Consider the following 250,852-nt stretch of genomic DNA (forward strand, 5'->3'; position numbering starts at 1 on the left):
GCAATAATGTTCTTCAGCGTGTGCCGGCTAAGGCCCACAGGCCTTGAATTTGACATGTCTGCTTTAAAGGATCAGGTGTCTGCTTACATGCTTCTCACACACATTAACAATACACAATAGCAAGAGTTTGTCCTAAATGTAGGAGCCCTCTTCCATGGGGAAGTTTTCAGAAGCGCTGCCAATTTCCTGTGACACTTTGTCACTGAGAGAATGTGATGGAATGTGGAATGTGTCACATTCAATTTAATTTTTCCTGAGTCCAAGAAATGAAAATGGTGTTTGGCCACAAAGTGCGAACCAACTCGAGAATGTTTTTTTAGTGCCTGTCATTCCAACAATGAAAAAACAGGTGTTTGAGTTTGATTATTTAAAAAGTGATAGCAACTGTGATTCCATTGTAATGACGACGGTAGCTCATGTGTTGGACCAGCCGCGGACATCGAGTCAACAGCTCAGTTATGCTTCATACAAAGCAGTCCATTTTTTGTATTCATGAACTCATCACAAATGCTTCCACATGAGAATGAAGGCGGATGTTAGAAGAGGTCCCTAAAAGCTGAAAAGTCAATTTCTCCGGTCAAATAAGTGAAGAGACAGACAGTACTTTAAGCACTCCAGCTGCTGTGCTCGCTTTTCCAAGGTTCTTATCTGAAGGCTGTTAAAAGTGAATTTTTGAAGGGTCGCGCCGTCTCACCAATCACATTCCTTTCAACGTGGATGGCATAGTTGTGAAGGCAAAGACGCCAGCAGTTAAATCCCCCAAGAATTCATTCCCTCCTTCAAGAGTTGTTATGGCATGTTTGTTTCATTTAATATAATCTGCCTTTGTAGTTTTCAGTGCCTTTAATCATGATAAGGTGAAAAAAACCCAATAAAAAAACGTACATTTTCAGGAAAAACTAGATTCAAAAACAAGCTCAAACCAAAAGTCGCTTCAAAAATGTAAACAAACAAGTACGCTACAGCCTCATAGTAAAGTGGTCTACAATCAAATCCAGTTTAGTGAACTTGCGGAGAGTCTATTGACCCCGTGCATGTCTGTGGGTACCAGGTATGTATCCCCTGGAGGTTTTGTATTGTTTTGTATGTGTGTTTGTATGTGAACAGATTATCTCTTGAATGGACAAAGATACTTTGGTAAAACTTTGGCGGTTGGTTGGAAATGGAGTAACTTGGACGCGATTTGTATTTGGTGGTATATTTTTTTCCCCTTTGACTGTCATTGTGTCACGTTTCTGATCCCTGCATGTTTTATTTTGTTTGTTTTTTGACGGTTTCTCCTGTCACTTCCTGTCCCCAGTCACGGTGCCCATCTGGAAGCTCTTCTGCTGTCAGTAATCAGCTGAAGTATCAGCCAGTTCCAGATTGTTTGTTGGTAAGTTGCTCTCCCTTGTTTGCTAGTGGTTCTCTTATTGCCCTGTAAGTTGTTTAGCTTGTGTGTGTTTCCAAACCACTGTGATACTGTGTTGATACTGTGTCACTGCATACTGACACCTGTTGGACATGAAATGCAGGCAACCGACTTCACCGACTGAATTGACAGCGATTTGTTGACCTATTGGAAATAATAATATAATGAATGCAAGTCTTTGCGTTGTGTCTTTGAGTGTGTGTGCTTGTTTATCCTACTTTGCGAGGACTATTTCTTGACAAAACACTATGCTTGTGAGGATAGTGTAGGACATTGTGGGTACATATGGCTGGGCCCACGCCAGGTCAAACCGCAATTTGAGGATGCAGATTTCAAAATAACTGGGTCATTATAATTGGGTTTAATTTTGGGAGTCCTGGTTAAGGTGAGCCATGTGTTTTGGATGGTTAGGTTTAGGGTGAGAGGCTGGGAGACACTTTCGGTTCCAGTTCCTGTCCGTCTTATTTTGTGTGTAATTGTAATGAAACATATTTTAAGTAACCTTACTTGGTCCACACTTGGGTCCAGCTCCATCGATCATGACACATTGGGCTGACCAGGACATCTGGTAACAGTATCAGTTCCAGTTAAGACGGCCACAAACAGACATCTTCACTTTATAAAACGTGATAATCACGTGACTCAGGTGACAAGTGTGGATTTATCTTATATTTCTCAAGTGTCAAGACGAAATGTGTGTATTTTATAGGAGCTCAGTAACACGACCGTTACCTACAGTTCACTTCAGCTCATTGTCCTAATACAGTGGTTCTTAACCTGGGTTCGATCGAACCCTAGGGGTTCGGTGAGTCGGTCTCAGGGGTTCGGTGGAGCCTCCGCCGCAGAGGTCCACCCCTCAGTAAAAGTATCCAGTTATTGCTAAGAAAGCCCTGGATTTTTTTGTACCATTTGTTACAACATATCTTTGTGAGCAATCGTTTTCGAGGATGCTGGACATAAAAACTAAGAAAAGGAACAGACTTTGCTGTGAAAATGACATGAGACTGGCACTTTCCAAGGTGAAGCCACGCATATCTGAACTGGTCTCTCAAAGGCAACAGCAGGAGTCACACTGAGGTAAGTTGTTTTGAGTTCATGCACTGTGTTGGTTTTGTTATTTGAACAAGGTGATATTAGTGCACAATTCATTTCGTGCACCAGTAAAAAAAATCATATTTTATTTTTTACTAAAGAAGGGTTTGGTGAATGAGCATATGAAACTGGTGGGGTTCGGTGCCTCCAACAAGGTTAAGAACCACTGTCCTAATATGACTGAAATCCATGTGGTACAATAATATTAGGGGGTCTGCAGTGTAGATAGAACTGAGAGGCTTAGTGGAGGTATGCGCTGTCTCAGTGCCTTCCTAGTTCTGTCCCTTTTTTTTTTTTTTGCTGACGTTCATTTGTGAGCAGAATCACTAATCACTAATCAATAAGGACATCTGATAAGCACCATAAAAGAATGGATCTTAAATTGTTCTGCCAAGAATACAATGGCAAATTATGTACTGTACTTGCTTCAGTTCCAGAATCTGTTTTATGTGATTTAGCTGTACTAGTAGTCAAAGCAATCTTTCTTTCCTCCATGTCACATATAGCAAAACAAAGACACACTCCAGGGAACCAAGTGAATACTAGCTCTTGTTTTTGTCCCTTTTTGCAGTATTGTTTTTCCTCAAACAGACGTGTAACATTTTTATTTTTTACATCTATTGTTCAAAGTTCCCATGGTAGTAGGAGTGGGTGTGTGAGTGACTGCCAGCGCTCACTGAGAATGCAAGACGGGGTTAATGTGAATGTGATTCATGTTGTGCCTCAGGCTGTTTGTAGTTACAAGATGGCTTGGTTTTGGCTTTGCTCATTCTGTGTGTATATAGTGCCATCTTGAAACTGAACTCAGCGTGTATCTGCCTTAAGTTCCAGAAACGTCTCTCTATTGCCACATGTTTCTATCTTTACAGACTTTTATTGAATAGTCCTAATCAAATGTCGGCCTGAGCACCATGTATTTCATTACCTTATCTTGGATAGTGACCAGAATCGGTTGTGGTGTCTGACCTGGAGCAGGCAGTTTGCCAAGTGCAAAACTCTTATTGTGTCTGTCTTTATCTTTGATTACGGTTTCAATAAAGAGACAAAAATTTATATTTTGCATTTCATCTGGCACTGAATATATAGGCAGATATAAGTGGAGCTATTTGTTTTGAATATATACTATCCTGCCAAGAGAGCACCAGAGAACTTGATGATAGAGCTGCAAAAGATACAGGTAATTTTACTTGAAAACTGCACTTTTGATTTGAAACAGATGTTTGTAATTTCAATGAATTTTGTGTATTGTTTTTATAGGAAATACTCAATGAACAATGACCTCATATAAAGATTGTTTCTCAAAAGCTTATTTTATAATTTATATAAATATTTTATAAGGTAAACATCTTTCAAATACTGAAAATTGGCTGGAACCACTGACAGTGAGACACAAGAATTGGAAAAAAAAATGTGTGTATATATATATATATACATATACACATAGCTCCAAACACACACAGCTCCAAATGGACCAGTACACTGGGATGAAATAAAAGCACAATCTAATCTGGATAGTGCTGCAACTGTAGCTTTAGGAGAGGAACCTGTTATTATCCAAAATCACACCATTTCAAGGAGCGATGTTGATGTCTGAGAGACCAGGAAGAGTTGTTTGCTCTGTAGGTACAAAGAGACCAATTTTCCTTGAACCTTCGTGGTCCTCCACTAGATCCACTGGTCAAAAGATGCATTATTTTCAGCTTCTCTAACCTCTCTGGTCTGTTTCCTTTGCCCAAGTTAAGAAAGAATTGATCTCAGTCTGCATTCATTGACAATGCAGTCAGTTCAATAAAGGATCAATAAGTGCGAGTCATTTGAAAAGACACTGCTGGGATGTTCTCGGCTCTGGTCTCTGCACGTGCAGGAGATTTCAGAGTTCGAGCCTCAATAAAAAAAAAAAGTTTCATTCATTGTCAGGCCATTATGGACCTCAAGGTTCGGTCAAGGTTTGTTTGTGTAAGTGAAGTCTTACTTATGGTTTCTCTTCCATTTCCACACACATTACACAACAAGCAACACACTGTCCGGCGAAATGTTTTCCACCAGAGAAGGAGGCATTCTAGCAGGTACCTGGCAGGCACCCATGTGGCTATCCAGACGTGCCATATTGAACCAATGTGCTTGAATCAGTAACCTCTTGATACCACATGGTGATGAGCATTTAGAGGCGTAATATGTTGTTAGTCAAAGGTTTCTCACTAGAAATGCATTCCTGTTTGTACACGTAGAGCCCTGTCATAATTTGATACGAGTTATTCACTTAGCCCTCAAGAGGTTAGGTTTTTTAATAATTTAGGGAGACTGTGAGATTGTTAGATTTATTTTCCAGCAATCTCTCTCTAAAATGTGCTATATGTCATTTTATTCTGTGCTTCCTGAATTTTCCTTTCAATTTTTACATCATGTGATTCATATTTAATTATTCAAATTCAAAATATTATTTTATCGGCTTGGTCAGCTTTTGGAAAAATGTATTACTACATAAATTCTTAGTTTTTTTTTTTCTTTGTGATTCATTTTGGCATTAATGTCCCTCATACAGTATGTAATGACAAATATTGACAATCTTTACGATAAAATATTACAGGATGATTTTAATTTCCTATATTTCTTTTTTTTTTAATCCTATTACGTCCCCATGTTTTATTATTTTAATTATAATAAAGCTTGGATTGAGTTAGGGAAAATGCTTTTCTCTTCTTCTTTTACCAAATGTATCTAATAATTTGTATGCCCTTCACTACAGTGCCACCATATGTGGCCCAACTTAAATTGAAATGTCCACCATTGTGTTGTCCAAACATGCGCCTCTCTTTCATAAAACCGTAGTATTCACAGTGCTGCCCAGTAGCATGCAGTTGTTTCCCAGATGTGCCTCGATAGCGGGTGCAAATGGCATGTTTCTCAGCATGCTAGTTGCTGTAAACAAAGGCAGCTCTATAATACAGTAGAGGAGTTTGACTTTTTCCCTCTTTTTTCATCTGACAGATTTCGATTATTTTGCACAAAGCAAACGCGTTTGTCCTCTGATCTATACGAGTGTTATGCAACATGCAAATAACTCCTAATAACTTCCCATTACCTCTGGTCGTCGCCACAGCTCAACAACATATTATGCAACCGTGCGCATCAACAGTTGCCTCAGTATCCACCAGACAAACACACCGTGGGATGCATGACCTTTCAATCCTTGCTCTAGAGTCTAGACCATGCATATAGATGGCACATTAGGATATCAGTCTGACATGTCTGCAGAAGCAGTAAGATGTAAAAGGAAGCTTGGAGGTGGGTCCAGGTCTGAAGTACCTTGGTCCCAGTTTGTATGTTTTCATTTGCTCTAGCGGTCTGTTCTGCTGCCTCACCAGTCTGAACTTTAAATGGCCTGAAAGTGTCCCTCATGCGCTGTGTTGGTAAATAAGGACGCTAGCCGTGGAGCATATCTGGCGATGTTAAAGTTGCAACCTGATAAAAATATATATACATCCATATATGAAAGAGACCTGGGTCAGATTTGAAAAAAAAAAAAAAGAACGAAAAGAAAACAGAATTGTGCTGTTGACAGCCACATGAAAAAAATGAGATGTCACATATCTGAAAATAAAATCTAAATCGACCTTCAGTATTAACAAAGCCTAAGTACCCGTATCAATCTTGTTCAATCTTCAACATTGTTTGCTGATTGAAAATTTCCTGCTCAGATTACTGTCAACTTTTGTGGTTTAAATAACTATATAAATCTGTTTGAAACCTTCAGAGTTGGAAATCTGTTTCCAGGATAGGACTTTTCCTGTTGATTTCTTGTTTTTCTACTTGCCTCAAGTTGCCTTTCCTAATAGTCAGTTAAGCACCTATAGAAAACTGAATGTATTAATTCTCTTCAAATGAACAGTTAAAAGTTAAAGAGAATTAGTGCTGACAGATGATTAAAACATTGAGAAATTAATTATGTTCTGGAATTAATTAATCAAATTATTTGTTTTATTATTTAACCTTGCCTAGAAATTGCTGAGAAAACCCTTTAAGTTGAGGCATATTCAGTTAAATTATATTATTGAGGCGGCTAAAAAGACTCCACCTACACGTGACAAAGTTTATTATTATTTTACAAACTTGGACAGTTGCAGTTCCAAACGCTAACATGTACCTCTTGTTTTGCTTTATTCTTTGATAATCAACAAATCACATATCAGTTCTGTCTGCAGTTAAGTTCACACATAATAAACCACTTATAACAATAATTTTTGAGCAACAACAATACTGAACAGTGAACAGAACCTGTTGCTTGTTGTTTCAGATATTCAAATAAATGAAATGGATGGAAGCATGGTGTCGCGTCTGCGGCACTAAACACGCAGCTACCGACGCAAGCAAACATGCTTGTAAAAGTAGTGGTTGTGAAAGTTTTCATCAGTTCTGCCGCAGCACTGACCTCTGAGCCGCATTGCTAAATTTATCTATGAGAAGAGAGAGAAGCTTTTTTAGAGAAGCTTTGAAGCTGTGTGAGTTTCCAGCCCTACACTCCAGTAGCTTTAGCCCGGTCCTACTCTGCTTCACAGGGCTGCTTCAATGCCGCTGTGATGACAGTCGCCTTCTCGCCGCCTCGGCTTCAGACACATCACGGTCATGTCCCTTCAAACGGGTGGCTACCAATGTATTTCCACTGTCTTTCAGCCTCAACGTGAACACACACACACACAAGTGTGTCTGTTCTTAATTCATCGCCATTTACGTGATGGTTTGACAGCCCTAATTCCTGCTCAATGCTAAGAAAATAGCCTCCAACTCGGGGGTCATCAAGGTTATCCTCCTGAAAACAGAGCGCGTGTCGCACGCGGTCACACACAAGCTAACAAGCTGACGCAGGACTGACTGTTGACGCACTCGCCGTTTCTCATGTGCAGAATAGGAACAGGACCTCTGTCCCTGGTGTGCTGTAACAGTTAACCAGCTCTCGCATTCAGCGTGCAAGGTAACACACACACACACCAACCATGTGATCATTGGCGTTGCCATCAATATTCATCCAACAATAATGACCTCATAATGAGACAAGTTCCTGGACTGACTGATTGGATTGACGATTTACATTTGTGTCTCCTTTTTCAAAATCAAACCTGCGTCCAACTTTGTGATTAAGAAAAGCTGTGGAGCTGGCAGGTTTGTGATACATGACTGACTACCATACTTATGAGGACTGCAAGCATTTAGTTACATAACCTTCAACTCTCTCTAGCCCGAACGTTTGACCACTCAAACTGAGTCATGTGACCTAACAACACTACAGCTGCTGCCCAAAGTCACTCTGGCCTTCATCTATTCAAGTCAAATGTATTGTAAGTTTGTGAATATTTCAAACATTAGTGATATGTACGTACACCTTGAAAACACAGTAATTCAATTGTTCAGGAATGTATGAAGTGTCTTGCGCTGATTTTGAGCAAGTCAAAATAGGAACACTATTTAACATGATAGTTTACTCTTTTATAATTACAGCTGCAATTTTCATGCCATGGCTCACTTTTATTTTGCGCATGCTTTTCCTGGCTCCCACCCCTTCCTGATGGATCACCATGAGCTTGACTATTAAGCACCCAGCGATTAATGATCCACCTGCTGCATAAAAGCTTCCTGTTTCCAGTGATGTGCCTTGGCTTCATCCTTGTTTCTTGGTTTGTCTGTATTTTGTCGGTGTTTGAGCTTGATGTAATGTTCCCCATGCGCCCGTTTCTCCATTGTTCAGTGTGTTGAGTTGTGTGTGAGTTGGACCACCTTGTTTTGTTTGCACCGGATCATATTGGTGTCCGGACCTCCTAGTTACCTTAAGTTTCATGCTATTGCTCTGTGTGTTTGACTACTTATGTACTTATGTGCAAGTGGTTCCTCAGACATGACTTTTGACATGAGTGGGGAGGAAATGGTGCTGCTATTAGTGGATTTTTGTTACCTTAAATTTATTGTTTTATATGTTTGACTCACTTCTTTTCCTGCTGGTGAAGTCTGAATTATGAGTAAACTCAACACTCTCTTCCAGTCACGATGCATCACTAGTTTATCCAACACACTTTTTTCTCCTTCAAAGTGTCAAAACTCTGTGAGTCAACTGACACTTTCAGTAGACTGGTGTCTTTGTTCCAGAGTGGACTGGAGACCACAAGCATATCAAACCCTAATTTCTGAGCCCTTGAGCAGTACAGTCAAATTCCTCAGCCTGTCAAGAGGCCTGTGTGGACCCGGATGCCTTGGACGTCATTAAACCACGGAAATCCTCAGTTCCTGAGGAAGGATGAGTTGAAACACGCAAATGAACTGTGTGTTTAGTATTTACATTCGTGACCTTTGTGTTGTTGTAACCCGACCACCTCACACTGACCCACCGACCTAAATGCTTTCCAGACTCTGTTTTCTCTCTGTCTGGATTTAAACCAACTTTAGAGTGTCTCTTTCATTCATTCTCTTAGGCGACATCCACATGGAGCTGGAGGTTTTCTCATCTGAAAACTTTCTGCTCCGTTAAAAACATTGTTTCTGCTTTCAAAACGAATGTACTGAATATGATTGAAAACAACGTAGTACCTACGCCAGTACTGGTGCTCCACTAGCAGCAAATAGGACGGCAGGGTAAAAAAAAACACTGCATGGCACGTGCTTGCATTAAGCTTCTGTGCTAACATTAGCACACGAGCATAAGGAATTGATGGAACTAAGCAACACGGTTCGGCGGGTGTTTAGCAGATCTGCATTCAGCCGCTTGTGCTCCATCAACATCAGAGGCAGCAATCACCTTCAATGGCAATTCAACGTCTTGTTTGATTATGGTTTTGTTCACCTGTGCTTGTGCCTGGCCTCTCTGTTGAATGTGTGCTTTGCCTGTACACTACGATTATGTCTATTCATTATATTGAAATAGAGGCTGAACACTTAGTCAGACGGGGAGCTGACATCATTTTCAAAATTATACCGATCAGACGTACAGTACACACAAAGACACAGAACTGGCGTGTTCTGACTCCATCTCTGTGTGGACGGCATCTTCTTTGCCACTGTGGTTTGTGTCTTCCCCTAATAGTCTTGAATTGTCTCGAGAGTCTGGGCTTGGGTTTAAGACAGCCGCCCCCCTCACCTGACCTTAGATGGGGGACGCTTGTTTGTGATGGACATGTCACACTGATATGTGTATAAAGCTGTCACATTTTGTTTCACTGAAATTCTAGAGATATTTACTTAAAAGCTATAAGAGTCAGAAAGCTTGACTTCGATGAGCATTTCCGAACATGTCTGATCAGTTTTCCTGGGAGCCAGACAGAGTGTGTGCAGTGAGGGAGAGGGTTGGGGCCACGCAAGGGGGTGGTCTCTCCTCTAATGGGACGAGCTGGATGGATCTGTAGCGGTCGCCGTGATGATTCACAGCAGACCCGTGGAGCGCAGCAGATGGAGCCCGTGTTATCTGTTTGTTGAGCGACTCCTCATAGCTTCTCTCCCTCAGTGAACCTTCCTCGAGCTTCCTTCGCTTCGCATGACAAGTTGATCCACAGGTGTTTGGAAGTCTCACAGTCGGCTGCGGACCGTTACGCGCAGCCTCGTTACGCAGCATGCTCCGCGCCACGGTGATGCCCTGCAACAACACGGACGTCGTCTGCTCGGAAGGCTTCAACCTCACGCAGAAGCTGGACGGCGCCGGAAATGCCAGCAGTAATGACAGTGACCCGTTCGGGCGCAATGAGGAGGTGGCCAAACTGGAGATCACCGTCCTGAGTTTGGCCTTCGTGGCCGCCGTGGTCGGGAACGTGAGCGTCCTGCTGGCCGTGTACCGGACCCGGAGGAAGCTGTCCCGAATGCACCTGTTCATGAAGCACCTGAGTCTTGCCGACCTCGTGGTCGCCGTCTTCCAGGTGCTCCCTCAGCTCTGTTGGAAAGTCACCTTCCGCTTCTACGGACCGGACTTTCTGTGCAGGATCGTCAAGCACCTTCAGGTTCTGGGAATGTTTGCCTCCGCCTATATGATGGTGATGATGACCGTGGACCGGTACATCGCCATCTGCCACCCGCTGCAGACCCTCCAGCAGCCGACGCAGCGCGCGTACTTGATGATCGGCTCGACGTGGGCGTGCAGTCTGGTCCTGAGCCTCCCGCAGTACTTCATCTTCTCCCTCAGCGAGGTTCGACCCGGTTCGGCGGTCTACGACTGCTGGGGCCACTTCGTGGAGCCGTGGGGCGTGCGCGCCTACATCACCTGGATCACCACCGGGATCTTCCTCATCCCAGTCGCCATTCTGGTCTTCTGCTACGGGTTCATCTGCTGGACCATCTGGAGGAACCTCAAGTTCAAGACCAGGAAAAAAAGCTCGAATCCCTCCGCGGTGGAGACCGGCAGTCACGGCATGCTGGCCCGGAGTTCAGTCAGCAGCATCAGCACCATCTCCCGGGCCAAATTACGCACAGTCAAGATGACCTTCGTGATCGTTCTGGCTTATGTGGTCTGCTGGACTCCTTTCTTCACTGTTCAGATGTGGTCGGTGTGGGACCGAACCTTCTCCTGGCACGGTGAGTAACGGTGCAGCTGTTAAAAGCATTAACTTGTTCGTTTTATCCTTCAAAAGAAGTTGTCACTGCATGTGCTTGTGTCTAATATGATTCTTTGCATCATTAATTACGCAAATTAAGTTTTGATTGTTCAAAAAAAAAAATCTATATAAATCCAATATTTTAAAGGTAGACATTTGAGCAAAGATGTTATTAGACAAAATATATGAGGCAAGGTTATAAAGTGCAACTTATTATTCCCCACAAACAACTGGGATGCAACTGACTATTTTGTTGGTGGAGTGGTCACTGACTTCCTTGTTCCGTCATGTGGTGAGTGCAGGTTGGCAAACACTATTTTGATTTTAGTGGCTCAAAATGTGCGTAAGGTGTGTTTTTCAAATGACCCTTTAGTCTTTGATGTGTCATTTGTGTGATGTTCTTTTGACAATGTGGCTCGTGGTGGTCCAGGAGCCTCAGCCAGTTCTTCTGGCATGACTCAAGTCAGAAGAACTGACTCATAACTTATTTTACTGTCAATTCTAGTCGACTGTATCAGCACCATTGCAGTCCCAGTGTGTGTTCTGAAAAGTGACTAGGAGCCTGGACAACATCTATCAAAGCCCCCAAGTCACTTATGGGAGGAGAGCGCCGCCTTCACTGAGAGTTTTACATACTCGACTAAATTCCAGACACATTATTGCCATGGAAATCAACATGTCTCACCCCCTATGGTTGTCTGACGTTGAGCGTTAAAATTGTGAATTGCACACTATACTGTTATACTCTCAACTGTTGACATTTTAATTGATTTTGAGAACAGGGTGAGGACGTAAGAGACGGTTTATTGACTGAAAATATAGGGTCAGTCTGATTTTTAGAAGTTTGATGTTTTGGATCTCAGCAAGTGCTCTATGTGCTGATGGCGTGGAATATAGTTCCTGCCTCAGTGTTCTCAGTGGTCATGTGGGTGTTGTGGGAGCTGTCTGCCTTCCTGCATCTCGCTGCTCCAGCGTCTCAGAAACATGAGGTGAAACCTATTTAGACCTCTGTGGTTTTAAGAACTGATTCTCTGGCCTGAGACGATGTTTGCTTCTTCAATTGGAAGCTGGTGATGATGATGATGATGTGCCACATGTCACTGCTTCAAATGCAACACTATTGTTAGGAACTACCCACCACATGCCAAAGAAACAGAAAAGTAAAGGCTTGTGAGGAGCTGTTGACCCTGTTTTAGATTTGTAGCAGCGTTAAGCCTGTGATTTACTCCTGAGCAGCAGCCTTGTTCCTGTAGGTCCACCAGAAAGGGAGCATTCTGACACGGTGTTGAGTGAACCTGTCAGATGTTTGGCGCCCGCTCATGATGATTTCTCCAGGAATTTTATTTGAGGTTTTAAATAAGATCAACGGAAGCCTGTTCAATCAGTCCCAGACTGATTTAAGGAGAACACTGTGTTCTAGTTCTAGTCTAAGAAAACACAGCCATATTGTGAGGCAGCAGCTTCACCCCAGAATTTATTGACTGCTTTCGAACATCTATGGACAATGCCTCGAGGATTAATGAGAAAAGCTTCAGCCAGAAGTGAATTTGACAGATATTGATGGGGCTTTTACCTCAACTGGAGCGGTGGTGAGAATACCATGTAGACTTGGAGTCATTCATCACTACTTTTTAAGGTCTTTTTTTTTTTAAGCCCAAGTCCATCAGCAGGAATCCCAACACCCGTGAATAGCACCACGTCTAAGTGCTGGAAAAGATCCTGGAGGCTACTGTGCCTCTAATGCAGATATTTTAGGCACGAGCCGCAGAGTTGTCACCGGGAGTCTCCTTGGGGGGATCATGTAGTCCACGAGTCAAGTCACTTAATAACTTATTTACCATGAGAAAACGCATGATGTTTTATTATTGCACTCTATCCATGTGAAATTGTTTCAGGATCATCGCTATTAACCACGCCAGCCTTTTTATTATGAGGTTAGGCACAAAATATCAACAAGCTTTCCTAGTCTAACAAGAGTCAAACTCATGGCTGCAACTTTTTTTTTTTTTTTTTCCATTTTGGCCTTGACCCCCATTTCTTCCAGTCTTCTGCAATTCCGATTTCCCACAAAACATGAACCAATGACACTAATTTCAACTCCAAATTGTCAGTGGATGTTGGATTCAACTTGTCCTAGAGATGAATGAGCTGTGGTGTGATATGAAACAAACCATCCTGACCTTATTATTCAAGTATAATATCCCAGTAGGATAATTTCAGGTTTCTTCACTTTCCATCTACATTGTGAAGAAGTACAAATACAAGACAGACTGAACGTTTGAGGGTTTGTCAGCACCTGTTGGAGCCTTAGGTTGGATTCGAGACGTACTCGTGGAAACCAGAGAGACACACTAGACAGTTCCTTGCCACATCTAATAGTTATCGAAATGTAATTTTGTTTATGTAATTCAATACATTTTTGAAATAATATTGAAAACTATGAGCTCATTGGGTCAACAGGTGGCAATAGCATCATCAAGGTCCTACAACACACACTACAGAAGCTTTACAAGTCACTGACGAAACCTTCAAAACATTCACAAAAAATCTTGTCACTTCTAATATTGCTCAATTCCTACTAATCCTGAACGATTTAGTGAAATACGTTTGTCCAACATAAACTATTACATAACCGCCTCCACAGTGTGACTGTCTGTGTGACCACAATCTTTGCAGTCAAGGGTTGAGGCATTTGATTTCGTGAATCCTGAGAGTTACATCCTGTGGGAATATAAACATGATCACCAAATTTTCAAAACACGTCCTATCTTGTTGAATTCTCTCAGAATAGGTCGCCCTGTGGTGCTGGCTCCAGAAATCGCACCCTTTGCTGCTGTCATTCAAACCTCAGCCCTGATGAAAACCTATTGCAAACCTTTGAAATGGTTTTGATCTCAACTACGAAAAATTGAGACTCATTCAAGCCAGATGTGAACCAGAAGTCGAGGTGCACATGTTTTGGATTTACCTGCCCCATCATTCTTGCTGATGTATTAGCTGCTTGAATTTTTATGAAATTGTTGATGACTCAGAGCGTCCAGCTGCGGAGTGAATGGACTCAGTTTTTGTATTCACTTTCACCATTTGAAGTTTGATTAAAATACTGACATTTAAAAAAAAATAAAATTAAGCAAATCCGTATGCGTGTTCGGCTTTTCAAAGAAGACGAAGAAAGCTGGCTGACTTGACAAACTGCACCCAAACATCAAGCTAATCTGGCTACATGATAGCAGCCACTGTGACCCTTGACCTGTCAAGCATGAGGTATACACTGCAACTTTCTACAAAAAATGGGACTGAGCGCTTGACTTTATGAAGAGAAACCTATGCGGATGAAACTCGAGATGTTATCATTCAACCGAATTTTAAATCTCGCAGTTGGAAACTCCTTAACTTTTGGGAGTCAGTGTGTGTGTGTGTGTGTGTGTGTGTGGTAAGGGGTCGTGAAGTAGTGTTCAGCAACTTGGCAAGAAAGGCATCCACATATGACTTTGCTTTGTTCTGCTGTTTGGCACGAACCCTTGGATGCACAGATCTAGATGCTAAGATTACATAAGCAGCAGGAACAAACATTCATCAGTCAGCCTGATGACTCGCAGACGTCTCCTCGGAGAGAGAAACACCTCACACTCATGTTTCTAATTCCTCCTGCAGACTCTGAGAACGCCGCCGTGACTCTCTCCGCTCTGCTGGCGAGCCTCAACAGCTGCTGCAACCCCTGGATCTACATGATCTTCAGCGGCCACCTCCTCTCTGACTTCGCCAGCAGTCTACCGTGCTGCCACCGGCTCGGGAGCAAGTTCAGCCACCAGGATTCGGACAGCAGCATCCGCCGGACGACGCTGCTATCTCGCCTGCAGGGTCCTCGACTGTCAGAGCCGTTCACCCCCAAAAACAATCAGGGGATTCCTTCGTGAGTCTCCCAGCTATGTGGAAGCTGATGGAGAAAAACCATCATGTTGTGAAGTCAGCCCTGCTTGTTTTCAGAAAGCGCAAGCGCGAGCACTGCAGAGTGCTGATGAATGCTTCTATTCAGTCATTCAGTGCCAAAACCCCCTCAAGCACTTCACTCACTGTAACTGTGATTCATCAAAGTGGCACGGCATTGCAAAATCTTACACGCCAGTTTTGTCGTGACGTATTAGGTACATTTGGGAAACACTGAAACTTTCTGGTCCAACTTGGCAAGATGGAATCTTAAAATTGCTGCTCGAGTTGAGTCTAGATTTGGACAACCACGAAGGAACTGGGGATTTAAATGCAATTACATCATTTAACAGGTCGGTCTGAAGCACGAGACTTGAACCTGGAACAGGTATCAGACGATATTGAGCTCACTGGTTAGAAGCAAGCATTTGGTGAAAAAAAAACTCCATTTTAAAAGACACAGGATGAACAATGTATGTAGTAATCGAAGATCCTTTAAACAGAACCTGCCGTTCAACCCTAGTTTAATTGCTAGACGCTCATTTTGGCTTTGACTCCACCCTCTCTCTTCTTTCTCCCTGAACCCAAGCCACCCAGTATTCCTCCCCATCTGCACTTAACTATGTTTATAAAGCTCTAGTGGCCCACATAACAAGACTTGGAGGTCTGCCTGTAAAAAGCCCTTCCACCAGTCACATGGCGAGCCCCATAATGCACTGCAACAGCTCTGAATGAAGTCAAAGCTATTAGAGCCAGTGTAGGATTCCTGACTAAAAACAGTTAATTGAGAAACAGGATACTTTGTTTTTTGTTGAGCATGATCTGCAACTGATCTGCAGTAACAATTTACCACACTGTTTTCCCCACCATAATTCAATGGCTTGTGAAAAAAAATGGCTTATTTTTCTATCACAATCTGTATTTAAAGACAGTGGTATTCGTATTTTGTGTGCTAAATGCTCTTTTTTTCAGGTCAATGCTTTTGGGAGCTTAAGGGATGTATTTTCATCAGATATTTTTGAGTAGAAGGGCATTCATTTCAATCTGCCACACATCTTGTGCTGACAAAAATTCTAATTTTCTATGGTACTACTTGGTGACATCATGCACTTCCTTGAAGATCTAACTTTTTTGTGAGGTATTTTTCTGATCCAACCCATTGTGGAAGTTTCACCAGAAATGAAAAGCTGCAGAAAAGGTTTGATTTACGCATCAGCAGATGAGGCAGTTCCTTTCTTTAATGTCATTGTACATTAAAACAGGAATCGAAGAAGTCAACCAATATTAATCCAAAAAGTATCCTAATGTGTTGAACATGTGTTGAATTAACCTGTTCACCTGTACTGTCTTCACATTCATTAATATGCTATATACTACTTTATATAATTATCACTTCATTTACTGTGACTTGTACATATAAATATCATAGATATAATATACAACAAACACTTCAAATATTTCATCAAGATATTTATGACACCATCTGGCTCACCGTCACATAAAGCTATTTTGAAGAGCTTGCTTTATTTTTGATGATATTATGGTGAACACTTTAGCATGTTGTAATCTGCAGTGCACTTGTCTGTAATTGTTTTTACTGAGTGATAAAACTGTACTATAGTGTAAGAAAGTACATGGCGTTTATATATTGGCACCTTAAATGATCTGTTGTTGCATGTAAATATGTATGTTCTCTTGCTGTTACCATCATGTGTCTGTTATGACACACAACTGTCGTCGTCCTTGTGTCACAAATTAAATTTGATCTCTCATGAAGCTGATGCCTTTCTCTTTCTAGACAACTGCAGCACATCTTTATAGAAAATAAAGGCTGAGGATAAAGGAAACGCTTAGCTTTCACTTTCACCTTACAGCGAGTAACAAAGTTATAATAAATAAATAATAAAATAAATACTTTCCTCCCTGCATGCTTTTTGGTTCTGATCCAACACCTTATTACAAAAAAATCTGCAAGAAATTCAAGATTCAGTCTTTTCAATACACTAATGTTTTGCTGTAAATACATCAAAAATAAATCAGCAAGTGACAAGTACATCAAGAATATTCTTATAGATGTTCGGCTGACATCTATTATTTGAAGGATCCATCACAAAGAAATGCCAGTCACTATCACTGATGAGCAACAAAATCTATGGCTGCATACATTTGCAATGATCTTCAATAGTTCACATGTGATGCCGTGAGACAGTTCTGCAGCGAAGAACAGACATCAGAGGTAGATAGGTGGGTACCACGCCGGGGAGGTGGTAATGGCGACGTCTGCTCAACCTAACTTGATTTGTTTCAAATTACGTCCGAGCCACAAACTTCCAGGTTCAACAAGTTCCCCTATCCTTTTTTGACCTCATCCCACCAAGGCCATGAGCCCCCACAGAGACAGCCTTTGAGTGATGTCTGCCTGAATGTGAAAAATAGGACTCACAATGACAGAGAGTGAATGACTTGGATGGGGGAAGGGACTCAGCTGACTAGAACCAGGTGAAGACCAAGCTCAGAAACATGATATAAGCCTCCTGAACCTGAGGTGACCCTCCATCGGTGGAGGTGCTACAAAGTCTCTCTACACCACTGGGTTCAAAGTGAAAGTAATGTGAGGTGGTGAAAGTGCAGAATGACTCACTGGTAATGTGGACCGTGGAGACACATTTCTGCATTCTTTCCTTCCAGCATGGCATGATACGGTTGAAGGATGTAGGAAGGAGAATTATCATTCATTTACACACACAGTCAACAGCTTAATGACATATACAATTTCTTTTAGTAGTCAAGTTGCATTTGGCAGGCGACTACAGCTCTCATTGCCTAAACAATATCTTTTATGTCAATTTTGAGGTGGGAGTTCTTCGGGGTCCAGTGTTTTTCCATGTTTGGGGCCATTTTTTTCAGCACAATCTCAGTTATATGAATGTTCAGTTAATGTTTTACTTTGACACATTCTGACCCACTGGAGCGAAAGTCACACACAAAAAGCAACAAGTATGAAAACAAAACAAAGAGATATATTGTCATTTATATCATAAAATGTATTATTATTTTTACTTTTTTGATTGTTTTTAACTACAAGTCAAAAGTTTAGTAAGTCTCAGTGTATCGTGTCTGCTGTGGCTGCTGTTACTCACCTCTAAACTCTGTCATGCCGGAGGATTATTTTATTTTATTAATAACTTTTGACAGAAAATGCAACATCAGTACATCATATCAGTCCCATTTCTCCCTGCACCCAAAAAAAAAAATCTATGAAAGTCTAAAAATCTATCATAAGTGTCCTTTAACTTGACCTATTAAGAGGATAAAAAAAAATAAAAAAAACTGGTACATAGTTTTTTGTTGCTTGTTACTTTATTTCGCTCTCTTTCACTGGTAATTTCTGCGCGTTGATGGATCCTGCAGGGTTAATACCGTCATCTGTAGCGGACACTAATTCAAAGTAGTGGCTGTATTTTCAGCTAGAAACGTGCAGCTCTCTCTTCACGCCTGTTATTTACTGCCGTGAAGCTGGCGGCTTGACACGTGAGCTGCCCGCATGTTGAAAACGTGACTGGCGTGTCCTGCACATGACGTCATGCCAGACGCAGCTGTGATATAAGAGTAACGCGTAACGTGTTACTCTTATATCACAGCTGCGTCTTTTTCAGTAACAAGTAATCTAACACGTTTATTGTAAGTTGAGATTACGTTACTTTTTGAGGGAGTAATCAGTAGTCAGATTACTTTTCCAAAGTAACTGTGGCAACACTGCTCATTGCTGAAAAAGGTTGTGATGTAAGAGTCACGCGAGTTACTAAGCATCACTAGTCATCAGCACAACACTGGATGCATATGAAAAATGACTGCCTGAAATGCATCCTTTGTCAGCAGACACTCTCCTGCATAATGAGTGTTTAAAAACCTTTTCAACCAATGCAACAATTATTGATCAGTGACTTAGACAGTCTGAGAAACCTTAAAAAGATGAAGCTGCAAACTCACAACAAAGAGATAAAGAAAACCAAGGCAACACCTCCTGAATGGAAGCAAAGGAACAATAGTAAAACTCTCAAACTGAATTTGATACATCGATCAAGCCTGTGTAGTATTAATCCTCAGAAGAGCAAATATTTCACCAATTCCTGTTTCTCATCTCATCACATCAAATTCCAGAAAGTCGTGCCAACCACTTAACCCATTTAGCCAGTTTTGTTGCTGTGAGCTCCGGAAAATGAAGGGCATTGTTTTGGACGAGAAGTAGGCGAACGTGAAGAATTTCTACAGGAACAAGCTGCTTTCATCACTAATGGTGGCAGGCGGGTCCCATCCTGTGCTGAATCTAAGTGGCTGTTATCGTCCCATAAATCCCTCACATATTTACCTCTGTCTGTTTCCCTCAGTCCTTAATGACCTTTTAAAGACTGAACGTATACGCACCACTCGCCTCAGTCCTACATGTGACTTGAGAAAATCACCTGTTTAAACTCACTAGAATTTGAGAAAACAAAATCATCTTGTGCGAGTTGTAGATGAAGGTCAGGTCGAGATAGCACTACATCAGCAGAGGAATACCTTCCTGGGTCACGTACTCTGGATGTTTACGTGTCGCTCATGTGCATTCAGGAAGTGGCTTCCTAATCTCTGCCCGTCGGCCCTGGAGACAAACAAGCACCGGAGGTAGTTTATCTTTAATTGAATGTCAAACTGCCACTGAGGAACTTCTGAGAAATGGTCTATATTAAAATCATGACGGGGAACAAAAAAAAAGATCTTACTAAAAACAAAACATCTGAGGTATGACAACCATTGTTGTGTGTATACTGTTTCTGCAAAAACTTGGAGCACAACAATTTGTTATTTTACTTACCAATATAAATGTTATCCTTTTTAATGTATGGATTTAGTATGTGTGATTAGATTTGTCCCACAGTATGTTTGTGTGTGTATGTGAAATAAACCAGGGGTTCTTAACCTTTTTGGCCCGTCTTATCCAGATGGTTCGGGGGCGCATACAAGAAATAGAACTGATTCATTACTGTGAGTACTGATTTCTGATTTCAGAATTACTGGTTTTATTTGTGTTCAACAACCAGGTATGGAAACAAACCAAAACCTTGTGTCAAATGACATGAAACCATGTAATCAGATGAGATCAAAAATTCCAACCAGCAGCAGAACCAGGTCATGTTCACAAATTTAGTAAAGGAAAAAAGAAGTTGTTGAGAAAATTGGAAAAACTGTACGTCTTGAATAAAATAAATATAATAAAGCAACGTCCAAATACTGTATCCAAAAATATTTTATTTTTCATATATAAACGCTGAAGAAGGTAAGTGAAGTGGAAATGAAAGTATCAACATAAAATGTTCAAATTAATTTGAAAAAAAAAATTATATATATATATATATATATAGCTAGATAGATAGATAGATAGATAGATAGATAGATAGATAGATAGATAGATAGATAGATAGATAGATAGATAGATAGATAGATAGGTACTGCCAAGTTTGAGGGCAGGTGCTCAAGCTAGGAAAAAAGTTCGCTCCTCATGAAAATTATTAATAAAATTCTTATTTTATTGTTGTTGGATTTGTTCATATGGATTTACCAAAGATCTCAAAATAATAGCAGGTCACGCCGTCTTCTTTTTAATAGCAAAAAGTATGTAATGAACAATTGAAAAAGAAACGGTCAAATCTCTGACTGGAGAAGAGTGCACAGGTTTGAGAAGTGCCTCTCACAATCCTCCCACAGTGCAGATCGGGGAACAATTTTCATGAGAAGTCGAATAACTGCCCCATCAAATGCCATAACACGATAGGGTGGAACTGAAGAAACTAATGTTTTTTTTCCTGAAGAATGAAACCGGTTTAAAAGGGCACATTTCTCATGCAGGAACAAGCCGTGGCTTTCAAATCTTTGATGGCCGAAAACTGAGAGGCCTCACATTTCCTCCACCCAGAATCCCACTTTAACTCTCACTGAAGTTTTCCAAATAGCACCAGGCCTTCTCCAAGTAGGACATTCTTGACACACGTCACAAAGAAGACATCATGGTGGAATCGGGACAAGAGGCCAAAGTCGCCTCAAACAGAGACATTGTACTCATCGGTCTTTCGCTCCCGCACAACATCCTTGGATGAGATAGAGTCAACAGGTCATCTGCAGATGCAAAGATGGGAAGTAAAACCCCTTCTCTCTCTGCTCAATAAAAAACTTTGTCCAGGTGTTTCATGTCAGATATGTGTCGCTTTATGCCTAATATTATGTTTACGGGCAAATGTGGCCTCGTATGCGTGTGACATCATTCTGAAAAGATTCACTCATGAAATCATTCCTGTCCTCCATAGTTAATGTTAAAACAGGACTGTGCTCACTGTGATTTGACATATGTTGCTGATGTATATCCAAGCTACACAATCATTGTATATGTCTTATATCCCACATTAAAAGGCATTACCTTAAATAGCTATTTGTGCCTGTCTGTCAACATCTACAGCGGCTTCAGGATGTATATCTTAGTCTTAACAACAGACGCAGCTGCCTACACGCTCACGCAAAGCAAGCATCGCCTTTAAAGGTATGTGCTAAACATGGGGTGCAAATTCAAATGCATCAAAGAAGCGCAGATAACACAGTGAGGGTTGTCTGTTTTACGAGTGAGGTAGCTCACATCTGGGAGGCATTGAGATGATGAAATTCTGTACGGAAATGGAGATGTCTCGCCCAGTTTACTTGATGAGTTTGTTTGAAATATATTAAATCTGAAGCACGCTTTCCCGTAAGGGTTATACTTTGAGTAAAAAGGCAGCCTCGTGAGGAAATGCTACGCTGTAATGTGTGAATACCCATTGATGCAGTTGAGCGCTCTTCACGTGCCAGCCCTGAGTAATTGTGTGAATACCATCTTAAAAGCATTCCTGGATATTAAAAGTGTTCCTGTTAAAATGTTTGGGTTATGAGGATGGAGGCACTCCGAAATAGCTTGCAGCTCAACAGGGCAGCGCAGGATACTGAAATAGTAAGAACAATAGCCGGAACGGCAGACTGCCCGATGAGTATGGATCTTTGGAAAACACTTTGGTGAGCTCAAGTGTTTATCTATTATTAAAAGAAGATGAGATGCAGCTGAGGACAAATACATTGTATCTGTATTGGCCAGTTACAAAGGCTGTTCTATCCACTGACTGATTAATTTCAGTTACAGATGAACAAGACAAACATTTGTGATGTGATAGAGATAAATATAGATGTGACGCAGATGAATACAGAAAGAGCACAAATCTTGTTTGGTTTCAGAAAGATAAAAAAACACCCTGATTGCAAGGTTTTGTTTAAAAAATGGTTTAAAAATGATGAAAACTAAAAACATGGATCTCCACGCATAACACGCACATAAGCACAGGTTTATATCCTTATTAAGGTTTCTCATTGACATAATGCTTTCACTGATTCATGAGCTCAGACAGAACTGAAGGACGAGTCGATTTAATGTTGATAAATAAGTAACAACAAGACAACATGTATCTCTCTAACCTGAGCCTGGTGTTCAGGAACATCTCATCTTTCATTTGCCGTTGCAACACATATGAACAGTGCATCAAGAAATGGTATTGAAAAATACCATGAAAATAATGCTTATGTAACTATTAGAACACAATTTAGTGAAACATTTCTCCATGATCTGTTTCATAGCTTCAGGATGAGTTGAACAAAGCTGTAAGTGCAACCATGGTTACGCCACAGCCACGGCCAGTCACGAATTTGATCGATTTAAATAATACGGTATGAGTTCAGCACAACACTTTCCCTCAGACCCAGTTGTCCTCCTACGTGTTCCGCACATCTCTGAAGGCAATTGTCCCAACGCTGAGACCATCTCCACTTTCCCTCACCTGCCACTTACACACCACGCTTAGTTGATTTTGCTTAACTTCACACACAGACTTTAGCTATATCCACTCCGTTCCTTCCGAATGTGCCTGCGACTGCAGAAGTGTCCTTGCGCAGTGGAGTTGTTTGTATGGGAGCGCCATCCGTTTAGACCTCCAGCACCATATTGATTTTCTGCCAATTACCTCATTCAATTACTTTGTTTTCAAATGTTGTTAAGCTGATGACTGCGTGGAGCAGATGAAAGATGATCGCATAAAAATGACTAGCTATCTGTACAAAACAATGGATTCCAGATTACACAGGAAGGGCAAAAAAAGTATTCATGTTATCAGTTTCTACTGGTCCTTTCAGTTACGAGTGTCGAGTCTGGGAAGCTTCCACAAAGGTTCCCCATGGTCACATGACCTGTTCAGAAGGAGTGTCCTCTGCGATGAGCACAATATACCCTCCTGTTGAGGTGATGGAAGAGCTGAGCCAAAAGGCAAAACATGGAGTTGCTAGCCGACCCTCACCAATGCTTACAAGTTAGAGACTGAATAACCAGATCACTGATTCAAGTCACCAAATGGAATCTCACCATATGCTCAAGAGAACTTTCCAGAGAAAGAGGAGTCTGTTGCCCAGATTACGAAAACAAGCAATGAAATCATCAAAGGTTTGATTGTTAACAAACCAGTTAACCAAGCTGTTTTCCTCAAACAGACCAACACAGCTTTGTAAAAAAGTTAACACAGCTCAAGTTGTTCTGGTTAATCAATCTTTGTAAACAGCTGATCATTAAGTTGTGCACTTCAGTAAAGTTCCCACCAGCTGCTCATAAATGTTCTCCATTGCTGCAAAAAGACTTGTCTCAACCCATCTTCATTTTTCATTTTGCCGACAGTGACATGTTATTATAAGCTACACCTGGCTTTGACAATAGTAAATGTCAGCCAAGCAAAGAAACTACAAACAAGACTAGAGAGGTTCTGTGTCCTTTTAATAGGAGAATACATGTTGGCTTCATTTGTAAGACCAGCTACAACAGGAGAGTCCAGGCTGCTCCAGCTCATAAACATCAAGTGGGAGCTCATTTAAAACAACCAGTAGCTGATCTGACAGTAATGACAAACGGTCGGTGGAAAGATGCCCGCGTAATCCCCTATAATGAATGTGTTTCGTGCTCAGAGGTCCGCTCTCTGCTTACATCAAGTGATTTCTACGGTCAGAAGTTGAAGCTTGGTGAGTTACATGATCCCTTTGTTACAGAGGCACTCTTAAAGTCTGAGTGTGTATCACAGATGTTGCACTTAGAGCACCGCCTTAACAATAGTGTAGAAGGAAAGAAGATAGAAGCAGATGTGAGATGCATCTTTAATACCTGTACTATTTAATGTAACAAGATTAGGTCGAATAAAGACAGTGAAAAATGACACTAAATGAGATGAGGAAATTCACTTGTCAATCTTAATTAATTAATCATAATTAATGCGTTAAAATATTTAAATCTCATTTAATCGTTTTTATTTAATTTCATTTAATGTAACAGTTTGCTCTCCAGACAACAGGGAACCTCTGTAAGTGCAGTTGGTTCCTGGTCCACTGATCACACTGATGCACAAGACACGTGGCAGCTAGGATGATAACAACAACAACAAACATGGAGGAATCCCTGAACAAAAGCAAACAAAAGCATCTTTGCTTTTGTTCATCTTTGTCGCGACACAATTGCCACGGTTTCCACTACTCTGAATGTACTTGAAATTCTTATAAAATTGAAATTCTTATACAAATATTTTCAAAACATTTAAAGAGCTTTAATTTAAATAAGGTCATATAAAAACTTGTAGCCACCATCGTGGTTTATTGTGCTATTGTCAAACTAATAAAATATAAACAATATTTTGTGGTTTAAATGTATGTATGGGGTCCATCATTTGATTCTGTAATATACCAAAGTCTTTCAAATTGAAAAATGTTGCTTCTTGTGGCAAATATTGTCATAACATTAATCTGAGATTAATTCATACTAATTAATCACAAATTCTCTAATAAATTAGATTTTTTTTTAATGGAATACCACCCCCAGTTGTAGTATTATTTGTGGTAGAGATGCATATGAATCAGTTTGATCGATTGAAAAGTTTCCTCAAAAAAAAAAAAAAAGAAAAAAAAAAGGGAAGGGGAAACCTCAGAAATAATGAACCAAAATGTGTGTGCTTTTGACACGCAGAACACTGTCTTAGATATGAAGTTGGCCAGCTCCCCCGTGTGACCAACATTTATAACTGCAATCCATAAAAAAAAAAAAAAAAAAAAAAAAAAAAAAAGCATCAATAACGTTTGGGAGTTGAGATGCCAAGTGTTTTCTCCCCAACAGGCCTGGACATCCTGGACCACTCAGCATTTTCTATTCCTGTATGATGTGCTCGAAGTATGATGACAACGAACTCCCAATTTTGGCATTTTCACATTCCAACACATTGACAAGGTGTTGCAACTGTTACCTACAAAATGTAATGTTATGTTGACTGTTTTAATTCCAAATGTATCTTTATTGCTTTCGAGCGGTCCTTGACCTCTGACCCCACTTATCTGGTAGGACCTTTCTGAGAAATGAACAGAATGAGAGGGTATATAGCCATTATTTCAAAATGATTTCTCTCAATTGACAAATACATTTACAGGAGGGAGGTGGAGCGGCTGGTGTCCTGGTGCAACCTGGAGCTCAACGCCCAGAAGACAGTGGAGATGGTCATAGACTTCAGGAGAGTCACAGTTTCTCTGTCCCCTCTCATGTTGGCTGGTTTACCACCATTACTGAGGACCTCAAATGGGAGCCAACCATCAGGTCCCTCATCAGGAAGGCCCAGCAGAGAATGTTCTTCCTGAGGCAGCTACGAAAACTACCACTGCCGACGAAGTTGCTGGTGGAGTTCTACACGGCCATCATCCAGTCCATCCTCACCTCCTCTATCACTGTCTGGTACAACAGCGCCACCTCCAGGGACAAGAGCAGACTGCAGCGCATCGTACGTTCTGCTGAGAAGGTGATCGGTTGCAGCCTGCCACCTCTTCAGGACCTGTATGCCTCTAGGACCCAGAGACGTGCAGGTCGGATCAGAGCCGACCTTTCTCACCCTGGACATGGACTGTTTGTTCCTCTTCCCTCTGGCAGGAGGCTACGGTCCATCCAGACCAAAACCTCCCGTCACAGGAACAGCTTCTTCCCCTCGGCCGTCAGACTGTTGAATTTGTGAACAGCCTTGTTGTTTCTATTTATTTATTTTATTTTATTTTATTTTATTTATTTATTTATTTATTTTGTCTGCACTTTATTCCAAAACACTTTCCTAATTGGTGGGCTCCTCACTGACCATGGCAATAAATTTGATTCTGATTCTGATTTTTTTTTTTTTTTTTTTTTTTTTAAGAAAATGGCACTTCAATTTGCATTTACATATGGTAATGAAAACTCGTTTTAAATGACCACATAAAAATAAGAATCCATATTACACCATATTAGTAAGGAAGAGGGTTTGTTATTACAGCACTTTCATTTAGTATTATGTGTTGCTGAACGTTTCATCTGGCTGCTGTTGCTTTTTATTTATTTATTCTCAGTTTAATTTTGTTTAATTTATTTTCTTTGTTGTTGTTTTGGTTTTGGCCTGGTTCTCTTCGTATGTTTGTTGAATATAAAAATGCATATAATAATAACTTTAAAACGTATTTCAGATTATATACATGTATATGAGTAAGATTTTATCTTTTTTGTTTTGTTTTCACGTTTTATGTTTCAGTTTCAAAGTAGTAGAAAAAAACCTAAAGGTATTAATGTTTAGTCACGTGATCGTGCACGGTAGGCTCATGCGCATGCGCCTGGTTGCTGTCTTGAATCGCCTCACCAGAGTTGTGGAGAGACACTGGTTGAGTCCCTCGGCGTTTAATTGATTTTAGGAACGTACTATTGCAGAAAGGATAAACATTTGGGAGCAAATACTCTTCCTTCCTCCGGCGTTGGTGACGCAAGAACGGTGAGACTTCATAGTAGTGGGGCTGCGTTCAGTGACATGAAGCAGCTAGCAAAAGACAACTTCATTGAAGTGTCGACTCTGGTGCGGCATTTACAAGTGTGTGTTGTTGACGCGTTACATACATGTTTCTTGGTTCTGTCCCACCTGGTGTTGTCGTGTTGCTGCAAGGGTGCATTACCTGAGGCAGGTGGGACTTCGATCATGCTGGACTCACTACTGGCTCTCCAGATATGAGCCAAGGTTACTGACGGTTGTAAAAGATAAATGACAAAGGAACGTGCGGTTGAAGCCTCGAAATCTGGCCAGCTTTCTCTCAGGTGCAAATATTTACACAAGTCACAAGTGGTGTTAACTTCAGAAGGAAATTTAAAAATCTGCCTTCAAGTAAAAATCAATGTTTGTGGTGTGCTTAATCTCTAATAAAGTCACATAGTGTCATGGCTCAACGGTAGTAGGGCTCAATCAGAATCATTATTTTCATGGTCGTCCAGTTCGACGTGTACCTGTTGACCAAAAAAATAAACATGAATCATTAATGTATGTAGATTGTTGAAAACACTTGTGTAGTGTAAAATGTTTTGAATTTAAATTGCTGAAAATATGTGTGAAGGTTATATGTCCTTTAATGTGTCCACTGTGAAATGGTCCCATACTGGGTGTTTGGTGTCATGATAGTCTCAGTCATCGCCTCAGTCATTCAGGATTGTGCAATGATGTCACAACTTGTTGACTCATACACCCGGCTAATTTAATAGCTGACTATTATTATAATAGTATTATTGTCACCCAAAATGTTGCTGACAAATGAACCAGGGATCCCACATGGAAGTAAGATCCAAAAACTGTAAGTGAGGTCCAAAAATAAATTGAAATAAAAACTGAAGGGGAGAGGTTAGATTTTGACAATGGAGATCAGTAATGCGAGAAATCAAATTTGCTTTTGTGACAGAACATTTGGAATTAAGTCTTAATGTTGATAAATGAGGTTTGTTATTGCATAAAATATTTCCCCTTGTGGGAGCTAGACCATGAAACATCCCAATTTCACCCCAGAGCCTCTCAAAGATTCTTCTTCCTTCCTCTCCACAGCCCAGTTTCCATCATGCACAACAATCCCCTTCCCATCCTCTCTGTCAGACCCATTCGGGCTCTGGTGGACGAACCCTTTAAAGTATTTGTTGAGAATCTACGACCGGGATCTCCAGTGACGCTACACTCGCTCCATCTTTCAGAAGATGGAGACCACTGGGAGGCTTTTGGACACTATGTCAGCAGCCAGCGGGGAACAGTGTCTGGTATGGAATGTTTTTCAGGGTTATTCATTTGTTAGTTATACCATTATGTTAAATGAACAAATGAGGATGTTGGTGACAAACTCCAGTAATTTTTTTTTATCAAAATGTTTTTATTGGTTTTCTAATACAAGAGGTCACAAAAAGCAATATTGTATGCACATTACAAGTTGAGGTAATTTGAAGAAAAAAAAACTCACAAAACCAAAAGTAATAATAATAATAATAACAACAACCAACCCATTACCCATTACGTATGTTTGGACAAAAGTATTTTTAAAAAAGCACTATTTGGCACTAAAATAAACGATTCCCACAAATCAAAATGGGGAAAAAATGGAAATTGGGGAAAAATGAAACACTTTTTTAGGGCCCTATCACAGACAGAATGAGTAGGAGACATAACTGATGGAGTATAACTTTTGGTTAAACTCGATCATATTGTATTATTTGACGTTTGAGACAGATTCCAGAAAACCAGAGGACAATCTATTTGAATTGCCAGTTTGTGTGATACTCTACGAACATACACAGACATCATGCACTTAATGTCCCGTGTTTTCAGCTCTTTCTGCCAAACCCTTTGAAACTGACGCTAAACTGCAGAGGTGAAATGGAGGAATCCTACATTTGAACATTTCGTTGCTATTTTGCATTCGCTAGTTTGACATATTTCCGATGTGTTATTTACAATTACCTTGCAGTATTGTGATAATATCTGTATTGTGGACCGTTTATTGCATATTTTATCATATGCTTCCCTGTGATTCCCACTGCTACCACTGTGGGGCGTTCATTTTTGTTTCCAACATGCTCTCTTGGTCCACCTGGAATATTTTAACCATGGAAGTGTGACATCATTTGGAGATTGTGACAGTCATTTAAAATGAACAAATTAGTCGATAGCCACACAAAAAAATCTCTAGTTTCTTTAAATTGTAAATGTGTTACTTTACAGGTTAAACTGGGTGAAACTTCCTTTCTTTTTTAGGTAAAATTTACTTTGTGTGTTTTTCTGATACAATGCTTACATTGCCTGCCGATATCCTTGTTTTTCTGGCTGAGTGAGATTGCTCTTATTAGCACAAAATGCATAGTGCAAACAATTGTAGCTCTCAAATAAACAATAAAGAATAACTCCCCAGTTTTGCGTGAGACCAGTTAGTATTATTCCAGGACTTTCCAGTCACACTAATCACATCAAACCTAAATATTGCTCGACAAATTGACGACTTGTATCACTTCTGTAGTTGCGGATGATTTGAGCTTCGGCGGAACTTACAGTGGAAAAGAGCCCATGGGTTTGTTGTGGAGTCAGCGGCCCGTTCCTGGAAGTCGCAGAGACCTCAGGTGAATGATCATCTTCAACCTGAGAAACAGTTTTTGGGAGAGCATTTACAATCACTACAGATTTTATTTTCTACTTCCAGGTTAAGGAAGATGAATGTCACCACCCCCATGCTGGTCCACATCTCTGTCTACAGTGGACACCTGACTGGAGGCTTTCAGGACCATGTTCCTCTGGCTTCAGTGCTGACAGAGAGATGGTACATGGCTCCTGGAGTCAAGAGGGTCAGCGTGAAAGAGGGAAATATTTTGGGGACCCTGTTTATACCTCCAGGTAGTCGTCTGGTCACATGGTGCCCAAACTGTTCATCGTATGTTACTCTGAACGCTGTGTTTGCCCTTCAGGTCCAGGACCCTTCCCTGGGCTGCTGGACATGTGGGGTGGAGGAGGAGGTCTGGTTGAGTATCGGGCTGCGTTACTGGCTTCACATGGCTACGTCTCTTTCGCTCTGTCTTACTTGTCTGCTGAGCAGGGTCTGTTAAGTGAAAAAGATTTTGAGGTTTGTGTTATTTAAGTGCATTTTACTTCATTGTTCTGTTACTCACAGCCACACTTTGTCGACCCCTTGCTTCTCCTCAGTCAGTGTTTAACATGATCAAAAACCATCCTCAAGTCATCCCAGACAAAGTTGGACTATTTGGCCTTTCCCTCGGAACATTTATAACCCTTTACCTTGCAGTGGAGAGCAAAGTCGTCAAGGTAAGAAATTATTTGCTTCATTTATGCTGTCACTGTGTTCTCCACCGAAAGCATCGGCTTGGGCTGAGCTTTAGCTAGGATTTTGAAACAGAGCATCCAAAGCCCCGCCCTCCCGACACACCAGGTCATCGACTAACAAGTTGCTTTGTAAAAAAAAACAAGCTGTGAACATCTGTTTTTGACAAACAATAACTTTTTTATAAAAACAAACATCTGAGTCAGATGATCATAAGTTGTTGTTGCTACAATAACACTTTCACATGCATGGGGTCTCCTGGACAGTTGTTTTACTTGACGGATCCTGATGCAGTAAAAGAAAATACATATAGGACTATACATACATATAGGACTTTTCCTAGGGTTGGGCCATTTTTTTTTTTTTTGGGGGGGGGGGGGGGGGGACGACGACAGACTAACTCCACTAAGCAAGATGAGCCCAAGTCTTCATATAATTTTGGCAGCTCTGTGTTTACTGCTGCAGACACGGCAGCATGCTCTGTCGTGCTTAACAAGATGCTCAAACAGATGCTTATTCTGTGCTTCAATCAGAGGTGCCCTGTGCTGCAGGACACGAGCACAAATCTGACATGTTTAAAGAACCTCACCCAAAGAACCAAAACTTTCTGTTTTCAGCCCAGTTGTTGTGTTTGCGTCAACGGCACACATGCGGTCTCCTATGGAAACGGCTCAACTGTGACCCCTTCTCATGCTCTGTTGGGGTCAGTATTTAATGCTTCCATGTCATTTATGGCAGTGAAAGTTTGACTGAGGCAAGATGCTTCTTTGTGATGACAGGGACCACAGCAAGGGCCGTATGGATGAGAACGGCCATGTTATATTGCGGGATTTCACGCTGCCGATTTCCGCCGACCTCTCAAGAAAACTAAATGTAAGTTGACAACTGGTTGTCAAAATTTTTGTGCAGGCATCACCTCGTTGTCATGTGCATTGAATAAAATGTGCTTTCTTTGCTCTTAGCTGAGCAAAATCAACTCTCCCTTGTTGCTGATCACCGGCAGTGACGATCAAAATGTTGCTACTGTGGAAGCTGCTGAGGACGTGAGGACACACACACACACTTCGGAACAGAGAAAAGATTATGACGCATGATGAGCGATCGAAGGATACATTATTCATGACAGGACAAAAGCACTTGCACTAAATGTATTTCACCTCTGACCTCCAGATGGCCCAGGCGATACACGCCGCTGGAAAAGATCACCTGCTGACCAAGCTGGTCTATCCTGGTGCCGGACACCTGATCGAGCCACCCTTCACGCCACATTGTAGATTCTCAAGGTTCATAAATAGAAGCCAAGGACATGACTGTGAGTATAGAGGACAAGGCATTACATAGGGGCTGAAGGATTAGTTTGCAGTTTCCCCAAACAACAATATTAAAAAGTCGTTTGTCAAAGCAAATAAATAAATGTTATATAGAAATTCTGTTAAGTAAATAAAAATGTCCCCTCAGTCACTGACTCTTGCCTACATGAGTCATCCCTCTGACAGACTGGTTTCTAATATGTCCTTTCTAGTCACTTCCCATGAAATTCCGAGCTCCTTCATCTCTGCTTCATGTCAGAGCGAATGTTTCTAAACCATATGTCATGGCAGATCTCACTACTGTCACTTTCCTCACTCTTATAGCCACTCTTCGAGCCACTCTTTTCTTTTTTTGGAAGGATTAGTTGGCTCAGAAGGATTTGATTTTGGTAGTGTTGTGTAGCTTTGTTTGTATTTACAATGGTAAATAGACAAAGTGTTACTAATTGGTTTCCTGAGCTAAAAATCTGGCAGAAGTGTAAGGTGTTTCCTTTTAGAGGATAAATTTAAAAAAAGTTTGTGAGAGGAGTTTATGTTATAAACTGTCTAAAAGGAATCGTTGGCTTAAATGATCTGGTGTATGTTGTGTTTTAGGATTATAATTTGGAGATGGTTCGGTTGCGCTGTTCAGAAGCCTGAGGAACTACAGTTGTAACTGGAGTCAGCTACCTTGCCGATCTTACCAGATTGTTTGTTCAAACCAGTTCTGAAGGGCAGCAGTGGGTGCAGGCTTTTGGTCCAACCCACCCAGCAGACACAGCCTCACCAATCAGGTGTCTCGAGATTGTAACTGTTGGTTGTCAGCCTGGTGCAGCTTCATTCATCTGACACCTGAGTGGTTAAACTGCTTGTGCTTGATGGTTTGGGCCCTTTCTGGTACGGTTTGGACACCCTTGGCCTATACAATGTAACTTTGACGTCTTTTGGATCAGGATTTTGTTGCTGAGGTGACAGTGACGTTGTCTGTGTATGTTGCAGTGACAATGCTGTGGGGTGGACACACCAAACCTCATTCTGACGCTCAGGAAGACTCCTGGAAGAAGATCCTAGCCTTCCTGCAAATGCACCTCTACAGCAGCTCCTGTCCAAGAGCCAGGATGTGAGACTGGACCAGCAGGAGGTCAATCAGAGCATAGCAGAGGTGGAACCACAGAACTGTTGTCATCTCTCTTACAATGAGAGCTTCTTGTTGCTGCTGCTAAAAATCAATATATATTTATCAATGACTTTATTCAATCTTTTACTGGTGAATGTCACCTTTATAAATGTGTAATACATGTACATTAATAACAGTTCATGTTGTAATGTTTGCCTTGATTCATTGATAACTTATTAATGTTAAGTTAAAGCGATAATTATTCATCTGCAGACCAAAAATAATCATAATGATGAACAGAATGTTTTTATTAATCAAAAGACTGGTTTATTTTCTATGTAATTTTTTTAAAATAAATGATGATGATGAGGATGTTTTACATTAAATGCTTGAAAGCACATTGGAATAATGGTCTGCGTTAGTGTGTGACCTCACCTGTCTTGAAATGAAAATAATTTTAAATAATTTTCTTTCAATCAATGAAAACACTGCTCTGTCCATTACACAACACAGATTCATTGTGTTCCAGAGTACCAGATGAGCACTGAACTCTGAGGATCCAACACAGACTGAAAGTTCTCTTGCAGCGTGAGACACCCTCTGGCCCGGCGCGATGGTCCGTGCTTGGGTGCCTGTAGCAATGTCAAGGACTTCTGGTGTTGTCTTCACCGTACTTACCAGTAGTGGTGTCCGGTCAGAAGATGTCGCACTCTATATAGCAAGCCCCCCCACCTCCAAATAATAAAAAAAAAAAAAACACAGAATGGATTGCTGCAATCTAGAAGCGATAGAGAAACAAGGAAGCTGGAAGTTCTGCAATCTGCAGCCGTCCTGACGCGGTCTGTGTCTTCAAATTTTCGGCCGGAATACTCGACTTGTGCGCTGCGGGCGAGCGACGGACTTCAGTTGACTACTTTATGATGTTTCTTTTGGGATTTTTCCCGTGAAAACACGCCCAAAACAATAATGTTCATGTCCCCTTCCATGTGTCATTATGTATTATCCGTTTGTTTCGATGTTCCCCTGTGTTTAAATAAGTTTGATCATGTGAGATTTCATCTTTAAAAAGAGATCAATTTTCTGAAGGGGTTGCGGCTCTCATTTAAGGCTTGGCAGTGTGGAACCCCCGTTTACATTCCTCTCAGCACTGGGTAAGGAAGTTCGCATTGGTGAGGCCCATTCAGAGGCGTTGTATGCTCAATAGAACCAGGGTTACAATAGATGACCAAAGGTTTTTCCACTGAGGAACACTTGCTGGTCTGCAATACAACGTGGGTGTCAAACACAAACCTTCACTCCTGGACATAAAAACATGCTGTTAACTCACTTCACTTGAGTTTTTTTAGAGCTGTAAGAGAATCCCTCTCCATCAATTACATGAGTCTCATGCCATGGTTTCATCTGGGAGCTGAGTTGATTCAATCCTGCCTATCATGCGAGTGCTCACCTCCATGTAAACAAAATATTCCCTGATGTTTTCAGAAAATCGATTGGAATATGTTTCCCACATGGTCTAGAGTTGAAGTCAGTTAACTAGACTGAAGGTCGACCTTCCCTTAAACCTGTGCAGGACGTTTAGTGAGTTTCTATCTTGTTCTTTCAAAATTAAGGTCCTTTGAACTTTCTGATATCAGTGTGATATATATCATTTTATTGTGCTTTCTTTTTTTTTTTTGAGTGAAACTCGAGGTTCATCGCTCGTTCATTCTCAAAATTCATCGCAATGTTGAGTCCTTCATTCTTCATATTGTTCAAGTGAAATTGCTGTCAAAGTCACATTTTAAATGGAACATGTGCTCACCTGTCTACATATGGAAGGTTAAGTTCCAGCGGCTCAGACTGCTGTCATCTAGTAGACGGCCACCGTGCAGACTTCTCAGTCAGATGATGGCATAGCTGCAAACATTTTGTGTTTGTTATTTACGAAGTTCCATAACTGGAACATAACAGTCTGTCCCTGCTTTGTTTTCCATTGTCAATAATGATAGTAAACAGAGAGACGACAGTGCAGAGAATCCTCCAGACAAAGAACCAGGAGCACACACCTCAGTGGCAGTTGGTCTATTCATCCTCTGTCATACAGTTATTTTGCCTTCTATTTTAATACATATTGATGTCAAATTATCCCAAAAACGGGGCCCATCACCTTAATATATACTGAAGTGTGAAAGACCAGTGTTCATCCGTTGAGCAGTGAATTATTCTTAAAAACTGGTCGACCTAATACACTTCATTTTACTACAGGTTTCCTGTGTAATGTGGGAATCATGATATTTTACTTATGATCATATTCATCAAGTATCTGCTTTTGAATAAATGCTTTGTCTAATGAAAGATTGAATTGAACAGACGCAGTGATAATGGGTAAGGTAACCTCAGTTTGATCCAGTATGAGAGGTGTGTATGATAAGGATAGTGTGGGAAAGATGTGTGGATGGAAGAGTGAGTTATGAAAGGCAGGAACCACCAGGTACCAGGACCACTGAGGAACCCAGGAGACATCTAACCCAGAACCGGTCCAAACAGCATTAGTTGAGCCTGAGTTTGTGGGGACAAACATCCACCTTCCCCCAAGTGAAGGAATGTGGAAGATAAGGAACCTCTGGCACAGCGATGGGTCAATCAGAGGAGAGGACCGGATCATCTGTTTACAGCTTTCCACCCAAAAAAGGCCAGGAAATGGGCAACAACAAGAGGATTCATCAACGTCGCTCCAAACCAAGGGGTGTCGAAACCAGATCAGGAATGTGGCGCCATGGCAACCGGGACCCCAAGAGCCAAGGACCAATCAGTGGAGACTGCACCCCAAGATGAACTGAAATGTGTCATAAAAGGGTCAGGGCCAGAGATAGTCTTTGTCACTCTACACCACTGGAGCTAAGGCTAAGTCAGGCGTAGTTGTGGACCCAGAGCTCTGTTAGGGTAATTAGACTCCTCTGTCAGGGAATAAATTCTTTTGGATTTTAAGTTGCGGGTTTTTGGTAGTCATTCTCACGAGTAAACGAACATGCGGAAGATACATTAAAGGTGTATATTCCTACAGTAACCCATTCAAAAGACCATGGGATCGATCTCTCTCTCCACCCAGAATGGACAGACTTTTCCATTGTTATTTATATTTTTTCAGTCAGATGAGGCCGAATGTGTCAATGAGTGTCTGCAGTTAGTCATCATTCAGTATGCAGTGCTTTATCTTACACAACAACTACAGTCCGTTTTGCTGACCCCTGAATCATCATTGGTCCAGCCAACGTGTCAAACACAGGCCTGCGGGCCCGGTCTGGCCAGCCATGTTATTTTACGTGGCCCGCCAAAGCTGAAAATACATGAGATTCTAAATGACTGGTGCACTATAAACTACTGTGTCTCACCCACAAAGCATGCTGACTTTCCTCTCTCATATTTTGTTGCACCTACAGGATTGATCATCTCAGCTCCGTCGCATCTTCAAACACAGTCGTCGAAAGCCAGGGAACGCCTTCTTTGCACCTTTTGGCATGAAAAAGGTGAAGAACTGTGCAAAGATAATTATCACATCATCATGCACATACTGTAATACACATGCGCAGACTCATCCCTGCTGCCTATATTTGAGTCGCCTCTGTTTGGAACGCACAACTTTAAGCGCTTCTATAAAAGGCTTTTCACTGATTTATTTTACATTTTTGGATCGCATAGGATTCTCATCCTCCAGCTATTGACGCAAAAACGGTGAGACTTGAGTGTGGTTGAGCGACCTCTGCTGTGTTAGTTGACATTTAGCAGCAAGTGAAGGACAGCTGAATGGTCTCTGCTCTGATTAAGTGTGACTCTGACTCTGACTGTGTGTACTGTCATGGAAACATTTTATGTGTTGTTGTTTCACCTTCAGTCATCGATAGCTGGCGTTGTCTAACTAGTGGGCTGCTTAACTTTAGACAGGTGGACGTCTGTCATGTTGCACCTCTGGTGTTTCCGATACAGATAAGAATTGTGAATTATCACAAATCAGGAAGGGGAACACAGTTGTACGTCATTGTATGAGATGTGATTGCCAGCGATAACAAACAAAAAATGATGGAACAATGTGTTGCTGAATCCAACTGATCAGGTTGTCACAGTGGTTCAAATATTTACAAAAGTCAACATTGGTATTTACTTCAGACGGAAATGGTGCATTTGTGGATTGTAAATAACACTTAGAAGAACAAGAGAACAAACAAAAATGTGCAGTTTAAACAGTTAACTGTAATACCACACACACACACACACACACACTCTCTCTCTGCTTGTATTTCTACTCTCGTGGGGACATGGTGAGATCTCACTCTAAACTTAACCCTCCAAAACAAATGGCTAACCTTAACCAGGACTCTGAACCAAACTTAAACCCAATTATAATGAGCCAGTTATTTTGAAGTCTTCATCCTCAACTTGAAGCTTAAACTTGTGGGGTCCAGCCAAATATCCCCACAAAGTCAAACGGTCCTCACAAGGCTAGTGTTTTGTTATGAATTGGTCTTTCCTTTTTTCTCTCCACAGCCCAGTTCCCATCATGCACAACAATCTCCGTCCGATCCTCTCTGTCAGACCCATTCGGGCTCTGGTGGACGAACCATTTAAGGTGTTGGTTGAGAATCTTCGTCCAGGATCTCCAGTGACGCTACACTCGCTCCATCTTTCAGAAGATGGAGACCACTGGGAGGCTTTTGGACACTACGTCAGCAGCCAGTGGGGAACAGTGTCTGGTATGGAATGTTCCTTATTTGCTGCTGTGTTGGATTTTACATAAAGTCTGTCTCACTGTCTTAAAGTTTTTAGATTTTACATTAGATTTTCCTTGTTTCCGACTTGCTCACGACCGCCAGCTTCTCCAAGGGCACTGTGTGACCCGAAGGGCTTCAGTACTCACCTCTGAAATTACGAAAAACAAAGGAAGATAAATTCTATTCCTCTCAAATACTTGTTTTCAGAATAATTACCAATGGTGTAACAAAAAAGTAATCACAAAATCAAACGCAATAAGATGGTTATTACATGAAAATTGAAATTATTATGTCATACAGTAACGCACTGGAAATGAAAAAATTAAAATGAAGTGACTGACTCATTTTTTGCTCATGACATCACATCTCACTGCAACTACAAACAATCAAATAAACTATCGAAGGCAAAGATCATTTTGGAAACTCATTGTCTTTAAACCACACTCCTAACAAAAAGCCTTGAAAGACTGACAAGTTGTATCACTTCTGCAGTTGCGGATGATTTCAGCTTTGGAGGAACTTGCAGTGGAAAAGAGCCCATGGGTTTGTTGTGGAGTCAGCGGCCCGTTCCTGGAGGTCGCAGAGACCTCAGGTGAACAATCATCTTCAACCTGAGAGGAGAGTTTTTGGTAGATTATTTACGATCACTCTAACAGCAGATTTGATCTTCTACTTCCAGGTTAAGGAAGATGAATGTCACCACCCCCATGCTGGTCCACATCTCCGTCTACAGTGGACACCTGACTGGAGGCTTTCAGGACCAGGTTCCTCTGGCTTCAGAGCTGACAGAGAGATGGTACATGGCTCCTGGAGTCAAGAGGGTCAGCGTGAAAGAGGGAAATATTTTGGGGACCCTGTTTATACCTCCAGGTAGTTGTCTGGTCACATGGTGCCCAAACTGTTCATTGTATGTTACTATGAATGTGCTGTTTGCCCTTCAGGTCCAGGACCCTTCCCTGGGCTGCTGGACATGTGGGGTGGAGGAGGAGGTCTGGTTGAGTATCGGGCTGCGTTACTGGCTTCACATGGCTACGTCACTTTCGCTCTGTCTTACTTGTCTGCTGAGCAGGGTCTGTTAAGTGAAAAAGATTTTGAGGTTTGTGTTATTTAAGTGCATTTTACTTCATTGTTCTGCTACTCACAGCCCCATTTTGTCGACCCTCTGCTTCTCCTCAGTCAGCGTTTAACATGATCAAAAACCATCCTCAAGTCATCCCAGACAAAGTTGGAATATTTGGTATCTGCGTTGGTGCTATCATAACGCTTTACCTCGCAGTGGAGAGCAAAGTTGCCAAGGTACAGGGTATCCTTTCACAGCTCTTCCAACAAGTGCTTCTTCATATGTCACTCCGATATTTCCTCCACTGTAATTCTCAAGCTCTGTGTGGTGCATTTCAGCGTGTGTCAGAAGTGTTACACAATTTAACACAGGTTCTCCTTGATGAGGTTTTTCTATGTTTCCAGCCCGCTTGTTGTGTTTGCGTCAGCGGTACACACTCCTTCATACGTGACAAAGACTCAACTCTGACCCTCTCTCTGGATATGTCGTGGTAGGTATTCAGCTCATCATTGACAATGGTAGGCAGGCGGGTCTCTGGACCCTGCTTCCTCTTGGCCCTGCAGTCCTTCCGCACCAAGGCCAGTTTTCACTGCACCAACCTCCACTCAACACCACGTTTTCATTGGCTCATGGACACGGCACCAGCAACACAGCCGACTGAAACTTGCAACACAGCCGACTGTGCATGTGGAAGTCTGACGCAGGGCCTTTTATTAGAGCGTGAGAGCCCTAAGAGCTGGTGTTGGACGACCCATTTGAGCGAGGACTCCCTGAAGCTTGTTACCAATGACATGGTTGAAGACACAAGGGTGCAATACAGAAACGATTGATTTACAAAATAGGTTGAACCTGAGTGTCTTTTCTGGGCTCAATAGTGCAGAGAACTGAAAACTGTCACAGCCTAGGGAGCTCCAAGCTATTTCTATCCCCAGCAAACAAAGTTTAACTGGGAGGAGTTCAACTGAGCATGTTTCCTTGTGATGACAGGGACTACAGCAAGGTCCGTGTGGATGAGAACAACCATACTATATGGCATGATATTACTCTTCCCATTTCTACAGATTTCTCGCGAAAACTTGACGTAAGTTGATTTCTACTGCTCCATTGAGTATTTTGGAATTCAACATGACAGTCTGCTATTTTCTTTGTTTTTTAGATGAGCAAAATCAACTGTCCGTTGATGTTGGTCAGCGGCACTGATGATCAGAGTGTTGCTTCCGTGGAAGCTACGGAGGACGTGAGGACACACACACATGCACACAGACATGTTTTTATGTTTTGTGAGGACCTCACTGTTGTGTTGGTGGTAGCAGACACAGGAGACGTGGAGTCCAGATTCTCTTCTTTATTTTCTTAACTTTCCATATCTCTTATTTTTCCCATTCACTCTCCGGAATCTTCTCTTCTTCTCTCCTCCTCTGTAACCAGCTCACTTGAGACATCCACCGGCCACACGCGATCTTCATACCAGAACACAACACTCACCTCTCACCCTTAACCTAACAAATGGCTAACCTTTACCAGGACTCTGAACCGAACTTAAACCTAATTATAATGACCCAGTTATTTTTAAGCTCTTAAACATCGTGGGGTCTGGCCACACAAACGCCTAAGGAACCCACAAGGGAGTGTTTTCCCCAAAATTGAACCTCACTAGGATCAATATTTTTAAACGCACTCACGCACTTAATATTTCAACACTCATACTATCATATAATATATAATGCAGCCGTGACCAAAGGGTGTCGGCAAGGATGAAAGGGAAAGTGTACAAAATGGTGGTCAGGCCAGCAATGTTGTATGGTTTGGAAACAGTGGCACTGAGGAAAAGACAGGAGGCAGAGCTGGAGGTGGGAGAGATGAAGATGCTGAGGTTCTCTCTGGGAGTGAACAGGATGGCTAGGATCAGGAAGCAGTAGATCAGAGGGACAGCACATGTGCTCAGGTGTTTAGGAGACAAAGTCAGAGAGGCTAGATGGAGATGGTTTGGACATGTACAGAGCAGAGAGAGAGACAGTACATTGGTAGGAGGATGTTGAGGTTGGAACTGCCAGGCAGAAGGTGGAGAGGAAGGCCAAAGAGGAGGTTTATGGAGGTGGTGAAGGAGGACATGAGGTTTGTAGGTTTGAGAGAAGAGGAAGCAGAGGATAGGGTGAGATGCAGGAGGATGATCCGCTGTGGCCACCCCTGAAGGGAGAAGCCGAAAGAGAAAGAAGAAGTTACTATCATTGATGAAAGTAATGAAGATCTGACTTTCAAAAAGATTGCTGACCATTGTCACAATGCATTGTGTCTACTTGATGCAGACGAGACTTGTGATCGTACTCTGACTTAACCCTAAATCCCACATTCAGTTTTCAGAAGGAAACTGAATATTCGATCTGTATTTCACCTCTGACCTCCAGATGGCCCAGATGATACATGCCGCTGGAAAAGATCACCTGCTGACCAAGCTGGTCTATCCTGGTGCCGGACACCTGATCGAGCCACCCTTCGCACCACATTGTAGATTCTCAAGGTTCATAAACAAGGGAGAGAAATGTGAGTGCAGGGTTGTTTCATCTACAGGGGTTGGACAAAATTATGGGAACACCTGAAGCTAAAAAGCATGAAGGTGTTTCCATTATTTTGTCCAACCCCTGTACATTCACTACTACAATCTTTGACTGAACGTGTCAAAAGTGACTAAAAACAAGTCGTCTTGTAGTTTGTAGTGTAGTGTTTGCTTATACGAAGTGACTTTACTACCATCATGCAGGTTGAGGCTTCGTTGCTATAACAATGTCTCTGTGTGCTGCAGTGACATTGCTGTGGGGAGGACACACCAAACCTCATTCTGACGCTCAGGAAGACTCCTGGAAGAAGATCCTAGCCTTCCTGCAGATGCACCTCTACAGCAGCTCCTGTCCAAGAGCCAGGATGTGACTCTGGAGCAGCTGGAGATCAATCAGAGCGGAGCAGAGGTGGAACCACAGAACAGTTTTCATCACTGTCTTGAGTCGGTCGAGCTTCTTGTTGCTGCCGCTGTTTGTTCTCAAAATCAATTCATATTTATCAATGACTTAATTCAACACATTACTTGTGAATGTTGTCTTTATTACTATGTTGAAACACAATAGCAGTAAGAACGGTTTATGTTTCAATGTTTGCGTCCCGCGTTCGTGGGTTGCGGATATATCACATCACAGAACATAGTTCATTATGTTTGTTCTGTACTTACAAATTTCATTTGATTCAATTGGAATTTTTAAAAATTGAGAGACCATTCAGTTCAAAATGTGGCAAACTGAATGAATGATCTGCCTGGTTTCTAAATGATTGATTGAAATAAAAAGTACTTCTCACAAAGTGACTTTGGACTTTCTTCTGGCATAGGTTAGTCTACTTGAAGCATTATTGTTGTTATTGTATAACTACCCAACAAACATTTCTATGTCACACACAGGTCTGGCTCTATGGGCTCCACCCCCAGTGTTTACATTTCTTGCTCCGCCACACCTTAACATACAGTAGATGAAATCTAGGGGACATCGTCATATTGCCTTTTGGATGGAAAGGGTGAAGGATTGTTCACTACATCATCAATGTACTGCACATCCTGCTGCCTGCATCTCAGTCACCTCACAGAGTTGTGAAGAAACTCTGTTTCAGTCGCTGTGAACTCGACAGCTTTTTATTGACGGAAACGTTTATTTGTAACATTTTTTTTTGTTTGTTTCTCGTCCTTCAGCTATTGTGACGGCGGAACGGTGAGACTTGAGTGTGGTTGAGTTAACATTTAGCATTCAGCAAAGGTCAACTTAGATGTTTGAGCCATGTTAATCATTCACAGCCTGAGAATCGCAACCAAGTACTGACATGTTAACATTTTGTGTGTTGTAGTTTAATCATCCGACATTGATAGTTGGTGTTGTCTAACTGATAGCAACCAGAATTTTTTTACACCACTGTATGAGCGAAAATTAACAGAAATTTAACAGAAATAACAGAACATTAACAAAAATAAATGCATGTGCTGCTGATTCCTACTTATCAGGTTTTGAGAAATGCACAAATATTTGCAAAAGTCAACATTGGTGTTTACTTCAGAGGGAGATGTAACGTATGTACAACGGCTGTGAATCATGTCAATAACACTGAAGAGAACAACAAGGGAACACGCAAAACAAAGCCGTAACCTGCAACCTCCCACAAAAAATCTCTTATGAGTGAGAGGTCAGAGACAATGGAAGATGTACCTCTTGTTGCATCTGACTTTTTTTCTCTCCACAGCCCAGTTCCCATCATGCACAACAATCTCCTTCCCATCCTCTCTGTCAGACCCATTCGGGCTCTGGTGGACGAACCATTTAAGGTGTTGGTTGAGAATCTTCGTCCAGGATCTCCAGTGACGCTACACTCGCTCCATCTTTCAGAAGATGGAGACTACACGGAGGCTTTTGGACACTACGTCAGCAGCGAGTGGGGAACAGTTTCTGGTATGGAATGTTTTTCAAGTATTCGCTGATGGGTTTATTTTTTGCATAAAGTGTGTCTCACTGTGTTACACCATTGCTTGTCTCACATTTTCGTTTTGTAGTGGAGGCATTCATCCTAGTTTCTGACTTGTTTTCTCTGTGTCCCCCTTGAATATGCTAGCTGGTTTATAATGAGCAAAATCACCAATGTGATGCAAGAGAGAAAAGGTAGACCGGGGCGATAAACCAAAAATTTACCGTCACTGAATGTAAGTTACTGCAATAACTGATGCCATTTTGCCCACGTCTGTTAAATATTTTAATAAAAAAGAAAAAAAAATGTTCTGTTCTGAACGTGTGTCCTGGTAGGCAACGTGTATTTCCCTTTTAAGACGGGGCAAAGCGTGACGCCATGTGACCCCATCCAGTCAGAATAAGAGAGGAACATTCAAGCTACTAACTTCATACCAGAAGCCCTCAAGCTCCAGGATCTCTCCTCCGGACTGTAGCCCTCCCAGTCCACTAAAAACAGGAAACCTGTACTTCCAGGACCTTCTTGACTTGGTTAGCAGTTAAATTGTCAGTCATCGAGGGAGGTGGTGGTTGTTCAACCGGAGGACGAAGGCTGGTGGCGACTGGCTTCAAGAGAGAGACGTGGAATGGAGGATGGACCTTGAGGGAAGCTGTCAGTCTTCGGCGAACAGCAACCGCGTTAATTCCTCTCTCAATCTCAAATGGTCCAATATATGTGGGTGCCAACTAACTGGAATCTGCATGAATTGTGTTTTTACTGGACAGTAGGAAAGTGAAAAGTTAAAACAGTCAAGGAACAACGCCTCGAGGGCTTGGCGAGAATTCAAATGTTAAGCCTCCTTAAGATACGCCAGGTGGTCGTGGTTGGTTAAAACTTGGAACGATACCTCAGATTCTTCCTGCTAGTGCATCCACTCTTGAAGCGACACCACCACTGCTAGAATATACGAGAATATAGAGGAATGTCATCCCAACAGACGTACACAAACACCCGACGGAAAGGACCTGGCATCACCAAATACTCAAAATGACTTTTTGTTGGGTCTTAGACACGCAGTCATACACAGGTCTAACTTCGTGAGCACTGTGGCCTGACTGAGAGGCTCGAAAGATGGGTCAGTGAGGGGGAGCTGACACAGTTTTCAACAGTATTGCTTTTAAGCCTCTGTACTGTAAAGGCATGCCCTAAGGAACCATGTGGCAATGATAAAGCGTGTACTCTGAAAGGATGCTCATATTTGGATTGGCAAGCAAGTGAAGCCAGAAGTGATAATACCTTGCAATTGACTAGTTACTTATCTCAACTCAAGTGTTCATACAGGCTTGCTGTGTCGTTTTACATGTGAACAGGTAGTTGAATACTATCCACTGCCAAGTATACAAAATATCAATTCAAATAAACACTTGTAATCATAGTCTGTAACTCAAGGGTGCCCATCTTTTTTAACAAGACTGCCTTGTCTTCTCCACACCTTTGCTTGATGCAATGCAAACTCAGTCACAGTCAGAATTTTCTTTATCAATGTGAAGATTCTGTGCCTTACTACCAAGTGATTTGTTTTTCTTTCTAAAACTTCTTTCTAAAACTTCACAACATAATTTTATTTTTGCGTTCTGGAGCTTCCAGACAAAACCCTAACATTCATTATTAGCTCACTCCATAACAATTTGGCTCCCTATTTAGTATCAATCCAGCTATTAAATGATGAGGTAAATCTTGATGCCCTCTAATGCATTGAAACATCTTTAGCTCTGTTAGCTCGCGATTCAAAGGACACTCCTTTCTGCTGTGCTAGTTTTGGTTGAGACCAGGTTTTGAACCTATTTTCATTAGTTCCATGAGTGTCCACTCTCACAAATGACAGCAAATTAAAAAAAAATCTTCAAGAGTCTGACTACTTACTATAGTCATATCTCTTATCTAGTTGCGGATGATTTCAGCTTTGGAGGAACTTACAGTGGAAAAGAGCCCATGGGTTTGTTGTGGAGTCAGCGGCCCGTTCCTGGAGGTCGCAGAGACCTCAGGTGAACGATCATCTTTAACTCAAAAAGACGGTTTTGGGGGAATATTTTCCATGACAGATTTTATTTTCTCCTGTCAGGTTAATGAAGACAGTTGCCACCACCCCCATGCTGGTCCACATCTCTGTCTACAGTGGACACCTGACTGGAGGCTTTCAGGACCAGGTTCCTCTGGCTTCAGTGCTGACAGAGAGATGGTACATGGCTCCTGGAGTCAAGAGGGTCAGCGTGAAAGAGGGAAATATTTTGGGGACCCTGTTTATACCTCCAGGTAGTCGTCTGGTCACATGGTGCCCAAACTGTTCATTGTATGTTACTCTGAACGCTGTGTTTGCCCTTCAGGTCCAGGACCCTTCCCTGGGCTGCTGGACATGTGGGGTGGAGGAGGAGGTCTGATTGAGTATCGGGCTGCGTTACTGGCTTCACATGGCTACGTCTCCTTCGCTCTGCCTTATGTGTCTCCTGACCAGGGTCCAGTAGATGAACGTCTGTTTGAGGTCCATGTTATTTAAAGTTGTTTCAATTCTGCAATCTTTTTTAGTTATTTTCACTCTCATTTACTCAGCCCTCTGCTTCTCCTCAGTCAGTGTTTAACATGATCAAAACCCATCCTCAAGTCATCCCAGACAAAGTTGGACTATTTGGTCTTTCCCTTGGTGCAATCATAACGCTCTACCTTGCAATGGAGAGCAAAGTTGTCAGGGTAAGAAATGAATTGCTTCATGAATGGCGTCACTGTACTTGTTTTCCTTTCACAGCTGTTTCAAAGGTGATGGTTCGTCTTCTGTAATTCACAAGCTCTTTTGTTGCATTTTAGCGTGTATCAGAAATGTGACCCAGATGAAAACCTAAAAAAGATTTTTCTGTGTATCCAGCCCGCGTGTTGTGTCTGCATCAGCGGTACACACTCCTTCATACGTGACAAAGACTCAGCCCAGTCTATTTCTCTGGATACGCTGGGGTAGGTATTCAGCTAACCTATGTCAACATGGCAGGCAACATGGCATCACTGTGCATATGAGTCAAATGTCGATGAAGAGTGACTGTTTTGAATGAATGTAGAATGTATATTATTATATTCCAATAATCCTGGACTCAAAAGACACACTTGCTGTAAAAGTAACTTCACCATGCAGTTCCACATTTTATGTCTTGCTAGGTCTTGTCAAATGGTTCTTTAAAAACGAAAACGAAAGGAGGTAATTCATGTTTTCATGACTTTTCAATCAGAATGGATATATAGTTTCATCCAGAGGAGACACATAAGTCAACATTTAATATTATCGTATTCTTCAGTTGTAGTCAAAATAGAGTCCTGTAGCATGTAGAAGTCTGACGCAGGGTGTAGTTAGTTTGTTAAATGTGCATTGTTATCCCAATATTATTTTGTTGCCAGGATTGACGGGGTGTGGGTATTTTGAGGAGCCACTAGAGGGCGATATGGTATAGTGGAGTGCTGGAAGAGACACGCTTGGGTGAACAGTCTTTTGTCTTTTTCTCTGCCTGAATTTGGAACTCTTTTATCCAAGGGTTACAGTCATTTGTTGACTTCAGTCACAACAGGACTCCAAGAACCTTTCCCCAGGCCTGTTTCTGAGTACATGGTTGGACACGCGAGGTGGCAGCACTGCAACTGTAGAGTCTGTGGGTTGCAACTGAGCGTGGTCTGGCAGGTCAGGGTGAGGGACTGACCAGAGTTTTTCTGGCCTCAATAATGCACAGAACTGAAAACTGAAACAGCCTCCTTTTCCATTTCCTCACACGTTTGCAATGGCATTAAAAACATGGACAGTTAAACTCCGCTCAGTTGAACTGTCCATGTTTTCTTGTGTTTTGACAGGGACTACAGCAAGGTCCGTGTGGATGAGAACAACCATTCTATATGGCATGATATTACTCTTCCCATTTCTACAGATTTCTCGCGAAAACTAGACGTAAGTTGACTTCTGCCACTCCATTGAGTATTTTGGAATTCAACATGACAGTCTGCTATTTTCTTTGTTTTTTAGATGAGCAAAATCAACTGTCCATTGATGTTGGTCAGCGGCACTGATGATCAGAATGTTGCTTCCGTGGAAGCTGCCGAGGACGTGAGGACACACACACATGCACGCTCACACAGACTATGGACTTCTATTTTTGTGGGGTCCGGTAATTGCGATTACTCTTTCCCCAACCTCACATCCTTAACTACTCAAAACAAATGGCTAGCCTTTGAACCAAGCGTAAAGCGAATAATAACATTAATGACCCGGTTATTTTGATGTATTCATTCTCAAATTGAGGCTTGGATTTGTGGGGTCCAGCCAAATGGCCCCCACAAGGGCATGGGGTCCTCACAAGGATAGTGTTTTGTCAACAGTTGGCCCCCACAAGTAAAGCTAAACCTGGTGCACACACACACACTTAATATTTTAACGTCATTCACAATAGTAATGGAGATCTGATCTGAGAAGGGATTGATGACAATTTTCATGACACATTGTTTCAATTTGTTGCTGGTAAGACTTGTGATTGAGGAAACTGAATGTCTGTATTTCACCTCTGACCTCCAGATGGCCCAGATGATACACGCCGCTGGAAAAGATCACCTGCTGACCAAGCTGGTCTATCCTGGTGCCGGACACGTGATCCAGCCACCCTTCGCACCACATTGTAGATTCTCATGGATCATGGATGTAAAGAAAGGGCAGAAATGTGGGTGCAGGGTTGTTTACACACCAATATTCACAATTAACGACAGCATTAATCTTTGACGAAACATGTCAAACCCGATCACACTCGGGTCGTCTTGCTGTCATGCCATATTGTTTGCCTATGCAAAGTTACTTTGACATGCGGGTTGAGGCTTCATTGCTGAGGCAACAGTAACAATGTCACTGTGGGTTGCAGATACGCTGTTGTGGGGAGGACAGACCAAACCTCATTCTGACGCTCAGGAAGACTCCTGGAAGAAGATCCTAGCCTTCCTGCAGATGCACCTCTACAGCAGCTCCAGTCCAAGAGCCAGGATGTGACTCTGGAGCAGCTGGAGATCAATCACAACATATGGTTACAGGGTTAGTAGCAGAGGTGGAACCACAGAACAGTTTTCATCTCTGTCTTGAGTCGGTCGAGCTTCTTGTTGCTGCCGCTGTTTCCCTTAAAAATCTATTTATGACTTCATTCAATGTTTGTATTCCAGAGCTCAAAATATGACGTGAGTCGGTTATCTTTTCATTGACAAACAGATTTGTTTTTGTTTCTATAAAGTCACTGTCTCTTCTTTTTTTTTTTTTTCAATTCAAACACGTGTATAGAAAGAATTGTTGGGACAGAGCAGCAGCCATTTTTTCAGCAAGGCAGCCACTTTGTTAACTCAGACTAAATATCACTTTATAATAACTAACAGTAAAAATCTTAAAATTTCACTTAGCTTCACAAGTGTTGACAAATATATCTCACTCCAAAAGAATCATCTCAGCACGAGTCTGAAAAAGAAGGAGACAACAGCTTGTCTCCTTCTCAGTTTCACGTGGAAGAGACATTCTGTACATCACCAACAGTGGAAGATGGTACAATATTAAATACTGACCGGTATTGGAGGTTATGTGATCATGTGAGCAAATTTGTCTGTTGTCAAAAAAAAAATCAGGAAATGCTGAAAATGGGGCAAAGATCAGATGGCTTAAACATGGTGGTGCTGTGGAGATCAAGCTGGATTTGTAATGATTTGAAGATTTCTCTGCTTTTCACCCTATGTTGCACAACCAGATTCCACCTGCTGTCCCATTGAGCTCATTGCTATCAATGATTTTCCAAATGAAAAGAGGAAAAAAAGACAATGTATACAGATACAATAAATGTCTCAAGAATGCTTTTCAAGTTGTACATATGTGCAGTAATTTGTTGTTATGTTATGTATGAATGTGTCATATCTCAGAACATAGTCCACTGTGTTTGTGACGTTTCAGTTCAGCGGAGGACCCAGAGGCGGTCAAGGAGCGCTCAAAGTTCACGGTTTCTTATAATGAACAATAATCCACAGGGAAGAGTGAATCCAAAATGAAGTCAATGGGCTGTAAAATTTCCCAAGGGTGTGAAGGGCCGTGGAGTCTGAAGGCCAGAAAAAAAAAAATGAAAAAAACGCAAACAAAAATGTTGTCACTACATCATTATAAAATAAATGATATTTGATATATATGAGTTATTAATTAAATATTAACATATATTATATATATCAATATACATTATTATACTTCATAAAAGCAGTTTTCCAAGTTTGTATTTTTAGCATCAATTTCTTTATTTGTGGTACAAGACATATTGCTCATTTCGATTATTTTAGAAATAATATTTAATATTTAAGACTTCAATAAAATTATTACCAGTTATGAGGAAGGAAAACATGGGAACCTGAAAAATGCCTAATGACTTATTTTTTTGGGATTCAAACCCTGGTATGAATGTTTTATGCAATTTCTTCAGAAGTCAAAAGCCGGCCAAATTTTGCCCATGCTGAACCTATAGAGTCCCATACATTCAACTTTTGGCAATCCAGAATAGTCTGATCCAATCGGTTTTAAATTATTGCTTGAAATAAAAATGTATTTCCAATAAAAGTGCTTTACACTTTCTTCTTACACAAAACAAATAAGAGGTCATTTTTCACACAGTAGACACCACGAAACAGAATGACAAAAATGATCAAACTCATAAGAAACTAAAATAAAGCATTTTGATAACAGACTGAAGCGAACCAGAAGTGAACGGCACAGTCAACAGAAACAAGCGAGGAGAGGAGAAACATGGAAAGCAACGTGTTGTTCAAGGCAGCACACGCATTGCCTGATTGTTTTTTTTTTTTTTTTAATTCTGTTTTTACTGTATGAAATATGACTCATTTGTGAAAACTAATCATGAAAAAACTATCCCCCCAATTTTTTAAATTTGTGTTTCAAAACGAAAATGTAATACACGGAGCACCGTCTGCCATGACAAAGGTGAAGATTTGTAGTAAGTTCACACGATTATCACGTCATCGTACACGTACCGCACATGCGCAGACTCATTCTTGCCGCCTACACTTCAGTCGCCTCAGCTCTCACAGTTGAGTGTCGAGAAGTCGTCACTTCAGTTGTGCAACTTTAAACTCTTCTTGAAACGCCTTTTTATTGACGGATACGTATTTTGGAACACGTTTCTCAGCCTCCGGCTACAGTTCTGACGCCAGAACGGTGAGACTCGAGTATGGTTGAGCTAACCCAGTGAAGGTCGGGGGGGACTTTTACCGTGCTGCGCTGGTTCTTAAGATACGGGTCTGTAAACGTAAATAATGAGAAACAAGGAAAGGGCAAGTGAGTGTGAACCAAGATTACCTGCCATAAAAATAAAAGCCGGAAGACAGTGCTGTTGAATCCTACAAATCTGACAGGTTTTCACACTGATACAAACATTTACAGAAGTAAAGTAGTGTTTACTTTAGAGGGAGATGGAGAACTCTACCCTTAGGTTAGATCCGGTGTTTAGGCATCGACTGAATACTGAACCGAAGAACAACGGAGCACGCTATAAGGTGTAGTTCGAACTTCCAGGTATGTTCAAGTCATACGTCACACACAAATCTCTTTAGAGTGATGTGTCAAAGAAGATGGAAAGTGTACTGTACCATGGAAAGACAATTTAGACATTTGCATCTGTTTGATCAAGTTCATGAGGTGCTTCATTTGACAATTTAAAGCGCTCCAAGCTGTCATTTGGCTGAACAAAAACAGAGAAGTTGGATATAAAAAAATGTATATATGTCACGATTCAGAAATGCAGAAGAAAGTGTAGGTAGATCTGTAATACATACAAACTTATGTCCTTGAGGAAAAAAAATTAAGGATAGGCCTTCATGAATAAGTGTTGAGCTATTCTGTGTTGTCATATGAAAATATTTTCTCAAATGAAAAACAGGTTATACAAATGATTTCACTGGAAAAGCCCTGTTGCATCTGACTTTTTTTCTCTCCATCTCCCAGTTCCCATCATGCACAACAATCCCCTTCCCATCCTCTCTGTCAGACCCATTCGGGCTCTGGTGGACGAACCATTTAAGGTGTTGGTTGAGAATCTTGGTCCGGGATCTCCAGTGACGCTACACTCGCTCCATCTTTCAGAAGATGGAGACCACTGGGAGGCTTTTGGACACTACGTCAGCAGCCAGTGGGGAACAGTGTCTGGTATGGAATGGTTTTCAAGTTCCTTATTAGCTGCTATATTTTTTTCATAAAATATTTCTCTTTGTAGTGATCATGGTTTCTGACTTTTATAATGTGGCATAATGCTAGTTTTTGCATGTCTTTTGTTTTTTTGTATGCTGCTAACATTCAATGCACCAAGATAAGGGGTTCTTTGAAAATAATGTCATCAGAATATATCTGAAATAAAAAAAATCATCTTTTTGAAGGATTTGCTAGTTTCATGCAGCATATTTTTCCATGAAAATATTCAAACCTGCCATCTCCTGAGATTTACTCTCAATATAATAAAATCCTGACTACAAGCAACCGTGACTCTGAAAGTGTCAAAGATAACTCCTCGCTTTTGACAGCGACTTGTTTTGAAACTCATTTTCTTTCCAGAAATTTCTGCTCACACGAACCTCACCAAAAACTCCTTGTCATATCTCTTATCTAGTTGTGGATGATTTCAGCTTTGGAGGAACTTACAGTGGAAAAGAGCCCATGGGTTTGTTGTGGAGTCAGCGGCCCGTTCCTGGAGGTCGCAGAGACCTCAGGTGAACAATCATCTTCAATTCAAGAAGAACATTTTGGGGATTTTTTTTTACATGACCATCAAAATACCTCCTACCTCCAGGTTAAGGAAGATGAATGTCACCACCCCCATGCCAGTCCACATCTCTGTCTACAGTGGACACCTGACTGGAGGCTTTCAGGACCGGGTTCCTCTGGCTTCAGTGCTGACAGAGAGATGGTACATGGCTCCTGGAGTCAAGAGGGTCAGCGTGAAAGAGGGAAATATTTTGGGGACCCTGTTTATACCTCCAGGTAGTTGTCTGGTCACATGGTGCCCAAACTGTTCATTGTATGTTACTCTGAACGCTGTGTTTGCCCTTCAGGTCCAGGACCCTTCCCTGGGCTGCTGGACATGTGGGGTGGAGGAGGAGGTCTGGTTGAGTATCGGGCTGCGTTACTGGCATCACATGGCTACGTCACTTTCGCTCTGTCTTACTTGTCTGCTACTCAGGCTCCAGTTGATAAAACCTTGTTTGAGGTTTGTGTTATTTAAGATAGTTTTCAATTCTGTGACCTTTTTTTTTAAATCATTTTCATTCTTATTTACTTATTTTACTTCATTGTTCTGATACTGCTACTCACAGCCCCACTTTGTCGACCCTCTGCTTCTCCTCAGTCAGTGTTTAACATGATCAAAACCCATCCTCAAGTCATCCCAGACAAAGTTGGAATATTTGGTCTTTCCCTCGGAACATTAATAACACTTTTCCTCGCAGTGGAGAGCAAAGTCGTCAGGGTGAGAAATGAATTGCTTCATGAATGCTGTCGTCCTTTCACAGCTGCTTAAAAAATGTTTCATACGTCACTGTGATTTTTCCTCCTCTGCAATTCTTGAGCTCTTAGTGTTGCATTTGTGGATTATAACCTGATTAAGTGACCCACAGGTTCTCCTTGATGAGGTTTTTCTATGTTTCCAGCCCGCTTGTTGTGTTTGCGTCAGCGGTACACACTCCTTCATACGTGACAAAGGCTCAACTCTGACCCTCTCTCATGATATGCTGGGGTAGGTATTCAGTTCATCAGTAATGTCAACATGGTAGGCAGGCGGGTCTCTGCTCACTGCTCCTTCTCGCAATAGTGCAGACTCACTGTGCATGAAGGTCAAATGTCTTCTCGATGATGTTCTGCCTCAGATATTGTCATCGGGGGGAGGCGTGTTCCCATTGAGCATCGTCCCCTCCCTCTTGAGTGTGTTGGTCAGTGAATGATGAGTGTTGTTGTGTGGGGAGACCATGTAGTTATTGTAAATTAGATTTAGATAAAGTGCTGCAGCCTGTTTTGCCAACCCATTTGTTGACTTTGGTAGGTGAAGAGGATTCCCAGAAGCTTTCCCGAGTATTTTTCAGATTATGCGATTCAACACAAGAGGGCGAAACACTGCACTGCATTGAGTCTCCAAAATGGCTTGTGCCTGACTGAGTTGTGGCAGGCTTATTAATCCACCAAATTAAAAACTATCTGCCTGCTTTTCCGTTCTCCCCGCCTTTGTTCGAGCATTAGATATTTGGGACATGAAGAGGCATGTGCACTTGCTGTTTCAACACCTGGCAACATGTTTCCTTGTGATGACAGGGACTACAGCAAGGTCCGTGTGGATGAGAACAACCATGTTATATGGCATGATATTACTCTTCCCATTTCTACAGATTTCTCACGAAAACTAGATGTAAGTTGATTTCTGCTGCTCCATTGAGTAATATGGTATTATACATTACATTAAGTATTATATCATTATCGTTTGTATTAGTATATAGTATATTATTATATTATTATATTAGTATTATACATGACAGTCTGCTATTTTCTTTCTTCTTCAGCTGAGCAAACTCAACTGTCCATTGATGTTGGTCAGCGGCACTGATGATCAGAATGTTGCTGCTGTGGAAGCTGCCGAGGACGTGAGGACACACACACACATAAATACTCACACAGTTATGTTTTTATGTTTTGTGGGGAACTGTCATTGCCATAATGCTTTCAAGCTCAACCAAAACCAAACTTAAATTCAGTTATAATGGCCTGGTTATTTTGAATTTTTAATCCGTCAACTTCCCCACAAATGCATACGGTCCCCACAAGTTGGTGTGTTTCCAAGAATTGGTCCCACAAGTATAGCTATGAAGCTAAGAAATGTTTCAGAGTACAACGTCTGACATCTCACCTGGATATTTGTTCTAGGAATATAATCACTTAGCATTTTAAACATCATTTGTGGCAGCAAGCAAAAGATCTCATTTCTGAAAGGATCAATATTATTCTAAAGAATGTTCTTGATAGTATCTGTTGTATGAATATTCGATTCGGTAAGACTTGTGATTGAGGAAACTGAATGTCTGTATTTCACCTCTGACCTCCAGATGGCCCAGATGATACACGCCGCTGGAAAAGATCACCTGCTGACCAAGCTGGTCTATCCTGGTGCCGGACACCTGATCGAGCCACCCTTCGCACCACATTGTAGATTCTCAAGGTTCATAAACAAGGGAGAGAAATGTGAGTGCAGGGTTGTTTACACTTTGCCTACATTCACGCTATACGACAACATAAGTCTTTGAATGAACATGTCAAAAGTGAGTGACATCAAGTTGTTTTTTGTTTTGACCATACCACAGTGTTTGTCTGTGCAAAGTAAATTTGACATCATGCTGGTTGGTGGATAGCTGAAGCGACGGCAACAATGTCTCTGTGTGCTGCAGTGACATTGCTGTGGGGAGGACACACCAAACCTCATTCTGACGCTCAGGAAGACTCCTGGAAGAAGATCCTAGCCTTCCTGCAGATGCACCTCTACAGCAGCTCCTGTCCAAGAGCCAGGATGTGACTCTGGAGCAGCTGGAGATCAATCAGAACATATGGTTACAGGGTTAGTAGCAGAGGTGGAACCACAGAACAGTTTTCATCACTGTCTTGAGTCGGTCGAGCTTCTTGTTGCTGCCGCTGTTTCCCTTAAAAATCTATTTATAGCTATTTATGACTTCGTTCAATGTTTGTATTCCAGATCTCAAAATATGACGTGAGTCGGTTATCTTTTCATTGACAAACAGATTTGTTTTTGTTTCTATAAAGTCATTGTTTATTCTTTTGTTGGGACAGGCCAATGTAGGCATGGTGTTAACTCAGACTAAATGTCACTTACTATAACAAACAGTTAAAATTACGGTCACACTGAGCTTCTTGTCTCCTTCTCAGTTTCACATGGAAGAGAAATACAGTACATCACCAACAGTGGAAGATGATACGATATTTAATACTGATAGGTATTGGAGGTTATGTGATCATGTGAGCAAATTTGTCTGTCAAAAAAAAATCAGGAAATGCTGAAAATGGGGTCAAGATCAGATGGTTAAAATACGGTGGTGTTCTGGAGATCAAGCTGGATTTGTAATCATTTGAAGATTTCTCAATCTCTGCTTTTCACCCTATGTTGCACAACCAGGTTTCACCTGCTGTCCCATTGAGCTCATTGCTATCAGTGATTTTTCAAATGAAAAGAGGAAAACAAGACAGGCAACAATGTATACAGATAAAATAAATGGATCATGAATGCTTTTCAAGTTGTACATATGTGCAGTAATTTGTGTTATGTATGGATGTGTCATAGCTCAGAACATAGTCCACTGTGTTTGTGACGTTTCAGTTCATTGGAGGACCCAGTGACAGTTTCTTATAATAAACAACAATCCACAGGGAAGAGTAAATCCAAAATGAAGTCAATGGGCTGTAGAATTTGTCTGGAGGCCGTAAAAAAAATTAAAAACTTAAACGTAGTTTGTGACGGCAAAATTATAAAACAAATGATATTCATGATATATTAATTATTAGTTAAATATTCATGATATGTTGTTCCATTTTATGTAAAGATTCACAATATACTTCATAAAAGCAGTTTTACAAGCCTTTTTTATCCATCAACTTGTTTATTTGTGGTACAAGACATATTGTTCATTGAGATTATTTTAGTAATAATATTGAATATTTAATACTTATTACAATTATTACCAGTTATGAGGAAGGAAAACGGATAACATGGGAACCTGAAAAATAGCTAATGACGTATTTTTGGAACTAGAGACAGTTAGTCTGATCCAATCGGTTTTAAATTATTGATTGAAATAAAAATGTATTTCTAATAAAAGTGCTTACAACAAATAAGAGGTCATTTTTCACACAGTCGACACCACGAAACAGAATAACAAAATTTATCAAACTAATGAGATGAAAAATTGAAATAAAGCATTTTAATAACAGACTGAAGCGAACCGGAAATGAACGGCACAGGAAACAGAAATAAGCGAGGAGAGGAGAAACATGGAAAGCAACGTGTTGTTCAAGGCAGCACACGCATTGCAGTGCATCTGTCCTCAATGAAACTACCGCAGTCTTGCAGGTCAGACATTCTTGCACTGCATTCGCAGTTTTGATGGAAGCAAGTTCTTCAATTGGAATCAGACAATGGAAAGTAAAATATTCCATTTAAATCTGCTGCCTGATTGTGTTTATCATTTTTGTTGTTCTGTTTTTATTGTATGCAATATGACTCCTTTGTGAAAACTAATAATGAGATTGTTTTACATTTATGTTTCAAAATGAAAATGTAATACACGGAGCACCGTCTGCCATGACAAAGGTGAAGATTTGTAGTAAGTTCACACGATTATCACGTCATCGTACACGTACCGCACATGCGCAGACTCATTCTTGCCGCCTACACTTGAGTCGCCTCAGCTCTCACAGTTGAGTGGCGAGAAGTTGTCACTTCAGTTGAGCAACTTTAAACTCTTCTTGAAAACCCTTTTTATTGACGGATACGTATTTTGCAACTTGTTTCTCAGCTTCCGGCTATAGTTCTGACGCCAGAACGGTGAGACTCTAGTATGGTTGAGCTAAGCCAGTGAAGGTCGCGGGGGGACTTTTACCGTGCTGCAGTGGTTCTTAAGATCTTCTTCTTCTTTTCCCTTCGCCTTCTCCCTTCAGGAGTCGCCACAGCGGATCATCCTCCTGCATCTCACCCTGTCCTCTGCTTCCTCTTCTCTCAAACCTACAAACCTCATGTCCTCCTTCACCACCTCCATAAATCTCCTCTTTGGCCTTCCTCTCCACCTTCTGCCTGGCAGTTCCAACCTCAACATCTTCCTACCAATGTACTGGCTCTCTCTCCTCTGTACATGTCCAAACCATCTCCATCTAGCCTCTCTGACTTTGTCTCCTCAACACCTGAGCACATCTGCTGCCCCTCTGATCTACTGCTTCCTGATCCTATCCATCCAAGTCACTTCTAGAGAGACCCTCAACATCTTCATGCTACCTCCAGCTCTGCCTCCTGTCTTTTCCTCAGTGCCACTGTTTCTAAACCATAAAACATTGCTGGCCTCACCACAGTTTTGTGCACCTTCCCTTTCATCCTTGCCGACACCCTTTTGTCACACCTGACACTTTTCTCCACTTATTCCATCCCGCCTGCACCCGCTTCTTCACCTCTTTGTCACACTCTCCATCGCCCTGGACAGTTGAGCCTAAGTACTTAAAATCCTCTGCTTTTTTATCTCTCCATCCTGTAACTTCACCTGTCCACTTGGGTCCCTCTCATTCACACACATGTATTCCGTCTTACTGCGGCTAACCTTCATTCCTCTCCTTTCTAAGGCAAACCTCCACCTCTCTAGCTCTCACCACAGATCATAATGTCATCTGCAAACATAGTCTAACCCCATCTGTCAACCTGTCCATCACCATGGCAAAGAGGAAGGGGCTCAGAGTTGAGCCTTGGTGCAGTCCCACCTCCACCTTGAACTCATGTGCAGCTCACCTCACCACTGTCTTACACCTGGCATACATGTCCTGCACCACTCCAACATACTTCTCTGCCACTCGACTTCCTCACACAATACCACAACTCTTCTCTTGGCACTCTGTCGTACGGATCCGGATCCACAAAGACACAATGGAGCTCCTCCTGACCTTCTCTGTACTTCTCCATGAACATCATCAAAGCAAACATTGCAACTGTGGTGCTCTTTTTTGGCATGAAGCCAAACTGTTGCTCACATTTGCTCACTTCTGCCCTTAGTCTACTTTCCACTACTCTTTCCCACAACTTCATCGTATGGCTCATCAACTTTATCCCTCAATAGTTGCCACAACACTAGACACCTCCCTTGTTCTTGAAGATGAGCAGAAGCACACTTCTCCTCCATTCCTCAGGGATCTTCTCACTCTCAAAGACCTTTTTAAATGTTCTGGTCAAAAAGTCTACTGCCACCTCTCCTAAACACTTCCAGACCTCCACAGGTACATCATCAGGACCCACTGCCTTTCCACTCCTCATCCTCTTCAATGACCTTCTCACTTCAGCCTTACTAATCTTTGCCACGTCCTGAAATATGATGGTCACTCCTTCTACTCTTTGTTCTCTCTCATTTTCCTCATTCATCAGCTCTTCAAAGTACTCTTTCCATCTCACGCAACACACTTCTGTTATCAGTCAAAACACTTCCGCCTCTATAACCCTAACCTGCTGCACGTCCTTCCCATCTCTATCTCACTGCCATACAATCCTGTACAAATCCCTCTCACCCTCCTTACTGTCCAACCTCACATACAAAAACAGCTGCTTTAAGATACAGGTCTGAAAACGTAAATAATGAGAAACAAGGAAAGGGCAAGTGAGTTTGAACCAAGATTACCTGCCATAAAAAAGCCGGAAGACAGTGCTGTTGAATCCTACAAATCTAACAGGTTTTCACACTGATACAAACATTTACAGAAGTAAAGTAGTATTTACTTTAGAGGGAGATGGAGAACTCTACCCTTAGGTTAGATCCGGTGTTTAGGCATCGACTGGTAACAACGGAACACGCGATAATAATTGAATAGGTGTTGATCCATTCTGTATTGTCATATGAAAATATTTTGTCAAATGAAAATAGAGGTTATACAAATATTTCACTAGAAAAGCCCTGTTGCATCTGACTTTTTTTTCTCTCCACAGCCCAGTTTCCATCATGCACAACAATCTCCGTCCGATCCTCTTTGTCAGACCCATTCGGGCTCTGGTGGACGAACTGTTTAAGGTGTTGGTTGACAATCTTCGTCCGGGATCTCCAGTGACGCTACACTCGCTCCATCTTTCAGAAGATGGAGACCACTGGGAGGCTTTTGGACACTACGTCAGCAGCCAGCGGGGAACAGTGTCTGGTATGGAATGTTTTTCAAGTTCCTTATTTGCTGTTCCATTTGATTTTCTCATAAAATATGTCTCTATATTCATCCTGGTTTCTAACTATCTCTCTGGGTCCACATGACGTATTAGGACTTTTGCAGTGTCGCATAATGCTAGTTTTTGAGTGAATTTTGCTCTCAATATCATAAAATCCTGACTACAAACAACCGTGACTCTGAAAATGTCAAAGATAACTCCCCGTTTTTGACAGCGACTGGTTTTGAAACTCATTTTCTTTAGTTCCAGAAGTTTCTGCTCACACGAACCTCACCAAAAAACTCCTTGTCATATCTCTTATCTAGTTGCGGATGATTTGAGCTTCGGAGGAACTTACAGTGGAAAAGAGCCCATGGGTTTGTTGTGGAGTCAGCGGCCCGTTCCTGGAGGTCGCAGAGACCTCAGGTGAACAATCATCTTCAATTCAAGAAGAACATTTTGGGGTTATTTTTTTACATCTTATCTTCTACTTCCAGGTTAAGGAAGATGAACGTCACCACCCCCATGCCAGTCCACATCTCTGTCTACAGTGGACACCTGACTGGAGGCTTTCAGGACCAGTTTCCTCTGGCTTCAGTGCTGACAGAGAGATGGTACATGGCTCCTGGAGTCAAGAGGGTCAGCGTGAAAGAGGGAAATATTTTGGGGACCCTGTTTATACCTCCAGGTAGTTGTCTGGTCACATGGTGCCCAAACTGTTCATCGTATGTTACTCTGAACGCTGTGTTTGCCCTTCAGGTCCAGGACCCTTCCCTGGGCTGCTGGACATGTGGGGTGGAGGAGGAGGTCTGGTTGAGTATCGGGCTGCATTACTGGCTTCACATGGCTACGTCACTTTCGCTCTGTCTTACTTGTCTGCTACTCAGGCTCCAGCTGATAAAACCTTGTTTGAGGTTTGTGCTATTTAAGATAGTTTTCAATTCTGTGACCTTTTTTTTTTTAATCATTTTCGTTCTCATTTACTCGACCCTCTGCTTCTCCTCAGTCAGTGTTTAGCATGTTCAAAACCCATCCTCAAGTCATCCCAGACAAAGTTGGAATATTTGGTCTTTCCCTCGGAACATTAATAACGCTTTTCCTCGCAGTGGAGAGCAAAGTCGTCAGGGTGAGAAATGAATTGCTTCATGAATGCTGTCGTCCTTTCACAGCTGCTTAAAAAATGTTTCATACGTCACTGTGATGTTTCCTCCTCTGCAATTCTTGAGCTCTTAGTGTTGCATTTGTGGATTATAACCTGATTAAGTGACCCACAGGTTCTCCTTGATGAGGTTTTTCTATGTTTCCAGCCCGCTTGTTGTGTTTGCGTCAGCGGTACACACTCCTTCATACGTGACAAAGGCTCAACTCTGACCCTCTCTCATGATATGCTGGGGTAGGTATTCAGTTCATCAGTAATGTCAACATGGTAGGCAGGCGGGTCTCTGCTCACTGCTCCTTCTCGCAATAGTGCAGACTCACTGTGCATGAAGGTCAAATGTCTTCTCGATGATGTTCTGCCTCAGATATTGTCATCGAGGGGAGGCGTGTTCCCATTGAGCATCGTCCCCTCCCTCTTGAGTGTGTTGGTCAGTGAATGATGGGTGTTGTTGTGTGGGGAGACCATGTAGTTATTGTAAATTAGATTTAGATAAAGTGCTGCAGCCTGTTTTGCCAACCCATTTGTTGACTTTGGTAGGTGAAGAGGATTCCCAGAAGCTTTCCCGAGTATTTTTCAGATTATGCGATTCAACACAAGAGGGCGAAACACTGCACTGCATTGAGTCTCCAAAATGGCTTGTGCCTGACTGAGTTGTGGCAGGCTTATTAATCCACCAAATTAAAAACTATCTGCCTGCTTTTCCGTTCTCCCCGCCTTTGTTCGAGCATTAGATATTTGGGACATGAAGAGGCATGTGCACTTGCTGTTTCAACACCTGGCAACATGTTTCCTTGTGATGACAGGGACTACAGCAAGGTCCGTGTGGATGAGAACAACCATGTTATATGGCATGATATTACTCTTCCCATTTCTACAGATTTCTCACGAAAACTAGACGTAAGTTGATTTCTGCTGCTCCATTGAGTAATATGGTATTATACATTAAGTATTATATCATTATCGTTTGTATTAGTATATAGTATATTATTATATTATTATATTAGTATTATACATGACAGTCTGCTATTTTCTTTCTTCTTCAGCTGAGCAAACTCAACTGTCCATTGATGTTGGTCAGCGGCACTGATGATCAGAGTGTTGCTGCTGTGGAAGCTGCCGAGGACGTGAGGACACACACACACATAAATACTCACACAGTTATGTTTTTATGTTTTGTGGGGAACTGTCATTGCCATAATGCTTTCAAGCTCAACCAAAACCAAACTTAAATTCAGTTATAATGGCCTGGTTATTTTGAATTTTTAATCCATCAACTTCCCCACAAATGCATTCGGTCCCCACAAGTTTCCAAGAATTCGTTCCACAAGTATAGCTATGAAGCTAAGAAATGTTTCAGATTACAATGTCTGACATCTCACCTGGATATTTGCTCTAGGAATATAATCACTTAGCATTTTAAACATCATTTATGGCAGCAATGAAGATCTGATCTCTGAAAGGATCAATGACAATTGTCATATGTTTTGGGCTCTCAATAGACTGGTTTTAATCTCAATTAATCGCACATTTTGTGTCTGTTCTAAATGTCACTTACAGGAAGAATGTTATCAACACAATAGTGACCAGTAATGCTTACAATGTTGGGCCTTTATCATGTTTTTGAACCCTTCCAGTGCCTCTGGGTTATTCTAAAGAATGTTCTTGATACTATCTGTTGTATGAATATTCGATTCGGTAAGACTTGTGATTGAGGAAACTGAATGTCTGTATTTCACCTCTGACCTCCAGATGGCCCAGATGATACACGCCGCTGGAAAAGATCACCTGCTGACCAAGCTGGTCTATCCTGGTGCCGGACACCTGATCGAGCCACCCTTCGCACCACATTGTAGATTCTCAAGGTTCATAAACAAGGGAGAGAAATGTGAGTGCAGGGTTGTTTACACTTTGCCTACATTCACGCTATACGACAACATAAGTCTTTGAATGAACATGTCAAAAGTGAGTGACATCAAGTTGTTTTGTTGACCATACCACAGTGTTTGTCTATGCGAAGTAAATTTGACTTCATGCAGGTTGGTCGATAGCTGAACGGCAACATTGTCTGTATGTGTTGCAGTGACGTTCTTGTGGGGAGGACACACCAAACCTCATTCTGACGCTCAGGAAGACTCCTGGAAGAAGATCCTAGCCTTCCTGCAGATGCACCTCTACAGCAGCTCCAGTCCAAGAGCCAGTATGTGACTCTGGAGCAGCTGGAGATCAATCAGAGCGGAGCAGAGGTGGAACCACAGAACAGTTTTCATCTCTGTCTTGACACATTTGAGCTTCTTCTTGCTCCTGCTGTTTGTCCTAAAAATTCCTTTATATCATTCAATGACTTGATTCAACGCTTCACTCATGAGTGTCACTTGTAAGTGTGCTAAAATAAATTCGATTTGTTTTACTGTATCTGAGTGTATTCACAACATGATCCTCTTCATGCAGGAAATTACCAAGCATAAGTGAAGGAACCGTGGGGGATGATTAGGAAGACCCCCCCCCAATATAGGAGATGGGCGCAATTGTCCCACCTGAACATTGTATTGCAGAGGTTTTCAACTCATGCTTTTGTTTTGAAAGCCCAACACAGTGTCCTATCACTGGCCTGCCCCCTTCCATCCCCCTCTGAGTGTGTTTGGGAGAGGAGAGATAGTGGGACACAGCAGACTGTCTACTGACAGATAGTCAAGCAATTGAGGCCAAAAGTTCTGTCAGCAACATTGCTGTAAATATGGCTTGTTTACGTCGGTTTATTAAAGGCACGGTGATGCACGACTCTTAGATGTGAGAGTATCACTTTTATTCAGTTTTGTTGACCAAAGTTGCAGTGGTTAGTAGACCTTGATTTGTTGGCCAAAGCGCTGGATTCAGATTTAAACTGACTCGGCCTGTTTGAGCAACTGTCTTTTACTGAAGGGGTTTGTAAGCAGCTTCACATTAATAAGTGGTAGAATCCTATAATAATACAACATTACATCTTTGTGCTTTAAAATGTTATTAAGAAGTTCATCATTTGTTTTTGACATTACTTGTGTTGTTTTTGTCAGAAAGTTGTTACTTAAAGAACCAGTTCAATTGCCAGTCAACCTAAGTCACTCAGGTCAAATTGTTTTTGACTAGTAAGCCTGTTAAGCCATGCACCTGTGTGTGCTACTAACTTTGTCTTTATGCTCCGGAAATATTTGGCTTGCTCGTACAAGTGTTGCCACCTGATAAAGTAAGGATACAGCCATGGAATAACGTAATCATTATGTTTTGATTGAAGACTCAAGAGAGAAATAGGTTTTCTTAGTTGTTTGCCGAAATTGTGGGGTTATAGAACACACACAGGTTATACATGTGATTATACAGGTGTGCAGTGCACACGTATTAAGAATAAGTAAAAGATTCCGTAGCATTTTGTTAATGTTTTGTAGTGCTGTGAACTTCACAATTTACAATCTCATTTCCAATTTGTGCCCCCCGTGTTAAACTTGTTACTACGCCCATGTTAACACAAAAGAAAGAAACCATGCACTCTGCATAGACATCTTCACTGTGTTCAAAATGTATTTATTTTCCATGGTTTGTGTTTGCTCCTGTAAATGTATTGAGTTGTTGATGGAGAAATATGTGTAATAAATCAACAAAATGATTTTGGCAATTGAAATGCTGTTTTGTTTTATCATATTGAGGTAATGGTCAGTGTTTGTTGTTATATAAATATGAAACACATTGTTTTAAATCACCAATAGAAGTCCTTGCTCCCTCAGTATTACACATGGGTTTAGCTCACCTATAGACAGTGAAACAAAGCTCTGCTTCTGTTTGCGTGTCACTAGTGGACAATGTTTGTTCACGTGACCGTCCACAGAACGCTCATGCGCATGCTCGCTACAGCTGAGTTGAGTTGCCGACCCGAAGACTTGAGGGCACTGGACGTGGTACCCAGTCGCTCAGCGTAAAAACTCTGTGATTGTTGTTGAAGTGTCAACATTCTGAAACGGCTGCTCGTCTTTCCTCCTGCGACTGCGACGAAAGAGCGGTGAGACTTCAGTATGGATGAGCCACTTGTGCTTGTCGTTGACATTTAGCAGCTAGCGAAGAACAAGTTCAGCTTCAGGTTTGGGCTCTGTGAGGCATGAGAAGCGGTGCGCTGTCATGTCAGGAACATGTCTGCGTGTTATTGTTAAACCTTCAGTCATACTGAGCTGGTGTTGTCCGACTACAAGGGCGCCCTTCCGGGACAGGTGGGACTTCGGTCTGAGGAGGCTGACCTAAATGTTGAGCAATGAAATGTGTCCCCTTGTTGGAGCGGAGCAGTGAAAGGTCCCGATTTCTTCCAGACGTTGTATCTGCCCTTTTCTTCTCTCCACAGCCTAGTTCCCATCATGCACAACAATCCCCTTCCCATCCTCTCTGTCAGACCCATTCGGGCTCTGGTGGACGAGGTGTTTAAAGTGATAGTCACGAATCTTCGTCCGGGATCTCCAGTGACGCTACACTCGCTCCATCGTTCAGAAGATCAAGACCACTGGGAGGCTTTTGGACACTACGTCAGCAGCCAGCGGGGGACAGTGTCTGGTAAGGTTCTGGTTTCATGAAATCCCTCAGTTGTCATTTATTCTTTTTAAAACACCTAGGTTTCAGGTCAAGTAGTAGGTGACGGGTCCTTTCCTTTGTTCATTGTACAACTATCTTGTGCATGAAAAGAGCGTTGTCAGATTTGACCATCTTTTCAGAGCACGAAAACTTTTCTATTTAGGAATTTTTCCAGGAGTTTCCACTGACCACTACTCTATAAAATCCTTCCGAGCCTGACCGTTCGTCGTATCACTTCTGTAGTTGCGGATGATTTGAGCTTCGGAGGAACTTACAGTGGAAAAGAGCCCATGGGTTTGTTGTGGAGTCAGCGGCCCGTTCCTGGAGGTCGCAGAGACCTCAGGTGAATGATCATCTTCAACTTGAGAAGGAGAGTATATATGATCACTCTAACAGCAGATTTGATCTTCTCCGGCCAGGTTACGGAAGGTGAATGTCACCACCCCCATGCCGTTCCACATCTCCGTCTACAGTGGACACCTGACTGGAGGCTTTCAGGACCAGGTTCCTCTGGCTTCAGTGCTGACAGAGAGATGGTACATGGCTCCTGGAGTCAAGAGGGTCAGCGTGAAAGAGGGAAATATTTTGGGGACCCTGTTTATACCTCCAGGTAGTCGTCTGGTCACATGGTGCCCAAACTGTTCATTGTATGTTACTCTGAACGCTGTGTTTGCCCTTCAGGTCCAGGACCCTTCCCTGGGCTGCTGGACATGTGGGGTGGAGGAGGAGGTCTGGTTGAGTATCGGGCTGCGTTACTGGCTTCACATGGCTACGTCACTTTCGCTCTGTCTTACTTGTCTGCTGAGCAGGGTCTGTTAAGTGAAAAAGATTTTGAGGTTTGTGTTATTTAAGTGCATTTTACTTCATTGTTCTGATACTGCTACTCACAGCCCCACTTTGTCGACCCCCTGCTTCTCCTCAGTCAGTGTTTAACATGATCAAAAACCATCCTCAAGTCATCCCTGACAAAGTTGGAATATTTGGTCTCTGCTTTGGTGCTATCATAACGCTTTACCTCGCAGTGGAGAGTAAAGCCGTCAAGGTCAGAAATGAGTTTCTTCATTAATAGTACTCGTGATGATATAAAAAGAGCTTCATATTTCCATGACCTCCTTTGTTCTCGTCCAGCTCTTTGTGTTGCATCTATCAAAAGTGTGATTCAAATTGAGGTCGATTGGAACTTAGCAAGTCTGCCTCAGGTCCTCCTTGATGATAAATGTGCAGTATTGTTTTATGTTTCCAGCCCACTTGTTGTGTTTGTGTCAGCGCTACACACTGTAAAGACCATGAGAACGGCTCAGGTCTAAATCTCTCTCTTGCAAAGTTGGGGTAGGTAATTCACCTCGTAAATGTCAGTGACTGTGCGAGTTTTACTGAAGCAGCATGTTGTTTCTTTGTGAAGGAGCAACAGCAAGGTCCGTGTGGATGAGAACAACCATTCTATATGGCGAGATATCACTCTTCCGATTCCCTCTGACTGCTCCAGAAAACTAGACGTAAGTGTTGTTTACAACATGTATTGTTCTTGTTTCACCGGCGTCTTTCGTTGTGTGTAAATGTTTGTTTTCTTTGTTTTTAGGTGACCAAAATCAACTGTCCGTTACTGCTGGTCTGTGGCAATGATGATCAGAATGTTGCTACCATGGAAGCTGCCGAGGACGTGAGGACACACACACACATGAATACTCACACAGTTATGCTTTTATGTTTTGTGGGGAACTGTCATTGCCATAATGCTTTCAACCCTAACCAGGACCTAAACCAAACTAAAACCAAAGGACACTCTCACAAGCTCGCTCGCACACACCACTTACTGTAAAGAGCGAGAGGTCTTCAGAGAAAAGAGTGTACTTGCATATTACCTGAGATAAAACCTCATTATTACAGTAAAAAAAATTCAACATAAATTTTCATAACCATACCCTGACTTCAACGTAGATGCATCTGTGGAGGAAACTGATGGATATTCTGTATTTCACCTCTGACCTCCAGATGGCCCAGATGATACACGCCGCTGGAAAAGATCACCTGCTGACCAAGCTGGTCTATCCTGGTGCCGGACACCTGATCGAGCCACCCTTCACGCCACATTGTAGATTCTCAAGGTTCATAAACCCAGAAAATGGACACGACTGTGAGTACTTTGTGTTTTACTCTCTGCCTACTGAAGACTTTACATTTCAGAAATGATGGAACTAGTGTCATTTATTGCTGCTCGTACTGTTCTGAATCGCATGTGCAAAATAACTTTGATGTCATGTTTTATTATAGAGGCCACAATACAGTAATGTGTTTCAGTCATTCATTCTGTGTGTTTCAGCAACAATGCTGTGGGGAGGACACACCAAACCTCATTCTGACGCTCAGGAAGACTCCTGGAAGAAGATCCTAGCCTTCCTGCAGATGCACCTCTACAGCAGCTCCTGTCCAAGAGCCAGGATGTGAGTCTGGAGCAGCAGGAGGTCAATCAGAGCATAGCAGAGGTGGAATCACAGAGCAGTTTTCATCTCTGTCGGAAGTCAGTACAACTTGTTCCTGCAGCTCTTTTGTCTAATGAACAATTCATTCAGTGAGTTGATTTACTATTTCACTGTATTAAAATGCCTTGCAACAACAGTATGTTGGATCTGAATGCCACAACAGTGGCCTATTGTCTGCAATCATCATGTGGGAAATTAATACCGTAGCTGCTCTTTGCTGTTTTAATAATGTTATTATTACGAATATAAAATTAATGATTGCATTTTTTTTCTTAAATAAATGACCTGTTTAAAAGTACCTTGGAGTTATGGTCAGTCTGTGCGTTCTGTACCGCTGAATTACCTGCATATGTGACTTTTTGAAGTCAGAATTCCAAAGATGGTAATTGCGTGAAAAGGAAGTGTTACTTGATGTTTTTCTCTGTTAAAGTGGGAGCATGTTATGTTGCTCAATGTCGAATAATATTTTAATTCCCTCACTTAAGTAAAACATTTCATGTCACAGTATTTATCACGTTGTTATTGCACTGTGGTCCAAAAGTACTTAAATGCACTGAAATCATTTTACAGTGTTTTATTTAGTAAAAAGAAAAAGAAAAAAACAATACTATCCTATACTAGTGTTTGCAGCAACATTTAATTATTAATAAAAATGTCTTCTCTCCCTTCAAAATAACTAGAATTGCTGGTTTTGCTCGATTTAAGAATATTGCAATCAAATATAAACATATATGGAGTGCAGTTTGGAATAGGTTCATATAGGGATGCTCCGATCGATCTGTCACCGATCATGATCGGCAGATGATCATGATATCTGCCGATCACTACCTGACACTGCCGATCACAACAACTGATCACTTGTGACAGCCGGCGCTCTGATGAAGCCCTGCTGGTTGTGATGCGTCCGCTCCTCCCTCCCTGCTGCTCACTTGGCAGCAGCATGTCTACTGTGGAGGTCCTTTCAATCTGTCATTTAAAGTTTGCATCCTGCAGTTTCATCAGTCCGGATGAAGAAGCCACTCCAAGCATCACTGGGTCTGATGTTGCATGTCCATTCCGCTCATTTGTGGCCACTAGGGATAGGCAATATGGACAAAAAAAATGTCATGATAAATGTTGCTATTTTGGCGATAACAATAATTCTGATGATAAATACATTTTGATTCTATTCCATGAGTAGAGACACACTTTAGTCGCTCTTGAAACTGTTTTATGATTAAACTTATTAGTGGAGTTTGTCTCCAACATCATTATTTGTTTTTGTTCAAGTGTAATAGTTAACTAAGTGTAGAGATGAAAAATGGATCTCTCGTAGAACCCGCTGGTGTCTGGCAGACTGCTCTGCCACCTTTATTTAGGGGTTAAATTGAGCCGCCTGTCTGCTGTCCCCAATGGACCTCATGCAATGTTCCCTCTAATTTTTCATGTGTCTAAGCAAACCCACAAACTCTCTGAGCGGTCACCCGGACCACTGTGAGCGACCTGTCGTCGGCTGTGTCTGTAATAGTTTATAATGGCATTAAAATATTTAAAAATGTATTTACAATTTGTGTAATTCACATTGAGGAATGGAACATGTGTGAAATGTAATATGGTTTTTTTTATATCAAAAACATAAAATTTCATATATATATATACATATTAGACCATTGAGGTCGCTGGATATCAAAGAACTTCCAGCAACTTTTACAAACATTTAACCTCAAACGAATTGATAAGGCATATGTCTGTTGTGAGACTGTATTTATTCCTCTTGAGGCTACCGTAGTCTGTGACCGCTCCTCATGGAGCAGTGAGCCTGTGTAGAGCAGGCTAAATTGAAGAAAAAACAGGTGTCTTTCACTGACTACACAGTTCCTCACCTGACTAGCGTGTAGTCTGAAACCTGCGCTGCAACGATTCTCTCTCCTCTGCGTAACTCTGCCGCCCCAATTGAATCAGTGCATGTGCACATTTTGGACCAATCACGAGCGACTTTAAGAGTAGAGCAGCTCTTAAACAGCCGCCAGCTCCAATAGTTCACTTCAAATAGCAGCTCTTCTAGTTGCTGTTAGTTCTATTGTGTATGTGGTGGTGTCACTCAGCGGACGGTCTTAAGCACCACTACACCGACGGCGCAGTCAGCGCTTCATTTTGTTGATCTAATGTCGTAAGGCTTTATGTCTTGACGGCAAGAAGCCCTGTATTCCAGAAATTGCGGGAATTTATATTCAATTCAGGATTAATTTTTGTTGCGTACAGTAGATATTTTTGTGCGCTGAGATCTTATCCGCTGTGTGCAATTGCTCAGCTTTGAGGGAACATTGATCTCATGTCTCTTTACAGTTTACTTTACCTATGGGCCCATCTGGATGCATTTCTTAGATGCTGTTGAAGAAATATTAGAAATAATGTCAATACATGATCATTTTGTCATATTCTATTTTCGAAATCATTATATAAACTGCCAGTCCTTTCTTTTGTGTCATGAAAAATACTGGAGCGGAGGTTCGTATCCAACTATCCAACTATTTTCAATTCGTGTCAGTGTGTCAAACGCCACAAAGCTGGAGCGCGCAGCACACTGTCACCGTCTCATCAGGCTCACGTGTGTTCAAATGCCAATCAAAAGAGGCTACGTTTCCGTTGTGTCAACATCGTATATTTGAAAGATTTCATGTCGACCGTGCTGTGGAATCTTCGCTGCAAACTTCACTACGAGGGCTGCGTACATGAACGCTCTTATTACGTGATATTTCTGCTATATCATCAGAATATATTTGATTTAATGACACAAATGGCATGTTTGATGGACTCAACTTCAGTGGAGCACAGTGATCCAGGAAAACAATAATGTCACATGCATTTGGGATTCCAACTCAACGTTTCCACTGAAATGTTTCACTATGCAAAACAATATTGGTTCCTGATTTTTTTTTAATGAAATGGTAATACTGTTTTTACCACGGTTAACCGAGTGAAACTGGTCAGCATTGACACACACTGTGAACTCAAACTAGACAGTTACTGTCCCAGTAGTATGGTCCAGTCTAAAACCATTGGTGTGGTAATCCCTGTTGTTGTGGAGGTCCTGTTCTTACTCCTGCCTTTTACTGTTCAGTAGAATTTGGTTGAACAAAACTTCAGCACAGTATGAAAAATGACTTTATTATTTAAAGGCAAAAGGATGAAATAGGTTTTCATCAAGTGCAAAGACCAGAAAGAAACTCTTAGAAGAGGCTCTTCCAGTTGGACCTCCAGATGGTGAAGAGATCATTGGTGTAGGATATGGTTCAGGATCTGCTCCACGAGATGAACCATGGGTCGGCTGATTGGAAAGTGGGGGGGCAGCTTCTCCTCCACACACGAGGGCTTCACTGCGAACCTGTGGGAGAAGCTGTTTAACGCTCGGAGACTGAAATCTGGGCGCTGTGCTCCGTGTCATACCTGAACTCCTCTCTGAAGTGGTGGTGAAGATGCTGGGCCAGCTGGGTGTCGTGTTGCAGACAGGCCAGCAGGAGACGACAGCGCTGAAACAGCAGCACCGACTGAAGTGGAGTCAGCGGAGAGTCATGCAGTTCGGAGAGACACAGAACCACCTGCTGGGCCTGGTAGCTGATGTAGGGCAACTGTGGAGCAACAGGGCATTTTTAGAAACACAAACCTTAAATGATCCCTTGCATTTCAGGGGCCTTTATGCTGACAGAGACCATCACTGACTCTAGTGAAAACACCAAACAGTCTTTAACAAGATAGATGGTAGCTTCAGAGGCTTAAAAAGAAGGTTCACCAGATTAGGGTCCTGCTGCAGAACTCTGAGGATCCAGCCCACAGACAGGAAGTTCTCCACCGAGGAACACTTGCTGGCCTGTAGCACAAGTTGATGTCAAACAAAATGGGTAGGGTGGAATGGGTGAACGGAACCAGACAGATCAAGTATCCCAAACATAAGCACCAGCGGTGAGAAAGATGCTCATGGAAAGATGCACGTTCTTCACTCACCTCATTTCCTAACAGCAGCAGTTCAAACAGAAGTGAGCAGGAAGCATCCAGGTACTCGGCGAGTAAGTCCTGCAGCTGATGGAGCAGACAAATATGGGAGTCGATTATTGTCGCTGGTCACGAGGCAAAGCTGAGGGACTCCTCAGGAAACTCACTTGGCAGTCAGTGATGTCGGCTTGTTTCTTGATCTGCAGTTCAGGATCACAAATGAGGCTCAGCAGCATCCTGGAGGCCAGGGCTCCTCTGTCAACAGGAGAATGCACGTGCATCACTTTGCTGTTACAGACTGGTTGTCACTGCCAGTGTCTTGTAGGATGTTGCAACTGCACATTTTAAATCAGACATGCGCCCACCTGTCTGCAGATAGAAGGTTGAGTCGCGCCGGTTCAAAGTCTGTGTCTCTGAACATGACGGCGAGCGTCTGCACAATCAGAGTTCCGAGTCTGATGAAGATGTCACAGCAAACATTTAGGATACATTTCCTTTCAGGATCGAAAATAATCCATGCACAAATGTGATTCAATCACAAACAAAGCATCAGATTTAGTGGCCTCACAAACATCAGGGTGGAAGTGCTCCTGTTAGGAGCGAACAGCTGCATAATGTGATTTTTTTTTAGGCTTCTAGCCTGAAGATTTTGAATGTATTAAACTGCCATGTATTAATCGTATTAATACATGTAATACATGTATATATATATATATATATATATATATATATATATATATATATATATATATATAAAAGCAAGCAGACACTTACAAAAGTTGATCTGCTGTGTAAACACTGACACTCCGGCAACTGAGCAGAGACTCATCCAGGAATTGAACCAGGAACACACACACCTCACCGCTCTGGAACACAGTGAGAGAATTCATTCGATTGAGCTTTAACTACTTTTCAACTTTAGACGTATACATTTGTGCCACTGTGTGACCCACAGTAGACATGTAATGTGTTTTTCCATCGTCTGGACGTGAGAGGCTGTGAAGATCTCACCCTCCAGAACAGTCGTCTCAGCATGACGTCTCTGTGAGCGGCTGTCTTGAGCTCCTGCAGCAGCAGATAGAAACTCTCCACGTTGTTTCCCGCCTGCAGCAGCTCGGAGCTCAGCTGGTTGAAGAGACAGGTCGTCTTCTCCCAACTACACACACAGACAGCATCTATCACTTTCACGCTTTGTCACGAATCAAAAGTCACGTCTCATACCTGATCCCTGCAAGAGTAGAGTGAGTTAGCGGGCGGCACCTCTGTCGGTACAAAGGGTCTAAAATCAAAGTGGATCTCTGCGCACAAACAGAGAGTCAATTACAATGTTTATGTTTGATCGAACAAAGAACTCTCACAATGATGTAACTGTTCCAGGCGCTCTGCAGGTGGAGATAGAGTCTGGACCTGGGTGAGACAGTGTAAAGATGGAGCTCCGCCTCCTTCTCCTCACCGCTGCTCACTCGATCCCGTCTCAACAGGCGGGTCAGGACCGACCCGACTCTCCGCTGAAGCAAAAACATCACATTGACCTTCAGGCAGATGCTTTTCATCCGGTCAAGTGCTGACTCGGCTTATTTAGTCCATCCATGAAGAGCTAGTATGAAGAACAAATTGTATTGCTATGTGCCTAAGAAACTAAAGTTGGATGCGGCTAAATTACGGCAAAGTGGAGGTATTGTGTGCACTGCACTTTGCGACATTGCTTATGAGCTATGTTAGATAGCATGATAAACTTCATCTCACATCTTTGGTAATGTGTCAGGTGATGACGTTCTTCATAATCCTAGTGTTGAGTACCTGGTTGGGATCGGAGAAGTTCATCCTGAGGTCTGGGGGCGATGAAGGGGCACTGGAGGAGAAGACGGAGGGTGTAGCAGAGCGAGGGTAGCTTGGAGGATGAGGCACCTTGGGCAGTCCCAGGGTTTCCGGGTTTGGGCAAGAAGCTGAGCGCTTGGTCTTCAACATCTGGACCTCATCCGTGGAGCCATCGAGCAAGCTCCTGATGAAGCAGTTGGAATCATCAGCTGCTGAATAAGTATTGTCTGAATAACTTTTTTAAGGTTTCATTGTGTTGCGTAACAGAGTCAGCAGTTAGATGAAGGGCCTCTGGGGAGCCACAGATGTGACAATTCTGACAGACTTCCTGTCTCACAGCAGCTCCGTGGGAGCGTCACTGTCGTCTCCAGGCAGCAACTTTACGTCCAGACACAGACCAACTGTTTTGGTTAACACCCAGAGGAGCTAACAGACGTCATGCTTTGCATCAACAGACAAAAAATTATGAGGCTATGAAGCAGGAATTGAATCTCTCTCAATACAACAGCATCTTCATCATGTTCCTTGGTCCACACACCCTTTACATGGACACTCAGAAGTCATTCAGGCGTCAAATCTGGTGTCCTATCAATCAGGCTCCTTGGTTTAGATTTAGAAAACAAGATGCAGCAGGAGGTGAAACTTGCCTCTGTAGTAAATAAGTCATGAGACACTGGAGACAAGCAGACCAACTCTCCACTGAGCTGACTGAGATACCTTGACTGTTTTGGTGGCCGTTGCTGTAAATGCAGGTATGTACTTTGTGGGCTCCTAAAATGCGTCTTCTTTGGCAGCAGAACAAAAAACAGCTGTAAAGACTTTACAGCCCAGCAGTTTGTCTGTTTCCATGACAACCTCATGTGATGTTTGCGTCAATGCCACAACAGTGGTGAGATTCCAGAGCCAGATGAATGAATTTACAATCAAAATAAACTGTGATACGAAGAAGAAATAACCCGCATAGAGAAGAGAGAAAATTAAAAAATAAAATGAAGTGATCAAAAACATAAAATATGCACAAATGACATTTTAATTACATTAAATATCTAAATGATATAAATATATCTCTAAATAAATCTGCCAAGTTTTTATAGAAAGATAAATGATAGTAGGTTATGAAGATTTTAGATGAAATAGATGACAAAAATGTATATATATAATTTCACATATTGACATGGTAAATATATATTTAGCAGATAATAGCAGATAAATGGCAATTTGTTGACTAAATAATACATTTGGCAGCATTTTACGAGGATTCGTTCAGTTTAACACTCAAGTGCTGTGCTGTGTCTTTTGTAAAGTTGAAAGTTAAAGCAGTCAGCAAGTGTCTCTTTACATACAAGGATGTCACCTGACAAACTCCAGGTGAGTGTGTGTGCATGCATGTGTGTGTGTGTTGGTGGTGCTTAGGTCACTTACCTCGGTGCAGGATATCCTGCGGAAAAAAAGACAGAGGGGGGTTGAAGTTACAAGTAAACAAATCTGAAGAGCAGGAGCATGCTGTCTTCAGCATCTCTGTTTTAGGTGCAAAACTGTTGACATTGTTTGCATGGTAAAAATAAATACACTTATTTCATTCAATTTTTACATTTTTATTTGATTATAATGTCTTGCAACGGGTCAGTTTGTAATACTAGCACATATAGTTTATTTTTTATTAGAATGTAGAACAACACGAAAGCTCACTACATTAATTATTTATCTTCTACCAAATCAAGTCCCATCCTGTCCAACTGCTGTTGCTGTTGGTTTGATCTTGTTTTTAGTGCAAGAACTTTCTTTTTCTTCTTTCTGCAGTACCCATCAGACTCAGTCTCCTCCACCAGCCCTATTCATGAAACCATGAACCTCAATAGTTGTCTTCCTCTTCCAACCATCTTCACCGACTGTCTCTCCTCACCATGACTCCCTAATTTTGATTTACTCATTTCTGATTCAGTCGTTTTTAGTCACACAATGATCCGTCCTGAACACCTCCTGTCTGATACAGTTCTGTCTCCACTCAGCCTCTAGTCTTCAGCTCAGATAAAGGGCCATAAATCGAACATCTCTTTCCTGTCAGCCAAAACTGTGCATTTGTTGCTAGTTCGCACTACTGACAATCAAAATACATTTTCCTCTGGTCTGAGATAATTTTATTTGAGTCAGCAGGAGAAATCCCATAAATTGACCACTATTTCACTCCTCTTATTATTTAGATTATTTCTATCATTAAAAGTGATACTACTTTTGAAGCACAATTTTCAATGGTTTATTTTGAAATAACACATGGAAATGAGCTCAACCTTCCTGGCTGCCTCCTAACCTTCTTCTGTTTTAAAAGAAGAAGAAAGAACACATTTATTTATGCTGTGCTACAAAAGCGACGCTGCAGTCCACAAGCAGCACATGGATGCTGATGCGTTGCTTGACTTGGTCTGAAGATGTGTTGGACACAGTGTCAAAACAAAACACTACTTATTGGGAATGTAGGGAAAAAAGAAAAACACAGCAATGCAGATGCAGTAGACAACGCCTTTAAAAAACTCAAGTCTAGATGGGTGGAATGGCGGTCACATTCAGGGATTTCTCTAAATATCATTATGAATTCTTACAAGCGATGTAGCATTGGGGGTTAGAGTTTGGCTGCGAGCTTCACTGAGGCCAACAGTGTGACCAATGTCATGGTATTGTTACTTTAACTGTGCTGTTTCTTGACTTTACCGTTCACTCCATGTGTGGCTGTGGACCTTAAAGCTGGAAGTCCGTCTCTTCGGATGTCTCTCTGCTGCAAGCTCTTCTCCAGAGTCCTCTCCCTGATGTATGTGACGCGTATGTGCTGGCAGCGCTCCCTGTGCTTCCCGCTCAGGAATTCTGGGAAGTCGTTGATCTGTGACGGTGAGGAAGCAGAGGTACAGTCAGCTGTAGAGTGTCACCCAACACCGAGAGCACGAGTCGCTCAGAGCTGGGCCCTTCTTCCAGTGGCAGCTGGTTAAGGTGCTACAGTATGTTGGATATAAACATATATACAGATGATATTTGTTTCATGAGAAAGAGTGTCACAAGAGGAAGTTAGGTGGTTAGATGTGAAGTGAACACTGACTTGCAGTCTTAGTTACGAGACCCCAGCACCTGTTGCAACACCTCCTCCGACTCAAGGGCAGTGATTAGCGCTGGGCGAGTCAGTGCAGCCACTTAGCCCTGCTATATAAAAACCTGCCGTATCACAAACCAGGCTAACGCCATGCAGCGAAGGCTGTGATGCCGACAAGATTAACTCATTTAGACCTGCGACCTCTGACATAACCAGCTAATAGCTTAACCACCATGATTACGCTGCACTTATGCGGCACCGTGTCCATCTTAAGCCTCTGATAGTACTTACGGTGTTGTAATGTGGCGGTTTGGTGATCAAACCTTGAATGTTTGACACTCGCTCTGTCATGTTTCCAACCTCTTGTTCATGTAGCTGCTGAACGGTACCAGTATCATCAGTAAATCATGCCATAGTTTGCCCACAATAATGTGATTCAATACTGTGTTAGCAGCATGTTTGACGGATGAATGATGACTGTTTTAAGCTTCTTTATTTTATGGAGTTTCAGCCTTATTAAGTACACGACTAAGTATTTAAGAAAATAATTTGAAATAATAATTTAAAAAAAAAGAAAATAATTTTTATAGTCACCATTTCATGCTGAGGAAAATTGAATTATTAATCATTTTGAAGTAATCTGGTCGTGTTTGGCTTATTGCAGGTTTCCTGCATTGTATCATGTTTGCAGTACGTTAAGATTGACAACACTGATAACAGCGTTGTTCTTAGATGTAAAAGTTATTAATTCGAGCTTACGTGTTTATAAGTAGGACTTTAGATCGTTTTATAAAACATGTTCATACGAATTTAAACATTGACATGGCATATTACGTGAAACAACGAACGTGAGAAATCGTCAAAGTCAGTCTCTCGGATTTGAGGAATATCTTTTTTTATTGCTGTTTTTGTGAGATTTTATTAGATATCCTTTATTTGTCCCGTAAAACGAGTGCCAGACAGCTTTAATAATAACATTCTTAATAGTTAATAGTTAAATTCTTGCAGCAACGAGTAAGTGACATATCTTTCTAAACATTGGTGTCGAATCTGCCGATATCAACTGGAACTTGGACCAACTCACCAGCTGGATGTCGCGCACGCACCGGTAACTGACGGCCGGTGTGAGCGTGCGTGGCGGGAACTCCGTCAGGTACACGCGCTCGTCACTGAGCACCGCGTGCATGTAGACTCTCTTCACCGTGTCCGAAACAACAACGCACGGTTCGTAGGCTCGAATCCGCTCGTACACGGCTCGCTCCGTGTTCCGCTTCAGGAAGGACTCCAGCTTGATGTTGCAGCGGGACAGAGACGTCCCGGGCGCGCTGAGGGCCATGTCAGCGCGCGCCGCACCCCCGGTGGAGACTTCCATCAGCGGCAGGAGTTGATCTGACAGGTGAACCCCGGCGCTCTCTCGCTCCGTCGCTCTTCATGAGCTCCGATTGGTTAATGTAAGAATGGGCAGATCGCCGATTGGTCAATCTACAACGGAGCTTCTCGCTGATTGGTTGAAAACGGCGGAGGTACATTTCATAAGGTAAAAAGCGCTTTACACCAGATTACAGCGTTATGAGTTACGTCAACGATTGGCTGAGAATAACAAATACCAACGTTTATGTCACAAGGCGGAAACAAGAGGAAAATGTCCTGCTGGGTTTGTGATGAGAGTGTATTATTTAGGCATCAGCCGGCTGTAAATACTGTACGGATCATTCCTGGCGTCGTGTCTCAGAGCCATACATCAGGACAGGTCTCACTGTTGCCCTGTAACGCTTGGTCGCTTGCCACAAAGAATAGCTCAGACGTCATACTAAAACAATTATTTTTATTACGTACAATCATAAAAGTGAGCAAAAGAGACAAGTTCACAAAATCCACGTGTATTTAAAAAAAAGCCAGTTGTAGTAAAGATCGAATTAAAATAACTAAGAATGTACTCGGCTGAAGTACTTGAAATTTATATTTGTAAAAAATTGTTCTGCTGGGAAGTTTCTGCCAGACATGCTGACAGAATACCTAACAAGTTCCATAATTTCTGTACACACACCTGCTGATGTTAAAAAAAAAAACAAAACCCTTCAACAGGAAAGGTTCTTGGCCCGTTATTCGTCCCAGGTGAAGTCGTGAGGCTGGAAGTCGTCTCTCAGCTTTTGGCAGCACTCCTCTTCCTCTTCTCGGGACTGTTTACACTCCCGCCAGTCAGCCCGGGTCGGGATGTTCAGTATCGCCTCGCTGGCCAAAACCTCCCTGTAATAAAACATCAAACTGAAATAACTACAAAAGCTGTCAGAGAGCGCAGACGCAGAGATGCACATATCATCTTCAGCCATGATGAGATTTTCACTGGATAATTATGTTGTTTTTTTACCAACGTTATTATTTTTTTGAAAAATCAATTATTGTCGACAGACAGTAATTCAGAACAACATCAATGTGCAAACATATGTTCTTCATTTCAGGAAAATTCAAGAAAAATCGGTTCATTTCATTTCAGTTTGGTGTGATTTAACTAGCAGACAGACTCTGATGGTCAGACAACCTCTTTAGCTGCATCAATAACTGGGGGTTCGTGGTGTTTAACTACACACATTTGAGGTCAGGCACGACTTCTCACCGTCCAAACTGCAGTGGGAAATGCCTCTGGATCCGATAGTAGAGTTTCTCTCCAGAATCCAACTCTACATAGAAGTATGGGGTCCCAGGAGGAGCAATCTGGACACAGACAAGTCTTCAGTTCAGCGTTCAGCTGAGTGACGCATGTGGCCGCAGCTCACCTGCTTCAGGTCTGTGTGTTCAGGAATCTCCATCAGCTCCATCTGCTGCTCCTGAGCCTGGACCATAAACGCCTCCTTGATGTCTTCAGTGGTGCAGCGGTCCAGAGGAACGGGGACCACCTGAGGAGGGGAACATCCTCATTGAAACATCTACTGTATCTGGCAAACCTATTAAACCGACTAGTCATTTACATTTGTCTGTGGTCTGACAATCTAGAGTAACTACTGCCATTAGTACCTGCAGCTGCAGATGCTGACTCCTGTAGTTCCTCTCAAACATCACGCAGCGCTCCCCTCTGCTCTTGTAGAAGTTCTTCAAGGCTGCCTTATACTTCTGCATCTCTTCCACCACCTCAGAACTCAGGTCCACCACGGACTGGTAGTGGCCGATGGGGAGGACGAGAATGTGTCTGGACACCAGGCCGCCTTTGGCCATGGCCAAGTAGCACTGTGAAGACAGTTCTTCTCACATAAGCACAGTCATTGGGGGATAAATCCTGAATCGTGCTAATAATACTGCGTCATTTTGAAGTACTACGATGATCTACAATGTTGATACATCATCATGAAGCAAGTCTGGCCTCATTTCACACTGACAGGTTTGGTTTGTCCTGCAACACCATGTTCAGTATCAACATATAATGACAAAAGGAAAGCTTTAAATTGCTAATGAACCCACAATTTATGTCTGTATTTAGTAAAGGAAGAACGAATCAGAAAAATGTTGAGTCAAACGTAAATCTTAATGGTTTCAGCATGATAAAAAAATAAAGATAAAATATGATTAGAGCACTCACATGTGTCCCGATGCTAAAGACCAGATGTTTCTCCACCTGAGGACTTGCTAGACAGAACCAGCAGGGACCTGTCGGCTGAGCTGCTCACAAGACGAAACACACAAAAAAAGTATAGAAATGTGCCATGCTGTGTTCAAATTAGACAAAGGGTATTTGCTAAAGACAGCAGCGTATCTCAGACTCACGGTGGCGGCGTGGTTGTTTATGTCCATCCTGCTGTCCTCTTCTGTCTCCATCTGACGGTCTCTTCCTGCCTCGACCCCGATCACCACCTCCGCTCTTGTTCAGGTCAAAGAAGAACTGACTCGGTGCCTCCTGCGTGAACAGGACGTGTGAATTTTACAAATAAAGTGGGATTCTGGCATTGGTGGTGTGCCATCACCTACCTCTTCCTCCAAAGCCTTAAAACTGGACTTGAGTGTTTCGCTTTTGTCTTTCCCCGGACATCTATAAGGGTTCTCCGTCACATCCTGCGGCTGTTTCACCAGTTCCGAGGGATCCATTATTTTCATGGGAATTATATTGAAGGCGTACAAATACTGCGCACACATACAAAAACAAAACAATCGATTCATTTGCTCATATATTGACACAGTTCATCGTTTAATCATTAACCAATGGACAGCGAGATAATCACCTTTTTCTTTGCAGGGTTATTGACAGTTGCCAAGGCGATGAAGCGGCTGACGTGCTGAGCGTTCTCCTGCAGAACCAAATGGTTTCTGTGAAACGAAAACAGGTTTCATAACAAGGATTATTTATGAATACGCATATATGGCCTCAATATTTCAAGTTAGTTTTACTGGAGCAATTACTCAAGTATTTCATTTCAGCGTCTGAATAAATCAAAACCAAGAAGTTTAGGACAAAGTGAAATAATTTATGATCCCAGATTAGGAATATTGCTTCATTTTACTCACCTATAAGGCATTCTCTCGTAATGGACGCCCTCTAGTGCAGCAAAGTGGTATCGCGGCTTGAGTTTCTCGGCAAGGTGTGCCACTGAGGAGCTTCCGCAGGCCTTTGTGTTTACTTCCTGTAAATGACATGAGCATCACAATTACACACGATTATAACACCCAGAGGATTCCAACACCAACAACTCGATAATTCAGAGTGTGTTTCATTGGCAACGCAGTCACATGACTTATATATAAATGGTACATAGCCATGTATAACACCATGTTGACTTCACTGCCCACATTGCACAACTCTTTACTTTAAGCAGGAAAAAAATTGGAACTTTTAAATTTGATAACAGCCACTTATTTGAAGACTGGAAAAATCTGGTGTATTGAAAGTTGAGAGGAGGAACTATGAACATTCAGAGAATGAGTCAATGGGTCAATAAGTGTAAACCACATAGCTGGAAGACACGTTTCTGGTGAAAGCACCAGACTTAACACAGTATTCCTCTTTCTTACCGGTGTGTTCCCATAATTCCACACTCCCTTGGGCCACTGGGATGTCAGCAGGATGTCCACCCCACGAAACCTAGAGCTGCTGGTCAGCGGGGCCACCAGTTCGGACAGATCTTTTGGAGTGAAGCAGTGAGCCGGTGCTGGTTCCTGCTGGGCCTCCTGGCCGCTAACATAGGCAATCTGCAAGCCTGAGGCTCCGGTGAACACACCACGCCGCCCTGAGCGGCACAGTGAGAAATATTTAGCACAACCAAATAGAGTGGTACCTCGGTTTTCGAACGTCCCGGACTTCGAACAAATCGGAGTTCGAACAAAGATTTCGAGATTGTTTTGCTTCGGATTTCGAATGAAAATCCAGAACTTGAACGCCCCTGGAAAAAGCCTGAAAAAACATAACGTGCGCGGACCTATCAGCTGACCCATGACACGCTTTGTTATTGTGTATAACGCAGCCTCTGTATGCAGACGTATCCCGTAAGCTACATTTACTGACTGTGTTTTCTTCATATTGAGGTGTAAAACCTTTCCTGTCTCCGCACTGGACCGTGGTAGAGTGTCACAGGGGAGGTGCTAGCTCTCCACACCTCCGTTTGATGTCCTGTTGTGGGCTGGAGCTGGGACAGGGATGAGGCGAGTCTGGGACAGAGCGTTACTTGGTTTATGACTTTGTCACAGCCAAACTGCACAGAAGCGCACATTCAGAGCTGGACACGCACCGGGCACCTCTTCACTTCTGGAGAGACGTCACTCACTCGGCAACCCCTCCCACATGCAGCGGCCACACACATAGAGGAACAGCGCACCTGCAGCAGACACTCTACATTCACTCCTACAAAAGCCTATTTTAAGGCTTGGAACACATTATTTCTTCTTCCATTAATTGTAATGGGAAAAATCGATTCAGATTTCGAACAAATCGCTTCTGGAACGGATTGTGGTCGAGAACCGAGGTACCACTGTAATTCAATCAGAGAGAAAAAGGTTTGTCCTCTCACCCAGATAGGTGATGTTTTCACACAGCTCACAGCCATCAGAGCCTGAGAAGTTCTTCAGCGTCTCCTGATTGGCAGCTCCAAGGATGTATGTGTGGATGGGAGCTGTGGACACAGAGGAGAGATTTTGCAGGTCTTTAACACTTCAAATCACACATTTTGGTGCTCATAAAACTGTTACCTTTCTTTTCTCCACTTTTGTACAGCTGCCACTCTGCCTCGGACTCTGGCGTTGATCCGAAAAACTCTCCAACACAAAGCAGCAGCTGCAATTACATGCTGTATTATTGTTTACTGCTACAGGCTTTCTGCAGCAGTTTGGATAACACAGGTACATATTCAATACAAGCAGATTCAAGCTTACGTCAAACTGTCCGGTTTTCTTCTGGATGGTCTGTACTCTGTTAAAAACGGTATTGAATCTGCCTTCAACATCGCCACACACCAACCTGCAGCAAATAGTGAGCAGGCATAAGCACAGGTTTCTTTTTCGTTTTCCTTAACCGCACACGTGATGCCACCTCGACTAAATGGCGCGACCTTTCTTTCCTGGCTCTTAAAGACCTGGCTCTTAAAGTTTCTTTTTCGATTTCATGAGCATTGTTTAATGCGCGCAACCTACACAGATCTAACTTCATTTCGTCACTCGGTCATTTACATGACATACTACTGACATACATCTATTTAATGACACACGGACGACCGGTTGGACACATGCGGCTTTTGAACGACTTTTGACGAGTCGACTACACTGAAAGATAATGAAAAGACAATTATTAAATTGAGTCGGTTCCGACTTGGTTGGACGATGATGACGCACAACGAATCAAACGTGAATTCAGGAATTGTAAGTGAACGGTACAATATTTCATAACTCACCTGCGCAAGACGAAACAAAACTTAACACAACAGAATCTCGGTATATCTGTGTTAAACTCACACTCTTACAGGCTGTTGATCCCCCATGTTTTCACTTGATTCCAGACGACGGCGCAAAAATGTGTTTGTATTTTTGTGAGTCGGAGGCTTGGTGCGTCTGTCATTAGGGTCCGACAGAAACAACAGTGGACCTATTTCTAATTGATCTAGCCATGCTATTTCTGTACTAGTGATACGGCTATTACTAATGGAAATATTGCCATTTACCTATACCTTGATTTCTAATAGAAATTTTAATGAAATATTCGTGTAATGGTAATTTGAAGAAAACGTCAAAATTCCGGAAGACAATGTTGCCTGGACGCAGTGGTTGCCAGACCTTTCTTTTAAGAGGGTAATGTAAGATTTGATTCAGATTTGTTTTTTGTTTATTTTTCATTTTTATTTACATGAATAAATAATTGGTATTGTACTGCTGAATTATAGCGACATTAACTGGCTTGTAAAATTGTTCTTCATTATTTATGAAGTGCGCGGTTTCTGCCAGTATGGCAACCCGTCGCCCCGCAGAGGGCCAGTCCTCCATCCTGGCACTTGTCTTCATCCTGGTAACTCGCAAGTCCCCGGACCAAAAACAGGAAGTAAGTAGTCAAATCATCAGTTTATATCGCTGTCTGTTTGGCCGTGAAAGACGTGGGTGCGCACAGAAGGTCCACGGGGTAGAAAATCCAACTACAACAAAGAGATGCATGTCAGATATCCGCTCAAGCGGAGATACGCCACAAGCTTGTCTTGTGGACTAACATGGCGCCGAGATGTCTTTCATTTAAGTGGCTAGCTCGCTGAGTGCTAATGGTTAGCACTCTACGTTGACTTTGAATGAACCTGCAGTAGCTGTCACCGTGTTCGTACCTTTGAACCATGGCTCCATGGTAGTTGTTTAACCTTTATGGACCTGTAACTGCTTTGTGCCCACCTAAACCTCTTCTAGTCGTTATAACTGTTGCTACTCTTTAATCTCGAATAAAACCATCTGCCATGTGATCATTTCGTTATGAGACATTTTTTGTTTTTTTAGTGTGATTGTTGTTTACGACTGAATCACCCTAATCGACGTAGTAAAAAGAAAGAAAACTGAAGCTGAGAGTTTCCAGCAGTTCAAGCACAAAACAATGGAGGACTGCAGCACATTTTAAATGGTGCTGGCTGTATATATATATATATATATATATATATATATATATATATATATAGGGGTAGGTGTTTGATTAAAAAATATTCTACTTAATGTGATCAATTTACGTCATTCACAGTTTCATGGTATAAGAATGTTTGCCACAAGAAGCCACATTTTTCAATTTGAATGAATATGGTATATTACTGAATGAAATGATGGACCCATACATACATTTAAACACCAAAATATTGTTTATTTTGCATCAGTTATAGCACAATAAATCACAATGGTGGCTATATTCAAGTTTTTATATCACCTTATTTAAACCATATATTTGTATAAGAATTTCAATTTTATAATATTAAATATTTTTGTTCTTGTAATTGATTGTAATAATGCATATTATGTCTGTATATATGACTTTAGTTAATTACTATTAATTACAACAAAAACGCGTTAAAATATTTTAATTGCAATTAATCGTTTTAATTTAATTTCACTTAATTTAACAGTTTGCTATCCAGACAATGTACACACATGTGTGTGTATGTATTTTTTATGTGTAAATTAATGTACATCATTAAAGGTAACCACTGACATAACATGTTTACAAGCAACGTCTTGAAGTAAAGTTATTAGTGATAAACGTAAAGTTATAAAGTCATCGATGCTTCAGTTCCTCCAACAACATGCTGAACGCAAGAATCCTTGCATTCTGTCGTCCATATTTGACCCAGCTCTGTTTTATAAGGCACGTGATGAGCTCAGCTGCTGAGGATGAGGAGGCTGCGGAGCTAGAAACAGCCAACGCTGTCACTCTTAGCCAAGATGGCGATGAAAGAATCCTTCTACACTGCCCTACAACTGGTGCGTCCATGTCTGCTGTCCACATTTCTTTATGCCTCTCCACTATAAACGGCCAGTGAGTTATTTTTGTTTTACATAGACGATGACTCAGAGCCACTACAGAAGAAACTGCGACTCTCCACAGAGGAACAAGATGCCTCAGAAACACAGAGCTTCTCAGTTGTCACTTTACCAAGTAGGACATGTTTTAGATCTAAATATCGCCATTGGTTATATTTGCTCTTTTTGTGAAACAGTGTAAAGTGCGTATCACTTAATTCCGATTCTAAATATGTGATTCTCTTCAGTGGCTGACAGCAACGAAAGCTTTGAGCTGACAATGACGGCCACGGCTGATGGAGATCTCTCAGAAGAAGGTGTAGCTCAAATTCAGGTGAGTGAAGGTCCTTCTGTGTTTATCTAAGGACACGAGGCTAGTAAAAGAATGTTTGTTTGCAGATTCAATCATTTCAGGAATGCTTATTCAGCAGCGTTTTAATTATTATGTCTTCATTAGATCCTTCAGGAGGAAGGTGAGAAGTCAGAAGTGTCGCCAGTCAGCCAGGCATGGTTCACCACCAAAGAAGACAAAGACACACTGACTAACAAAGGTGCCAGGATTTCCAAGTGTGTTGTCAAATCAGTAGATTGTTGATGTCGGTGGTTATTTAAGGTATGTATTCATGTCCAGGTCACAAGTGGAAGCAAGGGATGTGGTCCAAAGAGGAGATTAACATTCTCATGAGTAACATCGACAAGTATGTAAAGGTTTGTAAAAATGTCATCACTTGCAAAATATTGCCTCCTTTGTGCCAAGGATAAAAGCTGTTCCACTGACACCAAGCATTTTAAACGTCTCTGATTTTATTATCCATTTCAAATCAATGAAGTAACTCATGATCTGTCAGGGCCGAGGCATTGATGATCCCGCTGAGATCATCTTTGAGATGTCCAAAGAGGAGAGGAAGGACTTCTATCGCTCCGTGGCCTGGGGATTGAACCGGCCCCTCTTTGCCGTGTACAGACGAGTTCTTCGTATGTACGACAACCGTAACCACGTTGGCAAGTGAGTGTGGGAGTCTTGCTCCATCAAATGATCTTGCCGTTCACTTTCAATAACGCTCTGTACTTCACACAGGTACACTCCAGATGAAGTAGACAAGTTGAAGACGTAAGTTAAGTCTTCCTAAGTCTCAGTTTTATAATAAGGTTTGCATCTTTTCATCTCTCTTGTATTGTTGTTTTAGGCTCCGAGAGATGCATGGGAATGACTGGGCGACCATCGGTGCTTCTCTCGGTCGCAGCGCTTCTTCCGTTAAAGATCGCTGTCGTCTGATGAAGGACACGTGCAACACTGGTATGTCGACGATATACTTAGTGTCTTTTTGCCGATTAACTTCAATGTGGAGGCTAGATGTGTTGCCTTGACATTACAATGTGGATTCAAAAGTATATGGAATTCTCACATCTGACTTTCGTTTATTTTCACAGGCATTTAAGGGTTTTATAGTAAACATAATTGAATTGTATCAATTTAAAAGTTTACCTTGTCAATGATAGCTTCATATTTTTCTTTGTCTATGCTTTAAAATCTAGTACCAATAATCGTTAATTGTGAAATGAAAGTGAATTTAATTTTGAATAAGAGACAACGTTCCTCTATATGTGTATGACCTGTTTCTCAGGCAAATGGAGTGAGGAGGAGGAGCGTCGCCTGGCTGAGGTGGTCTACGAGATGGCAGGCGTCTCGCCCGGGTCTGCTGTTACCGGAGGGGTCTCCTGGGCCTTGGTGGCTGAAAAAGTACGCACACGTTCTGAGAAGCAGTGTCGATCAAAGTGGTTGAACTACCTGAACTGGAAACACAGCGGAGGAACGGAGTGGACCAAGGAGGACGACCTGACTCTCATAAGCAGGTGTGTTATCGCTGACTATCACTGCCAAACACCTGCAATACTGTGTGTCATATTTGTTTGTTTCAGGATTTTGGACATGAAGGTTGAGGAGGAGAATGACATAAAATGGGAAGAACTAGCTGGCGGGTGGAGAAGCGTCCGGTCGCCTCAGTGGTTGCGATCCAAGTGGTGGAGCATCAAGAGACAAGTGCCGAACCACAAGGACATCCCCTTCAATTGTAAGGAAGCACAGAACTTGTGCTAAATGTGCTCAGACCTGACGTGTCTTCAACAAATTTTTTCTCTCTGTCCAGTTCTTCTAAACACACTTCACGAAGTCATGTCCTCTTCTCAAACGGCGAGTGGACCAGGAAGCCCTTCCACTGCTGCCACTGCACTCCAGATCAGAGTAACTCGCATAGAGGAGAGCAACAGTAGCAGCAGCCAGACCGCTAGTTCTGTCGCCGCTCTGCAGATCCCCGTCCAGATCCCCCTGCAGATCACACACCTGGGTGAGACCTCTTAACTCTGAGGTTTAGAACATGAACTCATTGGCGCATCATTTTTTTTTTGGATCAGCTTCTGATACGTCCTCAACAACCAGCGACAGTGAGACCATAACACTGAACACAGGAGCTCTGCAGACCCTGGAGATCCTGCCTGTAAGCCCTTCCTTCAACAGCAGCTTCTTCGTCGTATTGCGCTCCTTCTTATTTTGTTTTGTGTAGTCCTTCCATCTTCAGCCCACTGGCACACCTGGAACATACTACCTCCAAACAACTACAAATCCAGGGATGCCTCTCAGCCTCTCCGCCAGTCCAGGCCTTCCGCTCAGCTTATCCAACAACAGCACGGTGACCCTGACAACAGGCTCCTCCCCTGTCTCAGCAGAACAACACATCATCCTCCAAAGTTTGTCGGTCAGTGCAGAAGAAGCTCACTCAGGTGTTGAAGCTCCCTTTCTTTACTTTGACCCAGTTCCCTGATCTCATCCAGGCTGAACAGCTGTGCTCCAGCGACAGCGTCATCATCCAGACAGTCACCACGGAGCCGACGTCTTCAGACGCTCTGAAACAGTCACAGCTGATAGAAGGGACAGAAGATGACGTTATTAATGTTTCTCGGCTTCTGGAAGATACTGATAATGTTACAGAGGCACAGGAGCCAATGGCTGAAGGCCTCAGCGACAAGGTTTTTTTTAAATCAATATCCTTATTGTCATTGTTCTAATGTCATGTCTTCTCTGCTGGTTGGATTTCGTCGTCTCTGTTTTGAGCCTACTTTGTATTTCTGTCCAACAGGAGTTGAGTTCCCCTCAGGCAGGAGATCCAGTGGTACCTTCTGGCCTTACATCAGACACTGCAGTTCTAATAGTGTCGCCTCCCAACATCAGCAGCACGCTGACAGGTAAGAAGTCAGTTTTGATTTCACCTTAGGCTTTTGTAGTTGATTTGAAGTGTAGGACTTTTTGCAGTGGCACAAGGAGTGAGTCATCTATTTGTTGTTGTTTTTGGAGGAAATGTGGTTAAGACCAAGAGAGACAGCTCACATCTGGTGTTATGAAAAACAGTTAGACTTGAAATCAGATTGTAAGGACATTTGAGTTTAATACATGGCTTTGTTTGTAAAAATAATACACCATTTTTTGTTAAGTCTTGTAGGTCTAACACTGGGGCCATATCAGGTCACACAAGGAAGCTCTTACTATTTCCATTTACCTCATTGCCTTTCTCTCTTTAGATCCAATTCTAGAGAACCAAGAAATTTCCGACTGACTTTTGCTCCAGAATAATGACAGCAGGAGACATCTGCCCACACTGTGAGTTCAAGACAAAACCTGGACCTATTTTTTTTTTCAAAACAAGGCTTCGAACCGGACCCCTGGATCAAATGTGAACGGACCGTTGGCTGAGCCAAAGACACTTGATTTTTATTCAGGCAATAATGAACATTGTGAATACAAATGTACCACCAGGTAAGTTGTGATGTATAAATTTCCAATGGAAACGTGGATTTTATTTTGTTTTATTTTCGACCAGCTGACAGGTTTCTGTTGTGTATTTAAACAGCATCACGATTAAACATGTTTGCTTTTTCATCAGCTTTGGTTCTCATTCACACCTTTACCTGTCAGCAAAGATGCGGACGTGTCGCAGTTTCCTTTGAGTAGGAGTCAAGCCATCCTTGAGAGACACACGGTAGAGAGGCTGATTCTTTGCTTCTGAAGTAGCTATCAGTGAGAAAGAAGATTATCAGGTTTTGTGAATATTTTAGCCAAAAACGCTTCTTAAAAAACAAACACGCAGGACTCTGGTACAAGAATTTTCTCTCAACACCACAGAAAGTCTTAGTTTCCTACACGTCTTAAAGCACCTGAACACATCATCCAGGGCATGAGGCTCAATACGAAGAGCAAGTTTAGCTTGTGTCTGCAAATGTTGCCCATGACGTGAGCGTTCATTCACGTGGGACCAAAAATGCATCTCAAACTGACTCATGTTGATGCCATATCCAGCTCCATGCAAAATTAAAAAGCAACAAGACGCAGAGGTTACATCATTTATTTCATGAAATATTAAATAGAAAAGTATTGTGTGGTGTTGACAATCCTGAAGTCGTGGCGAGTTCTCCGGTGACGTCACTTGTAAACAAACTACAGCAGCAGACAGAGAGATCTTGAAGTCTTCAGGCAGGTTGAGATGAAAGTCTGATACTGCGGTGTCAGCAAAACCTTCACAACTTCTGTGTGACACCACAGTCTGATTGACCGCAGCTGATAACGACACTCAAGCCAGTCTGTGACACAACTTAAATCTTTGGGTTCAACAACACATTTCAAATGATAATGTGGAGCCTTGGGTTTTGGCTGTAAAAAAATGCAGCAGATATTTGTTTGGAATATTAAGTGTGTCTTTTCAAGTAGAGCACGGGGAGATGTAAAAGCAGGAGTTTGGCTTACACAGATGACAATTTGAGACAGCATTCATTTACAGTTTGAATCAGGTCGCCGACAATGCAGCTAGAAGAAAAACAAAAATAAGCAAGTAAATATCAGATTTCAATATTAGGCCGTGCGGACACAACTGACCTGTAAATATGTTTGTGTGTATAGTCATACAGTACAACAGTGTGGCATCACTTCATCTTGATGTGTGCTAGAAATATATAAACACGACACATTGGAATCTTTTAAGTGGCAGTTATAAGTGCAGTTGTACATTAAATTTCAGTTCTTCCTCTGTGGAGCTGCAGCGTAAAGAGCCTTGGAATGTTTCTGTTCATTATCAAAATGAAGCTGCTGCATTGGAAGTGGGCGTCAAAGCCTCCAGAGAAGCCTGTGACTTTAACAGTCAATATTTAAAATTTAAATATGAATTACAGTGGTCTAAAGCCAACATATGATCATGCTTTGCGAACTAGCTAACTTTAAATGGACAGCAGTAACTTGGTATTTGTCAGGATGGATATTTTCCATACTTGATTTCAAATGATACAGCAGAACCATTGTATTTCTAACAAGCAACTAGTGAGCACTTGGACTAACTTCACTGACATTAGCAGAGGATTTGTTCCAAGACAACCAACAACAATACCTACATTATGGGGCATTTTAGAAATGCATGTAAGAGTTGCATGGTGTGTCCGTTGATGAACACAGCATTTCACGATTATATTACTAATGGAATATTACTACATTCACAGAAAATAAGCTGCAAGATTATACAACATAGATGTAATGGGCTGTGTTCCTACGTGGCTGCAATTCCATAACCTGCTATACATAACGTCTTGCACATAATGTTTATATCATAACATGACACATATGGCACATTGGGTCACTATATTATGCCCATTACTATGTTATTATCTCATGCAATGTTATTACATCACGCTCTATGTTGGAGCGCCACCAACACCAGCCATTCCAAACTGATCCCTAACTTGTATTACACGATTATAAAGTCCAATATTAGAAAGGTTATGGCATAATGTGTTGCACTTTTGCATGATCTTGCTTTATTACATAAGGCCCCACTACATAGTGCCAGTAATTACAATCCTGTTACTGCTGTCCTTTTAAACGTCAGCGTTCTCGTCACCTCAGTGCAGGAGTTGGCAGCATGATAGAAAACCCACCCAAAGTTACAAAAGAAAGAAGGAAAGGTGTTGCATAAGTTGGTCACTGAACCCTGATGCTACGCTGTTATTGCTGTTTCATCTACAGTACTAATGTGCACGTCCTCCTCTTCGCAGCGACGTCTGCATTTAAGGAAAAGTCCCCCTGTTCTTCCATCTTGAAAAACCAGAAGGCAGGATCGTGACTTGTCATATGATGATCCTGTTTGCAGATGAAACACACACACACACACACGAGGGTGCTGATGGGTATTTCATAGTCATAAGTGACCTATTTTTGAGTTTTTACTGGTTCACTCATGTTGCTTTTTTCCTTTCTTACAAAGCTCCCCCCTTAATTCTCATCAGGCTTTTGAGACTATTGAAAATTCAGACTGTAAATATATTATTTTTCTCCCTCATCAAAAATATAATGACAATATTCTTTTTAATAAAAACATATTTTCGTGGATTTATCTTAAACTGTTGCCCCAGTCAAGCACAACATTGTTTTTTAACCGTTGGATTTGTTGCCATAGTAACATCTAGGCACCACAAAAGCCCATATAAATTGAACAGGAGGATCTTTCCTTTAAACTTCATTATACGACTTCACATCATCAGTTTAAGAGCATGTGAAACTGCGACGTCTTGATGCTTGTAAACGCTTCATTTTGGACCTCTAGCGGTGTGGTTCAACACCTCCGTTCCAGAGTAGAGCAACCAGAGAGCGTCACTTGTTCTGGGCTCCTTCTAGAGTTCAGTTCAGCTCCCATAGTCTCTTCCACACGCCAAGTCGGGTCTGTGTGGTTTCGCCGGCTGCTCCTCACTTGGCTTCATGGAAGTAGAGGTTGGCACATAGACACAACAGCACGATTGATGCCAGCATGTAGTAGATGAGATTCCTGAATTTGGGCTCTAGGTCGCCCTGGCGGTACCAGAATATCTGAGGGGCAAAAAGAAGTGAATATTTGAATCATCGCACAGAAGCAACATTGTCTCAGCTTGCAGGTTTCTGAAAGAACATCCCCATTTGTCCTCATGATCCGCCTGTGTCCTGTTAGATGTAGAGCAGAACTAATCTGTGTTTCCTCCAGGGGCGTCATATTCAATCACTCATGGGTCCAAATACTTAAATAGGTTCAAGTTCTTGGCCCTGAAAAAATAACTAGCAGTCAGTAACAAGCACACCTTTATTGGGAAATTGGAGAGTAAATAGAATTAGCATTAGATTCCCTTTTGAATTGGGTGCTAATTTAAATGATGTGCGGACAGGCGTTCAGCTAGGAGGGCGTCTGGGCGTCTGCAATACATGAAAAAATGGACGCCCGATTCTCGACCGTAGCTTGGCCGCCAGATGCCGCCATATGCCACCGTAATCTGGCGGCCAAGCTACGGTCGAGAATCGGGCGTCCATTTTTTCATGTATTGCAGACGCCCTCCTAGCTGAAAGCCTGTGGATCACCACTGACCCCACCTCACAACACAGGACGCCTCAGGTTTTCCTGCTCAATACAGAGTCATATCCGCTTTCCCATCCTTCATCTGCTCCCATGAAACTAGCCTGTTAAATACCAGCCAACAGATGACTGAACTAGCTCGCTTGCGTTTCTACTGTTTTGCTTGCGTGTGATTTACCAGCATTATGGTGGATCCGCAGGCGAGCAGGATGCACACCGCAAAGAAGACATTGAGTGGTCGTGGAGGCAACGAGGGAAACACAAATGAGCTGATCACCGTCACCTGTGGAACACAGCAAGGCGTCATCAGCTCCGTGAACCCTCTCAGTAGTCTCAATCGGAGGTTTGAGGACTGATCTGCTCCCCGGTTTTCTATGCTTAAAGAGGGTAGTATACTCACTAAAACAATCACCGATGTGAATCCACCCACAGCAAGGTTGATGATTCTGTCCTGGGAGGCAAACACACACACTGCGTTATCACTCTGAAGCACTTCTAAATGACATCATTGTTGCAGAACACCGGAGTGCCGTACTCGTGCCGACGTCTCCCCGAACAGAGGTCTGTTGTCCAGCCCGCTGGTGCCGTACGTCCTGCTGTTGAAGTCATCCATGGCTTCGTCGGCCGACACTCCTCAGAAGTGCCCCCTCCTGGAGACAGCTGTGCATGCTAGCCAGCTTGTAGAGTCAGGGGGGCTGTCAACAGTGTGACGGTGACATGCTAAGAGAGGCGGACGCCGCTCACTGTATCTGGAGGGTGAGCAAAAAATACATTTAGAATCATTCCCACTTCAATCCAATAGTGAAGAAATTGTGAAAATAGCTGTTTTCTATCTGCTGAAATAAGCTGCTGATCAAGAGAAAAATCTCAGCTTCACTTCCTCTATCTGAGTGATGATGACACCACAGCTGTGTAAAGGGGAAATCAAGTGCAGTGACAGTTAACAATCTGACCACATGTTTGGATTTATTCAGCGCATTTGTATCTAGTTTTGTCAACATCATTGCTGACTCTTGTGCATTTTCACGAGACCTGAACTATTTACTTTAGGTGAGGCAAAACAAAGAAACTAAATGACATATGTATTCACAGCAAAGCAGCAGAAAAAAATCCATCAAACTTGGATATTGGAAATTTTTACAGAAGTAGTTAAAAACAGCTCAAGCTGAAATCTAAACCAGCACTGTTGGCAGCAGATGTTCTCGTTCTTCTTTTTTGTTCAGATGGCAAATTGAAAGGAACTAAAACCCTCACAAGAGCTTTCTCAGCACAAAAGCAACTCAGGGGAGAAACAAACGCTTCATTATAAAATGGCACCAGTGCCTCAAAGCTACATTCCTCCACAGCCTTGTGATCCACTAGGCTCCTTAAAAAAATGACCCCGTGACCCCAAATGGTGAAAATATTCCCATTTGCGCGTCTCACAAGGGGGGCAAAACTTTAATGTATCCATAACTGGTTTGTATCATTGTATAACTAGTGGTCAAAAACCGACCCACAAAAACAACAGAGCAATAGATTACGCAATGATGGGAAAGAAGTTCATGAGCATGGAAGTGCACTTCTTGTAAAACGCGTGATACAAGCAACGTCGATGACGTGACACATCATCAGATCGATTCTTCAGGAAGAGTGGGGCTTTGACTTTAGTATGGTGTCATATTTACGGTGTAGCCCACTCAATAAACATGTCAAATGTGGCACCGAACATCCACAGAGCGGTCACTGAGTGGTGTTCTGGGCATCGTGGAGAGGACGAGCCGTGTACACCGAGAGCTAAGATCGCGACGTATTACCTTCACATCCCAGGTTGGAATGACAATGAGCTCACCTTGCGCAGGAAACTATCCCGTAGCAAAAGCCTGAGAATCACACCAGAAACAGGCAGCTAGGGAACAGCAGTGGAAGCGAACGAGGCTGGTGCAGTGTCATGAATTCTGCCTGTACTAAGCTGGGCTGGACTAGGCCACCTATGAAGCTAATCGAGCTAAGCTAACGTCCAAATACATGGCGTCTGTCAAAGAGTTTTCTTTAATGGAAACAACTATAAACCGCGGCCTCTAGGACGCGTGTTTATACCAAGCCAAGTCGCCGTTAGTCTCACGGGTCACTTGCCTTCAGAAGTGTGTGCGGACTCCTCGGGAGACATAACTTGGCCGGGACCATCAAAGGGAATAAGCCCGGTGGCTCGGGTACATGCTATTAAAGGCGAGTTCAGTGACCGTGGAACCGACTGGAAGTAAACCTGCCGAGCCGCGGTCGCACAATTATTATTCAATAACATACGCAAACGGAGCGGATGCGCAAGATTTTGGCTGAAAACGTTATCTTTAATTCCGCTTAAATTCATACTACTTTTTACCATAGCAACACCAAAAGCAAAGGTGTTAAAGTGACGCAAGAAACTCCAAAAATAAAATAAAATTCATAAAAGCTTTTTCTTAAATAAAGAGAAAACTTCCAATAGATTTAAAATAATAGAACACAGCCATGAAATTGAAAAACATTATTATTCTGATGATGATTGTTATTATTATTGATGCTCACCTACAGCGTGGCTTAATTCGGGGTGGTACCGAAGTGGTGCCGAAGAGTCAACTCCAAGTGAATTCCCGTGCCTCGCTCCTCCGGCTGCAGGAAAGAAACACGCTCAGTCCAGTAGAAGCCGCAGGCTGCGCACAGTTGACTCGTCACATGAGAGCGGTGTGACAAATGTCACCCTATAATCCAGGGTGATAAACCAAGGTTACATTGAAACAGAACAGGAAAATTACAGCAAAGAATCGTGAAATGTTTGCTCTTGAAACTTTGTTGCAGCAGTGAAATGCTGTAGAGTAACTGGGCGACTTGTTTTTCAGCTTTCATGTTGTGCATTGCAACTGCAGTAAATGTGCTTTATGATGTGGAATCCAGCCCTCCACAATATTCAACTATTTTACAGTGACAGGCTTGGACTTCTCTCTCGACAGGAAACTTCCTGAATCTATTCTGAGCTAAGATCAATCTTGAATTTACCCTCTAATGTAGATATTAAACATGAGTTACTGTCATATTCTTATACCTACAGCTACAGATTTGAAAAATAACCTGCACGTCTTATGAGAGTTGCTATTTTTCTTTTTATTTGTTGAATCCAAATAGAGTTTTATTGAAGTGGGGAAACCTGATGCCCATTTACTGTACGCTGTATGAATGTCATCTGATGATTGAGCCTTAAACATTTCACGACATTTTGTTTTGTGTCTTCAGGTCCTGAACATTAACCAAACAGTTCAGTGAGCTTTGTGTCTCGCATGATGTTTGACAGTCATCCCTGTCAAACAACATGTGGATGGATCAAATATTTTGGTGTGTTTTAACTTGTCTAACTGGACCCACACGGTGTTTGAGTTAGACTCAGGTCCTAGTAAACTGCATCCATGTGGTGTTTGAGTAAAACTTTAGTCCTGGTAAACAACCAGTAAGAAGAAAAATGACTATTATTCAGTTACTTCTGCAAATGCGCAAGCAGAACCAACACGAATGTGTTCGTGTAATTTATTGTCACATATCTGTCATCTGACACTTATTTGTAATTGCCCAGTAAAAGTAACGTACACTACAGAGAATACTACCATTGTATCAAATACAACAAGTGCATTGATTTCTGAACATTAATTTTACCCTTAATAAGTGACTTCTTTATCAAACTGCACATGACTGCGGTCAATACTAAATATATAGTGCAAAATGTTGATTTATTTTGGACATAGTTTTTGTTTTTGGAAACCGGAGGCCTCAGACCGAAATTTCGTTGCCATAATACAGTGATATGTTTGTGTGCAATGACAATAAAGAAAGTCAAAGTCTAATACTCGGAGCCCCTTGGTTGGCTGGCAACGTCAATGGCTGCAATCTACACATGTACGGTAGATGGTGCTAAAGACCAATATTTGTATACCCTATCGACACAATATAATAAATCCCCATTAGTAAAATATTTAACACTGTACTGTTCTTGCCCGTGTATGGATGTCATTTAAAAAAAAGATAAAGTTAAACACGACATCGATCCTGGCTTGGAAGCCCGTTTGCTGCCTGATGGTGGCAGTGTTTCACTGGACTCACGTCCGAGGGAATGAAGAAGAAGAAGTAGGCGGGACAAACAAACCCAGATGCGATGTGATAAACCAGTTTATCTCGCCTTTCGTTTTGTTCAACGTGTCAGTGAAGTATCGACGTAAACATGAGTTCATTCGCAGGCCGAATGAGGGAGTACCCTCATATATCTTTGGACCGGTTCGATCGTGAGAACCTACATGCCCGGGCGTATTTCCTCTCCCACTGTCACAAAGGTGAGTGAGCTTGCTGATGGAAACGGGCAACATCCAGTGACGTCTGGTTTTCAGTGACAGTTTTCGCTCAACAGATCACATGAAAGGACTCAAGGGACCGATGCTGAAGCGGAAACTACAATTCAGGTTCTGACTCGTGAGAAATCTCGGGGATTTATATGTTTATACGTCCGATAACATTTTTAAAAAAATGAATGAATGAAGATATTTATAAATTGTACGTACAAGCAAACAGGCGAATTGTCTTCATTTTGAGTTTTCTGTTGATGGTTGGCTGCGTGTGCTCAACCCGTCTTTGTTGTTGTGTTCCAGTGTAACGGTGAGGCTGTACTGCTCTTTTGTCACCAGAGAGCTGCTTCTGAGCAATCCCAAATATGCCTTCTGGAGAGCATATATAGTATGGAATTCTTGGAGGTCTCCGGTGCCACAGAGCAGCACTACATGCTATCGTTTTCATTCTGGTTTTCAGGTTGCCTTGGAGGTGGACAGCCCCACTCACATATCCCTGGTGGACGAGGCCACAGGCGAGGTAAAGGCACTGTCAAGCCAAGAGCAAGTTGGCGCCTTCCTTCTTTACCGATACTCTTTTCCTGTCCCTTGAAGAAGGAGGACGTCCTTGTCACACTGCTGCCTGCAGGGCATTGCCCTGGCTCAGTCATGTACGTTCCTCCAGAATCCTTTGCGTTGTTTATGTTTGTCCCAAGCTATAATCACGAGCCGATGTGTGTGTGTGCTCAGGTTTCTGTTGGAAGGCTCCCATGGAAATGTGTTATATACCGGGGACTTCAGGTTGGCGGTAGGAGATGCCTCCAGGATGGAACATCTACACTCAGGCAGCAGGTTTGTCATGTGATGATGATGATCCTCTTCTGAGATAAGTTCATCATTTTAGATAGACATATTTAGTTTGAAGGAAAATCAACCTGAGACTTCTAACAGTAGCAGTGTTGATCGGCGGTGATCCAAATGAAACATTGCCTCATATGTCTCATGTGTTGTCTGCAGAGTGAAGGACATTCAGAGCGTTTATGTGGATTCCACTTTCTATGACCCACGGTTCTACCAGATTCCTTCTCGAGTAAGTACTTGCTCGATTCCAGCGTTGAACCTAAAAGCCTGGAGCAGGTGTGGCGTTGCAGAGGATTGATGTCAACCCCTGCTAGACGGACTGTGATGTCAATGTTGAGCCACTTTTATCCGTGTAGAGCAGATCCGTAGAAGTTGTATGTGATGATCAGAAGCTTTTTTTTTCTCACCGTTACATGACTTGATTTATGAGGTATCCAATGTTGATTAGTTTTGCTTGTGGAAGTACATGTCCATTTTTGTCTTGCAGGAAGTCTGTCTGAGAGGAATCTCTCAGCTCATCGGTAACTGGATCAGCCAGAGCAAATATCATGTCGTGTGGCTGAACTGCAAAGCTGCATATGGATACGAGTACTTGTTTATAAACCTGGGCGAAGAGTTTAACACACAAGTAATTTGTTTTTTTTTTTTTTTTAAAACATTATGTACGACTGCCATTTTAATTCCTTTGTTTCTCAGATTCATGTCAACAACCTGACGATGTTCAAAAAAATGCCAGAGATCCTGGACTACGTGACGACAGACCGCAGGACTCAGATCCACGCCTGCAGACACCCAAAGGTTTCACTTAGAGAACCTCACTATTGCTAGCCTTATGTGCTTCCTTCCATCCATACGTCTGTCCTGTCTCTGTGCTTGTAGGATGAGGAGTTCTTTCAGAGCAGCCGGTTGCCATGTGGCTGCTCTGCTCCGGACGGGACTCCTCTCAACATCATCAGCATCAAACCGTCCACCATGTGGTTTGGTGAGCGAATGAAGAAAACCAATGTTATCATTAAGTAAGAAGGGGTCGCGTGTTCTCCAAATATCCCGTCAGCGTGTCATAGAACCTGCCTCACTCATACGTTATTCCACCTGTTTTACTTTCAGATCTGGAGCCAGCTCATACAGAGCCTGCTTCAGCTTCCATTCATCCTACTCAGAGGTAAAGCCAGTGTTTATGGTTTGTTGTGGTTGTGATTTCTATCCGTTATGCAAAAAAAAAAAAAGTTTTCAGAACACATCTCCCCCCACAGTTTCAGGGAGATTAATTGAAATGGAATGTAGTTCATAAAAAACATAATAATTCATTGTCCACTTGGAATTCAAATGAAACAGCACTTGGCTTTGGAGGTATAATTTCGCTCCACGTTCATGTCTGTATTTAATATATATATATATTTGACATGCATGTGAGTGTTATTTGACTGTATAAGATGATAGCATTTTCTGCTGATCATGTTACACTTTTCTGCTTGTACATGGATTCTATGAACATTACAGGAAATGCGTATAAATGGTCATTGTTTTTCTGATAACCTTTCCATAATAAAAAATGTGTGGATATTCATATGATAACCACTCGACTCCATCTTATTCCAGATTAAGGACTTCCTGTCGTACCTCAAACCTGTCAACATTCACCCCAGTGTTGTCCCGATAGGTCGAACCAGGAGCGAAGTCTCTCAGCTGTAAGTTCACTTTTTCAGATTGGTGTGTAAGCAAGTGTGAAGCTTATAGTTGACCTTAGGGCTGCGACTATTGATACTTTGATAGTTTACTAGTCACCAACTACCTTAACTATTAGTCGGTTTGACAGCATATGACTTGTATGGTTTGACGGTCATGTCGACATGTTTGACTGTAGTGCTGTAAATGTTATTTTTAAAGAGGTAAAAGTCCATCAGTTGTATAGTAGTTGTATTTTTTTTTTTTTTTTTTTTTTTTTTTTTTTTTTTTGGGCATCGGCTCATAATGTTCCCGGAGTCCCGACCATGTCTCCTCCATTGTGGGTTATGTTAACTTGCACCTACGCGGTGAAGAGAGCAACAGCCACTCATGAAGTAGTTATGGACTGGTCGTTGCATCCCTTGTTCACATCTGCTTGTTTACTACTTAAAAATGTTAACTTCTGGCTCTGCCTATTTAATGCAGTTCTCCGTCTCTGACACAGTTTGTCAAAAGCTATTTTACAGGTTTATAAAGCCTGTGTCCTTGGGAAACAATACGTTTTGAACATCCCGTCAGCCTTTTCTTTCCTTTTTTCAATTCATTGTTCATGGCTCCATTTGAAATGGTTTACAGAAGTCGATGCTCTAGCAGCATCTTTATTCCATGGTAGCTCTTTTTTAAAACTCTGTCCTGGTTTGTTTCCACAGTTTGAACCTGATGTGCAGGAAGCCGTCTGATCAAGCTTTTGTTTACCAACCTCTGGGAGTCCTTAAGCGCACCCAGGCGGCGCGACCCATATACGGTGAGGAAGTTGCACAGCACCTGCTGTGTACGCCGTCACCTATGGAGACGTTTGCGCTTGTGGTTTACGCGACTTAACTGTCATTTTCAGCACTTGTGATATACGTGTCAGAACCATTGATATGGTGACCTGTCTTCACGGCTGGTCATCCTCATTTTTTTCCTGATCTTTCAATTCAGAGTCCGATAGTGATGAGGAGCTGTTTGATAAAATCAACCTGGAACCAGTGAGGAAGAAAATGGCTCTTCAGGAAACAGTGAAAGGTTCAACACCTCTCCACTTTTTTTGTGTTGGTGAGACTGAAGTCATAGTTTACCACTTTTATTTTCCCCATCAGCTTCTGCTCCAACGCCCGAGAGGACGGTGAAACCTGTGGTGATAAATGAGCCATTCCTGTCGACAGCCTCAGAGAAGCAGCCTGTCTCGCATGACTATGTGGACTGTACTGAGTCGAACGATGAAGACGAGGATGAAGATGAAGAGGCGGGCACAGCAGTGCTAACGGTAGAGGTGAAGATGGAGGAGAAGGAAAACACATTTGTGGAGGAAGGCGAGTCGTTGAAAAAGGCTGACTGGAAAGATTTCTTCACCACCGAGGCACTACCTGACAGCCAGGGCAGCCGCTCGCATTCCTGCTGCTCCATGCCAAGCCCCGCCCCCTCCAGGATGACAGGTTCTCAAACCCCAGAGCTGTTCAGTGAGGAGGAAGAAATCCGGGATGAAAACTTCAGCCTGGCCCTGTCAGACTCCAGTCATTCCTCTCAGAACCTCCCGGACACTTTGATACTGCGACCGGATTCGGTCAGCATCGACGCACAATCCAGTGAGAGCCACAGCCGCCCGTCGGAACAGGAGGAGCTGCCAGCCTCTCAAGTGTCCTCAGACTTTGAGGTCCCCTGCAGCCCGGAGTCAAAGATGCCTCCGGCTGCTGAGCTCATGCTGCTGTACAGGAAGTTGGCTTCAGGAGAGGAAGTGGTCATCAGGAAGGGAAGTCAGGGCTCAGTGTGACCACTCCCACTGCATCTCTTTACCCTTGACCAAAAAAGACTTCCATTATAATGCACTTTAAATACCTTTTTAGACCAGAATACTTTCACTGAGTTTGAATAACAAATGCTTTAATCCATTCCTTCTCATTCATGTTGAATTAGAACAAACTTACTTGCTTTTTTTTCTTTTTTTAAATCAATGTTTCATTTTGTGAGTATTTCATATCACGGACCTTGTATACTACATTGCGTTGTTTTGTGAGGTGCATTACTACTTCATTCCACCCCTACTAACAAGGATGCATTCAAAGATAGTAATACTGCAAATGGTCGAGGTCTTTAACCCAAACCATGTATATTAGTGAAGAAATTACACATTATTTTAAGTTTTTTTCCTGACTTTACCTTCCTTCCTCCTCTGTCTCAACACTGGAACACATGACCCACGATGTAAACAATGTGCTGATGCTTTTATTTTGGAGGACTCAAAGTTATATCCGACCGGCAAAACATTTTCACACATTCCGAGGATAACATTCCTGTGGTTCTCACATGTAATGTGACTGTATTTACAGTAGATATGCTAATTTGCTGAGTAAAAGCAGAACCAAAACAAGGCGGCAGAATAGTCCTCCAACTGTCAAAGGCCTCATTAGAGGAGAAGCAGGAGGTGAGGCAGCAGGTTGACTCTTCATTAAGTCACAGTCCGTTCCCCCACAGCGGCTTCCTGAGGGACGAAGGGTCTTTCTCACTCTCTGTGGACCACAACAGCATTGCTTACAGGACCTGACAATCGCCTGAGAAAGCCACAGTGTGTGAGCGGTTTGTTTGTGCGCGCTGTCTCTCATGCTCTTCTGACCCTCCATTGCTTGCCAGGGAATTCTCCTCTCCACCTCTGTGCGTGTGTTCCTGCTGTTTCTCACCACATGGGGGGATTGAACGCTAGAATATTTCACCAAACACACTCAGCACTTTCTAAAGGGCTACTGCATTGGAGTATTTGTGAAATAATGTTCAGGACATCACATGATAAATATGGCATTGTTTTGATTTTATTTTTTGCTCATGATTGTGTTGACACATCATTATTTTCTGCTAAACGCTATGATCATATTTATCTTATCATGATTGAACATGGTTATGCTCAGACCCAGACGGTGATAGTGCCTCTCCTCCATCCTGGTTGTTTTTTTTTTTTTTTTTTTAAAAACAACCAGGTTCCTAACTAATTCACCCAATAGAGGGACGGCCCCTTATTTCTCTCCATGTAAGGTGGCAACCCTTGGCGACGGGTCATAACAGCTTGTAAGATGTCTGTCAACAGAGTAGGACTAAACTCTGATGAAATACATTTGTTGCAAAATTGTGTCTTGGGTGTCTTAGGTCTGTTTATTGAGAATATTGTGTTTTTAAAATGTGCATATTTTTTTAAATATTCAATGTTATTTATGGCTTTTTCCTGACCATTTGATATATTAGTACTATTTGTAGTGATGTCAGTAGTTTTATAATTTAATGTAATCAATTTGAGGTAATGCAGAAAAAGACGTTTTATCAGCAAATATAAATATGTTGTGAAATATTCATGTCAAGTTCTTTTTAATATCCACTGTTGTTTTGATATCGTGGAATTGGGAGTATAAAACAAGAGACAATGCAGCAGCTGAAGGCTGAGGATGACTGGATGCCAGCCAGTTGACCCCACTGCAGGTGAGGCTGGTGAGACGACATGTTACCTCGGAGAGAGCCGATCTTCACTTGAGGAATGCTGTTCAGGTCCGTAGGCAAACCAACGTACACGCCGCCATAGTTTCTGCACAAATGCACACGTCAAATGAAGAGTGATGGAGATGAAACGTGCCGCCATGTGACACATCTGAAAGAACATGACTTACTTTCGTTTATCATCATCTGACAGAGAATCTTCTGACCTGCCACACACACACACACACACACACACACACACACACACAGAGTGAAGTCAGCTTGGGCAAACGGCAGCATCACAGAAAGGTCACGCTGCTTTGATTTAACTTCAGAGTCTGTGTTAAATGGAGCTGATAGTAGGTGTCAGATCTATTTACCCTTTTGATGACGACTCAGCAGGACCTGGAGTCACAACAAACACAAGCAAAATATCGCTGGGTTTTGGTAAAAGGAGCAGCAAATAGTTCAGCTGCAAACCGCCACAATAAGAGACACACCACATGTTGCCAATAAGAGTCCACAAGTGTGAGCAAACACGCTTCAGATCAGAACAGGCCCAAAACATTGTTCCCATGGTTTCATCTCCTCTCCTGGTCCGATGAGCTGAGAATCCAACTACAACTACAATCATGCTTTCAACACTCCTAGCCTTTTTAATACCCAATAAACTCTGTTTAAATAAATAAAAATAAATACATACAATTTTCACTGATGTAAGCTAGTTATGTCTACAACCATATACCATAAATATTTTGGTGAAGTCACCAAACACATGAGAAACTCACCTGCGGTGTTTAAAGTGGCAGGTGCAGAATTTCCACATCCCATCTCTCATCTACAAAGACATCAGAGAAACAAGCGACCACAAACTGATGATGCTTCGCAGTGGCTCTTCTTTCCTCACGCTCCTCTCTGCATGGTGGGTGGAAGTGATGGAGAAGGAGGAGGAGGAGGAGGAAGGGTTCACCCCTGCTGCTGAGGGAGCAGTTCGTAGTCAACTGGAATCTATTTAATTGGCTCATTTATGGGGGGATACAGGGATGATGGGAAAAGAGAGGGGCAGTGAAACCCACCCGACGACACATTCGACCACCCAACAACCAGGAAGTCACATGAAACATTATCTCTGGTCTCTGTTGGAGGGAGCAGCCCAAACCCTGGTCATGTGCGAGAAGAGCTAAAACAGATGTTGTGTCCCCACAGTTTAGATATTACAACCAATATAAAAATCCTCGAGCCTGCAACCCGCAAGCGTGAGCATCGCAGCAACAGCAAAAACTTTTTAACATCCATCGTTGCCTTGTTGTTGAAGGCTTCAACTCCTCTGAGCCAGTGTTTTCCTGGAGCCTGTAGATGGGTGAGTTTGCTACTGCAATAAAGGGGTTTCAACTGACTGGGGCTTCATTTTAGGGGAACCATATATTTTTCCATCAAATAAATACAATTTGGGTTCAAGATTGATCTGCTGACCTGAACCCACGAAGCTGTCCTTGTGAGTGATATTGAACATGATGGACTGAAGGTTGTTGTCCACCCTGCGCTGCATAAGCTGCGTAAACAGCTCGATTTAGGGGCGCTGTTTGTAACATCCGGGTCACTTGGACCACCGTAAGTGTTTAACGTCACGCGAGAACGGGAGTTGTGGGATGTGATCGATGATGGAGAAATAAACAGAAAATACACAAGTCAGTGTCGTCAGTGTTTGGAGTTTCATCATATCACCAAAAGGAAAATATCACATGGTGTCAGAAGTGGGATAAAAACCCGCACGTCAGACCGAGATGGAGACGTTTGGAGTTCCAGCGCCCAGGATGGATTGGGATTCGCCGAACTTGCCGGAGGCATGGCGCCGTTTTCAACAACACGCAGAGTTGATGTTCTCAGGACCGCTACGGGAGAAAGAGGAGGCAGATAAGTGCAGCTACCTACTATTATGGGTCGGCGAGAAGGGCAGGGATGTGTTTAACACATGGACACTGTCTGCGGAGGACGCCAAGAAGTTGAAGACATACTACGACTTATACACAAAATATGTCACTCCTAAGTCCAACCCCATTTATGCCAGATATCGCTTCCATGAAAAGAAACAAGGAGATAAAGAAACGTTCGAGCACTTTATAACTGAACTAAAGCTACTCGTTAAGGACTGTGGATACCCAAATAGTGACGAAATGGTGAGAGACCGCATCGTCATAGCAACCAACTCCCCGCGTGTGCGCGAGAAGCTTCTCAGCCATGGTGCGGACCTCACACTAGAAAAAGCTATTGACATAGCAAGGTCCTATGAATTGGCACAAGCACAAATGAAGGAGATGGTTGGAAACAGGGACCACGGAAGTGAAGCCATACACGCTATCAACAAAAGACCTGACAACAAACGTCCAGCCAATAGAAGGGCACGACCCAGAGACCCTACCTCAACCAATACAGACTGTGGCAGATGTGGAGGACAACACAGTACCAAAGACACCTGCCCAGCAAAAGGGAAACAATGTTTGAACTGCAAAAAGATGAACCACTTTGCTAAAGCATGTAAATCAAGAACCACTACACAACCCCGTCACAAAGCCATGCACAGTGTGATGGAAGTGAGTGACGAGGAAGAGCTGTTCATAGATGGACTCACGACAGAGAACACTGGCAAAGACACGGAACAGGCATATGCAGAAATTGAAGTGGGCACGCAAAACATCAAATTTAAAATCGACACAGGCGCACAGACCAACGCCATCCCAAATTACATGTTTCGACGTTTATTCAAAAATATGAGACTGAAACCTGCTACACAAAGACTCACAACATATGGAGGTGAGCAGCTGAAAGTGAGGGGCACCTGCCAGCTCAAATGTAGCTACAAAGACCGGTCAAGTATGCTGGAATTCCATATCGTCGACACAGAAGCGCCACCCATACTGAGCATGAGGGCCAGTTTGGATTTGGACCTGATCAAATTAATATTTGCAGTGGAGAAAGAAGACGACGCACAGGGTCTTTTAAAAGAATATGCCGATGTGTTCCAAGGAATAGGAGAATTCCCAGGAGAATGTCGCCTCCATATTGACCCGGAAGCCACGCCTGTGGCATATCCACCACGTCGTGTCCCCATTGCACTGCGCGACAGACTGAAACAAGAGCTCGACCAGATGGAGAAGTCCAACATAATATGCAAAGTGACCGAGCCCACTGAGTGGGTGAACGCATTGGTGGTAGTAGAAAAACCACACAGTGGAAAGCTTAGAGTGTGTCTTGACCCCAGGGACCTCAACAAAGCCATCAAAAGGCCGCACTACCCACTTCCAACACTAGAGGACGTCACAACAAAACTGGCTGGAGCACAGTTTTTCAGCGTCCTGGATGCTAGATCTGGCTACTGGACCATCAAACTATGCACAGATTCATCCAAGATGACAACTTTCAACACCCCGTTTGGTCGGTATCGATTCCTAAGGCTACCATTTGGGCTCAATTCAGCCCAAGATGAGTTCCAGAGACGTGTTGATGAGACGTATGAAGGGCTCAACGGAGTTGCAGCAATAGTGGACGACATCCTGGTGTTCGGGAAGACGAAAGAAGAGCACAACGAAAATCTTCGAGCCATGTTACAGCGCACACGAGAAAGAGGAGTGCGACTGAATCCCGAGAAATGTCAGATCTGCGTTCCAGAGGTCAGTTATTTTGGACATACGCTGTCAAGTGAAGGCATCAAACCAGACCCTGCTAAGGTAAAAGCCATCACAGAGATGCCACCGCCAAAGAACAAAGCAGAGCTGGAGACCATACTGGGGATGATCAATTACCTGGCCCGATTTGCCCCAAACCTGTCCCAGATAAACTCACCCCTGCGGCAGATACTCAAACAAGAAAACGACTTTACATGGGACCCCCATCATGATGAGACATTCAAGCACATAAAAGACCTGATAACACACCACCCGGTGCTTGCGTTTTTCGACCCCCAGAAGGAGTTGAGGCTCCAGGTCGACGCTTCGAAACACGGTTTGGGAGCCGTCATGCTCCAAGAGGGAAGACCTGTGGCATATGCATCCAAATCACTAAACAGCACAGAAGAAAACTACGCTCAGATAGAAAAAGAGCTGTATGCAGTACTGTTCGGGTGCAAACGCTTCCACGAATACATGTACGGAAGAAGGGTCATTGTTGAGTCAGACCACAAACCTTTGGAAGCCATTTTACGCAAACCTTTGGCCGCAGCGCCCCCACGGCTTCAAAGGATGATACTACAGCTACAGCGATACAACATCCAGATCACACACCTCCCTGGAAAGGATATACCTGTGGCTGATACCCTGTCACGTAAGTCGATCCAACACCACGACAACCGTATAACAGAAGGATTAGAGGCACAAGTGCACACCCTCATCAGCAACGTCCCGGTGAGCAAGACCAAGCTACAGGAAATCAAAGAGGCAACGTTCAGAGACATCCAGCTCACCACACTAAAAAATACTGTGAAATCAGGGTGGCCAGACGAGAGAAGAAAGTGCCCAGCCAACATCCAGGAATATTGGAACCACAGGGATGAAATAAGTGAAGCCGACAACTTAATGTTCAAAGGTGAAAAAATCATAATCCCTCACGCACTAAGAGCTGCCATGATCGCCCGCATCCACACTGGACATATGGGTATAGAAAAGAGTAAAAGCCGTGCTCGTGACATCCTTTTCTGGCCCGGCATGTCTAAACAAATCGAGGCCTGCGTTGCAGAGTGCGACATATGTCAAGAACGACGAAGTTCCAACATCAGAGAGCCGCTCATCTCGTATCCCATACCAGAGAGACCATGGCAAGTTATTGGAACTGATCTATTTACGTGGAACTCGCAGGACTTCATCGTCATCGTGGACTACTACAGTAGATACTTCGAGATGGAGAAACTAACCAGCTGCACCTCGACTGCTGTCATAGCAAAGTGCAAAGCAGCGTTCGCACGACATGGCATCCCTGACTTGGTGATCAGTGACAATGGACCATGCTACAGCTCGACAGAGTTTCGCCTTTTCTCGGAGGAGTGGGACTTCAAGCACATCACTTCAAGCCCGCGTTACCCACAAAGTAACGGCCTTGCTGAAAAAACAGTCCAGACTGCCAAACACATTCTAGACAAGGCTAAAGCTGGAAATAAGGACCACTATATGGGCATGTTAGAGTACAGGAACACACCGGTGGACAATCTAAAATCCCCCGCCCAACTTCTGATGAGCCGTAGACTCCGCTCAGTGCTCCCAATGACTGTGAGACAGCTGAAACCACGAGTTGCACATCTGAAAGCTGTACACGAGAGGAGAGAGGTGTGTCAAAGCCGCCAGCAAAAATATTACAACAGATCAGCAAGACCACTACCCCGTCTACCTGTTGGCACACCTGTCCGTTACCAGCAAGATGACGGTTCCTGGAAGCCGGCCATAGTGACACAAGTGGCAGATACACAGAGAAGCTATCACATACAAACAAATGAAGGTCAGATGTTCCGACGCAACAGACGGCATCTCCATGCGAGACAAGAAAATCCAGACATCACGGACGCCCCACAGACGCCCACCAGAAACACTCAACATACACCGAACAGCAACGCGCAGCAATCACCCAACAGAGACGCGCAACCCCCACAGCCAGAGCCTGTGGATCAACCACCACTTGTCAGCCAGCTACCCAGCTACACCACCAGAACCGGCCGTACCATCAAGCCGAGACAAATACTAGATCTCTAAACATTTGTTAATTGTTATGCTTTTGAAATGCACTTGTATTCTCTACAGATATACGTAAAGCCTGTTTAATCTGTTATTCAGCACTTGTTAACGGTTTAAAAGTCAGTGTTTTGTTTTCAGTGCATTTGTTTCATTGTGTCTAAATAAAATAGATTTTATTTTGTTAAGAAGGGAGATGTAACATCCGGGTCACTTGGACCACCGTAAGTGTTTAACGTCACGCGAGAACGGGAGTTGTGGGATGTAATCGATGATGGAGAAATAAACAGAAAATACACAAGTCAGTGTCGTCAGTGTTTGGAGTTTCATCATATCACCAAAAGGAAAATATCACACTGTTGACCTCAACCTGTGGTGACATCAGGCGGAGAACATCAGACACTCCAGCCTCGGTGGTAAAGAAAAAAAGTGTCAAATCCCCAAAGATTCATATGGTCCAAACAAGTCCCGGTCACGAGACCACCACCATTACGGTTTCAGTTTGCAAAAGTTCTCGGACCAGGATGGCGGCTCCCCATTAAAAATCCATTTTAATCTTACTGTTGTATTTATTCCTCAATATGAGGGATGTGCACGTTCACATGAGAGATCCGAAAACAGAGCACGAGCCAGTGTAGTTTCCACTAGTGAACACAAGAGGACGATGTTGTATGTTATTTGGAGACGCGGATACAGAAAACTTTGAATGGGAATGAAATGTATTTAAAAAAAAAGATTCATGAGTTCTTATGAGTTTTGGGGAATTACTGAGGGAAAAAATAAGAATAAATCTCCAAACCATATCGTACAATAAATCAAGGGAGAAAAATTTCACAAAAGTTAATTAATTAATTAGTAATTGTTTTTTCATTTTTTAAATCTATTTATTACGCGTCTTATTGAGGGTGTATTGAACTACGCTCCCAATAAGACGTTCATTTTTCCCAACTAAATTTAGATTGATGATGATGTGGGATCTGCACTTAATATTTCAGTGACATATCATCGCATTACCCAGTGTAGCAGGAGCAACAGTGAGCGAAGAAGAAACCGCTGGTAGGAGTCATGCGCTCCAGACCACAGAGGCGTTCCGACTGATGGCTGTTCAGGGTCACATCGGTGAGTCTGACACCGCCACTGTGCTGTGGTCAAGTGCGCATACGCTCTGCCCAGAACACGGGCAGCGCTAATGTTGCCCACCCGACAGATAGATCTGATTATCCGCGAGTCTCATATGAATAATAAAGAGCCGAGGCGTGTTTCCCTGCGCCCTTGCCGCGGGCTGTTTTCCAGATTGTCAGTGATATACTCCGACTCTGCAGTCAAGCGCCCAGACAGGAGCAAAACGTGAATAATGGAGGAGCGAGGGGGAGACTGATGCTTCACAGCAGGCAACGTTAAACATCTGCACGAGTTTGCCATTTGCCTCTTCAACTTCCCCTCCAGTGCTGGGAGCAATGTGGAGCGATCACACTTGAGGGTTATGTGGCAGAACAATCCTTGGAAGTGTCCAGTGTCATGGTGTGTGATGAGCGCAGAAGCACGTCCCACTCCATCCTACTAGATTCGAAATGAACACTCTGCCATGCAGTTTGTCTGGTCAGTTGGTTTTCATTTCGTTTTGTTTCCAAACAAACTTGACCAAAATCTTGAATGTATCATTCAAGGTTTTGGTCATTAGGTCGCCAAAATGGTTCAGCAAAGTCAAGTCACCCAGAAGTCACAACAAGCTGAGGGTGTCTGACAAGTGTTCATGTCATCTTCAAGAGCATCTGTCAGCTGAAGTGAGACACGTGTCGTGGTTTCGAGATGCTGAAATCCTGCGATTTGGTTTGATAAATATGACACTATCGTGTCAGTTTGTGCTTAAGAGTATAATTGGAAGTGATACCCGAAGGTAAGAAACCTTTGTGTTAAGCTAGTGAAAAATGAGGAGGAGAAACCTGGTTGTTATTCCTGAAGAGTTTCAAACTGATCCACAAAGGCTCTGTCTTTCCACACAGTCAGATCAGTTTCCTTTTTCTGCCAAAAGAATCCAGTCATGAGGAGCAAAATGACATCGGAAGGTTAATCGCACCAAATGTAAGAGTGTAAAATAGGTGCATGTTAAGAAGCACTGAGGAAACTGATTCATCTTGATACCACAGATCATGATTTCAATACCTCAAGCACATATAGATAAACACACACAGAATCCATTTTTGAGTTAGTTATTTTGTGTTCATATAAATATCTTTTATTTGGTCCAGTTCGTCCAAAACAGTCGACTCCCACAACAATGTTACAAGAGGAAAACAAAACAGGAGAGCTGATACCACGCAGAACTGTTCTGGAGCCTCCAGAGTACCATAGAGAAGTGCCATTTATTGTTGTGTAAAGATAATAAAGCAGGGTTCCTTCACATTTGGAGCAGATGTTTGACTTTTATTATCTGGCAGAGAAAAACGTGGAGACAGGAAGGCAAACGGAAAGCACACTCACTTAATATCTCAAAAGACACCCGATAAACGGAAAGTAACTTTCAGAAAAACTATGACCCAAATAAAGCGTCAGTTACCACATAGTTTTAGGTAAAAACGCCAGACAAGGTGGAGTGGTCACAGTGACTGTATATGAAGGAATGAGGAAACAAAGGGTTCCATCACTGAGATGTTGGTGGCTTGAGCGCTGAAAAGTTGGTGAAAAGATAAAAGGGGCCCAGTAGCACTTGTCCATGAGTTAAGAGTGTCAGTGTCACTGCAACACTGAAGCGAGAAAGAATGAGAAAGTTCATCCGTGACAGATTCTAGAACGAAACTAGAACGGAATTCTGGGAAGCTTGGGTGGGATGTTTCCAGCGAGGCGACCTTAATGTTAACCTAAGCTAGAGATAACTTTGTGTACGTTCTAATTTAATTTGATCCAAAACTGCTCCACTGTATCACACACAAATGTGCACACGAGTCTTGAATGCAGTAGTAGTCTATTGAATGTGTGACGTTAAGGTGCAAATGTCACCCAGTAGTCTGTTTTTATTAAATATCAATGGAGGCTTTGTGACGTTTGTCACGTGTTATTTCATCTCAAATTATTTCAATGGCATTGACATGGGGCACTTCCCAAAAAAGCCACATTTCAAATACTTTTTTCTTTCATTCTCCCTCAGCAAGAATCATGTTGCAGTTTGCGAAGCAATATTCATTCATACATATTGCTTTGAGTCCTGTCTTGAACAAGGGTATAAGGTAAGAAATACATTTGGGTCAATGATGGGCGATTATAAACCCAGTAGTGTTTCAGATGTCACAAGCCCAATAGTGCCATGTAGCATCTGAGCTGTTTGAAGGATTTGTCCCGGTCGAAGGTCGGGCTGCTGGTGTGAGCCACACTGTTAGTCATGAACACCACCTTTCTTCTCACTGCTCGACACCACGTGCCTGATCCCAGTTGACGTCATCCACATACGGCTGCGAATAATTCTTCCGCTCTTTCCATCGACTCCCCAGAGTCATTAAAGACTTCTGTCTATTCAGTTTCGTGCTGTAAGCTTTAATTAGCGCTAGCCTTAAGCCAGAAACTGATTAATCAACTCCCAGGTGGAGGAAACACCTTTGAGACGCTGATGTTGAGGGGGGAGGCCGGAGTGGTTTCCATAGCGATGCTGCACCAGCAGACGTGTCAGTCACTGAGGAAGGGAGAAGGGTCAGAAGATGCCACCTTCACACGCGTCCGTCCCCAGGAGCCGTGCAGTTCCTCGCACAGCACCAGTTCCCCAGGGTTCAGACTCAAACTCTGAAGTCAGTTTCACTGGATTGCAGGGCAGAGGACGGAGGACCAACACATTTAGATGAGCTACCTCCCGGTTGAATTCCTTTCAGAGGTTTCCCAGCGTAGACCTGAAGAGGCTGGAGGAAGTGATGGGTGAAAAGTTGAGAAAACATGACTGAAAACAAACATTTGTTTTCTGACCAAGAAATGACAAGATGCACCATTTCTTCAGTATGACAAGGAGACACAGATGCATCACTCGGGTAATATATTGCTTGAGAGGATTTTAATCCTCACAGTCCAACAGCAAAAGATATGAGGCAACATAAAACACTCACAGTCGATGATAATAATGTACATAAATGATGAAGGCAACGATTGAAAAGCTGAATAAAAGAAGATAAATGACTTCATTGGAACTTCAGGGCTGCGATAAAAACTTCAAAAATACTGACTCAGAGCATCTTCGGAACCTTTTTTAGGTCCAAACGGTAAATCATTGCAAACTCTGAATTATGTAGTATTAAATTTGGACTAGTGCACTTCACTTTTCTTCACGTTTCTTCTGGAACAAAAACACACACCAAATCGTGTTTTCGACGAATGATGACTCCGATAAACAGAAAGTAAAATCAGGACAAAAGCCCACACAGAGCGACGTAGATAAACTTGATGTGACATTTTTAAAAAGCTATATTTCTATGATAAACTTTGACAGTTGTCTTCAGAAGACATTCAAATGATAAAACTCCATAAACTATATGAAGAGAATAATCCGCAAATATATTCTACATGAAATAATTTGAGGCTATAAAAACATTTGGTTTGTGGAAACACCATGATTCGACACCACACACACACATACATACATTTAGAGTTTGATCCCACTTTCCAAAAAAAGTGAATTAAAAAACTGTGTCGGATTGGTGGAATAAAAAGATCCAAAAAAGAACATCAGCACACAAACTAACCGCAGAATATCCGATACACAAATAAACATGATCAGGCCTGGTAGATGGGCCAGTGGGGGAGGGGCCGGACTCATCGTACCCTGGATTTACCCAGTTCAGTCCAAACAAGAGAGTCGCCTGGTCAGTGGGGCGTACCGTCTCGTGGTATTATTTTCATGTGAAGGTACTAAAACAAAGATGTGCTAAAATATCCAGGAGGCCTCACCGTTAATTCTAAAATAAAATATTTGGCATAATTCTTCAGCTGTCCCGAAATACCCTTCGGCACTTCCTTCTTCCAAAAAAAGTCGAAGGTGAAAGCAAACACACATCGTCCATTAAAAAAATAACCTTTTTGAGTCAACATCTTTTCACCCTCCCCAGTTTCCATAGTTTTTTGGAGGTGCAGTTTGGGTCCTGAAGGCCTCCAGGCTGCCACCTGCTGGTGTCCTTAATCACATCCTCGACCGCAGTCCTCACAGTCCACTTGCTCGGTTCAGTCCTTGAATACAAAACAACTTCTTGTTCTATCGCCGCTCCAGCTTCAAACACCCGCCAGACACCTGAGGTCAAAGGTCGGTGACCTTGTTCTCCAGGGCCGCGGCAATCTGTTGTAGGCGCAGGGTCAGCTGTTTACTCTGGGCGGCGGGGTCTTCTTCCAACGACTCGATAATCTGGAGCAAAACAAATCATTTAGAAATGACAAAAAGTTCTTCTGTAGTTTGGAAGACTCACCACATCGTAGTATTTGATGGCGTACTGGTAGAGCTGGTGTAAGGCCACCTGGGTGTTCAACTTGTGCGTGTGTTGCTGCAGATGATCCATGATTAAACATTGAAAACATGAAGCTTATGGACACACTCTCACTGAGTACAAGTCGCACATACTCTCTGCACACTTGTGACAGTTGAACATGAATGACACAATACGTACTCTGGACACTTCAGCGAGGTGTGTGTTCATGTCTTGGTCACTGACTGGCACCATCTGCCTGATGCCTTTGTAGTAACTGCAGATAAGGAACAGGGTTTTGGCATCTTCAAATACAGGAATCGGCCACTTTGTGGGAAACTGTCATGAAGTTATGAGCTTTCCAGCGATTTCCACTCTGCTTTACCATCACCACAGTGTGTGACAGAGGTTTCAAGATTGACTGCGAGATTTAAAAGTGCCAACTCGACCTTGTCGAATAATCTCAACCACTTTTTCCTTCAGCTTCACTGACAGAACATTGCACCTGTGTATTCAAGAGGTCGCACACTTACTCATCCACCATCTTTTTGTACGTGGAAATTTCTTTTGCATAGAGCAGCTTGTTGCTAGGAGACTCCTGTAAACACACCACAAACCATGGCACAATTTATTAACGACCCACACATCCATAAATCTTCACTTACTCCTAAATAATTTTCATGTTTTGAGGGTTTATCTGACAACATCATTGAAGGTCTTTTTCTATTCTAAACAACATGATAAAACATGGAAACTTATAATAAGTACTAGAGCAACACTTTCAAGACAGTGCTACTAGAACATTACCTCGACGACTGCTAAAAACCAACGCTTTAAACTACTAATACCATGAAAAAGTTCTACAGAGATCATGACTTCTACAACTGGTATTACAGAGTAACAATTGCTGATAATAACTAAAGCTATAACACATGACTTCACAGTTGAGATTAAGGTGTGTGTACTTGTATAGCTATCCTAGTGGGGACAACATTTTGGAAACACACCTCCTGTGGTGGGGACATTTTGCTGGACCCCACAAGTCCAAATTTCAGGATGAAAACTTAACTGAGTCATTATAATACGGTTTAGAGTTTGTGTCAGAGTCCTGGTTCAGGTGAGCCATTTGTCTCAGATGGTTAGGTTGGGGAGAGCATTATGGTAATGAGAGGTCCCCACAAAGATAGAGATACAAAGGGGTGTGTGTGTGTGTGTGTGTGTGTGTGTGTGTGTGTGTTCGTGTACTGACTCTGCTGAGCTTGTGCTCCGTCTTGGTACAGGCGTCCATGAAGGTCTGGGAGATGACGTGCAGCGACGCGTCCACCACCTCCGTCACATGCACGTCGAAGATGAAGTGCGGGTTCCTCAGGATGTTCACCCAGAACCTCAGAGGCAAACTGGAGGCACAGGAGACAATCGCAACCTTATCAAGATGCAGCTGATGAATATTTCATCCTCCTCTTATTGTTTGTGCGACTCCTCCTGAACACGTGCGTGTAAGTGTGAGTGTTTATGTGAAGCATCTCTGATACAAAAACAGTGATCCGTCTCCATTTCTGCTCGTCTTCTCCATCATCCATCCTGATAACAGCAGCCTATTAAATCAGCCTTTCATGTGGCCGACTGAGCTGTCAGGATGCAAATACACTATACTTATTTAGACACACACACACACATATAATTATTTCTCGGCGCAGGTCACATCTCCAGCAGAGATGAAGAGCTTTGAAGACAAGAGTCTGGAAACGGATGTGCCGCGGCTGCTAAAACGGATACTGATATTTAAAATTACACCAGCAGCTCAAAACTCATGACCCAAAGTCGAGTGTCACCTGTTTGTCTTCCAGATGTGTAGCGTCTCCTCGTCCACGTTGTCGTGTCGCAGCGCCTGCTCGTCCAGGAAGTCAAAGAAATACTTAACAGCTGGAGGAACGGCGGAACTTGAACACAACACACTGCGGAAGAAGTCATCCACGAACTGCTGCAGGGTCCCCTGGTACGCACAAACACACGTGCTTCAGTTTTGACTTCACGCTGCTGTGAGACACACATCACCATTCACTGTCCCCAGAGACCATTGACAGTGAATTATAATAATACTCTAATAAGTATTTTGATGATATTTGAGTCACCTTGACGGACAGCAGCCTGGTCAGATAGATCTCAGTGATGGCTTTGGTCATGGCCTTGTCCTTCATGCTGCCTCTTTTGGACTTCCCGTCATCCAGCTCATCTGCTGGCCTCACCAGGTGGAAAGTGCTGTCGTCTTCGAGCAAGGCGTTTTCTAGAACAGATACCCGTTCAACCCAGTGGTTCTCGCTAGAGCTGTTTGTGTCAACGTACTTTCTTCATAACTGTCCTGGTGCTGGTGCTGGTGGAACGACTGAGAGTGCAGAACTCTTGATAGAACCAAGGTGGCGTTATCCCGGACCTGAAAGAAAAGAAGCCACAGACCAAGTCAGAAAACACAGTGGATATTTAAGTGTTACTGTTGAAACTGTGAACTTCAGAACTTAAGACGCATTCCTCTTTAATACCAAATGTCAGCACTCACATTATAATGGGCCAAAGTGTTGAGTCTTTTCCAACGACCTTCTTTCTGGGAGGTCAAGTCGAGGTCAGACAGAATCTGACCCGTCGAACCGGGACGCCATTCTGTTGATCAGAATAGGTTTTTGTTCTGAGGGCATTTTATCACCGATAAGCACATCATAATAAAAAATCATTTAATGTTTGACCAAAGATACATGGACAAAATGAATACAAAGGGACTTTTAGCAAAGTATTGACTTAATGAAGTCCATATTTGCATCACATGAACAAGAAATAAAAAGCAGCAGGAGCCCTATATAAAATAACACAATTCTATCCTCAAATTAACCAAGTTAACAGAGCTGCGGCAGCTGTCTACTGCATTAAAATGGTTGCCATACCCAGCGCAACACTCTCCAGCTTTGGTCTCTGAGAGTATGGCAGGTTCCTGTAGACCTGGTCGATGATCTTCTCCTTGACCTGCCAGAGGAGACACATCATTAGATCAGGCTGAAAACAACAAACTGCATACGAAATTCCTCCCAGAATGATCAAAAGAAAACACAAAACACACGACTGACGCACCTGAGAAATGGTGTCACAGTTCAACACCTTCACTGGGGTCACGTCAGGACCCTCCCCGTGCACCAGCACCTGTAACGTCTGATTGGACAAACACACATGTCAATCAGGCACAGAACTACAGACGGGGGTAACTACTGTTTAAACGTACACAACTACCACAGGGCTGTGGCTGCTACGATTAACACTAGCATGCACTACTACTGATCTTACAGGCCTGTTATACTGTTGCTACAATTGCTGCTACCTCTGACATGACGGTTACTACCAACACGGCTGTCCAGTAGTACCTTTCCCACCATTGCTAACATTTCACCTGTTAACATAACAGCTATTTCTGCCAAAATGGCTATGTTATACAAGTTTTGCTGCCACAATTGACCTCAATAATACCACTCATTTTACTGCCCAAACTTTAACTAACACCTTAGCTACCAAATACAGCTGCGACTAGCTCTAGCTCTCGCCACAGCTACCTTCAATGTACCAGAAGTTCTGTATCAACATTACCAACTTATTTCAAAATACGTGACGATGCTTTCACTGACCAGTACAGAATACTCCACGTCGTCTCCCAAAAGTCCAGTGTCGTTCAGCGTGTACTTGGCTTTCTTCACCTTGGCGTCGACCGGACCTTTCTCCACCTGGTGCTTTAAGGCTTTGAACAGTTTGTAGAGCGGCTCTCCTGCCGTGTCCTGCAACAACATACCGGCAGATGCAGGAGTAAACAAGCACTGTGAGGAGAAACCCATCAGCTACTCCAATCAAAACAGACATACAACAAATCCCTCAGATCCGGATGAGGACCAGTGAGAATAGAAGGTACAGTGTTGACCATAGTTTTAATACTCTTGACCCACTTTGACCTTTTGTATTTGAGTTTGTTTTGAAAAGTTTTCAAAAATGATATCCAACAATTCCACTAAAGACACTTCAGTGTCAGCTTTACATTTGAGCACAGGAAGGCGATTACCTTGAGGAACTGATATAGACAGATGCACATCCAGTTACAGAGCATCCTCTCCACCACAGTCTCCGACCTACACAAACAAAAACACCGGTGTGTTAGAACTTTCCCAGCTGGAGGCCCAGCATGAAGCCCATTACCTTCTCAGCATGAGTTTTGGATTCTTGTTCTGCACGTGCTCATCCATCAGCTCCAGCAGCAGCGTCCGCGTGATGTCCGTATAATATTCGAGCTTGCCATGCAGCGCCACCGTCAGGAGAGACGCAAAGTAACCACGGGAGCGGGCGTTGAAGTCGGGACGGCTCTCCAGCGTGTGGATGAACTGCAAACAATCAAGGCTCATATTGAAGATGCAACAGTTACAGGTTAAATTGAGAGATTACACATCCATTTTCTACACTTTGATTGTTTGATTATTCTCTTTTGACGCTCTGATTTCATCCAAACTCACGTTGATGAGAAACGTTTTGCTGTTCAGCAGGTTGGAGAACTGGTTCAGAGCCTGGGTCACGATGGCTCTTCGGGCTTCGGGGATCTGGATCTTCCCTGTGATCATGGCGTCGTCGGTACCGTCTTTAGAGGGAAGGAAGAAGTTCTTGTCTGTGTAGGTTTTGTAATCCAGGAAAGGGATTCGGGCTTCACTGAGGTCGCTGGTATGGTCCTCCATCTCGATCATCAGGTCTGAAACACAAGCACACTTCCGTTGGTCTTTCTAAAATATATTTGCCACATTAAACAATTATTGTCTTATGGAATTAGAATAGATTCTTAAACAAAATCTTGTATTTGGGGAATGATTTTTAAGTCAGAGGCATTTATAAAAACAGGGTGGCGTCTTACCTGTGAACTCCTTCTTGCAGCGGTCTCTCACGCTCTCCTCCAGGTTTTCCAGCTGATGCTTCACCTTCTCATACTCGCGCTCCGCCTGCTGGCTCTTGCGTCTGAATTTGCGCAGTTGAATTTTAACTCGCAGAACAGACACACGGATGAGTCCAACACGACGACATCACAGACCTGTAGCAGTAGACGGACACCAGGATGAAGATGAGCATGGGCACGATGACGGCAGGGATGATGATGGCCAGAGGGATGTCGTCCTTCCTGGCGTAGTAGACTGAGCCGACCAGCCACTCACCGTAGCCAAACTTCACCTGGAAAAACACACATCAACTCGATGTACCCAACTTGTGTGAGCAAGCACTGCTTCCCGTCGGAATCGACAGTGTGTAAATGCGAAGGTGTGTGTACGCACTACGAGCTCCAGCATGTCGTTGGGGTTGTCGGTACGCAGTTTTCCTTTGGAGCTGGACTTTGGGTGGGATGTTGGAGCGTCCAGGATCAGCTTGTCATCCTGGAGAGCAAAGAAGTTAGCAGTGAAAAACAAACAAAAATCACAGTAATCAAATCACATGGTGTCATTTGCTTGGTGTGTACCTGGAGAATGTTGACCGGACACGCAGCATCTCCAACAAACGCTTGTGCCTCTTTGGCCGTCATGGCTTTAAGGAATCCTCGACCCTGAAGACGCAGCATGTTCAGACGGACCCAAAATAGGAGAATGAAAGAGTCCACAGTCTCACCGTCACGATGATGACGCTGGTCTCTGTGATCTTCTTCTTGGACACGTTGTAGAAGGAGGCGTTGGGGTGATACTCGAAGCTCCGCAGCTCCTCCAGCATGTTGTCCAGCTGGATGTAGGTCTTGAGAGGCTGACTCTCCCAGCAGCAGTTGACTTTCGGGGAGAAGAACTGGAGGACTGTGTCGTTCTTGGTCTGAGCTGGCTCCACAAACTGTGACAGAGAAGGTCAGTGAAGGTCAATTTGCATCAGTATAAAAAAGGGCTGCAGTTTCAGTGAGATAGTGATGATGACTGTGATTCGCAGATTAGACTTCAGGCTCTTATTATGTTTCATTTAACCCACTATTATAACAGAGTTCAACTTTTCATTTAAGCAAACCAGCAGCAACCATATCTACAACCGTCTGTAATAAATCATAGTGAGTCACTTCCAAAGTTCAAACAAGCCTTCCTCTTTTTTTATCTGCCTCACTTCCTCTGCTTCCCCCGCTGCATCTTCTCTTCCTTCAAACATCAGTCTTTGACAAATCCATGATAACAAACCTCCACAGCCTCCTCTCTCTCTCTCTACTCTCAAAGTACCACTGCACTTGATTTGATGCAGACATGCAGCAGGCGGTTGCACAAAACAAACCTCACCTCTTGAGGAGCGGAGGTTTGCGAGAACTCGTCCACCGAGGCCACGACTTTCATGGCTGCACTCTGGATGAGGTCAAAGCCACTACCGACCACCACGATCCTCCGCCCGCCGCTGGACATATAAACGTACAATTGCTATGTGAGATAGATGTGTCAGCACTTCAAAGATTCTGTCTGATGTCTATTCATCTGCCAAAAATTAAAAGATGCGTGAGGAGGATGAATGAAACAGAAGTAGCTCATTCTCAAAGGTTTCTCAAAGCACAAGTGGCATATGAAGGTGGGAAAAGTTCAGTGAAACAAGCCGATGTGTGTGCAACACGGCTCAAAGTCTGAAGTCATAAAGGGGAGAGAAGCTTTCTGATAATGCATATTTTGCCACTGTTCACAACAAATAAGCATCAAGCTCAAATTACAGGGATCAAAAAAGAACTGTGAAAATGCAAACGCAAAAGCACAGCATTTGTTTAATTATCTTAAATGAAAAAATGAAGATGAAATGCAAGTTATTGCATATATTCGTAATAAAATATATTGTGATGGTCTTTGGACGGGGTTGCACATTCATGTAAATTAAAACTTATTTAATAACATATAATAACATTGCATATATAATGAGGGGGAAAAAGCAATATTTTCAAATATTTTTTATTTCAAAAATAACATGAAATTGAAATTTTATTGCTGCATCAAACTTTAAACCACTCACCATACAAAACTAGCTTTTGGGTTGTATTCGATAATCTTGGGGTTTTCGGCATACTGGTACGCAGCATGCACATCTTTGGTGGTGTTCTTGCCGTATTTCACCGTCACGGTCAACAGGTCCGAGGGCGTCTTCTGACCACGATACCTGCCAGTCTTACATGTGATTTCAGGGCCGAACGACAGACTGAGGGGTGAAAGGTGTCACAGTTAAAGAGAGGAAATGGTCATAAATGCCATGGGATGGTAAAACCTCTTACACTTCACATGGAATGCCTCCCACAGTGACCGCCACGTCTTCTTTAGTTGCAGTGTCCAGGTGTTCTCCACTGATGGTGATGACCGTTCCGCCCGCAGCCGGACCTTTGACTGGGTTCACCGCCTTCGGCTTGGGGTCCTTGAATATACAGTAATTTAAAATGAAGTGAAACCCTGCACTCGTGACGACAAGAGTGTCTGAGCATCTTGTCAAAAGTGTGGTCAGTTGACGCAATGCAAGGTGCCGGGACAAAGACCAAGTCCAACAACTTAGGCAGCGATAAGTATGACATCAATGAGACCAACTCTTCGATATCCTCATCAATGAGTATAAGAAACATTTGCATTTCATCAGCAACATATCACCATGGCAAATGGACACCATGCGATGCATGCTACAAGGTAAGTCGCTGCTGAGGCACAATTCAGATGGAACATGGAGGCCTTGGCCAGCAAGTAAAGCAACTTGGTGAAAGGCCAGAAGAGAAGAGAGGAGAGGAGGACAATGGTCGTGAAGGAGGTAGGAGCAGGGACCAAAGACACAGTGGGATGGTCTGGAGAGGGCAAAGCTCAGCTGGAGGGCAATGGAAGCTTCATCATCAGATGTACTCCCATCTCAAAAAAAAAACTCCACCAGCGGTATAGAGACGACCAAACCTGGGACCTCAGCTGGCCACTGCACTGAGAAAAGACCCGGAAGAGGAAGAAAAGAAGCAGCCAGGGGATATGGATCAAGGGCAAGGCTTGCTGGCCTCAATGAACAGCAGCACAACGATACTCTCCCCGCTGCAACTCACAAGGAGGCGGTCGGACAAGGGATGCTGGGCGGTTTTAGTTTTTATTCATGACACCTTTTACTTACAATAAGCATTTATAGCTAATATTTGAATAACACTTATTTTTACACTGAAAATGACCTATATCCACCCATTTCTTAAAATATGACAGATGAGCCACCAAATGGCGACAACAATATTCCAGCTCAAACTTGAGTCAGTGGGGAAGTTAAAAGAAAATTGACGTGAGAGGCCTGTCGGCACAGAAACGCAGCAGCTGCTTTGTTTCTAGAGAGTTTGGTGGCGCTGACAGGATGACAAACACGACTGGAGCTGATATTAATCCTCAGCTTCTCGGGAGAATTGGGCAGAATCCAAATTTAGGAAGTCAATATGTCCGGCGAATGAAGATGAACGCAGCGTGTGTGGGATGTTTGCCGATGAGGACGGAGAATAGGACATCAATTTTGAATACATGGTGAAGAACAACAACGTCTGGAGGAAGATAATCTAGTCCATCAATATCCAAACCACTGGCTGAACCGTCTGCATCCAATGCTGCCTCCCGAAGACAAAAGGAGAACTACTCTGGCCTGTACGCACTTCTCTTCCCTGAACTTCAACTGAATGTTACATAAAGTGTTTTTAAGCAAATCAACTTTTGTTTCGTAACAATCAGACAACCACTGACGCAGAGTCGGGCCAAATTAGCGATTCGCAAGTCTGGCTCTCTACTCTTGGTTCGATTTGAACTCATTTTGTCGACAGATTGTGAAGCTTTCTCCCTCTGCGTGGCATAATTACGGTGAAAATATTCCCTTTTATTTGATTTCGTAATGATAAATTGAGGCTTTGTGACAGAACTATTTTTGTATCTATTGTGTATCTTTTTCTTTCTTAACCGTTACACTGCGGACCAAAAATGTCTGTCAAACATTAGCGCCGTAAAAGAGCAGCTCTGCTAATAAACATTTGTATTTCACGGCAAGGTGTTTCGCACGTTTCTCTTAAATTGCTCTTTTACCAGTCCATCCTGGTCCAACACAAATTCCCCTCAAATTATACCGAGAAAGCAAACCACGCTGCAGTGTGTCTGTGCGAGAGAGAGAGAGAGTGTGAGAGCAGCTTTGCCTCCACACTGACATTCATGTTCTTTATGAAACTAATCAACCCTGCAGCTGTAAAAACTGGGATTCTCAGATTAAACTGCAGCCGGAGAAAATGAATAGACTTGGCCCTCAACGCTTTGATGATCTCTTTGTCTGCATCGTGAACACAACCGCAGCGAGAAGCGAAACATCGGCTCATATGTGTCTTTTCATTTCACCAAGAAATGTGTCATTAGCATGTTCTGATTTGATGGCACGGTCCGTGAAGTTTGCCGTCAGTTTAGCTTCCTTTTACTTTACAGATATCATAACGCTGCCACCAGGAGAAAAATAAGTCGATTGCATTTAGTGAAAAATCATTATCAGCGAGAAAATGTGTCACAATAAACCCCTAATTGACTGTAGCACTCATTAAGCTCTGATGATGAGAAGACAATAGAGACTCTCCTTTCCGTTCCAAATATTACAGGTGCTGTTCTGGCATCAGGAGCCAGGAATCTTTTCGAAGATCTGTCAGGGATTGTGTCTACCACTTGACACAGTAGTTCGGGACCGGCCTGGTCACCATTAGTTTTGAGTGGTTGTTGTTAAAACCGCGTCTGTACATGATCCACAATATCGACACACACGTTGGTCAACAGATCTGTCCGTGTTTTGGTGGCGGCACAATCCTACATGACGGATGCAGGCTTGCCAACTCGTTCAGACGACACTTCAATTCAGAATGCTGCAACTATTGATCTGCTTGGAGTGTTTTTCTAGTTACTATGGTGAGCTAACATTAGCTCATTTTATTTTCAAATGAATTTGTGTCAACCGGTATTGACGTGTTGGGGTGCAGGTTCACACTTACCCGATAAGTGAAGAGGACTTTGGACGTTCCGTTCCGTTTGCCCTCCACCAGTATCTCCACAGGGCCACTGAAGGTCCGCTCGAACGGGATGTCAGATGGTGGCGCTGGTTTAGCAGGTCCGATCACACAAACCACACTGACAACAAGAGAGAGTAGAGGACAGAGACTTTACTACTGCCATTGACCTGACCTTTGGAGGGCATTTTGGACCAACACTGAATTAGGTGGTGATGCTCAAAGCTGATGGAGGAAGCATGCAGAATGGGGTTGATTCGGCAGGGCAGATGTACATTAGGTGGAATGATTCATGGAGACAAGTCGAGTTAGAAAAGATAAACATGGTCAGGCTGTCATTGGGAGTGACTAGGAAGGACAAGATCAGACATGAGTTTATCAGAGTGGCAGCTGAAGTTCCAGGTGCCAGATGGTCTTGAAGAAAAAGGAGGAGATGCAGAAGACAACGAATAAGGCTAATGGATGTGGAAATGAGGACTGGTGTGACTGGGGAGGAGGATCAAGATAGATTCTGGTGGGGGATGTCGAAAGAATAAAGAACTATACTGACAATAATAACGCAGCATGAAGGAAATATCGAAAAACTTCCGTCGTCCCAGGTCATTTTGCCATTTTTCACCGCATGTGTGTTAGTAAAATAACCTCTTATGTTTGGACAAAGTTACCTGGTGGAGACAGAGTATCTCTCCGCCTGGTGGACACAGTTGACTCCTGCAACTTTGATTTTATTCACGTCCTCTTTCTTTATTCCCATGTTTGAGCCTTTAATGGTCACTGAGATTTGGCCGTTCAGAGGACCGTAGCGAGGGATGATCTGTGGAGACAGTCGGGATATTTAATGATGATAAAAATAACAAAATGTGAGCAAGTTGAAACAGAGCAGCCATGGTTTGCTTGTCATTTGGAAGAGGGTAAATTGGTGACGACAGAGTTTAATAATGGACACCCTAAGAGTTCTTAGGTGGGGTTGAATAAAACACTGCAGGTTGACCAGTGGTCAGATATTTATTTGTGATCAAGTTTGGCATCCACTAAATAATTACTTCCTTCACAACATAATAAATGCACTACCCACAGGCACACACAGACACGCAGAAAAGCAGTTTCATCCTGAAATATTAATTAACCAAAACAGTGCACGATAATTTATGGTAATATACCAATGTAATTCAACAACAGTAAGTCATTTCCAAACACTAAAATGTTCAATTCGAAGCAGCAGGTTCATACATACATGGAATAGTTTTGTAGCAGGATGTGGAGACTTGTTTTCTCCATTTGGTTTAAAATATTTAAACCCTACCCTGTTTACAAAATATTGCTGTGACAATGGAGTGAGTCGTGTCATTGAATCAGATGCCCTGATGAGTTAGAATATTGAGTCCGAATATGATTAAAATTTTGTCATGTGGCATTTTGTGTGATTGGCTCAAACATTTCTCTGAAGCTGGGGAACCATCGTGGAGCTCATCAGCAGTCACCCCAAAGGAAATCAGGAAGCCGCTGCCGACAAATGCGTGATTATGTTGGAAAATAGAAAACGTTGTGGAAGATGAGATGCACAAATTGGTGCGATTGATTTAAAATTGACTGTTTTCAACAAAATGACTTTAAATCAAATGTTAAAATGTGGAGACATGTTGCATTCACTTCATTAAGACTAGCTAAAAACACACATTAGGTGGGCTGAAGGTGGGGCTGGAGCTGGGAGAGCCGTGTTGGAAGTATAGCAAAAGAACCTAAGAAAGTAAAAAAAACAAAAAAGTCCTATAATCTTTACTAAGTAGAAAGACGACACCAAACACGAAATGATATGAAATAGAATCCAATATGTGAAAAAGCGTCTGCAGTCATAAAAAATATTAAATAATTCAAGGCACATCATATGAAAAGGATCTAAAACGTCATTTAACATGTATGTTTTTTGTTTCAGCTGGGCAGCTCTGATAAAAAAAAAAAAAAAAAAAGAAACTATCACTTGCTACATTTCCTGCAAACTAATGGCAGTTTGTACTAGAAAATCCAAATCCCACAAATTCTTGGGATCAATAAACAAACAGCTGCAGGGGTGGAAGTACTCACGTCTGTGATTTCCGGATTGGGACATTGCGCTGGCAGCGGTGAGTGACAGAGTTCTCGATAAACACAGGAGCGCGTGGTGGAGCACCACACACACTGGTACTTGGCATCGGCGTGTTTACACAGACTGCAGTCTTCTTTTCCCACCGAGCAGTTGTAGAGGACGACTGTGACGACAGAACAGCAGGATGATTGCACTAACACCCTGATGACGCTTTGTACAGGATTATCTGTCTCTGAGTGTGTGTGTGTGTGTGTGTGTGTGTGTGTGTGTGTGTGTGTGTGTGTGTGTGTGTGTGTGTGTGTGTGTGTGTGTGTGAACCAACCTGTCAAGGTACTGTCAATCTTCTTCTCCGTGTCCATTTCTTTGATGTGGAAAGTGACGTTCACCTCCTGCTGATTCTCGTAGGTAAACTGTGGACAAATAGAACGTTTACATCCCAGCACAGTCGTCCCTCTGGGAATGCGTTCATATTTCCAAGGAAGCTGCTCTAGGAATTTTTGCAGGGAAACTATTTGTTTTTCCAGGACGTGAATTACTCCAACAATAAATACACAAAGGGAAAAAAGTAAACTCACAAAAAGAGGGAATGTGGAAACAAATATTTTTCTCGTGGGATATTAAAAATGAATCCAGACAGCCACACAAATGTGAAACTAACGACACAGAGGGTGGACAACTGGACAGCACTGACCTTGTAACCCCCGAATTTGAAGCTGGACTCCTGTTCCTGAATAACATCGTCCTCTGTGTTCTTCATCAGAGCCGTCCCAATGGAAAACCTTCGTCCCTGAAGACAACAAATGCGTTCAGCAGACCAGACCAAAAAAAAAAAAAAAAAAAACTCTCCTCTGACTGACCGTGTAGATGTCCAGGTTTCTGCCCTGGAAGCTGACTGGAATCTCAAAGCCCACTGGGATCAGCAGCGGCTCTGGAGACTCAAACTGAGGACAGCCATCAGGCTGTGGACAGAGGAGAGGAGAGGAGAAGGAATGTTAAAACGCAACAAGGGCGAAAACTGTCTTGAAGAATATTGTAGTTCATTGAACAGAACATAGACATAATTAACAACAATATTCAAACATCTTTAAATACACAGAGCTTATGACTAACAAAATTGTGTTTTAGAATATGTTAAAATAGAAGGGAAAAACAAGACATAAAAGAAATTCAGACAGGAAATTGAATTTAGTTATAAGACGCATATACCAAGATCCCATTAAATAAAAAAAAAAAAATCTTTCTTCTTATTTGCATATAACCGACACAGGGAAATGGGAATGACTGAACTGTAGACAGTACTCAAGCGAGACAGCCATTGTGTTTAAACTTTAACACGGAATTTGAAATAACTAATGTTTAAAATGTTATTTTGATGCAAAGCATGGGATTTGATTTCACAAGAAAAAACAAGGCCCTTGTAATGACATCATGGGGGGCTGCAGCAGTAGTAGCAACGTAGGATGAGAGGGGGGGCATTGGCACATCTGAACAACTACAATGCATCTTTGGTGGAACCAGATTGTGACCTCATGAGGGCCAGGCAGTTCCAGTCAAAGACAAGCATGTATAACTGGGTATTTTGGGATATTATAAAAGAAAACAAGTTAGTAAGTGGAACAATAGGAGTTTAAAACTTGAACATCCTCTTAAGATCTCTAACAAAGGTTAATGTTTTCACCTCAACAACTGCAAATTTAAACTCTGGTATCGAGAGAGGTTAAGTTCATAAACTTGTCAACAGTTTTACAGTAATATTGAGCTCCAACCTGTCGAGGCTTGACAATGTGATATCCGTTGACGCTGTCGTCAATGTCGCTGCAGCTGAAGTCTTGAGCGTTCCACTGGCAGCCCCACTTACTCGTCACGCACGAGATACAGCTGAACACACAAGTAGTACACGATGCAGAATTCTAGTTAAAGAAGAGTAACCTATACCGCCACTAGGCGGCGACAATAGACGACATGAGGTCTCAAAACGAACTGAAATGGCTTTTGACTGCAGCATTTAACAGACACAACAAGATTCTACAACAAGCAGTGTTCATAAGAATGTCGCACTTACGGTGTATTCTGGTTCTGCCTCACTGTGGCAGCACAGTTGTAGAAGTGATATTCGCTGGAGGTCACAGGGATCTTGTCGTTCACCTCGACGCGCACAGCAACGGACACAAAGTCTGGAAAACCAACAAACTCAAGGTCTCGAAACTTGTTTGGAGATAAACAACTTCAGACGTGAGTGTGGCCAAGAATGACTGTCTCCTTTCAGACATTGAATTAACGAAAGTTAAGTGAATAAATCAAATCAGTTGCCGATTATGGCGGTTCAAAATGTTGTTTTAAAGATGGCTGACCATGAACAAAATTACAAGACCTCTTATGTTGCATTCACTTTGGAGCAACTTCAACAGAGTCACATTTAAGACCAAAAAAACTCACCCTGATCCTCCGTAGATGGGATGTCGGAGGGGTCGGGCAGCGAACACGCAACCTCGTGTCTGTCCACGACCACAGCTGAGCTGACAACCTCACCGAAGACGCAGTGGAGACTGTCGGTGCGTCTGAGTCGGGGCAGAGCGGGGATGGTGATGTAGACCTGCAGACAAAATTCAACAGTGGGGTCATACAGTAAGCCAGCAGAGAGCAGGAATCAGTTGAAGGAGTGGAAACGTAGAGACTCATCACTTCAGAACATGACTGCAGACTTTACTGTATCAGACTCAATGCAACTGTCATGTCAATTTGATCATGGTGTCAGTAGTTGTCAAGAAAAAAACCCAACATGAACGGTGTGCATCAGGGATCTATTCCTGGACTAGAGAAGAATTCTCAGACTTCTTGTACTCGCACTACCAGGGATCGAACAAAAAAAAAACATGTCTGGATAATCTCTTATCCAGAGCTGGGCAATCAATAAATAATCCATAACAAGTTAGGACTTTTGCTTGGGGGTTGATATGCACACAGGTTGTGCCTCCGCTTCTTTCTGTTGTGATGGAGAGAGCTATAGATCTAACAAATTAATTAAAAGTGCACGTTCGTATTTTCAGAAGCCAATATTGCACTCAATAACCAGACGTCACCCCTATCGTACAATGGCCTAGTCGCATAACTGAGCCACCTGAAATAACAATAAACAATAACAATGTGGATGATTCAGTTCCTCTACTCGGCAGGAGCAGCTGCAACATAATTCCATCCAAAAGAGCAGACCAGCGTCACATTGGGGGTCAGATAGACTCATCCTCTAAGGAAGAGAGCGAGCAACAGGTCTGGGAGCAGCTGGACAGTAGGCGCTGCTACTCAGATTCTGAGTTTGATGTCCAGCTGCCTTAAGGGACCTCATTTTGACTCCATCCTTTAACATTCACCCTGAAAAGCGCAACTTGGAAGCAGCAGGTGAGCACAACCTGAGCGCAGATACACAGCCTGCAGCTATCAGACAGTTTCTCCACAGTCTGGAGGAGAACCGACTCCAGGATTCTGAAACATCGGGGCCTCTTTTTAATGGGAGGAAAACACGTTATAGTCAGCTGAAGTTGCACTACAAGTTTAGAAACAAACAAAAAGAAAAGAAAAAAACTTATTAGCTACTAGAATAAAGGATTTTTTTTCTCCAAAAACAAAATAATTCGACTGGGCTACGTAATTATTTCTTTTTTTTTTTTTTTTTTACATTGTTCTTCTTTGTATTAATCTTAAACAACACCACTGCCGAACACAGCTCAATCACCTCCCAGAAAATTATTTTACAATTAAATTGCCACTTTTAAATAACAGAAAAAAAAAATTATTTAAACAAAACCTCATGTCATGATTCCAGAAACAACTTGTCCTAATAACAATATTAGGATAACTAGACATTTTTCCACATTTAAGATAAAAAAGAAATAAAAAAAATCAATAAAAAATAGTAGATTTTATAGAACATCTAAATTTGTTTTTATGAATAATGTTTTGTTGCATTTTATATATTTTATGTTTATAATTAACCGTTTGTGGAATACTATAAAAAAAAATATATTTATTCTGTATTTATAGCGATATTTAAACAAACTATAATGAGACACATTTTCGTTAATTTCCTTAACAACAATTAGCAAATGAGATTCATATTTTCCATGGAGGAAACAAAAAAAAATTAAATTTCTTTTGTGTTTTCTTGACCATTATCCGAGCCACAGTCAGGTCATTAAACGCATTATAAACTTACCGACATGAGATGGACGAGCTGATTCAAAAACAACACAGGTCTGGCCTGCAGCACTGACCGCTTGAATTTCACCACTTGACATTTAATTAAAAACTCTCTGATCTGAGCTCCTTCTTGAACCTGAGAGATTACACCAGGCAACTTTAAAACCCGACTGTCTTAAAGGATTACATTCAGAAAGTACCCGCTGCAGAGGTGACACCGGTCCCAAACCCCCAGAAGAAGTTGCAGCACATTGATTTGACTCAAGAGAAGTTCTGCCGTTTATTCAGGTCCAAATAATCCAGAGTCCACACTCATTAACCACAACTTCAGATTTCTCAGCAGGATTGAGGTGATGTACTTCCACAGACAGCACGGGACACTTGAGTAAGTTGTGTAAGTGTAAGTCATTAAGGGTCCTCTCACACACACTGCTGCCTGTGGCCAAGATCAAACACATCACAAGGTTTCTTGTAGCATTGAATCTGTGAATCTTGCCGTTTTCACAAGTGACTGTGCTAAAATATTTCTTGTTTTCACAAAGACATTTTCAAGATCCCCTTTTGCAGTGGTGAATACCATTCCATTGGTCATTAATATGGAACATGCTTCACAAAAAAATGAAGGTGACCTTCAGCCCATCATACTTTACTTTCCAATTGACTCTATTTTACTCACTTTGTTGAACAGTTCATTCTATAATTCTGTTCTTCACTTGTATTTGACTTTTTCTCTCACATGAAACTCCATTTTCACCTAACTGAATTTCATTTTCCGATCATAGCCAGTGATGTGTATTGCTTCACCTCCATCTTCAACAGTCCCAGTCCCACATCATAGCAGACACGTATTAGTCACCCATAATTTGCTTCTCCTCTCTAGCGACTCTGGCCAGCCAGCTAAGCTAACAACTGAATAAGACCAGACAAATCAAGTGTTGAATCCATAAGCAGCAATTATCTTCACAGGGAATAAACAGTCGTCAGACTCTGCAGACCAAACAGGAATTCTTCATCTCTCTCCATCACAGCAGAACTGAAGGAGAGGAACAACTCAGTATTGGCAGAGAAGTAAAACTCAGCCCACGCCGTTCTTTGAGAACGCGCCAACAATGACAACAGGTGTTAATCACCGTCGGTGTGGTGGCTGAAGAAGGAGTGGTGCGAAGAGTGCTGAGTTAGGGAGTGAGGCCACACTTTTTATTTCACTCTCGGAGCTGAATCAGCTCTGGGAGCAAACGTCAGCACAAAGACTAATACACATCAGGCTCACATCCAAAAATTGTAAATAGTACAATTTCTTTGTGGCAATGTGGCCTCACTGCGAGGTTAAGAAGCAGCCGGGGAATACAGCTGACGGCTCGCGCAGCCGAGGAGCTTTGAGTGAAGCGGAGGAATCATCCCGGCCGACAGGATTAGGCTCCGGGGAGACGGAAATAAACCATAACTGTACCTGCTGGGTTTTCTTGCAGCTGAGGTTCGGCGGGTTGAAGTGGGTGATCTGGACACACTTCTGATTTGGAGACCACAGCCATGCGTTCTCTTCTGAGGACCTGCTGCACTCATGCTTCCTGCTGCACCTGGGAGGAGCTCAGCTTCAGTTCCTCCAGGCTCCGACAAGGTGATGCTTACAGGAACTTAAAAGTTCAAGACACTTCAGGAACAACATCGGCGTGGTGACTCACTTCCCCTCCAGGACACACCAGCCACAGTATGGATCCTTCATGGACACACAGGAGTGGCAGTCCGTTTTCGTGTGGCAGGCCTGGACCGGAACTTTGGTGATCTGAGGACAGACAGATGCTTTGACTTGGACTTCTTTAAAGAATTGTTAGCATACAGCGACAGGTGGAAACATGAACACCACTCAGATGTGTACCTTGAATTTCAGCAAAACATACAGCTTTTCTTATGATTAGTACATTAATAGTCAGCATTGCCATGGCAACAGTAACCGGTGAGAATGTTAAAAATATCTGTTGCAACAATGTTCAAGTAAATATATATCATTAAATAACACAAACAAATTACAGATTCAGATTACAATTGCTTTAAAAGGGTATAATTTCCCAAAAATGATTGTTACAATTACCCAGTTCTAATCTGCATTTGCTGTTCCTTATTACCGACAATATTATGGCATTAGAATTATGATGACCTAATATCAACATCAGTCGACAGCACCGACTGGTCTTCACATCTTCATATTTTATACACATTCTTTACACATCAAGTTACTTATCAATGCCATAAAAAAACAACCTAAATATGAAGTTAACAAAAAACATTGTACTTTTATTTAGCATTTCTTTCAGAATTATTGTCATCATTGATGTCTACTTTACCTTCATACCTTTCATACATGTGATTGATGCAATCTTTTGTTTCAGTCAAAAATAATAAATATATATATATATATATATATATATATATATATACACACACACTACACATCAACCAGATTGATACAAATATTTATTTTTGATGCTGCATTTCTTTAACTCATGTAGCCATTTTTAACTAACTGGAACAACACAGCAGAGTCATGTCATTTGCACTCGGCAGGTTTCTTAGCAGTGGTGATGCCTCGGGGCCACACAGTCAACCACACATCCCCAAACAGAAGTGAAATGGGATTTGAGAATACTTGGAAGATATTTCCCCGGCAGATCTCACACCTCTTCTGTTCATCAGACAAAAAGCAAGTTTCTCACTAAAGAGGCTGCATCAAAGGCACATACAGAGGCTAACCATGTCCACTAGTCACAAAGGCAGCCAAGGACTGTCGTATATTCTCCCCTCCACCAGTAAGTTCTGTTTGATGAGTTGGCATTAATTGCACAGTAGCTGTAAAGGCTAAATGAGTTGTGAGGATGAGTCTGTTCAACAGCCTCATTTGTCAAGTGATTCATTACAGTTGGAAGAGTTTGTCCTTTTGAATCCTCTCTTGTTTTACACATCATACCCTCGCGGCCGGGAGCCATTCTGGTTGATCCTGTTGTCGAAATAATTCTCCCTTTGACAAGAACGGCGAGGTCGCGCTAATAAATGTAAATGAGCAGATGGTCCGACTCGGGACTCGTCACTTGACTTGATCAAAGTGAACTCCGCTCTGAAGTGCATTCTAATTAATTCGTCGGTGAATCAATAACGTCGATTCCAGGCCGCCGCTGGGACGGAGAATGATGGCGACTGGAAGATGAAACGACAAGAGAGAAACGGATGGATGGGGGGATACAAAAAGAGATGCGGAGTGAGGATGAGTGATGAAATCGATGTGCGACTTCTGTGTGGTAATGTGGAGAGATGTATTGTTGTAGGTGAATGAATGAATAAATGATCAAATGAGACAGACAGAATAAATGAAGGGCTCATTAATCCAGAGTACGCGACCTTCCTTTTATACGGTCAGAGGAGAGATAGAACTGATAAAAGAGGAGATACTGACCTTCTTTTCAGTGGTGACATAGAGGTGCTGGAGCTTGGAGTCGAACAGCAGATTCTTGTTCACCTTCTCCACCAGGACGTCTCCTGACACGCGTCCGTAGACCTCCGGGTGAGCTGACAGATGGACCTTCAGCACCTGTGATGGGTCTCCAGTTAATATGGACCAAGACGCTCCAAGACAACAAGTGAAGTCCCTCACAAGCTCGAGGGACACCACATATTTTTAATGGATCATGGGAGCTTTAAACAACTACAGTTGGCTAAAAATTAATGCATTGCTCATTTAAAGGTCATGGAAAAAGCATGTTGATATCACGACCCGTTACACTTTATTGTTCAATAGACACGCTTTAGAAAACAGCAGAAAGAGGATACATGTGCCTTAAGGAGAAAAAAACAGTAATACATGTAGGTATAACTCATGTCTCTGTTGTATGTATTTATTCATTATATTTATTGATAATTTTCTTATCTTTATCTGTGTTTCCTAACACGACCACCCTATGTTGAAGAGAGGATGTGAAAAACGAATACTTAACTCAGGTTTAACCTCGGTTTAAATACTCTCAATTTCACTCTGATCATGTTTCCGCTTACCTCTCCAGTAGCAGTTCCAATGAAGGCCACGGCATGTTCCATCTCCACAGCCACGGCGACAGCAGTCATGTGACCTTTGCGAACCAACGAAGGCTTCGTCGATAAGGCAAAATCTGATTTACTTGCCAGCGGTGAAGGCAAAAACTCGGCGCCGCACTTATACATTAAGGCCATGTTGTTCTGATTTAAAAAAAAAAGGTTAGCAGGAGTGTACATATCTAAATGTGGAATCTGGAGCAACTGCCCACCTGGTTGTTGCCACTGCAGAGGTCCTCCGATTTGGAAGAGTAAGGCGAGTAGACGGCCGGCTTATTCTTGATGATCCCATTGAAGCTATAGCAGGCGCCAATGATTTCCAGAAGCTTCTGGTTTATTGTGCGGAGGGGATACATACCTGGAGTCACAAAGAAATGTCTTCAAAATTTGACAAACTAAAAATGAGAGCAGCGCTCGTGTGTACAGGAAAGTCATATGGATTATAAAGAAGGTTTCATGGATTAAAAGGAGTCGGATGACATTAAAAGGCTAAAAGTGTCAATGTGGGCATATGCAAATAAACAAAGGCTTCATATAAGCGCAGGTCTAAAGATCGCAAAACTGTCACTTCCAACCACCTTTCGGGTTATGGAGGCAGCAGCCAGAGCAAAGTCACCCAGGCTCCCACGCATCCTCCTTCAGCTCTTTTGAAGGACAGCCAAACAGCCCCTGGCCAACCAAGAGACATAGTATCTCTAAAATGGGGAGGAGGGTGGTCTGAACCAGGGCCTGATTATTATATTTACCAATAGAATGCCGACAAGCATGCCGTTCCTCAGGGAGGTGACAAGAAGGCGTCCTTAAGAGGTGCCTGCACCACCAGCTTCTCCATGAAGGTGTGGTATCAACCGGATGACTAAGCTCCTCACCTCATCTCAGCCAGTCAGGCCACTCCGTGGAGACATTTAACCCTTTTGCATCTGTTCTTTCAGTCACCAACCAAATCTCTCGGCCACAGAGGAGAGACCAAATGTAGATGACCCAAGTTCATTGAGAAGGGTGGAGTACCAAGCCCAACATGATCGATTCAGGATTTATTTTTCATTTTCTTATGATGAATTTGACAAAAACTTGTAATAATATTAACCATCCACTGTATCTTCACTCAGTCCAAACCACCTGGCCTCCCTAACTTTCTCCTCATGAGCTCTGATATACTCAGACATTTCCCTCAATAGGCACTCTCAATGCACACTTCATCATCATTTATGTGAATATTTTGGGGGGGGGGGATTGATACTCACACATTGCTGATGTAGACGGCTCCTCATCAGAAGTGAAGGTAACAAACAGAACCTTGTCTGTGGCAGAAACCGGACCATACTGATTGCTTCTGGTCATATCCTGAGCCAAAATGTGGCCAGGAGTTGATACATACGCCGCCTAAGCGATAATAAATGTTTGTAAGGTATAAAGATTTGACAAGAGCTTTCCCAGTGAATTATCTTACCTGAGCTTTATTGAACTTGTTGGACATGCTGCAGTTGAGCTGCAGCTCTGTGTAAGAGTAATAACCCTGATCGTCCTCGCACATCCTAGAGATGAAGGTGAAGTTCTTGTTGTCCTGAACACCGAGTGTCCGGGAGAACAGGAAGTAGACGAAGCCGCTGTCTTTGAAGGCGAAGCGGAAGTCGTGAAGGTATCGCAGGACGAAAGGATTGGCTTGCACCGCCGAGGCCTCGATGATGCTGTCGAAGACGATCCAGTCACCAAGGTCCTCCAGGATGCGGGTGGAGATCAGTTTGGTGCTGTCATGGCTGCCGTAACCTTTCCCCACCTGAAGGAAAGAAACATGAAAACACACTCAACAATTGGGGATATTAAGACGATAAGTAATAAGAAAACTCAGTTCTGACAAGAGGTTATTAAATTATTTGCAAGCAACAAAGCAAGCAAAAACTTCTTCAATACATCAGTGATGTACGCCTGACGGCTAACATAGCTACCACGCAACAGGTGGCTACTAGGCACTATTAGGTTCCACCATCCAAATGACACAGCATCCATCCTCACCAAGAAGGCAGTGTAGTTCACATTGTCTTTTTTGAAGTATGACATCACTCCCACAACGGACACCCCCTCCTCGGCGCTGGCCACGTAGGACTTCTCTCCTTTGGTGTCGCTGAAATAGATGAGCTGCTCCACATTGCTCAGGTTCCTCAGCGAGCAGATTCCCCTGAACACACTGCCACACACCACCAGCTGGTCTTTGGCTCCATGAACCAGCAGTAGTTTATTATGATTGTCCGTGTCCACCGCCTCCTCGCAGGCGTCCGTCACCGGCGGCGTGCACTGCCGGTTATCTCGTCTGGGACCCGTTTCGGTCCTCGATTCCTCCTGGAGATCGGGTTTGAGCTGGTAGAGTGCGTTGACGGCGCCGACGTAGAGGCGACCTGTGCGCGGATCTTGCACCACGTTGTTGATCAGAGTGTTGGAGAGGAACTCTGGATCTTTACTGTGGCAAAAGCTGAGGTACATCGTTACCAAGGCAACCAGGAGCTGACACGCCGACCACCGCACCATCATGTCTGGAGAAACAGACCAGAATTAACTTTAGATTAGGGGTGGGACTCTATTAAAAATATGTCAAATCAATATAAGGTTTTGCAGTTAATCACGATTAATCGCAATTAATCACATTTTAAAATTCAAGTTGAATCTGACAAGATGAAACCTGTGGTTGCTGTATAAAATGCTTCCATCCAGAAAGTTTAAAAATAAAAATTTCTGCCCATCAGGGCAATCGCTTTTAGGCAACGTCATCACATTTAGGTTATGACATCACATTGCATATTGCGGTCGGTGCACATAAAATGTTCCCTGGAAAGAATGTTTATACCAGATTAATGTTTTATTTTCATTGATATATTATGTTTGTCTGTAGCTAAATAATCGAAACTGCTGTCTCAAAGTCGTTGTTAGTTTTAGTGAAATATGACAAAAATGAAACACTATTCTATTTCAAATTATGCCAAACACAATGTGAATATTTTCTATGCCTTAAAAGAACAGGAGTGAAACTTTAAGTCACATTTGTTTCAAGCCAGACCAATTTAATAATAATAATACAAAAAAACATTCATAAAATCCAACTGTCCAGCTGAGGAGAACTATTTAATTGGGATGAATACATGCTTCTAAACATGAAAAGGATCCTCTGAAACAATACTGATACAAATGAAACGGATACAAATGCCATCACAGTGGAGCACGTGTCACAAATTCTTATAATCTTGTTATCAACAGAGGTTCTGCTTTTCCCACAAAGCAGCTGGATGAACTCAGCTGAACCTGGCTGGAGGTACATTCAACGCCCGTCCTTTAAACACAATGTGCCAATGGAGCCAGCGGCACAAACTCAAGGAGAAACAAGCGAACGCTCAGAGGGACGAAAACAATAATGAGGAGCTCCTCATTAAACTTGGAGCATCCTTCACTGGAGAAAACGAGGGTGACGCTGGAGGAGGTGGTGAGATCGGTTCGAACTAAAGAGAGTTGTTTGCCAGAAAAGATTAGGAACAAGAGAGAAGAAAGAGACAAGAGCAATTAGAGACTGCAGTTTAGACCTCCATTAGTGGGATGGGTGCATTTGCTTACAGCTGCAGCGTCACTATCAACGCAATTTTCCGCGCAAACATCATTGCAGGTGATGCAACCATCTGCATATGGTAAGTAAAAACACTGCAATTAGCTCATCAGCCGCCCCCCGGAACATTGCATCAGCTCATCTGGTTTCTGTCCAGTGCATTAAAGCCACTTCCTGTTCATTAGCTGGCGTTGAAAGCATTTCGTGATCGCGCATTTCACTGAACAATCACAGGTTTTATTGCCGCCGTCGGTCGGTCGATGGACCGCTGCTTCCCTTGTGTTTTTGCTCTCTGAAAATTGAATTCGCTTCAGCACACTTCATTGCAACAGGATTTATTAGTGAGAAAAGACCTATGTCGCTGCCCACCTGCTCGCCTGGATCAACCATTCACAGATATTAAGCGTCAGGTGGGCACGGACGCATTAGGCAGAGGACTGACCCGAAAAGCTCCTCAAGACAGGCAACATCATGTCTTCACCATTTGTTTAACTTAAGAGCTTACGTAAAATTCATATCTGGCCAAGCAAAACAAATTGATGGAATTTGACAGGGAGGCCATGGAGCTGAAGGAACCAAGCTTCTTTTGTCTGGGATGTGGAGCTTCCAGATCTGCTACCAGAGACTACATGGATGTGTCCATGAACCCGGGAGTCACAAATCCACAGCCAACATTTAAACGTCAATATGTTCCTGGTGGGTGTCTGACAAGATCTTGCTTGATCCTAAATTAATGTGGGATATTGTTCGTTTTTTCCCCCATGGTACGCAAAGACAAAGTAGTGAGAAGAAAGAAGATGAATATGAGACCTTGGACTTATTGAGAAGGTTGGGAAGGACATAGTTATGATAATAATATGATGAATGACTATGGTCAGGCTACCACTAGAGGGCTCTGCCATGCAGTTAATGGCAGTAGAGGTACTCCAGTGGGTGTTTTTTGAGTTATAGAGATCCATTTTGCAAGACAGGAAGTCCCTCTAACTCAAGACGCCACAGATACACCTGCAAATGAATCGCTCAAAGAGGTGACCAGGTTTAACGCCATCAACATTGCAAGCAGTAAGTACTCAAAAACTGCTTGGTGCAACAACAGTTCAATACATTTGTTTAGTTTTACTACATTACTTCAACGTCACAAAGATCTACAACATGGACAAAAGCCTCTATTGATGATGTACAGCGAAAGTGCAATAAAAAATGACAGGACAGAAAATAATTCAATCACAACTCTGAATGCTTTTTCTACAGATCAAGTCCTTGACATTGACACATTGTGAACTCCTGCTCCGCGTGAAGCTCACACGCCACTTGAGCTTATCCATTAGTTCTGAGTTATTTTTTTTCTGGCAGGTCAAACATGTGAAAGCGGCCCTTCACATCAAACTGCAGCCATGTCACAAGGCCGGCCTTCTCATTACATTTTAGATTTCTTCCTGCCCACACAACTTGATACAAAAAGCGTAAAAACGTCAGGTGAATATTCTCACACAGCCTGTTATGTGCATCTGCCACATCAAAGAAGAACCTTTTTTTGGGCTTCCACACAGCATCTATCCCGGTTTGCTGCCAGCAGTATTTCCTCTCCTGCCTCATTCCTCCCCCCCTTTCATCCTCCGGCTTTGCTTCTTTAAGCTTGAATGGTGTCAAGCAGGAATAAAGCGCGTGTCAAAGGTGTGCGCGTGTTTGTTTGTGCTCCATCCTCACCAGTTCAGGTGTTCACTTCTGCAGGGGTGAGAGAGCGGTTCGGGAGCACAGCTGTTTCAAGGCAGTTTAGGGAGGAGTTGTTTAGACAGAAGCACTTGAAAATCAAAAGTGGACGCAGCATCAAATAAAATCTATTCTGAACCCCAAAGGAGCCCTCAACATGTCGCCACAAATACAAATTCTCTATTAACGGTCCATGAATTATTTTAACTGCTCCCTCAGTCTTTTGAAGAGGAGGTGCGGTACTGTTCATGAAGTTAATAAAAGATGTGCAGTGACCGGGGCTTAAAATGAAAACGCAAGGTTAGCCACAGCCAGCAGTTAGAAAATCTACTCGTAATTAGCAGTAATGTTTTTGCGATCATGTTCGGAAGTTTAAATGTATAATCCTTGGTTCTCCAGAGAGCAGATAGGAATTAACAATACATATAGACGAGAAAGTAACTTGGTAAAAAAAATCCTGCATGCACACCGTGTCTTCAGAAAGCTGCTAAGAAGTACAAAACTGTGAAACAAAACCGAGGACTGTGAGCCGAGAAGCCAGCCAAGGGAATAAAACATGACTGATTCCCTCTTGGTTGAAGATTTTGGCTTTCTACTTCTCTTTGAAACTCACATTGTGTGTCTCCAGCAATGCCCAAAGGTCCCTCACCCACACAGTCTTTAAATCCAGTTCAAACAAGTCTCTTTTCTGGCACTCATGATCCACTTTAGAAATTCAATATATGGTTTTCTTATGAACCTGATTGTTCACATATCTGCTTGAACCCACTGGATACCTTTAAGCAATACCATGAATTAACTAAGATTCCGGTATTCCTGTTTCTAAAGCAGTTGGAATGACTTGCTAATTAGATTAAAGTGTTGCTTCAACCCCACTCTCGCTCATTCCAAGGGGGTTAAATCCCCCACCGCTTGAATCGCTCAAAAACTTCTTCAAATTTTCCTGCCAAAACCCAAACTGCACTGATGTCACACCTGCATTCATTAGTTCATTCAAATGTCTTTACGTCTTTTGAACCTTTGTGGTTTCATTACTGAAGGAAAATCACACTGAGAGTAACTGCACGGGGGAGACTAAAGCCCTGAGGTGAAATCTACAGCCCGCATTTGTAAATGTGGACTTTCAAAAGCTTTAGCTAAAATAAGTTAGTTGGTTTTGTAAAAGGTGTAACTCATTAAAAATACTCAAAGGAATTCTGCCTTTGCCCACACAAAGCAAAGCTACACAATTTATGTATTATAATAGAGGTCCGGCTGCAACGTCAACAAAGTCGTATACAACTGACTACTAAATCAGTGGCCAACTGTTTCATGAGTCAGGTAGTTGTGTTGTCATTATTCTCTAACTGTACTGGACCATCGTGACCAAAGGAAACATACCTTTCACATCACATTTAGAAATTCAAATTCAAATATAAAGTCTAAACATTTTATTGTAATAGGGTGGTAGTATTGGGGTTACATTGCTGTTCTTGAACAGTTGAGACAGCAACGCAACACAACACCTTCATGTACAACTCTATTTCAGGATGTAACCATCTGGGAGAGAACCACTTTCCATGGTCTATGGCAGTCACCACTTCACCTGGACAGTGGGAGGAAAAAATATGTACTTAAAATGTCCGTTTTGGGGAACTGAGTTGTTTTTCATTCTTTTCCACATCTGTGAGCTACAAACACATTGTTGCTGCAAAATTAGAATCAGGAAATTAACAACCTAATCGGATAAAATGTGACAATGATGGCGGGGAGTGCGTCTGTCGGAAACTTGTCGTGATTGTTACGTCACAAACAGTGTTCTTCCAGTTATATTTTGGCGTCCAAATGCGGGTGTGTGAGACGGCCAGTGAGATTAAGAGATTGAGACTCAGACGTTGCCGTAATGTTACAACTTTTTGGTAAGAACCTAGTCGAGGCAGGAAGCAGTTGCTTACAAGGCAAGTGACAATACACAGACAGCAGGAAACCTTGGAAATCTTAATCTTAAATGAATAAAGATGGTGAAGTAAAACAACAACATTTGCACACCGTTGCACAGAGAAACACCTGATTTAAAGTAATGCCCTTGTGCAACACAGCACTGAAGCTCGGAGGAAATTGGTCCAGCAACCTTCAATGTTCAATCAAATGTGGACATTATGGGGTTAAGTGCACACGAATCATTGTCAGATGTTTGTGGACTGTCAAAATAAAGAAACTGACCTGATAATAATGAATTGAAGTGAAGAGTAATTTTTAAAAGCAGGACAGAAGAAATTCAAATCTGGAGCAACATATGGAGCCGCACATGAGTGGGTGAACATTGTGCAAGAAAAAGTGCAACGCCAATGTGAGCCACATAACAATCCCTCACAGAGAAGAGTATAATCCGGGAAGCCAGTGCAACAATAAACAAATGGTACCATCCAACAACGTCGCTGCGTGAAAATGAATGAATGAACACAAGTGTCTTTCAGATAACACACTGAGAGGTCACACGGAACCCTGACACCATCACTAGTGAAGGCTCTGTGAGAAGCAGTACGAGCCTTTTTATGTGCGCACTTGTCTAGGGCAGAAATACTAAGACACATGACCCAAAAATCAAACAAGGTCAATCGGCGATGAGGCAAGTCTCGCACGACACGAATGTCAGTGAAAAGTTCCTTAGCTCTGCGGCTTTGCTCAGGAACTTGTTCAGTAATTTTCTTTTCCAAGCATTTGTGATATGTTGATGTGCTCTGCAATCCAGGGCCGACTCAGTATTGCCTCAAACGCACAATACAATGAGGAGGCAATAAAGCGCTCCGCTGATGGATTATCAAGCTAGTTTCAAGTCTTTGCTAATTAATTTTCCCTGGCCGGCCAAATGCAGCGAAATCCACGGCGGGGCGCTGGAAGTGGGAAATCAATCACCCTAAATGAATAAGATTTTACATCAAGGCAGGGAAAGTTTGGGTGGAAAACAGAGGCCGGGGAGTGAATTTGGGCAAGGAAAACATGATCCTATTTCATGGCGGTAAACTCAAGATTAATTCAGTGTTATGCAAATGTGATTCACTTCCTACGCATTGGAGAGGGCGATTAACAATCCTGCTACAACTTTCATTAACCTGACGACACGCACGCTGATGAAAGTGTGAGTCGGACCTGCATACAAACGCTGCTGTTTTAATTATCCTTCATACCTGAGCGCCATTTGTAGAACTTAGAGTGTCTTCGCTCTGATGCGCTGAAGAAACCGACGGCCGTCACTCATCTCATCACGCGTGCGACAACACTGAGTCCGACCTCTGGGGAACAACTGTCAGACTGGAACTCGCGTTTGCCGTTTAATGTTTTCAGACATCACCCTCTGACTTCTCTTTCACTGAGATCTTACTGGCCCTGATCTTGCCGATGTCTGTACATGAAAGATCAACTACAAACAAACAAATCTGGCAGGAAATGAGGCACAGGGATCTTAAGATGAATGTCAGTGTACTTCCTGGGAAAATATAAGTGCTCCCACGGGACTTGAGGAGGAGCCACACATACAAAACAAAGTGTTCTCTTTAAATTTGCAGAATAGCTCACGCCACAATCAAACCTTCAACAGTGAATAATCAGCTTGGGTTGGTGTTTCCACAGTTTTTCTTGGCTCGCCATGTTGTAAATTCTTGATTCAAAACTGAAGATACAAACATAGAGTCTTAATAAAAAGTCTGGAGTAGCGTCAGTGATCTCTGTTAAAGTCATATCAAATAACGACAAGAGCAGAGTGTGGAAGTGGAAATGGACCACGTCGCCTGTCTACGTTTTATTCTTTATTTTTTGAAATAATTCTCTCCAAATGTTTCAAACTTTCATGTCCATCATGAATTATGTTTCCGAAACACCTTTGATCTGCTGATATTCCTCGCAGAAACAGACCAACTTAGCAATGTACAGAGAGGATCTCTAAATTGGCCGTCTGCGTTTCAACAGCGAAAGATGTTTCGTTGCTGCCCGAAGAAATCGGCGAAGCCTTCGCTTCGAATCAGATTAAAGGATCGTGAGCTGGAAGCCTGATTACAGACCCAAAGACTGAGACAGACTCAGAGCCTTGCTTTCTTTTCTTTTTGTTCTTGGCATATTAAAACACAGATGTAACTCGGGCGGCCGTTGGAACCCAACACAATCATTAAAATCCAGACACTGCAATATTTCCCCCAAATCCCTGCAGAATTCGACCTGCTGGACGACTAACCTGCCTTGGCAAGAATTAGCCTGACTCAGATCAAAGGATTGTGAAATTTGCAAACGTGATGATGATCTTCGGATGTGCCCATTGAAGTCAGCATTGACATCAGGAAAAGCGACCCGTTTAGGGAGAGATGACGTGCAACAATTAAAAGTGTGAGATAATAAGTACAAAGATAATGTTGGACACTGAGGGAAGACTTTATGATGAAAGACAGGAGGATATGAGCAGCTGAAAATATGACATGCATTTTTAGACTTCTATCAAGGTGAACTCAGTTTGAACTTGGGATGTGAGATTAGAAAATCACGTTGGTACCAGTTATGAGTAAAACACATATTAGTATGTTAACAAGCTTTGCACAGCGATGAGCCCTAGCGGAAGGAAACCAGTAAGCACTTATTTTTAAACTTCATATCGTTTGGCTTTGACCGATTGTGGTTCCACTAGTAGCTCTCCTTATATTATATTCTGTCCTGAATGATTCTTCATTTTGTAAGAAGTCAGGAGGGCGACCCAAACAATACGAAAAGAGAAAAGAGGCAAAGTGTCATTACATCCCAAAATGTCCTCCGTAGCAGTGTTCCTCAAGGAGTCCTCCTCCTTGACTGACAAGAAAGTAATGCTGTCAATTGCGAGTCACACTCAGCGTAGAGTGTCAAAAGCCGAGGCTACCGGCCCCTATGGTTAAAGCGCTGGGGTGACCCTGGATTGATCAGTGGACCTTTAAAGATGTGGTATTACTGCTTTAAAAGTTAGACTTCCCACATTGAAGATTTATAATACGGTTAGTACAAATGTAATTGATTACTGCCAACTAAAAAGGACTAGTATATTTGCAGGGTTTCGGCCAGGAGACTTTGAAACAGTGGCATAAAGTTGCACAGTGACAGGAAATTCTATTCTAGAAGTGCTCTTTGATAACAACACCACACTTGTTCGGACGGAATTATACCCAACTATGATTCATCTCAAACACTCAAGATGAGACGATGGACGTCTAATGTGATGCGTGTGGCACAACTTTCCTTTTACAGAAGTTCTGGCACGGAGCCGATTGTTTCCCCTTGGGCATTAAACCACCCTGTATGCAAACGAATATAACGATGGGTCAACAAGGTCAGAAAACAACAGCACGCTTCATCTGTTTCACATTTTTCTGCACAACATGAATAATGTAAACACAAGCCATCTTCATCACAGCGCATTTCCAGTCTACGTGAGGCAGTAGTCATAATCATCCTCTCCTGACCCATTGGGAGGAGAAATGAGAGGAAGACAAGTTCAGCATGCAAATCAACTTCTTTTGGTCCAAAATACACACTAATCTTTGGGAATAAAATGCCCTCTTGGCTTTATGTGTGCGAAAGGTGCATTCATAAAAATAGCAGGTGCACTGACATGGATTATTCAAAGAAGGAGCTCAAGGAGAAAGGCATTTTCCTGGTGCAAGAGGGACTTAATCCAAGACTAAAAAACAGCTCGGTGTTTATGGCAAGAAAAGGAGTCTTTGGAATTTTCTGCGACAGGTTGGCAACTCATTTCTGATTTTCAGTAGTAATACAACAATAATACACTGCAGTAAAACACAATAGCATCTTTCTGAACACTTTTAAAGAACTGAAGAAGTTAGTAGGAAAACAGAACAATATTATGTAAACGCAAGAGTGTTTCATAGGTATCAGATGTCCTCTGGTGCACTGTTACGGAGTCTATGAAGCCTGACGGAAAAGGCAGTGTCTCGACTGAAGAACCAGAAGGGACCCACCCAAGGGCCTTGGATCAAAGCATCAAGTTATATTTCTGGTCATGAATTTTAAAAAGATCATATTGGAATTTAATGTGTTGAAACAAAATATCAGGTAAAAACATTAAATTTAAGTACGTGAATATTTGAAATTCAACCGAGTGACAAAAGGCTTCATTTAGCGCTTGAATCTATGATTTACGGTTTTGCAGGGATGGCGGAAATGGGCTACATAAGAACACCAGTAGTAGCGGTGTGAATTATGCAGCAGGAAATGAACCTCAGTGTGAAGCAGATGTTGCCGATGTTTAGTCCACTGGGTGCACAGCTGCTTGTGTCTGAGAGCAGCAGCACTTGGCAGAGGTGATGATGGAGCTTCACGGTGGCTAAAGCCCGAATCATTCAGCCATAACAGTGTCAGGCTGCTTTTATTACCGCATGCTTATCCATCCATACACCCTTCCTTATCAACACACACAACAGCCGGCCTCCTGAGATTGCAGCGGTCCTGCTGGGTGACCGTTTCACCAGACAGAACTCCGACAGGTCAACCACTGAGCCCATGTTCTCGAGCGAAAATTAATGGCTGACCACCTAAAAGAGCTGGATGTTGATTCAAGTGAGACGGAAATCAGACCTGTAGTCTCGCTCTTCTCAGGTTTGTGGTGCGTCACCTTGTCTTCCTGAGCGCTAATGAATGCATGAGCAACTGGTGCTTGATAGCAGAACATTACAAGCTTAAGATCAGTTCATAAAGGCGACCGCCACATAAAGCAGACGTGCATAAATGGAATACCATCTCTGCAGACATTCACAAAGCAACAGTATTTCCTGGATGTTGAAGGAAACATTTACAGACAAAGATCTACATGGAGCAAACTAAAATGTTAATTGGAGAAATAAAAAAATTATATATACCATGAAAGGACTATATAGTGTGGTCTGTGACAGAAGAGCAGCAGCCATAGTGAAAGGGAAGTGCTATAGGACAGTAGTGAGATCTGCAAAAAATATGGTTTAGAGAGACTAGCTCTGACGCAAAGACAAGAAGTTGTCTGAGTTGAAGATACTCAGGTTTTCATTTGAAATTATTACAGACAAGATTAGAGGATCAGGGGAGACCGAGGAAAAGGAGGCCAGACTCTCACGGTTCAGACACAAGGAGAGCGGAGACATGAGACATGCTGTAAAATGAGGTGGCAGATAAAAGAAGAGAAGAAAGACAACCAGTGAGATTGGTAGGTGTGATAAAAGAAAATGCCAGGGAGGATGGTCAAGAAAAATTCAGGTGAAGGAGGTTGACTTGCTGAGGAAAATGCCAAAAGACAGAAGAAATGAAAGGGAAAGTACTGTATTGGCGACCGACGTTTACTGTAATTGGGACCAATTTTGTGAAAAGTGCAAATTTATGTTGCGTCCAGCATTATAAATGACTGATTTTCAACAGTGTTCCATTTGTTTCATTTCCATCAGATTGTTTAATCTGTTGATTATACCAATATAAAACAGGAATTTTCATTTTATTTGATGGATTAATGTCCTTTTGTTTAGACACACCCAAAGCATCCAGTAATTACTGTCGGGAGAGCTGAAAAAACAAAACAAAAAGGTATTGTAGTGAAACATGACTGAGGCAGATTGAATGACGGCTGAGGAAAACAGCCAACTCTGTAGGAGGGATGGCCGAGAGCAAAAAAAGGAATACCTGTTCGGTGGGTTTCAGAAATCAATGCTACGTTCCAAACACAAGCCAGGAGGAATGGCTGGTGCCATTAAAGGAAGCAGTGTGGAGATGCTTCATTTGCGGCGTGAGGAAAATGCTGAAGTGATTCAACTCAAAAGCTCCACATAATAAAGTGCGGCCTGTACTGTACATCAAAGCCGCCAAACTTATTTCGTTTGTGTGCAAGCACAAAAGTGGATCAGCGGAGTCAGAAGAGACGACGCGATGGCAACAACAAAGATTCCCTGAAATATCAGCGAGCATTTATGAGCAACGGCGAGATAAAAGCAGAATAAACGATGTGTCAGAGACAGAGGGGCTTGTGCCAAGTAACTGAACAGCAGAAAGCATTCTGGGATACGCCTGCACCCAAGACCTTACAAAATAGCTTGGAAGTGAAACTCATTTCACCGCAGAAATAGTGACCCATGAGTAATGGCTTCATATGAAGTTCCTTAAAGGCAGTGCCATTAAAGCCTCCAATTATCCTTGGAGTCTTTTCCAAAGAAGCCAGAGGAGTAAACAAATCGCATGAGAAACTGTAGCGTCACACTTTGTCTCTTGCTCCACTGTCCCATCACTAAGGCAAAGTATTCCACTTGATGTAAGAATCGAGTCAAGTCCAGCTGATTAGCTTTCCAAGTTTGGTTCGGAGAGGACCGCTGGGAATGAAATCTTTTAGACTTTCAACCCCTTAACCCACCAGAACGCCCTCAGATTGTTTCCATTAATCATCAGCCAGGACAGCAAACATATTCCCTCGATGACTGATGATATTCAATAGACTCAAGGACAGTTATTTCTGAGTGTGACTTTGAAGCAGCTGATGGGGTTAAAGGACACGAATTGAGGATCTTGGCTAAAAATAAACTGCATATGTCGACCAAAAATCGGAATCGACTAGACCCACTAGGTGATAGTCTCCTACCACTAGATGGCAAGACCCAGCAGTTATAGCATCTGAGATTATGACTCCAAAAGGTTCATCCCAGATTAAGAGAAAAATTGAGTGTCGACTGACTATGTTTGTGTTTGAAGGAGGATAGAGAGGTGTGTCACTTGTGTTACAAGGAGAGACATTTTACTTTTTATTAGTCCGACATTGAAGCATTTGGATACCAAGAACATTTGGAGGACAAAGAAGGTGTTCAGGTACAAAAGAAAACCAATTGCACAAGCTTTGCGAAAACATTCACGACCATATCCAAAGCTAGCTGAATGCACAAATCCAGTTATGAAAGACTGTCTAAACTGTTTGTTCACACGAACCAACTTCATACTGAGAAAGCAATAATCCACTTAAGCGTTGTGGAAATGGTCAACACACACCTGTGAGAACTCACTGTTGAGCTGAGGAAGTGGAGAGGATTACAGGGAATTAAAATTCAAGCACCTGCAGGACCTGTCTCACATCTGTGCACGTGTTGTCACCGTGACATTCGGCTATTTATCTGGTTAATATGTCTACTTCTTATCTTGGTAAGAAAGACATGGTGCACGAAGTAGCAGAAGTTGTTATTAAATAACACAGCTCTGGGAAAAACTTGAACACAAAGCTAAGTAAATGACACTTGTTCAATGTGCAATACCCGTCTCTCGGGTGCAATAACATATTTGAATCTAGTTTAATTTAAACTTTTTATTATTTTTTTAATTTTTTAGGTTATTAGTATTATTATTATTTTTTATTCTCTGTGTGATGCTCTTCCTGACTGCATGTCCTTTCTTGCCTCTATTGCTGCTGAAAATGTAAATGTCCTGGAGGGAGTCATCCCAAAGCGATTAATAAAGTCTAGTCTAAGTCTAAGTCTAAGTCTAAGTCTAAATGCTCCATTCCTGCGATCACGTGTTGGAGAGCGGTGATGTCCCCTGTGAGAGTAGCAGTGAGTGAAGACAATGGTCCACTCAGCAGAGCATCATTATGTGGTCCTAAAGTGTCGCCCTGCAGTTATTAGACCGTCCCACTAATTAGAAAGGGCTGCTGTGAAGTCTGATAATACAGAGAAGACACCAATTATAGAGAAATTCGTCTGCGGCGCTGCAGGTAGCACTTAGCTATAATGTAGCTACGGCTCTGTATGTGAGTGTGAGTGTGCCTGTGTGTGTGTGTGTTGTCCAGACTGAGCTATCTGACTGGGCAGATTGTGATTTTTAGCTGAGCAGCGCTAATCTCCTGTTACAATATGGAGCGGTGATTAGACCCAGACACTGTGGGAACCACAGAGTGGCGCTTTGAGAATACGGAACGACGAGGTGAAAACAGTTTAGGGGGAGAGAAAGGAGAGTGTGAGGCTCAGTTTGTGCAAGTCAAAGTCGAGGGGACGTGTGACTGAATCCCACACTGCGGCTGATATTGCTTGCTCAAGTCTGAGGGGCCCCTGTGCACCCCAAAACACTCTGACATTAATAAGAAGTGGTAGATGTGAAGTGCCTCAGAAGGACGTCATGCCAACGATCCACCTCCAGGTTTGACATTCATCATGTTTGGAGACGGGAGCACAAGACATATCTGGACTTACCATAAATAAGATCACCTACAATGTATGTTGATATCACCACCCATTGTGCCATGCTGCTAGACAGGCTGCTTCCAGGAAAACATCGATTATTAATGTCAACAATTAATGAGGAAACTTGTTGCGAGCAGATGGATGGATTCCATTTTTACACAAGAGAAGGTGAATGCTAAAATTAGCCTTTAGTAATAGAAATGGAGAGGGAATACTGTGAAGAGTTTTATTCCCTGTGGAAAGGCCTTCATATCACCATATACATTGTTCTACCTGCAACTTGGACTGGAGGTAGAATTTCGGCCCCGTGCATGACTGCATTTGACACCGCAAGAGGGGAGGATTGCATCACTGCTTCTCACAGATGTTATCATACTTTTGGCTTTCTGGATCTGGCTGTGCTGGATTATGAAATAGCCAGGATGATGTCCCTCAAGGGCGCCATAAAACCATTCTATTGTTGCCTGTTTACTTCTGTGTTCATGTGTTTAACCGGTTTAAGACTTTCTACATTCAAACGGGGATCAACCAAACTTTGGTCCACATACAATAACAACAGAAGTTTAAAAAAATGCCCCCACTCATTTCCCCTCAGACCCCCATGTCTTGTAATCTCATTTGCTTCACACTGCGGGCTTGTCGCCAGTAACGCTGAGGTATTTAGCTGTGGGAGAGCAGGAAAACGCTGCTGACACACACGCACACATACACGCTGATAAGGAGGCAAACATTAGCAGCTGGAGAGTAACTTCGACACTGAAAACTTCAAGGCAGCTTCAAGTATAGAAGTACTAAAATACTAAACAGGTCATAACTAAATGCATGCTTTCAATGTAGATCTTCTTCTTTTTTCCCTGCCAAAATGCCTTCGTTATCTCACTAGCTTGTGTGTACTACAAACAAACACACAGTGGTGTATTTTTGTCAAAAGAGGGACTGCAGAGGCGAGAGCAGGTCATTACAGTCACACTGTGAACTGTGTGGGCGTGTTTGTCGACAGCACGTGTGGTAACAAGTAAGAAAAAAGAGTGATTGTTTTCATTAATAGGATAAAAACGGCAGCGAAACTGAAGAGGCATTTTTAAAATTGCATCCAAATAGTTTTGATTAAAACAAACTATTCATGTGTCCTTCAAAATACACTTTGAATTTTACTATATATACTTGATCCAAACGTGGCGGTATTTGCATGAGCTAATGCAGATCAGGTACTCGGTGTAAACATTGACCAAAATGACTACATCAAAAACGTGGGGTTTTAACACTCAGTGGTGAGGCTGAAAAGCGAGGACAGTAAGTATCTTTTTTGAAAATGAGAGGTGGATGAGAAGGAGTAGAAGAGGAGGGGGGTATTCAACAGTTGTTTTTGAACACTAGCACTTGGGGACAAAACCGACAAGGGGGTGCCGACATGAAACGCAGGAGCGACGTAAGGAAGGCGACAATTGACCGTGAGGGAAGAGGCAGTGGAGCTGTGGACACAGCAAGAGGCAGAAAAACATACTTCATCAAATATGAATTAAATATGAAGCAACATGGGATTTTGTCGAGAGTCTGCAAGGTTAGTGATAGAGCTGCAGAGAATGACAAACGCCAGATGGCAGAGCGTGGAATGCTGGCAGCCAAGTGAGGAGAAGAAGTCAGTGAACTTCTCACAACAATAGCAGACTGAGTCGCGACCAGAGGAATTCTTAGTCACTGGCAATCCCACTTTATGTGTCTGAATATTCGTCCTAACTAAATGACCACCAGATTTTTCCAAGGGTGTAAGTAGAAAATGGAAATTCCCAACCCCTTTAATGACTCAAATAAGCTAATAAATAAATATCTTCAGGTTTTTATTTTTATCTTTTGAACAGCACGTTTAAAATGCAGCCAAAAATTTCAATATCAATCACAAAAGGTTGAAGAAGTTAAATATCATCGGACAGTCACACACAGGTAAAAGCTATTGGAGGTTGCAGCTGTAAAAAAGGCTACCAAAGAATCAGACAAAATTGCAAAATGTTTATGTGTATACGGAGTTTATGCAATTGATTTCATGTCACAATGGACTGAAAAATCAATAATGGTTAGACTGATAAAAGACTATTTATCACAGTTTTGATGCAGCTGAACTCTGACGTCTCGGTTCCAAAGGAATTGGATTGTTCCCTGTGATAGGCTTTAATGAGAAAATGAGCACAGAGGATTCTGTTTAAATGGCAGGAGTTGAACTTTCACTATTAAATACATTTCAGTATGACGCCACGGGGTCTTTTAATATAACGCTTCCCCTTCATTTCTCCTGGACGACTTGGCAGATGATAACAGCTGGATATTACTTTCCTGCTGAGGATTTCATATATTATACCATTACTGTGCCATGTTATCTGCAGATTGTCTCCAATACGGAATCTCTCCTCCACTAAGCGCTCACACACTACCTTTTAAACAACTATATCAGACACCTTCAAAGGTGACATTCCACAGCTCTCAGTTAGAGAAAGCACATGGGAATTCTATAGCTCCCCATTTGATGGAATTTGGGTTAAATACCTCACTAAATACTACTTACAATATACCATTCTGATTTGCATGAATCCTCATTGGTAAGGAAAGGAAATCAGTAAAGCTGAACTACTCAATGGTGCCAACGATTTTAGACAAAATTACTGACCTACATTTATTGTATTAATATCATTTCCGATGTGCCCAATGACAGCAGGTAAATAGGTATCTACAACACAGACAGGAGGCCTGTGGAGAAGAACTCCCACCACAACAATACAAATTAATAGTAGAAATCTTCGGTAGTAGAAATCGGGTTGACTACAGTAAACACTATGGCTGTCCTTCGTAGTTTTATTAGCAAGAGTGTACACACACCCGAGCTCATTTCTGCAACAAACTTGGGACTGTCACATGCGGTTGGCTGGCATCGGTATTGAGACATCCCTAATGACGTTTTTTTGAAGCCAGAGATGGTCACCAAGAGCGCAGCAGTGCAACTTCATAGAAATCTTTTAAGACATTCATAACACCGCCAAAAATCAAATCACTTTTCAGTCACCCCGTTTCCAAACAAGCCTAGACGTTTTAATAGAAAATAGTAGTTACCTGAATGTAACTTTCTATGAATACGAGTGAAGCCCTCCAACAGGCTTTGCTATTGGCTCATCCACACCGACGCTCTGCCTCGCATCTGAGAATGAGAATGACAATATGATTGACTCTCCCCGCCCAAGTAGGCTCCACACCTCTCCCAATGAAACCCTTGTTCCAAGCTTCAGGTCCAGAAGGTGTGAACTAGGGATGGGCGATAACTTATCGTACACGATATACCAATTCGATAAACACGTGGCTCACTCAGTGCAATGGACTTACACACGTTAACACGACGAGACCGTGACGGCACGCTGCGCTCTCCAGCTCTGCACCTGCAGTCGTCTGCCTTGGTTCACATCAACACATGCAGGTCTCCTGCTGTACTGGCGCCTCTGCGAAACGGCGTGGTGAAAATATGGATATGGATATTGGACGGACCTCCACTCCAGTAATGGCGCCGGTCTCTTACGCGTCCCCAGTAGGGTGCACTGAATGCGGACACATTCTCTCAGGGAGCGCTAATGCGCCGACCCGGCATCAGTTAGGGACCATCAACAAATTCTAAAATGGTTAAAGCATTCGTGAAATCTTCAATGAGGCAATGAAAAACAACCATTTTAGGAGAGGGAATTGTGAAAGGGTTGAAGACTGTTTGTCTAATGATTTGGAGAATAGAATATGACTAAATGATCATTTATTCAAATTATTCCTAATACTTCTTCAACAGCATCGAGGAAATGTGTCCAGACTGGTCCATCATAAGTAAACTTTTAAGATACATGAGATACAGCAGACAGACGGCTCAGTTTAAATAAAGCTAGCAGAGCAGTCTGTCAGACACCAGCGGCGTCTACCAGAGACGTGAAACGTTGAATTTCTCATCTCTACACTTAAGTATTATAATTAAACATAAACAATGATGTTGGAGCGAAACGATGAGTTTCATCATAAAACACTTTCAAGAAAGACTGTGGTGTGTCCAACACATGGAATAGACTGAAAATGTATTTATCATGATAATTATCGTCATTGCCGAAATTACAACATCTATCGCTTTTTTGTCCATATCGCCCATCCCTAGGGTGAACCAATAGCAAGTAAGGATAAGTTAACTCCAAGCATGGACCTCACCCGAAGAACCAGCTGGGCCAAATAAAGTCAATTACTAGAATAACATGACCTGCTTCAATGAGGTCTCTGCACTACAGGAGCCACAGACCTTAAGATAAGCTCAGGCAAATGTAGAAGCCGTCCAGGACATGGCTTCACATACGTCCAATACATATTTACAATAAAAACATTCGTCTTTCTTTGCCCTCATACAAACATTACATTTCTGTATCTTATTTAGTGCCACACTTCTTAAGATTACAACACAACACTCTGAACATACAGTAAGCAGCATTAGCAGGTTGACTGGCAGGTGGAAGGCTCTCATGAACCAAACTGTCTCCAGGGAACAGAGACGGCGGATAAAAATTGATTCCTCTTGACAGACAGAACTGAAAGGACAGATGAAACGATGCAGTTTTTTTTAATAATAAATATGAGATGCAGCTTAACCATAATACTCAGATCAGTTTATGATGGCAGACAAAGAGCTTCTTCCTCTCAAACATTTCTAACTGCTACTTCAGCCAACCAGTCAATAACTAAATACAAAGGAGACACAGTTCAAGAAAGCTTGTATTCCAACCTCCTGGTTTGACCACTCTCTTCTCCAACCCTATCTGCTGCTTTTACTTCCATCATCCCTCCTGCCAACACTTATATTCTGTGCTTCTCTGATAACACTTCTTTTCTTTTACACCTGAGTGGTTTGAACCCACAGTCTCACTCTTCTTCTGTTCTGTCGTTTTGAAGGCTTTAATCTACAGAAGAACAGAGGAATGTTTTCGTATTGATAGACACCATGCAAGAAACATTTATGTAATGAAAAGGGACATTTGCATTTGTCCAGCTAAATCATCAGTTGCGTTGATGTGGAGCAAAACTGTCAGCCATGAATTAATACATCAAAGAATTGGAATTGCAAGTACATCATGTTACCGTAGGATACAGATATGTAGTAGAAAAATCCTTCTCACACAAGGCTATTCTATCCTCGCTAGAGCTAAACACAGTCTTTTCCTCAAGAAAATGACTATGAAACTCTTGAATTGGGCAGTGACTGTCTGTCCCAGATAATGGGACCAAGTCAAAATGATCTGATTCACACAGAATAAAACAGGTTGTTTCATCATCAGATTAGACTTCATTAAAGCACAGAAGGGTATAATTATTTTCTGAATGATCTGGATTTACAGATATGTAATGTGAGGGAGGAGAGCAACGGTCCTCCACTCCAGCCTGGCAGACATAAGAACACACAGGCCATATGGATGTATGCTAGCACACACCAAATCCCCATCAGGAGAGCAGACAGAGAAGGTAACCCCATCTTTGACTCCTTATTCTCCTATTTTCACATTTATTCTCCATCATTTCATTTCTCGCTTTTCGGCTTGACACATGTACTATGGTCTGGTTGGAACTCTGGCTTTAACAACCAGTGACCCAATAAATCACACAGAATGATTTAGAAGATGGAGCAAGAGAGAGAACGCGCTGGTGAGTGAACACACAATGATGAAAATATAGTTACGGTAATACGTTTCGGGCAATTGCAAGCCTTTCTCTAACACCATCTAAATCCAGCAGTACATATAAAAGATATAAAGATTACTATAATGGCACATATCACTTGATTTATCATCTGGCTTCAATGATCCTTTGTCCTCACAAGGAGTCAGACAACTCATGAGTCTTTTTACCGGTGACTGGCACTAGCGATTTATTGTCAGTAGGGCTGGACAAAATTTCCTGTCTCAATAGTCATGCCAGATATTTGGATATAGATACAATACAACAATATGACGAAAACGTTTTTTTCAGAAAAATAAAAAAAACTATAAAAAGGATGTACGAAGTCAGATATCTGGCGTTGGCAGATGGTTTCATGGTCGTAGCTGTACAATAAAGTGCAAGAACAAAACCTACGTCTGCTGCGACCCTAGCTTTCCCCCACTCACCAGCAGTGCTGGGGGAATTGATATGGTCGATTCAGTAATATTGAACGTCTTGATGCAGATACGATAATGACATATTAATTTTGTGGTATTCAAACCCTGAAAATAAAATAAAATGCATCACTTCAAAATCATGGAAAAAGATGTTGACGTTGTTGGAACTATGCACACTTAAATATTAAATAAATTGTTAATATTCTATTAAATATTAACAGTGTTTAATCTCTAGAGTACTGCTCAGGAACCTTTGACGCACATGTCAGCGTCAATCCAAAATAGGCATTATGGGGAGCCCAAGTCACACGCATCTACCGCTGCCTCATAGGACCTAAGTTCACATGAACTTGAAATATGAACGGGAGTCATTCTAATACTGAGAGAGCACTACTTTTCAACTGGCTACAAAAGTTACCTTAGGTTTTGTGTGATAAGTAGTAGCGAACTACGATGCTAGTCGCCTTCTCTCACAAGATAGTTGATCAAGTGAGAGCCAGCATGTGGGACATGGTAAGTGTTTAGCAATGTCAGCTAATCTTTGCTAGCTTCTACCTTTCATAGGTTAGTACATTTAGTTTTGTACCTTTTGTTTGATAATTTAGAATAGTGGGATTCTGCTGTTGTTTCAAATACACAACGTTTGATTTGAAGTCCAAATAATTACCTATTTTCACAAGCAAATAAATCAGAAATTACACGACAAGCGTCGTTGAAACTCACATCATCATTTAATAATTTAAACTGAAGTAAAGCATATGTGTGATACAGGGCATGAGGCAAAGTGCACCACACAATAACATTGATCTCCTCATAGACTTCCATTCATTTTTTTTTTCTGGATCTTAGGTTCCCACGGACCGACCGGAAGGGAAGAGACTTAGGCTCCCTACTCGTATAATTACAGTTTATATGGGAATTTAATTTTAATTTGAAGTATCACTTTTAATTTGAAGTAAGAAAAGAAAACAAATATAACTGAAGAATTTAAAGAGCCAAAAATTCACAGGAGAAATATGTTCATAAAATGTCACATGGCTTACCGCAAAAGAGACGCGCCTGCCTACTGGTTTTAAATCTACTTCCTAAACCCAGCATCAAACTACAAATACCTTCTACAATTTGCTGATGAAATACATCTTTTTTTGTTTTGAGGACCTCCAGGCATATGTGAGTGATTTCATTGAAATTGGTGAGAAGGCCTGCAGGCAGGTGTGAGAAGTCCTTCCTGACGCTCTCACAAGTCGATGCCATGCAGGAACAAATCAAAAACCTGCCGACAGCCACCGTATGGTAAAACATGATATACAATACATTTCTAATCAATCAAAGAAACAGCCTCATCCATCATATCCGATTCTTAATAAAAGTACGACATCGGCCTCATCTCATCCGCCAAAGCTGCTTTTATTTAATTAACTTTCCATCACTTCGCTCCTCTACACCCTCCACTTACCCTTTCTCCCCATGAAACCTTATCTTCCCTCCTCATGCACTCTTGTCTTTAACGCCCTTTTCACCCTGTCCAACTTTAATTCTTATTCACTCTGGGTTTTAATTTCGGCTTGTCTCCTACCTGTCGTCACCCCTTTTTTTTTTTCTCTCCTGTTATCGTTCATCTTTCTTTCGTGGATTTCTAGAATTCATTGTGCCGCCTCATCCTCGTGCTCACTGCTCTCTCACTGTGTTTTCCAAGAGAACAGAGGTTGGTGATGGGAGCGGTGGATAAGGAGGATCAGAGGGAAAGATAGCGAGTTGAAGAGGACAGTGGTGAAGATGGTGAGGTTCGTGAAGGACATTTTCTTTTCTTGCATTTGTACACAGGGAAGAAAACTGACTTCACAATGGAAACAATGTTTCGAAAAACGTTGCGACAAATGCAAAAACCGACAACATTCACGTCTATATTGCTTTGAAAAAAATGAATCACGGAACAGAATGTCATGTTTAAATTAACGAAAGACTATTGATTTCAATCCAAACCTTGTGCTGATGTATTTGAAGTTGGTTCTGTTTTTAGAGTCCTGAATGTGTCATCACCAGCTAACACGGGGAAAGGGATAACATTTAGCAATCCATCCGTCCATTATGGCACAGCAGGGCACAAATGGCGGGTCATCTAAATACAGGCACATCAGCCAGTACCAACATGAGTAGTTCTACAGTTTTGGTGGAAAGTCAATGAATCAATTGCCTGACAATATCATAAACCCAGAGACGCTAGTTGACTTTTAGGCGTTTTTTTCACCAGTTGAATCAGCAGAGGGTGTTGTCACGGGCAACAACCAAAACTTTACTAAATTGATGAAGACTTAATTTTGTATTCCCTCGTGGAGGAGTTAAAAGCTCCATCTTGTGTTCACTGGCGTGTATGAGATGTAGTTTTCATTAGCTTTGCTCCGTGGGGAGTCTGCAACTCGATTGATTTGGACTTGATGGGGGAGCGTTTCAATTAAAAGCAACGATGCAGTACACAGAGTGTCACTTCCTGAATACAATAAACATCATTGAGGCATGTTGTACATACATGAACATCATTCATCTGATGCACTTTTATTTAAAAAAAAAAGATTTCTGCAGGACTGAAATCAAAAGGCATACACATTTCTACCATGCCAGACAAATATAATAACTCATGGAATCCTTTAGTGAAAAGAGTCAAGCCCACTGTGCATCTGTGACTCCGAAGGACATGCTATACGTGTCTCGTTACAAATAAAAAATGCTCAGAAATTGCTACAGAAAACAGCTCATTTATTGGAGTTATTTGTGCAGACCATTCGTTTCCAGTTAATATTGAGTAGCGCACATTTAAAGAAATAAAATCTCACTGATTCCTGCTCAGATGCCAAGCAAGTGGATCTAGAGATCAGTGGTAGACCAAAGCAGACGTCTGGCTACCATCAATGAACTGACAGAATCGATCACAGTATTATGGAAATTTGCAGACTGGTCATTCTGCAAAACTTTTTTGTCCAGTCCTGAAAAATGTGAAAATGGTTGAGACTGTACTTAAAAAGATGAAGACTGTTGTGAACTTCTTTCACAGTATATTTAATCACTTTTTTGTCATTTTTACAAATGGGAGTTGGAACTCTCATCTTTTCATGTCCACACGGCAAGTAACTTCATGAAAGATGACCTTAAACTATCCTTCACAACAAAGAAAAAGATTTCTGACCTGCAAAGAAGTCCAACTTGTTGAAGTGCTTGAAAGACAGGAGACAATGCTGCTCGGGTCAGAGGTGGAAAGTCGTTTTAAAGAACTTGTCTGGGGCTCAGTGGGGGTCTTTTCCCACCAGAGTTCTTCCAACATTTGTTTACACGGGGAACATTCCCAGTGTTAAGGTTTTGCTTTCACTTTTTGTCCATCAGCTCACAGAGTCTGACCACACAGACATCGGTCATGTCCTTACATGGACTCTGCAGCAGCAGCAGCAGCATTATTTAACACTAGAGGCTGAGAAGTCAACCAGGGAAGAAACATAGTGATCAACCGACAAGGATGTTTTTTTTTTCCAGCATTCATGTCATCTGACAGCAAGGGGGAGGATCAGAGAGTTGGCGGGTGATAAATAGTGACGGAAAAAACGAAATGGCAGAGCGGAGATTGACGGAAAGAGGTGAAACTTGCAGTCTGAAAATCTGAAAGCTAGGAGACTCGAAAGAGCCATTGGAGGTTCTCAAGAATGAAGGAAGCCAGAGACAAACTCAGTTCAGAACAACCAGGATGTCAGAGCTGCTGTGTGATCATTGCTGGCACCATGGTGCATAAAAGTGAGACGAAGAAAACCGTGTTTTAAAGGTTGTCTCTGAATTCAAGAAAAGTTTAATAAACAGCGTACCAAACACTATTTGGAAACATCAGATTTTATTGATCAAATGTATATTTCTATCAACCAATGAACCCCTCTTATCACTCATGGTATGGGACCCTAGAATCGTAGGAAGACGTTTCTTATACGTAAACATCTCGATGCAGCCCTGTTAAGATGTGGAAACAACAGCATGTTGTTGACTTTTCAAAATCTGGCATGCTCCCGTGCTAGTTATCCATTTAAACATCAATTTCGCCCAAACTTGGGCACAAAAACAGCTACTTACTGACAGAGCTGTTAACCACTGAAGACAGCTCAGCGCTAACAGACCCAATCCACAGAACAATCAACATGTTTGTACATTTGAGACGTCACAAGCACCCGTCAAAGTGCTATTGGAAGTTCAAACAATACCCATTTAGTACAGTAACAATTATTTCTGCTTCTGACTGATGGACTTAACAGTGCAGGAAGAAACTCAACGACTGGTGACATGATTCCACTTGCATCAATGCTGTTTTTTCACTGTTGTGCTCATACAGTATCAAGTTCAATCGATGCATCTCAATCATCATTTCTCGCAGAAGACCTGCGTGTACTCATATCAGCTCTCAGCTGAAAGGTAACAGCTGTAAGAAGCTATTGAGTCAAGCATTCATCAAAGACAGGTCCATTAATCAGCATTGACTTCAGCGCCGGAATCAGCAGGCGCCTAATTACTTCCTTACACAGTGTTAAAAGAGCTAATGTGGTCAAAACAACATTAGACTGCTTTTCCTCAACTTCAGGCCTCATTGATACAAATCTAGGTGGAAGGCAATTAGGGCTTTTTGGAAAACCTGCAACCGAACGCTGACAATACCAAGTGAGCTTCTTCTCCGTCTTCTGGACGACTAAGTGCTGAAAAAGTTTTTAGATATCTATTCATCTTTTTTTTTCTACAACCTGACATGGAGTATGCAACTGGCCGTTCAAAATGTTTGAAAATGTTGGTGCTTTACTGACGTTTTTATCATTTGAGTGTGCAACAAGCAGCAACAACAACTGCATACATGGCGTTTCCATGACAGCTGAGCAAACTAATCCTGAATTATTGCCAAAAGCCGGCAAGGGTCAGATTTTGTAAATGCATGTAAGCACCATAGTCCAGGAGTGAATAATATCTATCTTCGCCCGCACTGAAATGTCAACAGCTCTGAAGGAACCAAAGACACAAACGTAAATCACCATTCAGTCTTGGTCGACATCCGCACTGAAGGACCAAATCTGTTTTCAGTGGTGTAGTCGATGGTACCGATCTGCAGACGTGCAGGTTTGGACAACCACCTTCACATAGTCCAGTTATTAGCTCATGCATTCTCATGAGCAAGTCTACACAATGTGAGTCAATGGTTCAAGGAGATTACATCGACATCACACGACTGCTGGGAGGTAATGTATGTAATGTATGATGTAATATGTTGCTAACAAGCATGAAGCGACCATTATAAACCTGATGTCTGCCATGCTATGATTGTTTGTAAAATAAAATCAGACGAAATTTAAGCAACACTTGATCATGGGGAACACATACTGGCTATGCTACCGTTAATAATAAGTAAATATGGTGTTATTTAAAAGGTACTTTCAGTGACCATTCCAGGTCAAACTACAGTCTGGCTTAACAAGATGTTAATTAGTACTTCATAATGATTAAATGAAGACTAATATATTGCTAATACACATAAGAATTGGTTTAGTTCAGCTAAATATCTCTTCTCTGATCTAAAGAGTAAGTTTTTTTGTCTCTCCGAAGCACGGTGCATCATACAATTTTCTATCAGTAACAGCGAAAACAAACAAAAAACCCTCCTTGGCAGCAGTAACTATATTGAAGTCACAGGCGACAGAAAAAATGGCTGACGACTAAGAAATGATCAGTCTTCCAGACATGAAACGAATAAAGCTAAACAGATTATCCACACATATTTAAATAACAATGTGGTCAGTAAAATTGCATTCAAACAAAAGAAACATGTGAGCTATGGGGCAGGATTGGACATGCAGTTTTGCTACTCTCTCCTACCAGCATTATTTAACAGTGTAATGTGAGTCTAAAGGCATTCCCTTAATTCATGCTCAAAGATGTGAAAGAATACAGCCCAACAAGTTTTCCAGCTAAACTGAAATCACTTCGCAACTCACTTAGTCACTCGAGAAACGAGGAGTCATGGTAATCATGTCGGTGGCAACAGGATTGTTAATGAAGGGTTACTCTAGAAGGTAATGACTCCGCTATTTTGATGGCTGAAAGGCGGTGATGCTGTTAATAAATAGCTCCGATCTCCGAGCTCTGGTCTTCAATTAAACAAGCTGTTGCTGTATATTGAACAGTTGAACCGGGAGGACTCACAGCGTCACCTCTGTCACACTTATTCTTTACTCTGTATGTACACTATATTGGAACACAGACGGAAGCTGGACTTAAGTGGCTTAACTAGGCTGCTGCACCAACTATTCTGTGCATGAAAACATCGCCGACATTGATAGAGCTGCTGCTCACCTTCTTTTCAATCCCCATCCACACACAACAGAGCATGGATGCCTCAGTTGTTGAAGATGTAAGGAAAAAAGAGGCTACTGAAGTGAAGTGTGCTCTATTGCTGGTTTGAATTTACATAGCCACCATGCATGATTCTATTATTAGTATATCACTGTATTACTCCAAAATGGACTAGAATGGCAAACCTGGCCGTGTGAGGTCATCCATCCAGACCATTTACAAGCCCAGCTGCCAAATTCTGCACCAGCTGGAGGCAAGAGATGGAGCCCTGTCATCGTGCCGGCGCCATGGTGAAGCACAGGTCTGTGCTTAACAGACAGAAAATTGAAACAGGCCAGGAAAATAAATGTAAGTTTCACTTAAAGACTTTCACACACCTTTGTGGAGATTTTAAGCTGTCACCTTAACAATGACTGAAAATAAGGGAGCAAATGACAATCTGCAATTCCAGGCCCTTTATTTAAACCGACGGACTATGCCGCATTATAGGGGTCAAATCTTTCTTGGCACTGTACACGTTGCCAAGTATTGCAATCTGTTAAGGGGTTTTGGATGGGCTACAAGTCCCAGGTGGATAAACAGATACGATGGTGCCACTAACATTTGAATCAATCGCTGCTCCTCCAGGTTTTGCTGGCAACAGCACCAAATACTTTGGCTAAAACCCCATTTCAGCTCTCACTTAAATGGCCAAACTCTTTGTCCAAAAGTCAGAAAATGAAAAGTTTTTTTTTTTCCCTCAACTGACCCAATTTTGCTCCTGGTGCCTACTTAAAATGTGCCGGCTGCAGTGTGTGTTTGTGTGTGTGTATGTGTTTCATCTTGGCCCCCATAAGGGTTCCTAATGACCAATTTACATAATTAACATGCTGAGGCATGGCAGACTGCCTCGGCCTCGGTGACAAACACACAAGCAACACAAACACACGCACAAAGGTTCAGTGGCCGTGAAGTTGACACACATCCAAATAGCCTCTCCTCTCTTTGGCTTTTTATTCTTTTAACTCGCTTCCCCCACTCGTGCGGTTCACACTCTTCTTTCGTTTTGTCGTAAGTCTGGTGATGGAGGCTCGATGATATAAAAGGTAAAGTAAAAATAATAATCAGATTCTATTTATATTGGACACCAAACTAACAACTACATCTTTGGAGAAAACTCAGAAGTGAAAATGAATCAGAACTTTGTGACCATTGCTGATCTGCCCTGAATCTAAACCTTGTGATTGTGAGGCAAAAGAATATGCAAAAAAAGCTATGTGAACGTTAATAACAGATTTTGCGAAAATGGTTTGTGGACTTACGACGAAGAAAACCAGAGTGAGGTAATGTTGCATATAATTCCTCACTTCTGCTGGGCGCTGCAGGCTTCCATTAAAAGTGCAAAATGTTGAGTTTGAAGAAAAAGCCGGAGCACATTCACTTGTCTCCTCATTAAATCTCTTTAACATCAGTCGACAGGCCACAAGAAATCTGAGCGGCTTAGACGGACAGGACGCTGTAATCCACGCCAGACAGCGAACAAGCTGAATCCATCAGATGGATTTGTTATTAAAAAAAAAACAATATTTTCCCAGCTTAATCACCCAAATCTATGGATTAACTGCAGAGGCATTTCTCATTTAAGACGGAATTAGATGCAAATCATTTCTTGACGTTGATTGGAAACCAACCCATTATAATAGATTCAGTTGCAATAAGAAATGTAGGGGTTTTCTTAATGCATTTTTAATGCATAAGTGCAGGGAGAATGAGGATTCTTGGTAATAAAACAAAGTATTTGGAGCAATAAGGGCACCATTAAAAGGTTCACTCAGACTTCCTGTAGTGCTGATTCAGTGTTTCACATCCCTATTTATCATTACAAAAAAAGGTCATTTAAATTTAGTCATTTCGCAATAATTCAGTTCTGGACAGATGTACCTATTTCATTAAGTAGATATAGTTATAAAAATGAGATCTTAGTGCTTATATGACATACAGGATCATTAAACATCTCAGAAGTATAAAATGGAAATCTATTACATCCCAATGCAGGTAATATGCTGCTTCAACTTCATTTTGATCAGGCTCCAACTGACTGACAGTCACTCCTTGGGCCAGTATGTAGATTAGCTTCCACCATCAATCCTCAGCGACAGTGCATGCTGATATGTGGTGAAAAGGCACATGCCGGTGACAATCCATCAATGCAAATACAATTGAATGTGATGAAATATGGAATGCCAAGTCGCCTGGGAGGTTTCAGACAGTGTGTGTTCTTAGTACATTTGTGTATATGTGTGTGTCTGCTCTCCCAGCGAGGGGTGTGTCTGGTGTTGTGTTTCTAATCTGTAGTCTGAATAGACAGTCCAGAAACACACTTGACTGCTGTAATAAGGAGCTCTCCGTCCTGCGGGGGAGTGTGTGTGTGTGTTTGTGTGTGTTCCTAAACAAACCAGAACCAGCTTTGTGGGCAGGGTGAAAGTGAATAAGTAAGTAAAGCATTCAGGGAAAGAACAAGATTCCCTGGAGTTCCTCCTTCTGCTTTTCTTTCCATTATACCTTCTCTCTGGCTAGTACAAGTGTGTCACCACCTCCCCCTTTTTTCATCCTGCCCCCCTTTTCAACTGCCCTCCCCAGTAGTGTATATCTCGCCTCTTCCTCCTCATCTTTCTCCCTGCTGTAACATAAAACCCTTGTAATCCTCCTGATCCCAGCCGGTCCAGGGGGAAAAGGAGCAAGAGAGAGGCCGCAGCGAGGATAGTGTTAAAAATAATAGAATTACTTCATGAAAATGATCGCTTGCCACGTTCGGAGCAGATATGATCGATACATTGATGACGCTAATCTAATGGGACCAAGTGTAACATAAGCAGCAGTGATGGTCCCAGAGGTAATTTGAAGGTGCAGATTAGGAATAGCCCTCAACCCATTTGTTGGAGGATACCAAAAAACCCTGTTAAGTTTCCTTTGAGTATCTTAATTCCGCGGAAATGTTGCTTTCAGGTCTTTTGTTTTAATTACAGAAGGGAGAGGAGCCGCTTCTTCAGCCGTTAAACAACAGCCCACCAAGATTTTACTTGTGACCCACCAGAGAAATATGTACGACTGTCTCCGAATCAAATGCAATACCAATTCCAAGCTCACAGTGGATGTCAGCTCTACCAAAACAACAGTATAGAAACCTTGCCTTTCTACAGGCAGTGGAAATTACAAACACCAAAAAGTCGAAGTCTTCTGTGGTAGGGTCTTAGTGATGACTACGCATTATGCATTTTGAAAGTAATATCACATTCTGTTTAGACTTTTCGTCTTAACAAACCTTCTTAACAAGCACTTCCTCCAATTTGACTCACAAGGAGCACACAGCACTTGAAATCTGGCCCAGCAGAAAAGAATAAACATAATGTCCAAGACAGACTTAAAAATCCATTCCCATTCGTCCAAACGATTTTAGAAAAACAAAAAGGCAATTCGTCTTATAAACAACCAATAACACTTTAAAAGGTTTAAACTCCCAAAGGACTGAATGTTTGGCAGGAATATGTTATTAAGAGATTTATGCATACACTGAAAAAACAAAAAGTTATAGCTGTTGATTGTGAGTTGGACGTTTCTGCCTTTAATGGCTAAAGAGAGGCAAATATTAAATAGGTGCCTGAGGGTTAAAATGCTTTTTGAAAGCATTGCACAACGTGCCTTGAGGCATGTGAAAGTCTCATCATTAGCAAGAGTACTGCAATCCGACTCAAGATTATTAGCCAAAATTCAACTTGGTTCTAAAATAGGCTCAGATATTTCAATAGGCATCGACACCCCTGGCAGAAATCATTTCGTGCTGCGATACGGAGATCAAACAGTTTGGGTCCATCACCATGGTAACCTACTCTGCGACATAAAAGGCCTCTTGCACTGCCAATTTGCATCACGGGGCATTTTAAGAGGGAGTCCTCGAGGTGATCAAATCTACCATTTCTTTTAGCATTTCAATTTACTTCAGAAGAAAGTAAATGGCTATTTGTTCATCCTCATCACAGCAGAGCCATCAGGTGGCCTCAGGACACACACAGAACTCACACACACGTCTCAGCGGCTGATAATAGGAGTCTGTTGGAGCTTCTTTCCTCAATCCAATCACGGCTTGATTTAAAGGCAGCAAAGGGTCTCAGGCGGCCGAAACTATTTACATCACATTTTCTCTTGATTTTGCTGCCTGCTGCGTGTGTTCAGAGTAGTGCCGACGTGTTTTGTCTACATGGGTGAGCGGCTGCCTCCAGGCGAAACAGAAGTGCTCCCTGCCAGAGAAGAAAACAATTCTCTGATTCTTAAAAGCGTGGAGCCATTTCAAAGGTTAATCATTACCAACTTCAAGAGACATTTGATTGTACCACAACTAAGATCATCAAGTGTGTGAACAGGAAAGGATCTACGGAAGCAGTTGATGCTACATGGCGCAGCAAATCTAACTCACAACTCAATGTCAGTGTTGGAGTAGAAGACACAAAATAAAACCTGTCATTTTCTGGAGCCAATATCTAGCATTTTAAGCCTTATACATCTATGATTACTAGATACGCACATTGCCTCGGTTTATTGGTTGTATGGCTGAATAATTGTTTTAAAAAATATGCTATGAGTGTCTTTCTGCGTGTTAATTTTTTTAATATTTGGTACCTACTTAGTTGTTCACATTTGACAGCACATTAAGAACAATAAAATGTCAAGAATAAGCAAAATGAGATGATGGATTTAAAGTACTTCACAATAACAAACTTTCACGAGCTTCTTATTACCCGGTTTTCTGCCACCTGACAAGTGTAATGTCTAGATGTATTTGGGTTGCTGTTGTAGGACTGAGCAGTGAGACTCTCATGAACAAATGTGAAACAACAGAGCCCAACTAGCCTTCTATTTAACCCTGTATTTCCACAGAATGCAAAAGTGGCACAGACAGGCTCGGTGCATGTAAAGAAAACATTTGCCTGCAACAGGATGATTTGTTCAGTCCAACCCATGTTTGACATGCTGGCTCTCTAGCTCGCTTTCAGCTGCTTGTTGTTGCACCAACACGGCTTTAACAAATGCTGCCACGTCTTCAGAAATTTCACATGATCGAGCACATTAAAACAAATGGGAAATATTGAAAGGACGACTAAAAACCCGAAAAATAAAAGAAAAAAACCCTGGAGACATGGAGATCAGGGTACAATAAAACACAACTCTCTCCTCGCCTCATTCAGTGAATGCCTCAGCAGCAGCGCGTTTCATTTATTAACTTCATTACAGTGACTGACAGTGATTACTCATGAACATCCCATACATCATTGGTAAATTTGAGCTTTTCTGCCCTCACTTTCAGAAACAGCTTTTGAAGTTACTTTTCTCGTTCAGGAGTTATAGTCATCGTCACTGCAAGTTATTGTTTGGAGATCCAGTTATGACAGCTATATGAGCGCTAAGTCATGATGACAGTCACGCTTGTTAATAAAGGTCGACTTACCATACATAGCTTCAATGGCTCGGAAATCTTTATTCATCTTAAAGTTATGGAGTTTTAAACAGCACTTAAATGAGCATTCATAGCTTCAATAGGTTTCTTCTACGTTCACATACATTAGTGGCTTGGCCGTTTATATCAATCTATAAAGAAACAATGTTGACTACCGAGACACCATGAGACTAATAAAAGACAATAAAATCTTGATAATAATTCAGGTGCACACATATCATTGAGCCAGAGCAGCTTCAAATACATTTCACAAGGTGATTTACAACCCTGGAATGGGCCATCAACATCTCAACGCCTGCAAATAAAACCTATACTGGGAGCAGACAAATTAAAGAGTGCAGAAATAGGAATGCAGTCACAGCAGAAGAGCAATGAAATATTCAAAATGATGACAGTGAATGACTCAAGAGATCAAAATGATCCCAGAGATTAAAAATCCAGCCTGTAGCACATGCGGGGGTTAAGGGAAGATACCAGGATGGGAAAAGTCTTTAGAAAGTAGTTTCATTATCTGAGTGAATCCTTCTGGAAGCTTTGTGGAAAAATGTTTCAATGGATGAATAGAACACACACGCACTCGTGCACGCATCCACACACACACTCGCACATAATGGAATCTGGCTCAGAGGGAAGATCATCTTGAGAGAATAATTTTATTCTTCCATTAAATCTCCCATATACCGTGGAAGAATATCTCGACAAAAGGGAAAAAAACACTCCAAACACAAGTGGTATCAGTGCTTTATGATGAAAAAACACTTTCTTATCACAAACCCCAGCAATGGTCCAGACACACACACACATATATATACACAGAATAAAACACTCATGGATGCACAGTTTTAAGAGAATATGAGTCACATCAGACAAACAAAGGGGTGAAGGTTTCTGCTTTATGCTCAGGTAAATAATATTGTTATTAAAATCATATAGATCAGCTACGGTCTTAAACATCATTGCAGGTTTTAAAACGTGCTATATAAGCCAGTCATTTTCCTTGTTGACAAATCCAACGGATGGCAACAGTTCAAGCCGTTTAATCTACTACCATATTGAAAAGCACACCTATTTATTCAGAATTAAATGAGCATCTTCATTATACAATGTAAAATGAACACATTTATGAATAATTACACCATTGCATAAGTTTGTCCTGAGGTATTAATGTTTTTCCTATCCGTAAACTGTGTGACTTGAACAACCAGTGTGACATTCACGTGTACCTAGATTCTGAAACACAAACTAAATAAATCAGAAATGTTTAACGCCTCAACAATGGAGGCCAATCTCATATGTGTAACTCCTCCCTCCGTATTTACTCAACATGGTAGTATTCAATACCATATTCAGATGCCCAAATAGCTAAATGGACTATTTAAAATAAATAAATAAAAATTGAAGGCATGTCCAAAGTTTGAGCCGGGTAGCATTTAAGGCAACCAATTGGATACTGTTACATAGAGTGGCGATTATGGTCACTACTCCAACTATGCCGCACAACACCAGGTGACTTTGTCCTGTTCAAAAGTTATTTCACGTCTAGAGTAGCACTCCCTCTTGGCTGAACCATCAGACCTTAGCCACTCATCCAGAACACTTGCCTTCCACGATGGCACAAATGGATCAGCCCAGTAAAAACCACTAAAAGCCTTTGTCCTGGCTTGCCACTTTTTTCACAAATGTTTGATGACTTAACTCCCGTTCATCATCTACACAAGTGTTGGATCAGACTAAAACAACACCTGTTTAGAACTCAATGGATATATAAAAGACACATGCAAAAAAAAAAGATATATAGACATACAACATATGCATCCAAGTTTCTCAGGGGACAAAGAGTTTGGTGGCTGTTTTGTTGCTCTTGGTTTGAATCACGGACGAATCTGACTGCTGATAGAACTTCCAAAGTTGTCCAAAGTTTTTTTTTTCACCTGAAACCTTGGACACTCTGACTTGAATGCTTGTGAAGCTAAATCAGGGACGTCAGACTCTCTTGCTGAAGGTGCAAAAAACATGGTCCAAGTCCCAGGCAAAAGAAAAATAAAGGTGGTCTACAACTGGCCCTCAATCAGTCAGCCGCCGTTTCAAACAGTGTTTAAACTCCAAATTACTAAATCCTCCTCCTAACAACACATCTTGAAGCACAGTTTCAGCATCTTTCATGAAATCCCTTCCATCGTTGTCAGTGTTTTTGTTTTCGGAAGAACATTTGAGATCTCCGCTTTCAGGAACACCCAGCTGGAGGACAGACAACTATGTTTGTAGGTCATGATAATGACATGTATTGGAGGCACTCTAATGGAGTTCGGGTGCACTCAATCATCATCTCATTCTGGGAAAACTATAAATATTAAAAGCTCTGGCGGGCTGGATTTGGCCCCTGAGCATCGGGTTTGACTCCTGCTTGTACCTGTTAACACACATAACAGGCATTAAACATGTATTCAGAATGCAACATGACGAAATAGGTGGGTCTGTGATGTTTTCAAACAGACCTGTTTTCACGCCATTATGTGACTCTGAAAAGAACACCATTCAATGGCTGGAAAAATCCCTGGCCATGTTGTGAGATTGCGGTGGAACGGAAAGGGATTTGAAACATCAAAGAAAGAAGAAAAGTGTCCTTTGTTCACACTAATCATGTTGTGGATGGGTGCACATTGAGTAGCCTGCATCAGGAGACAATCACAAAACACACGCACGCTAATGAAATGATAATTACAAGCCATCATCTTGCATCTTGTCTGGTTCAAATGCTATCAAGAAGAGTCCCTGCTTGTCCGGCATGCGCTCCAGTTAAAGAGATATTACACTGACTTTGGGTTCCAACTGACCCACAACACGAGAAACGATAGACACAGCATTCCCGAGGCAACTATTTTCCAAAATAAGTTCATGAGTCGTAGCAAAATTCACATTTCTGACTCTGAAATGGAGCTAACAGCATGAAAGTGATAAATATTCAATATCATCAAAAAAGAAAGAATAAGATCATACCTTCAATTTGGGTGTGCACTGACAAATATGCTGTTTCAGCTAACTTTGCTTGGTTGAGCAATGTTTCAAATATATCTTGTAATTTGGATTTCCAACTGCCAAACGTCCGCAGCAATTCCAATGAAGCCAAGAAAATGCTGACACAAAAATATAGACCTTCAAACGGAAAACGATATCAGGAACCAACATCGAGACACCAGTTAAAAAAAAGGGATCAAAAATATAGATCTTCATACTGAAAACGATATCAGGAACCAACATCAAGACACCAGTAGGGTGTCTTACAAAAAAGGAAGCACACAAACAGCCCATCCCTGAAAAGGACCATAACCACAAATTCAACATTTAAAAAAAAAGTTAGCCTTAATGCTTAAAACACTAGTAAAGTCTATTTTTTTAAAGACATATAAAAGCTGTTTACTAGTCCCAGAAATGTGATTCCGGTGTAACAAATGTGTTAAACACACATAAAAGTTTCTCACAAGCAGAAGGGAAATGAGACTTTTATTGCAATCCATGAGGTTGTCTGGTCTCTGTAAAATACATCAAACCTGAACCTGTTGCAGCACGCAGCCGTTTAGACCATTTCAGGGAAGAAAATGAGGAGGATAATAGTCAAAGAACGGTGAAGAAGGCAGCTAAAGCCATCGCAGACAGGGAGGGTCCCTGCTGTTGTCCATAAAAGCTTTCATGTAGCAGACAGCTTAGCAGGAGTGAACCACCATTCTCACTCGCCCTGCTTCCTCCCAGTTTGCAGCTTTACCAAAATGTATAATGGATGATACAAAGGAGCTGCAGGTACTTCTGAATCAGCGGTTTGGTGATCAAAGGGGAAGCAAAGGAATCAGACTGGCACTTCTCGCGGGGCAACAACAGCATGAACCTTTGCTTGCTGGAGTACAGTTAAATGAAATTTGACTCATGGAAGAGCAAAGGCTGAACTTGCAAAAAAAAAAAAATCTAATTTAAGGTGGTAATAAAGTATTACACCAATGCAAGTGAGAACATAATCTCAGTAACCTCCATAGTATTTAGAGCTCATCTGATAATCTCTGCGGTGTCCAGATCTGCAGTCAAAATGAACTTTATTTAAACCACAAAGGTAATCATAAAACCATATGTTAAAAGGATATGGAAAAAAACACACTTCTTCTTTTGAAATTTTAACTTTCTCTTCCACACCAGATGTGACACTCAAGGTCCTTCTTCACATACGGCCAAAGAACTGATAAGGTACATGATATTGAGGAGCTCAAGTCAAATGGTCACATCTAAGTATGGCAAAATACTCAAGGCACGTTCAACACAATATCTGTAAAATGCAACCTAAAACTACCATCAAATTCGACAAACGGATTTCTAACATGAGGAACTGCCTTCTTCACAACCTGAAGTCACATTGCGATAGACAGCTGCTAGCTTGCCCAGGGTTCAGGGTTCAGACTTACCATCTGCAATGGGTCAGGTCAGCTATGAACATATGATTTAAGTGAGTTCATTCAGATTTTGGTCACAGACGTCAGTAAGGTGGATAACATTGTGAAAATGCTGCTGCCTCCTTACAGGTATAGTACTCCTGATGAGAGTGCCATGTTTTCACTGAAAAGATTTCATGTGGGAGGCGTTGCTGACCGCAGCTCTGAGAGCTTGGTTGGGGAATATATTGGAAAAAACAAGCCTAGAAATGGGTATAATCTGCTCTGTTCAGCACCAGCGACAAAACTAAACATTTGACTGTTGTCATCTTTCTTAAAAGACGTTGTTTTGGGGCTGCATGAAGTTTGCCATAGTTGCAATACAATTCAGGAATTTGGTAAATTGGCGCAGCTATAAGAAAAGCCACAGTTTGCTGGCTCAGTCAGAAAAGAAAAGCAAGAAAACCCCACATGAGCACCCATCCGTCGACATCCAAGCACACTCTGGCAACAGTCCTGAAGCACAAACTACCAGGCCAGTTGGCGTTCGATAAAAGTCTGCCCCAAGTCATCAACTTCAAGTCTTATTCACTCTTCACTCCCTCCCTGAATCCATTCTCTTCATTCTTTCCAGCATGGACAATCCTGGCTTTCTCTGTGCGATAGGGTTTCTTGCCACCGCTTTTCTTCAGTTTCCATCCGTTTCTGTGACTAATTCCGCCATGCTTGGCGCATTCAGTCGCTAGATTCTATTTAGGACCCGGATCAAATATCTGAGGATGGAAGAAAGCTAGTTAAAACTGCAAAGGAACATTTACTATACTTTAAATTTGCTCCACTGCAGTTGACTAAAATTGGACAAGCCATTGTTCTTTCACAGAGGTCTGCTGTTTTGCAGGGCACATTAGTCTTCTCTTGTTAAAACCTGTTCATGCGTTGAGGATGAACTAAACAACATGGCCCTAAGACAGTAATCTCATTTTGCCCTGAATATATTACTTTATGTAATCAAACAATGGATAATATGTATTTCTTTTGCACTAAAAATGAAAGCGTAAACAAAGTTAAATAAAATAAAAACTCATGTCTTGAAAGTATTAATGTGGGCCTAAACCACATTACTGTTTGTTGCAAAGGACATCCATCATTGTTACTGGAAATAACTTATGGGGGAAAGAAATGTGCTGATAACAGAAAACAAGGGAATCTAATCAGTTTGGAGAAGATCGCTGAAGTCAGGGTCCATCAAATATGAACAAGGGTGATGTCACACAAGGAAATAGCTATCTCGCACTGAAGACTCACACAGTTGTTTCAATAACAGCTAAGAGTGACAAGCTACAAGCGCCATGTGATGGCAGAGAAAATGATTTCCCTTATAGGAACAAAAACTATTTAAAAAAGGACAGACTGGATCAGCCAGATTGGAAACGTGATGTAGAGAGTGAAGATGATGATGGATGAGAGACAGCACAGAAAGCATGCGCACACAGTGAAATGACACGCTTTAATGCAAGTTGGCAGACTGCGAGTGGACAGAAGTTGATCATAGAAAGCGTTTATTCAGATCAGACAAGCATTAAAATCGACCGGACACACTGTCGAGTTGAACTCCGGGTCTGGAGTAGTTGCTGGGTAGGGACTAATGTTGACTCATGGTTTGAGTCTGTTGTAATACGTTTTTCTTGCAAAATACTTCCTCAAGGGCGGATGGAGCCATTTCTGTCGCTTAAACTGGAAGTGCTGTCACAAAAACTTATTATCTCATGACTTTCATGTCTGAAAGTTTAATGGTTTGTGAGGAAAGTTTGAATCCATCTGAAGATTTCTGAATAGAACTTGTTAAAAAGAAAAGCCTTGGTCGGCGTTATTTTTGACACTCTAAAAGGCAAACTGAATTAATAACACTGTAACGTCCCCAGATGTTGGTTTTCTTTGCTGAAGTCTAAAATGAGTTTCAGACAACTTATGAAGTAAACAGCTTTTAAAAAGCACGAGTGAACGGTTTTAGGCTTCTTCATAATCATAACAAATCAACACAACAATGACAGAGCCATGACTCATGAGAAACACAATGGGCTTCACAAGAAGGCGACACAGCTTCCATTACTATTGTATTTCAGTGTACATATAGAACAGCATAACACATTTATCCGCACTTAGACCCATAATAGCACTGACCAGTACTGTACTACCTAAATGTGAGGCTATTTGAATGAATATAATGTGTTGTCAAAAGGGATGCTCTGATCGATCGGTCACCCATCATGATCGTCCAATTTCAGCGTGATCGGTTAATGCCGCTCTGCCGATCACAACAACAGATCACGTGTGACAGCCGGTGCTGTGATGAAATCCCGTCAGTTGTGATGCGTCCACTCCTCCCTACTCGCTGCTCACAAGGCAGCGGCATATGTGCTGTGGAGCTTCTTTCAATCTGTCACCTAAAGTTTGAATCCTGAAGCACATGCACGGGAAAATGGAAGCGCCTTAAAATTAAACGTGCCATTTAAAGTTTTAGAGTTTTTTGGGCTCATGAAAGTGAGACCACCGGTTCCTCAGCAGAAGGCTGTTCGCGCAGCTGATGCTTAGCAACACCCACTGGTCCAAGCGTGACATTCAGAATGATAAGAAATAATTATTAATTTCACCGAGCTAGATGACCAGCCTTTCTCAGGTGTTCAGATCCATCGCTGTTTTTTGGGGTCGGGTGCAGTGTTTGTTAGCCACCCGAATCTGAAACTTTTGAAAACATCTGGAGTGGAAACTTTCATAAATGCAGTGCTCTCTTGATCGTGCTCTTTTGCTCTCAATTGCTTATCACACAAAATCATTCAATATCTTTCAAATTATTTATTCAAATGAGCCTATGCTTTTCTAATTGAAGAACGCAATTCACTAGGGGACAAAATAGCGTCCAAAAAATAAAGGAATCAGTAGCTCTCATTAGCTGCTTTTGCAGCGTAGACACGCTAGTTTCCATTCCCTTTTTGAAACAAAGTTCATTGATACATCCCTTACTAAGAACTACAGTGTAGTATTTTTGGGGGTTCATCTTTGGTTAGCTTCAGAGCTTATTTTGGTTGATGAAGAAACAGGTCCATCAGTAAACACGAATGTTATGGTTCATTATCAAAGCAAAAGTTGAAACATTATACCCTACCAAGTCTTTAAGAATTTTTTTTCTGGCGGGAGTACTGATCAAGGAAAGCAATATAATACAAAGGGTGTGTGTTAAAGTGACAGTAATTGGCTGATATATGATAAGAGTGTTTGTTTGAGAAGCGGCTGCGTCTGAGGAAGAATTCATTTCTTTCAAATTGCCCCCAGTCTCCAATTAACCCCTACACCCCCTGCCTCGCCCACCGACGGACACAATGCCACACACAAAGACGGCAAAATAAACAGCTGAAGGCGTTTTGGAGTTTTCACACAGCTTTTAAATCAGCAGCAGCTTGAGATATTAGAATATACAGCAAAAGGTGGCAGGGAATTTCAATGACATTTTAAAAGCGTTCACATATACAGGCAATCACTTCTTACCTGTTCAGATTCCAGGCCTGTTTGTGTCGGATGACATGAACAAACTCCTGGGAGAAAGACAGAAATGGCTGTTAGCGGGGACAAATTTGGCATATTCTGTCACACGTCCATGCAATTGGGAATGTCAGTCATTTGATATCCTAAATCCAAAGCGGTGATTCCGCTCAAACTAAAATCGATGTGTGGCCCGAGGGTCAAACTCAGATTACAGGTCAGGGAAGGAAGACTATTATTACAGGCAGACACTGAATCATGTTTCACTGCAAGTTCCGGGTTTTCCCTCGAAACTCCTCATGCGGTTGACTTTTTCTTTTCTTTTTTTTTAAATATATCTGTGGAATAAAAAGAGTGAAACGGTGCAGAAGACAGTTTTATGAGGGCTAATCAGCTAAGCTCATTGTTTTTATTTGAGCAATGAATGTAGTAACTGGTACCTAATAGGGATGGGCAATAACTTATTGTATACAATATACCACCAAAAACAATCCCCACAATGAGAATTTTGCATCTCATGATAAATCTGATATACACACAGCACACTCGCTGCACTGGACATGTGAGACCATGCTCTCCAGCTCTGCGGTGGTTGACAGACGACACCGGCATGTGATAGTTGGAGTGTTTGTAAAAGTTTAAATACTGATTTCGAGAATAGAATATGACTAAATGACTAATAATTCACAATATGTCTAATATTTCTTCACTACCATCTCGGAAATGTGTCCAAATGGGTCCATAGTTAAAGTAGACATGAGACAGACATGAGAGGCATTGGGGACAGCAGACCGACAGCACAATTTAACCCCGAAATAATACTGGCAGAAGCAGTCAGGCAGGACTGGGTTCTAGGAGAGATGTGAAAAACTGCATTGCTCTACACTTAACTATTATATTTTGAAAAAATGATAATGTTGGAGACAAACTCCACTAATATGTTTCATCATAAAGCAGTTTCAAGAGAGACTGTAGTGTGCCCAACACATGGAATAGAATGAAAATGTATTTACCATGATAATTATTTTTTTAATTTCTCATGATATGTATTTTTTGTCCATATGGTCCATCCCTACTGCAGTACCTAAGGATATTGCATCTTGGCCAGGTCCACCAGAACAAGCTTACAGATTACAGACAGCACAACCGTCATCCCAAACAGAAGCTGGATGATGGACCGAGTAAGGAACACGTAAAGAAGGGCAGACAAACTGTGAGATTTAATTCTTTTGCTTACAGAAACATCTGGGTTTATTAAGATAGGAACGGCAAACCATATTATTAGGTTGAATTAATGGCATGGAAAATAACCATTCCGCTCTATTAGCTCAAATCATTGCTAAATGTCAAAGAAGCTGGTTATTTGCCCAAATGTAATGACTGAATCTAACACTTGCAGGTCGGCAGCGGTTAGTCTGGAGAAAAGCCTGTGGACGTGAATGAGTCACACTTATATTCACAGCACAGCAAATCAACTTCATTAAGGCAAATTAATTCACAGTCTGTGAAGCATACTGCCGCATGGAATAATAGCAAAAAGTTGAAATAGCGCCCTTCATCAGGGTGTGAATTAAACTTAAGACAATTTCATTTGAGATAATACGAGGGAAAGCTTTGGTTTCTTGCCAGTAATGACGCTGATGCTCGATCTCACAGCACATTTGAAAAAGAAATGATTTTCTGTTTGAGGAGATACTGAAAGAGGCTTGGTAATGAGATTCAGACAAAATGCTGGCAACACTGCGTGTGTAACAATCAGACGGCAGCCCAAATGTTGCTGAATAAGCCCCTGGTAATACAGGTATCTTCACTCACACTCTCTCAGATGACAACTGTACTCACCAGACAGTGAATCACATCTTTTATCATTCATCAAAATCAGGCAGTTAATGTGTTTTTGCACGTCTGTGCGTGCATGAGTGCGCGTGTGTGTGTCGTGGAGTTTGTTTGGCAGCACTTCTGACATTGTCGAGGTCCTCAGTGCAATCCAACAGAATGGCCCGGTCTGTCTCCACTCTATCTCAAAGAACCATATGCTTCCAGATTACACAGCTGAATAGTGTGTGATCATGTGTGTGTGCGCACGTGCGTGCACGACCATATGTGAGACACGCAACGTCAAAACATCCAGATGGCGGTAAATCGATCAACAATGTTTTCTTCCATCATCAGATAGTGCTTTGAAAACAGTAAATAAAAGACAGCAGATATTTGTCGTGTGGGAACACTTGAAAATGAACGTGCCGCAGTAAAACCGACAGAAATGAAGAATAATTCAACAGGGACTGAAAACCACCTTGCAGGAATCGACTTGATTTAGTTCTGTTTTTAATCAACAGCATTCCGAAAGAAATGCAAAGTAACAGAAGAATCCAGACAAGATCGCCAACGCGATTTAGACGTCACACTAGAGTTGGAAGAAAACAACTTAGACAGCAAATTATATCTCACCACAGTAAGAGACAAATCTGCAGTCAAATTACGGGTGACAATTTTAGATCATCTAGAATTAGAATGTGTAGACCAACTTCCAAAGTGAGGAGAACATATGGATCCTCAAGTTCATATTCTATAAATTAGAGTTCTCAGCTATGCTCGCATCGTCCTCCCACACATGCTCACAGTGGGAGCAAACAAGCCGTTCAAAAGCACAACTTCATTTTTTTTCTTTTTTTTTTTTTCATTTTCAAAGTCATTTTTAAACTTGAGCATCCACCTTCACAGCAGAATGATGGAATGTTCCTTGTCTGACCTGTGACACCAAAGACTGCATCTCTAAGGTAGGAGCTAACAGCTGAAGTGATGTTTGATTCCAAAGCTTTATTTACACACATAGGGCGTCAAGGTTTACTTCACTATTTAATAATTGGATTAAAACTAAATGCCAAAATAAATGCGCTCCAAAATGTAAACACTGAAAGAATGATTATGGCTCTGGAGCGAGGTGATAATGAATGTTAAAGATAGGTCTGGAAACTCCCAACACCAAAATAACATGGCCCAGTAGAAGGTAAATTAGGAACTGAATGCAACCTTGAGTATTTTCTGATTTATCACAAGTCATATCGCCATCTCAACTATTTAAATTATAATGTTCAGTTTTTTTTCACTGCATTTATGAAAGTTTTTTTGGCCTAAATTGTGTGACTTTTCCTTCTCTTAGGACTATTTTATAAGAGTTAAATGGTCCGTTTGCACTGACCATAAACTTGCAAATTAGTATCAATTTGTTTTATGTTAAAATCCAAATTGTGATATATTTAAAAAAATTTATTAATTTGACATTTCTTCCAAATCGCCCAGCCCTAAGTCAAACATATTCAATAGCTGTACATGTACCTGTAGAGCCAGCGTAGCCCAACAGGTCCATCGCTCACACATTCACACCTATAGATGATTTAGGGTGAGCACTGTTTTCTGGGAGGAAGCCCAAGTTCTGGAAAGACAAATCTTTACTATGTGTATAATTACCTTACACTAAAAACTGCGTACACTTCAATTCTACATGCTTCTACCTAAATGTACTCAATGAAAAGTATAAGTAGTAGTACAAGAAGTAGGTACAAGTGAAAAGAGAAATCAAACAATCAGAACACCAACACTAAAAATAATATGTGTATTTAAAATGTTCCAATTCAGTCCAAAGAAGTATCAAACAAGTATGCTTTAGAGTACACGAGCCGCAGTGTACTTGCTATAATTATTGTCAATCATACTTTTTAATTAAAGTATCATGTATAGCACTCTTAGAATATATAGCATATTTACACCCCGTGACCTTGGGGGGAAATACTCAAGCACATAGGCCAGTTGAAACATCACAAGACAAAAATTATGAGCAATCAGTAGCAATACTTTGATGAATCGCAGTAGTAGAAGTGAAAGTCTACAAGTACATACGGCCGACGCAGTGACATGACCCTTATTCAGGCATCAGGATATTAGAAGGTCAAAAACCTGAAGCCATTGAGAGCCAAATTCTGTTATGACTATTTTTTGATGCAGCACATTTTTTGTAATGATAAAAAATATATATTTTTAATCTCCATACTATTAAATTCAAATCTGTAACGACGGGACTTGCAACTCACCAAGTTCTAAAAATATTAGAAATATTTCCATGCATTAATGACATTTTCAGTGGTTTGATGGTTCTTTCTTCACTCCAGCTCACCCATTGCTGACCTCCTCCTGTATTCTCTCTTCCAGCCCTTCTCTTCACTTGAGCTGGCACGTCTCCAAACAGTGAATAAGGAAATGGGCTGATAGCCAGGCATGAGGTTGACTGTGATAGTCATTTTAAGAGGAACTCTTTCCGTCACACATTCAATATTTTACAATGTTTTAAGATTTGTTGACATTTTTCACCACCGACCTCATCTCCTTGCCAGTTGCTGATTTGACTGCTTTACTCTCTAGTTCTGTCAATCTGCCTGATCCTATGACTCTTTAATCCCACCTGCTTCAGCCGTTTCTCTTACAAATGTGTCGCCAAACCGAAGCATAGAAGCATACCCTGGCTAGAATGTGAGACAGATGTTGGACGGTAATGACAAAAAAAAAAAAAAAAATCACATGGGCACTAGCTCAGCGGGTCCAGATTGTATGCCGAGGTGCCCTCTGATCTTTTGTGACCGCAGAGCTGAATACCCAAAAAACACACACCGCTTCAAACACACTGCGAGACTTGCACAAAGACTAGCGGATGGACAATGCCTGCTCCACAAACAGAACTGTAGGTCCAGAGGTATGTTTTGGGGATTTTTAATCATTAAAAAAATATATTCATAATCACTTGGCAGCTGCGTTTTGGAAAGCACAAATCTTTCTCAGGTCTTAACAAATAAACTCCCCAGCAGGAAGAAATTCAAACCATAACTTCATCAGATTTGGCTCGAAACCAAAGGAAAATATATCAGAGACTCCAAATACACTTCATTACTATAATGGATTTTATATTCTTGATAGCACAGTTATGTAACCAAAGAGAAATATTGGGAAACAACTTAGTTTAAAACAGAAAGCAAACATTTATTCCCAGACAAATACAAGTCTAACAACCAACTGAAATAACTGAAGAACGAAGTAGGGATGGCAGTTACGCAACTTCCACACTAGTTATGGGGTCCACTGACTCAATGACAGCTTTCCTTTTATACTCAATGACCCATTTGTAACACATATGTTGGTTGATCACTCATACATGTGATGGATAAAGATGACATGTAGCAGCTGGGGTGTACAGCAAGACCTGTTTATGGCAGGAGTGTCCAAACTGGTCCTCAAGGGCAGCAGTAGGTTTTTGTTCCAACCCAACTAGCACAAACAGCTTCACCTACCAGGTGTCTAGAGACTGTTATCAGTTGACTCTCAGCCTGGTGCTGCTCATTACAGCTGACACCTGATTAGTTAAACTGTGCGTACCTGATGGGTTGGAACAAAAAAAAAACTGCACCCACTGCTGCCCCCTCTAGAACAGTTTGAACACCCTTGGTATTGGCCCTTTGTAAAGATTTGGACAAAAGCGATATACTGCAGTGAGCAATAACTGGTGGTGTGTTGACACCACTGTCAGTCTGGTGGACAAATATTTATCGATGAATAAATGCCTAATCTTTGATTAAGCTGCGGGTCAGTTGGAACCAAAAATACATAATACGTAAATCAAGTGTTTTCACAGGCCTCTCTTGTCCTCAGATGTGGGAGAGAGAGAGAGAAGTAAGCTGTGCTGTAAAAATCACTATTGAAGTTTTAGCTTCTCCATTGAATCAGTTAAATATATGTGGTTGAAAAAACAGAAATGCTGTCCCAGTAAATGAACTTTTCAACAAGCCAGCATGGTAAGTCTATCACTATAGTAATGAATGAAACATGAGTTCAGCAAGCTTAGAGGCCATCTCCAGTTGGTCACTACTTAATGTCAACATGAATAAAGTGCACAAATGAGACTCCTCTATTGTTCACGAATCATGACTTCATGTAGGTCATCATGCTAAGGAGACACTGGGGGCATTTTTTAATTGACGCCTCTGTATTTCTTTGTTTTTATCTTTTGGGTTTTGACTCACACTGCAATGGCAAGTAATTGGGTCAGTCATCCAGAATGACAGAGGTCAACAGAAGTGAAGAGGAGAGTGCAGGCAGCGGCAGCGGGTGGAGACAGTTGACAGGGGTGATGAACAATAGTAGAGTACGAGCAAGAATGAAAGGGAAGTCTTATAGGAAAGTAGAGATGATCTGTAGTTAAGTGAGTGAGGAAAGGCTGGAAGCAGCGTTAGAAGTGGCAGAGATCAAGTTCCTTAGGGTTGTCATTATGAGTGACTCCAAAACCACAACATAAGACATGAGTTCATCAGAGGGACAATTCATGTGGATAAGCTTAGAGACAAACTTAAAGAGGCTTGATAGTTTGGAGACATGGATGGGAGAGATGGGGAACAAAATGAATAAAAAATATGGGTGATGGAAGTAGGTAAAAGAGGGGGCAACCACTGAGCTACATAGATGGTAAATGAAGACATAAGGAGGATAGGTGTGGCTCAGGAGGAGGATGAAGGAAGGTTAATGTGGAGCAGGCGGACTGGTGGGGAATGAAATGTGACCAGATCTACATGAAGTACCTAGCACATTTGCAAGACTGACAAGAAGTCAGATCCCATCAAATATGGATCATACAGAAGTTTTGTGAGTGAAAAGCATTCACTCCTTATCGCTCCTAGAATCTTGTGTTTACAGTTTGGACCACCATGCCCCGCTTTGAAACCCCATGAAAGACGAATCTGATTAATCTGTGAAGGATAATCCACTTTTTCACACGACTGGAGGGATTCTTGTACTTTCTTCACCTGAACATAGAACTTTTGCACAAAACCAGGTCGCATGTGTCTGCAAGCCATCTGTGCATCTCACACACATGCTTGATTTCACTTCACCTTCCAGGGACTGGAACTGTGGGCGTCACAGGTGTAAACATAAACAACAATATTCACTGAATCATTTTTCTGAGATTAAGTTAGGTGAAAATAAAGTACTCACAGAGTAAGATAGAGTAAGTCTCATTTTCACATTTACTACATTAAGTTCAGGCAAAACTACTGTCCATAGCAACTAAAAAAACACACCTTCGGCACTCCCTGACACTAGAATTTGGTTGCCTTGAAAAGAACTAATGCCTCATTTTCACTCACCACCTCACAGGCACAATTCAACACATATGTAAAATTGACGCATTGCAGAGCACAGCTACATAACGGCTTTTAAAATGCAAAGCCTAGTCTGTCTACGGGAAAAAAATATGAATTTCTCTTAGTTGGACTGCACTACCTGGATAATGCAGTTAGTATCTAAGCTAAGCATGTATCGGTTTAGCTGGACTATGATCAGACTGGGTGGTATGCGGCTACACAAGCTTCAGCTACTCTGCGGAAATAAACAAATTGCTTCTCAGATGTGAAGAAGATCAAATAACATAAGTTGTTGTCAGACAACTTGACTGCATGGATCATCGGCTCTTGATGTTCAATGTTTGCGGTGAACACATAAACCCAATATCTGCATAACAAACCCATTGTCAACGTCATGAGCTCTTCCTCTACTGATCCTACGTCACAAACGTGAGCTACTCGCAGTTCGATTTTAACTGCACTGCATGTAAATGGTGTCACAAGCTATCCCCCTTGTGACACCATTTGTCCAAGAGAATGGAGAACATCTGTCCTGACCTGACCAACCCAGAGTATGGCAGGCATGTTGACCTCATCGATATCCTGACAATGAGACTAAAAATACTATAAGGATAGGTTATGGGCTTACATGGTAGATCTAAAATAACCACTAAATTGCATTTCAGCCCTGTGTGCTATGTATCACTGACTCACATATCCCTGCTGCTGATTATGTAAGGATATGGTTGACAAAGAGAAACAACACAAAGCGGGAGGAAGCAAAAGACGAGGAAAGAATCAGAAGAGTGTAACGAAAGATATTTAAGCGACGGAATCATCAGAGAAACACTGAACATGAGCAAGTGCTGCGAAAAGGGAATTAACTATTCTGTCAAAATATGTTAATGTTCAAAGTTGCTGCATAAGCTCTTTTTCTACACAGGATTTTCAAATGAGTGTATGTGTGCGTGTGTCAGCTTATTTGCGGAGGGCTTTAAGCAATTAGGACAGGAAACAGAGGCAATGTTGCTTCAGTTTCCCTGTGGAATTAAGTTATGCACCATCACAAACACACACACACATTAACACACAGCTAATTCCCACTCTGACTGTGAATATGGCCTCAGCTGTACTACACACAAACACACACACTTCCTCCTGACCCATTTCCCAAAAACACAAGACACCACCTCCCTCTCTCTCTCCCGGTCTTCTATCGCTGTCTCTTCATCTGCTGGGAGCAAAGCAGACCAGACCTCTTCTGCTTCGTGTCACTGGATCAGAGGCACACACACACATAATCTCATGCACACACACAGAACGAGAGACACACACACACTTAATCAGTGTGTTTATGAGGCCAAAGGCATGCAGGAAAAAAAATGCCTGCTGCACTGTGCTGAACTTTGTAACTTTGCCTTATGTATAAAAGTTTTTCTTGACTCTATTTTGAGTTTAAAATGTTTAGGGTAGCCATTGAGGAGGAGGTGTGACATTTTTATTCATGCTTTGAGTTGATCGACATCACAATGAATAGAGCAGTGAGATACCACTGCAAGAGAGTGATATCAATTGCTAAGGGGGTAGTCGTACAAAATAATAGGGAACTATTTTACATAGCACCAATTGTGCTCCATTTTACATCAATTCCAGAGTTTGTTTTAAGTCGCATTGTTGAGTTTTTACATAAGCTTTTACGATTACACACAAACAAGGAATAAATACAAAGCCTAGAAGAAACACAAACACAAAAACACAAAATTCATTTAGCTGACGGTGACTTTTTAAAAAGTTTTTCAAATGCAAAGTCAGATTATAGAGAAGCAAAGAACTCCAGTAGGGATCCTTGTAATACAAATGTGCCTTATAAAGAGACAGAAAAGTGGAGGGAATTGAGGACTGAAACTGTGGCTGTATCCTCAAGGCAATAGAAGAAATGTTATCCAGAACAGCATGTTCACCATCTTGACAGATGATGTTAAATCAAGCACCATCAAAATGATCAAGGATGTAGAGACAAACAGACTGAAATAAATATGGACCAGACTGAACTATGTTTGCCTGAATACTAGCAGTCATTAAAGAGGAAAAGACTAGAGCTAGAACCAAACTCGATGAGGTTCATGAAAGGATTTGGAAAAACTGATATGTCAGTGCATAAAAGGGAGATATTTCTATAGGGCCCCAAGTGTTTGTCTGCCCCCATGTTTCTGCTCAGTATCTCCAATTTCGTCCTGGATCTTTCTCATCCACCCACCACATCATCCCTCCACGAAAACCCATTTCCAAGGATTTAAAAGTTGCATTGCCACGCATTAGCTACAGTTATATTCCTTTATTTCCCTGGAGATGTTTTATTTAAGACCCACCTCGTTCATTACAAACATCCACAACTGGAAGATGACAAATAAACGACAGCAGTTTTGGAATAAAACGTATTCATTACAGTTTGAGCCGGGCAGCTTAGAAATGAGATTCTACAAATGGGAAAAAGAAATCATTTGCGAGGTAATAACAGATGATTCCTTTGGTGTCTGAGAGATGTATCGCAAACAAACAGACGTCAAAAAAAGGTTCCAACTTTAATTCCCATCCCAAAAGTGCAGTGAAATTGTCCTTAAAGTATGCAGGGGTCCTAGGTGACACTGGCGGAACACATAAATAAGAACCCTTGTATTAGGTTGGGTAATTACATTTCCTTCGAGGCCACGTTCTATAGTTTTTTGAGGAACAATTAAAATTATGCCTGAATAGGCTGGGAAAGGAAAAGTAATAAGGGAAAAATAGGGGGGGGGGAGGTTATTTGAATATACCTTTTTTACTTTTCTCTCCAAGTCGCCTCCTTTCACCAGAACTAGAGTGTTTTTCTAAGTGATTGCTTATGCAGACACACTCATCATCAAAATTCAAACCAACGATGAAATTCACTTTTCATTCAAATGAACATTCTCACAGAGGTAGTATACAACGAATCATATTCTCATATTATTTTCCCACATATTGTGTTTATTAATGCATTTCCTGTGTGGCAGAATACACGCTCCCACCAACTCCAAAACATCCTGAAACCCACACAAGAAGACAGAATCAGGCTACATCAGAGATGGATCGCTATGAAGGTTGGAGGGGCGCACATCTGGTTCTGCTCAACACAACTGAGGAGGAGGGAGTTGAAGAGGGCCTTGGCGGTAATGAACTGTGCTCTTAAAGAAACATCAGTCTGACGAGAACTTTTTTTTCCCCAAAGTGGGATCTGAGAAACAGCGAACTGACAGAAGACAAAACACGGCACATAATCTTCAACTCAAGGGTGTGGCACACATTTGCAAGTTACAATTCTGCTTCTTTTCCATCTTATCCAATAGAGTCAATATTCTCAACTTTCCATAGCCCAAAACGCAGTTTTGGGGTGGGGTGAATCTGCTGCATGGTGCAAGCATGTTTTGGGAAGAAAATAAATGAAGACGTCTGCATCCCAAATGACTCATGTAACCACTGGATCATCTGTTTGACTCTGTGGTCAGGGCACCATTATTAGGGTCTTCACATGGCGTGACCAATAACCATAAAAATCCAACAGACTTCATATCTTGCCATTCCTCATTGTACCATTTGAAAATGGTGATTCCTTAGAGATCTCAGCCTCAACACGACATCTCCATTTGTTGCACATGCATTAAGTGATGGATCCCTTCTTTTCATACAGAAAGTTTGAAGTTTGCAATGAGGTGATGATGCCATTTCTGCATCAGGTAGAATAAAATCAGAAAAAGAAGCTACATGGCAACACATCTTTATTATCACTCCTCGGAAACAAACTTCCTGCTGTGATGCTGGTTGTAGTCTGACACCATAAAAAGACCAAACCTAGAATCCGACAATAGCTCAAGCACCAAGGATTACCTGTTAAAGATGACTAATTAAGCATTTACCAAAAAAAAAAAAAAAAAAAAAAGACTTGGCAGTTCATGACTTGGGAGCTGTGACTTTTGACAAGTGGTCCAGCAGTGATTAGACTAGTTGGTTATGTGTGTGCACATAACCAAGCTGGTAAGCAGGCAAGACAGACTACATTTCACACTAATCATAACAGCGGAGGCAACTGAGAAAACCATCAAATAAAGAGCAGGCATATGAGACATGGACTGCCCAGACAATGTTTTACTGGAGCTAAACTTGTGAGACTGCGAATTGGTTGCATCTGTTGAAAGCGCTGTATTCATGCATGTCAGAGTGTGAAGTAAGAACGAGACTTTAGTGAGGGTTTGTTGCGTTTGGCTCATAATGTGTATCCCCGGTACCGTGTGGTCAAAGAAAACAGCCCAAGAGGCTCCAAAACACCTTGTTTGCTTCTGCTGTTGGACCTGTGAAACAATGGGAGATGAGGTCTCAAGTCCGCTTCAGCCCTGGAGGTGACATGTCTATTCACCTCTTCCCGTGTCATTCAACCGACAGGTCCTGTTCAATCACGAGACCATTATAGGAGATTGTGAGACACAGTACACTAGTGCAGTGGCAAGTGACATAACTTAAAACACAAGCGCACACATGGACAAAATACACAGAAAGATGGTTTACAGTCCCCTTCTTGCCCAACACATCCTCACTACCATGCTGATGCCAAAGGCCTTCAGCAGTACATGTTGACGCACTAGCTTTTCAATTGAAGCACCCCTCCTGCTGACAATGCTCCTTGTGAGACCCACAAACCCGCCTGGAACGATACACAAGAAAGAAGAGGTTTTTTTTCTCTATTAAAAATGCCTGTGCATCAACATGCAACGTGGATGGCAGCCTGGATGCAGAAGCCCACTTTCCCAACGTTGATATATCACACTGTGGAAGTCAGGATGGCTTGTCATGACCATTGTGCGCTGAGGATCTTGCAATGTTATAATCCTCATATGATTTGCAGGGTGGTGTGTTGTGGCGCTTCTGTGACAAAGCTGAGCTATGATTAGAGTCCTACACCAAGCGCTGTTTACAGTAATAATGTATTTCACAATATTATTTTTTACATTGAGTCAACATTGCTTTTTGGTCAGGGTTTCGCTCTCACAAGCCCTTTGTTGGTGCCTTCAGCAGCCTGTAAGCAACACACTTTTGTGCAGTCCATGTTCAAACGCCTTTCTTTCAGCCCTAACACAGACCATTTCAGAAAGCGAGGAGAACAGTGGCTGCTCTGTTAGAATCGACAGACGGCGACCATGAGTCTCCACCGCTCGTGACCCTTCCCGCTGTTTTCCCTCCATGGAACACTCGATTAGATTTTTGTTAGTAATTGGGCAAGTTTATTTTGAGAACAACACACTTCCTTGCACACCAACCGATCCTCTCTGTTTCGAAAAGCCACGTTTTACTATCATTCCAAACATACAGTAATTCTTAGACGGAAACGACAGCTAAAGGAAGAAGACCCAGATTCCTCCGGTTCGCGCTCGCTCTCGCTGAGACAGAAAATGAAATGTGGAGCTTGGCTAAAGACATAATGAAAAAGCTATTATCAGCATGAGCTTTCATCAGCACAGCATTCAAGCATGCTCAATACAGGCTGATTCTCCCATCTCATGCTGTACCCATATGAATGCTGGGTAATAATAAAGACAGCAAGAAAAGTTAGCAAGATCACATTTTCACCTATTATAGAATCGCACCAAATGAGGCAACGTTTTTGTGCGCACCAGCACACAGAGTCAACCTTTGCTGACACTATCAACACCATTGGGTGAATGTGTGCAGTAAAGGCTTGAAGAAAACTTTTGCTTCTTCGTGCATAATTTTTATTCATTTATTCTCCATCAGTCCACCACCTCTGGCGTTACCTTCCATGAATTCAAATCAAGCAACTCAGCACAACATTGAAGGGAACGGTGAACTCTAATAATATAGTATTCTAACTTCATCCCGCCAACATTAAAGTCTGATGAGGATGGTGCAAAAGTCAGGTATGTCAGGTGTCACCTCAGACTTCCACTGCAGAGACGTATCACATTGCTGCAATAAAATGGCTCTGAACACCAGAACAAATTTTCTCGGCAGGAGACGTTCTGTTTTCTCCTAGATATGTAAAAAGAACCAGGGTGATTGGCAGGAAATAATGTGACATGTCGACATTTGCCAAGAAAAGCGCAGGAATACACTCTGAGTAGTCATCTTTCCACTGTTGTTGGCAGAAAGCCACAAGTGCTTCAGATTAAAGTGCTTCTGAGTCCCACTGAAGGAATAATGTTTTAGCATTATCTTTCAATAATTATGGGAAAACGTCCTCAAACATTTGGGTTTATCAGTAACAAAACTAAGTAGTATTAAATATACTCACAGTAATACTGAAATTCACATGCTTAAATATTATCTGTCTTTTGAGGAAAATTAGTTATAGTTAGAATAAATATTTAACCATCAACGTCACATCCAGTGAGGCACAGTAAGAATTTTCACAAAATCCTTTAGAAATCGTAACTTTATAAGGAGTATAAATTCATAAGATTCCTCCACGCCTTCTTCCTCAGTCGACCTCTGTGTGATGGTGATAATAAAAGTTGTGCTTTTATAATTCAGGTCTTTGAACAGATTCAATCTAATAAAAAGTGTAGAAACATAGTTTCAGTGGCTGATACAGAAAAGTAAAAAGAGGTTTTTTTCTGGCCTTTATTTTCAAACCCTTTACAATTATGCCATGGCTGTGTAGCAAAGGTGGGCGATTAAAAATCCTTAAAAGCCACATTATATGCTGACTGCTGTGAGGGGCTGTTGGACAAAAAAAAAAAGTCAGTAAAAATGTTATTACGCTAGTAAATACAAAAAATAATGTTGGAAGTAACTGGATAGATATTTAAATATCTAATTTGATCTACAAATGGGTGACAATGTACAGTATGTGAAGATTTTCCATTCTAGTGGTGAATATCATTGTAAAGGGGAGAAAAAATGCCAATACAATAATAGTCTAATATTCAATGTCTGTCCTATAAGACAGAAACTCAGAATTAAATGGCAATGAATAATAATAATGATAACAATTTTACATAATGAGTTTTATAATTTCACTCAGGCTGCATCAATACCAACAAAGGGTCCCAGGCTGTCTTATTAAAACCATGAAATTCTTAGTGTAGTACTTCTTTATCTTGGCAGTAAGCGCTTGAAAACAAATCTCTGGTCTCACCTCCAAGTGTTTGGGTGACCTCACAAACTTGACATTTGAAATAAAGTCTAAAATCTGTAGAATTACAAGCACAATTATGTTCTTGCAGTGCATTTGTCAAATACTGCATGTCTTTTATTTATTTTCAACTTCCAGGTCTTAAACAACAATTCCACCATATTTACACATAAAATGCCTCTTGAATATTTAAAGCTCAACTATATCAGTAACAAGAACTAGCTAATCTCAAAAACAAAAAACATTTTAAGACTGAGTGGACATTGCTGACATCACACCGACAGTCTCCTGTGCTTGTGTTTGAATGAGAATGAGAATTTGGAGGGAGCCAGAGCAGCTGCCTCTTCCGCTGAGACACAAACACCCACACAGAAATGAAGACACAAACACACTGCACTTCCCTGGAGTCTGTGTTCACACAGCACCGGGTTTAACTGGCATCACAGAATCAAACTAAACATTGTACAGTTCGGGTTTCCATGATGACGATAGCCAAAGAAACATTAGAATTACAAAAAAATAAAATAAAGCAAGCTTTTCTGTATATTATCCCACAGCAGTGTCGTTTGAAGGGTTACACCTTAACAGATGATGATGCTGCAGCCGACAGCAAGCAGGACTGTGTGCTCAAAACTTTCAGTGACAGATCAGTGAGGATTATCAGGTGTGGAAATACAACCAGTTTCCATTCTATATTAAAAGTATAAACATTGACTTACTGCCTTTTGCAAGCCACAATTTTATAAATGTATGTTTACTTCTATTAAAGCTATTTGTGCAGCAGTGCTTGGTAACGAACTATCACAATAAATTATCACTGTTTGTAAAATACGGACATTTTCCCAATAATTACAAAACATTCAATATTTTAGTGTTGTTTATGAAATGCTAAATACTATTAAATACTAATAGATTGCAGCAACACTTCACATATTTTGCAGTTTTTACATCATTCGACTGTAGGATAATTCAGAGACAGAATTGTGAAGCTCAATGCAACCAAAATGTTATAAACAAAAATCACTGGGACAGGGAATTAAACCAGATGAATATACTACATATACTACAATATACAGTGTTCCTGACTCCCTGGAGCTCAGACAAGTCGTGTCACACCAGAGATTTACTGGGGCATTGGTGCAGATTTTAGGGTGAAATAATTAGCCTTTGTGCAGCTATGTGTTGACACAGCAAGTGCCGTTTAATGAACTGGCTTTACAAGGATTTTAGAAGATGTGGCCCATGGAGAGAGAAGGCTTTTGTGAGTGCTGGGATTTATCAATAAAACAACATGTGTGGTTATCTCCCCTGGGAGGCGGCTATGCTCATTACATACCAAAAAAGTTAAGGAGGAAAAACATCAAGGCACAGCCAGTGACTTTATTTTTTTAGATAAAAAAGTAAAACTGTGGGCAGGAGAAGCAGAAACTAAAAATAAGTCTATACTTGGGTAACCAAACTCTTGAGTCAACAAAGTTAAGGAGGTTTGCTTTGGTCTTGGAGTCAACATGGTGCAGAGACAGAGAGATCGAGTCATCACTAACTCATGACCTCTTTTTCTTGATCACTCACCCAGTTTGGCAAATAGGCAGACAGTTGTGACTGCAAATATCTGCCGTTCGAACAGACAGCAGAACTATCTCTGCGTTCTGTGTAAGGTGGGATCTGCACAGCTGACAGGTCTTACATGGCTTTGCACAGTCAGCAAAGTTTGAGATACACTTGTACAGTATTTGTTTCTTATTATCATGTGCCTGTGGAACTGTGTTTTAGTGGCTGCCAGGAATCCCAACTGTTGCCCGGATGATGACCGTGGATAGTGGACTTTGATCTCACAGATTTGCCCCCCTTGTCGCCTGCAGGGGCCTTGTGTTCACTGTCTACTATCAGTTTGCTGTATCATGAAAATGTCACAGTTGGTCCACATTCTGTCGGGTGTCAGCCCCAGTGAAGGTTTGGCAGTAATTGCCATTCATTGAAATACTATTCTACGGCATTATATGACCAACAAGTAAGGATGCTCCCATCAATCTGTCACCGATCGTGATCGGCTGATTTCAGTGTGATCAGTCGGAAAACGACTAGCTCCGTTTTGGAATGGTGCAGCATTCATCAGCCACCTGAATCAGAAACGCTTTGAAACGTCTGGAGTGGAAACTTCCGTAAATGCTCTCTGTTTATGAGTCGCGCTACAAGCGGCCAGTATGTAGATATTCATGGACATAGCAAAGTCTCAAGAGATTCGCCAAACTGCGACGTCTCACATCAAATTCAATGTTTTTCAATTGTCCTTTGACAGAATAGTTGCTGCATTCAGCAAGGTTTTTTTCCATTTTTGCCTCTAGAAAAGTTATATTAAAACATGTCTGAATTTCACATCATGCACACAGAAGGTCTCATCATTTTGATTACAAATTAATTGTTAATCCATGTGATCGGTATCAGTGATCGGCAGCAAAAACCCTGATAGGAGCATCCCTACCAACAAGCTTAAAAATACTGAAGCAGATTTGAATGTTTCAGTTGACACTCAAGGCAACTGCCAAAACAAATAATTCATGTTATAACACCAAATTTAACATTTTCATACAATTACTTAATTGGAAATTTCTGTTGTTCTTACCGGTTTAGTGAGCTGGCATGAAGAAAGTGAAGAAATGTGTTGACATGAATGTTTCCCTCCTGAAAAACAGGAATGATGATCAATTTAAGACTCTTGAGAAAATTCAAATAATCCAGTCAAAAGCCATAAAAAAACGAAAAAAATCAATCTCAATCAGTCACAGAAACCTGACAAACTGAAGAAAGAAACACTGCAGGCTGCGGTGACAGTTGAGCTGAACTGTGATCTGCCCACCATGAGCGTCCAACGCATACGCAATGCATTGCAGGCCAACCTCCCTTACCTGCCCCTCTTCAAACAAATGTATGTTAAATGCAAATGGACCATCTCAATTTCATGTCTTGCCTATTATTTGTAAATAAAACTAAATAAAAACCATTTTGTTTTTTAAACGTTTTCAACAGAAATGCTATGCAAAAAGTTTAAACTAACTAACTATTTGAAGTGCGCATATATATATGGTTTTTAGCAACACAATACTGGAAATACAGCTTCTTCTCAGGTGAGACAGAAAAACGCAGTATTCAGTAAGTAGAAAAAGCATTTAGCCATTGGCATCACTCTTCAGTAGCACAACTGTCATTTCATTCTGATGTCATTTATACAGTCCAATCTTGCCCAAAAGAGCTAAAATGACATCCAAACAGTTATTATTAGTTATTATTTTTGACAATATTAGGATTCAGCATGTGATTTTTTTTTTGTGGGGTGGGGTGGGGGGGGTGGGGGGGGGGTATAAATTTGTTTTCTGCAAAACACAATCAATAAGTCATACGACAAACACAAAATCTGATACAAACAACATGTAAACACTTCTTCCTTGTAAGGCAGGTCTACATACAGTATGATGATGAAAGGAGATGAATTGAATGCAGACATTGATAGGAATAATATATCCATAATTAGCATGCTGTGCCTGCAGAGCGGGTATGTTGTTTTCTTTAAATTCCAGTAGTGCATCAAGTGTTCCCATCCTCCCGTCAATTGAAGAAGTCACAGCAATGGACCGCGCGTCTTCTACCTGGCAACCCACGTGACCTCAGCACTTTGGTTCCCCAGCGTGTTGTTGGGTTTTTCAAGTCGCAGCCTTTGCGATTTGCAAATTGCATTCAATGAAATTGCAGAAAACAAAATATTCGTTTAGGCCCAACTCACAACAAAATTATCAGTCAATACAAAAACAGCATCAGCTTATTTGATGCTGTTTATGGTTGTCGAAGCATTAACCATGACAACAACAACGGACAAAAGGAAATGTAGAAGAACGCTTCATAACACTTTCATTTACGTTAGGCACAGAAATCCATGTAAAGTTTGTTGAGCCAAAGCACGAATGGTCTGTAATGTCACACACATTGCAGCTAGAACAACTTTGCTTTACTGAACTAAGCCTCATTGATAAGCTGATAATGTGACAAGCAAGCAATGCGACAGCTTTGCATGTTCAAAGTAAAGTCTCAACAGATTTATTACAACTCATAAACATACGACAAGAAAACTAGAAAATGCACGGAAAGTACTGTGGAGCAAACACAAGGTCACACTAAAAACACAACACAACAGCCACAGTTAATAGCTAATAGACATTAGATCTGATGTTTTCGCCGACTAAACAGATGCCAGTGAACTGGATCCAACTAATCAACTTCCTGAATTACCACTCAACCTTGAGTCAGAATGCTGAAATGCACCACTGGTGGTGATGACAGATCAGGGGATTTGGTTTAACCAATTTAGAAGATGACTCCGATGAAATGGAAGTGTCCACTCAGCTTTACACAAACATTTATTTCAACCCAGTCTCTTCATGTTGCTGTTGTACCACTAAAGATATCCGTGTTATTAGTGGTATTTCCATCTGTCTTTAAGTGAAGCCAGCGTTGAACGCCTGAAGGGATGGGTGAGCTGCTTTTTGGCAGGAGCGAAACTGGCAGTGCTATTTTGTGCTTCTGTATTCATAGTATACATGAAACAGATGTGGGTGAAATTGTCCGTTAAGAGGAGATAAAAATGGAATAAGATTTGGATCACGAATCACAGCGACTCTTGATGGAGGAGAGGGACGACAGGACACGACACACTAATTGGTAAAAATTAAACAACCGTGGCAATGGCAAAAAACATTGTTGAGTAACCCGCTAAATGTTTTGTACCTGGATACAGATCAATGCCATTGTGTGATATGAGGTTCCTTGCCAAACAATATTCCACCGACAAAGAGGCCTGTCAACTTGAAAACACACACAGAAAAGAATATCCATCTTCAAAAGACACAATGCAGGGGTGCTTGTGGGCATTACAGATGGGTGTAATTGTAGTAGTGATAGTGACATATTCACTGGTTATTGAAGTTCACGTTCATCATTTATACATCCATATTACACCGATTGGACATGTTAGCCCGGACGGTGGGCCGCATTAAGGTTGTTTTGTTATTGGCTAAAGTTAGTGTGCTACGGTTGTCCACGCTAGCTGCGTGTAGCTTGTTTCTCAACGAAACGTGTCTTGCTTATTAACCAAAAGCCGCTGCAAGCAGCCTTAGCTGGATAACGTGACGTAAACAATTATTCCTCCGTTAAAGATGCAGAAGCAGAGAGCTGTCGCCCTGCAGCTAGATAACAGTACAAGTGGTCATGGCTGTACTTACAGAAGTGGCATGTATGTAGAGTAACAGTAGCCACTGTGGCAGCCACTGCATTTATGCTTGTCTGTTCGCTAACAACTAGAAGTGCGATAAATCACAGCAAGAGCGAATTAAAAATGTAAGCAGTTATTTTAAACACCATGTCCTGGAATGATTCAGGATTAGTTTCATTCATAATCATGAGACATAAGCAAAACAAAAAATAGCCACCAGGGGATTATTCGTCACTGTGAATAAACATTTGCATGACAATTAAGTAAATCCATCGCGGAATTAATTCTGAAATTTATCATGTTCAAGGTTAATAATGGACCTTGGGGGAGTTAAGTTGGAAAGGCATGTTTTCTCACTCCGCTTTACAAGTACACTGCAAATGATCCATATGAATATTAGTATGCCGAGCAAGCGATTATACTCAAAGTTCTGTCAAAACAACTGCAGCGACCATTAAGTTAAATGAATACCGTATTTTGCGGAGGCCTCGCTCCTTTAATTTCGCTTCTTCCTTTGGTAATTAACTGGGTGTTAAGCATTCAATCAACCACCCACACATCGATCGCGCATCTTTGAAAACACAACCTCCATACTGCAGCACCCAACGTCCTTGAGAGTTAATAAAGTATCCAATATTCTAGACCAGCGACCGGTCACATTTCTATACCTTATTAGGGGCACGTCATCTGTCAGGACGCCGGGGTGTGTCTGTTTTAACAATGAGGTGAGAATAAAGAAATGACGGTTGGCGATTACTTGACCAGTAATTTGTTTTTCTTCAGTGAAACAATGTACAGAGTTTATTCCCCCGTTTTGCTTTGCAATTGCTGTAATATTTACTTCTCCAAGAACAGACCAAAGTCCAAATAACAGTCTGCGTTAAAAGTGACTAAGTTATTTTAATTTGCTTTCCACATTTCCCCTCAGGGGTTGCCAGTTTCCACTGTAAATTTGTTTCCTCCACCTTAGCCAATCTTCACCATCCTACCTCGTCACACCTAACTTCTTATGCTCCAGTTTATCACGTCCATGAACTTCAGTGGTAGCCTGTATGTATGTTACCTTCCATCTCTGGCACATCAAGGCAGGTTCCCCTACAAACTTGAGACGCACTTCAATCAGTACCACCCCTGACAGTCTTCCCAAACATTTCCACCCTGCCTGCACTTATCATTTCACCTTTGATTTCTGTCACCCCACCACTGAATGGAAGCATGAATTATTTTGAACTAATGAGCAAAAAAATAGTAACATACAGACACATTTCCCACCTTTCTATCAAATAATTAATGTGTATATTTTTTTATCCAATGTTATTCTAATTATAATAGACCGGTAGATGCCCAACAAAATAAATAGTGTTAAAAATAGAGCAGTACCAATGTAACAATAGTGCTGAAATAACATGAAAGTATTGCTCAAAGAGAACTTGACAAATGAAGAAAAGGCAAAAAGACCTGCCGATCGTCAGTAGGTGAAATGTTGGCACTGAAAGGTCTACGTGCATATCCAAGCCCTTCAAAAACACACATGCATTGTGTGAAGTCCAATACATTTGTGCGTCAAGTCACTTAAAGTCAAAGTCAGTCATCACTACAGAGGCTCCAGCACATCGAGTACCACGCCATCTGAGGCAAATTGCAACTGTAATTTGTAACTAAGATGAAATTACAATACATTCATTATGGCGGAAAGACGCATAAAAACATCATTATAGAAACTGAATACTAATGACACGAAAATAACAGGACAGGCTGTGACTGAACCTTCCTCTGCCATTCTGTGTGTCTTCAAAAAACCATATTGGCTCATGGCAAAAAAAATACATCGTTTTTTTTAAATTATCAAATAAAAAAATAGAAGCATTCTACCAGATCACACGACCTTGTGGCCCAAAGCACAGTGCTCTCACTGCAGCAGCATAGAGGCCATTTGTTGCAGCACTCTGAATCCTCATATCTCTCGATAAAAAGTGAAAGTTGTAATGACATGAAACACATTCTTTACAATGCTTGTAAAACCAAACAAACAAGAGACTACCAATGCAATACCTCTGTGACTCACTCAGCAGCATGGCTATACCTCTCTGAGCTTTTTTATCATTAGATTATCTGTTTCCTATTGTTTTGCTCTTTCAGAAGCATGCACACCAAATGTCAAACTCATGGAAAATTTTGGCCCCCCAAGTGCTTTTTTTCGTCAGACGACTTGGGACGGTGTTTAGCATTGCATCGACAATGAAAAGCTCTAGTCCTCATCCAATGAGGCTCAAACTAAACCCATGGTACATCTCATGAGGAGAGGAGTCACAGGCATTTCATCAGGAAGTTTTCTGGACGTCTAATTGGGAAGAGGCCTGTTGCAGGTCCAGGTCACAATGGGGAGATTTTTCCACCCATCTCATGGGGGAGATAATAAGAACCAGAAGTGCTGGAGGATGTTTCTTGGGAGAGGGAAATATTGCAACCACGTCAGACTTCGGATAAACAGTGAAAAATGGGTGGATGAAAGAATGTAAGTCATTGTGTTATTCGAATATCATGGAAAAAACACAGTTGGCTTTTGTTGGCTACAAGTACCGATTACATTTTATTTACATTAAGTTATTCAGGGAAATGACAACACACATTAACATAAAGATGCAGGTGTGTAGCAAGAATTTCCTCAGAGGAAATTTAATAAAACTGTGGTTGCATTCTTGGAATCGTTCCCTGATAATATTGATGGACATATCATGTTTCTAGCAGCCGACAGTGAAGGAATGTCATGGTAATGTATATATTTCACTCAGGAATGTGAGGGACACTCAGGGATCCATTCAAATGTGCAAAAACACAAGCTACAGTAGGTTTACCTCACTCCTAGCATGCTCATTGTACGATGGGATTTGTAGGTTGGAGCCGTTTTTGTGATGCTTCATTACACCATGAGACTTTAAAACCAAGCAAAAGAAGAAAGAAAAAAACAGTGAAACAGAAAAAGGTGAGCCCTGTAAATCAGTTTAGCTGGATGGTTCTTATCAGCAAAATTCCAGCAGTGCGAGCCAGACGCGACAGCAAGCTGGAGCTCTTTTCTCTCCTTTAATGACTCGCTGCCTCATTGAACAAGTAAGGGGGGGAGGGGGGTTCGGAGTGGAAGCCAGGTTGAAGTAAGAGTAGCAGCACAACGCGCAATTAATGATGAAACGTGATGAAAGACAAGCATGTTTCATCACTCACTCCTGTTTGAAGACAGATCTCACTCTTACGCAACCAACCATGGGACCAGTTTGGACTGGCGTGGCCCGACTCGAACCCTCAATAACACCAGTGTCCATGTGAAGGTCCGTTCATAATGACTGAAGGAGTGGATTCAAGTTTTGCCAAGTGGAACTAATCTAATTGTTATGCAACAGTTTGATCTGATTCACCCCTGGGATGGTAGAAGGAAAGCCTCTCAATGTTGAGAAGCAATCTTGTTTTTAATTTTAAGGTCTCTTCAGTGTCATTTTCTCTGGAGAGTGAGATACTGAATTGCTGGCCAATTTCCTTCCATTTACTTTTCATGTAAGAATATTTTTTTTGCTGGCTAGCGAGTCAGGCTCTGGGCCATTCACACTTATAGTAGTGCTTTGTTATTTAGCAGTTTTATCACATATAGTACTAGTAGTTCATTAAAATGGCTGTCTAAAGTACATGGTAGTACACACTAGAAGAATAATTTGGAAAAGGCTTAGTTGTGCATGTCCATGAAAATGCATGAGAAATAGCACAGGTGTGGCATCAGCATACACCAAGTGCAAAGTGCAATGATAGAGAGAAGTCAGTGAAGGGATTTTTTTCATTTAGTTGAGTGGATGCATCTTTATAATGATGAGAGAGGATGGATGCGATGAGCTTCAGGAAAAGTGCACTTGCATCAGTCCTTTATACATCAGAAGATTAAAGAGTACAGAAGACACATCCTTCAAGCCAAATGTGTAACAAGCGCTTTGAAAAAAAAAATCAGCACTTCCTCTGAGTGTCTATATGGAAGTTTTATTTTTGTTTTTTTCAAACACCTTTTCAACGTTAAGCTGACTTTCTTTCTCTCCTGCAGGAGCTGATTCATGCTCTGTGTTCTTCTATCCAAATCTCTTCTTCACAGTAACACGGTTAGTATGTGGTTAATCCACTGTGGCATGGCCAAGGCATCACACACGCGCGCACACACACACTCACACACACAGAAGCAAGTACACAGGTCTGAGCCTGCACTGGAAGCCTTGCAGACAAGGGATTTCCTTTCACATCCTATTGAGACCAAAAAAACTTGGTGAGAAGAGCAAGGAGGAGATAAGCGGCGCACACACACAAGCACATGTATACACACACGCATCTGTGTAAACATGCCAGCACCTTGCATAAACATCAGCAGTCTGTGTGTCATGTTGGCGTGATTTAACCTGCAGCTTTTGAATCCCCCACGTCAGCTGTAAACGGTAGCGACCACCCTCCGCCCACCGACAGGCACACAAGTCTTCCTCTGCTGGAGTGTGCAGACAGGAATTTGGAGGGACATAATTACAAAGTGGAGTCTGAGCGCCACCCGATTAAGATCCAGCGGTTTTATGGCTCCTCTTTGAAGAGCTGAGGGCAGTGGCATATCACACACACACACACAGTGCTGCTGCTCTCTGTGTATGTAGACGTTCAATTACATCAAGTATGTGTCAACTCAAACAAATGAACGGCCTTGTAAACGATTTTTATTCTTACACATGTAAATTGGACACATTTTGAATGACATGTAATAAATTCTCATTAATTAGCCTGCCCTCATGCATCAGCTGCAGACAGTTGCTTGACATCAATTTAATTTGGCTCGTCTGCTTTTCCAAGAACACGTTATGCACTTGTATTTCATATTGCTGAGGTCGGCATGCAAGCAGACATATGCAGCAGGACCTGAAATTTGGGATAATTTATGTATAATGGTGTTGCCGCTCATAAGAAAACACCAAGCGTTTAAAAGGAAACGATGGGCCAAACACATATTTTTGTCATGGAACATGTTTCCTTGCAGAGAATAACCCGACTCGGGCAGTAGATCACTTAAGTCGTCAAATCTGACTGCAGCAGTTTGCCCTGGTTCACATGCAGCGTGAATGGACCAACTTATTAAATAAGGTCACCGCTGTGGCAAGGGGTGAACACTGTCAGTTTACTTCATTTATGTCAAGAATATATACTGTCAATATATTCAACATGAATTATATAATTACTCAGATAAATCTGTATTTGACAATACACAATGTGTCCAGTGAACCTACTGTGCATATCTTTGGACTGTGGGAGGAAACCAGAGTACCCGGATCCTAGCTTTTTCAAAATGTTACCATCTGGGCTTAAGTAGAAAGTACCAATGCTACATGGACAGAGCACTGAGAATCGGCTGAAGTAAATGAAATCCTAACAGCCATAGCTCTGAAGCTGAAGCTGGACTGTAATGTCCAACAAGAGTCAGTTTAGAGTGGCAACAGTTGTTCCAATGAAGGTGTGAGTCAATTGACACTATGTCTGTTATACAACGAGTTTATGAGAAATATACTTCATTGGTTATCACATTCCTCCACAATGGAAAACATGACAATACAAGTCAGTGGTTTTCCTGCAGTGGACAAGCATCAAACACAGACTTTGAGAAAACATCAGGATTGAAAAAATAAGAGCCTTTTTTTCCATGACTTTGTCATAGATTGAGAAGAGATAACCTTTGATTGTGCAGGCATGTGGCCGACACGGATGATAAATATCCGGTGGTTGGTTCCACTCTTTTTCTCGATGCTTCCTAAGAGGTCTATTTCTACAAAAGCAGCTCTGCTAATGGAACAACCTGCATCCTGCTGCTTTAGAGAAATCCATGCTGAGACCAAGTGATCCAGTTTATACTGAATTCATGATGTAACATCTAAAAAAAGTCACCTGCAAAATGGCAGGACGCTGTAGGGGGGAAAATTGTCGCAAAATGTGGAACCACTGCTACGGCTTATTAGAATCCACTGGAGAAGCATTTATGAGATTATTAAAGCATTTATCCACAGAGTCAGAGCAAAAGGAGTCAATTATAACTCAGCAGAGACATGTCCTGGGCAGAAGAGGAAAACACACCGGTACACAGGCAAGCTCCATGCAGACGGGTACCTTTTAGGAAGGCACCTTGAAATGTGCTTTCCCAAGAGAGACCATGCAAGTCTAGTGTTTCACAAATCAACATTATTCATTCTTTTTTACCTCTTCCTGCCGAGACTTCCCTTTTCCTGACACCTCCTTCAGAATACGAAAGCATTCCCGGTAGGGGGTCTCCTCCCAGTTGGCCTAACAGCATACAGTATGTTCACCTCAGAAATTAGCCCTGTTATGCTTTTCCATACACAAAGTTATACAGCACAACAGCACCTAGCATATGCATTTAATTCCCATTTACACATCAACATATCCCCTCCTTTCAACTCTGTTATTCTGCTATGCTGACAGCAAATCTGTCCAGCAGACACACAATCAACTACTGCCTTATTGACGGACAATTTCATTTTATGTATCTACATTTCCCGTTAGCATGTCATTTCTCTCCAATATCAGTTTGTGCAAATGCAGTTATCCTCATCTCTGTCTGTGCCACTCTCCGCATGGTCCGGAATCAATGCGGTGACACGCATGCATTTTTCCACTCACCAAGAAAAATGCAAAAATGTAAAAACAAATATAACTATGTCCATAACAACTTTTGCCCATTAAATAATGGTCTTTGGAGAGATTTGAAGCGCAAAATAAGGCATGACACATTTTTGTTCATGTATTTTCCTTGTCCATGTATTCGTAATCTCCACAGCTTCTGTCAGCACTAGTCAAATTTGTGCATGTGTGACTCTCATGGAGGAGGCATGTCCCACAGCACCAGGCACTACATCTCCATTGTGGAGTGATTGGTCAGCGTTCCATGGCTTTCCGCAGCCTTGGTAGTCTATAGCGAGCGCTACAGGAGAATACCCAGCATAATTCATCCACAGATAAAGATCTCACTGAAGAGGGTGCGTGAATCTGGGTGTGGGACTTCATAACGTGGCACAAGCAGAATCCGTTGTTTAGTAAACACAGAGCTGCCAACTTGTACATACTGTTCAGTAGGAGGTGAGTCAACATGATACGCTGAAAGGGCTAGATGCAAACTGAAACTGGAATGACAGGGGGACTACCAAGGGCAAAGCTTTGGTGAACCTGGCCACATTGTGAGGGGTTTTTGATCGAATCTATGTGGATGAAAATCAAATTGTGTTCAATTTTCATTGTCGATTGGCACAAAAGGAACAAAAAAGTAACAGTGGAACCCTTGAGCAACCACGCTAGCTATATACTTACAACAAAAATCTAATTTTAACTGCACCCTGGATTTAAGTACAGGATTCCAAGGTATTATCTATTGGAATTAACTTATACAGTGTGTTCTACAGCTCTCTTTGGACAGATAGTGGGAGGCCTGTGAGGGCCACACCCATGGTAAAATTGGGCAACTGGGGCGAGCCGCAACACTGCATCCTAAAGGCCACAAATGGCCAGCGGGCCGCAAGTTTGAGAGCCCTAGATTAGATGAATCTACAGCTGTTGCTTAAAACGGGGGTGTTTCACAGACCGTACCATGGAGTTTTAATGAAGAAAAGCCTCATTTGCATGACTCTCATGCATCACTAATAACAGCGGTCACCACAGCCAACCAGATTTTGATCAAATGAATCATTTCAATCCCTAACACAAGGGATGCACTGACAACGATATTGGTCCGATCCCAGGCTTGAGTACTCATGCTGTCATAGAATATTCATGGAATGACCACAGATACCATGAGACCGATGTTTCGACTGGAGTGAACCTTGGAACTCTCAACCTTGTAGAAAAAACAAAATACAACCTTTGAAGTGCTTGTGCGTTTTTGCTACTGCAGACTTTTTCCCGAACAATTCAAAGTATGTGGGGGTCAAGATCCTGTATGACGCAGATTTTCAGGTTAATAAATGACGTAAAAATCCCTGCTGGTTAATGAGAGGGTTTTAATCAATGGCCCAAGAGCAAAATGGTCAACTTAGCTACTGTATGGCATCAATTACAATGAGTTAATTACATTATCATACTGAATCCCAACTCATGGCATCTTAAAATTATGATGATCAAACGGCATAATCAGCCAGTTTCACAAAATTATCTGGAAAAAAAGGCATGCTCGGCTCATAAACCATAATTACTCATGGCCACAAATAAATAAATGATTAGTAACGCATCTGTTATTTTTCACTGGAGGCACATCCACAGAGGAAGCACAAGGTTCTGGGTTGCGAGTAAATACAGTTGACACACAAAAAGAGAACGATCGAGGACAGTGAGAATCTGTGCCACAGCTGTCGTGGGTTCTTGAAAATGCTTGTCAACATCTGAGTCTCCTTGGTATTGTGTTGTAGTCACTGTGACTGTAATAACCGCAGCCTCCCAAGTAAAGGTCTGCTTTTTTTCCCTTTTTTTTATTCCCGCTTGTCCTTGAGTGACAGGACAATGCTACACAGGATTGATTTGAAAAAAAAACAAAACAGCGTGAGCTTCTTCTATCATGACTACTTTCAGCAATAAGATGACAACCCCCCCCCGAAAAAACTACATCATTGGCAAACAGCAGATGACACATCCTTTCCACGATCCCTCAGCGAGATGTCCATCACAAGCTAAAACGAAGCATTATGGTTTTGAAAAAGAAAAAAAAAAAACAGTGCTTCACCTTCAGTACCTTTGCCTCGGGCTGGGTGATTTTAACAAAGCAAATATATACCCAGAATTGTATCACAAACAATTTAATGTATATGCATTCAAAACTTTTCTTTAAAGCAAGACTGGCAGTTAGAATAAATTAAATATACGAAAGAAAAGTCGACATTTTAGCAGAACAATTAGTGAACAAAAAATATGTAAGAATGAATTTTTTATCTACACACATATATATATATATATATATATATATACATATATATATACACAAATAAATGCAATATATTGTTGCACTTTCTGCCGCATCAATACACTGACAGCAAATATCGATATTTATTACAACATGAAGTGTCACCAGGCAAAACCACTGGAAACAATGTAGCACACATGATTAGGAAAAAATGACAGAAAAGACAGAATGACACATTAAAAATCTTGAGTGCAAAGATAAACAGTGGTATAACAACCCGCACGGAAAAAAGGCGTTGGTGTGGACCACTCAGAAGGTTGGGGATTTATAATGAGTCACGCGTAACAACAAAGTGACAAACAGATTTGAACAGCTTTCTTATGTTTTTGACAGTTTTTAGAAGATCTGTCATCAGCCGCTGTGTGCGATCAACAACGTGCAGGGGAGTACTTCTTGTTTGATTGAGATTTGAGAAAATAAACATTTTTGACACACTTCTCAGTAAAGTGTGCCACAACTATTTTGTCCACTGTACTGTGCCTGGGCTCACAACAATCATTCGCTTATTATAATGAAGGACTAGCCAAAGCAATTGTGTTAATATTGACAGGCGTTACAGTTGTTGATGAATGACGCAGAGTGACAACTTACGCATGGAGAAATGATTCAGATCACTCCCCGTGGTTTGGCATACAGACGGTTAGTGGATTAAAAAAAGTGGATTTAAAAATGTAACATAGTTGTGTGCCCTGGTCACGTAAAGGCTGTACAACACTGTAAATGCATTGCCCACTAGAAGCAGCATCTCTGTGGAATGGCAGCAACAACAACCAAAGACGAGGGCTGTTCAACAACAGCCACCACAGTGGCATTTAAGCATTACCCTAGTGGAAGAGTCCAACAAGGTATTTCAAAAGCCATTGGTGAGTAATGCTGCCAACTCTCTCGCAGTCGGCAAGAGGCATTTCAAGCCATGTTTATTTAACATTGCGCGATGCTAGCCGCAAAACAACGCAGTGGCAGGTCCAACAATTTCCTTCAGACCAAGATGCTGAATCAACCCACCACCAAACTCACTGCTTACGAAAAATATTTCGCAAGACAATGAAAGTTTAAAAAAAACAAAAGTGGGTATTCACTTGCAAAACACATAACTGATAAAGCACCTCAGCTCATAAAAACATGCTAACCAACAACACCTGACAGCCTTAACCGCTGTCAAATACTCAATGTCATCGTGGAGAAAACTAGCTGCAAAATGCATTAACATTAAATGTGAGTTATAGTAGCATGCAAATAAGCCTGTCCAGAAGGATTCAACCTGCAATCTCTTTCCGCACAATAAACGGTGGCTGATGTTGTGTACTACAGAAAACACGTTGATACATTTCATCATGTTGGACATATTAAACGCAACAACCCTGACGTGCCACATTCTCAAGTCCAGCGCAAAGAAGCAAATCCCATTATCCTTGAAGAAGAAAGCAATAAATGGCATCACTGTCTATGTGCAAGCCTGAGATGAATCAGCAAAGGCCTAAAAACTTCACAACACAGACAATATATAAAAAATATGTGAACATACAGGAAATGTTTCGCCTGTAACGCTGTATTGAATCTTATGAACATCTGTGTGAATCAGCCTTGCGCGTTTTAAGTAAATAGAAAACTTGAAGGTGGACTTTGAGGTTACCGATGGACAAGTTTAGAAAGTTTCCTGCTGAATTTAGAAAGTTATAGTGCAAAGGGAGTTCACGGATTCAGGTTAGAAAATGTGAGGAACTTCACAGGCCTTTAGATTTATGGAATCGTTTTGCAACATTTCATAATCTGCCCTAAATTTTCCTCCTCTGCGACAAGCAAAATAAAATTCAGCCGAAAAATACCTTATAATTGAGTCTTTTTTTTTTACCACTTTTAAGATTGACAAAATATGCATAGAGTAAATAGGAGCGGTATATATATATATATATATATATATATATATATATATATATATATATATATATATATATATATATAGATATAGATAGATAGATAGATATATAGATATATAGATAGATATAGATAGATATAGATATATATATAAAGAAACAAACTGGTTTCACGTTAAGTGGTTGAGCCTAAATTAGAGATTAGATTAGATAGACATTTAGAAAAAACACATTTCCATATTTGTAAATTTGTATTAAAATTAAGGCAAACAACCTTCAATGCAACGTGATTTACAATAAACAGGAGAAATCAGAAAGACCAACTTCATTCACCACCATGAGGATTGTTTTGTTAATTATACTTCTTCGCATCTTCTTTTCCTTATTTATTCACATAACAGTGTTGTGTTTTAGTCTCCCTGCAGGAGCTCATGTTCATTACAGAAATGCTCATTTTTAGTAGCTTTTGATATCCATGTCACACTCGCATTTTCTCTCTCATTACTTAGTCAGTGCAAGATCCACTTATCTTTATTTATCAGACAACTCCGAAAGACCCTGCCTGCGTTTTTCAAGCGTGAGTTGAAAGCTACACTTAAGCCAAAAAAAATCTGTCTAGGGTAATAAGAGAGTGTTTTTTTAAAAAGTGGCATCACAAATACTTTGCTTCACTGCCATCAAATCTTCTTCCACCTTGCTTTGACTCCTCGTGCTGAAAGAAAGCTTGGGAAAGTTGGCAGAAAGCAAGAGAAACAATCGTAGAATAGGATCAATTGTCCTTTTGCAGTGGTACAGAGAGGAGAAATCTGGCTTTAATTAACTCAGAATGACGTCACTTCATACCAATGTCGCGCAGAATTCTTTGGAGACGAAAAGGGGCTTTCCTTGATGTCATGATTGGAGGAGGGGGACATGGAGCAAACAGAAAAAGCAGTGATGAAGGAATAAGTAAAATGACCGACGCCGACTCAGAAACTATAAAAACATAGATGTTTCTTTTCTATGATACATGGTAGTTTTTGGAAAGAGCCCCATGATGACGGTGAAAGTCCATTATTACACCATTAAATGTCTCACAGTTGGCGCTTCAGCACCCCTGCAAGGTTATTCTCTCATTGTAGTTTGTCTCTGCGTTCGCCTGAAGCCAGGTTTTACAATAGCTACAAAACTTCATAAGAAACATAGTTTTTCACTTTGGAAGTCAAGAAAATAAGGTGGACATTAGCCAATGACTCAAGTCTTTCGAAAATGTTCAACACACACGTGATGGCCCAAAGGCAGCACGAGTCCTATCAAAAAACCATCAGAGCAAGTTAAGCCTCTCATAAGCCTCACAAGTTCTGAAAACATTTTCAGATTAAGAGAGGCTGAAGGTCTTACACGTAACGACAGCATCAAGCACTTTGGATCCCTCGCTCCAAAAGGGACATCTGGGATCCTCATGAATGACATGACTGTAACTGAAACCAATGGCGAGGGCCCTGATCGACTTCCTGACTGGCTGTGGTGGTTCTGTCATACATGTCTGTCCCATGAACAGGTTCACACTTAAGCAGTAAAATCCATTGTCACTAGGAGGCGGGCAATCTTTTAAGAGATCAGCCATGAAAGTAATGTTTAAAATGTGTCTCAAACTGTCGCAACATTTTTGAGAGGGAGCACACGAAAGACAATTAAACTAATCTCTGCGTCACTTCTGCGCACTGAGTTGAACTGACAGCTAATAAATATTGTTTAGAGATGTTCAGAGGAAATCTGTAACAAGATCATAATGAAGGCATTTCCCATGTAATTTATCATATACCTATACATAAGGACACAAAGTTAGTGATTCCATGGTCAAAAGACGATTACAGCTAGTTTTTTTAGCAATGCAACAGCCAAAATAATTAATACAAAATCTCCACACACGAACTGGGTTCAGTTTCAAAGCACTAGGGGGGAAGCTACACTCACTTTCCACTTTGATGGAGAGAACTGGTGCCTTGTCAACACGTCTGACCTCTGGGTTTGCAATTGCACTGGGCCACGCTGAGACAAGAGAGCCCGTCTGCGCGTTAACTGATGGACAAACTTATCATTGTGTGTCACTAGTTCCGGGTGTCAAAAGGTCTTGACCTCGAACTCCCACAATGAACGGGTCAAATGAAACGTTTCAAGACAAAGACCAGACTTTCAAGTGATTGCATCCTATGAAGCAGGCTTTTAATGCCACAACGCCTGGTGCCTGGCACCCTGTCGCACCAAACATGGCAGCAGAGCAGCAGCTGGGGCTCTGTGGACATTTACAGGCAACAACAAACCAGCTTTGTGGGAATTGCGATAACTGTTGGATGTCGAATTGATGGGTGGGGTCCATATATGCGAGTCAATTGTGTGAAAGCAAGCCAAATGTGACAAAAAGTCTTCCACCTGTGTACTTCAGGCCTGTTCTTCATTTGCAGCAGCGCAGCACACCTGGTGAAAGCACAAAGTTTTCCCCACCAAATGACAGAAAGTGTTTCGGGGAGACAGAAGTACATCCCAAGACCCCTCGACAACACTACAATCGCACTGCATGTTAAAAAAAAAATAAAAAATGCAAAAAAAATCCTAGCAAAAGGAATGACCACGCACACTGGGTGAACGGTACTGATTATAGTAATAACCTACTGTGTATTTAATAGGTAGGACTCCAGTGTCCAGGAACCTCCAAGTGTCAGAGAATGTAATCGAAAAATACATATTACGCTTCCCGTTTTGGCTCCATGTGCTAACACTAAAGTGGTTCAGATAAATACAGGAGGATTCCAGCCTCAATTATCAGACGCTATTTCGAAAACACAAACAGGAAAGTGCAAACACATGAGCCAGCCTAGCAGTCTCAAATTTATTTACATAATGAGGTAGAAAAAGCTGCCCGTCTCCTTCGGTGGTCGTATTAAATCCCCAGTCCCACCAACTCGGTCTGCCTGCAGGCCACTCGGGCGGACAGAATATCTGAATGAGTGCAGATATTTAATCTCAGGGATGGTAATGTTTCTTTTTGGTTGCTGCAATTATCATAATGAATACCCGGTCCAGATCTCCTGATGCCAGCAGTTAGTGATTTTTGAGCCAATTTTGAGGTAATTTGGGACTGCAGAGAGCAAATGCTAATGAAAATGAATCCCTTGCCACAATTTTCACAGGAATGAAATTAATTTTCTAGATGTCAATATGAGTTATTGTGCCTTCAGTAACACCCACACATTTTATGAACCACAAAAGCGTGGACATACTAAAATATGCTTTTGTCAACAAGTGAGTTAATTTCAGTTCCATTGTGTGCTACTTTCTCAATAAATCTCTTCTAGCTTTGCACTGCTCGTGTATTTTTATATATATATATATATTTTTTTTAGACTCAAGAAAAGGCAGAGACAGACGCCTAATATTTCATTATTGCTCGCCACATTTTTTTTAAGGGGCCATAACAAAGCAGCAGCAGGACCCTAGACGGGAAATGACTACAGTATATCTAGTCATGTTGATGGGGTTATTGATCAGCAACACAGACTGGAACATAAGTCAAAGAGGTTTCCAGCTCTCTAACATCCATGTGTTGAGGTACCCTTTTTTCTCTGGAGCTAGACTTCAAAAAGTAATAAACGATTTCACTCACTGATGCAAATCCCAACCCTATATCATTAGATAAACAGTAACAGTAGAAATGAACTGAATGTGCCAATCAGAGAATGTCTGTGTTTTTTATTGGTATGAAGTTAATTCTCTTCCAGTGTACACTGTTACATATGTATTAAATTCGGAATTTAATGAAGAAATGTGAAGATGAATACTGCTGAATGCAGAAGCCTAAACAACATCAAACCTTGTTCGGAGAAGATCAGCTTGAAATCACATAAGTCTATATATATATATATATATATATATATATATATATATATATATATATATATATATATATATATATATATATGTGTGTGTGTGTGTGTGTGTGTGTGTGTGTGTGTGTGTGTGTGTGTGTAAATGAAAGAAAAAAGTTATGTTCCAATGAAATACTGTGTATTCAAGGTAAAAACAGACCCAACAAATAACTGTACGTTCTAGGACATACACACATACTGAGAGTACATAGTAAGAAGATATAGGACAGCACTATAATGGGAGTGTCTGTGTACAAAGCCACATCTTCATACACAAATAATGGTCTTGGGTGACATAAAAGTCTAGTTTGAAAAAAGCAACATAAAAAAGTGGCCAAAATAAAATAAAAAATGATAAAATATAAGGTAATAGAGACACTAAATCCACAGTCCACAGAATTCAAATGACAAATTAAAATGTTATCATACAAAAGTCACTCAGTTTTTAAGGAAATGTATTAGCATCAAGAAATGGACTGCTCACTCCTGTGGTTGGTGAATTCTGCATGTTTAATAACCTTTTCTCTGCTTTCGTCGACAGATCAATGGAGATGCTCCACATTTATATCCCAGAAGATTGTCTGTCATGTTTGATCGGTTCCAAATGTTAATTAAACTGGTGCCTCATTAGGTTTCAGTTGGAGGAGTTTACAAAAGCTCTTTGTCAACACTACTAAAAAAACTGGCATCAAAGGAAGTGGCTCAGACATCCTGCATGAGTGTTAACTACAGTCCATGTTTTTTTTTTCTTATGAATTCCACCTTCAAATCACACAGCCTCTAAAGGCCGTAGCTGTAAATAAAATACTCAATGGCAACAATTCAATACGTCCTTTCACTACTTTGGGTGCTTGTTGACAACAAGTTTGTTTGCGGCCACTTACATACTTGTGTCTGTTCGTGACAGAGGAGGAGCTGGTTTGGAAAAGGTGACAGCAGGATGATTCAAAACACACACACACACACACATGCAACCACACACCAACACATGCTTAATAAGTGTTTGTGATTCGTTGAAGAGGTTTATAAGTGATGAGTAACACAGTGATTCTTGATGACAGAAGCACTAGCAACTTTAAAATTCTGAGATTTGAGGTTAGGAACATTGGGTTGGGGTTGATCGACTAGGAATCAGACGACAACTGAACTTCATTGGCTTTCTGTTATCTATTGTTTTTGGAAAATAAATTGTAATCAATTTGGGTGCTTTTTAATGAATATGGTGCTCCCTTTCTGCATTGACGCAAACCAAAAGCAGAATAATGGAAAATGGAAAAATCTTGAAGGCCAAAGAACGACTATCTCGATCTCCTTCAATCTTTCCACATTGACTTCTCCATTTTTGGAAGTTTCAGTTTATTTGCTGAATATCAATAATGTCTATTCCAGACAGTTCTTAAACACCATCATCTTTAAAGGTCACTATATAAACATCGACTTAAATTTGGAACCAACCATCTCGTGGGACACATAAAATGACTTGACGGGCCAGACTTGGCTCCCAGGCACTGAGTTTGACCCACATGATGAATCATACATAACTGGTCACATTTTCTTTTATATTGTATGCCTCCAGGTCTGTCTAAGCCTCCAGGAGTTTACTTTTCAAAGCTTGACAGTGATTCTGAGAAGTATTCTTTGCATCCTCCCTGCCACATCTCTTTCATACCAACAGTCAGACACATCTCCTTTTCTTCCAGCGTACAGCTGACATCTTGTTTTGGAACCGGATATGTCAGTGATAAGGACCGATAGTGGCATCTATACTCAGAACTCCCCCCCTAGTATCAATCACTGTCATGACTCTTCAAACCCACTTCGGCTGGTGTTCTCATAGGCTCCAGAGATCACAAGCTGTAAGATGTCTGAGAGCAGGGTGTGCCAGATAGAGACGCCGGTGCCCGTTTTCGTTTTCCAAAACACCAATGTGACAAGCTGACAACGTTAGCCTTATTATGAGCAGGATTTTTTTTGCCCTGCTAGTCACAGATGATGAGGTTTGGACCAATTACAAGTGCTTATTATTTCCTTTGGCGAGAGATCAAACAGTCATCAGCAAGAACTAACTGAACATGATTCAACCCCTTTATTTCTGTTCTCCTGTTATTCTACAATCACAATTAACAAAGAATTTGGGAAAAATATTTGGACCATGGTGACTATAAAGCGGCAGATATTTCAAAGGGGACAGTACTGTGTTCACCACTCTCCTTTACTTAACTTTGTGTCATACAGAATGCCGGTGACAATCACTTCAGTCAGGAGAGTGGCAGTGAAGTTTCATGAAGCAGTGACGATGTTAAGTAAAAATGACATCCAAATAACTGTTAAACCGCAGCTATTTTTCACTAGGTAAAGATCAGATAGCGTGCCACTCATGTAAATTTAATTGACCAGATAGTCAATACAGGAGTAAATGTGATAAGTTCTGAACTTCTACTTCAAAAGGAAGTAGTTTTTACGAAATACAAGTTTACGAAACAGTTTACAAAAACAGTTTACGAAATACGAGTATTGGGGGAATGCCTACGCTGGGATTTTAATCCTGATAGTTTGTACGGGGTCTTTGCTGTTGTTGTTGTTGATATGTAGTCAAGTGTGAGTCGAAATAAACATCTGAACCTTGCCATTGGACCATACCAACACTGCACGATGCCATCTTCTTTGTTTGTTCCAACAACATTACAACATTCCGCCACAGGCTTGACATATGTACTGCACCACCCCCTGCAACTTCTGTGACAAGAAAAACTGTTCACGACTGAAACAAAAACTGTTCACCCTTCAGCTGAAAACTTAAACACCATAAGAGGCTTTTACGGCCATTTTGTAATCATTGTTTAGAGGTTTTTAATCTATTCTGGTCAATCAGGCTTTCAGGATTGTTTCTCCATCACTCTGACTCGAACAATCAGTGCTCGGTCGCTGAGGGATGAAAAGTGGAGACAGGCTATTTATATTAGCAGGCATGGTAATGCCTGTTTTCTTAGGAGTTGGTTGAACAAAGCACTGCTGTAGAGATGAAAAAGCCAAGTAAGAAGAGGCATCTTTTCATTCACAGGTCAAAAAGCTGAACCTGCTTTGAAGTGCAACCAGATGTTTAATCTTCAACCCACACAGCAGAGGGCGATTTCTGATCATGGAAATTAACTCAAGGTCACGTTACATAATGCGATTTTTACTTTTTTATTTTGAAGCAAAACAGAGAAACATTGTTCTGGGGAAGGTTCATCTGCACTTCTTCCAGAAACTTTAAATGGTGATCCTCTTTAACTCCTTATGCTGTTCTTGTTCACATTTATTCACTTTTGTACCAAAGGCTGAAACCTGCAACACGGCTACACTACCATTATCAAAGTTCACAGGCGTTATATTTACATTTCCTCAAATTATAATATTCTTGAACTCAGTGTTGGAAAGAGACATCCCATTCAGTTCTACAGTGTGAAATGATTTTTTTTTGTTCAGCTTCAAAACATTCAGTTATCTGTTGACTATGATATCCGAAATGTTAATATCTGATATATTGAAACTGTCAAGAATGTGGGGGATGCATGGAAAATTTGATGCCTGAATATATTTGGCCAAAAAGCAATATTTGGCTCCCACAGTCGTCGTGGCAACACTTCGCTGCTATATGTGATTCAAAGTATGCATAGTGTTGAACTTTTTTTAAGTGTTGGAGAGCGAGGATTTCAATTGTCTCGAACCTTCTGTTCACATTATTAGCTTGTACCAAAATGACTAGATGTTCATTGTAGTGGGATTTTTTTATGTGTCTTTTGCATGAAGGATGAGCTTATTTTTAATTTTTAGTTGTTTTTTTTTAGAGCAAAACTGATTTTTTTTTTTTAATGTCAAGAATATTCAATCAAAACATAAATTTTCTTTGAAAAACATAGAAATACATTCTAGACTAACCACATGTAACCACATTTGATATTCGGCCAAGCATTTTAGATTTCATTCAGCTTCAACCTAAAATTCTCATTTTCAGTGCATCCTTAAAGAAAATAGTTTTGGAGGATTTTATTGTTAACAATAAACAAAAAAAAAAAACACTTGCATTTGCGTTTGACTTTTAAGTTTGAAGAAGTTGTTCTGCCTTGAATACAAAAGGTTTCTCCTGAAACTCAATGATCAGATAAAAGAAGAAGCATCTTTATATATCATAAGTCCAGAGGGTTTAATTCAATTTTCAAACAAACGCATGAACTTTAGATTCTTCTGAAACTGATTTCATGGTAAGTTGGTTTAATCATAAGGTCAGTTGTAATTACTGTGATAATAATCACTTGATAATTATCAAGTTCAGTTTCAGTTAGGTTATTTTTCACCCCTTACTTGATAGAAATTACGATGACACCCAGGTTCAGTTGAGAGGTTAGCCGATCCCTGACTTGAGCCTCCCGGTTTTATGCGAGTGTGCTTGGTTCTGTTATCTCAAGTCCATGTGGGGACATGCCTAAATTAACAAAATGTGAATGGATGGATACACATCGCTGAGCAGCAGACAGTAGACATAAAGTACACAGTGGTGTCCGCACACTAATCTCTCTGTGAGGATTCGGGTTGATTCTGTCAGCCACGAGCTGCTGTGTGAGGGTATTGAATTCTACTGAAGCCGAGTCAGAGAAGCTCCACAAAACCAGACAGAGAAAGCAGAGAAGCTGAAATGAGAAAGGAGGCTAGAATATAGATTGGTTCTTTGTCTCCCGTTGGTTTCACGCAGCACTTTGACAAGTGAAGTACCGCAACTCCACTGAACTGACTATTTTCAACTTTGAACAAAAAACTCCAAGTGGGACGGCAAGTTGTCGAAACAGGCAGGTGATGGGACAGGAGAGAACTTTTGAACCAATCAATCTTTTCTGGGCGATTTGGAGACTTCAGGATGAATAATTTGGGATGCCAACAGTTTTTGTTGTCTTTACTCAATCTGAGCAACACTGATAGGTGAGTCAAAGTCAAACAGACATATGACCAAACACAGTCCAATAAGCGGGCAAGGCTAAATGCTTTATGTAATGATCAGTGCCTGTTAATTTATAGAGGCTACATTGAGCATAGTCAATTGCTCTCTTTCACCTGTTGTGATTCACAACATCTACATGCACTGGTCACTTCATCAGTCAACGAAATGTTGAGTTAACCATTTCAACCATTTCATATCGTGACTGACCATTAGAAATAAAACCACCCCAGGGGAGGTAACAATTAAAAAGAAGTCAAATGCATCAAATTGAAAATTTGTGTCGAAGCCGAAAACGTTTTAAATGCTTGGATGAAAACCGAGCATATTTGTCAAACAAATTCATCAATATTCCACTATATAATAGGCTGATAATGTAAACAGAAGCCTCTACATAGTTCGGTAGCAGACTCATTGCAAAATTGAAATTCTATTCTCTCTACTGTTTGGGTCAAACTTCAAACTCAGGCTGCTGATAATGTGTCCTTTCTGAATCCTTGAGGCCCCCACCTGAGTGCCACTCGGTCACTTCAGCCAACTCTATGAAACATTAATTATGCAGTCATTTTGTAGCACTTGTTTGGAGGACGAAAACAAAACGAGCAGGCAATAAGCTCAAAACGTTCCTGTAAACACTTTATTGGTGCCTGATAAATGACTAATGCTGGGGGGTAATGGGAATTCACCATGCAACTCATTTTTGAGGTTAATGGGAATTTGCCAAAATGATTCAGCCTCAAGGTTAATGGCGAACCCAGTTCAGGGCTGCCAACAGCTGAGAGGATAAATTAGGACATTTGCGACGCAGGAAATTATAGTTCTAAAGGCACTGAACCAAGCGCTTTAATACCACCTTCGAATGCGTTTTAGGATGAACCAGAGGGGCAGAATGATGAAAACAGAGAATCTGAAAAGTTCAACTGTAATAACTTCAAGGATGTGCTAAGTGGTTGATCAGAAAGGGCAAATCTGTGCTTTATTTCAAATGTGAAGAATGGAATAAATAAAGCCGTTGTTATAATTGTTCTCAGCACTCGTTTATGTACTTGCAGCTAAATACTTCCCCAAGAAGAAATAAAAAGGAATGTCAGACAGGCTGTGGATCTCTTTATGCAAGGCATAAAACACCACAGGGAGGCTGCTCATCACAGCTGACAGGTGGAGTCGCATGCTGCGTCTTTGTTATGCAGGTACATCGCAACTTGTGGGACTCGATTGAGAGAGATAAAGGAGTGACACACAAACAAACATCAGTGACAGCGTTTCAGGTGGGATTATAAAGATTACAGCACATTTCTGAACCCAGACGGTGCATAGAGGAACTTTCCATAGTTTTAAAAGCTGGTGGAATACGTTTTTGTTTTTACAACTTTGGTATTGTATATAAAACCTTCATCGGAAACGAATCATTTTTCAGTGAAACATGAACAAGATCTTCAAAGCAGCGATATTTATGATCCATGTCAAGAGACCAAAACAAGTGACATAATAGTGATTTTGTAATTAATATTTGTATGGAATTTTAATGGGATTTTCTGAAACTATGGCAGAGAATCTGGAGACCCGACTGAAAAACAAGGGCAAGAGAAGAGAAACGAGAGAAGAATCCCGAATTTTAGAATGGGAGTATTTTAATTCACACATCCAAATGGCACATGTGATGTCACATGGCAGCAGCCATAGTGTATATCAAATTGAACATAATTCAAATGTTTCACATATTAAAGTTACAGGTGTTCAGCATCTGCATGTGTAAAGTAGTAACAACAGCATACATGCCATATATCAATCAAAAGGTCTGGGCTACTCCTACTGTGGTCCAGAACCCCAACTAGACCAGGATCATACATCCAAATTTAGTCACACTAGGTTTACAGTTCCCACTCACAAGCAATGGTTCAAGGAAATATTACAGGTGTCCAGCTCCTCCGCAGAATATCAATAAGTCAAGTTTGACATTTTTAGTTGAGTTATGCAAGATCCTTCCCTGATCCCCGAAGGCGATTTTAATTACACAAACCCATTTCTAACACCGACTAAAGGTTATATTTCACCCACGTCTGCTGGCTCATTTTATGTCCTTCAATGGTTTCTGGAGGAGAATTTCATGCCGAGCTCTGCTCTAAAGAACTTCACATGAGCAGTTACTGACACAAGAAAAATGTAGAAAGTTCTCCTTTCCTCTCACTGAACCTTGCAATTAGAAGAAATGTTTTATCTGTCAATTGTGTTTGCAGGCAAGAGATGATGGTTGAGGCAGAGGGATAAAAAAAGAGAGCGAGTGAGAGGGCAGTGACTCAGCTCCACCAGCTCAATCTTTAAACTACTGATAGTGCTGCTGAAGATAAGCTTCCATAGCTTAAAACCAAAAGACCAGCCTCCAAACCTTCTGAGTTTTGTGTCGTGTGTGTGTGTATATGTGTGCGTGTGTCGTCTGGTTCTCTCAAAGGAATTTCATTTCCAATATATGGACTGTTGAGGGTCCAATTTCCTGACCAGTGTGGCGAAACGCTCCATCTGAGCTGTGTGCGGTAAGTCCAAACCTCAGCAACTGCAACCAAGCAAGAGATCGGACAAAGCGACAGAAGCATAAACATAGAAGAAGGTAGAGATTTTGAAAAAAGGTGAGAGAAGAGTGATAGTGTGGCAAATGTGTGTATGAGATGGCGAGCAGGTGGAACAGAGGGAAAGACAGAAGAAAAAAATGAGGACAGAATGTTTAATGGAAGTGACAGCGGAGAGCCCATACTCCTACAAATCACTATACACAGAGCGCGAGGCCTGTTCTAGTCCACTGAATGCAAACAAAACAACTTTTGAATTTCAGCTCTGTGCGGCAAGATAAACTCTTCTTGCTGAACCACACTGCTGTGTGTCGTTTACAATTCTCTTGCGGGTGTGGCAGTGATTTTATCACCTCTGCCTTTTCCATTCAGATTCCAGACACAGTAAGGCTGTTGCTGTATGTGTAGTTTGATAATTGAAATATTAAGTCTCCTTGATCATTTAGTTTCACCTCTGCTTACATAAATATAAAAATAGACAACACACGTTGTGTATCTTGGCTCCAAAAGTCAAACCTCTCAACAAAGATTTTTATTTTTCAAGAGTTGGATATTCTTGTCTGATTCTGCTAATGTCCAATACCGTAACAAACGGCCTCATATTACCAGACTAATTTAAAGGAGCTGTTGGGGGAACTGTCTTTAATTTAGCCCTTCATCATAGCAAGACACCTTTCAAGTCGACTTAAGCACACATCCATCGATACCAGCGAAACACAACTTGCATGGCGCACCACCATAGCTTAAATGAGAGCCACCATGCCATCAGGAAAATGACATTTCTTCTTTTTAAAGATGAAATCTCACGAGATTAAACGCATTAAAATGAAGTGGAAATATTGAAACAGATAGCACATTATGGAGGTGGACATGAACACGACAGTTTTCACAGTTATTTACAGAAAAATCCCGAAAGAAACATCATAATAACTGAAGTCCGTTGCTTGCAGAACTCAAGTCTCACATTCTGGCCAGACATAGGAAGAGACGGACAGCATCAGGACGTCTTGAATTGGAGACAGATTTATTTGTCATGACTGAAAACTAGCGATTTCACAATCATCAATTCAGTAAACGTCAAAACATTCCCCTCTGTTTCTCTATCACTTCTTTGTTGGCTGCGTACCATTCTGTTTTATTCATTTATTTATTTTGGGGGGAATTACTATTGGAGTCCATTGTGAAAATAACGCTGAAGCATGTACAGCTCCTCTGATTCACTTGTTCCCTGTGATTTCACTATAGGACAATCACAACACAAACTGCACAGGCTACACAGTCTTGTTCATCAGATCTGTGTTAGATTCAATTTGGGTGAGTCAGAAACTTCATGTAGATATAACCAGCATGTTCATTACTCTATGAGTCACCATGTGTGTCTTCAGGAGTTAGCGAGACCTCACAATCAATAACAACAGAATCACAAAAGATACAAGAATGTTGCCTGCAAGATCTGATACCTAGTGATGTGGATGAATCAATCTTTTTCTTTTTTTGCAGTGTGTGTAAAGGACAATTTAGTATTCCCTGTAGTGTTCATCTGGTTACACAAAACTATAAGCCCATAAAATTAGAGCTTCTAAAGCTGCATTCTGAGTCATAATTTGTCTCCTTGTAAATCACATAAAATCGCTTCATCAATTAAAAAAGTTTCACGAACACTCCGGGAGGCTGCTCATTTGTCAAGTGCCAAACAGGACAGAAATACTAATAAAGTTTGGCGTCGATTTAATTCCGCCAAGTTGTACGTTATCTATACATTTAATATTCACTCTATTTAAGCCATGCTCTCCGGTGTCCAATTTTCAAAACTGCTTGTTTCCTTATTCCATAATTATCTAGGCAAGCAAATGCATAAATCAATTTGGAATTGATCAACAATGATTTTAGGCATTAGGGGGGAAATGTCATCCACTCCTACTGTTCCCATGTGCCATTACACATTTACATTGCTTTTGTTTTCTATGTGCATAGGACTTCAGAAAAATGATTACAGAATGGAAATGGTTGTCTATGAGGGTTCAACGCCTGCAGTATTTAATGTGAGGGAATGAAGAAAGCCATTATACAAAGTAGCAGGGAACAAATAATAAATTCACACATTCTTTCCTTCAGTATTAGATCAGTCTGACCATAAATTTACTTTATCCTGAAGTGTAAAAATAAAGCTTTGAGTTTTCTACTCACCCAGTAGATAAACTTGTCTCCTTTACTGGTAGCAAGAATTCAGTACCAACAAGTATGTTTCATGATATACTGTTGTGAGGTGTCGTTAGGTAAAACACAGAAAGACTCTGCAGGTAGCAGTGTAAATGCAGCTCCATGTATGATGTACTATTGTGTAAAAGATTGTTCCCATATTTTCCTCTTCATTCCGTTTAACAAATATTTCAATTGAAATAGGGGCCTGACATACTAAAGGTGCATAATTTCATGAGAAATCAAATATAAAGGCTAAAATCTGCGACCTACGGGCCACCTTAAAGGAAGCATCCCTGTAAGCATCCAATAGCAATGAGGGGAAACAGAACTCAAGACATAAATGATATTCGAGGACCGCACTGAAACACTGGTATTGTAATATCTCTGGAGTGTGTTGACTTTTACAAGTCCTTGACTTCTGGCATGGGAATAAAAAGCCATACAATCCAAGTGTGCCAAATACAAATGGGACATGTAAAAACAGTTTGAGCGCGAGACATGTTATATTGGGGACAGGTCTGGAGACAGTTGGCTCAAACTACTGAACCACAGCTATCTTTCCACTAAGGCCAAAACAACACGGACTTACTCAAGCCTTAAGATCGTGCAGTCTCTCAAGTTGCTTCCATTGTATAAAACATCCTTGATACAGTCTAAAAAAACATTGATAGATCCGAGGCCAAAAACCAAAAACGTAGGAAGCAGAAACATCCACAGAGATTACATTTTTTTTTAAATGTCAGAACATAAATCTCCCAAACCTCCTATTCAACATAAATAAAAGAAAGGACAAGCAGACAACCAAGGTTTTGACACAAGATAGTGACTTTTGTTGTCAGAATAGAGCCGAAATGACTGATAAATGACTAACTGACTAACAGTCCTACGCCCAAACCCTTAATACAAACCAATACGCATTGCTTTTCTCACTCGGCAAACTCTACCTTTTTCAGCTGCCACTACCTCCCCATTATCCCCTTGAATCGCCTTTCAAACTGCCTATTTCACTTTGCTATTGCTTTGATTCCACACTGTCCACAGAAATATCTTCGCCTGCACGAATGCTTCCTTCCATGACTGATCAGATCTGTTTGCTGGAAAGATTTTCTTTAACAGCAGTTTGGCTGGAATCAAATATTTGATGGAAATTCATGACACGCTTCAAGATCTATCAGCACTGGTGTGTCTGAGAGGATAGATCTAACCAAGATTGGAAAGATATGGGTTTTTGAAGACACACCAATATTGGCTTGATAATGACGACTGCACAGTGCGATTGTCTTCCCTCGGGGGAAGTTTTTCATCAATTTTATCCCTGAAAAACTTTACGGAATTGCATTTAAATCCGCTCAGTTATCAGACATGAACAGCAACCCTGAACTTATCTGAAGCTGCAGTGAAGACAAAATTAAGTTTCAACCAACCATTTAAAGTCATTTCACCCACAAAAATACCAATGCCAGGCATTCTTTGATCTGTTCCACATAAATGTTTTCATTTATTATTAAAAAAATTAAAGTAATAGTTGCAGGCAATGTGCTTTGAGCTATAAGAGCCATTAAATATATTTCTGAATATTGTGGCTTACACAATTTTAGCTAATAGAAAATGGTGGTTGCCAGTTCAAAAACTGCTCATTGCTTCACAGCAACTACAAATATGTTGAGGTTACTGGAAATATTAACACAATATCTTCAGCACCTCGGTCAATAGCTGACACAGCATCTCAGTGTCAGTAGGTTGGTAGGTCAGATAAAATCCCTACTGTAATGAGACTACTAACTGTTCATTTTGGATCAAATTAGGAGTTCAGTGGTTTTGTCAAATAAAAAGTTGACGACAGGGTCGAAGTCGTCTTGGTTACATATTGGAAGTGTGTGACACCACATGCTGATTAGAGACTGATTCCCCCTCTAGCATATTGCAACCACGTCTGTGTCCTTGAGAAACAACCCTGAAGCGAGAGTGTGTTTGTCTGTTTTTTTTGGCACTGCTGTCCTTGTGCTTGGCAGCTTCCTCTTGTCGCACACATTAATGAGATGCAGAATCCGTTGCCATCTCGGCCTCCTGTGGAGTCGCACATGCCATATAAGTCCTTCCGGGGGAGTTCATCACACTCATATTTCCATTTCAAATACCTGCTACCATTGACAGGACCTTGACCCTGTTAGGTTTATGTGGCCCCTAATATGTAGTTGGACTGGAAAATGCTGCTACACACAACTTTCACGCCAATCATCCTTCAAAGTCTATTTTATGCTGTCGGATTTGGAAGATTCCAGCTGCTTAGCTCGCTATTTTACCAGCGTGAACAGCTGGAATATCTGCATTAGAATTATCGCTGTCAACACCAAATCATCTTTTACAGTCATTATCTCCAGTGAAGTATTCTTCAAGTTCTTGGTGTGGAGTATTATTTATATACCTAGAGGATCATCAAGTAAAAACACAGCCAGCAGTGGACGTCCTACCATTGCTTAATGGAAAACAGAATTTCAGTTTCAAAGTGTTCGAAACAATTAGCAGATGCTGCTCACGCATCAGGCACATCAGGCCTCGGGATTCTGGCCAACACCACATATTTATTAAATGATAATGGCTCACATTTATAAAAAGCGCTTTTCAAGACACCTAAAGCACTCTACAGAAACCATTATCCATTCGTGACTCAGTCACATCGGTGGTGGTAATCTGTAGCTACAGCTGCCTCAGGGGAAAATGATGGAATGGCCAGGAAGGTAACACCAACCCGCACCCTCCAACCACCATGATCATTCATACACGTTCCCATGGGTGGGTAAGGTGTCTTGCCTGGGGTCACCATGACAGTGGCTGATATGGGACAGATTTCAAACCTCCAACCTTCTGATTGTTGGACAACCCACTGAGTCACCAGTAGACCAGCAGTCACTCCATGAGTCATATTGACCATAAATTACAAGTAACGCTCTTTAATCCCAAAGTTATTAGTTGCAATGGTAAATAAATTCCTCCTTACTGACAAGCAGACATTGTGAATAATTTCACTGCAAACATTGCATTAGTAATTAATTTAAGTTTAAAATCTATAAGCAATTCTGTTTAAAAAAAGAGTTTGTCCAATAAGCCGCACCCTAATATTAACTTCTGAATGCAAAAAGAGTAACCTATTTTGGCTCGAGCAGTGGGTCTTTCTCTGGTGCCAAAAACCATTTTGGAACGGCCAAAATGGAGAGAGACATGGGTGTTTTCAAGCCATTCCACTACCGTACTGGGTCCTCTCGGAAAGTGGAGAACGATGACCCATTTCATGGCATTTGAAGAGGACTTCACTGAGGGGATCTAATTGCGTGTGTCTGGCTTCCACCAGCTCCTATCATCAATGGACACCAATTCAAGGGTGTCTTTTAGCTGTCAAGTACATTAGCTCCTCAATCTTCTCGTCAATGCGGGTTGATTCAGAGCTTAGATCTTAGTTCTCCTGCTCCCTCTGTCTGTGCCAGTGAACAAACACAGGTACTCATTTGGCTGACACACTAAACAGAACTCACCCTGACCACTGACACCCTCCACCATAACCTAAAACTGTATTAATTGTGGGTGGATAAATAGCCCATTAATTGAATTAAAAATCAATTGTTATGTGAAGTGCCTCACTTTTCTGACAGAAAACCACCCAACACATTACTATAATAATTTGCCTGAGTTAAAGTCACTTGGTATAATAATCTGCACTAAAGCACAGCTCAAAACCTGCTCACCAGTATAAAATATGCCACTATCATTTCTCCAGACTTGACCTGCGCTAAGGTCTTGTCACTACAAAGAAGGCCGTAACAAAATGAAGGTCAAAATAAGCAATGTTGAAATTGCCTACTTCAGCTCAAGTTTAATGTCCCTTTGCTTTTCTGGGCATGTTTTCCATTAGAAGGGAGGAGTTGTGCCTTTTTATCATCCTCTACAAAACGCAAGAAAGGGAATCAAATTAGGGAGGAGGAGAAATGAAGGTGGAGAAAATAGAAAATGATGATACATAGCAGAGCAGAAACAAATACAAGAATGTGTCATGCAGGGGAGAGAATGGATCGATATATAGTGGAAAAGCACACAAATGAAACGTAAAGTTGAACACTGGCACAGAAACTAGCAAAGTGAAAGTGTTGGGAACGGGAGAAGAGAGGAGGAGAAAGTTGGGAGGAACAAAAATGGAAAAGGATTTGCGGACACTGAGGAAGGGGTGTTTTTTGGCAGCGAGCAGTTTCCATTACAGGACAAAATAAACTGATACCATATGACTAATCACCTCATAACTGCACCAGGAATTTACTGCAATACTTTCACACAGGAGTGGAAAATAGTTGGGACCGATGAAATGTGTCAAACAGCAAAGAAGAGGAGGGCGCGGGGGATATTTATTCCAGACAAAAACACATCCAGGAAATACCTACTGATCCGCGGAATCAAAACGACGGAGGAAATAGCAGCCAGGCTCAGAACAGATTCCACTGATTAACAATCAAACAGGAAAAGTTGTCTGGAAAGTACATATCTGACACACACAACTTCTGTTTGGACTAATGTTGTGTGTCATGTAAATCGTGGTAATCCTAGAACGTACAAAAAAGTCCAGCGCTTTCTTATCTGCTGCTCCTGTTTTTGGTTTGGTGCCATTCTCACGATCCCTGCAGCGTCGCTAAACATCCAGATGCAGACCGGATGTTTGTCCAGCAGTTCAGATAGTATCTGCTCTGAGCTTGTGACGACACATTCGTGACCAATCACACAAAACGAAACAGCACACAGAAGTTCATTATTCAACAGCAACAACACTCTTACATAAGACAGGGAGAAACACAGCAGGACTGATGTGTGAAAGATAAGACTGAGATTAGACAATAACAGGAAGCAATAAATACCCTGAAACAGAGAGAGATCAGACGGGTTGAGATGAATGTTCTGACCTTCTCACTGCCTTTGTGTCTCTTTCAGCGTCCCTGCTGAGTAGAAGGACCACTCTTTGAACCCTGAATCTTGTCTCTCGCTTCCTCTGCCAGTTACTGAGAAAAGATGAATGTGCTCAAGTGTGCTATATTCCATAAGATTAGAAAATGGACTTCATTTGTATCACGTGCCTAAATGAAAAAAAAAAAAAACTCACACATGGATGTCAGCAGCTCGTGGTTATTTCTCAATAAAAGGCTTTTTTGGAAGAGAAAGGATGCTAAAAACCACTAGAAGGCTTTTTATGTGAAACATCTGCAAGTTAATGCTGAAATTGCATTAACTAGACAAAAAGCTGCATCAGCAAGTAAACAACAACAGATAGCAGGGCATTCACAAATCTAGGCCAGTAAATCTCAGTCTGTCTCAAAAGTCAGCGCCTAATCTGGCTTACACTCTCTATTTTACTCAGAACATTTTGAAAAACTTTCAGGCATCAGCTTTGGGAAAGTTTTCAAAAGGAGGCAGGAGGAAGAAGGGGGAACGGAAGAAAAGCAAGAGGAAGAGGCCAAGATGGAAGTTCCAATAAATAGATGGAGGCAGGAAGCCCAAACGACTGGCAAACATCCAACGTTCAGGAAACACAAACTGTACATGGACCATTCTATAACACCAAAAATTAAACTACAAATGCATAAACAATGGTCCACACACGCACGCGCATGCAAACACAGAGCTATGGTGCAACTCATATGACTGTGACCCTAGAATCTGAAGCCATTAACAGGAGAACACAAGAAACTTATATCACAAGGCTTTCAGATTACATATAATTAAGACTAGAGAAAAATATTAACTTTCATGACTTACCCAAATACACTCTTTATGACGGTTATGGGGATTGATCACCACACCTTAATTTCACGGTTCAGAGAGGAAGAAAACGCAAATGGCATCGTTAGATTTTTCATTTTTTCAAAGCATCTAGAAATAAAATAATGCAATATACACTAATTTCACCAGACTTCCGTCCACAAATATTTTTTGACAGAGAAGAGACAAACAATTTACACTGAGTCCATTGCCGTGCTGTGACCACAAGTTAAACTGCTTGAGTTAAAATAAAAAATATTAGGGCAACTTAAAGATCTATATGATAAAGGCATCTGGAAGGAATGATTTAATTGAAATAGGAAAATTTAACACTACTTTAAAATACATTTTAAATGTTAAAATAATGGACAAAAGGCAGTGTTTTCCCACACATTGACAAAACCACTGCATCCCCCGTCAAAAAAAAAATCTGTGGGAGGCTACCTGAAATGTGGCCAAGTAAGAATCTGTTAAAGTGCTCAACTTGTTTTTGTCCTCTCAATCAACTCAGTCCTTTCCACTTACGTATTTCGAGCCTAATACAAATATTATAAATCACTCTAGTTGTAGTTTGGCCGAACAGCGGAAATCAATGTACATTCGGCTTCAGTGGTGGTTGTAGTCAAAATGAAGGCTGAATAGTGGATGAAACAACATGAGACGAGCCCTAAACAACTAATCCATTTCCAATTGACAATGCAATGTAATAGAAATCGTTTTTCAAACACAAACATGCATCGTGGAGCCTAAGCAAATTCAGAGCCATAAGTAACAGATACGCACTCGGCTGGTCTGATGAGGTCACTGCACGAAATGTTTAGATACTTTACAATGAGTGAGTGATCATTAAAAGAAAATGGGAACAAAATAAAACTTAAAATCAATTCTGCACCAATATATTGGCCGGGCCAATGCCGATACGGGCATTTATGATTGGCCAATCAAATGACAAATATAAGCCATTACTTTATTTATTTACTTTAATAAGATGTTATTTATACATGATGAGAAAAGTTATTACTCTTATTAAAAGTTATTACTCTTAAAACTTTACATCATGAAAATGACAAAACAAAGCAGGCGTTTCTCTGGAAAAATCACACAACTTGTTGTGATGCTGCAACCCCGTCAGCAGGGTAGAGTATGGCAGATGATGCCGGTGTTTCACAATACTCACAAAATTGTCAACCGAGTTGCAGTTGGCAAAACGTGCACCCACGGACTCAGTACTTCACATCTCCGGGGCGAATTTGAGCAGTATCAAGAGGCTAACAAACAAATGCTAATCGGGGTTAAATGCAGGCAAAACCAATGCTAATGGAGTTTATTGTTTTGCACGAGCAGCTGAGTTCCATTGTTGAGGACCAGAGGGGCGCTATCAGCAGCTCATAGCTCACATGGACCCCAGTTATGAATTCCCTGGACATGTAGTCGATGACAAGAGGAGCGATCTGTCAGGTTATAAGGCAACATCCCAGTATTTAACAAGTAATGAGTGAAGTTAACATAGTGAGTTTGATTTCATCACTGTTATTTGCAAATGGAATAAAACACTTATTTTATTTTGAGCACTGTGCCTTTTTATTGTTTGTTATTTAAAGCATTTACTTTAAAAGTTTAACTGTTTTCTTTACAGTGGTGTCCAGTATTATTGTTATTTGTTAGGTAGACTTTTGTGTGTGATTTATTTGAGGAGGAGAAAAAAAAAACAATAGGCAAAAATCGGTTTCGGCCTATTGGGACGTAGGCGAGCATTCTTTAACCCGCAATGAGATTAATTTCTCCCTAAGTTCCAAGGTGGAGGAAATAGGACAAGGAGTTCTCTTATCTGCCCATGATATGGCTACGATTCATCTCTGGAGTAGTCAGTTCAAATTTGCACTCAAGGTTTACGGCGCCAACCGGGGGAGACTGCAGGTCAGATCAAACAGAGAGCCTGTATCATCACTCAAGTCTGGTAACACTTTGGGAATCTGCAAAATGTGGCTTGTGGATGGATCGGAAATCATCGTTCACACCATATCGCACTGTTGATAGGAGTTATCTAATCACATTTGCCGACTCGGGTTGAAACCCAGTCTCCAGCTGCATTCCAACCCACCACCAAAAACAGTTGGACCAGATTAACAACAGGGGAAAACTTTTAATGCGGTTTTGTGGGTGTTCATTTGCAGGAGGGGAGAAAATCTGGATACAATCTGGATTGAAAAGAATCTCTAGAACAAATGCTCACGCTAGGGCTTAACAATCAAAGACCACACAGGAGAGAGGAAACACGCAAATATTTTCTTGCCCACACTGTGGAAAGTACATGCAATCCTCGATTACAGTACGAGTATGAGTGAGTTTATGCTTGTATACCGTTTCCTCTTTTTGATGGCAAAAGGGAGTCACTAGACCTACATTACGAAGCATGTTAAACAGAAATACAGGTCGATTCTTCGATTGAACGTCTACGAATGCCAATCATTGTCTCCACACACAAGTGAATTAATCAGACTTCACTGACTGTGAAAGAAATCAGACCATTACACACAATATATAACCTTAATGGAACACCTTTAACTGACTCATAGCCTTTGTTCACACTGCATTTTGAAGGTTACTTTCCTCTTTTCCCTCATTGCTTCAGTCAAATACACGAAATCAAATTACATCATGGGACCAACTCAACCTCATTACAAGTCAATAAAAAGTGTACTAAAACAATGCATTTTATGATTCCTTAGACGGGATGTTCAATAAGACGATGTACGCCGATTTAAATCATCAGCAACTGTCAAATTTGAGACAACTTGTCATCTGTGGGTCCTGACTGGCTGATAAAGGTGCACGCGTGATGTATATTCTGCAGCCAGTAAGAGGCAAGTGTTAAAAGTTCTCAATGAGACAACTATTGTAATAAATGACAGAAAGCAAGTCCAGTGTTACAGCCAAGTTTTCATAGTCTAGTCTAGGGCTGCAACGATTAGTAGACCTTCATAGTCACGTTGACAACAAAAATTTGTTGATGCCAAAATCTGTGCGTCCATGTGTCATGTTGCTGTTGGTGTAAACACACATGGACCGCAGGATGGGCATCGAGAACTGGCTGTTATTCCGAAGCAGTGAGAAAATATCACATTCTCTGGAATCATTGAGATATGTTCATTTCTGTTCCTTTAATTGGTTCCTGACTGAGGTTCGACTCCAACTGGCCACTGTTGCTGCACGCCCCAGGCTCCGCGTCACCACCTCCGGCTGACCGCCTCAGTCACTATCACGGAGGAGTTCGAGCCACGACGGGTCGTAGTGTTCAAAAGTGTGGCTTTGTTTTGTTTGTGAAGATAACACGTCTTAAGGATGGAGCAAACCCCTTTGACACCTTGGTAGAACGCTGAATAAGTGTTCCGTTTCTGGTCTGTGACGCCACACACTCTTGAGCTAACAGCTAACATGTGGGTCTTGTAACTTGTAAGAGGAGATTGATTTGTTTTTAATCATGTCACACACGTCACATCTGTGCAACTAGAGTGTTTTGTAGTGAAGTGTCCTCAGTGTCTCTCCTCCTAATAATAACCAGAACTGAACTACGGAGCTACACTGAAGACATCATTTTAGATTATTATTCCAGACCTTTTGATGTGTATGTTGATCAGATATTTTATATGGGACACATATGTGTATAGTGATGATTTAAAGTTCTTCCCAAGGACCAATCAAGACCACAGATTTAAAGAACTGGAGCTCTCAGTCAATTGTTTAATGCTCTGTGCTTCTCAGGGTTAATACATGTTCCTGGATTATGTGTCATTATTTTAACATACGTGTTTAATAATGCATGATGTCTGAGTATCACAGCACACACACGAAATTCAAACAGGTTGCGATCAATCGCGATTAGTTGACTAACCCAAAAAAATAATTAATAGATTAGTCAACCAAAATAATCGTTAGTTGCAGCCCAAGTCCTGGAGCTCTAGTTTTGCTCCGTCTTTAGAAGAGAGTACTTATTGATGCCGGTGAGGAGAGATTTACAGTAATATAACAGCAGAGGTCGAGGCGTGAAAGCTGTCGACCAATGATGTGCTGACATCACTACAAAATCATTATCAATGGCATAGAAAGGATCCGATATGTGTCGTTTGCCCTCCATACCCAGAGACTCTCCAGCACATGTAAACAGATGGCAAGAGCAGCTACCCACAAAGCAGGTGCCTGGTGCCACAACCAGATTCTTGGATGTCCAACAGTAGCCATGGAGAGCAGACAGCAGTCCTTGCCACAAATGAGTGCCATATGTTCTCTTTGATCACCAATGTGTATGTGTAAAAGACACTAACTTGACCAAAAAAATAAAGACAAATCAGCCTATTCCCTCATGGCAATGAAACAAATGTATTTAACACAAAGCTCTCTCAATTACTTCTTTCAGAACCTCAAACATTTTGTCTGCCAGTCAGTCTACAAAATGGTCACAGCTACTTTGTTATTCTGGCCACACCACTGTCTCTGTCAGTGCCACAACGGAAAATGAAAAATAAATCCCAACCAGAAGGATTATAATATGCCGTTTCGCCTAATTCCTACTCCTACCCATCAGTAATTATAAATAAAACCGATCTTGACCTCAGCCACTGTACCTCCTCCGTATTGACACAGCGACTGGAAGCCGTTTCTTCCACAACTAATCCCCACAGATGCAGAGAGGAAAAACACCAACAAGGAACTTGCTGATTGCCACTTTCTAATATTCATGCTTCATTTGTAATCAGTGGTGTGTGGATGATTACCCGCCTTCTATTAATGGAGCCATGTTGATTGTGCGACAATGACAGTACAGGGAGTTTCCTGTCGATTGTGCGGAGGAGATGGGGAAGCTCTCCAGAGCAAAGTTTTCTTAAGAGGGGATTAAAAGGAGCATTGGAAGGGCAAAATCATGTGGGAGATTTGTCTCGATGCCTCTAATTGTTGACTAGGTTGAGCAGGTTGGGACATTATGAGTTTCGAACATTGTGAATTATGGCAAAAGGAGTGAGTCACCCTGCATGCGAAAATAAGACACACAAGGCGACGTCAAATTTTGGCTTGCACGCTCCTATAATACGGTATCCAGGGTCAACTGTGAGCATTAACTTTCCCCAGGTCCAATAAGCACTTGGCGTTCTAGGGCTTTCCCCCTGCATGGTATTTTTAAGGCACAGCAACAACAAAAACTCTACACTTCATGCCCTGAAATAAAATGTAGGTCTAATTCAAATTATTAACACAACATCTTTGGTACCTCTGACAAAGCATATTTGACAGCAAATATGTGATTAAGATAGCTACGTAAAATAATATAATAAAGCTAATTTGGTTTAACAACTGTGTGTCAAGCGTCTTTCTCTCCGGGGTTGTTAAAAATAAAGCCATCACACCTCGGACAGCACAGAGGTCTTAAAGGTGTGAACGTGACTGAGTGTGTATCCCGTTCTGAGTTGAGCGCAGGATTGTCACCTCAGCAAGGATTCACAAGTGTCAGTGAGATGCCAAAGAAGACGATGGCTCAGAGTGCCAACACTCTCCACACAAACATGCAGGATTATCTAAACACACAGCTCTCTCTCTCTCTCTAGTTGCTTCCTGCTGAACCATCCGACCGAAACTTGGCTTTGGAGGCAACTACTCTGAAATTGGCAGCTTTTAAAAGGAGTGATGAATGTTAAAACGGATTGAGGAAGAGGAATGTCATGCAGGGGGTGTATATTCGCCTAAAATTGTCACGTTTTAATGGCATACGGCTGCTGCCAAAGAGGTCGCATATAAGGTGTATCTCCAACTGCCATATGTGAAGAAGGCTGCATCACACAAACCTTGTTTACGTGATTTTATTGGAAATAAAATGTTGACACATTCAAGCTAAAATACTCTATAGAAGAGGAGACATCACCAAGAGTCAATTGACTGTGACAATAGTTTGCCTCAGTCAAACAGATGGAGACCCGAGTGAAAGCTTCCTTGAGGAGATGATTTTAATTGGAGCCCACACACAACCCCTAACCCACAATTAGAGGGGTGAAACACCCTAAAATCTTTTACTGGACCTGTTAAACAGCTAAGTAGCTTTTTTTTTTCTTTGGTGACTCACAGCGAAAAGTACTTGGGGCAGAGAAATCCCTGAAATGGTTCTGTGTTGTAAGGTAACAGTACGATTGCTGAAATGATGTGGGCCAGGCAAATTTAGAACTGCAGGAGGTACAAAGGCAAAACCTTGGACGAAGATGTGCAAAAAGCAGGGCTGAATTTGTAAAGAAAAAATATTTTCACTGCATTTTGCTCTGCGAAAGACACAAATCCAAAATCTTAATTTTTGAGAACATAATACAGACAGGTAGCATTGAAATAATGGGACTGAGGCAGTTTCAGTGTGAAGCTGTAAGGCTAGTTCTTTCTCCATTGACACAGTATTGATTCACTTTAACTATGTTCAATGCAAGTTCATCTCTTGTCCTAAGTCTTTTGATGTTAGTCCATTGAAGACATTTCAAAAGAGAAAATTGAGTTTTTGAAGGACGTCACTCACACCTTGAACCATTACAGGCCTCCAGAAAAGTACAAAGGGCACAAATGTGACTTCAGAGTTTAGAATGAATAGTTCCAACGCCACTGACAGGTATGGGTACGCCAGCAAATCATATACATATTACATCGATACAATATAGATTCAGTAGCAGGGGAAATAATTTAGCAGCGGGAGGATCCTCCAACAACAAATAGAACTTTTGGACACAACTGAAACATGCACTTCTTGTTCTGAACATCCAAAAAACATCCCTCTGTGTCCCAGAGTACAAACCCTTACATAATATTTCAATGTCATATATTTTCTCTTGCTGAGATATATACGCAAACTAACAAGAATTCTGACCAGATAACATGAGTAGCAATATTTGGAAAGAATGAGGTTAATTCTCACAAGTGGATCTCAAACAAAAAGAATTATTGATGTTAGTTAACACTTGAAGTACAGCAGCCGTTTTATAGTGAAAATATGGGTAATGAACCTGAAAAATAAAAACAGCTGTGTAATTCTGTAACCAGGGAGAGTGCAGATTGAGTTCCCGGTATGCAACTTCCAGCAAATGTTGTCATTGTTATTGTTATTAGTAGAAGTGGTAGTAGTAAGTGGTAGGTTTCTCAAAAGGCAAAAACGAGAATAATAATGTCTTTTGAGGTTAATCAAAAAATAAATTTTAAAAATGTCTATGGCAACAGAAAGAGGTCTTGTATTCGGTAAGTACACTGACAACTACATTATATGAATAAATGGGCTCCTCCCATCCAGGTTGTGCCCTAGTGTAGGGATATCACTCAGGCAAACTCCCAAAAACAAACTCCCAGACCATCACAACACAAAATGTGTATTTCTCATACATACTGAGGTTAAAGTGTGTTGACTTTAAAATTTTCAAAACATTGTGTTGGAACTACAAATGCAGCATAGCTTTTTTTAGAATGACCCACTTGTTAGCCCTGTCAATTGGAAAGTCTTTTTGGCAAAGCAGTGCACCTCATCTTGCCTGGCTGTGAACCAGACATCGAAAAAAAATAGCTCCCCCCCAAGTCACTGGAGGATAGTAGTCAGTCAGGATCGACACAGGTAAACACTTATGTCGCACAACAAAGACAAATATGTTTTAAGTAATACAGACAGCAACTATACCTCTGTAATTACAGATAAATTATCTGCTGCTTTGGTCATTAATTGGATCTTATAAGGAATTACTGTCATTCGCCATAATTAAACACAGAAGCCATTAGTTCACATCCTTACAACCCAGTTTCTTCTTATGTACCTTGGCATGTCACAGCCTTATAGTTTTTAAATGATTGCACCGTCTTTAGCATGCACGCCGCACTGCACTGATGACCCTGGAAGAACAGCCAGGTCCACATAAAAAAAAAAAAAGCTGCCCATCAAAGCCACGGAATCTGTGTCTCCATTTGTTGCTGTCTGAGTGAGAGAACGTGTGTGTTATCGAAAGACAAAGTGTGTGTCTGTATCAGCAGTCATCTTGATGAAGTAAAGAGCGTCCTGGGAGAAATAAATGACAGCTGATGGTTCGGCGGCCCGCGAGTCATTGTCCTCGGGAGAATTTTATGAGAATGTGGCAAAGCAGACTTGTAAATTGTTCTATCAACGGCACAATGTGATCTGATGTGACGTGATGTGCTTTTTATTTCTTCGGTCTTCCCATCTGTCTTTTGTTCCCCTTGGTGGTAAGAAAGTTGCAAGATTTCTATTGCACCTAAATCAGTCTTTATTATTTTTCTTTTTATTTATGTTGAATAAAAGGTAACATTGGTATTATTCCACTATGTATTTAATACTTAAACCCCCTACAGCACAAGACCCTTGTCTTTCAGTTTTGAAAAATGATCAGTTTTTTTTTTTAATTGCTGTAAATACAAAGGTTTGGTCTTGATCATTATTTCCAATGATTGTTGTATCAGTGTTCCACATTACGTAACTAGAGTTCAAACTGTTGGCCATCTTCAAGATTAAACCTACAGAGAACACACAAAGAACAAGGGTTTTGCAGTCATGTGCCATGTTACAGTTGATGATTTCAAGGCTGATAGGATCATTTGGAGGTTGAATAAACACTGCAATCAATTCTTATAAAAACATGGTGGTGTAGTGGTTGGTGCTGAAGCCTCAGAGCAAGAAGGTCTGAGGTTTGATTACAGCTTGAGGCTGAGTTGTGGAGTTTGCTTTCCAGCTCCCTGCAGCACATCATTATGCACTGAGCAGCAGAAAATTCATGGACAACCGTCCTAATAACTGAAGACATGTCAACACTAAAAAATAATTCCAACTATATATATAAACTGTCAAAAACAAATCCTTCTTTCACCAGTCTCTTTTCCATTAGCAAAACACTGCTAACAACAAGGAGTAGAAATCGTACCAAACTGACTTTGTGTCCTAACAAGTAAGGAGATATCTACTATTCAACATCCTGATGCGTAGACAAGCTTTAACATGCATGCATGAAATAAATCTCCTCACTAATGTACTGCATGTGAAAGGACAGATGGCCAGCTGATTAAAATTATGTCCAACTAAGTTGTAGTGGAGTCAAAAATGAGCAACTGCGTTAGTTCTGCATGAGAAAATGCATGAATGTATCAGCAGGATGGCTGTCAGAAAAGCCACAGCGGATCTGCGTTGGTGTTGACATCCATTCAAAACCAAGGAAGCTTTTCAATCAGAGACGCCGGGGGACATGGACAGAAATATCCACAGTAATTTACATTTCTGTAAATCAAAAAGTAAGCAATAAAAGTAAAGAAATATTTTAAAGACATATTTCTTATTTATCTCTTGAGGTCAAAATTGGGGACTGAAGTTGCTATGGTGATAAACACCACTGGGACGAAAAAGATAAATGTTGTTTGAACAGGAGGTCATGTGACAGAATCATTTTTTCCACTTTGGTTCTCAGGACATTGGTCAGGGTCATACGATTTAATACTCAAACCTCAATTCAAGACAGATAGAGGACAAACTATCCAGGTCTGCCAAAGTTCATGGCTATACTTCTTCAAACCCAAATTTTCTTTTAAAAGTCATAGTTTTAATTTCAAATGAATCTCATCTCATCGGTGATCAGCACATATTTTGGGAATGAAGAGGTTTATGAAACCAGTTCAATGGTTGATGCATTTGTCAAGGCTTACAAGCATAGTATGTAAATGCAATCCTTGAGTCCTAGTTTCCCAGCATGAGACTGAAAATATACACAAAGCCAAACTTGAGCATCAAGAGTTGGCCCTCCATATTTTTTTTTCACATTTAATTTTTATCATTTTATATTTTATTTTGGATTTGATGACAACAGTGTTCCAATGTCTTGGATGTGTGAAGTGACTGAATCAGAAGCATCTAAAACCTTTTGTGAGACTTTACTCAGTGAGAGAAATATGCACAGGTCAGTCACACTAAAATCAGAGCTCTTGAGGAGCCCCAACAACAGCAGGCGAATGACATCGACAAATTAACAGCTAGACAAACATCACAGCAAACACACGGCGCACACACCCAGCAACACTCCAGTCAAATGCATACACCAATGTTAAAGTAGCTCTTTAAGCTCCTCTGTGCCTCTTCTGAGGACTCAAATTAAGAAATAAGCACATCAGTTTGTGAAGTTTGACTGAGCGCAATAATTACCTTCACAGTGTTTGTGTTTTTTTCCAGAGAATTAAGCCACATTCCAGGGGACCAGGGAATCCATTATTATTGACGTGAGGAGTTTTAGAAAATCCTTTTCCACTAGCTTTTCCAATAACAATGAAAATACTTGACAGAAAAAAAACCAAAACACAACACACTCAAAAGTGTGCATACCTCAGTCAACCAGCTCATTTCCACCGACAGTGTGACCATTTTCACCCAATATTATTGCATAATGTTTGTCATGTCTAATACCACACGGATATTGCAGCCTTGAGGATTGGTCGATATCGACCGGATACGATATTAGCATGAATCATACATATGTTCATAACTTATTTTGTAACGTGGAATAAAATCTACAGTATTCTACAATTTAATTTTTTTTTTTTTTTTTTTAATGAATGGGCCCTGAAGAATAACCTAAATGAATCCAATAAAAACACTCTCGCCTCAGTGGTCTTGTCAAAATCCTCATGTTTGCGATGCTGCTTCACATGCGTGATGAGGTTGCTCATATTAAACTCTGTTCTGCTGGTTCTGTGCCGCCACAGGAAACTTGTGCATGATGAGCGTTGCACTCAGCTACAATGTCATTGTGCGAGTTTACGGTAAAATATTGTCACACGACTAAGATCACTTCTCCTACAGTAGCTTGTCACGTCACAGGTTCTGCATGATGAATCAGAGATGTTCTCCTGGTTACTCCTGAGCTACGGCCAAACGCCGAGCAGTGTGGGTTTTCAAAGCTTGTCGATAGTCTCACTAATATTTTGCAATTATAGATCAGACCAATATCAATATCGTATGAGGATACCCCAAATTATTGCCTCATGAAATTTGCCTCAAGCTCAATTACATAGCAAGTGGCTTGTGCCTCGAAGAGCCCCTAAAACACACACAGGATGCATGCAAAGAAGAGCCCATGCTACAACTGTTAGTAACGATCAGCCGAGAGGTCAATCAAAAACAGTTCAATATTTGGAGCAAGCTTGAATTTTTCAAGCCAAACTAAAAAACAAGATCAGAATTTACTTATCAGTTCACTAATGGAGCTGATGTCGGTGCAGCGAGGGTCATTCTGGAACACAGACGCGGGACACAGGGAGACATAACAGATGCATTCCTCAGGTCCGTTTGTTCTCAGGGCTGAAAACATTGGTGAAAATTCAGGCACTCGCTGCAGTTCTCACCCCCAATGTGACACCAAACTAAAACTGACAGACCACGGTTTGTGGTGTTATAAACACAAGGTTCCACTGAGCTCAAGCTTGACAATCATTGTGCCTTCTTCTTTGTGAGAATGTTATAGCGCCAAATACAGGACTGGCACCATTTGCAATTTAACTAAAATTGTGTTCCACCAGAGGTGTTCTTGCCCGTGATGTTGTCCCGCAGTTTGTAGGAAACCTGCCTACACACGTACAATGGTTCCAGAAGCACTAGCACAAACATTAAATGAGGCGACAGATGGGACAATGAAAAGCGCTTAAGGACAAGTTTGGAAGTTTCTCAGACTCCCACCACTCAGCCGAAGTGTTCTCATTAAAAAGTAAAAACCACACAAGAAGGACATGATTAAAGCACAGAAACTCTTGTTTACCTTCAACTAGCAGTCACGTTACAGAAGTGAAGTACACCATGCAGAAGCTGCGATAAAGGAATTCTTAAACGACAAGTCTCACAAAAAGTGTTTTTCACAAACTGGAAGAACAAACCTGGTGAAGAGGGCCATTGAAAGAGAAATGATTCTGGCTAGCTCATCATTTGTCAGAGAGAGGGACAGGATGAATGAATGAAACTGTTTATTCTAAAATGCACTAAATACATTATAGCAGCAAACATGATGATACTCAAGTACTAAATCTTAAACCTTTAAAATGCAACCCCTTTGTGCAATTCGAACCAAAGCCCCAAACATGAGTGGATCAAACGACAGCTTCAACTGGATAGATTGCTACCTCTCATAAATTAAACCTCCATATTTTAGCATCCCAACATTGATGCGACAATCTCTGACAGGCAGTTCTTGCTAAAGCAAGCGAATTTCAGGTCTGATAACACAAGTAGAATTTTTAGCAAAGGAAGCTAAATGCAGACCAAAAAGTATCCCAAAAGCAGTAGTCCTAATTGCCAATCAGTGTTTATGATTTTAAGCAGTAACCATAATAATTTACACGCACACATGACGTCAGTCTGAATCACGGTGAGGGATAGTAGAAAGCTCACTGTAAACTGTAATGAGAGCCTTTCCAGGTCCATCCCACTGCCACTGTCCAAGCTGACTCACTAAGCTCTTCAAAATATTATTGACAACACCTTGTTGTGGTTTCATTTGAAAAACTTCATCCCGTTCAATTTGCCACCACATATTTATTGACACCAAAGAACATCTGCACTTTTACTAGAACATAGATAAATAATCAGTCAGGGCCTGACAGGAGAGGAAAGAGAATAAATACTGTACATTTTTCCCAATTCTTCTGAGAAGTATTGTTTCAAAGGGAACCGTCACTTTTCCTAACCAATACTGTGCAGCTGCAGTAATTACAATGACCATTAAATATAGTATTTTAAACTTGTATTTAAGTGTTCCATAACAACAACAATCAACTTTAAAGGTATTATTTGGAAAAGTTGTGATTATGAACATGTTTTATAAATTTATATTCCTAATCTGGGTATCTTCACATTACTGAGTGAATCAAAAACATACTCCTGAATCCTTATGAAAAAGTAAGACGTTAAGCTTTAACTGAGAACATTCATTTGACTTGACGCTTGCTGCCTCTCTGACCTCTGACCTGTGACTACAAGCTTTTTCCGGTGTTCAATCACCGCAACATGTTGATACCAGACAACTGGGCTGAGTGTTTGCCCTCTCTCTCATGCTCTCACCAAGTCACGTCATCAGACTTTTGAGGCTTAAAATCATTCTTGGCTTGTTTTACAATTTCACACACTAGAGAGCAAGTTGGTTCTGCTTGTAAGAATTAACGGGCAAATAAACACGATCAGCAAGGCGGTTAACGTGTGAACGAGCCTGATAGATCAGTCAGTAATCACAGCGTAAACACAAAAGACGAAGGAAAACTGCATTCAATGGCCACCACAGATTGTTTGCTTATTTGACCATAAACATCGTGGTCTCCCAAGGTCTCTGTTTGCCATCGTCCTCGAGGCGAGCTCATCTGCATGAGCATGAGTGAAAGAAGACAAACAAACATGTGATTCTGACAGTAGCAGGCTTACTCAGCTGCATTCCTCTCAAACAGGTTCTTTTATAGTCGAGCTCACACGATCCATCTATGTACAGTTACTCCCCACAGTTTCTCAACCAGATTAGTGGTTTAGCAACACTAGACATTCCAAAGCGGAAAAACTCTTGAGCTGTTGTTGGTAAACCAGGTTTTGACACAAGAAAGGTTTTACTTATTCTAATAATTCACATGAACAAAAACAAAAGTAAAAACTATTAAATTGTTATTTTGTTTTATGATCTTGAAAAACCCCATTAAAACTCTAGGAAGTTCACAAAAGGTGCTCCAAGATAGTGATTTGTCAGAAGGTATTTCCAAACCAATGAGCAAAAGAAACTGACAAAAAAGTAATGTATTAAAAAAAAAATACTATACTTTTAATTAATTCTTGCACATGACCCTGCAAAACTCATCGTTTAATTCCACTTACAGCATGTTTTGTCTGTAATTTTCATATATAGCATTTGCCTAAATACATATACACATGTACATATTGTACCTAGTCATGTTCAGACTGGTCAATAACTGTTTCCCACGTCAGAAGCAAGTCTGTATTTAATTCCGGTTCATTTGTATCACCATCTCAGAACTGGACCGAAAGTGACAGAATAAAAGGCAAGCACTAGCAAAAACATAATATGACAGAGAGTGTTTGTTTAATTTCTATTTTTAAGAGTAAGGACATCAACATATCCATTTCCAAGATAGTAGCCTGTCATACTTAATTCCATTCAAGAGTCACTCAACTTTGCCGAATATCAACTCACTTTCTCTCATTTCCAATAAAATATGCTGGAAAACAACTTGGATCAACCTGCAGATTTAACACCAGCATAGCCCACATACAGCTAAAGCGCCATGTCCTCAGACATCCACAAGAGACGATAGGTGTTTATGCTAAATATAGATCTTATCAGACAGGAGAATGGAATGATGGTATTCCAAAAGAGCAACACCTTATGAATACACGCACAGAGTGAGGAGATTCTGCGGTGATTAATGCAGCAAGACTCCTTTGGGGTTGAACATTTCATTCAAATGCACTTCTGCATGGTGCATAGACACACACCGGTAATGACCAGCAGCTTTAGTCTCAGCCGCCACATGAGACTAATGAGGAGAAGGAGTTATTTTGTTGTGGGTGGAATCAGTGATCCTGAACAATTATAGGTTGACTTCAATTCCTAAAGTTTGCCACCCATGTGAGTCAGTGAACTTGCTCTGCTGGCACACTGTGCCAAATTCCTGGGCTAAGAAGGTGGCGAAGGGCATTCTGACAGCAGAGCGCTGGAGTCCATTGTAAACGCTAGCAGACAAGAGGACAAAAAGTATGTATGAACCACTTTGATCCAATTATACATAATCTGGACATTCTCCCACCGGCATGCAGCCCCATAACCATTTGATGTCTGGCCTACCCTTGCTTTTCTATTTGCCAGCGTTGGATAATGTTAGAAAAGCTTTCAGAAAAATCAGGGGGTGAAGAAGAAAATAGTGAAAAACAGCAAAGTGGCCACTTTAAGATGGCTGAAAAGCTCCAATACGGTACCTTGGATTTGCAGCCCTACTCTCCATTTTAACATTGGTACCTTCACCTTCATCTATCCAAGGTTAGTTGATCTAAAATTGAATACAACTTAAAAAATGAACACCTTGGACTACTGCTGTCAAAACACATACAGCCACCATCTGGAAGGCTGATGTGGTGCGGTTTATTTGCACTTACTCAAATAGACAAAGGTTCATGTTATAGTCAAAAGTATAGTTTAGTAACATCTGAGAAATAACCCAGTTATCCGCATTGGAAAGACAACAATACTCTTAAACAATGGCATTTGAGTGGACCATGCTTCACGGGGAGGGTTAAATTCTTATGAATAGATCATATCAAATATACTTTTTGTACAAAGTCACACGACCCAAGGGAAAGATTCCAAGGTGCAGGTCCATTTCAGAGATGTTCCCACCAAGGACTCACTTCAAGACATTAACATCATAAGCCATCAACCCCAGCAAGCAAGACCAGTGGTTCAGACTTACTTCGGCATCCATCGTTCACTCCTAAATAACAAGCACTGACCCAAACCAAGAAAAACAAAAATCCCATTAAAAGCAGCTTTGCCGCACACTTTCGGGTTCTAACCCACCAGTTAAGAACCAGTGGATCAGACAACTTGGTTGTCCCACAAACAGATACTTACAATTGTCACCAGTTGGCTAGAGTTGATGTCGGCTACTCGCAGGACTTGAGTTTCTTCCCTCACAACTCACAGCATTGTGGATGCAAAGCAACAAGGTGTTTTTATTCTGAGTACCATTAATAAATCAAGTTCCTCTCATGAACTGAAAAATTGGCAACTTATCGGCTCATTAAATCCACCGATTTATTTTATGGTGTTCCACTTGTAAACGCAGCAATCGATGGTATTAGCCATTGGGCATTTAAGGTATCAGTGATGCCATTTGTTTAATTCAAGATGGTTTTCCAAAGGTTCAACTTCGACCTCTTCTTGACATTCAAAGCTTTGGACAACTCTGACCTCTTCCTCATGTCCTCCTCGATGCCGTGTCAAAATAGCAGAAAGATGTAGCTTTAATAGTTTTACAGCTCCGGAGCTTAAAGGTGCAGCATGGAGTGATTTCTAATCCATTAACCTACACCATGGGCAATTACCTCCTCATCACGTCCAGCAGTGGGCAGAGGCAGATGGTCAGCAGAACTTCTGAGCACATCTCGCCATCTTCACCCAGTCACTTTGTTAGTATAACCTTTGGAGTGGATCATGAGACCAGGGCTGTTGAGTGTTTATATCAGTGATGTTTCACTGCCATCGATCTCCTCACTCAGGAGTTCGAATAATTATTCAACCAACAGACCAGATAGCTGCAGATAAAGCATGAAGAACGAGCCTCGGACAGCTGGTGTACATGCCAAAGTTAATGTCGGGAGAAGTAGGTTCAGTCTGGAGGACATTACTGAAGCTTTCACACATGCTCAACGGGATCAGCCCTCTCGCTGTGGCTCCAGATGTTCGTCTCACTGACTGATGCCAACACGCATGCAAGACCCCCGTGCCAGACTGGGCTGAAATATCGCAAGTAAATTAAACTATCGGGTGTAAATTCGGCTCCTTTCACGCGAGTCAACGTCAAGCTTTGCTCATTTATATGGGTAAATAAACCAGCTTACTCTCAATCCGGTCTGATGACTGAACATGACTGCTCCGTACTGGATCCTGTTTGGGAAATTGTGTATTCGTACAAAGAGAATTTATCACACACCGAATTCATAACCGCACTTTTAAGTACGACCGCGTGCACAAGTTGCGAAACAACGTGTTATCTCAAGGCGAGATTCGTTGGAGGAATTTTTATTTGGCCAGTAATTGCATGAAGTTTCGTGTGGCGTGAGAACCGCAACTCGAAACTCTGTAAATAGTGTAACGCCAAATGTTTCAACATTGATAATACAACGTCAAATGCGACTCACCTTCGATTGTGCTGCTTTCGAACAGGTTCGCCGTACTGTCTTCCAATATTCCTCAAGGGTTTGTCCGAAAAAAACTCGTCGGCTGTCGATGAAAAGTTCCCAAATTTACATCCTGGGGTGAAGAAGCTGCTGGACGGGAAGCTATTGTGCCCAAATAAAACCCAGAAACAGCCTCTGAAGTTCAGCGGAACAACATTCCCACGACAAATAAGTGCAACAATCTGCTTTCTTGCTGCTCCACACACCCAGGAAGCCGGCGACGAGGTGCGCTACCTGCTTCAAGTCCGGACTTACTTCAGGTAAAACTGGGTTTCTCTGGGCAACGACGAGCAGACGTCCAGTGGGTCCTCAGGCAGGGCTTCGCCGTCAGCGGCGTGATAAAGCTGGGGGACTCTGTGGATGAAGGTTTTCCTCCCACTCCTCCTCCTCTTTCTCCCACTTCTCAACTCCCAGTGCCTGCGACTCCACCGATAAGCTGCCCTACATATGGCAGCCACATACCGGAAGACGAAAAAATGCTTCCAAAATAAAGCATTCACGTCGTTAAATTAAGATCATAAAGTAATGATAAACCCCATATGTTGTGGAACCTAAAACAGTTTGTATTGAAACTTTTACCCAGACCACAACGCTTAAAAAAACGTATTTATTCATGAATCACCTCTTCCTATTAGGAAGCATGGAGGGGTGGATACAGTACTCAGTCTCACCTTTTGCATAATTTCGAGATATCACTTAACCTCAGCAGGTTATGTGACCTTTTTTTCAGATGGAAACCAGAGAAAAATCTGCAACACTTCAAAGATGAGGGACATTAACTGTCTTTGAATAAGGGTGATAGAATAAAAACAGAAATCATCACAGACCATGAGTTGAGCAATTCTGCCAAGTCTGTTATTGTGCTGCACTTATCTCAAGAGAGTGACCTTGCTGCTTGTAAATATTTTAAACTGTGGTGGATTCAGCCTCCAATATGCCCTTTTGTTTTTTATGTTAAACGCTATCAGTTAATGAAAGGACCACACTACTTTCTTAACTACCGAGAACAGGCAGACCAGAACAGGTAATAAAAACAAAAAGGGGTTTCTTTTATTGCCATTTAAGGTAAATAAGACTTGGGACCAGACGCACCATGACCAACATGTTCCATGATCGGAGCTGCGGTTCTTTTATTTTGAAACAGTCAACAGGAAAGGAAATGCTTCACACTCACTAATTTGACAGACAGCTTTAAATCAACTTTCTCTGATTTTTACAAGCTGCTTTTGCAGAGAAGTCGTCTTAAATTCATCATTGATTGTGTAACGGGGATAACTTGAATTTTCTATTTTAAAAAAACCAGAAAGACTGATCTTTCAACTATTTAAAAAAATAATAACATTTGAAATTGATGTTGAGAGAAAACAAATCATTTATCATAGTCATCCTCCTACAGTTTCACTTTGTTCTATTGAGTTGGGAGTCATTGAAGGAAAATCTTGAGGGTCTGGGAGAGCGGTCGTGCTGTCAAACCCAGTTAAGCGTGTAGTCGCCCCTGCTGCTAATTCGAGAGCTTGGTTTGGCACAATGGAGGCTTTGTTACTAGAGAATTTGTCTGAGGAGTAATCCTTGACACTGGGCCATTTTGAGGGCAAAGCTTTTGTTCCACAAGTCCCCTGAATGTTACAGTCCACATCACAACTTAAAGTAGTCGCCTGGTGTGAGGACTGGTGTATGATGTGAGATGTGTGTGTGTGTGTGTTTAGGAGGGTCGAAGGTCAGGAGCAGAGAAAGGAATGGCACGTACACATGTGTACAATGTGTTGCCAAAATAATCCAAACAAGCGTGCCACTTGGAAAATGTATGCAAGTGAGAAAAACAAATGAAACAAGAATCTTTGTGCTTCGTCATACCTGCAGCAGACATCTTTCAGACATAATACGCTACCTAGTAAAACAACTCAGACGGCCACGGAACGTGTTTCTTATGACTTGATGAAAACAAAGCGAAAAATATGAAATAAATGAAGCAGCTTCCATGATTCAAGAATTGTGTTGGCTCATGTTAAAAGAATGTCTGGACAGGGAAAACAAACTTGCCTTGCTGCATGAAAGAGACCTTACTGCTAGGCGAATGACAATGCTAGAATTTCCTGAAAATGCTATTTAAATACGTTCAGAACTTTTATTGTTATTTAGTTATTGTCTAACAAACAGCTATAAGCCACCAAAATATGACATCCTTAGTAGAGTACTAGTAAAAGAAACATGATTTTCATGACAACTTCCGGCAGACACCCATAAAGCTACCGTGTACTCAACGTCACATCTTGCAATACCTTAACACTGCAAGTGTATAGCACTCCACATTCAGCTCAGGGGCTTGCTGCTACTCTCCAGCAGGGTGTGGTTGCTCACCTCTTCCAAATCACCCCCCTAACACCTTGCAATTCCAGAGACTCTTAATACAATAACCATTGCCTTTGCAAGACTGCAATCCAACACCAGCAAGGGATTTAGTGTCACACAGGCTGTCCAGTTTTGTTGGATGTGAGTCTGTTTATTTAAAGGGGCCCCATTATGCTTCTCCATTCTATGAGAGTTATATACAGCCAAATTAAATGCTGACTGTAAAAAGAACAATGCTGATACAATTTGAAATATACTACTATATATTTCTTCTTTCTCCCAATTTGCTTCACCCAAGTTTTGCATCAGGAATCCATGTAAGTCACTTGAAGAACCATGGCACCGATGATGGGATCACTAGACTTGGTGGAAAATGCACTAAACAATAAAAAAAAAACACTAAGACACCAGTGACAAACCTGTGAATGAAGGAAAACAGGGGATTTCAAGTGTCCACAACTAAAATGAGGACAAATATGCTAAGTGAGGGGGTAGAGAACATCTACTGTAGATGGAAACAAAGTGCTCCTCAAATCAGTGTTTCAGTCAGAAAGGAAGGGGAAGTTACAAATTACATGTGAGTCGTGGCAACGTGGTCTTGGCAAATGCAAAAAGGCCAGTGCAGAGGCATGGATGCAGCGCATGAGACATTTTTGTTGTTCTGGCCACTCTTTCAATGAGGCCACCATTTTGTAAGCATAAACTAAATATGACTTCATAAATACAAACTTGCAAAACTGTATTTTGATGTGAAGCTACTCTACTACATGAGATTACATTCCTGCAGGAATAATGATATTGAACATGATCGTATGCTTCTTTACTAAATAGGTTTTGGGACGTGGAAGTGAGTTCTCAGTTATTCATTCCGAATATAACCTGCCAGCATGATGGATGAATGTCCACCATTATGACCAGGCAGTGCGGCACACACCACTTTCCTGTAGTTCCCTGTGGCTTTGGTTGTAATGGAACAGCTCTAATTTTGCAGACTCTATATTTGCCAGTCAGAATATTCTTCATACTCAACAACTCATTAAAAGTATAAACATCATGCAGCTCCTATTTACTCTTGAATTTCAGCTGGCCTCATACACCTGTGTTGAAAGACTGTATGTTTATAAATGTAATTTCTTTCAAGGCCTCAGCACTTGCTCTCATGCAAACGATAATCATAAACTTCAGACTTCATTCATGAGTGTTTGAACGTAAGAGACCAACTGCAGGGTAATTTATAAATAAGGGTAATTTATATATACAAAAAGTAAATATGATTTTCTTCATAATAATGGATCTCAAGCTTTTACCTGAAGTCTATAAGTGTCCTCTGTAGATAGCGGTTATGTAGCCAGGTGTGGAAGCAGGTCGATATGAGGTTCGGTGTCATCGGGTTCATCCATGTCTCTGCTGGTGACAGATGATGATAGAAACGTGGCTTGGGGACTTGAACATTTGTCAGGTTTGGTATTAAAATCACTACAAGGGCTTCTCCAACCCATCACTTTTGATGCACACGTCAAACAAACCGACACTCTCGACACTTCATGCAAATGAGCTCGGTGCATGCCACACTGGCTTCATATGTTTTGCTTTCATTGCTGCAAGGACATGTGCGACTGCCATAAGGATATTCAGCCCTGTATCCTCGATCAGCAAGTACAAATGTAACTGTGTGTCAGGAAATTTAGTTGAATTATTATAAATCCAAATTCCGTTTTTACTTTTTCTTGTTTTCTTGAGCTGCTCTTTGCTTCTCACTCTGGAAAAATATGCAGTCTGAAGCTCTTCTGACCTCAGTCAAAGCTGGGAGATGAACCCTCACCTTTCACCCCATCGTCTGGTGGCTGACTCCCCAAACCCTCATGCCTGATTAGTCATCCAGAGATAATACATTCCTGCTCACTACCTGACTACTGATCTCAGTGTCATTTAAAAGGAAAATAAATCATATGCTGGAATCCTTTATCTTGTACTATGGAAAACATTTTTATTGTTCAAGCTTTAAAAGGATGTGGGATTTAACTGAAATGTTCATGGGTTATGTTGAAACAATCTTTGTTTTTTTTCCCATCTCCAAACATCCATCCTGTTTAATATATCAGGCAGAAACACTGTTTGACAGAAAATAAGACTTTAGTTTTAGATTTTGCAACAAGGCGTTGCATAATAAATGGAGTATAATTTAATATCAACTGTTTTTCTCAACTGTTTCCACACAAATGTATTATTTGACTTGCAATGGATTATGTGCACAGGGGTGTGCTTATGTGGTTCCAGGGAACAATTAGCCGGCTCACTTCATCCACTATCGCATCAGCCCGCCCCTTTACTTTTACTGGCGTTTTAATTTCTAACTTGTTGCTAAGTTTAGGTGTAACTGGCTATTTTCATAAACTCCGTGAAATTCCGTTCACACATATCTACAAAAAATATAAGGAGCCGAGGTGTCTGACGCTTCTGGTCAGTCCATGGGAAGATCAAAGTTATTTTCTGCTCATGCGTATGCTGTACTTCAGTTTAAATTATGAATAATGATGTGAGTTTGTCGTGCAATTTAGTATTTATTTGCTTGTGGGAAATGGACTACAAATCAAACAAATGAATATACAAATACAACTCAAATCTATAGTGTCACAGCAGAATTCAACAGCTAACTAACAGCGAACTACAATGCTTGTCACAGGCTCTCAATAGTCCGCTATTACATATCATGCAAAACCTTTGGTTGCTGGTCGTAAAGCAGTGCACTGTCAGCAATAGAATGTATCTCCCAAATTCACATACATATGTGAGATCTATGGCATATTTCAAGCTAGATCAGAAAATAACTTTTATCTCTCTATTGACTCCCATGAGGGCGAAGTAGTATAGATTTGGCATGATTAGGCTCCCCATTACGTTCACACCAACCGGTGTGTCTGTTGCCAGGCCATTTCAAAACTGTCAACAAGTCAAACGACATATAATCTGCTGCTGCTCTGAAGGAATCCATGATACACACTGCGACGTCTACTGCCTGTCCTCCAGGTTGCTCAGCTTATATGCAAGCCTGCAACTGGACTTTTTTCCAAGAACTCCAGCCTGACCAGAGTTTTTCAAAAGCGATATTTGAAGTAATGTTTCATAGATAGTGAAAATAGCTGGGCCTATGTCAGCGGATACATGGGTATACAGGCCATGGGATGAGAGTGTGGGTCTTGGGCTTTTAAGCGCTTTTGTAATTGCTTGAACGTGATCTAATGATCATATAGAGCACAGTTTCATCTTTCCTTTTCCCCAAATATTTATAGATTTTGAATAAATATGTTTAGATACACTTAAAAAAAACTTAGCATGCATTGTAATAATTTATGCTTCTAATACACAACTTCTCTCACAGTACACAGAGGAACACAAGGCCTTGTGTGGGGTTTGACCAACAGGCAGACATGAGTGTTAAGTTAAACACGGTAAATACAAACTGGTAAAGACAGAACTGGGATAGAAGACCTGAACGGAGCCGAGGAGAATGTCTGAACAAGAGAATAAAAAGGGATCAGAAAACAGAAAGAATAAACAAGGGAAAGCACACAGCGGCCAGCACATGCCCAAGGAAAGCAGACTTGAAAACTATAATCAGAACAGGAAATAATGTGGACATCATAACGCTTGAATGGAAGAAGAAGGAACAGAAGAAAACACTAGCTCAAGAAAACAATTTACCAAAACTCCACCAGAAGGTACCAGACTATGAATCACAAGATGAAACGAAAGCATGACTACAGAGGGAGATGTACCAGCATGGGTGTGAATTGATCTGGCACCATGTCTGTTAGTGCAGAGCCCGAGAACAGGTGAGTAGTTTGTTTCAGGTGCCTGCAATAAGTGAGGCTCTCAGGAACAAAGAATAGAAGAGACAGGAACTGCACAATGCAGTTAAAAACAAACAAGAAAAGTAGATCAACTTATTTTTCTCCTGCCATTTCACAACATGCGTACACTTCTCATTTATCTTTCCAAAGAAGAGCAGTATATTTATGTGTCCCTTTGCAGATTGCCCACCCCTGCCCTGAATACAATATTTTCTTTTTACTGTTTACATGTCCTAAAATTGTCCAGGAATGTGGATTTGAGCCCATGACAACATACCGCAAGTCCCTGGCTTTCAAGCTATCTCTCAGACCATTTGTTATTCTGAAGGTTCACAAGGCTCTTTTTATAGATTGAGATCAAAACACATAGATCTTCCTGCTTGATTTATGTTTGCTTCTCGGAGCTCTTTGCCATCTAGATTTGACGATTGTTCTATGAGCATAGAAACTTTTTTTGCTAGTGCTATAATGCACTCGCTCACCTGCAGTTCTGCCCCATGAACTGCCAACCACTGATGTGGATTTAACCTTCAATCGCCGCAACCCATCTCAGTCCTTCTTGCATCAACAGCAACAATCTGGCCTTTATCAGCATAAATTATTCAGGTGAGGGGCGACAAAAATGTGGCATACCTGTCATCCATCTTGTTAAATATGAACAAATCGCCCTCCATTTACGAGCGGTAAAAGACCTTGGGGAAGACTTGTGGGACTGTGCTGCATCCTCCGGCGGAATACTAAATGCAGAATTTTGGTTTTGGACTCGGAGGCGGTAGATTAGCATGGAAACAATTCAGAGAAGATCTTCTGAAGCAAATCCCTGCAGAGCAATTCACAGTTTAGCTGCAGAGGCACATAAACATGCGCCGAACATAAATTCCCTAAAAGCAGATATATGCAGGGCATCGTACACACACTCATACACGCGCTCTCATCTTGCTGGCAGTAATCAGAGTTCAGTGTGTTTTTCTCGGCGGCGTAATTCATCAAAGTGACGGCTGCCAATGAGTCTCAGTCAACCAGATAGCACCGACTAATCAATCATCAGTCTACCTGCTCTCTGTTTCACAGCCTTCAGCGACTGCCTCTACCGTTTTTACAAGACGCACACTCTGTCCTTGGTTGGCTTTTGGGTCCTTACCGGGTCCGGATCAATGCTCAAAGCGAGCTGGCGACATGGGCCAGGTGGTGCGTGCAGTAACAGGATTAAGTCACGCTTCGTGACTGATTGAGGCGCATCTTGGTATTGTCACGCACAAATATTGATATCATACATCAGACTATTTTTTATTTCTTCACGTGTAACTTAGTTGATGAGTTCATCCAATGCTACTCACAAAAGTCATAATGGAGGTTCAAAGCCAGCTAACTGACCAATGATAGAGGAACAAGCAAAGCCAGGTGTGGAGTTTAAGCAGATTGTAGGTGTACGCTGGCCTTAGTTATGGGAAGTAATCTGGGAGTACCAGAGTGTAGAAACGGACACGTTTCAAAACAAAACTATCCAACCTCGGCCAGTAAATGGGGTGTGCTGGTGTACTGGATTTATTTATTGTTACAGGAACATTTTATTTTGATTCAGTCATCATTAATTATTACAATTTTGAATAAAACAGCGTACAGAGTGCACTGCATCATGCCACTTATAGAATATAAATCAATGTATTTTGGAGAAAGCAGCTTTCTGCTCAGTGCGTATGGGTTGTCGACCACCAGAAAAAGTGCCCCAGCTACACAGCAGCTCGGCCAGTCACAGGCAATGGCCACAGGAAATGGTACTAGATGTTCATCCAATCAGCACCCTGAAATCTGTTGCCTGGAGGGCGCAATTCCTTATGGAAAATGCCTGTAGTTAGAATAACAGCACGTCTTCTGCTTCCCATAATTGCTAATAACTGTCTTAAAAACTATGGTTTAAAAGAGCTGTCATTATATGTACTGACAAACTTCAATATGAAACTGGAATGTTTTTCACCAGCCGTGTTTGTTGCTACCGTCCCAACATTGGATTGACCTGGAATGTTTCAGGTAAGCACTTCATTCTGCTGTCATTTAACACAAATCCCATTCATTCCAACTACTGTTT

At 41.6% G+C, this 250,852-nt stretch overlaps 14 protein-coding genes across 28 annotated transcripts; 9 read left to right on the top strand and 5 right to left on the bottom strand.

The window, feature by feature from the left end:
• Window positions 1–9,946: 9,946 nt before the first annotated feature.
• LOC128757070 (arg8-vasotocin receptor-like) lies at window positions 9,947–16,728 on the top strand. Its single transcript, XM_053862093.1, has 2 exons — window positions 9,947–11,044; window positions 14,719–16,728. Exons 1-2 carry the CDS (start codon window positions 10,093–10,095, stop codon window positions 14,979–14,981), a joined length of 1,215 nt encoding a protein of 404 aa, XP_053718068.1. The 5' UTR covers window positions 9,947–10,092; the 3' UTR covers window positions 14,982–16,728.
• Window positions 16,729–26,750: 10,022 nt separating this feature from the next.
• LOC128757384 (bile acid-CoA:amino acid N-acyltransferase-like) lies at window positions 26,751–33,138 on the top strand. Of its 2 annotated transcripts, XM_053862619.1 has the most exons (11): window positions 26,751–26,894; window positions 27,984–28,189; window positions 29,437–29,536; window positions 29,617–29,807; window positions 29,879–30,033; window positions 30,114–30,233; window positions 30,867–30,952; window positions 31,029–31,122; window positions 31,212–31,292; window positions 31,420–31,561; window positions 32,538–33,138. In XM_053862619.1, the coding sequence occupies exons 2-11, from the start codon at window positions 27,997–27,999 to the stop codon at window positions 32,660–32,662; spliced, it is 1,287 nt and encodes a 428-aa protein (XP_053718594.1). In that variant the 5' UTR covers window positions 26,751–26,894; window positions 27,984–27,996; the 3' UTR covers window positions 32,663–33,138. The 2 variants fall into 2 exon arrangements, with proteins under 2 accessions (XP_053718594.1, XP_053718596.1); XM_053862621.1 differs by lacking the exon at window positions 27,984–28,189 and having other exon boundaries at window positions 26,759–26,894.
• A 4,051-nt stretch (window positions 33,139–37,189) lies between these two features.
• Window positions 37,190–41,435, top strand: LOC128757211 (peroxisomal succinyl-coenzyme A thioesterase-like). Its single transcript, XM_053862317.1, has 10 exons — window positions 37,190–37,382; window positions 37,893–37,992; window positions 38,080–38,270; window positions 38,342–38,496; window positions 38,577–38,696; window positions 38,865–38,950; window positions 39,448–39,541; window positions 39,617–39,697; window positions 40,866–41,001; window positions 41,261–41,435. Exons 1-10 carry the CDS (start codon window positions 37,190–37,192, stop codon window positions 41,383–41,385), a joined length of 1,281 nt encoding a protein of 426 aa, XP_053718292.1. The 3' UTR covers window positions 41,386–41,435.
• Window positions 41,436–42,664: 1,229 nt separating this feature from the next.
• On the top strand, window positions 42,665–48,081 carry LOC128757212 (peroxisomal succinyl-coenzyme A thioesterase-like). The gene is made up of 11 exons (XM_053862318.1): window positions 42,665–42,675; window positions 42,733–42,938; window positions 44,876–44,975; window positions 45,053–45,243; window positions 45,315–45,469; window positions 45,556–45,675; window positions 45,848–45,933; window positions 46,813–46,906; window positions 46,982–47,062; window positions 47,528–47,669; window positions 47,865–48,081. The coding sequence occupies exons 1-11, from the start codon at window positions 42,665–42,667 to the stop codon at window positions 47,987–47,989; spliced, it is 1,311 nt and encodes a 436-aa protein (XP_053718293.1). The 3' UTR covers window positions 47,990–48,081.
• A 1,942-nt stretch (window positions 48,082–50,023) lies between these two features.
• LOC128757248 (bile acid-CoA:amino acid N-acyltransferase-like) lies at window positions 50,024–56,190 on the top strand. Of its 2 annotated transcripts, none has more exons than XM_053862390.1 (11): window positions 50,024–50,188; window positions 50,975–51,175; window positions 51,633–51,732; window positions 51,813–52,003; window positions 52,075–52,229; window positions 52,368–52,487; window positions 52,669–52,754; window positions 53,324–53,417; window positions 53,569–53,649; window positions 54,109–54,244; window positions 54,448–56,189. In XM_053862390.1, exons 2-11 carry the CDS (start codon window positions 50,983–50,985, stop codon window positions 54,570–54,572), a joined length of 1,281 nt encoding a protein of 426 aa, XP_053718365.1. In that variant the 5' UTR covers window positions 50,024–50,188; window positions 50,975–50,982; the 3' UTR covers window positions 54,573–56,189. The 2 variants fall into 2 exon arrangements, with proteins under 2 accessions (XP_053718365.1, XP_053718366.1); XM_053862391.1 differs by lacking the exon at window positions 50,024–50,188 and adding an exon at window positions 50,215–50,545 and having other exon boundaries at window positions 54,448–56,190.
• Window positions 56,191–56,770: 580 nt separating this feature from the next.
• Window positions 56,771–63,702, top strand: LOC128757288 (peroxisomal succinyl-coenzyme A thioesterase-like). Its single transcript, XM_053862459.1, has 10 exons — window positions 56,771–58,945; window positions 59,273–59,372; window positions 59,444–59,634; window positions 59,706–59,860; window positions 59,953–60,072; window positions 60,254–60,339; window positions 60,909–61,002; window positions 61,149–61,229; window positions 61,855–61,990; window positions 62,186–63,702. Exons 1-10 carry the CDS (start codon window positions 58,753–58,755, stop codon window positions 62,308–62,310), a joined length of 1,281 nt encoding a protein of 426 aa, XP_053718434.1. The 5' UTR covers window positions 56,771–58,752; the 3' UTR covers window positions 62,311–63,702.
• Window positions 63,703–63,992: 290 nt separating this feature from the next.
• On the top strand, window positions 63,993–67,467 carry LOC128757249 (bile acid-CoA:amino acid N-acyltransferase-like). Its single transcript, XM_053862392.1, has 11 exons — window positions 63,993–64,132; window positions 64,466–64,671; window positions 64,933–65,032; window positions 65,109–65,299; window positions 65,371–65,525; window positions 65,612–65,731; window positions 65,933–66,018; window positions 66,092–66,185; window positions 66,269–66,349; window positions 66,682–66,823; window positions 67,010–67,467. Exons 2-11 carry the CDS (start codon window positions 64,479–64,481, stop codon window positions 67,132–67,134), a joined length of 1,287 nt encoding a protein of 428 aa, XP_053718367.1. The 5' UTR covers window positions 63,993–64,132; window positions 64,466–64,478; the 3' UTR covers window positions 67,135–67,467.
• A 2,929-nt stretch (window positions 67,468–70,396) lies between these two features.
• On the bottom strand, window positions 70,397–77,397 carry c4h12orf56 (chromosome 4 C12orf56 homolog). Its single transcript, XM_053863428.1, has 14 exons — window positions 77,117–77,397; window positions 75,663–75,828; window positions 74,379–74,394; window positions 72,939–73,140; window positions 72,497–72,646; window positions 72,360–72,436; window positions 72,150–72,294; window positions 71,913–72,004; window positions 71,504–71,593; window positions 71,306–71,393; window positions 71,151–71,225; window positions 70,939–71,016; window positions 70,596–70,777; window positions 70,397–70,533 (listed from the first exon to the last, which is right to left on the bottom strand). The coding sequence occupies exons 1-14, from the start codon at window positions 77,366–77,368 to the stop codon at window positions 70,422–70,424; spliced, it is 1,725 nt and encodes a 574-aa protein (XP_053719403.1). The 5' UTR covers window positions 77,369–77,397; the 3' UTR covers window positions 70,397–70,421.
• A 473-nt stretch (window positions 77,398–77,870) lies between these two features.
• On the bottom strand, window positions 77,871–83,186 carry cwf19l1 (CWF19 like cell cycle control factor 1). Its single transcript, XM_053863064.1, has 14 exons — window positions 82,957–83,186; window positions 82,381–82,465; window positions 82,198–82,282; window positions 82,020–82,121; window positions 81,028–81,242; window positions 80,524–80,639; window positions 80,241–80,325; window positions 79,990–80,142; window positions 79,789–79,918; window positions 79,604–79,683; window positions 79,045–79,254; window positions 78,807–78,926; window positions 78,647–78,744; window positions 77,871–78,279 (listed from the first exon to the last, which is right to left on the bottom strand). The coding sequence occupies exons 1-14, from the start codon at window positions 82,980–82,982 to the stop codon at window positions 78,135–78,137; spliced, it is 1,650 nt and encodes a 549-aa protein (XP_053719039.1). The 5' UTR covers window positions 82,983–83,186; the 3' UTR covers window positions 77,871–78,134.
• Window positions 83,187–83,415: 229 nt separating this feature from the next.
• On the top strand, window positions 83,416–88,903 carry dmtf1 (cyclin D binding myb-like transcription factor 1). Of its 4 annotated transcripts, none has more exons than XM_053863061.1 (17): window positions 83,416–83,536; window positions 84,824–84,939; window positions 85,019–85,114; window positions 85,227–85,312; window positions 85,436–85,529; window positions 85,610–85,686; window positions 85,827–85,984; window positions 86,057–86,089; window positions 86,166–86,275; window positions 86,604–86,832; window positions 86,899–87,050; window positions 87,126–87,323; window positions 87,391–87,473; window positions 87,540–87,731; window positions 87,808–88,002; window positions 88,113–88,218; window positions 88,552–88,902. In XM_053863061.1, exons 2-17 carry the CDS (start codon window positions 84,831–84,833, stop codon window positions 88,584–88,586), a joined length of 1,953 nt encoding a protein of 650 aa, XP_053719036.1. In that variant the 5' UTR covers window positions 83,416–83,536; window positions 84,824–84,830; the 3' UTR covers window positions 88,587–88,902. The 4 variants fall into 4 exon arrangements, with proteins under 4 accessions (XP_053719036.1, XP_053719034.1, XP_053719037.1 ...); XM_053863059.1 differs by lacking the exon at window positions 83,416–83,536 and adding an exon at window positions 83,549–83,827 and having other exon boundaries at window positions 88,552–88,903; XM_053863062.1 differs by lacking the exon at window positions 83,416–83,536 and adding an exon at window positions 83,549–83,750 and having other exon boundaries at window positions 88,552–88,903.
• A 453-nt stretch (window positions 88,904–89,356) lies between these two features.
• Window positions 89,357–95,077, bottom strand: tmem243b (transmembrane protein 243, mitochondrial b). Of its 2 annotated transcripts, none has more exons than XM_053863065.1 (5): window positions 94,935–95,077; window positions 92,923–93,136; window positions 92,788–92,838; window positions 92,566–92,670; window positions 89,357–91,873 (listed from the first exon to the last, which is right to left on the bottom strand). In XM_053863065.1, the coding sequence occupies exons 2-5, from the start codon at window positions 92,998–93,000 to the stop codon at window positions 91,754–91,756; spliced, it is 354 nt and encodes a 117-aa protein (XP_053719040.1). In that variant the 5' UTR covers window positions 93,001–93,136; window positions 94,935–95,077; the 3' UTR covers window positions 89,357–91,753. The 2 variants fall into 2 exon arrangements, with proteins under 2 accessions (XP_053719040.1, XP_053719041.1); XM_053863066.1 differs by lacking the exon at window positions 94,935–95,077 and adding an exon at window positions 94,219–94,382.
• Window positions 95,078–96,331: 1,254 nt separating this feature from the next.
• dclre1c (DNA cross-link repair 1C, PSO2 homolog (S. cerevisiae)) lies at window positions 96,332–102,249 on the top strand. Of its 2 annotated transcripts, none has more exons than XM_053862370.1 (15): window positions 96,332–96,721; window positions 96,796–96,847; window positions 97,070–97,118; window positions 97,191–97,250; window positions 97,325–97,380; window positions 97,460–97,561; window positions 97,727–97,799; window positions 98,058–98,198; window positions 98,267–98,368; window positions 98,450–98,586; window positions 98,678–98,732; window positions 99,170–99,258; window positions 99,946–100,040; window positions 100,220–100,303; window positions 100,378–102,249. In XM_053862370.1, the coding sequence occupies exons 1-15, from the start codon at window positions 96,613–96,615 to the stop codon at window positions 101,046–101,048; spliced, it is 1,875 nt and encodes a 624-aa protein (XP_053718345.1). In that variant the 5' UTR covers window positions 96,332–96,612; the 3' UTR covers window positions 101,049–102,249. The 2 variants fall into 2 exon arrangements, with proteins under 2 accessions (XP_053718345.1, XP_053718344.1); XM_053862369.1 differs by having other exon boundaries at window positions 96,334–96,721; window positions 97,034–97,118.
• si:dkey-261e22.4 (overexpressed in colon carcinoma 1 protein homolog) lies at window positions 101,430–104,265 on the bottom strand. 2 transcript variants are annotated; one of them, XM_053862372.1, is made up of 6 exons: window positions 104,207–104,265; window positions 103,522–103,708; window positions 103,114–103,138; window positions 102,925–102,960; window positions 102,766–102,842; window positions 101,430–101,784 (listed from the first exon to the last, which is right to left on the bottom strand). In XM_053862372.1, exons 2-6 carry the CDS (start codon window positions 103,562–103,564, stop codon window positions 101,729–101,731), a joined length of 237 nt encoding a protein of 78 aa, XP_053718347.1. In that variant the 5' UTR covers window positions 103,565–103,708; window positions 104,207–104,265; the 3' UTR covers window positions 101,430–101,728. The 2 variants fall into 2 exon arrangements, with proteins under 2 accessions (XP_053718347.1, XP_053718346.1); XM_053862371.1 differs by lacking the exon at window positions 104,207–104,265 and having other exon boundaries at window positions 103,522–103,773.
• An 8,195-nt stretch (window positions 104,266–112,460) lies between these two features.
• On the bottom strand, window positions 112,461–242,990 carry plxnb2a.1 (plexin b2a, tandem duplicate 1). 7 transcript variants are annotated; one of them, XM_053863934.1, is made up of 45 exons: window positions 242,528–242,990; window positions 225,574–225,617; window positions 224,724–224,819; window positions 192,614–192,672; window positions 175,672–175,718; window positions 136,256–136,770; window positions 135,693–136,019; window positions 135,487–135,625; window positions 134,455–134,600; window positions 134,207–134,386; window positions 133,611–133,745; window positions 131,848–131,948; window positions 131,616–131,742; window positions 128,408–128,564; window positions 128,034–128,145; window positions 127,738–127,849; window positions 126,829–126,930; window positions 126,663–126,758; window positions 126,294–126,381; window positions 125,971–126,134; window positions 124,554–124,702; window positions 123,874–124,009; window positions 121,138–121,274; window positions 120,882–121,064; window positions 120,173–120,284; window positions 119,535–119,744; window positions 119,389–119,472; window positions 119,207–119,305; window positions 118,969–119,105; window positions 118,795–118,895; window positions 118,406–118,635; window positions 118,095–118,276; window positions 117,961–118,027; window positions 117,536–117,682; window positions 116,991–117,068; window positions 116,807–116,885; window positions 116,428–116,528; window positions 116,217–116,304; window positions 116,006–116,157; window positions 115,706–115,866; window positions 115,123–115,270; window positions 114,407–114,471; window positions 114,075–114,150; window positions 113,877–113,951; window positions 112,461–113,815 (listed from the first exon to the last, which is right to left on the bottom strand). In XM_053863934.1, the coding sequence occupies exons 6-45, from the start codon at window positions 136,766–136,768 to the stop codon at window positions 113,711–113,713; spliced, it is 5,601 nt and encodes a 1,866-aa protein (XP_053719909.1). In that variant the 5' UTR covers window positions 136,769–136,770; window positions 175,672–175,718; window positions 192,614–192,672; window positions 224,724–224,819; window positions 225,574–225,617; window positions 242,528–242,990; the 3' UTR covers window positions 112,461–113,710. The 7 variants fall into 7 exon arrangements, with proteins under 7 accessions (XP_053719909.1, XP_053719907.1, XP_053719908.1 ...); XM_053863932.1 differs by lacking the exons at window positions 224,724–224,819; window positions 225,574–225,617 and adding an exon at window positions 152,819–152,903; XM_053863933.1 differs by lacking the exon at window positions 224,724–224,819.
• Window positions 242,991–250,852: the final 7,862 nt, after the last annotated feature.

This window comes from Synchiropus splendidus, chromosome 4 (genome assembly GCF_027744825.2).
Source record: "Synchiropus splendidus isolate RoL2022-P1 chromosome 4, RoL_Sspl_1.0, whole genome shotgun sequence".
NCBI classification, from domain to species: Eukaryota; Metazoa; Chordata; class Actinopteri; order Syngnathiformes; family Callionymidae; genus Synchiropus; species Synchiropus splendidus.

Coding starts and splice junctions, on each gene's coding strand:
- LOC128757070 (XM_053862093.1), top strand. CDS start 10,093: ATGCTCCGCGCCACGGTGATGCCCTGCAACAACACGGACGTCGTCTGC. Junction 11,045..14,718: donor CCGAACCTTCTCCTGGCACG/GTGAGTAACGGT, acceptor TTCCTCCTGCAG/ACTCTGAGAACGCCGCCGTG.
- LOC128757384 (XM_053862619.1), top strand. CDS start 27,997: ATGCACAACAATCCCCTTCCCATCCTCTCTGTCAGACCCATTCGGGCT. Junction 29,808..29,878: donor GACCCTGTTTATACCTCCAG/GTAGTCGTCTGG, acceptor TTTGCCCTTCAG/GTCCAGGACCCTTCCCTGGG. Junction 31,123..31,211: donor ACCTCTCAAGAAAACTAAAT/GTAAGTTGACAA, acceptor CTTTGCTCTTAG/CTGAGCAAAATCAACTCTCC.
- LOC128757211 (XM_053862317.1), top strand. CDS start 37,190: ATGCACAACAATCTCCGTCCGATCCTCTCTGTCAGACCCATTCGGGCT. Junction 38,271..38,341: donor GACCCTGTTTATACCTCCAG/GTAGTTGTCTGG, acceptor TTTGCCCTTCAG/GTCCAGGACCCTTCCCTGGG. Junction 39,698..40,865: donor CCGTGGAAGCTACGGAGGAC/GTGAGGACACAC, acceptor TCTGACCTCCAG/ATGGCCCAGATGATACATGC.
- LOC128757212 (XM_053862318.1), top strand. Junction 44,976..45,052: donor GGAGGTCGCAGAGACCTCAG/GTGAACGATCAT, acceptor TTCTCCTGTCAG/GTTAATGAAGACAGTTGCCA. Junction 45,470..45,555: donor TAGATGAACGTCTGTTTGAG/GTCCATGTTATT, acceptor GCTTCTCCTCAG/TCAGTGTTTAACATGATCAA.
- LOC128757248 (XM_053862390.1), top strand. CDS start 50,983: ATGCACAACAATCCCCTTCCCATCCTCTCTGTCAGACCCATTCGGGCT. Junction 53,418..53,568: donor ATTTCTCACGAAAACTAGAT/GTAAGTTGATTT, acceptor TTTCTTCTTCAG/CTGAGCAAACTCAACTGTCC. Junction 54,245..54,447: donor CATAAACAAGGGAGAGAAAT/GTGAGTGCAGGG, acceptor TGTGTGCTGCAG/TGACATTGCTGTGGGGAGGA.
- LOC128757288 (XM_053862459.1), top strand. CDS start 58,753: ATGCACAACAATCTCCGTCCGATCCTCTTTGTCAGACCCATTCGGGCT. Junction 58,946..59,272: donor CCAGCGGGGAACAGTGTCTG/GTATGGAATGTT, acceptor TCTCTTATCTAG/TTGCGGATGATTTGAGCTTC. Junction 61,230..61,854: donor CTGTGGAAGCTGCCGAGGAC/GTGAGGACACAC, acceptor TCTGACCTCCAG/ATGGCCCAGATGATACACGC.
- LOC128757249 (XM_053862392.1), top strand. CDS start 64,479: ATGCACAACAATCCCCTTCCCATCCTCTCTGTCAGACCCATTCGGGCT. Junction 65,300..65,370: donor GACCCTGTTTATACCTCCAG/GTAGTCGTCTGG, acceptor TTTGCCCTTCAG/GTCCAGGACCCTTCCCTGGG. Junction 66,350..66,681: donor CCATGGAAGCTGCCGAGGAC/GTGAGGACACAC, acceptor TCTGACCTCCAG/ATGGCCCAGATGATACACGC.
- c4h12orf56 (XM_053863428.1), bottom strand. CDS start 77,368: ATGGCCCTCAGCGCGCCCGGGACGTCTCTGTCCCGCTGCAACATCAAG. Junction 72,437..72,496: donor CCTGGAACAGTTACATCATT/GTGAGAGTTCTT, acceptor GTTTGTGCGCAG/AGATCCACTTTGATTTTAGA. Junction 71,017..71,150: donor TGCTGCTGTTAGGAAATGAG/GTGAGTGAAGAA, acceptor CTTGTGCTACAG/GCCAGCAAGTGTTCCTCGGT.
- cwf19l1 (XM_053863064.1), bottom strand. CDS start 82,982: ATGGGGGATCAACAGCCTGTAAGAGT. Junction 82,466..82,956: donor GATCAACAGCCTGTAAGAGT/GTGAGTTTAACA, acceptor TATTTGCTGCAG/GTTGGTGTGTGGCGATGTTG. Junction 80,640..81,027: donor GGAATTATGGGAACACACCG/GTAAGAAAGAGG, acceptor TGTCATTTACAG/GAAGTAAACACAAAGGCCTG.
- dmtf1 (XM_053863059.1), top strand. Junction 85,313..85,435: donor AAGGTGTAGCTCAAATTCAG/GTGAGTGAAGGT, acceptor TGTCTTCATTAG/ATCCTTCAGGAGGAAGGTGA. Junction 85,687..85,826: donor ACATCGACAAGTATGTAAAG/GTTTGTAAAAAT, acceptor ATGATCTGTCAG/GGCCGAGGCATTGATGATCC.
- tmem243b (XM_053863065.1), bottom strand. CDS start 93,000: ATGGATGACTTCAACAGCAGGACGTACGGCACCAGCGGGCTGGACAAC. Junction 92,839..92,922: donor TCGGGGAGACGTCGGCACGA/GTACGGCACTCC, acceptor TTTGCCTCCCAG/GACAGAATCATCAACCTTGC. Junction 92,671..92,787: donor TCACATCGGTGATTGTTTTA/GTGAGTATACTA, acceptor TGTGTTCCACAG/GTGACGGTGATCAGCTCATT.
- dclre1c (XM_053862369.1), top strand. CDS start 96,613: ATGAGTTCATTCGCAGGCCGAATGAGGGAGTACCCTCATATATCTTTG. Junction 97,119..97,190: donor CCTTCTGGAGAGCATATATA/GTATGGAATTCT, acceptor TCTGGTTTTCAG/GTTGCCTTGGAGGTGGACAG. Junction 97,800..98,057: donor TCTACCAGATTCCTTCTCGA/GTAAGTACTTGC, acceptor TTTGTCTTGCAG/GAAGTCTGTCTGAGAGGAAT.
- si:dkey-261e22.4 (XM_053862372.1), bottom strand. CDS start 103,564: ATGGGATGTGGAAATTCTGCACCTGCCACTTTAAACACCGCAG. Junction 103,139..103,521: donor TGCCACTTTAAACACCGCAG/GTGAGTTTCTCA, acceptor TTGTGACTCCAG/GTCCTGCTGAGTCGTCATCA. Junction 101,785..102,765: donor GAAGATCGGCTCTCTCCGAG/GTAACATGTCGT, acceptor TGTGGTCCACAG/AGAGTGAGAAAGACCCTTCG.
- plxnb2a.1 (XM_053863936.1), bottom strand. CDS start 136,768: ATGATGGTGCGGTGGTCGGCGTGTCAGCTCCTGGTTGCCTTGGTAACG. Junction 120,285..120,881: donor CCAAAAGCTAGTTTTGTATG/GTGAGTGGTTTA, acceptor TTATATGTCCAG/CGGCGGGCGGAGGATCGTGG. Junction 114,151..114,406: donor TACAAAAAGATGGTGGATGA/GTAAGTGTGCGA, acceptor CCTTATCTGCAG/TTACTACAAAGGCATCAGGC.